Source organism: Camelus bactrianus, chromosome 18 (genome assembly GCF_048773025.1).
Source record: "Camelus bactrianus isolate YW-2024 breed Bactrian camel chromosome 18, ASM4877302v1, whole genome shotgun sequence".
Classification (NCBI taxonomy): Eukaryota; Metazoa; Chordata; class Mammalia; order Artiodactyla; family Camelidae; genus Camelus; species Camelus bactrianus.
Window position 1 is genome coordinate 33,887,309 of NC_133556.1, and position 253,985 is coordinate 34,141,293.

Consider the following 253,985-nt stretch of genomic DNA (forward strand, 5'->3'; position numbering starts at 1 on the left):
CAGAGTCTACTTTGGCCCAAGACCTGTCTTTTGGGAGAGGATTTTATTTATGGCTTCCTACAATTCATTGGAAAATTCATTATGTGGGTGGGTCAGCGAGGCTGAAGGGCCACGAGCCTTGCAGAGTGTTTTCCTCTCTTTCTGACCCTCCCCTCTATCCTGGGAACCATTTCTTAACCGAGCTGGAATCTGGCCCTGGCCATGCGAGCCCGAAAGGGACTTGGCAGCTTTGCTGTCTACACAGAGAGCTGCCAGCTCGGCTGTTGTTTTTGTATGCTCAGTCAGAAGCCCCTGTTTGGGACAACTTGGCTCTCTCCTGGTGGCCGTGGGAGCTATCTGTTTGGCTCCAGTGCTCCAGCCCTGATGCCCAGTTCCCAAACTCTCCTCCTTTTCCCAGCAAGTGGGACTTGAGGGGCGGGAGGGTCAGAGGGATTCTGACCCAGCTGCCTGGCTGGGGAACCTGGCCGGAAGGCAGCGCCTTCCCCCTTGGCCCAGCAGCTAAGGGCATCAGACCCTGTAGCTTAAGCGTCACTCCTTAGGGTGTCCCAACACTCGTGGACTCGGTGTAGTCCACAGGGTTCCCATTTGTGCAGCCTCAGGAGTGAGCACTGAGACAGTCCCCCGGTCTAGGCATCCTCCGCACCCTTCAGCCAGGTGGGGGGGCACTACGTCCCCCTCACTTTTGGTCCATTCAGAGGAGACTAATGAGGTCAGAGGCTGTAATCATTCGTAGTAGTGACTTTAAATGATAGTTACCACTTATGAAATGAGTTGAAACATGTAAATCACCTACCACAACCCAAGGAACACAGTAAGCGCTCAATAAATATTGGCAATGATTATTACTTTGGGCCAGGCACTGTGCTAAGCTCTTCCTCCTCAAGACGGACCACAGTGCAGGGTCAGCAGCTCAGACTCTAGAGCTAGACTATGTGGGCTTGATGCCCAGCTCACCACTTACCTGTGCAAATTATTTCTCTGGGCCTCAGTCTCCTCATATGCAAAATGGGCACGATCACAGTGCCTTCTTTGTGGGTTACGTGGAGATTCAACGAGCGAATATGCTGAAAACAAGAGCCTGGCACACGGCGCGATACCTGTCGGCTGTCATTATTACATACATTTGTGTGTTTCATTCTCGCCTCTGCCTGGAATGTTTTCCCAGCTCTTCACGTGGCCTGTGGGTCTCAGTTTAAAGGACAGCTCCTCAGGAGGGTCTACCAGACCACCCTACCAAACAGAGACACCCCCTCCAACTCCATCACTAGTTGATCTTTTCACACTTACACATTGTGTTGTCTGCTCTTGTCTGAGGATGTAAGCTCTCAGAGGGCAGGTAACTTATCTGTTTGTTCATTGCTGTGCCCTCTGCACATAGGGAGGTGCTGCATGTATTAAATGCTCAATGTTTGTGAAATGAACAAATCATCCTCGCCACAACTTTGCTTTCTTTATTTGCTGTATGCATTCCACAAGTATGTAGTGAGTACACAGTGGTATACTCAGTAAGATGCTCAAGGTCCCTGCTCTGTTAGGTCTTGCATTTTAGTAAATTAAAAGAATTCCCTGGGCAGGGTTGTCAGGTGTGGTTGGGTAGGCTGTGCACTGCACAAAGGCACCTGGACAAGGGGGCAAATGAAGGCTGTCATTCAGTCTGGGCTCTGCTTGCCAAGCTGTGAATCCTGGTGTGGAGCATGTCTGCCCAGAGGGGCACCTTCATCATTAACACAAAGTCATCTTATGAGGTGGGTACATGACTGTCCCCATTTCACAGAAGATATGAGTGACTTGCCTAAGGTCACACCCCAATAAACGAGGGAGTCAAAGATGCAAACTCCACTTCTGACTTCTTTGGAGGGTCTCTCTGTGGGCACAGGCACCAGGTGCTGGAATTGCTCCCTGAGCCCCATTTGCTGGGTGGGAGAAGCCATGCCTGGGGGAATCAGGGCATCTGACGTCTGGAGTCACACTGTCCACTGGCAGCATGATTCCACTTTTAGTGGCTATCAAGCCTGTGCATCTTTTAAACCCTGGCCCTTCCCCTCAGGTCTCTCTCACAGAACAGGCCTCATTTCCCCAGTTCCCCTTTTCTTGAACGTCTTCCGTCCTCACCTCTCAGCATCCCCTTTCTTAGAATCACATGAAGACAGGTGGTGCTGTAGCTGCCTTCTCTTCTTCTGCCGGACCTTTCCTCTCCCACACCTCAGTCTCCTCACCTGTGAAATGGAGCTAATCACCTGCTCCTTGTTAAACATCGTGCATAGGTGAAGGTACTCTGGAAAGCACCAGGTGTTCTGCAAACTGGAGAGAACTACTGCAAGGGGAACCAACGTCACTCATTCGTTTGCTCCTTCCCTCGCCCTCTCACCCACCTCATCTTCAGGGGAGGTCTATCATGCACCCAGCACGGGGTACCCCCACCCCCAACAGCTCTGGAATTCAGGCCTGATTTCCAGCTTGGCTAGCAGGCCTTGCCCACCACACCCCCGAAGGCGGGCCCTGGCTTGTCAGGCTTGTGGAAGCTGGGAGGGGGCCGAGCTGGGACTCCCACGCCTGCATATCTTGGATCTACTCTCCAAACCCGGGTCCTTCTCCAGCTGGGGAGACCTGGACTCTTCTGCCCTTTGTCAGTCACGAGGTTCTGCCTAAGGGCTCCTTTTCCAAAGCTCAAAGGGGGAAACAAATAAACAAAAAAAAGGCAGGGCCCCCAGGGGTTGGAGTTGCATACATTTTTTAATTGAAAGAAGTCAGCCTCCTAAGTATTGCTTTTACAGGTTTATCGAAGTCAAGTATTTATACCACTCACATTTTCGAAAAAAATATTTCTGGCCGGAAGAGCGCTGTCCCCCCGGCACAATATATCATCAGTTCTGGCAATCTGATGGAGAGCAAACAACTTGAAATGAATGAGTCAAACCCCACCCTTGGCCCCCAACATGTTCTTCTTTTCCTTCTGAGTCACCCTCCGAAACAGTCGCTGCATCTAAGACCAGCCTCGGGCCAAACCTTGCCGCTCCGCTGGCATCAAACAGAGCTGGGAGACGCTTCTGTGTGTGAAGTGTCCTCTCCAAAGGTTAAGTGGGGGAAGCAGGTGCGGTCAGGGGTCAATAGCAAGGAGGCAGACTCTGGCTGGGCTCCTGTAAACATCCATCGCAGCTGCGAAAGGTGGGAAGCCAAGGCAAGGCCGTTTGCGTGATGCTGCAGGCAGGCGAGGTCTCTGGGCGCCCTTTCCTTCCCCCTTCTGCAGGGGCCCGTGCCTTCTGGACCTCGGCACTCAGTCTCAATCTCTCTATCCCTGTCCTGGGTCAGGACCGGAACCTCTCTGTTGGCACGAAGCTTTTGAGGGGCGCAGGCCTAACGAGAGGGACAAAGAGTGTTACTGGCATGGAATCACTGCCCTGCCACCCAGTGGTGGTGGTGGGGGTGGAGATCTGGACCTGTCCACCCGCTGCCCTCAGGTCTTCCTCCCTCGTTTTTGGGGAAACACTAGAAGCCCTAGATTCAGGCTAAAGATGTTTTTCTGTAATTTTTATTAAAAACTCCTTTTTATGAATTTGCCTGACTTCTAAGGCAGTTGCACCTGGGAGATAATCCCCAGAAGACCTGAGGGAGGAGGGCAGCCCGCTCCGAGGGCACCCAGGGTCTGCTGGCTGACGAGCTCCAGGGCAGCTGAGCAAGGCCCGGGGAGTGGGTGGGGCTTGGCGCAGCTCCCACCTTGCCGGAAAAATGCTTTGCAGCCTACAGGAAGGCTTCGGCCAGAGCCAAGCTACTCAGCAGCTCTGCTTAGCTCGACTCCCCAGGACACTGCATCACCCTCATGCCTGGCTCCCCACAGGCCCTCATCTCCCATTCCTTTCTCTCTTGGGGTCCAGCTGGGTGCTTGTGTATCTGCAGCATCTCATATTCCCAGGCCCACCCTCCTTACAGCCCCCACAAGTCCTGCCCCCGTTCTGAGCCTCACCTTTGCCAGCTCAGGCTAGCCCTTCTGCAAACGTCACTGAGCATTGAACAAAACATATGTTAAACATGACATGTGCTATTGTTCATCAGAGCACTATTGACCTTTCAGGCAGGACAATTTTCTGATGTGCAGGGTGCTGTTCTGGGCATTGCGGGGTGTTTAGGGATCCCTGGTCCCTGACCACCAAGTGCCAGCAGCACTCCCAGTCACTGTGGCAACTCAAAATGCCCCCTCACCCCATTTCCAAGGCCACCTAAGGTGGCAGAACTGCTTCCACTGAGAACCATGCATCTCGCCATTTTATCGGCTAAGAAACAGAGGTTCAGGGAAGCCAAGTGGCCTGCCTAAAGCTGCACAACTGTGACAAGCAGAGCTGGCACTGGAATAGTGACAATGATGGAAATAATCAGGGCAGCTACCACTTCCTGAGTTTTACTATGTGCCACGAGCCCAAGGCAGAGCTGTGGGTGCCTCACCACATTACATCCACTCACCCTTTCCAGGCACACTGACCTGGCAGCTTCCACCTGCAGGGACCTGCCTCTCTGCCTCCAGGGCCTACTTGGGCCCCAGGCCACAAGTCCAGGCAGAGCCAATGTCTCCCCACAGCTGCCTTCCAACCAGTGATGGCCAGCAAACTGGTAGACTGATACTCCAGCTCTCACCTGGCATCTGGGACAACTCTGAGGCATATTCTCCACCTACACTGGTTCCCAGAGCTCCTGAGCAGGACTAAGCCCAGGGCCACAGTGGTGACCTACACGAGGACACATCCTTTCCCCATCTCACTGCCCCATTCCCCACCGCTAGTTCCTGGGATCATCTCCCAAATAAACAATTTGTACTTGAATCCTTGTTCCAGGGTCTGCTTCCTGGGAAAGCATGACTGAGATGGAGTGTTACACGGGTCACTTCATTCAAACCTCCCAACAACCCCAGGAGTTCCGTACTATTATGATTCCATGATACAGATGAAGACACTTAACTAAGGTTAAGAGAGGGTAAGAAACTTCTCTAAGGAGGCTCAGCTCTCCAGGGCTTTGTCCCACTGGAGATTTTAAACATATTACATAAACTCATACCTCCTGTGTGCCAGGTCCTGAGCTGGGTACTGGGGACCACGCAATGAGTACAGCCCCTGCCTTTGATACACAATCTAGTGAGCAATTTCAGCCCAAGGTAATACACTGACCCCGGGAGGAAGCACAGGGGATGGATAGAGCCTAGAGTCTGGGGAAGGCTGCGCCCAAAGGACATGCCAGGTAGGGGGTGGGCTGGTAACCAGGTCCTGGAAGCTCCTGTATTTTGTTAGGGGCGGAGAGAAGGGGGTTGAAGGCTGGCCATGGGGGAGGCATGGCTGGAGAGGTGAGCAGGGGCCAAATCAGCCAAATTTCTCATGTTGTCTGCCAGATTTATCCCCTGGAGGCCAGCTGGGAACATACCCTTCCACTGCTCAGAGACCTTCCCCAGCTCCCACTGATGACCAAGGCAAGTCCTCACGTCCCCGGACCCCATCTGGTCTCCCACGTGGACCTGGCAGGTGAGAGCAGAAGCCGGGGCTGCAGCTAGAGCATCGGAGAGCTTGGCCCTCCAGAAGGGTGTTCACAGGGTCCCCTCCCATCCCACCAGGAGCCCACCTTCTGTGGACCTCCCTCCTCCAAGGAGACTCCGGGGTTCCCTGTGGTGCTCTCGAGGGCCCTGGTGTCTGGGAACCTGGAGCAGAATAGTTTATTCTGACTCAGCTTTAGCAGGGCTCACTGAGCGCTCTCCAAGGCAGGGGATCCCATTTCAGTCTTGGGTGGGAGGGGTTAGAGAACCCCCCTCGGAGAAGGGACTCACTTCCCCTCCCTAGTCCTTGCAAACAGCATCGAGTCCCAGGCAAGTCTGGCTGGCGCGCTGCTGTCACGCACCCTATTCCCCCATCTGAACAGACTCAGGGCCTTGCAGGCGCCGGCTCCAGCTGGAACTCACTAACTCGCTCTGTTCTCCTTCTTTATCTGTAGGGTCACCTTCTATTTTTGGCAAGTGATGCCAGTTTTCCACTTCTAATAATAATACTACAAAGTTCCCCTCTTCACAACATTACTTTCACTTTAAAAAGAGAGCCGGTTTAAGGACAACTGCGTAAGTAACAGTTCAGGCGGTGGGCAGACAGAGCAAAAATTGCTGGCAGCATCATATGAGGTTTAGGAGACCCTGATCTGTGTTGGTCTTACTCACTCCACAGAGAATGAAGGGACCCAGAGAGGGCGGTGACCTGCCCTAAGTCACACAGCCAGCTGCGGACAGAGATGCGGCCCCAGGCCTCTGTATCTGTGCCTGGAGGATGTCTTGGTTCCTCTCCTCTGTGCCACACACCGTGGCTGCTAAGGCTCAATCCCCTCCTTCCTTTGACTTGCAAGCCTGGCCTCACAGCAAATCTGCAGACATTTATCAAGCACTTGGTATTCCCCTTGGACTGTCTGCTTCGACTCATGGCTTAACTCGTTTATTCCTCAAAACAATCCTAGGAGGTGGGGCCAAGTGGGACCATCGCCCCTGAATTTCACATGGGGCTCAGAAAGGTTAAGTACACTGAGCAAGGTCACACAGCTCGTAAATGGCACAGCCAAGATTTGAACCTCCATGTCTGACCCCAACGTCTGTCTCAATTCCTCCCAGCATCTAGTTCCCCATTTCCCTTGGGCATCAGAAGTCCTGGGCGGAAGAGCACCCTAGGGCTGCAGCTTAGAGTCCAGTCAGTGGGTTCTCCAACCCTCTAACATCAGTAGAACATGACTGACAGTTCAGCAGCCATTGGCTTTGGCTTTTTTCCCTTTCCTTCTAAACTGCAACCTTGCACTCCAGGCCACTCTCCAGAGTTGGCCAGAGAGAGTGGCAGGCTGACTCATTTCTGTCACTGGAATGACATTTGGACACCTGATTCATTTTAAGAAGAAATGTCTCAGTTTGATACCTCTGTGGAGAAGCTGCCTAGTTTGAGGTTTGGCTTAAGTGAGAAAATGACCCAGTATCTTAAAGGTGTTGGTGGGGTGATGCTCTGGACACACTGGAAGGGGATTCTTTTTGCATTTGGGACCTCCCACTGTCCTGCTCCTCTGGGCGGCCAGGGCACGATCTGGAATTGGCTTATCTCTAGTAATTCTGGCTCTACCCTTTCCCAGCTGTGTGACCTCAGGCAAGTCACCTAAACTCTCTGGGCCTGTGTTCTCCTCTGAAATAATGCCTACCTCATCTGGCTGTTGCGAGGATTACATGAAGTCGTGTCGGTGGAATGCCTGCAATACCCAGCACACACTGCCCCGCCCCTCCGCGTCCCCACCTGTTCCCAGCTAGAAAACACTCAGGGCCGGGGCCAGTGGGGGGCAAGGGTGTCTCCTCAGTGCTGGAGGTCTTATGAAAGGGGCAGCCCTGTCCTCCTCCAAAGACCCTGCCTGCTAGAAACCCGTTGCTCGTTCCTCTTTCTCTACCAACCAAACAATTAAAGTGGCTAAAGACAGATGCCACCCAGATATGATTTGCCCAGTGTCTCCCTTGTCATCTCAGCACCAGGCCACGCAACAGGGAGGCCTCGGCCTTGTCCGGTTGACCAGTGCGTGGCCGGAAGGGGTTGGGAAAGGAGGTGCTGCCCAGCTGCCTGGGTCTGGGTCCCTGATCGAAGCCAGTGTCCTGGCCAGTTTCTCCACTAGTTCCTGGATTCTGGTTTACATGTCGGCAGCCAACGCTCATCAGCCGTGGGTTCTGTCAAGATTCCTGGTCCAGCACGTGTCTCCAGCTGGCTTGTGCCCGAGACTGGGTGAGGCCTTCAGAAGGGCAGCGTGTGCCCAACACCTTCGTACCACACCCAAGAACCACCTGGACTACTAGTTATTTAGTATTTTAAGTTGATGCACTTTTTTCTCCAAGTCCAAACTTTTCTGTCACTATCATGAATAAAAAACAGTATCATTTGTCATCAACAGAAAGCAACACTAAAAATGAATGATGCAATTCATTCTAGCCAGATAAGCCTGGCCTGCACAAAGGGAGCCTGCGCCTGGTTTCTCTGCTCAAAAGGCCAAAGTAGCACATGCCAAGGAGGCAGGGCACCGAGAGCCTGGTTGAACTAGGCTTTGGTGTATTCACTGCCTCCTGGGGACGCCTATGACAAGGACTTCACTTGGGGAAGAACTGGGAGTGTGGTCCCTTGGCCACCTCGTAGTTGGGTGTCTGGGGAGAGTCCTTGAACCTCCCCAAGCCTCAGTTTCCCGCCCTTTATAATGGAGTTAATGAGCCCTGCCCTGCCTGCTTCCTGGGTGATGCTCAGGGGAAGCTATGGAGATGTGGGAGAGCTGGTTATTTTTAACTACCTAGCCAAGTCCCCTGCCAGGAAGGCATCTCAGGAATGGATCCCTCCCCTTTGGGGGTGACTGGAACTGAAACTAGCTCCCAGCCACCCCGAGGCTTGGGGCAGGGATTGATGGCCATGAGGACACGAGCAATCACCACCCTCAGGCTGCTTCAAAGGCTGCCCGCACACACACACCCTCCCTGGTAAGTGGCGCCTGCAGAGGAAGGGTGCTAGAGGAAAGGGGAGGTCTTCCTGGCCTGAACCCTCTGTGTCTGACGCACCATCAACCCTGATGGCGTCGTTTATTAAGAACCAACCATCTCATCTAATGTGCACAAACCCTTCAGCAGGTACTATTATCCCCCTTTGACAGGAAAGGAAACTGAGGCTTGAGGAGGTGAAGTTGCTTATCTAAGGCGTTAGTGGAGCTGGGATTTAAACCCAAAGCTGACTGCAAGCTCCTGGGCAACGACCTTCAGGGTACACAGAGAAGGCCTGATAACAGAGTCACACACAGCTAGCCAACACCTGGCTTTTCTGTTCTCGGTCAATCCTTATGACTACTTGGAGAAGAAAGGTCCGCTTGGGTGCCGGAGTTTACCTGTGACAGCTACTAACCTGAATTGCCGACAAAGAGCCAGGGGCCCCACGCCTTTAGCTGGCTTTAGTATTTGGTCAGAGGTTAATGACTTTGGCACTTGGTATTTTTATCCATGCAAGTGATGCTGGTTTTCTCCTTTCAGTGACATAAACAACCTTATAAAGACAAACTCAAAGTAGATTTTAAACAAGTGAAGCACTAACACTAGTGTACTTAATCACAAACTATAAATTATAAAGGAAGGAACAGTAACTTTGTAGTGGAGAGAGCCAGCAGACGAGACCTTAGCCAAGTGGTCAGAGTCAGTGTCACCAGTAATAGGGCAAACAGACATCACGTGCCTCCTGATACGACATACTCAGGATACACACTCACTGCTCTGTGGTAGTCCTGCCAAAAGCGCACCGTCTGAATCTAATTTCAAGACTAAACATCAGACAGGCCCGAACTAAGAGACATTCTACAAAATACCAGACTTGTATTCTTCAAAAATGTCAACGTCATGAAAGATACAGACTGAGAGACTGATAGATTGAAGGCGGCACAAGGAACACGGCAAGCGATACCAAGAGTGATCTGGGATTGGATCCTGGACCTCAGCTCCCCGTCCTCCTCTTTATTGTGAAAGGACACTATTGGGACAATTGATGAAATGTGAGTAACCAGAGATTAGATTGGTCATAGTTTTTTTTATCCATGTAATTTTGCTGATTTTGACAGCTGTATTGTGATTAGGTAAGTGAATGTCCCTGTTCTAAGGAAATACACACCAAAATATTTAGGAGTAAGGGATCATAATGTCTGCCATCTGTTTTAAAAAGTTTCAGCCGAACATTTATCCATGTATGTATATGTGTATAAATCCATGTGTACACACAGTGAGCACGCCGTACACATGAGCAAACGTGGCAAGTGTTAATTGACCAATTTGGGTGACGTATATACAGGAATTCTTTGCAACTTTTGTGTAACTGTGAAATTATTTCAAAATAAAATTTTTTTAAAAACTCATAAAAAAAGGAGCAAGAGTATGTATGACGTAGGCCTGACAGAGCCAGGTAAGTGGTATTCCAAGGATGGGAGCCGGGAGCCCCTCTCTGGAGGCCCCTGCACCCTCCCTCTGCACTAGGTCAGGAGGTTCAGCTGTCTTACTTGGCTTTCTTTGTTCCCCTGGCCCCTCACTTCCCCTTTCTGGGTCTCAGTGTCTTTACTGGAGAGATGGGGATGAGGATGCCTGTCCTTTTCATTGTGATCTTGGTTTCCCAAAAGCACACTATGCTTCCAGATGTCCCAGGGGAGGGGGCTGGAGACAGCAGATAAACCAGGAACACTATCCATCAGGCTGATAGGAGTCCTTCATATCTTACTTAGTCCAAGAAAACAGATGCAAGGGCTGTGAGGGCTTTCCTTAGATGAGACCTCCAGTTTGCATAACGCGGACACAAGGGGGTGGGACCCCTGGCTTCTCAGTTGTCTTGAGACAACATACTGGGGTCTTTTCCTGTCCAAAGGGGCAGCCAGCACACTTCTGAGGGAGCCTCATCTCAGGACAGAGATGGTCAGCCGGGCCTGGGGATGCACCTGCCTCCCCTCGTCACCACCACCCGTCTCTCACCTGGACGACAGCCACAGCCTCCCAGCTGGTTCCCCTCATCTGCCCTGAACCTGCCTGGAGCTCCACATGGGATCTCCCACAACTTGAATCTGCTGTGCCCACGTCCCTGGGGAAGGTTTGTTTCTGAGCAGGGGAACCATAGGCCCAGGCGGGGGGTCCTGCTGAAGGCACAGGCCGCAGTCTGGCACAAAGGGACCAGGGTAGGAAGATCAGGAAGGAGCAGCTGTAGCACCCAGTTGGGACACTGAAGCCTGGGGAACCCTGTAATAAGTAGACTGGGTCTGGTTACTCTGAGCCCCAAATCTGGTCTCCACCAGGCCAGGCTGACTCTGGCAGCAACATTCTCATCTCTGCATTTCCAACGCAGAGAGGTTCCTCTCCCCCAGCCCTCCCTCTGTGCCAGGAGAGGACTGGCAGGCACCAGCTGCCTTCATCAGGAACCAGGACAAATCAATCCAGCTAAGCTGCCTCCGCAGTGGAACTGCTGGGACGTGAGGACTCTCCCGGCTCCCAGACCAGCTGCAGGCCCTTTCTCCCGGGAAGGAGGGAGCTCCTGATCCCCGCTCCCTGTTCCTGGGCCTCCATTAACCCTCTAGGAAAACCACAGAGTGGCAGCTCTCCAAAGCTCCGGAGCTGGTGGGAAAGGTCACCTGAGGGTCTCGAGATGGGAAGGCAGGGTGGGAATTCTGTCCCGGTTGTCCAGACTTGCAGTCACCCAGCACTCAGGCAGCCAGTCCTCTTTTACTCATCATGGCATATAAATATTCATGTGTGAGCGTGTGTGCAGGTTTATGCATTTCCAAGGGCCTAGGTGTACACGCTTCCCATTGTATCTGACTGTTAACAATAATAGTTAATTTGAATATATCACTTATACACAAGGGAAGATCTGAGAGCTTTATATCTATCTCACTCAACCCTCAGAACGAGGTAGATTTTCATTATCCCTGCTTTACAGAAGAAGAATGTGATGCACAGGGAGGTACAGAGTATGCCCAAGGTCAACTAGGACTGGGATTTGAACCCAGGTCATCTGAATCTAGGGACTTGGCTCCTTATCATGACCCTAATACTGCCTCCTTAAATAGGTGCTCAACCAATGTTTGAGGAACTGAGTTACGTGGGTACAGACATAAGGGAAGAGAGGGAGGGGGTGAAAGAAAGCACACCTTTTATCTTGAGATCCACCCCAGTCCCCACTCTCTGGCATGCCCACGAACTTAGTGCTTCCTGGATTGGCCAGTGGGTCACATGATACTGTGTCTACGTGGCAATGAGCCAGAAAGAGCGAGATTTGACTATCATTGTTCCTCTGCTTATGGAAAGGAGCCTAGAGATGAGGTGACCATCTTTAATCCTTCCCATGGGCTTTGCTTTCTGCGAGCCACCTCGCCCCGACCAGGTCTGGGCTTCCCTAGTCCTTGGGGCTAAGGGCACTTAGGCTTAGATCTCGGAGTGGGCAAGAAGGAACATGGTGCATGGCTCCCACCATTTATTTCTCCAGGATGAGTATGTCCCACAGCCCCAGGCCTCCCTACCTCGAAAGGTCAGGTTCTGTCACTTTGGAAGTTTTGCAACGGTGTCTCCAAGACACACTTCCTAGTATTTCTGCTCAGACAGCATGTGCTGCAAAGCATGTTGAAGCATTTGGGCTTCAGCTTTTGGTTCAGAGTATGCCAATGTTTTCATTTGGAAGGGGAAGTGTTTCTGTTGATGTGGCGAAAAGATAAAATAAGACATTCTGCACCAAGTTACACTGACTGAAAGTCAAGAGCTTGGCTTGGGGGCATTTATCTTGGGATCCCCAAGGCCTGGCACAAGAGCAGGCAGGGCTAAAGTTTGTTGAATGACCCAATGAGTGAATATGCAAAGGGCCTGGAACCAGGCATGATTTATGGTCAATACTCAGTTCAAGTTCTCAATGGATCCCATAAGTTCTGCTTCTAGAAGGTGCTCTTGGTCTGTTTGTGTGTCTCCATCTTCACCAACTTGGCCTCACCCAAGCCTCCATCACCTGAGCAACAGCTCCTAACTGGCTTCCCTATTTCTGCACTTGTCCCTGAGGCCCATCCTGCCCACAACTGCCAGTCATCTTTGTAAAAATGCGGACTGGAATTGTGTCATCCCCTGCCTAAAACCTCCTGATGGCTTTCCACTGCTCATGGCTGTGGCCTCCCAGGACCTGCATGAGGCCCTGCCCACTCCACTAGCCTCTCTGGGGCTGCTCTCCTGTCATGCTGGCCTCTTTTCAGTTGCTGGAAGAACCAACTCTCTCCCAGCCCATGGCCTGGGCACTAGTGGATCCCTCTGCCTGGATTGCTTTGCTCCAGATCTGTGTGGCTCCTCCCATCAATTCAGGGCTCAGCATAAAAGGGTTATCTCTTCAGAGAGGACTTCTCTGACCCTTCTATGTGAAGCAGCCCATCTCTAGTGTTCTGTGTTACTCACTCAACAGGCATTTTTTGAGCACCTGCTAGATGCCAGGCACGTTTCTAAGTGCTGAGGACATAGCAGCAAACACAATAGGGGACTTCTTACATGCCTTTGTAGTTCTCAAAAAATCCGTCTTGTTTGGGAACCCACTTTTCGTTTTCACCAAGTGCCAGGAGGTCCGGGGCTGAGTCTGTCCTTTTCACTGTGTTCACGCACCAGGCACATTAGGTAATCTGTAAACATTTGTTCAATAAAAGAACAAACTGATGGAAGGATCGACAGATGATGTATGGAAGGCAGGTAGGCAGACTAAGTAGGTATGCAGAGTAGCTGATGCACACCCCACCTGGCCCTTGGCTCTTGCTAAGGTCTTCCTGAGCTCAAATGAAGCTTTCTTCAAAGAAATCTCACTGTCAGGGGAGCCCCTGCCCCCCAGCACTACTGCCAATAGGTCTTGCCCCATCGTGCACCACTCAACTATGGTCATCTTGGCTCAGACCGGCAACAGAGGAGGGGGCAACCTTAGCATGCCTGAGGTGAGTGGCACTAGTGTCTGTTTTCCAAAAGGCCCCCCACCTCAGTATCTCCCCTCCACTGCCACTCAGGACCTGTGCCAGGAGACATGCCAGGCCTGCCCAGCTGAGGGGCTCAGCCAAGGAGTTCCTGTATGCTCTGTGAACCCTCACAGACCCTCCCTCCTCTAGTCCAGCTGCCTCTCTTCATGCTGTGTGACTTTGGCCAAGTCTTCCTCCTTTCTGGATCTTCATTTCCCTCCCACCAACACACAAGGTGGGGCTGTACAAGCTTCCTGGTGGCGGCCCAGATGCAAGACTTTCACACCTCAGTGCAGTGACCCTGTGGTCCCTTCTGCTGACCCAGGAGCCCCTTGAGGCTTTGCAAACACTGCAGACAAAGCCACCCTGGCACCAACCCCCAGCCTGCCTGGTCTGCGAAAGCAGCCCGTGAAACTGGCAGCCTCTGCAGATTCGAGCTGCGGAACTGATGAGCTGGGGCACCCTGAAACCTGACTCCCAAACAGCAGCAAAGCCAAGGCCAAAGGAAGTGCAGGGTTCTGTGCTGAAGGAGGTTTCTCCTCTCAGCCTCAGCAAGGAGTCCTTGCTCTCAGTCTCTACCCAGCCCCCTAAGAGGCCACAGAGCAAAGATGATCAGTTCCTGGCTTCCTACCTCTTTTAACACTGCAAGTCTTTACACTTCCAGGACTAGGAAGAGTCCCCAAAAAGCCAAGGTCACCATTAAGCCACGCTGAGGATGTGGGGAGGAGTTGACAACTCTGCCTCAAATGGATTTGGGTGCAAAGGCTTTCCCCACAAGCTGTAGCAGTTGGTACCATGGCTAACCCAAAAGCCACTCAGGTCCTGCTTCCCTTCCCTTCTTCAACAGCTGTCACCTTCACTAAGGGGAAGGTTTCCTGCCCTAAGGGCCCAAGAAGAGTCCAGCCATTCCTGGCATCCAAAAAGACCTGGACGAGGTGGATGGGAGAATCAGAAGACTGGGGGAGGGTGTGTGTCCAGCTTGGGATGCCTCCCTCTTCCTTGCCAGCGCCCCAACCCGCCCTCATCCTGCACAGAGAGGGCACTTACAGGCCTCGGAGGCCGGAGAGGGCCTCGTCCTGGGGGTCCCATCCCTGGCCAGACGGTGCCCTCAACCAGCAGCGGTGGCATGATCTGGGCGTTGGTCCGGGCCGAGGGTTGCGGGTCGTTGAGGGAGCGGGAGATGGCAGCCAAGCCTACTCCAAGTAACCATCGAAGACGTCGAGCTCCGAGTCGGCATCGTAGAGGCCCGAGCCGGGGTCGGAGAGCACGCCGAGGTCCACGAGAGCCTGGTCCATGTCCTCGGGCAGGAAGACGAGGCCTACGTTGAGGACGATGTACTCCATGAGGAAGGCGTAGTATAAGATCAGCACATTGACGAAGAACAGGCCCACGTAGAACATAGAGGGCAGCAGCGGCGGCGGCACGGAGGGGACCAGGGGGCCCAGCGAGTCCAGGTGGGCCGCGACTCGGGCACCGGGCATGCAGGGGGCGGCGAGGGCGGCGGCAGCCCGGCGATCCCAGCGAGTTCAGCCGCTGCGGCGCCCGGGCGGCCGGCGAAGGGGCAGCTTAGCCATCCAGGGGCGCCCCGGGGCTGGCCGAGGCGGCGCCGGGCCCCGGCGGTGCGCCCCTGGGGATGTGAGTGGGCCCCTGCGGACGCGCCTCGGCCTCCGAAACGTACCAGGCGGGGTCACCCCACACCCAGAGGTGCCCACACAGCCCTATGGATCCTCCCAGCCGTCAGGCAGGCCCCCTTGCAGTGGCCGGCGGCTGCCCGGCTCCTCCGATACGCCGCGCTCGCGCTCACGGGCGCTCGCAGCTCCTGGAGGGACCCCACCGAAGCTAAGCGTTAAAGGCCAGTCCCCGCGACGGTCTCTTCAGCCCCGCCCGGCCGTTTCTCGAGCCCCCTACGCGCCCCCGGAGGCGCAGCGCCCATGGCTGCTGCCGCCGCCGCGTCGCCCTCCTGGTAGCGTTCCGAGCACCGCCTCCGAAACAGCCCCGCGCTCATTGGTCCACCACCTCTTGCCCGCGCTCATTGGCTCGCCCAACGCCCGGGCTCATTGGCCCGAGCCGTCCGGGGGCGGGTACCGTCTCGCTCCGCCCCTCGGGCCGCTGGCGTCTGAGTTGCTTCCTTGGTTCCGGACTCAGCGCAGATCTCGAATCCAATTCGCTCTGCAAATCCCCGACGGGGTAGGGGGAGGGGAAAGAATCAGAACACAATTCAAACCTAATATTGGCGCCATGCCTTTTTGGGACTCAGTTTACCTGTTGAAAAGGAGGCAGGGTAGGAGGGCGGTGGGCTTTACCAGTGAAAATTTTGGACTTTCCTACAGCAGCAATTTTCCACGCTGTAGAAGATCAATCAGTGCTGCCTTCATCTATCCAAATTCTGCCTGCTGGAAGGTCTGCTCCCAGCAGGTCAGACCTTCAGCAGTAGGGTTACTTCTTGGTTTTACTTTGTAAACCATGTTTTAAAACAATAATAATACACGTGGTTAAACAGTCAAACAACTAAGAAGTACACAGAAGTGAGTCTCTTCCACTCGCTGACTCACCCTCTTCAGCAGACTGATCTTGCCCAAAGCGCCTTCTAGAGCGGTTCAACAGACCTTTAAATCTCAGGCCACACTGGGCTGTATTGCTTAATTGGAGCCAGGTGGGGCAGTGTAGTATGTTACCCTTTTTTAACAGATGAGGAAACTGAGGCCCAAAGGAACAGAAGGATCGTGGAAGCTGCTGGGCCTGTGTGTGTTTGGAAGCCAGAACCTGCCTTTTTTCCTCCATGATTGTCTCTTGCCCTTTTAGATGAATTGCAGAGCAAACCATTAGCCCTCCAACTGCTGAAGGTGAAATAAACCTTCATTCATTCAGCCAGTCACTCTGCCAATATTTGTTGAATACCTATCATGTGCCAAACCTTGTGTTAGGCATTGGGGAAAACATTGGCCTTTAGCCCAATTCTGTCCTGAGCACAGTTAGTGGGACGCAGTAGACCTCTCATAACCACGAGGTGTAGAAATTAATGAATGAATGGTGAACAGGGCAGTATCACCTCCACTGAGTTTTCGACTCCTAATCCAGGAGAGAAATTCAGATACATCTTCTTGGTTGGTGTTGGAAACTGGGTGTTGCCTTATTTTTTAAAATGTGGTTGTTTTAAAAATGGAATGGATTTTGGGTGAAGACCAGAGAAATCCTCTGAAAGTACAAGACGTTCAGTTTTGGTATATCGTGGCTTGAAGGTCTTTCAATATTTATTTTTTAACTGAGGTAGAAAAAGAAAAAGGCTGTGAGGACAAACCAGCCCGTTACCGATTTGGTGCAGTTTTTTATTGGGGGAATGAAAATAAGGGTGCCTAGGTTTGAACCCTGGCTCTGCCACTTACTAACCGGATGACCTTGGGCAACTCAACCCCTCTGTGATTCACTTTTCTCCTGGGTATAATGGGAATAATAATAGTACTCACCTCATAAGGTTGTGAGAATTAAACATTATATGTAAAGCGCTTAGGGCAGTGGCACTTAGCAAGTGCCAAACAATGGCTATTCTTATTCTCATCATAAGCTAATAATTGTTAGCACTGTGGTAATTTACTCGCCCATCTTCGCCAATTCAGTCCTCAGGGTTCCGCCCATAGGTTTCTCATTCCCGCCCACCCCGACGAAACTACGGACTCTCCTCCTCTCGCTCCGCCTCATCTCCAAGGCCGCAGGCCCGCGGTTGTGTGATGCACGCCGGGCCTTGTGGTTCGTTCGCAGAGTCCTGTCAGCAGGGGCCTCGCGGGCGAACTACACTTCCCAGCGTTCCTCGTGGCGGCGGCCGTAAAGCGCGGCGGTCGAACGGCCGGTTCCGGCTGAATGTCAGTGCAGGGCTGTGGGCCGGGGAGGAAGGTGGTTGGCGGTCTCTTCACCTCCTCTGCTGCTGCCTCCTCTGCTTGTGCCGCCGCGGCGCCTGGCCGCTGGGCCGCTCGGGCATGAGACCGTGAGGCGAGCGACGGGCCGGGACCGCCGACATGTTTGGCCGCTCGCGGAGCTGGGTGGGCGGGGGCCATGGCAAGTCTTCCCGCAATATCCACTCCTTGGACCACCTCAAGTGAGTGTACTGGGGGCGGAGCTGGGAGGCCGCGGGGCTGGACATGGGGATGGGGGCGCATAGCGCCGGGCCGAAGGCGCTGGGAAGTGTGAAAGCGGAGGCGGAGGGCTGGGAGAGCGCCCGGGAAAAGCTGTATGGTGGTTAAGAGCTAGGGTTCTGGACTTAGGGCGCCCGGGTTCTAACCCTGACCCCGTTGCTCCTCGCTGTGTGACCTTGGGCAAGTCTCTCCGCTTCTTAGAGTCTCAGTATCCTCATCTGTAAAGTAAGGAGATGAGATTTCAGTTTACGGATGTAGATTTCGTTCTTGCTGATGCCACACGGTAGGCACCAAGCTTTCCCGGGGTGTTACTTCTCAGGCTGGACAACCTACGGGTCAGAAGTCTGGATCCTGGAGTCAGACAGATGTGAGTTCAAATCTAAGTATGTGAATTTAGGCCTCAGTTTCCTCAATTGTAAAATGGATATAGTGACAGTACCTGCTTCCTACGTTTGTTTTGAAGACGGGATGAGAGAATGAACATAAAGCTGGAAGCTTGTACAAGTGCTTAATAAAGGAAAATAATTTTTTAAAAACCTAGTTTCTTGCCGGAGTCTAAAGAGAGACTGCCAGAAGTAGAGCTATGGGGGGAGGATAGGTGGCAAAGGTGGTCCTGAGAAGCAGAAGTACACAGCGACCTGCATTCAAATCCTGTGTGACCTTGGACAAATTGCTTCACCTCTCTGAGCCTCTGGTTTCCTATCTGCAGATGGGCATGGTGAACATTGTGCAAGGATTCAGTAATGTTATGCCGGGAAAGAAATTGATCCCACTGTCTGTTACACAGTAGGTAGCCAATAATAGTAGCTGTGTTTATCAGCTGGCTAAGGCTTCCCAGACCACCCCACCTAAATAAAGTGCTTCGCCTACCATTAGATCTACCATTAGTTCCTTTCCATTAGATCTTTCTCTTAATTTCATTCATTAGTTTCATTTCCACTATCTGCAGTTATCCTGTTTGTTTTGGCTACTTTTCTGCCTGTTCCTAAACTAGTACTTCTAGGAGGGCAGAGATGGCTTGTTTTGCTCACTGCTATAGTCCCAGCATCTAGCAGTGTGCCTGGCAGATAGGAGGAGCTCAATGGCTACTTAAAGAATGGAAAAAAGTGAATGAATTGGGGAGAGGTGCAGAACATGCAGGCAGAGCCTAGGATTTTGGGGGGGGGGCGGGGGGAGTGATGGAAAATTGAGACCTTTCAGTAGGGAATGACTTCAGGGAGGAAAATATAGTGTTGGGGGAAGGAGGGAGTTGGGTGCTGGGGTAGGCAAACCTTTGGTGGTAAGAAATTGGCTGGTTTCCAGAAGGATCTCCCAAGATTACTAAAGGGAAAGAAGGATGATGGTGTGGGGGGTAGGCAGGGAACAGTAGGAGGAAGACAGGGTCCCCTGGGAAGGATGGGTAGGAGGGAAGTTAGATGGGGCTTCTCATTTGGCCAGGGGTAGGGGTGCTGTAATTCTCAGCTGTGTCCTTTCTAGCGTGGTGCAGGCATTTAATAAATGTTAGTGGGTCTCAAAGAGTAGGGGGCAGGAGGGATCACTGTCACGTGAGGAAGGGTTTTAGGGGTGGTGATGAGAGAGGACATGGGGAGGAGAGAGGCCTAGGACAAGGATGGGGGTGTGCAGGGAAGCAAAAATCTTAAATGGGAGGGCAGCTGGACGGGAAAGGGAGAGGCTGAAGGATTTCAGGAATTTAGAGAGTGGGTGGATGAGGCTGAGAAGGGGAGGATGGTTATCTAAAGGAAGCTGGGCCTCCTGCCAGCATCCAGCTACCTGTAGGCTCCCACCTAACTCTGCCTGACTCTAGCTCTTTTAAATTACTTTAGTAATTATCGAATGCATTTTCGGTACCCGGTGCTTGTCAAGGACTTCCTGTGTGTTACTTCCTTTAGTCCTCACAGGTCTGTGCATAATGGGAACTATTATTGTTTGCATTTTATAGAGTGGAAACTAAGGTAGAAAGAGGTTAAGTCACTTGCCCAAGGTGACAACAGCTGAAAAGTGTCAAAGCCAGAATTTGACTTCAGTGGTTGCACTTATTGCACTATCTTTTTGAATAAAATGTCCCTAAAAGTCAATTTGGGAAGACTCAGCTTGGCTGAGTCCCACTGCCCAATGGGGCATCTTCACCATCTAGCCAGCCAGGAAATGGTAAAGGTTCTCCTGTTCCTCTGAAGTATCCTGGGAACTGCCCGGGTTCATTGTTTCTCGGGAGCTTTTTGGAAACCCGAGCTGCCTGCCCTGCATCAGGCAGATCCACTTAATCCATATTATGACCTAAAGGACCTGGCAATTTGTGTATCCGTGTGGGTCTTAGCCGATCCCACAGTGACTTGGGAAGGAGTGCCGTAAACAGCTAGTGCCCACCCCAGCAGTTGGTTCTGATGGTAAACATCTTGGACCCTGGGTACAGAAGAGCCCATTCCCTGAGGGAGCTCGCAGGCTGGTGGGGGAGAGCCAGGGACTGCGTGGTGTGACCCGTGCTGGGATCGCCATAGGTTCCGGGCTCTGTGGGAACCCTTCTGGGAAGCTCTCTGGGGGAGGCAACAGCAGAGCAGAGTTGTCAAAGATGAGCTCCTAGGAGCTACCATGTGGAGCAATGGGATGTGGGAGGGAGACCCTGGGGTTTGTGGAGTGTCCAGTTGGGGCTGGTAGTTGTGCGAAACAAGGAAAGAGGTAGAACAGGGCCTGGGCTTCATCCGACACTCAGGGTGGCCAACCGTCCTGGGATGCCTGGAACTGAGGGGTTTCCCTCGATGTGAGACTTTCAGTGCTGAAACTGGGAAAGTCTGGACAACTGGTACAAACCGGTCACCCTACCAGTGACAGGTGACAGTTCCTAATACACTCTTGCCCTGGCTAGGGCAGTGTGGGTAGAGAGGAGAGATTAAGATATTTAAACAAATTTAGAATTGACAATTTTTGGGGGGTGGCACACAAAGCATCTGGGAACCCTTTTCCTTTTCTTTTGTTTTTTTTTTAAATAGACTACTTTTAAGAATAATTTGAGATTTACAGAAAAATTTAGAAGATAGTACAGAGCTCTGGAAACCCTTTTTGAACCACATTATTCTTTGTAATGTTCCCAGACTTCAAACTGGAAAGGACTCTTGCTGTGAGACGGGTTTTACTTTTGCTAAGTAATGGAAAGCTGTGTACTGTGGTCTTTGTCTGCTGAATGGAGTTAGGGATTTAGTTGAGGCAGATTGAAATAGTAAGAGGTTAGTTGCTACACATCATGGGTGGTTTATTGCCCAGAATAGTGGCGAGGCTGCGGCACTGACGGGTAGAACCTTTACTGATGGAGGTGCCTGATCGCTACTGAAGCATTACCTTCACTAGGGACTGCAAGTCTGCAAACTGCTGGAACTTTCTTGGTGCTGTGTTGTGTTGTTGCCTTAATTCTGATCACCTTTGTGTGTGGGTCAGGATTCTTTGTTGCAAGTGACAGAAACCCACCTGGAATTGCCTTCAGCCCCAAGTGGAATTGATTGGCTCTTGCCGCTACGCAGCCTGTCCTAGCTAAGCGTCGGCTGAGTCTTGGTGTTCAGACGAAGCTGTCATATCGGTATCTGCTTCCTTCCAGTTCTTGTCCTGCTTCCTTATGGGTTGGCGTCATTCTCAGCAGGCTCCAGGCTTACATCCTATCTGCTTAGCAATCCCTGGGAAAAAGAGAATTTCTTTTCTTAGTATTGCCAGCAGAGAAGTCCAGAAGTGAGTGTCATTGAACCACTGGGGTCTCATGCCCGGCCCTGAGCTAGTCACTGTGGCAAGGGGCCTGGTGTTCTCTAATAGGCCGTTCCCTGGAGCCAGGGTGGCATCAGCTCCTTCCAAGCTAGTGGACAGAGAATGAGAGAAAGGAGTGGCTCTGCACAGGAAAATCAGGGGTTATTACCCAAAGAGAAGAGGAATGCCTACCAGCAGGCAGGCGCTTACCTACTCTTGGTATATTCAACTTTTGTCGCAGATAGCACTGATTAGTTTTAGAGCTTGGGGTAAATATTGCCGGATTCCTTTTCTTAGAATATATTCACTGTATCATTCATAGTGAGTCTGAGGCACCCATTATGTTAAGTCTAAAGTTCTTCCAGGCCTTCAGAGTGCTCCAGACTCTGTTCCCACCCATCTAGTTTGGGAGCACAGATGAGGGCCCTCTAACCCAGCTAGGGGGCCAGGAGCATTCTTGGTGGGTAGACACCCATCTACGTGAAGATGTAAAGGAGGAGTGGTTGTTACAGGTGGAGGAGGGCAGGCTGGAAGGGGGTTGCTGCAGGCAGAGGACATAGCATTTGAGAAACCTGCAAGAGAGAGACACAGGTCACTCAGTGAGGGGTGCACGTGGGGCGGTGGGGAGCAGAGCCATGAGGCAGGAGAGGTCGCAGAGCCCAGGTCCCGCTGGGCCTTGTAAATCCTGTTGCGGAATTTGGACATTAGGCTGAGAACAGTGGGGAGCCATTGAATAGTTTTTTAACCAGAGGAGCGCTGTGGTCTGGCCAAAGTTTGGAGGAGGAATTGGAGGAGGGTCAGACTGGAGGTGGACATCCCCACAGGGGCTGCCGCCCTATTCTAGTAAGTGAGGGTAGCTGCCTGCCGTATCCCGAGGAGGTTTCTCATGTCATTTCCCATTGATGGCCCTTTTCTTATTCTCTCTTACGCACACCTCACCTGAGTACATCTGGGCTCTGTCCAGATGCCTAACTATATCCTTAAAATACCAATTCTTCCATAAAATGTGCCCTCGTGTCTTCAGCCAACAAGCATTACTGTGGTCTCTGCCTGCATTTGTTCTTGGTCCCGCCGTCCCCCCCAACACGTTGTCATACAGTCTTCCCGTCGCCTGTTAGACCAGCTGCTAGGCTCTCTGGGCTCTTCAAGCTTTATCCCGACTGTGAGTTAGAGCCCCAGGAAGTGGCCAGGGTTCCTCAGAAATGGTCTTACTGGGATATATGACTGTCTGTTTCTCCCACATTTGAACGTAAGCTTCATGAGGACCGAGACCTGTGTGGCTTGTTCACCTGGGAATTGTCAGATGCCTGGCATCTAAGAAAGGGTCACCAACTATTTGTCACAAGATGAACGAAAGAGGCAAGTTCTGGCCAGACTTTCCTTAACAACAGTTTGCTCCTGCCAGTTTGGTCACAGTGCCTGTGCTGGAGCTGTGACTTTTTCTAGGAAGTCCCGCCCGCATCCTCACTGTGATTGCCGGCTCCCTGGCGTCTCAGACCCCGCCTCACTCACTGGCCCAGTTTGACATCTTTCAGGGGTGATTCATCAGAAGCACTGCGTATAACCCCTAATCCTCTGGTTTCATTCCACCCTGTGTGGAGAGCTTCTCCTTGTCTGCTGGCCCCAAGGCTGGACACTGACCAAATGGAGCTTTTCACGACACAGAGTGGGACCCTCTGGGAAGTGTCTGCTCTGGTGCTGAGCAGGCCAAACAGACACAGGCTGCATGTGCCCCACCCACAGGCATTTTACCTGGGGGCGTGTGCTCTGGGGGAGTGGATTTCTAGTCCCCCTTGGCCTCTGTCACAGCTCTTAGCCTTTCTCACTCTCTAGCTTGTGGACCACTTTCAGTATTTTCCACAAGGAGCGTCCTAAGAGGCATAATCTGACACAAGTCATAAAACTTGTATGAGCTTGAACTTAGTATGTCTGTCTCTGAAGTAGACATAATTGTTATTCACTTAATGGTTTAACTTGTGAAATGAGTGACTCTCTTGAGAAAGCAGGGTCTGTGGAGGAGAGGTTGTTTACAGGACGGAGTCCTTGGCGATGAGCCTCTAATGTGTTGGTTGCATGTTGGTAATAGGAGGCAGTTTTTCCGTCTCCAGGCATTTCACACTCCTAAGCTTGTCTCTCAAAGTAGAATTTGCTCATGTGCAAGAGTCTGAAATTGGGATTTGACATTCTGCATAGCTTCCACTGGAGATATGATAATGCTGGTTCTTTACCAAAGGAACGGAACAAGGGTCCCTTATAAGGACTTACCATAAGATCTGCTATGTGTTTTCATGCCTTTTTGGTTTGTTGTTTATCTGTTTGGTTCTCTTGTATGCTAGGCATTCATAATTTCACGTAAAATGCTTGGCCAATAAAAGCGTTTAACTCATTGTTTGCATCTTCTATACTATAATGGTTATAAGTGAGGGGTTACTGCCTGGGTCCCCTGTCCCTGTATTGGAACTCTGGGCAGGTCCTAGCCTCCCAGAGCCTCAGCTCCCCGGAGCCTCAGCCCCTTAGGAGTCTTGTAAGGGTTTAAAGAGTAAATACATCTGAAGCATTCAGAACAGGGCCTGGCAGCAGGAGGCCATAACTGTTTTGGTGATGATGATGATGATGATGATAAAAATGTGCAGACATAGAGTTTGAGAGAAAATGTTACCATTGTAACAGTTATGATCATTGTAAGAGAAGAAATCTGTCATTTTGTCCTTGGAAACACATCTGAGATAGGGAACGCAGCCTTGCACACAGAGATGGCCATCGTAACATTGTTGAACATCTAAATAATTAGAAATCCTAGTGCCCAGTAGAAGAGTGGCTGCTGTGTACTATGTAACCATTACTGATGCTTGCAAAAACTTACCAATAACAAAAATGCTTTTATTTTAGCCAGAGGGGGGAAGAAAGATGGACAGACAGCATCAGCTCAACTATGTAAATATCCATAGCAAAGAAAAGGACCCAGGGAAATACATTGCAGCCCCAGCAGTGATCATCTCTGGGCAGTGGCATGACTGACAATTGCCATTTCTCTTTCTGGTGTTGTTGAAGTTTCCAACCTTTTTAAAATGAGTGTTACATTTAAAACCAGAAAGTTATTAAACTAAATTAGTATCTCTGAGGTAGTTGAATTAGTTGATCTTTGAGAGCTCTGGAATTAGATGCAGCATTAAAATATTAAACCTTAACCAATTCAACTTTCTTTTTTCCCTGCTACATTTAAGCAAATATATATATATATATATTTTTTTTTTTTAATTGAAGTACAGTCAGTTATGATGTGTCAATTTCTGGTGTACAGCACAATGTCCCAGTCATGCTAAGCAAATATACATTGAGGGTCTTTTCCTGAAACATTACCTAAAACAACATGCTAGGGCATCGTGGGGGCGAGATGAGTACATGCAGGTATGATCATCAGAGAAATTTAGCACTTGAGATCTAGTGAGTATTTCTACCTACCAACAACAAACATTTAGAAAATGAATATTTTAAAACACTGCCATTTATAACAGCATTTAAAAAACCGTCAAATACCTAGGAATAAATCTAACAAAAGATGTGCAAGACCCCTTTCCAGCAAACATTGAAAGAAATGTAAATGTCATCATGTTACACTTTCAAAAAGATGTCAGTTCTCTCCATATTTATCTATAGATTTAGGGCAATCTTAACGGAAATCTTAGCAGGAGTTTTTGTGGAAACTGAGAAGGTAATTTTTAAATTTACATGGAAATGCAAAGGGCCAAGGATAGCCAATATAATGATGACAAAACGAAAGGAAAGAATTTGGAAGACTTGCATTATCACATAGCAAGATTTATTATAAAGCTGCAGTAATAAGACAACGTGGTGTTGACACAAAGGTGGACAAATGTATCAGCGGAACCAGAACATCCATAAAGAATCCCACCTGTTGTTGTCACTTGATTAATGACAAAGGTGACATTGGAGTGCTTTGGAGAAATGAGAACCTTTTTAGTAAATGATGTTGACTGAACTGAATAGCCATATGGAAAAAGTGAATTTTGGCCAGTAGCTTACGCTGTACACAAAAATGAGTTTCAGAGTTACTCTGAGTCAAAATGTGAAAGGTAAAAGTGTAACTGTTTTAAAGAAGAAAACAGCATTTCTTCATGACCTTGTGGGAGGTAAGGATTTTTTAAGGTTGATGCAAAAAACACTGTCCAAGGGCTAGATTGATAAATTGGACTACATCGAAATTAGGAACTTTTGCTATCAAAAGTTCACTGTAAAATGTGAAAAAGCAAGCCACGTTTAGAGAAAATATTTGCCATGTGTACATCCAGTAAAGGATTTGTGTTCAGAATATAGAAACTCTTATCAAATTAATTAGAAGAATATACACTGCCTAGAAAAAATGGGCAAAAAACTTGCCCAGGCACCTCACAAAAGATATTTTAACGGCGCTGAACTAATGAGAAGACCCTCAACCTCATTCGTGGTCAGACAGCGAAACCCTAGCGCAGCATCACCACGTGCCAGCAGGTGGCGCCACTGAGAAAGGCCCAGGGCAGCAAGCCGATCAGCAGGAGCCCTCAGACCCCGCCTCCCGGTTTGACTGTGGATGAGCTGCTGAGTGTCCCTCAGTTCCCATCCTGGCCTGTGCAGTGCCATCGATGTGCCAGTCCCCAGGTTACTGTGAGCACGAGGTTCCCGGGAGGCGCCCGCCCAGAGCCAGGCATGGAGGCCATGCGCCGCACGTGGGAGTGCGTGGAATCTTCTTTTCAGGACTTAATACCCTGCCCCTTCCCCTGGGATTGTATGTAAGGGCCTCCTTATGGTTACTGCAGTTTTTTTAGGGACTGGTAAATGACGGCAGTGGATAACAGCGGTAACACCTGGCGCTGTTACCGGTAGGGACTGCCAGCTTAGTTTTCTGTCTTTACTTGTTTACTCCTGACAGCACCACAGCCGGGAGGTATTGAAGTCTGTAGGTGCTACTGCTGCTCGCATTTTACAGGTGAGATAACTGAGACGCACAGAGACTAAGTCCCTTGCTTGACATCGCCCAGCTAACACCACGCCACATTTGTTCCTCATTGGATATTATCAGAGTTCTTAATTGTTGTCAGTCCTAGTGAGTATGAGATGTGTCATTGTCATTTTATTTGAATTTCCCTGATTACCAACGTGATTAGGCTTGAGTATCTTTTCAAACTCTTATTGGCTATTTGTACTGCATGCAATAGTTAATTAATTAGATTAATGAAATGATTAAATAACTGATTTTGCTTTGTCTTTAAAATATAACAAACAGCAAAAGTACTCGTAAATAAAACCCAGCCCCCTAAAGCCACAGATGGCTCCTTATTGTTCCGTTTGCAAGTTCTACCTGTTTAAATCCTACTCATTTTTAGAGATTTTCAACGGCACAGTCCTCTCTAACCTTTCCCTGCCTTGCCCTCAACATTCTGCTGTCCCCAAACTGAAGGTGGCTGTAAAAGAAGTCAGGAGGTAACACTTCCTGAGTCACTCCCTCTTGCTGTCCCCTCATCCTTCCCAAGCCATGACAACTGAAGTTGCCTCAGTCTGTGGGTCCTGGGGACTCCGTCTCTTAAAAGCTGTGCCAGGTGGCACTCCCAGGGCATCGGCCAGGCTGCTGGTCCCCATGCTGCGCAGGGTGGCCTCTGCGATCCTTTCAGTTGCCGTCGCCAGCGTCAGAGGGCCTCGAGGCCTGAGCTGGGCCCACCTGTCTCTGCGCCAGCAGCTGGCACAGGTCTGAGGCATCGCAGGCTGCCCAGCACATTTGGGTGGGTGATGAGGCACAGTGCCAAAGCCTCTCAAACCCACTTCCCTGTAATCTGTACTCGGCAAATAAGATCGGCGCCCTTGAACTGCAAGCCACTCACTTCATTTGAGCCGTCAGTTCTGATGGGCATTCTGCACATCATGGGGGATTATGGACATTCCAAGGGTAATTGTGATTGCACATGATCTTTACCCCAGCCACTGGCTGTAGGACCCACCCTCCCTGATCTGTGACTCCGTGTCTAACCTCTGTATCAGCCGGGCTGTGGATCTTAGTCATTTGGCGCTGAGCGATGTCTCCGCTCGTTCCACCAGCATCAGAATCACCTGGAGTGAGCGTGAAAAAGGCCGATGTCTGGTCGGCCCTCAGTCCCACTGAATCTGAGTCTCCGGTGGGCTCTGTGGCTCCCCTTTGTCCAGCCGGCCAGGTGGCTCTCTTGCACGCACTGGAATTTGAGGACGCTGTCTTCAAAAGCTTGACAGTCTTGCCTCAGTTTGGGTTGGTGTGTCCCTGGTTAGTTAACACTTCAAAGCATTATCTGCCGTTTTTCTTGGGTGGTGAGTTGTGGCTCACCCGATGGGGAATTGTGCTAACAACCGAGTCTGAAGAAGGCACAGCCAAATTGTCCCCGAAGTGTTGCTAATGGTCTTTGAGCCTGGCTTACATTTTGGTTGGCCTTTAATTCTCTTTTCTTTCCTTTCTCTCAGGTATCTGTACCACGTTTTGACCAAAAACACCACCGTCACAGAACAGAACCGGAACCTGCTGGTGGAGACCATCCGATCCATCACTGAGATCCTGATCTGGGGGGATCAGAATGACAGCTCTGTGTTTGAGTAAGGGTTTCTGGTTTCCTGTTTTTTGATTCTTCTTTTTTGAATATTTTTCTAAGTATGTACCATGAGTCATTCCGATGATGTCAGGGTTTGACGCCAGTTTGGTCCTGCACAGATATCTCTATAAAATGTCCTTGAAACACAGTAGAGATGCCTGCTGAAAATGGGAAAGTTATGGAAATGAGTGTCTCTAGAAAATCTGAAAATTTCATGGATAATTTTCCAAATAGTATCTGATTATATCCCCAAAGGAAGGACAAAATGTCTTGGATAGTTAGATTCTAAGTGAACTGAAAAGACCTTGCCCCAGGGGAGACACTAAGGGCTAACATTTCTTGTGTTCACTGATGGGCAGGCACAGCGCTGAGCTCTTGAGAGAGAACCCTTCTCAGTCTCCTGACTACCGGAGGGTGGAGGCCCCTGTTGCCATCCTCATCTCCATCCCCACTCCCACCTCCATTCCTGTCCTCATCTCCATGCCCACTTCCACCCTCATCCTCATCTCCATCCCCACTCCCACCTCCATTCCCGTTCTCATCTCCATGCCCACCTCCACCCTCATTCTCATCTCCATCCCCATCTTCATCTCTATCCCCATCTTCATCTCTATCCCCATCCTCATTCCCATCTTCATCTTCATCTCCATCCCCAACCCCATCCTCATCTCCATCACTATCTTCATCTCTATCCCCACCTCCATCCCCATCCCCATTTTCATCTCTATCCCCATCTCCATCCTCATCCTCATCTCCATCCCCAGCCCAGCCCCATCCTCATACCCTTTTATGCTCCAGGTCACACAGCTGGTAAGTGAAGAATCAGCAGCTCACAGCCAGAGCCCATGGAGGGATTTCTCCTCACCCTCATACATCCTCGGTGAGCAGTCTTAGGCCTGCTTTGGTTTCCTCATCTTTAAGTGAGAGGGAGCAAGTTCCTGCCTAGTGCCTGGTACAAAGTAGGCACTCAAGGAATATCAGCAAGTGATCATTTTAAAAGATGTCCCTACTGACCAGTTGAAAAGCAAAGGCTGCAGACCATGAACTGCTTTCGCCGACAGACCTGTCCAAGTGTCTGAGTGCAGAAGGATTTAGGTAATGACAACTACCAAACACGGATTTTATTTTTATATAAAATAATCTCAATTATAAGTACTGAGGCCACTTAAAAAAAACCCATCTAAAACAAATACAGGTGTTCCATTTCCAACCTGGCTTCTTATTAGACATCCTAATTTTCTGGATGGCTCTGTATTTTCATCAGTAAGGTTAGCTAAGATAGTGCTACTTGTGGAAGATGCAGACTGTTTAAAATGCAGACCGGTGACACTGGCTATGACCCCCAAAGGAAAACATGAGTGATAAAGTAGGTATTGCTCGTAAACGGGACTGGTTGCCTTTAAGGATCCAGGGAGAATTTACTGTTTGTTGATTGGCATCTGTTTATGGAAATGAGAAGGACCATGTCCCCTTTACTAGAATAGGCGTTCTTAGTCCGTTGTCTTAGAAAAACTGCTGAGCTCTTAGAGGCCCGGTGCTTCCTAAATGGCTGCTCCACAGAGGCCCCGAGAGAATTCATTTTTAATCCGTTTTTAAATTTGAGGATAATTTTAGATTTAGCTAGTACAGAAAGTTCCCGTTTACCTGCACCCTGTTTCTCTGTTAGTATCTTATATGACCAGAGTGCATTTTTCAAAACTGAGAAGCTAACATTACAATTACGTCAACTCCAGACTTGGTTTGGATTTTGCCAGTTTTTCCATTAACATCCTCTTTCTGCTCCAGGATCCTAGCCCAGGCTCCCACAATGCATTAGTTGTCACGTCTCCCTAGTGTCCTGTGGCCTGTGACTTTTTTTTTAGTCTTCTTTTGTTTTTCATGACCTTGATAGTTTTGGGAAGTGCTGACCAGCTGTCCCACTCTGGGATTCTCTGATGTTTTACTCTGGATTACCCTGGAGTTGTAGGGGAGAGTGTCACAGAGATGAAGTGCCCTTCTCATCCCATGATGTCAGCATTTGTGATCTCCACGATCCCTGGTAGGGGTCACTTGGCTAAGGCGGTGTCTGTCAGGCTTTTCCACTCTACAGTTACTCTTTCTCTGTCTACACTATTCATTGAAAGCGAGCCATTAAGTCTAGACCACCTTGGGGTTGTAGGAATTAAACCCCACCTTCTGACAGCAAAGAATATCTACATATACTGTTTGAAATTTTTCTGCGTGGGAGACTTGTCTCTTCTCATTTATTTACTTATTCAGTCATTTATTTACATGCATCCCTCGAAGATCTTGCGGATTTGGTTCCAGGCCACCGCAGTAAAGCGAACACTGCAGTAAAGCGAGTCATGTGAATTTTTTTGATATCCCAGAGTGCATTACACTCTGCTGCGGCCTGTGAAGTATGCAATAGTGTCTTAAAAAAACGATGTACATATCTCAGTTAGAAACAGTGCTGTTGGGAGAATGGCGCCAATAGACTTGCTGATCACAGGGGTGCCACAAACCTTCAAGTTGGAAGAATCAAGTACCTGTAAGGCGCAGTAAAGCGAAGTGTAATGAAACGAGGTGCGCCTGTGAGTGAAGGTAGACTCACGGGTGTCTGTTTTATCCTTGGGGGCATGATCCAGTGTCTGATGATCCAGTCGGACGCTGCTTACTTTGTCGCTGGCACTGTTCCAGCCTGGGCGTTGCGCGCTCCTTTCGGTTGGCTCCTGCGCCCCTTTGACACGCCCCCATCCTTTTGGGTTTTTGAGCACTTCCTTCCTTTCTGCTCCTGTAAGGTGCTCCAGGCTTATCTTGTATTTTCCCTGCCCCAGCCCTAGAATTGGCCACTTTTCCAAGGAGCCCCTCACTCCCCGAGGCAATTCTAAAAATCCACGCTCCTGGATTTCACGCGAGACCAATGGAATCTATCCCTTGGCAAGATCTAGGTACAAGGGTCTTAACAAGTTCCCAAGTTGGTCATTGGGCTGCAGTGAGCTTTTTGGGTGGTACTTGGGAGTCACTGATTTATACAACCTAAAGCAAAGGAAGATAAAATGGGTCAAATGATAGAAATATTCTAGGGATCAACATGGATGACATTTGTAGGCACACAGGCTCCCAAGAATCAGAGTTGGAAAAGATTTTGGGGGTCTTTTTTAGGTCATATTTATTCATTCATTTACCCTTTCTTTCATGGATTCAGACAGAAGGTATACAGCACTGAGAGAGCACCTGGCCCACGATCCTGCCACCGTGGCAGTGACAGCAGAGGGATGAGAGACACCCCAGACTGTCAACCAGCAGACCCACAGGACTGCCGGGATTGGCTCTGAGTATCCCAGATGAGAGGTTCTCTGGTCTTAGCTTGAATACAGAGAACACATAACTAGAAACATCATTTTCCCCCTTTAAAGAAAAGCATTAGGGGGTCTCCTTTTCAAGACTAAAAGAGCCAAGGCATGCCCCCAAAAGTCAGTGCCCCCAGGCTGCCTGCAGACGGATGTCCTGGCCAGGGCAAGAAAGGCGGAGCGGACTTGGGGACTGGCTGGGCTCCCATCCCCACGTCAGCACCTTCTGTCTCCTCCCTGCTTTCTTTCCTTCCCTAGATGTGGACACTACAAGCTTGACAACTTGGAAACCCAAGCTCTTTTCATGTCCAGCATAATCTTGCCCCTTTGCAGGAAATTATTCTGGTTCCCAAGTTGTTGGTGAAAACTTAAAGATATGAAAGCAGAGGAAAGAGGTTTAGTAGGAAAACTCAGCTTATAAAATATTCAAAGGAAAATGCTGATGTTAGGTTTATACGCGTAGCTAGATTACTGGGTAATCATTTAGTCAGGAAGTTCTCTCCTTCTGTCAGAAATCCAGCAGTTCACTGCCTCCCAGGATCAGCACTGTTCTCACATTCTGGGAAGAGAGTCTGAAAGGTTGCATTTTTCTCGAGGGAAGATGGCATCGTGGGAGCCGGGTAGCGTGGAAGCCGAGGCTGCACGGGTGGTGGGACCGGTTGCCCTGCGGACACCACTGTCGGGGCGCACACATGCACCCTGGGTGCAGCCCGGGGACGACGTGTGTTTCCACGTGGGGAAGCAGACCACTGACGCTTTCCTGTTCTCTTCCCAGCTTCTTCCTGGAGAAGAACATGTTTGTTTTCTTCCTGAACATCCTGCGGCAGAAGTCAGGCCGCTATGTGTGCGTTCAGCTGCTGCAGACCTTGAACATCCTCTTTGAGAACATCAGTCACGAGACCTCACTTTGTAAGGACAGTCCCGACACTTGGCTCCACACCTCTAAGCATGATGTTTGCCGTGATTTTCGTGTTGCTTTTCGAGTGTCTGTGCTTACTGTGTGTCTCGGTGCATTTGGGCTGCTGTAACAAAATACCCCAGCCTGGGCGGCGTAGGCAGCAGAAACTTACTTCCTCACAGTTCTGGTGGCTGGTAGTGCAAGATCAAGGTGCTGTCAGGGTTGGTTGCTGGTGAGGCCTCCCTCTCTGGCCTGCAGATGGCCGTCTTCTCATTGTGCCCTCCCGTGGCCTCTCCTCTGTGCATATGGAAGGAGTGATTTCTGGTATTTCTTCCTTTTCATGTCAGGACACCAGTCCTCTCAGATCAAGGCCCCACCCTATGACCCCATTTAACATTAATTACCTCCTCCAAGGCCCCATCTCCAAAAATAGCCACATTGGGGTTTAGGGCTTCAGCATATGAATTTTGGGGGTGCACAGTTCCGTCCCTAACGCCGTTTTTATCCCTGCGTGGTAGGGTGCTGTAAAGGGCTGAGAGAGGGCACCCCTCTGCTGAGTGCTTCTGGGGGTATTTGCAGTTCTTTATAACCTGTTCCTGAAGAGCTGGGGTCGCTAAATCATCAGCCAACAGAATAAGCATTGGCATCGGAGGGTGAGTGAGAACTCGGCCACAGAGCCTGCAAGGGCCTGGCCGTGGCACCTGACGTGCCTGTTTCAGTCCCACTGCCTAACTGGAGAGGGCATGACTCGGAGCCGACTCCCTGCCCCCACTTGGCCCGGGGCTCTTGCTCTGAAACAACCACCCTGAGAGGCAGGTGGCATCAGTGTCCTCATTTAAAGCCGGATTGTGAGTCGCTGGCCCGAGGTGACAGCTCTGGCGAGGCCAGAATTGAGAAGGGGTTTCACCCCAGGTGAGTTAGCTCAGCGACCACCCGTGTGACTGTGCTCTCGGGGGACATTTGTCAGGTCTGGACACATTGCTGGCTGTGGTCATGGGGGCCAGGAGCTACTGGCATCGAGTGAGTAGAGGCCAGGGACGCTGCTTGAGATCGTACAACACGCAGGGCAGCCCCACTGTAAAGGAGTATTTCGCCCAAAATGTCACCGGTGCTGAGGGTGGGAAACCCTGGTTTAACTCCCGATCTATGCTTGACCCCTACCTGGCTTTATTATTCCAAGATGACTGCACCCAGCCCCAGGCCCTGCCCACAAGAAGCAGGGAAGTGATGACAGGTGACCAGATGTCTGTGTCACAGGCAGGCTCTAGGTCCCCAAGATGGGTCTGAGAAAAGTTTCTGGTGGGTGGAAAGAGGTGGAGATGGTGGCATTCCTCCTGAGGAGGACGGGGGAGGAGGGAGAGGTAGGGAAGAGCTGCTGACTGGTGGCTCTGGGCCACTAGATGGTGCTGCTGTCCCAGGAAGCGGCCACTAGGTGGTGCTGCTGTCCCGGAAAACGCCACTGGGTGGTGCTGCTGTCCCAGGAGACTCCTTGACGTGCTTCCCCATGAGTCTGAGTTGACAAATGAGTTGACTCACTCTCCCTAAGTGGTTTCCCTTGTTAACAGCTTTTGTTACCCTGGATATGAATTGCATGTGGTTTCTGAAAACTCCAAGAGGGGAAGACGCAGCTCAGTGGTGCAGGCCATGGACTCAGAGCCAGCCAGGTCCCAGGCCTGGTTCTACCACACGTTCCCCACGTGTTCCACGGAGTGAACTCTCCAAGCTGCAGTTTCTGCATCTGTGAAGTGGAGATCATACCAGTACCTGGTGGATAGAGTGCTCTGAAAATTAAGTGTGACAGCAGGTGTGCAGAGTGTCGTATGGGGCCTGGCAGATGGAAGTGTCCAGTAGAGTTGGTTTTATTATTAAATTCATTGTTCCCACAAATGTCTGTTCTCTGGTAGCCCAGCTAACCCCAAGGCTACTGGAATGAAGAGGAGGGTTGGGACAATGGAAAATACCGGGGTTTCTGGATCACATGGCCTTTCTTATACTAGGACCAAAAAGGGTGCTGTGCTATGAGAAACCCAGGCAGATGTTGCTGGCCTTTGGGGGAATTCACCAGAGCACTTTTATAAGCCCTGCAAAAGCAGCAGAAGTTACTCCGTCTTTACAGAACTTGGATGCATGGGGAGGGAGAAGGATAGGTGACTTTGGTTTTATTTTTATTGTCTAATTATAGAAAGGAAATGTCCTCATTATAATACAACGAAAAATTGTCAAACATGACCAAACTATAGAAAGCAAAAGTTCTGCAGAGTCTCACCCTCACAGCTCAGTGGACATGTACCGTTTTGCTCTTTGCTTTATTTTTTCCAACTGACTCGTGTATCTGAGGTTTTCATATTGTCCGCTCATGCATCCCTACCTTGTTTGGTTTAAGAGCTGCATCTTCCTGGGCCATAACTTATTTAATGTGACCATGGGCGTCTAGGTGGTTTCCGGATTTTCACTATGACAAGCAGCCATTTCACAAGCGCACCTGTTGCCTGTTGGGTTTGGTGATCTAAGTGACAGAAGGCCCAAGAGACTGAGATTACTTGTAGATTCCTGGGTTTATTATGAAGGGACACCACAGAAAGTTGGCCACACAGTGAGGGGGCAGTAGAAAAACCCCAGTGGAATAATAGAGGCACCTCCGCTGCCTCCAAGGTGGCCCCGCCGCCCACAGAGTCACGTCGCGGGGGCCCTGGAAAAGTCCCCGCTGGGAGCGCGTGGCTCTTTCGGCTCGAGTGCAGCCAAGAGGCCCGCGGTGGCTCATCTGAAGCTGCTAGCATAGGCGTCTGTGCCTCTGGTGGCCCAGAAGCCACGGATCAGTCACAGCGGGGCTGACAGTCCCTTCTCCTACCAACCCATCTGTCCCCAACCAACCCCAGCCAGAGTGCCAGAATGAAAAGAAGCGCTTGAGGCATCAGCATCAGCTGGCTGCTTGTTACAAGTTCAGGCAGACTGTGGACTGTACAAAGAATAGAATTCTGTATAGCAGAAAGGAAAAAAAAAGGAGCGCTATTCCGCACACACGCAGCAGCGTGGGTAACACGGACCTGGTCATGAGTGAGAGAAGCCAGGCACCAGGTGTGGGCTTGCAGCACGATTCCACGCTTGGGAAGTTCAGGAGCAGGCAGAACGAGTCTATGGTGCTGGAAGCCAGGCTAGGGCCTGTCTCTGGGGAGAGGATGTGGATGGGCCAGGGGTGTGAGGGACTTTTGGGGAGCTGGCAATGTACTGTGTCTGATCTGGGTGGTGTCTACATGGGGTATATGTTCACAAACATTCATCAAGCTGGACACCTGAGATTTGTGAGCTGGACACCAAATATGTAGGTACGTGTTCTTAAGATTTATATACATGTGCATTTCCTCATATATCAAGCTGTATACTTAAGACTGGTGATATGTGTGAGGCCTTGTTTTTAAACACATTAAAATTCTTACTGGAGGAGAGGGTATAGCTCAGTGGTGCTTAACGTTTGTGAGATCCTGGGTTCAATCCCCAATACCGCCATTAAAAAAATTAAAATAAATTCACTTAATCACCCCCCCCCCCAAATATAAACAAACACGTTAAAATTCTTAGGACTCCACCCCAGACCTGCTGCCTCCTGTCTTGGAGCAGGCCCCAGGATTTTCATGAGGAATTGTTACAGTCAGGAGATTTGGAAAACTCCAGACTTCACATCCTACCTGCAAAGCCCCTCTGAGTATATGTTCTGAGGAGGACCCAGCAGGGGTCCCCGTGTCCCTGGATGGCTCTTCGTGTTGTGTTTGGTGACTCCAGCCTTTTCAGTAATCCTTCGATTGGCCTAAGTTAGGTACCAAATAACTTAATGGTTTGTTTATTTCTGATTTGCCCGAGAGCAGCTGTGATCTGTCCTTGTGACTGGAGGGCTGGTGATGGAAATTAGGAATCTCCAGATTATAGTGAGAAGAAGATTGAGTGCTTCCTCCACGCCCTGCACTGCCCTCAGTGCTTTTCCTGCCTTCCCTCCTCCAGTCCTCCCAGTGCCCCGTGAGGAAGGTCTTGTCCTTCCTGTTTTCAGATTCAGAAGCTGGGGGGTGGGGAGGGTGAGTGGCCTGCCCAAGGTCACCCAGCTTGGAAGTGGCAGAGGCAGTGAGGATCCAAGTCTACCTTTGGACCCAGCACCTCTGATATAGGAGCCCAACCGGAAGTCCTGCAGGGCTTCTTAACACAAGGCGCTGGGCCCACCAAGAGATCTGAGCAGGTGGGCGGTCAGGGCTGGGGCCCAAGATTCCCCGTGTCTGGCAAGCTCTTGTCCAAGGACCAGACTCTGAGTAGTGAGGCTCTGAACCACTCTGCTCTCCTGCCTCCCCGTTTCTGCCCAGAGTGCAGGTGGGATGTCCGGCCTTAACTGTTCGTGGGGAGGCAGCTGGGATGGTGCAGAGCTTACAGGCCAGCAGCCTGAGGGACAGACAGTGCCTGCTTCACGGTGGTTGGTAAGGACTCGGGGTAACATGTCTAGCAGGGGCCCAATGCCAAGGTTGCCAACAGCAGGCCCATGGGCTGCAGCTGGTCTGTAGACCTGTTTTTACTGGTCAGCACAGCTTTCAAAACCAGTTGATCTAGTGGCCGACACTTGAAAATCTGAGACCTGTGTTTTCCAGCTTCCCTTGCCCAGTTGGATGCTCTCGCCAGGCTGGGCCTGCACTTCTGTGGAGGCCAAGCCTGGGAGCTGAGTGAGGGTGGCCGTTCCCCAGTGGCCTCAGTGCCCCCAGGCCCTCGTCACCCAGTTTTCATTAGTGGCCCCCATTAGCACATGGTATTAACATAGGACATAGAACTTGAATTTGATTCCATCTTTGACTTACTGTCTCTGTGTCCTCGGGCAAATTAATCAACCCGAGCATTTTTTTACTCACCTGCAAAATGGGAAGGAGGCCTACTCTGCAGTATCATGACAGTGAATTATAACATACAGCAGTCGGCCCGGCGCTGGGCAGGTAGTGGAGGGGCAGCCTCACGTGGCCTTTGTGAAATCATGTTACCTTGTAGGGAGAAAAAATCATGGGTAGCCCTTTATGGCAAGACGGGGCAGCTTTTTATAAGATAGAGCGCTGCCTACCCTCACCCGCGGGTAGTCTGTGAAATGCCCACGTACCAGCTCGTCTGCCCCACCCCCGGCTCTGCTGAACTTTGCGAGCAATGAAAGAAAATGCTCAAGCGTTCTTTTCTCTGGTGTGGGAGGGAGGGGTGGCCCGGGCTTTCCCTGGCATTGCTCTTAAACTTTCTAGTGACTTCTCGTGGTGGCTGATTTCTTTGCTGGTTAAAGGTTAAGCTGCTCACTGTGAGCTTGCCTGGTTCAGGAATATTCACGTGGTTATCAGCTTGTTCCCCGACTTTCTGTGCTTGTCTTTCCTCCAGCGTGAATAATTAACCCATCTGTTTTCTTTTCTTTTTTTTTTCCTCTCCCTCTAGATTATTTGCTCTCTAATAACTATGTAAATTCTATCATCGTCCATAAATTTGACTTTTCTGATGAGGAGATTATGGCTTATTATATATCGTTCCTGAAAACGCTCTCATTAAAACTCAACAACCACACTGTCCACTTCTTTTACAACGAGGTAAGTAACTGCCAGAGGCACACACTTGGGTGGAAAGCTCTCCGATCAGAGCAGTGCCTTTGGTCCTGGTGGCCTTGTGTCTGTTTACAAAGCCCTTGTGCATTCACTGTTTCCTGATTTTCATACCAACACTGTTTGACCTTCTCATGCTTTAAATTTTTTTTTTTATTTAACAAATTACCTTCTCTATTTTTAATGTAAAATTCAATTTGTGCTACTTGAGATCACTATACTCTTGTTTGGGAGAAGTGCCCAGAAATAACTTGAGTCGTGTTGCTCTATTGGGAAAACAGGAACTCAGGTCAGGCCCAGCTTTGCCAATTCTCTGCTATGTGACCTTAGAGAAGTTCCAGTCCTCTGAGCCTTGGTTTCCTCATCTAAGAAATGGGGATGATAGTTTCTAGCTTGAAGGGTTTTTCAGGGATTGGGTTAAATGAGATGATGTCTTCAAAGTAACTAGTATGTACCTGGCTCCCTAAAATTATGGCCATTGCTGTTCCTTATAAGCTAAAATCCTGATATTCCTTGGGAGAATTACTAGCAGTTTAAATAAATAAATTGCTATTGTTCTCACAATTAGGAGAAGCTTAAACAATTAAGTCAATTTATCTCACCAAACAGTACAGATGTTGGCTGTCCTGAGGCTGGCTTATCCCATGGCTCAACCACTTCATCAGCAACCCAAGCTTTTCTGTCTTCTGCTCTGCTGACCATGCAGTTGACATCTGTCCTCAGGCCCAACTCCTCATGGGCCCAGTATGGCTGTAGCAGCTCCAAATGTCACACACTCACATGCCATTGCCAAACTGTCTGATGAGATGACGTCCCTTCTTGTGTCCCTTCCTAACTTCCCCAAAATCTTCTTTCCCGGAAGCCTCCCAGCAGACTTCCTCTTCAGTCTCCCTGGTCAGAATTCTGTCACGTTTCTCTCACAGTGGGTCTGGAATTTGGGAGCAGCCTGGTAGGGCCGTTCTGGCTTGGTCTCTCATGAGGCTGCAGTCATCTGAAGGCTGAATTAAGTTTGGAGGATCTGCTTCCAAGGTGGCTCACTCATGGCTGACCATTTGGTGCTAGCCATTGGCAGGAGGCCTTGGTTCCATGGGCTTCCCCAGGGGGCTGCTTGAGGGTCCTCATGGCACAGCATCTGGCTTCCCCTGGAATGACTGATCCCGAGAAACCACAGCAGGCTGTACCGCCTTTCCTGACCCAGCCTCAGAAGCCACATAGCACCGCTTCCACCATACCCTTTAGGCCGCACAGGCCAGCCCTGACTCAGGGCAAGTAGAGGAGGCGAGGGGCGTTGGGCCATCTTGGAGGCCGCTTGCCACACAGCCAGGTGTTGTTTGCATGACAGGTGTCTTCTGATCGGTGGTCACATGCACAGCCTGTGTTTGAAGTCAGACCATAGTCGCAAACGTTTCCTCTGAGTTTCTGCAAAAATTCATCCAGCTGTCCCCATAAGATGTGGCAACAGCATCCTGCACCTTGATTTTCTTTGTCTAGATTTGAAGTGGGGAAGAGATGGTCTCAAAGGGAAGAAATACTAGCCTGGCACATAGTAGGTGCGCATTGAATGTGCCCAGAGCCCAGAGGGATGCTGTTTGCATTCTCCTCCCAGAGGCTCTCCAGGTGAGATGAAACCCAGACCAGAATAGGGGGCCAGCTTCTCCCTCCACTCAAGTGCCACTGGGCTTCTGTGTATCTAGTGGGGAGGGCAGAACCCTGGGTTCTGGGGCCAGAGTGATGCTTCTGGAAGAACATCCTGCTGGTCACCCGAGGAGTGGTGGGAGGTGGGCCAGTGCAATAGCCACCGCTTGTTACGTGTACACCTGCTTCTAGTGCTCAGAGTGGCACTGCCCTTGTTAGACAGGTGTCACCTCAGTGGAGTCACAGGTTCCCTCTTCCCCACACCCTCACTGCCTGGGGGTGCCCTCCAGTCTGATCCAAGCTGTGTGGGAAAACTGGCCAGAAGAGGGCAGCAGAGCACGCCCCTGTGTGTTCCAGCCCGGATCCTGTGTGCTTTTCCCTCCAGGCTCCGTCAGTGGGGGTTCTGAACTATTTTGATCTTTCCCGATGACCCCTTTTTAATGGCAGAAGATTCCCAAGTCTCTCTGCCTCCATGATAATGTTTACACTTTTAGTGTTTCCAAATAGAGAAATATATAGTAGCTGAAAGATTCTGAATGTAGTCACACTTTGCACTGGCCTTTTATTAGTTGAAGCAGCAGCTAATCGTAACAATAAGCATTACTGCGGAGAGCTGGGGGTCAGGTGCCAGGGTATGCACTGTACCTGAAATAATCTCGTTTAACATTAGCAACTGTGAAGTGGGAATTATTGTCCTCACCTTACAGATGAAGAAACAAAGGCTTAGAAAGATCACATCACACAGCTAAGAAGTGGAAGAACAGATCATGAAGCCAGACCTGGCGTTGCCTGGATCTGCCTCTGTTTCTTCCATGGTCTCACCTTCCTGTCCCTTCCCACATTCCCCAATGGGAATGAACCACTAGCTTAAGGTTCACATGGGTACCATTTTTGTTGTTTTTTTGTTTGTTTGGCTTTGGCTTTTACTGAGGGCTCGGACAGGGTGCAGAAAGTTGGGGTGGAGGCAGGCTTGTATTCTGGGTCTCTAACTTTTTTGATACTACTTGTGTTTTAGCACACTAATGACTTCGCCCTGTACACGGAAGCCATCAAGTTTTTCAATCACCCCGAAAGCATGGTTAGGATTGCTGTAAGAACCATAACTTTAAACGTCTACAAAGGTACGTTTCTGTATGAGCTCCTGCCTCGTCGGGCTCCTAACTTGACAGCTGATGGTTGTGCTCATGAGTCCCCACAAACAGGTCTCATTTGATGGTAACAAGGGGCTCATTTATCATAGCTTGGGTTGCATGTCTCATGAAAGCTTGTCATCATCGGACATTTAGCTCCCCTCTTACATGAATTTTTGTTCCACTGCCTTCTCCGTGCACGATTAGTTCTGCATGTTAAAGTCTTACTCAGCGCTGACACACAGAAGTCGTGATGTCCTAAGAGAGGCACACATGGGACTCAGAGTGGCCATGTGATAATTAGATAAAGCAAAGCTGTCTTTGAAATGGGAGATGTACATTTTTGCCTTTTGGCCTGTTAAATATACTTCTGTACAAGCCAGGGGGGCATGTTATCTGTAATATTTAAAACCATTACATGTCACTACCAGCAGGGGGCAATATTGTATTCTCAGCAGATTCCTCCTTTCTCTCGAGAGTGCTTATTGCCCGGATCATTGCCTCTGGGAGAAAGCCCTTCTGTGGCTCCCTGCCCGCACTGGCACAAAGGCTGGCTGGACACAAGTTTCCTGACCTGGAGTTGCCTTCCGATGGCCCCTCTGCCTGTTTCCCTTGTGGTCATCACGCTGAAGCTGGGACCTGGTTTTTTCAGGGGCCAAATGCTTTGACCTTCACAAGTTACCATGTTGTTACTTGAGATGCCCCCTAATTGGTGGGGGGGGGGGTGCTAGGCAGCTCCTCGGGGACTCACTCCAGTCTGGTTCTGGGATTGCCTTAAACTGAGGAGCCTTTCTAAGAACCTAGGGGGCCCAGTCGAGGGGTCGCAAACTGAGGGCCTGAGGGCCAAATTCAGCTCTCAGACAGGTTTTAATTGGCTTAGATTTTTTTTTTTTTTGAAAAATATATATAGTTGCCAGTATTTAAAACTTGGGAGCTCTTGGGTGACAGTCTGGATTTCTGACTTGGAAGTGTAGATGTGACTGTTGTGGGCCCACAGTCCTGCAGGGCAGTGGTGAGCTGGCGCTGAGAAGCAGCTGCCCCCTTTAGGGTTGAGGCCCATGCTCCCCAGATAACCTGCTGGGCCTGCCAGCTTCACTCCTGGAGCCACTGTCCAGCCCGCAGGCTCCTGAGTTTGCAACCCAGTCTGAGCCCAGTCCTTCCGCCTCCTGTTCCCCCGTTCTGTCCTCTTCTAACCAGTGTCTCTCCGTTTAGATGCCTCTGCCCCTCTGAGCAGCTGTCCCACCCTCCCAGTTCCTAACCCCGCTAACTGTTGTCTGTTTTTGCCTTTCCTTCAATGACGATTCCTGTGTTCCTTATTCCAGTGTCATGTAAGTTAATAACTTCTGGTTTTCTGCTTTCTTAACTTACCCGTACATGTAAATACAGGAAACTTGCTTGAGAATGGTCCAGTTTTCACTGTAGCCTAGCTAAACGTACTGCTGACAAGTGGGCTTTCTAAGGCACTGTTAATGTTTAGCCCAACTGATTGTTCTCATTAATTGTAAAAACAGCATAAGAACTGCCTCGATGAGTATAGTTTTCTGAATAAAGTATCCATTTTTAAGTATTTCCAGGAAAGACAGAAAAGATTCATTGTAGAGGGCTTTTTCATTGTGGTTTTTTGTTTTTAATCTCCCCCAAGTTATTTTTGGTAGCTTGACTTTTTTTCCCCTCTTCTTTTGTAAATTTTCTCAGTGGATAACCAGGCCATGCTGCACTATATCAGAGATAAAACTGCTGTCCCTTACTTCTCCAATTTGGTCTGGTTCATCGGGAGCCACGTGATCGAGCTCGACAACTGTGTGCAGACGGATGAGGAGTAAGTGGCCTCCCAGGGCGCTTATTAAATAGAGTGCTTCTAGGAGAATTGTGTTTCCATTGAGAAAAAGCAGGCACTAGAACAAAACTTACTCACCTGCGTGTAGGTGGCATGTGGACTGCCCTGCTCTGAAAGGTTCCACCCACCTTTCCGCTTTTCCTAACAGCGCAAAGTTGGAAACAACTCAGAAACCTCTCAGAGGGGAATCGGGAAAGTGAGTTCACTATGGCCGTAGATAGGGTGCTAGGCAGCTTACAGAAAGATGAAGATGGTCCTTCACTGGTGACTGGATAAACAAAATGTATTTACACACAGTGGAGTAGTATTCGGCAGAAAAAAAGGAACAAAATGCTGACGCATACTAAACCACGGATGAACCTTGAAAGCATTATGCTCAGTGAAAGACACCAGATGCAAGGGACCACGTATTGTATGACTCCATTTATAGGAAATGCCCAGAATAGGCAAATGCTTAGAAATAGCAGATCAGTGGTTTCCTAGGGCTGGGTGGATGGGGTGTGTGGGGGAAGTGACTGCCTAAGACTATAGGGCTCCTTTTGGGGGGGAGGGGATAAAAATGTTCTAAAATTAATTGTGATGATGGTTGGACAGCTCTGTGAATATACTAAAAACATTAAATTGTATACTTTGAGAGAAGTTTCTGGTTTATAAATTATATCTCAGTAAATTTATTTTAAAAAGATAAATAGATTGAGGTGGTGATGAATGGGATCCAGAGCAGGGTTTCTCCAAGTTGGCACTGTTGATCTTTTGAGCTGGGTAATTCTGTGTTGTAGGACTGCGCTGTGCTTTGTTGGGTGTCTGGCAGCCTCCCTGGCCTCCACCTGCTAGATGCCAGTTAGCACCTCCTTTCCAAGTATGAAAACCAAAATTGTCTCTCTCAAGGGAAAATTGTATCAGCTGAGAACCGCTGCTGCAGAGTGACAGCGTTGCACAGGTCTGGTGAGAGGAGGCACCCCTAGATGGGGCCAGGACGATTAAGGGACCCGGAAAGGAGGTCTCCTAGGAGGCGGGGGTGAGAGAGAGAGCACGTGAGCTCATGTATTGGGAAGGAAGCAGGGCAAGGGGGATGACAGATCTGCAGAGCACATGGGAAAATAGAGACCCGCGTAGATATGAATAGTCATGGATATAAAACATGCAGAGACACAACTCCAGGAAGAGCAAAAAGTTATACAAGGGAGGAAGCGAACTCCTAGTCCTCTGTGTGGCTCTGCAGTGAATGATTACAATGTCCACACCAATCGCTGATGACTGTGGGGGACAGAGGGCACACAAAGAATTCTGTCGTGACAGAAGGTCATTATGTGATACGTAAAATGGCTCGATTGCGAAACAGAGGTCCTCACAGATTTTGGAGAAATATGGGAGGAACTATCCACAGAAACAGCTAAAAGAGTTAAAAACTGCTTCCTCTGGAGAGTGGGCAGGGGTGGGGGAGGCTCGGCCAGGAGCTGCCGTATTTTATTATCAGCTTGTCAGTGCTATTTAGTTCTTAAATTTATCTGCATATATTACTTAGGTATTTTTTAAACTACAGGTTTAGAAAGTGAAGTGCATGAAATATTCTGCTAAAGGAAAATGAACACAGTATCTTATTAAGTAGGGAGAAGGAGGCAGAACGTTATACATAAGATCTCATGGGTGGTGGGTTCATAGATCCTCATTATACTATTAGGCTTCACAACGTGTATTTGCTATAAATACTTACAAGTGTAAGAAGGAATAATTATCCAAAATTAAGTACGAGAAGCAGAGTTGATCCTGTCCTTACTTTATTTTAAAGCCTGTGTGATTAGCTGGGTAGATACGTAACACCAGCCGTTTAGACGTGACTGTAGGCAGACACGGAAATGTGAAAAACGGACCATAGGGTCACAAGTCCCCAAATATTATCTATTGGTGGTGGGACTACAGGAGACTTTGATTTCTTTTTGCTTTTATTTTCTTCATTAATTTTGCTTTCTAAAATGACTGTTACTTGAGTAATAATCACGATGCTAACAAAACATCCTACCCTAGCTAGGTGGCTCTTTGTGAAGGACGCCGCTTTGAGGGGGTGGAAGTGTCCCATCTGCTGTTTTAGGGTGTCGTCCTTGGTGAGCTTGACGCTGGTCCACTCGTGGGCCGTGACCAGCGTGCTGCTGCTTCCCAGGAAGGAGGCGGGGGCCTCCTGGGGCCAGAAATGGGAGGTCACGTCCTTGTGCTGAACACCCCATGTGGTCAGGGCCAGTGGCTCGGACGGGCCGCTGAGGCCTGCTGCTGCCTTCAGAGCTCCTCAGGAGCATTTTAATCAGCGAGAATTTATTGTTCCGTTAATGCTGCTTATCTTCAGAGCCAGGGGATCTTGCCACCTTGGTTAGTGGCTGCTCTTGTGTGAAATGGCTTGCTAAGAGCTTCGCTGGGTTTTTCTTTGTTTACCCATTTTCTTTCGGGCTGTGGTGGTGGTGTGAGTTGTGCTCAGGGCTCCAGAAGGTGGGGGACTCCTGAGTCCCCTAAAATCTATTGCAGTGGACCTGGCTGTTTTCTCTTTCTGTAATCCACCGGAAGGACCAGGATAGGTATCTCTCAAGACTAGCTCAAATATTTGTTGTGTGAATGAAGCACCGCCAGCAACCTAAGTCTCGGGCCACCGATCCTAGGCTCTGAGCTTTGGCATCTGGTCTGAGGCCGGCATTTCTCTTGCAGGCACCGGAATCGGGGGAAACTGAGTGACCTGGTGGCGGAGCACCTGGACCACCTGCACTATCTCAATGACATCCTGATCATCAACTGTGAGTTCCTCAACGATGTGCTCACAGACCACCTGCTCAATAGGCTCTTCCTGCCTCTCTACGTGTACTCGCTGGAGAACCAGGACAAGGTGGGTCCGGGGGCCTGGCCCCTGTGGGCTCAGGGCCATCTTCAGAAGGGGAAGAGCAGTCACCCTGAATAGGCCCGGGCTTTGCAAGTTTCCAAGGCTTTGAGCCTGAGGGAAGTGCCTTTCAAAGCACACTGGTTTTCCTTTCCTTTTATTTCCTGAGAGGGGGTAGAGAGAGAGGGTGGGAGAAAGAGACAGAGAGAGAGGGAAGGGGGGAGGTGGGGGTTGGGGTGGGGGGAGAGTGTGTATGAGTGTGTGTGTGCGGACTTTAAATGAATGAGAAAAGATGACTGACATCAGAAGGAAACAGGAAACCTTTACAAATTTAGGTTCTTGGTTTCTGTGCGTCCTTCTCTTGGGATGTTCTCATCCCTGGTAACTTTTTCGGATAGTTGCCAGAGCTAATTGATTTGGAGAAGATCCAGCCAGCCACAAAACTGGCACAGAACGGACGGGAAGGGATGGAGTGCACTTAGGAAAAGAGCCCGGATAGCGCCTGGCCACAGTCACGGGCTCAGAAGCCCCTGGGGGGATAGCGCCTGTTGAAGTGCACATCCTCGGACCTCCTCCCTCCTCTCAGGGATTCTGGCTCAGTGTGTCTGGAGTGGGCCAGGAATCTGGCCCCCAGGTGATTCTAAGCGGGTGGTCTCAGCTCCCCCAGGAGAAGTGCCACTTCAGGGAGAGAAGACCAGTACCACCCAGAGTTAAGGGCCAGAGCCCTTGACAGGAGGCAGGACAGAGCCAGCTGGTTACACTGCAGGGGCTTCAGCCTCCGCACCCATGTCCCAAGGGAATATAGCTTTCCTTCTGGTGATGGAACACGGGGATTCTTGCTAAAAATTAGTGAATAAAAGAAAATTGCAACCCTAACGAGATCTATAGGCAGAGAGAAAGCATGAGAATCGGAGTTTTCAGACCTTGTTCAAATTCTGCCTCTTCCCTTTCCTCATTCTGCCACCTTGGACAAGGCAGTAACCTCCCTGAGCAAAATGAGGGTCCTGAAGATCCTCCCAGGGTTGGTGTGAGATGGAGCCCATTGAAGCCTGTACAGATGAGGGGCTTCTCTGAGGCCAGAGCACCCAGCCTGTCCCTGCGCCTCACTGTTTTGAAAGCTCCTTCCTGAGAGCAGGCCTCCGGGGCCTCTCCTGCTGGGCTTTGGGCTCTCGGTGCCCCAGCTGGGGGCAATTTACATTCTTGGTAATTTAAGGAGCTCGTTCTTCTCCTGGGTCCAGCCTCTAATCCATAACTAATGGTGAAAGGTTTCTCAGGTGGAAGGACAGCGGCCTTGCAAATGGTAGTGGATAGGGTTAGGTTGCGAGTTTATTTTGCAGGGTAGACTTTGCCACCAGCAAAGAAGAGCCTCAAGGTCTTGGAGGAAGTCGGGGTACTGGGCGCCTCCCCTTCAGACAGATGGCATTTGGCTTCGTGTATCTTGTGCTGCTCACATGTGTAACCCAAACTTCTCTCTTCTTCCCCCAACCTTCCCTAGGGAGGAGAACGACCGAAAATCAGCCTGCCGGTTTCTCTCTACCTTCTGTCGCAGGTGCGTTTGATCATTTGCTGGTGTCCCCACACATCGGGGGTCCCTGGAGGGCTCCTGCCTTTCAGAAGTTTCCCAGGCCACATGGCCCCATCTTCTCTCTCTGGGTCCCCCATCTTGAAATAAAATAACAAAAATGAAAGGGGATTCTATTTTCCTGACATTAAGTAGAGGTGCTGTGTATCTGCTTCATGGTAGTACTTGGAAATTTAAGGAGAAATGAAAAATAAATCAACCCTGGCACGTGTACTGTGGAGACTGAGGTTTCCAAAACAACCAAGGAGTGTTCCAAAGACCCTTGAAATGTGGGCTGTGTGGGTCCTATTCCTGGCCATTTTGAAATAAGCCCCAAACTGTGGGACCCAATATGTGTACACACACAGCAATTTTGGTTTAACAGACTTCCCCTAATGAGGCCGTTTTTTAAGGCTATTGTCAGGGTTCTAGTTCCCAGATTACCTTCTGGAAGGTATCTTGTGGCAGCCTCAGTTCCCAGATTTGTGTCTTGAGCCAATTTGTCTGCCTGCCCCTCTTAAACAAGTGTGTTTCCTTCTCGTAATTATGTAATATTTACAAGAAGGGAAAAACTCCATGGTGACCCAGTTACATAACTTTAAAAATATTTTTATTACAAGCAGTCCAGACTCTCAGGCCATCTCATTAGACTGTCAAGTAGTCCGACGTTTGACCAGAGCTCTGTTCCCACTTCTGCAGTGGCCCAGGTATTTATTTGCTTTGCTGAGAGAACGTCCTTCTCACCGGGTCCCTGGGCCGTTTCGAGTTTGAGGTGGGTCTGACTCCGGTTGGTCTGAGAAGAGAGGTGCAGACCCAGCCTCTTTTCAGCGGGCCCAGCCAGCCGGGATCTGCACGTGGCCAGCTCCCTGTTACTCCCGGAGTCTTGTTCTGGGGGCTCTGTTTGCCCGGAGCTGTGCTCCGGTGCCGACTCCTTCTGAATGCCCCTCTGTGCGACAGGGCTCTGTGCAAACCCCAGCCCCTCCCGGCAGCTGTTTCCGCCGCCTTGTTACAAATCTGCCAGCTTCTCCTGCTCGGGATTCTGGGAGGCTGGCAGGGCTGAGCGGGCCAGGTCTGCACCCACAGGAATCCCGTGGCAAGCACCCTCAGGACCCTGCCGCTGTTGGGCCACTCCGAGGAGCAGGGGGTCAGGCCACACTTTTCCCCTGAGAACCCTTATTTCTCCTGTTTTCCTAGTGAAGGGCCAGGGGCTCAGGCACCTAATTATTTGTTTCAGTCTCTCACAAAAAGCATTGTCATGGGTGTCCCTCAGCTTGAGAGTAGAGCTCTTGTCCCACCGCATTTCCACATAGCTTTGTCAGAACGTTGCCTAAATGTGTGAAAACCTCGAATCAGGTATAAATCCCAGTCCTTAAGCTCTACATCAGAACATCCTTACAAATGATTTTAGAAGCATCCATGTTAATTCACTGTGATGGGGGATGCTGTCCAGCTGAAACTAAGCCACCACTCCCAACAAGAGTGTAATAGGGGCAGGCCGGCCCAGCTTTTCAAGTCTGGCCTGCGCACGGCTCCACGTACCCTGCAGTGACTGGTCTCCCCCATTTGTCTGTCCGGACCCAGGAAGGAACGAACACCATGCATGTCCACACCGGCCTTTGTCAGGTGGGCCTTAGTAGGTGCTCACTGAGTGTGTGTGGCCTGAATCCACTCATCCTCATGGTCACTAGCATCTGAATACCGGCCACAGCCCTGAGCACGTGGACTCCTCTGATCATACTGTGCAGCCTACGATAGTCAGTGTCTCCCCAGTGTTTTAAAACAGGTGTCCTTTTTTTTTTTTTGTAGGTACTACATTTGGTTATTCTGCCTGTACCTTAAATCTGAATTGTATTTATATTTTTGAACAGTATATCACCCTATTCAAACAGTATAATACAACATTTAGGGAAAATCTTCTTCTTACCCCTGGCCCCCAGGCACCCAGTCCCACTCCTCAGGGGCAGCCAGTGTTTTAGTTTCTGCCTTTACTTTCTTTTTTTAGAATATATTTTTAATATACATATATATTTTAAGTTGTAAAGTTTGAACAGGTGAAAACCAAGCTGCCTTTCTGCTTTTACTCAGTCTCCTGATTTCTGTCCCTGGAGACAACCATGGTTAACAGGGTTTTCCCATGTCCTTCCAGAGCCGTTCCCTGCCAGGGGCTCTCACCTGGCAGCGACTTCACCCCCTCCTCCCCCCGGGGATGTTTGGCAGTGTCTGAAGACATTTCTGGTTGTCAAGACTTGGGGAGGGGGTGTGACTAGCATCTAGTGGGTGGAGGCCAGAGTCGCTGCCAAATAGCCTGCAGTGCACACGAGAGCCCCCCACAGCAAAGAATAATCACCTGACAGTCGTGCCAAGGTTCAGAAACCCTGTTCCACACATACATAAGCAAACACAAACGTGCGCACACACCCTCTTATAGGCAGACGGTTGATATATCCCAGCTTGCACTGCGGTACCGGTGTTGCCTTCACAGTTTAAAACAAACCAGCAGGTGTGTCTGAGCCAGCCCTGCAAGGCAGTTTCGGATACCCTGATTCCTCAAGCCATTCCTCTGAACGTTGGGCAACAGGGTGGGGTAGCAGGGCCATCCCAGACAGCCCCACGCCTTCTGATTTTGCATCCTGGCACAACTCTTGTGCTGGCTCATGTGGCTTTTCCTCCCCACAGTTTCCACGTCTACCAACACAGCCCTGGAATTCTGGTGTGCTCAAACCCACTGTGAGGGTCAGCACTCACTCCAGGGATGGGATCTCTGCATGGCCGAACCTCTGCCAAGTCCTTGATTGGAACAAGACTCGCTGGCCCTCTTTTCCATATAATTAAAGTATTGGGCCGGGGCCTCCTGGTCTTATCGTAATCGGATTTGACACTGACATGCCTGTAGAGAGGAAGGAGCGTGCGGGTTTGGCGCTCCTTTCCCACATTGCTCCGCTTCAGCCGGATTTGGCTTCATCCAGCCGTGAGGGACAGTCTTGCTTTAATTCACTTCCTTCCGCTGAAGAGCAGCCAGCCAAACAGGCAGCAGTCTTGAGTGAAGGAGGGCCTAGCCCTAAAAGGAGAAAAGCGTAACCAGTTTCTCCCAAACGTGACCCATTCTTTGGATTTTGCATCACAGGGATTGCCACTTAAACACGGCACTTAGGGAGCCCTGCCTAGTGGTTTCAGACTGAGGAGGAAGAGGTTGAAAGTCTGCACACTGTAACACAAATTCCATTTTTCTTTTTCTTACCAGGTCTTCCTAATTATACATCACGCACCCCTGGTGAACTCGTTAGCTGAAGTCATTCTGAACGGTGATCTGTCTGAGACATACGCTAAGCCTGAACAGGATGTGCAGAGAAGCTGCGTAAGTCATTAGTGTTAGGACCATTTCTAGACCCTGATAAGAAGCCATGGCTCATTTTGTTAATGTGTGTTTCTCTGAAACCAGAAATCAACATTTTACTTACACAGCACTGATGATGATGCATAAGCTGGTCTGGGACTCAGAGAACCTAATCAGAGTACTGACACGCATACCCAGAAAATTCTGGGGTCAAGCACTAAGAGTGGACTTGACTGATCATATGTTATTGAACACAGGTTTGGACCATTCTGGGCCTCTGGTTGTATATCTGTGAGACACTGTTATTGGGTCAGGATGAGAAAATGCTTTGCCTCTGGCACAAATGTTTATGGAGACTGGACAGGGAACACCTATGAATGACAGGGACCCTGTGAGACAGCAGTAGGGAGCAGTGGGGACTGTGACAAATTGGAGGGTGTACGTGTCCCTTGTTGAGCAGCTGCTGCTCCACCTGACCCTGCGGTTGTTCTGCAGGAGTACGGATGCAGTAGTGCCAGGTTCTCTCATGCTTCTGAACAAGCTGGAAAGCTGCATCTTTTTTTATTTTATCTTTTTAAATTTTTTTTATTTATGAGGAGAGGTAATTAGGTTTATTTATTTATTTATCTAATGGAAGTACTTACTGGGAATTGAACCCAGGACCTCATGCATGCTAGGCATGCACGCTACCACCGAGCTATACCCTCCCCTCTGGAAAGCTGCATCTTAAGGCAAATACTCCCAAGTGTTAAACGATCGCCCAGCTGTGGCCTAAACAGAGTCTGTTTGCGGTTTGTGCATATTTGTGCCTTTTGTGCTCTGCTAGAAAGAAACCCCAAGGACCAGTGTGATGACATCTCCCGAGGTTTTCCCCGCTTGGCCTTGTCTACCTTGCCTGCCTTCTCTCCTACCATCCTGTTCACACATGCTGAACTCCAGGCTACCTTGGTACTGGCCCAGCTTGCTTTTTCCCCCAAAGTAGCCTGTGTTTTCCCTCTGTACCTGTGTCCTTACCATACCGACCGCCTGGCAGGCCCTCGCTGCTGGTTCCTTCTCATCAGAGGTCTTACCTGTCATTGGCTCTGCTGCAGCCTGGGTTCCACGTACGGGTCTGAGATGAGCTAGACAGAGGCTGTTTCATGAAGGCTGTGTCTCTGCAGCCGGGTTCTCAGGCAGTCAGCACACCGGTATGCGGGCAGGGCTTGCCCTGGGGCCTTTGGCTCTGTTGTCATATCTGAGCACGTGGTGGAGTATGAGCTCAGAGTGTGAAAGGCCAGATCTGCATGGAGCACAATGACAAGAGTCTCCCGCCCTTCTGGTTTTTCCAGCGTACAGTGTCTTGGCCGGACCACTTTGCTCTTTAAAGAGAACATTAGAGCCTCTGAAAAGGTTTCCAGAAACCTGTCCTTGATGGTGGTGGTGGCGGTGTCAGTTCAGCTGAATTGAATGGGGCCTTTTCATGGCCCCTGTCTGGCCTGTCCCTTCTGGATCGAGCATCGTGCTAGGTCTGGGGATATTCAAAATCCTAAATGGTCGCTGTCACACTGGGGCTTTACAGTCCAGCAGAGACAGACGTTGCTAAAATACACAAACAGATGCACTACCTCAAGTCTTGTAAGTGCTCCAACGGGAAGGAGTAGTGTTGGTGAGAGGATTCAACCTAGAGGTGACAGGGGTAACAAGTGCTCTACAGGAAGGACTTCCCTGGTGGTCCATGTTGTGACAACACACAGTCTAGAAAATGTGGAGCTGACTTAGTGTTTATGCAGCTGGAGATTTTTCTTTGCAACTTTCTTAAACCCACTTTCGCTGAATGAATGCAAGTAATGGAATGCTGAGTCCACAGAATCAGCGGGCGGGGGGCCCAGGGGGCTGCTGAGGACCTTGCCAGCTGGTGGGTCGCCTGGGGCAAGTCGTTTCACCCCATTTAGAAGACAGTGAGTGTAAGCCCCACTCTGGAGGGCTGTGGTGAGGATGGGGAGAAAATATATTTAAAGTGCCCATTAAGTGCACGACAGACGGCAATCTGGCCCTCAGAGCTGTTTGACTTGGTCTTCACAGTGTTTAAAGGAAAATTTTACGAATTGCCAACTTTAAAATGTAGGAAGTTTCACAGAAAAGTCCCAGCATCAGGATTGTCTTGAAGATCCAGTCTGAGTTGCGCGGGAACCTTCTCAGAGGCCGCCCCCTTTGGGTGAGGCATGTGTTAGCCATCAGATTTGCCCAGTCCCTGCCCAGCCCGCTGCTAACACACCACATTTATGTTACTAACAGGTTGAAATGTAGTGGGTCCTTTTGGACTTCATTTTGTCGCGTGATTTCCAGACCCCAAGATTGCTGCTAAGGCTTCATTGCAGAATGTCTACCCATAAGACCCCTACTGCTGAAGTTAGACTTGATGTTCCAAGAGATGAACCCAGAGATTGTTGGGGTGCTTGGGTTTGCAGATTTTTTCCATTGAAATTGATTGGCGTACAGTTGCAGGAAATAATAGAGAGAGATCCGTCACCCTTTCCCTAGTTTTCCCCCAGTGGTGACATCTTGCAAGACTGTAGCACAATGTCACAAGCAGGATATTGACATTGATACGTGGGGTTTCCAATTAGAGCAAAAGCAAATTGCAGGAAGTTCCTGGTGACCTCTCAGCTTAGGATACTTGCTTTAGTTGAACACCCTCAAATCAGAGGGAGCATTTAGGAGATCTGTTCTTTTTCCCAAGGACCTCCTCTTGGGATGAGTTCCTGCCTCCATTGTGATGGACACATAACCGCTCATGTGGAAGCCTGAACGAAAAAGAGGTTCTTTTCAGTGTGGAAGGAATTGCCAGCCCCAGTGAAAGTGTCAGCTTTCTACTTTCGGTTCTTGCCTTTCCCTGGGTGCAAAATCGAAGTCTGTTGTGATGACTGCAGTTGAAATTTGGGAAGGGTTTATCTCATTTATGACTTGTTTGACAATAGTCCTGGTAAGATTTACCTTCCTTCCCTCTGAGCAAGAACAGTCTCCTATTGTTTCCTGCCTAACTCGGATGTGGTTTGATCATACTTGTTTTAAGTTTCTTGGTCTTTTTTAACCTACTTTCTCCTTCCCGTAATTTGTAGATAAGTTACTGGTATTGCTTCATTTTACCAGCAGACCTTTCACAAAACCAAACCAAAATTGAGGAGAGAGAAGCAGAGCGGAGAGCAGAGTTATTTGAAAAGTCTGTAATTTAGGGTTAAATTTAAAACACATCAGCATGGCTAGATAAATGTCTAATTGAAATTCATCTGTGCATTAAAATCATATGGTTCCTCCTAGGGGATAATTCTTGCTGTAATTCTAATGCAGAGCAGATAATGTTTCTCGTTGGGGGAAGTAGAGGAAGAGAACACTCATTGTGAAACTGCCAACATCTCATTATTTGTGCAAAATGAACGTATAGATTAGATTATGGGATATGCCTTGTTACCTGTAGGTACTTTTGTTTTTGAAGGGACTTTTTTCATCCTGGGTTTCTGTGGAATGGCTTCCTTCGTTTTTGCATTCATTCATCCATTCCCTCAGCAGAGATCCACTGGTGCCCAGGAAAGACACCACCCTTGCCTCCACTGGGCTTCCCATCCCCTGCAAAGGCATAGCACTGTGTCTTGGAGACGCCCACATCGCCTGTGCTGTCACGGGGCTGGCCGGAGATGCCTGGGGGCACTCACTGCAGGCATGAGTGACTCAGTGGGTGAACTGGTGACAAGGTCACGAGGGCTCTTGTGATGTTCTTCAAGACTCTCAGAACAGAAGTAGCCTCAGAACCTGACCCTCACATGCCGCCTTCTCTCTGCTCAGGCGTGGGGAAGGAGCGTCAGAGGGGATCGCTTTGGTGCTGTTCCACATTCCATCTTTAGATGCAGTCTGGTGGAGTGGACTCGGGAGCTAGGCTGCCAGGGCCCCTTGAATCCTGGCTCCTCGCCTTACTAGGTGTGTCCCAGGACAAGTTAGTCCAGGTCTCCGGGCCCAAGGGTCCTCACCTCTCCAACTAGACTAACAACCATGGGTTTGCAGAGACGATTACGTGTTATGTAAAGTGCTTATTCCAAAGCCTAGTGCACAGCAAGGCCTAAACTTCAGATGCTAGCATCACGATGACCTTAGTTTCTGAGGCTTCAGCATCACCCTGCATCCCCTCCTTGGGATGATTAACATAGAGGCACACTTAGTGCACCCCAAAGGGAGGTGCCTCATGACCAGGCACAGGGCGCAGTGGTGACAGTGGTGACAGCACCCATTGTAAACGTCGCCATCTGGTGTCAGCAGGCTGGGCCTCTGTGTGCAGTCTGGGCCCCAGATTCCCTCTCTGAAAAGTGCAAGTGCTTAGCCAGCTAACGTGCATTCACACTTGGCTGTCTCTGAACTCGGAGTCGGGGCTGAGAATTCTGGGGCAGAATAGGCTTATTTGCCTCAAAATGAGGACATCAGCCGTCTCTCTAGGGGCATCAGTTCAGCCAGTTGGGATGGTCTCCAGATGATTCTTGGGGGATCCAAATGATTGGGCACACATATAGAACGTTAGCTGTCCACCCTCCATGGGCCACCTGTCCTTCTTGGGAGCTGGACCCTCTGCTGGCAGAAGGCTCTGCGAGGACGTGCCACGTGGAGCCAGCAGCTGAGAAAGTAGCAGCCTGGCTTCTCTGACTTGTGTATTTGTGGAAGCAGAGCGTTAATTGTTGGCTTGGGTCGCCTGGTCGCCACTGCACGGCTGTCTTTCCAGACCAGGCTTGAGTCAGACGGCAGCGGAGCCTCCAAAGTACTGAAGGCAGAACAGCCCCCTGTGCGGTTGGGGTTAGTGTTCCCCCACGTCTTTCAGTGACCCTGACCTTACTTGTGACCCCCAGGGTAATCAATGCTGTTTCTGAAGCCGACACATTCTTCTTCCTGAAAGTCGTCATTAGCTTCTAGGAGAGGGTTGATAGTGAACGCTGAAGGAAGAGAATAGACATCAATCAAGGGCCTTAACCAGTTGCAATCATTCCCACAGAGAATGAGAAGTCATGTGTGCTGTCCCTTTTTGCGGGGCTGCTGCGGTCTAGCCTGTAACCCCTCAACAGACAGGATTACAGTTCCAAGGCGCCACCGCTGCCTACAGAGGACTGAGTGCAGCAGTGCGAGTTGCGGGTAAGGGTTTGACCGCATCAGAGAGAATCAGACGCAGCGTGTCCCACAAACCAAGCAGAGCATCGTGGTAGATGAGAGACCTCTTAGAAACCGTCATCTCTCCCTTTGTCCTGCACAGCTGTCCAGCACCATGGTGTGGAGGCTCATGGAGGAGTGGCCTGTGGCCAGGGCTGCGGGTGACTGACCCAAGGGGCCGGAGTGCTGGTCCTGGTCCAGTGAGCCGGAGAAGGGCCAGAGGTTCTCGGAATGGCCACAGGCCGGATGGGCCAACAGGGCAAAACAGTGGGCAACTCAGGAGTGGGGTTGGGGGTGGAGAAGTTTCTGTGACTCAGGCCTGAGCTGGCTTTTCTGTCTGCCTGGCAGCTTGGCACGGAACAGGTTGGGGCAGCCACCAGGCTGGAGACTGCTGTCGGGGGCGGGGAGCCACACCCCTGACTGAATGGAGACCTCTCCTAGTCTGCATTTAGTCATTGGTGACTTTTTCCAGGTTTTGGCTAAAATCAGGAAAACCAAAGGTGGGGACAGAAAAAGAGGGCACCTACCACTTCTGGTATCGGTGCCCTGGGGCTTTGTGAGTTCTCATCACAGCCAGGCCCCTTTGGGCATTGGAGTCTTCTAAGACTCTTGAGTCCCTTGAAGCTGAGTCATCGTTACTTATTCGTCTATTCAACACACAGTTACCGAGTGTGCGCAAGGCACTGTTCTAGGCACTGGAGACACACCATGAACAAAATGAAGACCTCTGACCTCCAGAAGCTTCTCTTATAGTGAGGAGAGGCAGAGGGACAATAAAACTGTTAGTGAACATCAAAGCATGTCAGAATATGAGGCGTGCACTAGAAAAGCAGCTGTAGTGAAGCTGAGAAGGGAGAGGGCTGTGCCAGGAGGCTTGGGAGGGTGCACTTCTCTATCGGGTGGCCTCATGGGGAAGGTGACATTAGAGTATAGACTTGAAGGAAGTGAAGGAGTGAATCATGATATCTGGGGGAAGAGCATTTGGGCCGGAAAGAACAGCCAGTGCAAAGGCCCCTAGGCAGTAGTGTGCCTGGTGTGTCAGAGGAACAGCAAAGAGCAGTGTGGCAAGGTGGAGTGTAGTAAGGGGTGAGGTTAGGGAAAGAGGGGATGGGAGTCTAAAGTAGGTGGTGCCCTTGGAGCCATTGGAGGACTCAAGAGTTTACACCAAGGGAAGTGGGAACATCCTAACCCTGGGATCTGGAAGGTTCTTGCAGTAAACTTGGGATGTCTTGAGATAATGAATCTTAACAGGGATGCGAGCACCATATATCTAATGAGTAAGGAAATCCTTTCCTGGTCAGCGCCAAAGTTCTCCAACTGGGAAACTGGATTTTGCCGCGGGGGTGCTTTGCCTGACGGGAGACTGCACATGGAATGAGAAAAGGGCCACTCCGGTCACTTCCCTCTGTCATTGCTCTAGCGATTTAACAACAGTGGCTAGGTGGGAAGTGGTGTGAGTCACTTACTGCCTGACTGAGGACAGTCAGCGTGGCTGGTGGGCGTAACGCATCCCAGGGGCTGAATAGTGGGGTTGCCCCTGTGAATTCTGAGTCCTGGCTGGCCTGAGACTGACTGCCTGCTGACCACTTGCTGTGCTGGTCATAACCTTCCCTACCCCAGGGGACCCCTGGTAACTTCAAGCTGGGCATGGGGCAGATTCCTGAAAGCTTCATGAGCAGAGAAAAGGGGGGAAAAAGCTGACAAGGCTTTATTCACTCAGTCAGTATTGTTCTGGGTGACACTTGGGGTATGGACAGCCCTTCCCTAGCAGGAGCAACGCCCCTCGTTCTCTCCCCCATCCCCCTCAGCCGCAGTCTTTGGGAAGCACCCACACATTCCAGACCAGTGCCGTGCTGGCCTCACAGGCTGCAGGATGAGCAAGACAGACAAGGTGCCTGTCCTGACACCCTGGTGGGAAACATGGTAAACAAGCACATCAACACAGGTTTAAGGTTTGGATCTGGAAAGAAATGGAAAACAGCTTCAGGAGATGACGGTGAGGGAAGTCCTCCCCGAGGAGGTGACACTGGATTGGAGGACCGAAGGAAGGATAGCTCTCCCTGATGTAAGTGGAAGGGTAGGGGGTTGGGGTGGTCAAGGCACAAAAAATGGCGAATCAGAGACCTCGATGGTTGTGAACTGGCTGTCTGGGATCGAGGAGAGGCCAGTAGGCAAGCAACGTACTGACTGGGTCAGTGCGAGTGGGGGAACGCCTTCACTTTACAGAAGAGGAACACACTTGTTCCCCTCCTCGCTGTCTCATCTGAGGCTCCTGACAACCCGAAGAGTGAGACAGTATTATCATCACATTCTCTGCGTGAGGAAGCCAACGCTCACCTAACAGAGGTTAAGGGATCATTCTGTTGCCACCCAGTTGTGGGGGGTTGCAGGCCATCAGCCCCAAATCCCCGTGCTGCTGCATTTCGTGCCCTTCTGCCACCATCCACAGTGATAGTCACTTGGTGCAGCATGAGATGTAGGGTTCCGGACCGAACATTGCAGGTGACAGGAGTCACCACTGTTTCACAGTTCATTACCTTTTTTTTTTTTTTTGAGAACAAAATGTAGTAAAACACTCCTTCTAAAGAAATGCCAACGAAATGCTTTGTCACTGTTTAATGGAAGAATATAAGATATTTTATTTTGCAAGAGCATGGAACATGCCTTTTTAATCATACATAGCTTGGGATTAATACCTTGGGGATTCATTCATCCTGCAGGAATTCATTAGCTGTTGATCGAATGCTCGACACAGCATCAGAGGGACAGACTAGGCGGTGCCGGGCATTGAGGGGGGCAGAGAAGGTGACGGGGTGGGGAAGGCCAGGGGATGAGGCTGGTCTCACAGACCCAGCAGCACCCAGGGGGCAGCTTTCTAAGAAGTCCCAGCACCATCTTGACATGACCTGCTGGTTCCCACAGTCGGAGCGTGAGGCCTCTGAGCTCTGAGACCGCTCCGATGCCAGATAAATGGGCGCTGCCTTGGGTTATGCCTCGGCCGCTGCCTCGCTCCCTGATAATTGGCCAATCGTGGGGAAGAGTGCCATGCTCCTCCTGTTAATGGAAGTGGCCTGTTACCTCTTCGTGCCTCCCCCACCATGGGTTAGATCTTCCCCGTTCAGTTTGGCAGCAGTGCCCCGTCGTCTCACTGACGTGGTCACAGTTGTGCTTTCTGGATGCGCGCATGTGCTCTGGCTCGGCAGCCCCACGTCGCTCAGGGTTTGGCACGTAGCACGCGCACCCATACATCACCCCGGAGCTTATGCCGCCTGATGTTTGCTTGCTGATCACCTCGTTCTGGAACGAGAATAGGCTCGCTCTGCAGCAATTATCCACCCAGCTTCCCTTCATGGCCAGTTGCAGAGCTATGTGCTACAGTGCCGTTGGTTACGGTGGGTGTAAACCCGGGTCACCGTAACCCCTGTGACATTTGGAGCTCTGCGCACATGAAACGGAAATGGGAAATAATCACAGCCTGTGCTCGTCCATCATGCTCATCAAGTCAGAGGGCCACCTAGTGAGTGATGTGTAGACTGTCACTGTGCTTTTGCTCCCCAGGCTGCCTTCTCCACCGCCCGTCTCCGCATCACCGAGTAGTACCAAGAAACCCTCTCAGCAGGTGCTATGTGCAGGGACAGGGTCATGCTGACGTCCCTTCTTAGGCCATGAGTGTCAATGAACTCCTTCACGAACAGCTGACTGGACGTGCCACTTGGCCGGCCCAGAACCACCCCCTGACTTCCTTCCTGTGTGCCTGCTGCTACCTGGGAGCTTGGGCCAGGCACCTTGTGTCCCAGGGCACCACTGCTGTCACCACACAAACCAGCTCTAGGTGGCTCTGGCCTTGACAGAATTAAGGGTGACTGTCCAGAACTCTGAGCTGGCCTTCCTCTCCTCCCAAGTGTTGTTGTGAACTGTTAATACTGAAAACTCGGATCAATCATTTCCCTCTCCACGAAGCCCTCCTAAGCTCCCCTCCCAACCCGCCCCCATCCTGGCTCACTTCCCCACTCCTTCCTCCGTGCCCTCAGTTTCCTTCATCTCCTAGTGTCCGTGTGGGACACAACAGCAGTACACCGCCGGCTCCTGGCTGCACTGTGAGCTCAGTGAAGGCCTGGCCTTGGCTTCCTCGCTCTTAGCCCAGTGTTGGTGCTTAGTCGGGGCTCAGTGAATGGTCAGCCCTCCGGCGACTGCAGTGAAGCCAGCTTCCCGAGTTGTCTGATTTGCCCCTAGCTCATATTTAGGGCACTGTGACGATCTGAATTTACTGGAAACCTTCTAGGTTAACAGTTTTTTTAAATTGAGAGGTAACATAAATGAAGCACATAAAAGTGCAGTGATCTTCACTGTACTGCTTGATGGCTTCATACACGTGGTTACATTACTGTGTACAGGTGTCCCCGCTTTTCAGAAGTTTGCTTTAAGCCACGTCTCTATTATAGAAGACATTTTTACAGAAGGCTGAAAAATCCAAAGAGGTTTTTCACTTTTACGAAAAAAACTTGGAAAGTGAGAACAGTGTACAGTGCAGGTGCTGCCGCCGCGGTGACAGGGGCAGTGCGAACCCCGAGCAGTGGGAGCGGGGCCGCCAAGCCCCTTCCCTGGAACCACGCTCAGCACCTCAGCATCACGTCCCGTAGCTCTGAACTGTGTCTGTGAGCATCTGTGCTTTATCTCCATTCATTCTGTGCATCTCCGAGCAAGCCATGTCCTAAGGTTACTGCTTCTCTGCTTCACACCCTTCAGGTTCACAGGAGGTTTCGTAGGAACGCTCTACTTTCAGATCACAGGGGAAGCTTGTAATTCAAGTCAAGACAGAAAACATCTCTGGCATCTTGTGTTCCAGGGCACCACCACTCCTGCTCAGTCTGCAACCAGTTCCTCCCCCACTCCTCCCCCCAGCTAATCACCATTCTCACTTTTAGGGGTGCTTTTTTGAAAGTTTTTTTTTATGTGAAATATTTATAACAAACAACATTTACAGTGGATTAACCATTTTTAAATGTATAGTTCAGTGATATTAGATATGTTCTTTAAAGGTATTTTTTACATTTAATGGCACTGGTAATACTTTCTTGGGGTAAAACAATTGAATGATATAGAAGCAACTAGAGTAGAAAGTGAAAGTTCCCCAACCTCAGTATCTTTCTCAAAAGGAACCACTGTTCTCAGTTTGTGTATCCTTCCAGGCCTTGCTCTGTGTACCGTCATGCAAATACCTATCAACGCAGGAAAACATGATGTATATGTACATGTTTTAAGTCAATGGTTTTGTTTTTTATCCATGAACGGAATCCTTGATTGATTGATCGGTCTTTCTTACGCAGTCTGTGTCAGGGTTTTTCTAAGGGGGCACACCCAGACCTAATAGAGGACATTATGTTTGACCTCCGTGGCATCAGCAATGCTGGGCTTGCATGTTTGCATCCTTCCTCCTGAACCCTTGCTCCTGACCCCTCTCGCGGTCCTTGCAGAACCTCTTCTCAGACCCTGCCACCCCTGAAAGGCCTTAGTTATCGCCGACCCCTGGGGGGAGTCACCTTCTTGAGTATGTAACTTTGAAGCCAGGCGCAAAGGTTGGAGGCATGAAGGCTGGTGGAAGGTGTCCTTAACCAGCAGGTGGGGGCAGACACTCTAGGGAGTACTTAGACCCCAGACCACCCCTGAAAACACACTGCTGGACTGCAGCTGGCTATGACCCCAGAAGCCAGGCTGCCTAAACGTCCAGCCACAGAGCCCAAGGCTCCCCTCCTGCATCCCCAACTCGGGTGCCTGGCAGAGTCTCTGGAGGCAGCAAGGAGGGCCCCGCACCTCCACTCTCCCCCTGCAGCTCAGGCTTCCGATCCCTGGGGGGTGAGCCCTTAGGGAAACCCAAGCCTGCGGCGTTTGGGAAACTAGACCTTATTTGCAGGATTCTTTTCTCTGAGGCATGCGTGAGGTGCTTTCTTTATAAAAAGATAAACCCAAAGGCCTTCTGATTTTTGACTCTGAAGTGGGTTTTCCCGTTTCTTCTGGTTGGTTCCATCCTGTTAGCTCTTCCACTAAGTTTGGCTCCTGAGGGTGTTAGGCCCCTTTCTCCATCCACCCTCTCTTTTCTTCTGTTTTCTTCTTCTTCTCTCTGTCACGTTGGATGTAGTATGGATGGGACAGGCCACTCGGCAGCAGTCCATCAAGGCATGCCCTGCTCCAGGCACCTGGTTTAGTGTCAGGAGGACAGCGGGGTATAAGATGGCACTGCCCACGGGGGCTTTCCGTCTGGAGCATCCGGGGTTGGCCAGTGTAACACAGATTCCCGGGGAGCTGGCAGCCGGGAGGCAGGAATGATAACGAGTCCCTGCCCACATTTCCCAGCCACGCCCTGTCAGCATCTCCATGGTAACTATGGGATTTTTGTTGTTGTTGTTGTTGTTAGTATTTTTTCTTAAATAAGACTTTTTAAATATAGAAGAAAAAAGGGGGAAAATAAACTTCATAATTCCAATATCCAAATGATCCCTGTTGAATTTTTTGAAAAGTTTATATGCATATACAATAAGAAATTTCAAACGGAGGAAAGGTATAGAAGTGAAAATCTCTTAAGTGCACTTTTAGGGGTGTGCACACATAGTACCACTTGCCTTTTTTCCTTCCCCAGACATGAAATGCTAATATATTCTTGTGCAGCTTTCCAGGAAAAGTTGTGTTTACACCATCATAAGGCTTTACCCCAAAGGGTCCCAGCTTTGTTCCCTGTCCTTCCTTTTTTATCCTGGTGCTGTTTCTGCATCAGTATATCTAGGTCTAAAAAGACCCCAGTCTTTTTAACATCTACGTGGATTCCCGCTCTATGGACAGACCATAATTACCTAACCATTCCCCTGTTGATGGACATTTAGGTTATTTCCAGCTATTTACTGGGTAGGTTGCATTTTAAAGGTTTGAAATTTCCCTGGTAAGCATGCCTTCTCTGCCTCCCTCCCTAACACCTGATCATTGACAAAAGCATAGCCCTTGGAAAGTTTTTAAATTCATTTTCACAGTTGAGTTTTTCTTTTCTTTTCTTTTCTTTTCTTTTCTTTTCTTTTCTTTTCTTTTCTTTGTTTCTCTCTCTCTTTCTCTCTTTCATGTATGCGGAGAAGGGAAGGTAGCTGTCTATATATTGGATGCTTCCTATATCACCAGGCTCTGAAGGAACTTTCTATCCATGATTTTGTTTAGCTCTAGGAGGCCAGAATTACTTCTCCCATGTTTTAGACAAGAGGCTGGAAGCTCTGAGAGGCCCCACAGCTCATGTAGGGTCTGGCTGGGCTTCACACCACTCTGACCAGCCCTGGACCTCGTGCGTTGCTTCACTTCCCTTACTACTGCCAGCTGTTCTGTGTATCTGAGTCCATGCAGAGCTCAGGGAGAGGTTTCTACATCCATCCATGTGAATTTCTACTCATAGCTTCTAACCAGTGGTGTGCTCTGTGTTTGGTCTCAGTTTTCTGTTCCTGAAAGCTTTAATTACATGTGGCATGCTCCAAAATTCCCTAGAAGTAAGTGGTGATCAGAGGAAGCAGTCACTTCATCTTGAGGCCCCAATTAACCGGGTTTGGGTCCTTCAGGAGAGGATGAGGCCGGCGTCTGGGGCTGCGTTCAATCGCACAGCATCCTAAGTGGGCCCTGATGGATGCTGTCTGTCAAGTGCTGCAAGCTCAGAATGCTCTCATCTCTGGGCTCTTGGTTGTCGGCATCTGTAATGCACTATCTGGGTTTCCTGGACAGTAGAAGCTCGTCTCAATTTAGCTGTCATTTTTGTGGATGAATAATCCAAAGGAGGTAAATAAAAATTAATGTTTGGATTTGGATGCTAATTTAGCTTTCCATTAGGTTTTGTTTTGAGTGTTATTGAAATTAATCTGTGTTCTTTGAGCACATTTCACTTATTGGCAAGGTCCGGTAGCCCCCAGAATATAATTGGCGGTTGTTTGGGGTAAATTCAGAAGATGGATAGACTGTATCAAGATAATGGAAAAGTTTCCTTTAAAACTTTCCTTTTCAAAGACAAAATGATGTCTGAACGTCATCTGGACCCTGAAAAGAGAAAAATACTTCAATCAGAATCCTACCTCAAACAAATCAGGAACAGTTTTATTTTGTTTTTGTTTTTGTTTTTGTTTTTGTTTTGTCTTTGCTTCTTTCTAAACCTGATTCATTTGCACGTAGATGCTTTTCAGAGAGTACTAAACATGAAACTGAGTTTGAGCTCCCGGTGAAACACTGATATTTTAGGAAGAGCTTGGCCTTTGGGATTGGGCAAGTTTCGATTCAAATTCTGACTGAAGCTCAGTAGCTGTGTGGCATTGGGCCTGTCACTTAACCCTTCTGAATCTCACTTTCCTATCTGTAAAATGGGACAGATAATCCCTATAGCTCATGGTTGCTCTAAGAACTGAGATACAGCCATGTTTTCCACAATGTGGGATATGAACCATGGTGACGCACGGGCCTTTCTCATTTCTCTTAGGCTTCTGACTTTTTAGGGAAAAACGTTTTCCTTAGGGGCAGGCTTCTTTTGGGGATGAGCTTTAGAACTCATTGCCAATACTTGCCAGGCTCCCCTTCTAAAGAGAGCCAGCATTTGGTTACACCCAATACACCTTGCTTTTTCTTTTCTGTTTTTTATTTTTATAATAGCAAGATACGCTGGTGTCCCATTTCCATAGTGATATTCAGTTCCTTTTAAAATAAGTATATTTAAACTAGAAGTTTAGCGCAGCACATCAGAGTGCTGTGGTTAAGATGTAAATTGTGTAGATAAGTGGTCTTGAACCCCAGCTCTGCCACCTCCTGGCTCTGTGACCTTGGGCAGGTCATTTAACATCTCTGAGTCTCAGTCTCATCACATGTACAGTGAGCGTAACAACAGTACTATCTTGTGGGGGTTTTGTAAACTTTAAGTGAGATAATATAGTCAGAGGCCTTAGAACAGCATCTGGTGCGTAGAAAGTACCATAAAAGCATTAATCAGAAGTGTGTTTTTGACCTTTGGGAAGCGCAGAGCTGGTACTGGTAAAGTGCAGATGACTTAGGACCATGGGCAATAAATAGTAGCTGGTGCTGTTGTTTAGATTATAGTAATAATGATGTTCATAACAGTTACAGTAATCAACTAGGGGTAGCATTTGTTGTTTTGGACAGGAATTTCTTGGGGCAGAAACTCTCGGGCAGCTTAATAGGATGCAGCGTTGAGTCCAGCGCTCAAATCTGCCTGTTGTCTTGGTTCGACTTTCCTAGGCCAAGCCCAGCATTCGGTGCTTCATTAAACCCACCGAGACGCTAGAGCGGTCCCTTGAGATGAACAAGCACAAGGGCAAGAGGCGGGTGCAAAAGAGACCCAACTACAAAAACGTTGGGGAGGAAGAGGATGAGGAGAAAGGGCCCGCCGAGGATGCCCAAGAAGACGCCGAGAAGGCTAAAGGTACAGAGGGTGGTTCAAAAGGCACCAAGACGAGTGGGGAGAGTGAAGGTGAGTGCGCCTGCAAACGCCGACCTGCGAGCCAGGCTGTCCTGTGTGTGGTCCCCTGTGTGTCAGTGGGTGCACCTGTCGTTCCGGACCCCAGTGTACCTCACTCTGCACAACCAGCGGTTCGGAGGCAGCTGTGGGCAGATCCCGTACAAGGCCTGCCCTTGTCGGATGGGTGTCCTGGAGCAAGGTCCTCTCCTTTTAACAGAGGTCGGTGCTTCCGTTTCCCCAACTGTAAAAAGAGGATAACACGTAGAATTCACTTTGTTTTTAAGAGACCTAGACGGGTTAACACGTGTATCCTGCTGGGGACAGGGCCTGGCCCACGTCATAAGGCTCTGCTGCTGCTGCCGCCTGTCCTGCTGTTATTATTATTATTATCATCATCTTGATCATTATTGCTGGTCTTATTACTCCCGATAACCTGGGGTTAAGATCTTCGACAGAAGTCATCATTTCCAGTGCACTGCAGGAAGAAGAATGCCCATGCTTAATGAAATGATATGCTTTTCAAAATGAGATTATGGTTTGTTGGAATCAAATGGTCAAATATAATCCCCTAGATTCTGACATTAAGATTTTTCCCAAGTCCTGACTGTGTTTAGAGTGAGGTACACTTGTGTTTGGTGCACATGTGCTCAGTAAACAGAATCATTGTGTCCTCTTTTTGCCCTTGTCGGGAATGATTCTGGTTTACTTTCCACCCTCCTCTCATTTAAATGCTAACACCTCCTCCATCTGGAGAGCGTTGTCCTCTGTGGAATGAAGCAAGCTTAAACTGTCCAGTTGCTTGTGTCATGGGCTGGGCTCACAGCCACACAGATGGGGTCACTGGCCACGGCCCCGGGCACTTGGTGGAGGAGGTGATGGGGCGCAAGTGGGGTGGGGGCTCTGCTCATGGAGGCGAACTCCCACCTCACCTCCTGGGACAGACCCAGGTGCTGCTCAGCTCCCGGCTGTGGTCTGCTGAGGCTGTGGGGAGCATTTCCTGCAAGCCGTCCTCCTGGGTCCTGGGCTAGCAGTGGCTGCTCTGAAGCCAGCTTCCCGGCCCATCAGCCTGGACTGTGAGTCCAGGGCATCTGAAGCTGGAAAATGGAGCAGCTCAATAAATCAGTGACTGGAAACTCGTATGTTTTGGGGAGTTTGCTGCAATTATGTAGCTGAAACCCACCCCTTCCCCCACCCCGCTAGCCCTGTTCTGATTTTCTTGGCACTTCTCAGTGAATGTCACCATCACATTTTGATAAGTAAAACTGAAGTGTCTCCCTGGTGCCACCGGCTCATTTTAAGGCTGAGATCTCCAGCATGCTTTTATTTCTGTTCAAAGTGCGCAGTAAGCATTTTGGTTTAGGAATTGCTGTTTGGCTTGGGAAACCTTTGCCAACAGATACCACTGGTGGGGAGGTGAGGGGCAAACACAAGGTAAGCCATACTTGTTTGCTTATTTGGATCATTTTGGGTTTTTTTTTTTTCTAACTTGGTAGAAAATTGCCTGCTTAAACCCTAGATTTAGCTGCCCTGTAGCCACATAGTGGAGAAAATGGGCAACTTCACTCCATTTTGTACACTGTGTTCTTGTCAATTTTGTTTTGGAAAGATGCTACCTCTTTTGTTCCAGCCCTTTTAAGGGCTGCTCTCTAACCAGGCCGGGGCCGTGACTAACCGTGGTGTGGACAGGGGCAGGCTTGGCCTCAAACACACAATCAAATGACTCAGCCAGGCAGCCCAGTCCTGGCGCATGGGGGCTGCAGTGGCCAGACTGCCGTCCCAGCTTCCTGTTAGGATTGGGGCGAGGACTCACGGCAGGCTGATCCCACCTGCCGCATGTTGGGGGCAAGGGGAGAGATGGGCGGATACTCACCTGACTTGTGCCAGACAGGGCCCAGCAGTTTCCGTGGAGGCTTTCTTGGACAGTCGATACTGACTTCAGGGCTCGGTTGAGCATGGCTCTCCACGACCCCCTCGGCATCTTAGCACCCTCCTGTTTTCTCAGGCACTCACTAATCTTCCCGCCCGGCTCACCATAAATCAGTACAACTTTCAGGCCCGTCCAGCAGAGAGATGCCTAACTGGGCATCAGGAGCTGTATTCTGGGGCTTTTTGAATCGTTTATTTGATCTCTTAGACATTCTCTTGTTTGAAGGTACGGCTGGTGGGTATCCTCTCCCTCGGCTGTATCTGTGTTTGGGCATTAATTCCTGTGACCTGGAAGGGTGTCAGGCACATTTCCTCATTCAGTTTCAATCCAGAGAACAGTGTAGATGGGGGAGGTGCCTAGGAGAAGGGAGAGCTGCCTTGCAATCCTGTCTTGACAGCTAGGCTTACTGTGTGCCTTGGATGGTCTCCTCAAGCTCTGGGCCTCATCTTCCTCATCTGGAAATTGTGACTATAGGAGATGTAATTCATGTAATGAACTTTTTTTTTTTTAAATAAGGATATGTTAAGTATTCTTGTAGTTGCAAAATTTAGAAATTCAACTCAGGCTGACTTAAGCAAAAAAGGCAGTTACTGTTCACGTAACTGGGAGGCTGGACCCAGGGGCACGGATGACCACTGGCAGTGCCAGACTCACACCCTGCCAATTTACTGCCAGATGGAGAGGAAGCTGCTCCTTCCCCCTGGCTGCAGTGAAGTCTGGGGGCCAATGATGCTTGTTGGTGAGAATGGGCCTGGCTTGCCCAGCCCTATAGAGGGATGTTCTGTGCTGATTGGCCAGGCCTGGGTTACGCATCTACGCTAAGGTGACTCCCTCAGTAAGAAATGAGGTACGTTCATCAGAAGAAGGGGGTGTAAATGTCGGGTCAGCAGAAACAGCAGATGCTCCATTAGGAAGCCACACTATTTCTGTTTACGCCTCAGTTTTCCTCAGGGCTGTCTTCTTTCTTTCTGTTTTGAGGTGAATATGTGGCTATTTTCTCCAAATTATTCCTTCCCTAGCCTGCTTCTTGCATTGTCCCTAAATCTCAGGGCTTGTTGATAGCCTGGTGACTCTTGTGTAAAGAGATGCTGGCACCAGCTCCTCCCTGCATCCCCTGCTACCCCCATTTTAGTGCTGAAATCTTTACTGAAAAAGGCAGCATGAAGCACAGAAGTGAAAAGGCATGTGGTCACAAGTCACAATTCTGCCATGACCTGATTTGAATGTGGTATTAACTTGTTTTTTTCTGCAAATGCAACACCCAGAATTCACACCTCCTCCACATTTAAGCCCAGACAAGGAAGTTGTGTGAAATGAATGTGCACCCCTGGACCCTCCACTTCCATCCCTGGTTTGCAAAGAAATGTTCCCTACCTCAGGTCCCAAGTAATGGGCAGCTCATTCTGAAACCAAGAAAATCACAGGGCTCCTAATTTTTCAGGAGCTGAATACTGAAAGGAAGACCAGAGGCGCCCTGGCCCCTCCGGCCAGAGGAGTGTTCACCCAGATGCACGTTCTTGTCTCATCCTGCTTTCCAGTCTGAGAGGATGGTCGCCTCTTTTTGGATTCACTTAGAACAGTTACTTGGTGATCCTGGGCAAGTCATCGCCCTTCCTGTGTTTCTCCACCGATAGAGGGGCCTGCGCGAAGCCCGGCCATCAAGGTGTCAGAAACGAGAACATCAGTGCCTCAGCATTTAGCATGTGACCCATGAGCACTGGGTAGGAGCCCTGGCAAGTCGGAGAGCAGAGCGGGGAGCCTGGAAGTGGTGCTTGAGCTTGACTAGGGGGACTTTGTCCTTGGGCACACTGGCAAGTTTCTGTGGGGCCTGTTTCTCTGTTAATTTTTATAACGAATAGTGAGGTGGGAAGTGTGTGTGTGTGTGTGAGAGAGAGAGAGAGAGGAGAGAGGGAGGGGGAGAAGGATGGGTTGGCTGGTAGAGAGATGTAGGAGTATCAGCTTTTCCAATGGGCTTAACTAATATGAAGAGAAGGATTAGAGGTCAGTTTAGACAAATCCTCTGCAAAGCAACTTCCCAGAAAAATGTTCTGAATTCAATCTCATGCTATCCAGTAAACAATAATTAGAAATCAAACGAAAGGGTACCCCAGATACTCAGCATATTCACATCCTGTCATTGCCAGGCACCGACTGAATCTTGAAATTCTGCTCCAAAGCCAGCCAGCAGCATGCGGTTTTGCCCCCATTTCCTAGGTAACCAGCAAGGGCATCTTTCTCCTCCTTCCCTTAACCTCCTTTTGAAGGCTTTCTCATGATCCCCGTCTCCTCTGTTCGTTGTCTGTCCTTGCCGTGATTACTGGACGGTAGAACACAGAGGGCAACTGAGAAAATCCTTGAATTTCTCAGTCAAAGACTGTTGGGAGGTCATGCCCGCCATTTCCCCGAAAAGCACTTCATTTACCAAATATTAATCAGATGAGAATGTACATCATCCCGGGCAAGTTGATGAATTATTGCCGTTATTTAAAAAAGCCAAGAGTGTCAGAGTGCTGGGGGAGCTCATGGACTTGGCCAGAATTGTCATATCCAGGGACAGCAGTTGATGTCCTTGGGTGGCAAGGGTCCTCAGGCCTCTCCTGTGCACTCACATCGTGTGCAGCCATCCCCACCTCCCGGCCCCAGAACTCTTCATCCTCCCAAACTGAACCTGTACCCATGAAACAACTGCACAGATGCTCGTTTACACGACAGAGCGGACAGACAGTGCCGGGAGAGGAGCCCGCGGGCAGCTGGGGCCAGAGGCCTCCCTCCTGATCTCTCTGTGCCTCAGTTTCCGTTCCATAAAATGCAGAGACTGCAGTCGATCAGCATAGCCCCAGCTGTGGGATATGGAGATGGCTTTGGGTGGGACAGAGAGGGCCTTAAAGACCATGGTGAGAGGATTCTTGCCAAGAGCTCAGCTCCAGGGAGGCTCGTGGTTGGTGTGTGCATCCGACACCCCATCACATTCCCCAGTCTCCCCCCTTTCCATTCACACGACAGGCCTCAGCACCTTTTCATTTATTTGTTGTGTGTGTTTTCACAATTACTTTCTACTTCTGTTGGCTTTATGCTTATAGTAGTAATTTCTAAAAATGTTTTATTTGAAAATGATTTCAAATTTATAGAAAGTGAAACAAAAACAAAAATAGTATAAAGAACATCTGTTTACTCTTTACCTGCTTTCTCCTTTTAACGTCTTATACCCCATTTGCTTTCTTACTTGCATATTCTCTCTCTCTCCACACGTTCGCTCTCTCTCTCTCTCTCTCTCTCTCTCTCTCTCTCTCTCTCTCTCTCACACACACAGACACACACACTCTCTCACACTTTTTTTTTCTGGGTAGGGTACACCCATCATGCCCCTTCCCTCCTAAATTCTTCAGCCTGCATTTGCTAAGCACAGGGCATCTCTGTCGTGACCACAGCACAGTTACCAGCTTCACCATAGTTTCCTTCTGTCCGTGTTCCAGTTTATCCGTTGGCCTAATGGCGCCCTTTGCAGCATACTTCCTCCTTGCAGTATAAAATCTGGGCCAGACTCAGATCGTGCCCTGAATCGCCATGTCTCTTTAGCCCCCTTCCTCTGGACGTTTCCACAGTCTGTCTTTCTCTTTTACAACTTTGACATTTTTGAAGACTACAGAACCTCTCCCTCCTTTGTTTTAGTAAAACATTCTTCATTCTGCCTTTGCTGTTTCTTTGTGATTAAATTGAGGCGATGCATTCTTGGCTGAAATACGGCCTAGGTGACATGTCCTTCCGTGGGTGTCACATCTGGAGGCACATAACATCCTTCTGTCCCTCATGGGTGATGTTAATTTTGGCCACCTGGTCAAGGTACGGCCCAGTTTCTCCACTGTATCATTACTTTCTCTTTTCTTTGAAACTGATTAGCAATCCATGGGGAAACACTTTGAGATAATGCCGATATTCTGTGCCGCATTAAAACTCCCCCCTAGATGTGGCATTCACTGACGAGTCTTGCCTGATCCCGTCTTTACCAGGATGGTGGTAGAATGTTGGTTTTCCAACGTCTCCGTGTTTAATAGTCAGTCCTCAGTATTCCACTGTAAGCAAGACTCCTCCCTTCTTCCCATTCATTTATTTATCTGTCTGTCTATTCTTGGCACAAAATCGTGGATTCCAGTTTTTTAGTGGTTTGTATTTCATCAAGACTCCTCTCTTCTTCCCATTCATTTATTTATCTGTCTGTCTATTCTTGGCACATTATCATGGATTCCGGTTTTTTAGTGGTTTATATTTTATTACTGTAATGAATTTGATGCTCAAATTGTCCCAGATTTGGTCCTTGGGAACCCTTTCAGACTGGCTACGTCCTTGTGATATCCCCCCGTCATTTTTTAAGCAGTCCTTACACTTTCTGTCATAACAAGGTTCGTTTCCCACCTACTCTGCCTCCCTTGGGGTTAGTCATTTCTCTGAAAAGCCCTGGTTCCTTTCAGTGGGCAGCAGTACTAGAGGCCAAGATCTGAGCACTAGCTATGCTCATCACCACATGAGATGTCTTACTTTTGGGCCCTTTCAGTGGACAGAGCTAGAAAATACATGCATGTAAAAGTACACATTACCAATATCTCCAATTCCAATGAATTCCCAGAGTTCTTTCTTGCCTTCCTTCTCCCACTCTAGATTTGTATGTTTCTTTGATAGCGAGAGCTGTGGCTCCCACTGACATCAAAACATTTAGTATTTGCTCAGTCCTATAATACGTCTTTAAAAGTTTCAGAATCGTTTATTGTATGATAAAGAATTCAAGGTCATTTGCAGTTCCCCGCCCCCACCCCCAAGTATTTTGCCTGTATCCAAACTGAGCATATAGAGTCGGGTATTGTGTTCATGGACTACTTGGATTCGTCTACCCTTCCTTTCTTTTCCCCCTTCAGGGTACATGTGGTATTCATTTGAAATATATTTTAGCCCTTTTTTTTTTTTAAGTTTAGGATTCTCCCTTCCCATTCATATTGATTTAATTTCTTAAAAAAAAAATAATTTGGAATGTTAACAGACTCAAACTATGCAAAAGGGTTTGTACAGAGAAGTGTCCTTCCCTCCCATATTCCTTCCATCCTATTCCCCCGCCTCTTATAGATAACTAACATTGTTTTCTGGACTAGCCCTGCTGTGTTTCTTTGTGTAAAAAGAAGCAGATATATGTATGCTTTCTAATTTCCCTTCTTTCTTACACATGGCGTATAGCCCACGGTATATGCTGTTTGGCACTTTGCTCTCTTCACTTAGCACTGTCTCCGGAAATAAGTCCGTATCAGTTCCCAGCGATCTTCCTCATTCCTTTCTACAGCTGCACTGTGTGTGTACCATAGTTTATTCAACCAATCTTTATGCTTGGACATTTAGGTAGTTTCCAATATTTTGCAATTACAAATAATACCACAGTGAATACCCTTGTGGGTGTGCATTTTCATATCATAGGAGGTGTATCTTCCAGATAAATTCCTGTAAGTGGGTTTGCTCAATTGAAGGGTATAGGAATGATTTATTTTAAGTTTTCTTTTAAAATGTATTTAAGTAAAAAAAAAAAAAAAAGTTCAAATAAAATGATTAAATAAATAACAAATAGTGGAGGCAACCCACAGACACGGCAGAAACTGTAAAGGCAGGCAAATGGGTGAATTTGGGGCTAGGGTGTTGCTACAGTCCCCTTCAGATTCCAAAACAGAAACCTCGTCTAGGTGGGGGCTCATGGTATAATAACTGAGGTTCAGATGGCGCCCCCTGGGGATTCATCATCAGAGCCTGGGTCCTCACCTCAGTGACCATCAGTGGAAATCTGTGTCCATGTGAGCCCACTGACGTGCTCTCCCTGGTGGCAGCATGGTGTGTGCACCCCGGGAGGGGATGCAGGCCACACCGAGGCAGGCATGGTGCCAGAAGGGAGATGTGGCAGTAGGGGCCCTGAAGGCTGTGCAGAACCACGCCGGACGTCCCGGAGTGGCATAAAGAGGGTGCACTTTGACCCTCAGTCACTAAGACAGGCCAGATCCTCTTTGGCACCCACTTTTAAAGATGGCTGTGGAATCCATTTTAGAGTGGCGAGAATCTGGTGGGACCCTCTCCCCAGAAACCTGTTACCCACTCCTCACATGGCCATGGAGCATTTTGCATACAGTTTCAAGGAGTTGGCCAACCTAAGAAAGAATTGCTAGTTTTAAGAGTTGTGTGGATAAACTTTTTAAAAAGAAATGGGGGAAAACCTGTTTGGCTTTGGAAGAACTGTTCAGTGGAAAATTAAGTGGAGCAGCATCCTGCAGCTGTGCTGGCTGGAGCGGGAGGGATGCGGGTGCAGCTGTGAGAAGCGGGCTGACACAGCTGAGGTTCGGAAACCTTGTTGTGCAAGGAGAGGCCCTTGTGAACCTGGCCCTGCCCGAGTTCTCCACATGCGGGATGCGAGGGGGCAGGCTTGGCTTTCGCCACTGCTTCTCTAGCTGTGTTAACAGTCATTACGCTCCTGGGTTTCTGTTTCCTCATATACAGTCTCCAGGACCCAACTAGTGGTCTTCAGCCCATTTTGTGTGAAGCTCCAGAATCCCAGAAAGGAGCTTTAGGGGCCTCTGTGGAGTGCGTGAGGGAACCCGAGGTCGGAGACGATGGGACACCCACCCGCCCTGGACCTGGAGCAGCTCCCCTCTCCCCTCTTACTGTGGTGGTGCCCTGGGAAGTAGTCATTCAGAATTAACGTGCACCCACTTAACACAGTTTGATGAGCACCAGACTGGGTTATCTTTAACCCCTCCCCTACGCCAGGATTCTGATCATGTCCAGGGAGTTTAGAAAGGCAAAAAGGGACAACCACATCACAGCAGGTGGAGGCACTCCGGCTTGGGCCCCATAATCATGGGGAGTCCTTGGAACTGACTTCCTGCCAGGTCAGCCAGGCAGGCAAGGAGGAAGTGGGGCTGCAGCAGTGTGGGAATCAGGTCAGAGGTCACGGGGCAAAAGCCAGTGGCTGGCACCTCTTCTCATTTGGTAGTGTTCAGCTGTCTCTGACGGCACACCCCATCCATAAACACAAATAAATACATAACTTTAGCATGCATCTCCCCAGTATGTATGCATTTATTATGAACTATATACATGCTTGTCTTAATGTGCTAACGTTATATGCATCATAACATGAACAAAATAGATTTTTAAAAGACAAGGATAATTAAAAATAAAAGAAGTACTCCCCAGTGAGGTGTCTGCATCCTACTTTGGAGAAGACGAGGGTAGTTGGGAGGTACCTGAAGGAGGCTGGTGGCGGGGAAGATGCAAGGACAGGAGGGGAGGGTGGTTCTCAGACGGCAGTCCGCATCGCCTCCTGCCCTCCACCACGTCTCCGTGCGTTCATTGTGAATTGACTCACTTATTTTTTTCTTAAATTTAGCTTCATCCTAAGCAGTAACATCCACAAAAGAACAGATTTTCTGTGCAGTTAGAATTTTCTTCTAATGCATTTCTAATGCCTTGGATGCAATTCTAATTTATTTTAATGAACAGATATAAAACTATGCAAACACAGAACACTTAAAAATCACATGTCAGCCCCCACCTGTGTGCTGGGGGATGGCCCTGTGGGGGCCACTCTGATCTGTGATGTCTGACTTCAGACCACTGGGAGGGAAGGGGCTAGTGAGACCGAGCCTCGCCCCTCCCCCCAGCTCCAGGCCCCTGTGGACGTGTGGGGGTGCACTCCTCCGTGTCAGAGGACAGTCTCAAGCACAGTCATGTTTAACAGTCCGCATGGGGGCGGGGATGCGACACCTCCCTGTGAGGACACTGTGCACACACTGATCACAGGCTGGGGATGCGTTACACATTACAGCTGCCATGCATCACTGCCAGCCCTGCCTGCCACCGAAACCTCCCATCCATTCATCCATTTCAGAGATGTTTAATGAGCATTTGCCTTGTGCCAGGCCCCAGGCTAGACGCTGGAATTCTGGGGGAGAACAGGACAGATAAGGCAGCTACTCTTAGAAAGCCCACATCCTAGTGGGGGAAGGCCAGCAGGAAACAAGCAAACCAATACGTAGGAAATATAAAATCCAAGTACAGGTTTCCCCCGTGATCCGAAAGTAGAATGTTCCTATGAAGCCTTTCGTTAAGCCAGAATGGCGTAAAGCGAAGAGGCAATTGTCTTAGGTTACGTCTTGCTAACAGATGCACAAAATAAATGGAGATAAAGCACAGATGCTCACAGACACAGTTCAGAGCTACGGGACGTGATGCCGAGGTGCTGAGTGTGGTTCAGGGGAAGGAGCCTGGCGGCGCCGCTCCAGCTGCTCGGGTGCGCACTGCCTGTGTCACCGCAGCTGCAGCACCTGCGCTGAACGCTGTTTCTGCTTTTCACCTTTTTTGTGTGTGTGAAAGGGAAGATCCCTTTCAGATTTCTTTCGGTTAGTGAAAACAGGTACTGATGTAGGTCTTTCATAAAAGCGAAGTGGCCTAAAGCGAACATTTGAAAAACAGTAATAGTTATAAATACTATAAAGTAAAGATAAGGGGGGAGGGGACAGATCTCTACAGACGAATTCCAAATAATTCATGTAGCCGTTCCTCCCTCAGGAAGATAGAACACAACTCCCTACTCCTTAAGCGTGGGCTGCGTTGAATGGCTTGCTTCCAAAGGGTGTGGGGTGAAAGGAAGGAAAAATCACTTTCCCGTGGAGAAACCTGACTGACATTCGCTTGGCCAAGTCCTGCAGATTAACACCCACAGTTACAAGCAATATCGATAGCCTGTACCCTTGATAGGAAGTGATGAGAAGGGCACTTCTCTCAGTGGTCTTCCTCCCACAAACCTACAACCCCAAGTCTAACTATCAGAAAAGCATCCGTCAAATCCAGATTGAGGGACAGTCTACAAAAAGTGTGACCAGTCTCCTCAAACTGTAATGTCATCAAAAGCAAGGAAAGGCTGTGAAACTGTCATGGTCAAGAGAAGCCTAAGGAGACCTGTAACATGGCACCCTTGATGGGGTCCTGGAGCTGAGAAAGAATGTTAGGGAAAAACTAAGGAAATCTGAATGAAGTATGGCATTTAGTTCATAAAAGCTGAAAGAGGTAAAGGAAAACCCAGTGGAAAGAGTGTCTGAGAAGAGGACTCTGAGGTGGTGGCATTTGAGCTGAGCCTTGAATGACATGACTGAGTCATGCCTGGATAGGGAGGACCTGTGAGAGCGTCCCAGGCAGAGGAAACAGCTGTGTAAAGATCCTGGGGCAGAAAGAAGCTTGGGTAATGGAAGACGAGTGAGAAGAAAACTCGGCACAGCTGGTGTGGTGCCGGCGGAGAGAGCCTGGCGGTGAGGCCAGAAGCCAATGGGGCCAGGCCATGCCAGGCCTTGATGCCGTGGACGGCATTTGGATTTTGTCCTGGGTGTGATGGGAAGACAGAAGGGCGACCTGAGCTAATTTCCACTTAAAATCACTTGAGTCTGTGCAAACAGCAAACTAGGGGGCAAGGAAAGAAGCAGAGGCCAAGTGGGAGGCCCCTGCAGGAGCCCAGAGAAAGACATGGCGAGGCCGTGGCAGAGCCAGGGTGTGTGCCCATCCTTCCCAAACAGAAAAATGCTCATCGTTGCTGTTCCCTCATCATGTCTCCCAAAGATGGGGGGACAATACCTGAACTCTGGGATCGAGTATTTGGAGGTCCACACTTGCACGTCAGGGAACTCTGTAACAGGGACACCTCACAACTCAGCAACTGCCCACCTCTAACTCAGGACGTTTCCTTTGTTAGTTCAAGGGTGGAGGGTATAGCTCAGTGGCAGTAGGCATGCTTGGCATGCATGAGGTCCTGGGTTCAATCCCCAGCACCTCCCCTAAAAATAAATAATAAAAACCTAATTATCTCCCCCCAGCCAGAAAGAACAAAGAAAAAAGCCCTTTGTTGGTTCAGATTTTTTCTTGCAAATGAAAATGTACACCGTGCTTAAGTCGGGGGCTACAAGTTGCCCCTATTTAATTGGGAAAAATAAAACGAGGCCCCTCCCCTCTCTGCCTGCTGGGAGTTGTAAATGGGAAGGGAAAACGAGGGCTTCGTCACTCACGTCAGAGCCTTTTCTACGGTGTAAACAGTTTCAGAATATTTTCAGTGAATTTGGTTATGTTTTATTAACCACATGCCATTTCTTCCACGCTCCTCAACTCCTCTGGGAAGGAAGTGTGGTATCAATGAAGTAGAATAAATAACTTTTTTCTTTTAAATCTTGAAATAAATCATTGCAATCTGTGCTCTCTTGTTAAAATCAGGGCCACATTTCTTGGTGTTGCCAAAATGAAAGGCAAGAGAGGTCTGGCTTCCGTCTTATTTCTCCCAGCGTGCGTGTTGCTGATGCTCCTGTCACCACTGTCGAGCATTTGCTTGACGTGTTTGGAGCGGTCTACAGGCTCCATCTTGAGCCTGAGCGTGTCTGTCAGTCTCGGTCTGGAGCTGGGTGGGCTCACCCCCATGTCTGTGTTTGCTTCCAGAGATAGAGATGGTGATCATGGAGCGCAGCAAGCTCCCGGAGCTGGCGGCCGGCTCCTCGGTGCAGGAGCAGAACACGACGGACGAGGAGAAGAGCGCGGCCACGGGCCTGGAGAGTGTCCAGTGGAGCAGGTAGTGCCCGCCTGCGCTCACGGGCCTTCGGGGTGGGGCTGCTGCTCGGTCTCTGGGATGAGGCAAGGGGCTCAGCCGTGGGGATGTGGGCCTCGGTGGGTGCCCACTAGGGATTACCCACTAGGGCCTCTTCCCGACACCCAGATGAGCTTTTCTGCCCTCAGCCAAGCCAGCCTGCTTCTCCAGCCGCTGGCCACCAGAGGCACCGTTCCTCTCCAGAGGCCACAGGGGCAGAGCTGGCCCTCAACCCTTCAGGTGTCACATTTTTTTCCCACCAAACATAGGGTGGTGCTCACCCCTTTGGAAGAATGACCAAGATGTGGCGCCACCACCCCAAGCACTTCACTGCTGCGCCCCATCCTAGCGGGTGTGGCCCTGTCCTGGCCACACTCTGCTGCCCCAAGAAAGGACCCCCTTGGGGGCAGCGTGTGGATTTCACTGTCTCATTCATTCACTGCCACGCCCACTGCGGGCACCATTTAATGCTGTATTTCACGCTGCTGTCCCCCTTTACTTTTTGCTTCATCATTCATTTCAGTGATGGCCGCCCAAACTACATCCACTGAACCTTGGAGATGCCACGTTTCCTGCACCCTTGCTGGAGCACCACGCCTTTCAGAATGGGATTGGGTGCAGGGCTGCTCGTAAAGTTGCAGCAAACTGTTAGGAGGGCTTCTTCATCTCAGTGTTATTTCCTTATCAGGTGGCCCTCCTGCACAGACGCCTGCAGTATCCTCCTAATCCCGTTAGTGTTAGTAAATGCCTACAAGGCCTTCACTCCCGGAACGCTTACAGTGGGGCAGATGAAACACACACGCACACACACACACACACACACACCCATCCTATTATTAATCCAACTTAAAATGAAGAGTTGAAGCACCATGATTTTTCCCTCCATGTCTTGTTTATCACTTTAATTGGCAAATGGCTCAATTATCTGACAGGATTCATTTTTATCAGATACACAGTGGAGCCATTTTTAGTTTTGGTTAAATAAAAAACATTGCAGCACAGTGTGGGCTGTCCGTTGTACTGACAAAGACCTTTTTGATTTTGTTTGGTGGCCAAAAAAAAGTGATATCTGAAGCTCTAAAAATTAAGGAAATCTTATTCTAAACACAGAAGAGGTGGGGAAAACAACCTTTAGTTGTTTGGCACAGCATTAATTAGAATATGAATAACTGAAAAACCAAAATTGTCATGGGGAATGTTTAAGCTAATATAGGTGCATCTGCTTAATAGAATATTAGCTGCTGCTTTTAAGTGAATACTGTCATGACGTGTTCAGTTTCTTAGAATCTAGTAAATGGAGACAGCATATGTTTTGCCGAGTGTGGTAATATTGTAGCTTTCCTAAAGGAAGAAATTATACTCATGTATTGTCAAAAACAAAAAGTCAACGAGACCGAAAGGTTCTGTTTGAATATTGGGGTTGAGACCTCGTTTTTTCTTGCATTTTAGTGACACAGAGTAGGGTTTTCTTAGAGTTGACTGAGATTGTTTCTTTTGGTGGGGCTGGCATCTTCTACCATGTGGTTTGTAATGGAAGCTGATTGATCTTGTGCCTTGAATTGGGCCACATGCAGACTTGTGGCCCCAGGAACCTCTGGGCAAGAGCTGCACTCTGCTCTGAGACCAACTGAGTGCCAGGGAGAGACTGGCCCAGGTGGGGAGATGCTTCTCCTTTGAAAAGGTGTTGAGGGGTTGGTTGTCAGAGACACCGCCACGGACTTCTGTCCTCCCTCCTCCTGGCGCTGAGGGTGAGAGAGGGGAGAATTTGTCCTGGGCATGAATTGGATCTTGACATTGGTCCACTTGTCCAAAGAAACAGCACAGTACAGAATGAAACTGTTCTCATAGTCCCCATATATGATGCGCTGCATCTGCGTTCATGGTTAAATATAGGCCTAAGAAACCAAAGACTATTCAAAACATTCTTTCTGTTCTTTAAAAAAAAAAATTAAAAAATGTAAAAAGTAATGCACCATTCAGAAAAATGTAAAGAACCTTGATAAGTATAAAAAAGGAAGAAAATGTCTCCATAGTTCAAAGGCAGCTGTTCCTAACGTTTTGGTATTTCCTGCTAGTCAGTTTTCAATGCCAATATAGAGGGGATTCTGCCCTCTTTCCCCCCAGTAGCTTATACCAATACCATGTCTACCATTTTTTATTCTTTTTTTTCTGTCTAATATCAAACCCCAAGCATCTTTTTCACTTTATTGTACCCTTAGTAAACAAAATGCTAATGTCTTCATAATACTTCATCTCAACAAAGATGGTACATCCACCCAGCCCTCCCTCTGCTGCTGGGCCTTGGATTATTTGTATTATTCCCAAATCAAAATACAATCCAAATTCCAAGCAGCTGGTTTACAAGAAAGTGTTTCATACTTTATCCTGCTCTTAAATTGGGAAGTATGATTGCTGGGGGCTTAGAAAAACTCAAATCCACACGTGGCAAAACTCTTTACGCATCTGAACGGTGATGAGCAATCTGTGTGGGGAGGATCTGGGCTCCAGAGCATCAGTGTTCCCCTTCAGGTTCTTTCTTTAATTTCTATGTGTTACATGTCTGTTTGAAATGTCATGACCAGTGCATTTCATTGCTTTCTTTTTTGCATTTTTCAATATAATATTTTGAGTCGGTGGTACAGTTATAGAGTTCAAAATTCAAAAAGTATAAAAGTTGTATGCAGTGAATAGTCTCCCTGTTTCTCTGCCACACCATCTCACTCCCCCAGTCAGTGATATTGACAGAGGCTTGTGTCCTTCCAGTGAAGTGTGCCCTTGGCCCCTCGCTGAGGCGCTCTGCTTTCTTGGCTTCAGCCTGGCATCCAGGGCAGCTGCAGACGGTCAGGGGGCCAGAGCCTCCTGCCTATAGGCCAGACCCGTGCAGATTCTATTATCTTCGTGTTGAAGAGTCTTTCCAGGCCAGGCCCTTCACCTGGAAAGGCGGCATTCGGGGTGTGTGGTTTGTGATATTTGCAGCCACTCTGTGGATCTCACCCACGAAGTGTCAGGGGTGAGAGATTTCCTGTCGATCCTCACCAGTCAGGGAAAGCTGCTCCAAGAAATTGCTGGGCCAGGACCTGCTGAAGTGAGATCGTGGAGAAGTGCCCTTGGAATATTCAGGGTAGAAATTGGACAGCAGCTCGTGTGTGTTCCATCATGTGCCGGGGCCTGTGCTGAAGGCCTTTCAGTTGTCATTCACTTGAGTCTTCTTAGTAACCCTGGAGGATCTTAATCCCCAGCTTATGGATGGGGAAAGGGGGCGGTTTTTAGGTAACTTACCCAAGGGTTTGCAGCTCAGAAGAGGCAGACTCAGAATGTGAACCCTGGCAATGTGGCTCCAGGGCCCACATTCTGAAATTGCCCAGGCTTTTTGGTGCCTTCTTCACTCTTGTCAGTCTACCACGTTATCCTGTTTTCTTCATTCTCTTGTCACTCTTTGAAGTGTGACATGGTGTGTCTGTTCTCTGTCTCTGCCCCCAGGCATGGGAGTGCCACTAAAGCAGGGACTTTGTATCGTTTATCCCCAGTGTCTGGGACAGCAGGTGAACGATTGTTGAGTTCCTTAGCTGGTTTCCCCTGGAGATAGCAGTTTCTGGTGGTAGAGCCTGCCTCTCAATCATCTTTTGTCCCAAGTGCCCAGTGCTGGACGGGGACACGGTGGACGCACCGCATGCTGGCGGTGAGGCTGGAAGAGGCAAAGGCAGCCAGCATCCCTTGTGCAGGTGAGAGGAGAGAGGCGTTCCCCGACACATGCCACGAGGTTCATGCACTCCCCTCCTCTTTTCCAGACCCTTCCTGGATATGGTGTACCATGCCCTGGACAGCCCGGACGACGATTACCACGCGCTCTTTGTGCTCTGCCTCCTGTACGCGATGTCACATAACAAAGGTAAGCTGCTCACCTCGCCTGCCTTCAGAGGAAAGGAAAGCTGCTTTCCTTGAAGAATTTCCTTTCTGGTTTTGGCAGACTCCCCCAGAACTTCTCTTCTGCCTCGTTCCAATTTCTCAGGTGCTTTTCTGCAGACGAAAGCCACAGGAATTGGTTACTCAGGCAATACAGGGGGGCGGAGAGGGGAGGTTCAAGTGTTGACTGTCCAACCCAGCATGACTGTGTTCACACCGTGGTTTTTCTTCGACCCCTTGGTTTACAACTGACTTAGGCTTCCGACCTCTTTCCTAACATCAGAACTGAAATCAGTCAAATTGTAATCTTGGTTTTGCTATTTTTAATAGTTGATGTTCTGCTCTGGGTTCAGAGCTAAAATAGGCTCTGAGTGGATTGTGTGGATGCGTAGTTTCCTTTCTGAAGAAAGGTGTGGTTCTCTGGCTTCCCCTGTTGAGGCTGAGTGGTCAGGCCCAGGCTCCCGCCCAGCTGACAGATTTGAGTGGGAGCCATTCATTCACTTCCTCTCTGAGAACAGCCGCTGCTGTGTGCTCCACCTGGCTCGACGCAGGGCAGCTGAGTCCTAAAACCGCCGCATCAGAATCCCTTTGAGGAAGAAATCAAGGATATTCCTTCTGGCCCCTGTCAAGCACCGGGCTTGGCACGGACGGGACTTTGCATCAAGTGATGTAGGTTTTTCATAAGCTTGTTGGGAGGTAGTTGGAGGTGGGTTCTACTAAGACAGCCTCTGGCTGGAGTCGTTTAGAAAGCACTCAACTTGACGAAGTATGTATGTATTCTTAGATCATTAACTGTGATAAGTAAGTTGATTAGTGGCAAAGGAAAATGTAGTGAAAAGGCCTCCCCTCCCGTATTTGTCTCCAACTCTCTTCTTCAAAGGCAGTTCATGTTAAGTTTCTTGTGTGTCTTTTTAAAGATATCCAAGCATTCCCAAGTACAAGTCTATATGATTTGATTTCTGCAGCTGCCCCCCAAACATAAATGGAGGTTCATCCCTCATTGTCTGTTCTGTGCCTTGTTTTTCTCACACCATCATGTATCAGCATGTCATTTCCCGTCCCTAAAGAACTGCCTTGTTCTTTTTAATCCTTTGTCTGTGCCATCGTTTGTTTTGCCATCCCCTTTCTGAGTGACACTGAGGTTACTTCCGAGTGTCTCCTACTAGAGACAGGGCCAACCGCGCTGGCTCTTCTCCTGTGTAAGTCACTGTGCTCTCATGCAGGTGTGTAGATCCAGCCCGAGTCTTTTCTAAAAGAAGCATAGCAGGCTCCGAATCCTGCTGCCATTTCCCTCCCAGTCTTGTTCACTCCCTTGGCCTCTGTGATCCCTGCCAGCTCCTGGCTTGGCACCTGGCACACAGGAGCCCTCAGTTACTGGGAGCAAACAGAACTCCGTGAGCCTGACTGACTCCCACCTGTGGGCCGCCTGCTGTTCCCCTGACCCCCACCTTCTGTGCCTGTCTCCTTCCAGCTCTGCGATCTCCGTGCCAGCCCATGGCATGCTGGAGACTCCTACTTAGGTATTTGAGCACCACCTTGAAACAGTCTGTCTACACCACACTGACCTCATCACACTTCTGCCATTTCTGATTCAGTTGAAATTGCCAGCCAGGGTTGAAACTGCCATGACCTTTATTAGCTCTTTCCCTCCTTTGATCCCAGCATTTAGTCATCAAGTGTTGTCATTTCTCCCTCTGCAGCCTATCTGATCAGCAGAATTTAACCGAGTGCCACTCCGTCCCTGGTTCTAGGCTCCGTGCTGGAGGCGAGAACCAAAGGCATGAGAGCCAGAGAGATCTGAGTACGTCGTTCCCGTGGCCATTATCACAGCCTCCCCGAGGGGTCAGACATATAGCTGTTGTGCAGTCCATCCTCTGTAGCACTGCCAGGTGGTTCTCTGTGAGACTGTTGACTGTGTCCTTCCCCTATTCAGAAATCTCATGCCTCCTTCTCTCTCTCAAACTCCACCCTCCTGTACCTGTCACTTTGAACATCCAGGTTGCACCCACCATTCTAACTTGATCTGATTCCGCTGACTTCCCTTCACAGACCCTTGGCTTTGGCCCAGGGGGTCCAAATTCTTATGTAGTAATTGAACTATTTCATAGAGATAAACTTATAGTTGCTTTCGTGGTGCTCACTGAGCTCTTTAATACTCTCTTGGTTGCAGAAACCACCTCATGTTAACTTAACTAAAAGAGTCTTACAGAAAGGCCCCTGGGGCAGCTCATGGGATCCCAAGAGGTTGCTGAAAAACCAAGGGAAGGGCAGGAACCAACCAGGTCCGGGGACTTCCTTTAAGGTAGATCGTGATTCAGGCCCAGCAAATCCCAGGCTGGGAGTCTGTCTCCAGTCAAGTTTCAGACTCTTGGGCAAGAGATCTGATGGTTCCAGTTTGGTGATGTGTCTTACCTCTAGAACAGTCAGTGAGGCTGGGGCATCAGGATCACACAGCACAGAGTTGGCCCCAGGGGTTTCAGCTCTTGCCTGGGTCTGTTTCCAGGGAAGGGAGCTCCTGCCTGTTCCTGACTAGTCTGCTGCTTCTTGTATTCATCTGCGTTTTTTCCTGCCATTTTCTCTGCCCTAACATCACCACCTATTTAAATGCTACTTGCCTCTCAGGGGTCTGCTTCAGAAGTCACTTTCCCTGGGAAGTTTTCTCTGATCCCTTCAGGTGATTGATACTCACTCTGGGTTAGTACCGCCTAATGTGGCAGGCACATTTTATACCTTGCTGGATTTGATTTGCTAAAATTTTGTTAAGGATTTTTGAATCTGTGTTCCTGGGTGATACTGGTCTGTGGTCTTCCTGTAATTCTCTTGTTTGCTTTTGAGTTATGCTCACCTTATGGAATGAATTGGGAAATATTCCCTCCTCCTGAATTTCCTGGAAGAGTTTTTATAAAACTAGTATTATTTCCTCCTTATTTGGTAGAATTCACCAGTGAAGCCATCTAGGCCTGAAGTTTTCTTTGAGAAAAGATTTCAAACTACTCAATTTCTTTAGTATATAGGGCTATTAAAGTTGATCTGTTTCTCCTGCTCGAGCTTGTGTCTTTCAAGGAATTTGTCACTTACCTAAACTATTGAATTTATTGGCACAAACTTGTTTATTATGTTCCCTTATTATCCTCGTGATGTATGTAGGACCTATAGTGATGTCCCCTTTCTAATTCATGCTATTGACAGTTTAGGTCTTCTTTTTTTTTTTTCTGACCAGTTTGGCTAGAGATTTATCAACATTATATTAACTTTGTTGGTACTCTCAAAGAAATTTCTTTTGATTTCGTTAACTTTTCTCTATTGTTTTTCTGTTTTATATTTAATTAATTTCTGTTCTTTATTTCTTAAAAATAAAGAACAGCTGCTTACTTCAGATTTAATTTATTCTACTTTTTGTAGTTTCTTAAGATGGGAGCTTAGATCATTGTTTTTTTTTAAGCTATTCAATTTATTTCATTTTACTTTTTAAATCAACATACAATAAAATTAGCTCTTTTGTGTGTAGTTCTATTAATTTTAGTATATTTATGGATTTGTGTGAACACCACCATAATCAGGATACATTGTAGTTCTACCAACCAAAAAAATTCCTTCCTGCTATTCCTTTTCAGTCATACCCTCCTCATACCACTCATTGGTTTTTATACTTTTCTTCACTTATAAAATCAAAGTTTAATGCTGTACATTCCCCTCTAAGCACTGCTTTAGCTGCATGCAATAAATTTTGATATATATAGTTTAATTTTTTTTTCAGTTTAAAATATTATATAATTCCCCTTCTGATTTATTTTTGTCTGTTCTATCATCTGTGTAATTTCTAGCCATATTTCTATTACTGATTTTTCTCCCGGTTTGGTTTTGGGTCATTTTTTCCTTTCTTTTTTCTTTTTGCATGCCTGGTATCTTTTGATTGGTTGATAGTTACTGTGAGTTGTTGGATGTGAATTCACTATTGGATGCTGAATTCTTTCTGCCTTTCAGTATTTTTGGATTTTCTCGTGGGACATGGTGAAGTTACTTGGAATGAGTTTGATTCTCTTAGAAGCTTGCTTTTAAGCTTTGTTGGTGTTAGTCTAGAACAGCCTGTAGTCTTAGGCTGACTTGGCCCTGGTACTGAGGCCATCCCCTTCAGAGGACTCTGCCCTGTAAGCCACAGTTGGGTGGTCCTTCTGTGCTGGCCTGGGGAGCATGAACTCTCCTCAGCCCTGTGTGAGCTCCAGGGGCTGTTCCGCCTGCCTCCTCCCAGTGGGCCTTTCCCTTTCCTCACCTGCGTGCAGGGCACGGCTTAGTGGAAGCGTAAGAAGGAACCCCCTGTAGATCTGTGCAACTCCCTCTTCCCTGGCCCTCTATCCTGTCAATTCTAGTCCCTTGGGTTCTCTGAACTGCAGGCTCTTCTTTCTCATCTCAGAGACCATGGGCTTTGTCTGGATATTCTCCGTCTGTGCCCGGGCCTGGAAGCTTTCTAGACGGTGACCTGGAGTAATCACTGGGCCCAGTGCCTTTATTTCCTCTCTCTCAGGGTCACTCTTCTGTGCTGCCTGTTGTCTTGTCCAGTGTCTCATAATCATTTTTTTTCTATATTTTGCTTATTTTTTTAGTTGCTTGAATCAGGAGGGTAAAGCCAATCCATCTTGGCTAGAGGCTGTAGCACCTTAAAAAAAATGTTTATTGAGGTGTAATTGATAAACAGTAAACTGCACATATTTGAAGTGTACAATTTGCTAAATTTTGGCATATTTATACGCCCATGAAACCATCGTCACAGTCAGGACAGTGTACACGTCTGTCACTCCAAATGTTGTCTCCTGCCCCTTTCTCACCCCTCCATCCCTCTCTTCTTCTACCGATGTCCTTGGGCAACTCCAGACTGCTCCACGGCACTATAGATTAGTTTGCATTTTCTAGAATTTTATATAAACTCATGCAACATGTATTGTTTTTTTGTATGGGTTCTTTCAACCTGCATAATTATTTAGAGATTCGTCCATGTTGTTGTGTGTATCGGTGGTTCCTTTCTTCTTACTTTTGAGTAGTATCACCCTGTATGAACGTACCACAGTTTCTTTACCCTTTCATCTGTTAAGGGATGTTTGGGTTGCTTCAGTTTTTGACCGTTACAAATAAAGCTGCCATGAACATTTGCGTCTAAGTCTTTGTGTGGACATGTATTTCCATTTCTCTTGAATAAATACGGAGGAATAAAATGACTGCATCGTACGTGGGTGCATATTTGTTCTTAAGAAACTGCCCAAGTGGCTGTATAATTTTACATCCCACCACCAGTGTACGAGAGTTCCAGTGTCCACCAGGAGTTGGTATAGCCACATTTCTTATTTTAGCGATTTTAATAGGTGTGTAGTGGAGTCTTACTGTGATTTTAATTTGCATTTCCCTAAGGACTAATGATGTTGAGCAACTTTTCAAGTGCTTATTCTGCCACCTGCAAATCTTCTTTGGTGAAGTATCTTTTCACATCGTTTGCCCATTTCTTAATGGATTGTCCATTTTCTTATTGTTGGGTTTTGAGAGTTCTCTATATTCTGGATACAAGTCCTCTATCAGATGTGTTTTGCAAAGATTTCCTCCCAGTCTGTGGCTTATCTTTTCATTTTCTTAACAATGCCTTTTGAGGAGCAGATGCTTTTAATATCCATGAAGCGCCCATGGCACTTTTTTATGCTGCTTTTGCTCCGCATGTTTTCTCTCCCACGCCAGGGTGCCGGACCTCTGAAGGCAGAGGCCGTGTCTCTCCCGATGGCCTCCTGCGGTACTCAGCTTTGCGCCTGGCACCCAGTCAGTGTGGTCCAAGTTTGCTGACTGATTGCCTGTCAGCCGTGTGGCCACTCCCCTGCCCTGCTCTCTCCTGGCAGCCCGGGCTCATGGCCTCTGCAGGGAAAGTGCTGTCGGCAGGGGTGGAGATGCCGGGGTCCAGAGGGCCGGGGGCACGTGAGTGAACTCTTCGTCTTACGGGTGACTGGCTTTCCCTATGGGCTTCCTTCCAGGAGCCCTGGCGTATGCTGAGGAGTGGAGAAATCATGGCTTGCCCGCCATGCTCCTTCGGCCATGATGTGGAGACAGCCTTGCCAAATTCCTGCCGGGGAGCCTACCTCTCTTTCTTCCTGAACAGTGGGACTGTATATTCAAGGGAATTTAATTCCTTCTTTCATTTCCTGCTAATGCTGTTCATTTACTCATTCATTCACCCTTCTAACAATTTCTGAAGCCCTTCTTAGATGCCAGGCGGTGTGGTTAATATTGAGAATATAGTAGTGAACCAAATGGAAATTTTCCTGGAGGTGAGTGTGGATGCTGTGGAGGAAGCAAGGCGAAAGTGGAGAGAAGAGAAGGCAGCCTGACAGGCATGATTTGTGATTGTGGAATAAACCAGTGGGGGGGGGGCGAGGCAGGGGTTACTAACTAGGGTGGTCAGAGAAGGCTTCTCTAAGAAATGAACATCAGAACTGAGGCCTGAAGGGTGAGAAAGAGACAGCTATGCAAAGATTTGGGGCAAGAGTGTTCCAGGCAAAGGGGACAGTATGTGCAAAGGCCCTGAGGTGGGAAAGAGCTTACAGGTTTGTGGAGCAGAAAGCAAGTCAAGGTGAGGGTGACCACGTAAGCAGGGACCAGATTGTGAAGAGCCTTGAAGATCACAAAAAGGAATTTAGATTTTATTCTAAGCATAGTAGGAAACACTGAAATGATCTTCAAGTAGAAAAGTGACATGATCAGATGGAAATTTTTGGAAGAATACTCTGGCTACTGGATGGAAAGTAGGTTAACGAGGGTGAGGGAGAGAGTTGCAAGGGGGAAAGCTGGGAGGCTTGTTAGGAAGCTGTTGCTAAGTCCAGGCAGGGATAATGTGGATTGAATTACGGCATGTTGGCTGTAGAGATGGAGAAAATTGGAAGGTTTTACAATATATTTCAGAGCTAGAGCCAGGATGAGCTGATGGACTAGATGTGGGGGCTGAGTGAAAGGAGCACTTGGGCAGCTGTGTGTGGCCATTTACTAAGGTGAGGAGACAAGGGGAGGAGTGAGGCTGGAGAGAGGGACTTCTGCTTGATTTGGTGGGAGGGGGCACCACGGGAAGAATCTGGGTGATGCCAAGGGCCCTGCCTTCTGCCGCTGTGTGTCTGGTAGTGCCATTTCCAGAACCAGGGAGCATGGGCTATGGAACAGTTTTGGAGAGGAAGCTGGAGAGTTTAAGTTCAGCACCCTGAGGCCCAGGTGCCTGGAGGACCCCCAGGGGAACCTGCCTAGTGAGGGAGCTGCCACTTGTTTTATGCTCTGGTCCTGGCCTGCAGGGGGCCCAGGGTCTGCATTTGGTGGGAGTTGTTTGGTGGTGGTGATGGTGGTGGCTGGTTGGTTGGGGTCTGGGTTAGGCAGCAGGAGGTTAGCTACACTTAAACCTTCAGCCTCTCTTTTCTAGATTTGTGCCCTCCAAGTAGGGCCCCTAATGAAATGGTCTCTTTCCGATAGATTTTTCATCGTAAGACAATTTTAACATAAAAGCGATGTTAATAAAAGCCAAATGTTAGCTCGGGCCTTCCAGTAAATCATAATAGATTAGATGCTGCACCAAAATGAATATCCCACAGTGGAGAGGGTTGACTGGTTAGAGGAAGGCGCTTGTTGTGATTCACTTGGGCCCCGTAATGAATTCTCGTTAGTATCTGTAATAGCAAATGCAGCCTTCTCTCCTTTGTCAGGTCTGCAGGGCCCTGGCCCAGGGGCGCGGGCTGCATTACGCAGCTTTATCTTCTTAAAGGTTCCCCCACTCCACCCACTACTACTCTTCTACTCCTGCTCCTCCATTTATCATTGTTTACCCAAGACGAATCTTAGACTTTTTGCTTTTTTGTTTTGCTGAGAAATTACTGGAACATGGATGAGAGGTATAAGAAAGGTTGAAAGGGAATAGGATAAAGGGGGGCTTTCGCCATGCAGAGAGCTGACAAAATATCATCTTGGGTCTCGACTGACACATAATCAGAACTGAAAGTACACTGGAAATTGGCCCAACATCTGGTTAGCTTTCGAAATAGTTGATCTATAGTTTTCCAAAGCTGGTGATGCTTGCGGGACTCCAGCCAAGGAGACCAAAAGAAAAAAAGTTTTGACCATAATTTACCTGGCACGACCGTAGTCTCTTTGTGCAGGTTTGTCCGTCTGCTTCTTTTCATGTAGCTTTGGTCTGAGTCTCTTCCACCCCTGTCCTGAATCCAGAAGCCAGAACACAGAGGGGAAGCTCAGGAGCTGGTTACTCACACTGAGGAGCTACACCCGTCCCTTCTGCTTGGGAGTCTTTGAATTAGTTAGGGAGAAGTTCTGCTCCCGCCCGCCTCCAACCCTGTGCCTGCTGGGTGGGAGTGCTGTTAGGAGAGACCTGTTCTGACTCACTCGGGCAGAGAGGATCGGACGCAGACGGGAAGGGAGCGAGGAAGCATGTGGTCTGCTGAAGTCTGGATGTGTGTCTTCCCAGGCCATGTGAAGTGCCTCTGGGTTTCTCTGGAAATTGTCTGTCACCCGGCACTTAAGGGTTGAAGCAAATAGGACAATATATTATCTACAGTGTTTACCTCAGTCAAAGAGAAATGGCTAGTGAAGGATCTCTGTTGGGTTTGCAACAAAAGCTGCTTCTCAGTGTCTGGAAACACGTGTTGTGTGTGTGTGCCGGGGGGTGTCTTTGTCTGGCTGTCCGTCCGTCCGTCCATCTGCACACATGCCATTTCCTTTTCACGTGCTTTTCACATCCCTTGTTATATTAGCATGTTGACCTTGTTCATTCATAGCTGTCAGCCACTGTTTTGTTTGGACCCAGAAGAATGTCTGGAGCTTTTGAATTGCTGCACAGGCCTTGAAAGCCAAAGGCCAGGATAACATTCAGAGTAATAGAGGGGTTGTTAGAGACCGTGGTGGGAGAAGGAGAGAAACAGGGGAGGATACGAGGCACCAAGCCCAGCAGGAACTTTGGGGAAAGAGCAGACATGTTTAGAGGGGTTGTTTTTACAAAGTTTTGCCTTGTGTTGTGGGGAGTGGACCCTGTTCTCTGTCTCCCCTTGGCCGGTGGTAAAATCCACCTCACGTAGAATGCGTTGCCGTATGGAGTCTGTTCGGGGAAAAGTGCTAGAAACTTGGAGATTACCTCGAGTGGCCAGGGGAATGGAGACCACCCCAGAATTGACCAGAGCACAACCAGACCATGTCACCTGCTAGCTGGCCTCCAGGGACCCTGGTACCCAAGCTGTGCCTGTCCCTTCCCCCCAGTGTCTGTCTCATCACTTCCTCCCAAAGCCCCCCGCCCCGCTCTCCCCAAGCTCCTCTGCACTTCCTGCCCTGCCCCTGAGCCTGGCAAGCCCTGGTCATCCCTGTACAGCTCATCCTTCAGATCCAGCCTGAGCTGCTTGTCCCTTGAGCTGTCCCCAGACAGCTCAGCAGGCCTTCTTCGGGCTTTCTAGAATAGCTTGATGTCAGCTTTAGTTAGGTTGGTTCACTGCACGGGTGGTGCCACCCCCTCCCCATCTGGATCCTGCCCACCTTTGGAATCAGTACTGATCCTAACTGTGCCTCTAACTTGTTCTGTGACCTTGGGGATGTGATTTAACATCTCTGAGCCTTCATTTCCTCACTAAAGAAGAGGTTTTGTTGGAATCTGGTCCTGTGAAGTTGTGGAATTGTTCCAGTCCCTGGGGTTCCCCCACTTCACAGAGAGAGGAGCTGCCAGCTGAGAAAGGTCAGGATAACCTGGGCATGTTTTCCTTCCCATTGAGAGAAGATTTTGCAACCGATTTCCTCATTTTTGACAAATTCTAAGGGAATCGGGGCAATAATAGGAAAGAGACAAAAAAAGGAAACTCGCCGTGGAAATCCAAGAGCTGATCCTTGTCTGTGTCTCCCTGGTTCTGCCGGTCATGGCCACCTTCCCGAGGAAGCCAGCAGCTGGGTTCCTTCCTCTGTCTTCTTTGAAGGGGGATGATGGATGGCAGGTCATCAAGTGGGCAAGGAGACATTTTTTCCCCAGAACCACTGCCTGACAGTCCCCAGAGGGCCAGGAGTTAAAGGGTAGAGTGATTCGGCCGGTATTGACGTCTCTGGGGGAAAAACCCAAATGCCAGAAAGATTTCATTGATGTTCTTCTTGCCACTTAATAAACCAAAGTGCTTCAGAGTTAGACATTCAGCATCCAAGTGGGACATAGAATCTACAGATTAAATTTCCATCACAATCAAATTTTTTGAGGAAGCCGCGTTGGCAAGGTGTGAGAGAGGGAGCTGCCCAGCTCCAGACCTCGGACCGTCCCTCAGCAGTGTCGTCTCCTTGGCATGACTTCGCCTCTGGTTTGGAGCTGGAAGGAATTCAATAAAGCAAGATATATTGTTATGGTTTATTACGTCAACGTGTGAGTGTAGGAGTTACTTAGAATCCAGACAATCAGCTCTTCAGTGCTATCCTCCACTATTTTGTCAAGGTTCTAAATGAAGCGTCATCTCGTACTCAAGGGGCCGTATTTCAAGAGTTCCGAGAAGTGCCACCTTCCCCCCTTTCGTAGAATAACAGGAAAAGACGTGCTTCAGGCATAAACAGTCCTTCCAGTCTCCCAGCTTGAATCAAGCAGAATGTTTGTTTCTGCAAATGTAGTTTTCCAGAGCCAGGCAAGATGAGGGGATAAAGGTTTGGAGCACCTCTTTTCCACCCCCAGCCTGGTGAAGTGGTCCCAGCAGGTCTTCCTGTCACCCCGGCCCCCAGGTTCTGCTTTAAGAAAAATGACACTCTAGCATGACTGGGACATTGTGCTGTACACCAGAGATAGACACATTGTAATTGACTGTACTTCAATTAAAAAGAAAAAAGAAAAGAGAAAAAAGACACTGTTCGCAGTTAGACTCCAAGCGCTCTCTCTTTCCTTTCCCACCCACCTCTCCCCTGCCATGTCTTTCATCTTTTCAATGCTGTTAGATTTCACTGGAGGAAAAATGATTCCTCTGCCTCTTAAAGACAGATCCACTCTATTGGTTTCGTTCTATTTGCACCCTTCTGTGCGGCCCAGCGCGGCGCCTGCTGCCACCTGTGTGCTTGCCAAGTGGCGGGCCCAGCTCCTCCAGTCTGGTATGGAGAGCTGGAGGTGCGATTGGTGGGTCTGGCTAGAGTCCCCTTTCTGTCTGCTCTGTTTCCCCCATTGTGCGGGTGGCCTCAGGTGGCAGGCAGACCTGGTACGAAACAGCAGGAGCGCGCTGTGCAAAAGGTACTCCCTTTTCCTGTTCCCTGTCCTCTCTTTCTGATAATGCCCCGAAGCATGTCACCATTCAAGCTTGCATGACTCAGCACCTCATGTTGTCCTTTTTAACACGGCCAGAGCGGGCCTCGGGCCACGGTGGCCACAGTGAGCAGCCAGTCAACAGTCTTCGACTAAAATGTAAAAACACTGTTGCTGTCAATATTGTAGCAGTGCTGATTTCCCATTTACAAGTAGTGATAGCAAATGTATGTTTTAGTATATTTACTTAAGTTCCATTTACAGAAAACGCTGAGATGAGGTCTAGTACAGGTAGTGCCCAGTCGTGGCAGGAATCACGAGGGTGGCGCCTCCACTTACAGCTCACCTCTCCTGTCTGTTCCAGGCATGGACCCTGAAAAGCTAGAGCGAATCCAGCTCCCAGTGCCCAGCGCGGCCGAGAAGACCACCTACAACCATCTCCTGGCGGAAAGGCTCATCAGGATCATGAACAACGCCGCGCAGCCAGGTGCCTGGCCATGCTGGCTGTTCACGGGGACGGCGGAGCTGCAGGGGCCAGGCCCCCACGCTGGGCACCAGGAGCCTTGGCTTTCTAGACTCAGCCATTGTGGGGATCCAGGCAGATCTCAGCCATGCCCTCTGCCTCACACATCTGTGTCCTGGGCCTCCTGTCCAGCCATGTCTTCATCTCTTTCTCCCCCCTCCCACCCCGATGGTATTTGTGCCAGACCCTCTCTTTCTTCCTTTTTATGCTCAACCCTTCTTTCGTCAGTTTTGCCAGTGTCTGCAGCTGTCCTCTCCGGGTGGCCCAAGGTCACATGTGAGCGTGAACCGGGCTGAGGGTGTGAGCGGGCGTTGAAGTTTGGGTCGGGTGCTCTTGCTCGTGTAAGACGCGCTTAGTGCCTGCCGCCTGCCAGCCTAGTTCTGAGGCTTTGGCCAACGCTGACCTGCAGCCCAGGCAAGAGCTGGAAGGACCTAGCGCCGCAGTTCTCCACCGGGGGCAGCCTTGTTCCCCAGGGGGCATCTAGCAATGTCCAGAGGTGTTTTTGGTTGTCACAACCTGGGGAGATGGTGCTCTTGGCATCTAGATCTAGTGGATAGAGGCCGGGATACTGTTGAGCATCCTGCAGTGCACAGGACAGCCCCACACAACAGAGGATTGTCTGACCCCAGATGTCAACAGTGAGAATCCCTGGTTGCAAGGCAGGGAGAGAAGCCATTGGGGTGTGAGTGAATACACGGAAAAGGGCCTGACGAAGATGCAGCCTGGTGGAGAGAGAACCGCTGAGCTGAGCAATCAGGAGAAATCCAGGGGTGGGCCTCAGTCAGGCTCAGGAGAAGGGCAGGGCTGGGGGTTGTGATTGCAGATGAGGACTTCAGAAGTCAGGGGAGTGGTGGCCAGAAGCACAGTGTGACTGCTGGGGAGTGAGTACAGTGGTACAGAGGCTTGGAGAAACAGGTCCACGGCTTCAAGGCTGTCACCAGAGTATCAGTAAATTCAACAAATATTCACTGAGCACCTCCTGCATGCCAGCCTGTGTGTGTGAGTGAAGGGCATCTAGGAAGTAGGAGACAGATGTGGCTCCTGCCCTCCAGAAGGACAGCCTGAGACTCCATGTGGAGGTGGAATCGAGAGCTCAGAGTGCGGTCAGGGCCCGAACTAACACTGCGGGGCTCACAGATGGTTTCTAAAGTCACAGGAGGGGAGATGTCTGGAGGGGAGGTAGCACCGGAGCCTGGCCAGGCTCCACGTAGGAAGAAGAGGGCCAGGAGGTGGGTGTCTTGGGTGGCAAGAAAGATGTGGGTGGCTGAGGACCATGGGGTGCTTAGTGGGGTCAGTTTCTGCGAGAGGTCCAGTCGGGGGAGGCAGGAGCTGTGAGAGCCGGACGTGGCTCAGTGATGGAGAAAGGTTGAGCGTGGCCAGGGTGTCTGGGGGAGGAACCTCCAGGCTGGGGAGGACCAGCCAGCCCCCTGAGGACAATGTATAAAGCAGCCTGGATTTTTGAAGAAAAGAGGTTGGGGCAGCTCAGAGAGACAATCTAGAAACTTCAGTAGGGCCTAAGGAGCTTGCTGCTCCCTCTCTTTCCCTTGAGAGACGAGCCAGTGGGAGGAATAGTGAGCAGCTTGGCAGGAGCTTGCCAAGGAAGAAGGGGCTTGGTGGAAAATCAGTCCCCTTCCCTGGAGGCAGCAGCAGGATGTTTGTGACCTGGCCCACAGTGGGGCTCGGTGGAAGGGCAGGCACGAGTGAGACTGTGCTCTGGAGAACTCCTGAACTCAGAGGAGGGTGGGCAGGCAGGTGCCACCGGCCCAGGGCAGCTGCTGGGCCAGGTGGGGCTGGGGTAGTGGCAGCAGACTCGCTGAGACTGACCAGCCTTGTCCCTGGCAGCCCCTGGCATTGTATCGTGCTTAGGGAGGCCTAGCTTTACTTCTGTACAGCCGGTTCATTTTGGGGCCAGCGGATTCATGACACACAAGGCATTAAAGGACAGGCAGAGAGGTGTGCAGTGGTGTGTCTGCCTTGAGTTTTTCCCTAGTGGCTCATCCTGGTCCCTGGAGTTTCCCAGGCCTTGGAGGTGTTGCCTAGAGACTCTCCCTTCTCCTGACCCCTCCTTCCACATGGAGACCTCTCCCCAGAAATGAACTTAAGGGGTGTCCTGCAGTCAGGCAGCCACAGGTGTTTCTAGGGATGATGCCAGATGTGGGTTTTGGCAGTCAGGGCACCTGGAGTCCATCAGGGCCCAGGGTGAGACTTGGGGCAAGTTGGTTCACTGCTCTGAAGCTTCATTCTTTAGAATATCATTGCAGAGGGTTTTAGAGGGACTCCTCGAGGGAGCGTCTGTAAAGCCCAAGAGACTGTTTAAGGGTGTGAGGCCCAAGCTGTGTGAGGTTGACCCGGGTGTGTTCTACAGACGGGAAGATCCGGTTGGCGACACTGGAGCTGAGCTGCCTGCTCCTAAAGCAGCAAGTCGTGACCAGCACGGGATGCATCATAAAGGACGTGCACCTGGCCTGCCTGGAGGTGAGGGCCCTTCCTCCCACCGCCTGTGCCCCAGGGAGAGTAGGGGGAGGTTGAGGGGAGCTCCTGGATCCAGATCTCCGCAGCACCAGCGCGAAGAAGCTGGGCCCGATACCCCAACACCCCACCCCACACACTTGTTCCCATGGGTCTTCCCTTCCACCGAGGTGGGCTTGAGGGTCCTGCGTAACTAGGGACTTTTAGTAGTTTTTCTTATCATTATTTTTGGTTCTGTATTTGTCTCCAGGATTTTTTTCTTTTTCTTTTTGTTTTATGAAAGTTTTATACATGTACAAACACACATTTATTTACTTATGGTTTCTCATGCTGCTGTATACATTTATTGTTTTAAGTAGCTTTTATTGTTTCCCCTCGTTTTCCATGTTTATTTTAGAAAACTTAGTACAGAGAGATAAAAAGTGACCTCTTTTACTTTTAACACTTTGGTGTGTGTCTTTCTGGATAGAAACATACACTCACACACACACTTACAAATGAATTTTTCTTTTTATAAAAAGGGAGTCATCGTGGCCATATTTTAGAACCCACTTCCCTCATATTACTGTATATTAACAGCTTTCCATGTCATCACATTGAACCGTCCTTCCTTTGCCCATTTTTATTTTGAGCTCCTCCTCCCCCTACAAGGAGGGAACTGCTTTATAGGTTATGGATATCAGCCCAGCATCTGTCTTTCATACACTCAGATTTTAGAATTTGTGATTTACCCAACTCCCTCACCTCCGGGGGCCCTGCCTCCCTCACGCCCTCCCTCTCTCTCCACAGGGCGCCAGAGAAGAAAGCGTCCACCTCGTGCGGCACTTTTATAAGGTAAGTCGCTGACACACAGTGGGCGGAAGTGTGTGTGTGTCACATAAACAGGACTGCAGTGTCCCCAGTTATTTCTTACACCCATGGTTCCTGAGTAAAAACGTTCTATGTCATCATCTCCAGAGCAGTGGTCTCTGCACTTTTCTGCCCATGTGCTCTTATCAGTGCAGCCTCTGAGGTCTCACCCCTAGTATGTGAGTTTGTTCATCAATTATATATGAATTTGTTTATTGATGTATTTACATGTAAATTACGAGTTATATACAGATACACATATGACTAACTTATACATATGAACTTACGTGTTCATGAATTATATTTGTTTTACATATAAAATTACTGAATTACGTGTGAATTTATGAACTATATGCATGTGTGTTATTTATACGTGTACAAGCAAACCTCAGGGATATTGTGGGTTTGGTTCCAAGCCACCGCAATAAAGTGAATATTGAAATAAAGAGAGTCACACAAATTTGTGGTCTCCCAGTGCACATCAAAGTTATGCTTACACTATAGTCTGTTAAGTGTATAATAGTTTTATGTCTTAAAATGTACATACCTTAATTAAAAATACTTCATTGCTAAAATATGCTCACCATCATCTGACAACACAGGGTTGTCACAAACCTTCAATTTGTTTAAAAAAAAAATGCAGTATCTGTAAAGCACAGTACCATAGATGAAGTGTGCCTGTATGCTGAGAAATCTCACACAGGCTTCTAAACAGTTATCATGAATTTAGTGACAGTCTGTAAAGGACCACCATGACTTCCAGTATCTGGAAAATTTGTAGATTCCAGGTTCCGGGTGATTAGTTTTAAGATCACTCCTTGTGGTGGTTTTGTTTAGCTCTTTTCTTAAGGCATAATATATTCTTAGGCAGGGCTCATCGTTGTCAGCAGTGGTGGATTAATCCATATGTCAAACAGTGCTAGTACTTACCTGATTATTTGGCCTCCACATCAACTCTCACCAGATCCAGTTGGTGACGGTTCCCCCTGGTAATTTGGCTGATGAAGAGATCCTCCTGGGAGGAACCTAGTTGTCCGCGCTGCTGTTTTCTCATTCACCTGCGCTTTCATTGTTTGTACTCTCTCTGAGCTGCTGTGAATTACATATATGCACAGGAATCTTCTTTGCAAGAAAGTTTTTAAGCCACTGTCCATTATTGTCAGTGTTTGTTGAGATAAAACCAGGTCAGGTAATCGGGAAATGCACCTCGCTGGGCTCAGATGACCCCATTCAGCTGCACCACGGCGGATGTGCCCAGACAAAGGTGCACCACTGCGGGCCCCCACGCACCGGGGCGGAAATCCCAGTCTCCCTTGACCCGCCCAAACCACGCTTGGCCTTCAAGTGAGGATACGAGTCCTGAGCAAAGTCATCTTTGAAGCTCTTTCCATTATAACTGCACTTAGTTTGTTTCCCCCTGGAAAGCTTCTGGATTGCAAAAAACAGGAAGGCACACAGGTAGACATCTTCCCAGAGCATTTTTCTTTCTCATAAACAGGAGGAGAACTGGATTTGAATTGCAGCTCCCTTCTCCCAACCCAGGTTTTTCTCTCTTTTATCCTATAAGATTTGCACCCCAAGTGTAATATCTCAGCAGCTTTTGGATATTTTCAGGGGTTGTTATTGCACAGTTCTTACACCACAGAAGAACCTTCAGATTTATCTGTAGTTCTAATAACTGAAAAAATAAATAAAGGTCCTATCGCTTTCCCCACCCTGACTCTTGTGTGTGAGTGAGATTCAGGACTTAGAGGACAGGACAGAGGCCAGTTCTAACAGTCCGGATGCATTCAGGCAAGCCTGCCCTGCCCTCCCGAGCTGCAGGCCCATCCAGCGGTAATCACAATGACCGTACACTCAAACTCATTTCGTCTTCACAACGACCTGCACAGACACGGACTGTCATCCCAGTCTTGTGGTGAAATAAAGAGAGACTCCGAAAGGTACAGCTGAGATTGGCCCCTAGTTTACGTGTCTCACAAAGAGCCAGTTCCTCCTTACCACCCTGTTCTAAGGGGGACCTCCTAGCCGGAGTCCTCAGGACTGCAGGGACTCCAGAACCCCAAAGGCATGCGTCAGAAACAAGGGGAACAAGACATGTAATTGTAGCATTAAGCATATTTAATTATACTCTTCCTTCCAGAAGTGCGCAGCCTCGTAGTTTTAACACGACAACGTAACCAAGAATCTTATTTTCTCCAACCATTCTCAACAAATAGACAGTGTTAAATACTTGAAATATTAACCATTTTTTTATTTTAATTATATATGAAGTTATTTTTGTTGTTTTAAATTAACCGCCTTGACACTAGAAATCGAACTACATACGCTTAAAAAAAAAGGAGAAAAACATTGAGAGGTGCAATTTGATATTTGGGCTTTTGTTTGAATGTGTGTTCGTGTTCACGTGTGTATTTTACTTCCTGGTGATTTACGAGAACTCACTAATAAGAAACAGATGGCCCCAAAAGCCGCGAACTGAAGTTTACGATACTGTGTTGTTTATGGAAAAAAATATACATAATCTTCTCTTTCCTTCCTTTCTTTTTAGGGAGAAGAAATCTTTTTGGACATGTTTGAGGATGAGTACAGGAGCATGACAGTAAGTGAGGGGCCAGAACGCACCAGTGGGTCTATGAAGCTCGCCCTGCCAAACCCCGAGAGAGCTCGTCTAACCAAAGGACAGAGATTAGTGGAAAAGTGAATTGAAAACAGGGCCTCTGGATCCCCATCACTGAAATTTCAGATGACATTTACCACCACCCCCCCCCAAATTGGGCTGAGTCATTAGATGGGTCAGAAGGATTCACTTGGACGTGAATAGTACTTGATTGAGGTCTTAGTCTGTGTCAGGAGTGTAAAACCCATCGTACAGGTGAAATCTCTTAATCCCCACGTCAACCCGATGGGAGTAGCTGTTATCATGGTTCTGCTTTTTGCCGTATAAGAAACCGAGAGAGAGGGAGGAGCCCACGCGTGCCTGGCCGTTGAGGAGCAGAGCCAGGATTCCAGGGCAGAACAGTTCACCTCCCAGTGCCCCCGCCTCCTTTGCCACCAGAATGTTCGTGCATGTGGCTCTTCCTTGAATCTGCAGCATCAGCCCGGGACCTTCCCTGTCCATCCAGCAGGCAGAATCGTGCAGAAAAGATAGTTGCAGAGATTGCAGCTTGTTCCTCTGTTTTGTTCATTTGTCTCTGGGTCCCCAGCACCTGCTCCTTAGTTCACACTCAATAAATAGATGATAAATTATGCTTTTCACAGGCATTCCTCACCAAAGAGTGAAGTGATTCGGGAAGTTTATAATAAACCCAAGTGTTTAAAGTGTCAAAAAGAAAGAGGCAGGCAGTGTGCGCGGCGTGGCCCCCTGGCTCCCTGGCCCATCGCTGGGTGTCTGGAAGGCTGGGCCCTCACCACGTCCTCACTCACAGCATGTCTGAGGCCTCGCAGAGCCTTTTCAAGGGAAAGATGTAAGTTGGCATAGTTCACCTCCAGAAATGCCCCAGCAGCACCCAGGCCTCCTTGTGGTGCTGCACAGGCTGCCCCTGTGCTCCCCACACCTTTGATTGCCACACGCCCTTATCCCCCTTACGCCCCCAAAGAGTGTCTCGGCCTTTAGTCTTTGGAGCGTGAATTGGAGCAGAGTGGAGTCGGGTCAGCTGCCATGGTACTTTACCCCCGTGACATCCCCTTCTGCAACGTAATTCTCCAGAGTTTGCTTCTTGTTTGGAAACATAAGGCTCGTGTGTCACTTAACGATGTGGAAAAGCTCGGGCTCCTAAACCCCGGTTCAGTTTCCTCTTTTGCTGCTTACTAACTGCAGCCTCGGGTGGGTTGCTTATATCCTGAGCATTGATTTTTCCATCTGTAAAAGGGGGCCCAAACCACATAGCTTTCCAGCCCGGATGTGAACTACGTAAGGGCTGCCTCCGGTAGACGTTAGGCACCACGCACATTCGGTTCCTCGCCCTCCCTCCACAGGGAGCTTCCTGGGTCTTGCTTGCTTGTCTCAGTCGCACGTTTATTGTGTATCTTGCACAATGCCTGGCACTCTGGAGAAATAAAAGCTGACCCACGCCCAGCCCCCATCCCTGAAAGTCAGTTGTTAGCTCAGACTTTGTGAAAACCAGCTGCTAAGCTCAGTAAACTGCGGACGGGCCCTAAGGTGCTGCCAGAGCCAGGCCTTCACTAAAGCCAGGCCTTCACTTCTGAGCCTTCCCTGTTTCTCTTGTCACCTCTTGTTTAATGCGGAGGCGTAATGAGTGTGGCTGACCTTGAGAGGGTCTTCCTGGGAAGGTGGTTGAGAGCAGAGGGAGCTGCCAGGGAGTGAAAGGCAAGCTGCGAAGGCCCTGCCGGGAGGCTGGTGCCACGGGCGCCCCGGGTGGGAGACTGGGCTCTGCCTCCCCGGGATAAAGGGGTTGGGATGGTGGACCTCAGGCCTTTGGAGGAAGGCTTAATGGGTCCAAAAGGAGGAGGCAGGCAGCATGTGGTAAGTGGCTCCCTATACACCAGATCTCCAGATGGCTGGGCCCTCACCCAGCCTTGCCCTGTTTAGTCAGCTTTATGTCACAGGAGGGAAAAATGTGTGATATGATTGAGACCCACTTTCTGTAAAGAGGAGACACACAACAAAGCTCATGGTGCTTAAGGGAATAAAATTAATTCTGTAGAATATTTCCCTTTGTGAAATGTCATTCCTTTATGATGCTAGGTAAAAGAAGTGTCAGTGATCAACAACACATATACATTAAGTGGTCAGTACTGATGCGACACAGTTCCATGAGGGGAGGTAATGTTATCATGTGTCTTCATAATCAGAGAAGGCTTCCTGGAGGTGGTGTGGAAGGAGGCATACAGCTCTGCCCCTGACTGGTCCGGTGGCTGTGGGCATACACCCTTCCTTTGAGCTCAGCGCTCCCCTCTGTAGTATAGGACAGCACCAGCACCTGCGCAGTAAGTAGGAGGCGAGCCTTGCGGGGGCCTGGCAGGTACTAGGTGCTTAATAAGTGGCTTGGTTCTGTTATCCCAAGTAAGAAGATAAGGAGACAAAGAAGGGGAAATGCTGGTTGTGTGGTATAAATCAGGGGGTCTAGAGCCAGGCAGGCCTGGGTCCATATTTTGGTTCTGCCACCACCTGGCTGAGTGGGCCCAGATCCGTTCCTCAGTTTCTCTGAGCCTCATTTTCTTATTAAGTGAGGAAGCCTCCTTTCTAGCGTTGTTGGGGGAATTAGACAGTTCACCACCTGCACTGCAGTCCAGTCTCCTTCAGTGGAAGCTGCATCACTACGCCTGCCGTCATCGTCACTGGAAGTACAGGGGAAGGAGGCTCACACGCAGAGGGCCCCCTATAGGGACCACCCATAAAGAGGCTGGCTCCTCTCCATGCTGGGTTGTGGGTGGGATGAGAGGGTAAGAAAGCAGAGCTTTCATAGCAGGGAGGCAGCTTCTCCAGTGTCTGAACTGTCACTGCAAATGAAGGGAAAATCTGCAACTCAGAAAACAAAAAAGGCACATCTCTCACTAGCCTGGCGGCCTCGAGGCTTCTCACCTCAGTCTCCATCGGGGTTGATGTGGCCACTTACTCTGTGCGGGTGGAGGTGAGAGGCCGGTGTGACCTGCCCCAGTCCCTTTCTCCCTTCAGTGAGGCTCCTTCCAATGTGTCTTTTCTAGATGAAGCCCATGAATGTGGAGTATCTCATGATGGACGCCTCCATCCTGCTGCCCCCAACAGGCACGCCGCTGACGGGCATTGACTTTGTGAAGCGGCTGCCGTGTGGTGACGTGGAGAAGACCCGGCGGGTGAGTGAGCCCTGGAGCTGGCCTCTCCTGGGCAGCTGTCAGCCAGGAGCCCTCCCGGGGCAGGGAGGGAAGGGGCTCTGATCACATCCAGATGGCAAATGGCAACACACATTTGGATAGCCAGGGACAGCATCTCCCTCATACCCTGCCACCCAGCCTCACTTTCCAGAGCACTCGGCCCTTTCTTAAAGCAGAGATTGACATTCCATTGCATCTGGCACCGGATGTCAGTTGCAGGCAGGTTGCCTTTGCTGGTGCAGAGCTCGGGCCCAACCCCAGGGCTCTGTGAGAGGAAGGAGGGTGGGCAGAAGGAGCGTGGGGGAGTGAGCTGTCGGTGCAGCGCAGGTGAGGCTGCTGTGAAATCTTGGCCCAGAGAGGCTTGGGACCCGGGACCCCCAGAGGTGGCATGGCGTTAAGGTATCTGAGTGATCTTGGGGCGAGGCACACGCAAATGAAGTTGTGATTCTGGCCGGCCTGCGGGAGGGAGGTGTGTAGAAGCAGATTAGTTCTCAGAACTCAGCTGCAGCTTCCGTTATCAGCACTTTTTTTCTGAAGCTGTCTCACAGGGCTGTTCACGGTATTTTATCTCACTCGTACGATCACAGTTTCTTTCTTAGAAAGCACCATAACCTTTTCCTAGAAAATCATTCCCTGGAGATGTGCAGGTTGGTGAAAAAAATTAGAGGAATTCATTTCACTCGGGTGCATCATCAGCCTGTCTTCCTCTGAATTAATCCAGGTGTAGCCAGAGTGGCAGAGGTGTTTAACGTGGATTTTGAGAAGCAGGATTGACTTGCTGGATCTGCCTCAGAGGATTTTGTGGCCTTCCTGCTGGCGATTTTGCCTTGGAAGCCTGGGGGGTGGGGTGGGACAGGGTGGAGGCAAAGGAAGTTGGGCCCATGTGTCTGAAGTCAATCCACATTCCCTGCTGTCTGACCAAACCCACAGACCTCACCACAGGACCCACCCTGCCTGAGCCAGTGACGCCTTCCTTCCTTCTGCTCCTGGCCAGGGTTGCAGGCCCCGTGGCCCGGTGCACGGTTGTATTTGTGGGTGGCAGTGTTTACACTGGGCATTCTTGGTGTCGGCTTTTACTGGGGGACTGGTTCTGACATGAGTGTTGTGTCTGCGACTCCTTCACGGAGCGGGACACTCACCCTTAGCCTCTGGTTAGCCTGGGAGATGCTCCCCAGCAAGGTAACAGCGAAGCCGCACTGTTACCTTGGTCTGTCATGTCCCCAGGCCAGAGAGGACCCTGTCCCCCAGGTTCTCTTGCCTTCATTTTGGCCCATAGTCTGTCAGGTCTTCTTAATAGTTACATGAGCTCATAACCTTTGTGATAAAGTGGATCATTCATACCAGTTCTTTACAAGAATTTCCTCATGTGATTCTACAACCGCCCTCGGAGACTGGCACTAGTATTACCCTCACCTAACAGAGGAAGAAACTGAGGCACGAAGAGGTCAAGTGATTTGCTCAAGATCCCCCAGCTAATAAGTATCAGAGCCAGGATTCAGCCCCAACAGTGTGACGACTATGACCCCTGCCTCCCACCGCTGCCTTCATTGTGTTTATTAGCCCTATTCAGTGCTGGACACCAGGGACACAGAAACCCAGCCCCAGTTCTCAAGGAATCAGAGTCTAGAGGGCAAGGTGGGAAAGAGGCAGCATCAAACCATGGTCCAGGACCGTTCCTAAAGGAGCATGGGGTCAGGTCCCTAATCCTACCTGGAGGAGGAGGTGGAGCAGCACAGAGGGATGGTCCTTAAGCCCAGACTGTGGAGAAGTCTGGGCAGCTGGAGGTGTGGCACATTCCAGCACCTCCCAGGAGGGGACCGTGGCTGGAGCCTAGCGTGAGGGAGGCTACGTGGGAAGTGATGGGGTTGGAGGGGCCGGAGGAGGCAGATCTCCAGGGTCTAAGAGCCCGACAAGGACCTTGGCATTGTTAGCTGGTTCCCGAAATCATGCCCTGCTGGCTTGAGGTGGACGGTCCTGGTCCACAGGAGAAATTCAGGGGCGAGGTGTATGGCAGAGGGAGGGTTGCTGGGGCTTTGGGGTTCCTGCTGCCTTCTGAGCCATTGTCTCCTCACCTAGAAAGCAGTAGGGCCTGTCCTGCCAGAGCTGTCGCGAGGACATAGCAAAAGGCAGAAACACCCTGGGGCAGGGGTTCTTCTTCCCTTGCCCTCACATCTCAGTTCAAGTGCCTTGCCCTCGTTGGGCTGCACGGCCCAAACTGCTAACTGAAGCCCAGGCAGAGCACCTGGACACCCAGGCTCCCCGGGGTCTCTCACTCAGCCTTATAAACTTATAAACAATGAGTTTATAAAAGCAACTCTCAAGTCCCAAGGCCCGGGGGTTTAGAGCCAGGGAGATGGTGGCAGGATGAGATAAAACAGGGCTGGCCACCTCAGAGCAGAGCCATCCACCTTGGAGAGGCTTCCCTTTGTGACTTCCAGACTCCCACTTATAAAGGGGAATTTTAGCCCCTCATGTCAGTCCAGTTCCTGATGCAAGGCAGCTGTCTGGAATCCTCCAGAAGCTTAGCTCCTTAGCCATTTCAGACATCAGAACACAGCAGTGTGCTTTGAATTTGAGCTAAAGGAAGTGTATGGTTTAGCAAGCAATTGAGGGCTTATGTGGTTTGTTTCAAGTTCTCTGCTTGTATCCCAGAGAACATTCCATTTCGTCCTTTTGGATTCAAAGATTTTCTTTTCCTTTTTCTTTTTCTTTTTCTTTTTCTTTTTCTTTTTTTTTTTTTTTTTTTTTTTTTTTTGCCAAGCGTAGACTTTTCTAACTTTTAGGAGGCTGACCCTTTTCAGAAATCCTACCCTTTATTTTCCTTAAAGACTTGTCAGAGAAGATCAGAGCACCCTTACTGGTAAGTCATTCCTTCATACATTCATCAAAGAGCCACTGGACCCCTACTGTGTGCCAGGTGCTGGGCCTGAGGGTGCAGAAGTGAACGGGGCAGATGGCCTAGCCTCTGGACCTCACGTTCCACGGAGGGAGGAAAGTTTGTCAACAAGTAAGCAAATGACAAGGCTGATACCAGACTGCAGGGAGGGCCCTGGAGGAAACAGGGTGGCACCGCTTTGGAGGTGATCTGAAGCTGCTCTGCCAAGGTGATGTCTGAGCAGAAAGGTAAAGAGTGAGAAGGAGCCAGCTGTGCAGAGACTTAAAGGGGGCACTTTCCAGACCAATGGAGCAGTGATTGCAAAGGTGTGAGATGCCAACGAGTAAGTCGTGTCCGAGGAGCATGGACCTGGAGCCGAGTGAGGGACAGGGGCAGGAGGGAGGGCCTTCCAGGCCACGCGGAGGCATCTGGCAAGAGAGTCATGCTTTCCCCGTTGCATTTTGCAAGTTACACTGTTTATTCTTTCCTTCAACATATCTGTCGAGCATTTTCTAGGTGCCACGCACCGTGCAAGATGCCTGAATAGACAGAACAAATAATGAAAAATAAAACCCAGGGAGCAAGAGTCCCACTGAGCCATCCCGGCTGAGAAGGGAAATCCATGTTGAAATGAGGTCTTGGAAACTACTGGGGTCTGAAGAGAACATGCAAGCAGAACCTTGGACTTGAGCTGGACCTACCCCACATGTAAGGACAGCTGAGAGAAGCAGTTAAGAAAGAACACAGAGGAGGAGGGTGTAGCTCAGTGGTAGAGTTCATGCTTATCATGCATGAGGTTCTGGTTTAATCCCCAGTACCTCCATTTAAAAAAAAAAAAAGTAATTAAAAAAAAAAACCTTAATTGCCTACCCTCCCCCCCAAAAAAGACAGAACACAGGCTCATGATTCAGACCAACCAAGGTTCAATCCCAGCTTTAGCTGTGTGACCTTGAGCAAGTTACTTAACCTCCCTGAGCCTCAGGTTCCTCATGTGTCCTGCCTCTCAGCTCTTGCCCAGAGTATATGGGAGCAGCTGTGAGGTGGCAGAACCATGGCAGAGCATTCTGGCATCTTAGGTGGGAAACAAATCAAGTTTTTAATTATCTAAATCTACTTAAGCCAATGCTAGAGAAAAGAGAGGGAGAGGACTTTCTGGTGAATACCAAAATCTAAATAAATTTAGGCCACTAATCATCTTTATGGAGTAGCCGTGGAAGCCATTATGAAATAAAGATATTTGCATGAATATCTTGTCCCTGCATTCTGTGTGCCTGTTGCCTTGTAAAACCACAAACAATTTTTATGTTTATCACTATTGACCTTGAGGAAGTAGAATATTTTGCTTTTACTTTTTGGATGTGTATTACACATTAAAGAAAATACAGTAACATCTCATAAAGTTTCGAAAGTTGAGGGAAAGAATTTCCTGCGATTTCATCAGCCTAAACAAACAGCACAGACGTTTTATGTGTCTCCTCCCACCTTTGTTTGCAAACACGTCTTTTCTTGCATGCAGGGGGCGTGAACCATGGACTTGCTTTCATCCTCGCCACTTTTCTCTCTCCATGTAGAACAGGAGGTTTTTGACATTGTGATACAGTCTGAATAGGTCAAACGTCTTAACACTGCAGAAAAGTTTATCTCGTGGCTTCTGCCGTAATTTACTTAGGCATTTTCTGGCTGGTAGACATTTTGGTTGCTTCCAATATTACATTATTTTCAACTAAACTGTAATGAGCAGCTTCACGAATACAGTGTTTCCTTTCTTTTGGCTTATTTCTTTAGGATAAGTTCCCAGAAGTGGAATTTCTGGTTCAAAGGGTATGCACATTTTTTTTGTGACTCTCTACATATTGCCAAATTGCTTTCCCAAAGGGCTATGCCCACTTTAAACTGCTTCAGCACTCTTTTAAGAATGACTGACTTTCACAGCCCCATCTGTGGCCTCAGTGCGCTTCTAACCTGAGTGACTGTCGCCTTCACTCCTCAGCTTGCAAGTGGGGCAAGGGAAGTGGGACAGAAGGCATGGACTGAGTGTTTGCTCCAGGGCCGGCCCCAGGGCTCAGGGTGTCCCCTAAGCTATCTCATTGCACCTTTGCAGTGGCCTCGTGATCGGGGTGTTGAGTACCCCATTTCCAGAGCTTCAGCCCGGGTTCAGGAAGTTCATGTGACTCACTTGACCCCAGGTTGAGCCAAGGTCTGTCTGACTAGGAAGCCGTCCTCCTGCCCCACTCCCGGGACTCATTCCACAACTCTCCTTGCCGGTGTTTCCTCCCAGCTGTGTGGAAGCAAACTGGACGGGCCTCTTCTCTATATTTGGGCTTGCTCAGCTGTCACCCCTTTCCAAATCTAATCTGTTCGTCCAGAGTCCGTGTTTCTGGCATTCTATAGGAGCACTTGAAAGAATAAGAATTCCTTTTTCCTTTTCAGGAATACTTTTTTTTAATTTGTACATTTATTTAGCAAAGTCAAGAAAAGCACTCATTAAAAGCCTGAGTCCCAAGCCTTCAGTCTTTTGAAGGCAAAGACACGTGGTTGGAAGAACACAGACTTTGGAGTCTGGTTATTGGTTGAATCACCTTCGGGCAGGCTGCCTAACATCGCTGGGCTTTGGTTTCCTGTCTATAAGTTGGGAACCATGCAGGGTTGTTAAAAGGCTTGATTGGAAAAAAAAAAAAAAAAAGGCTTGATTGAGGTCACATGGTGCAGCCCCCAACCCTGGTAGGCCATGGGTAAGCAGAGGGGGTGGTGATTGTCACAGGGGGCAGTGGGATGATTTGATGACCCTTGTCCTGGTATCTGTTCTTTCCTTTGTGGATTCTCGGAATTGTGGGGCTGGTCAGCCAAACACTATAGACACCCACAGGAGCCTGGCTTGTGCCCAAGTGGAATACCTGGCCTGTGGGAATCCGCCCTCCCGTTCGTGGGCGCGGGCTGCTCACGCATCCCTCCTTCTCTGAGGGTTGGGGCAGGAACCAAGAAAAGTATGGAAAACCAGAAAAACCGGGGGGGGCGGGGGCGTTATTTTGGTTTATATTTTTAATTATTTTATTATTATTATTTGTATTTCTGGAAATATCTTCCATTTGTTGCTTGAAGAGCAAAAGCAGATGTTTAACCAAAAAGGTCTATGACATTAGAAGCCAAATTCCAAACTCCTTTTATACTGGGAGGTTTCTGGTTTTCAGAGTGATGGGCTGTAGAAAGCCACATACGTTTCTCTTTTCTCATCCCCCAGCTTGGGTTCTGCTTGATTGCTTTGCCTTCAGAACCCCAAGAGGAATGGGCTTTTGAGGCAGAAATGAAGCATCCTCTCAACGTGGACCTGACTGTGATGGGCCTTTTTCTCCTGTTTTTTCCCCTCATCTCTGAGGTCATGACTCCTTATTTGGGAGCTCAAACTGCCAAAGACTTCAAGTGACCACTCACATCTTGGGCATTCTGCACTTGGACTAGCATGGGTGTTTGAATTTCCTCGTGTATTTGTTTAAGTGACCAAGTGTCAGACATACCTGGGTTCAGACTCCAGCTCAGCCTCTCATCAGCTGTGTGAACTTGGTCACTGTGCCCCTCTCAGCTCCATTTCTTCCTATTGCAGCAAGCTGCCCACAGCGCCTGGCACCTAACTGGGCTTAATAAATAAATCATGTTTTGCTGTAATCTGTCCCCCATCCCCTGTCTCAGGAGGCACCTTGTCATATAAAGGGCAGCCTCCCCTCTCCGTGGGCCAGGCCTACAGCCTCAGAACTGGAAAAAGGAGGCCAAGAATTGGGCTGTGTGGCTCCCCAGTTGCGACAGTGGTTTGTGCCCATGCCCTCCCCGTGCTCGGCTCTGGAGTGGCTGGAGTAAGGGGCAGTCACCCCTTTACGGAATATGTGCAGACTGCTTCCCCGCCAGCACCATCTCAGAACCTCTTAGCAGCCCTGAGCAGTAGAGGACCCAACCCCCATTTCACAGATGAGGAAATTGAAGCTCACGGCCTCGCCCAACGTGGTAGAGCTGGGAGTCCAGCATGGACTTTGTATGTCTGACTCTCAAGCTGTTTCCCTCAGGCAGGCCCTCCAACTACGGGTTAGGGAAAGTGACCCGGAGGCCACCTCCCCTGTGGATGCCCCTCTGCTTCCTGGCCTCTGGTTGGTGGACAAGTCAGCCCCAACCTAGGACTCAAGGGGAGGGGACCTCCAGGCCAGGCCAGCCCCAGGATGAAGGCTGCTTTTTGTACAAGCTTCTCTGGCTTCCGGGGCCTGGGATTCTGCTTTGTCTGCTCTCTGGAACTGCCTGGCTACACTCAATTCCACTGAGACTCCTCTTTGGTGGGCCAGAGATCCCTGTGCTGATGGGGCCACCTCTGTCCCCAGAAAGCTATCTGGGGAAGTCTGAGGGGCTCTCAGGGCACTGACTTGCTGCACACCTTTCAGGTGCCAGGTCCTCTGGCCCGTCAGCAGCACACCCCCTGTGGTACAACCCCTATTGTAAGGCCAAGGGGCCTAGGCTTCCAGGGGAAGGGCTCGGCCAGGAAAGGGTAGGGTTTTGATCTAGTCTGGCTAGCTCTGAACCCCACCAGCATCTCACCTTCTGTCTTCCCCCAACCCCCACATTCAGTAGGTGGGACCTTGAAACACTTGTGATTTGGATTTCCAAATTCCATGCTGGTTTAGTTGGAAGAGGCCTGGTTCTTGCCCTGCCTAGATGTGAGCCTGGAGCACATCACTTCTCCTCCTTGGGTCTAAGGGCATCGTCTGTGAAGCAGGGCTGCCTGCTGAGCAGGGGTGCTATGAAGGTAACACAACACTAGAGGAAAGGTCCTGGCAAATGACAGGTGCTCAGTGAGGTGAAGTGGCCCAAACTGGAACCTGTGGGTAGTTGAAACAGGCTGTGTCCTTTGTTTTCTTATCTTGCTCTGAAAGCACCAGAACCACAATACTGGGAGACGTGGGCTTTGTTTTGTTTTGGTTGGTTTGTTTTAAAGCAAGAGTCACTATGTGATTTTCCCATATGGAACATCTCACCGAAATGACTTCGATTTCACTCTTCTCTGCCCTCTGAACTGTGCGTCCAGGCCATCCGGGTGTTCTTCATGCTCCGTTCCCTATCACTGCAACTGCGAGGAGAGCCCGAGACCCAGCTGCCTCTGACACGGGAGGAGGACCTGATCAAAACAGACGATGTCCTAGATCTGAGTGAGTCGATCGTCCTGAGTCCCGGCATTGGGGGGTGGGGAGGGCGGGCATGGTGCAGGGAGGACGCCGCCAGGCTGAATCACATGTCACTGGGAGGGTCGTGTGCGACCTGCATGTTGTACTGGTGTTGATCTGTGATGGTGAGCTAATAGAGCGTGCATGTCACACAAAACTTTCGGAGAGAGGGCCCTAGATTCTAGGCACCTTGAAGTCAGTCTGTGGTCCTGCTTTCTGGAGACCAAGTGGAGCTGTGCAGGTGTTTTGCTGAAAACTCTGTGCACGGTGGTTGGGGTCTCAAGCAAGGCTGGGCACAGCTCCAGGATCCCTGCCCTCCATATAGTCATAACAGCACCAGTTTGATTGGTTTTGTGTATAAAGGTTTTCCGTATGATTTTAATGACGAAAGGATTCTGCTGCTAAAAAAAAGGAAAGCTTTCAAAAATGCAAATCACCAGCATTTAGGTAAAGATGAAGACTTTGGAGGCCAGAGAACCACGTGCTCAGCCAGCAACCTTGGGCTACTTACTTAACGGTGCAATGCCTTAGTGCTCTCCTCGGCAACATGAGGCTGAGATTTAAAGGAGACAGTGGGTATGAATCCTGGTGATGTTCCCGTAACCCTTCTTATATGTGTATAGCTCGCTCTTTCCTGCATTTGCTGTGGGGTCGTGCACACTGATGGGCAAAATCGTTTTCAGTTTCTTAAGGGCATTGTGATATATTAGGACTCTTTGGTTGTAAGAGACAGAAAACCCAACTTAGACTAGCTTAAGGAAAAAGAAAGAGGAATTGGCTGATATCACTGTAAAGTCCAAGAGTAGTTTTGCCTTCAGGCATGGCTGGATCTAGGTACTCAAGCAGCAGCATCAGGAAGCTGCCACCCTCCATCTCTCAGTTCTGCTTTCCTCTGTTCTGGCTTCATCCTCTGGAGGATCTCATCAGATAGTGACAAGACGGCCATCAGCACCTCCAAGATCTGCTGAACTAGCTGAACAGCCCTGGCAGAAATAGAGCTTCTCTTTCCCTGTAACTTTTATAGAAGTCCAGGGCAGTACTCTCATTGGCCTGGCTTGGGTCACATGACCATCCCTGAACCAGGCAGTGGTCAGAGGGATGTGATTCACTGATTGGCTAGGCTGGGGTCACATGCCCACTCTGGAGCTGGGAGGGGGAGAGCTATTCCTTTTGAACCCCATCACCAGGGAATGCAGAAGCAGGGGGCCCTCAAAGGGAGCTCACAAGAGAAGGGAGCTGGAGAGGCCGGAACAGCAGATGGCCACTCTTTGTAGTGTACAGTGAGGAGAGGGCCCCCTGCTTTATCGAAATATAGTTTACATCTAATAAAATCCACCAAGTTTTAGTGTTCAATTGAGTTTTGACATAACTATTCATTTGTAACCAGCGATTGTGATATAGGCCATTGAGGGTTGGATTTTGAGCCAGATACCCATGCCCTCCTCTAGACTCCCTTGAGCAAATGGTCGAAACCACCACAACTTCCGTCTCCTCCCATGTAAAATGAAGATGATCTTCCTTATATTATGGGGATGTTTTGAGACTTGAGTGAAATATAATATGAAATAAATGTGACTAGGCATAGTGCCTTGCGTGTAACTGCACTCAGGAAACTGGAGTCAATGTTGCCCCACGGTCAAATGCGGTCCTGCATATAAATAGCAGAGCTCACCACCTGATACTTGGAAGATTCTCAGTAAGTGATTATTACGGGTTTTACCTGATTGTCTAACACCTTTTTCTAGCCTCCTTGTTGTTTGTGCTCTATTTTCCTTCCCTCTCTCTCTCTCTCTCTCTCTCTCTTTCTCTCTCTCTCTCTCTCTCTCTCTCTCTCTCGGAAGAACACAGACGCTCCATCTCCTCTGTGCCCTATGCCCATCTTCTTTGGCCCTTTCCTCCTTGAGAAGTGGCCACAGGGATTTCTGTAAAGGTTTAAATTGATGAAATTGTCTGGGAAGACCCATAAACCAGTCTTTCTCTGATTTGATTCAAGGAAAGAGAGAGAAACAGTTTGCTTTAAAGGGGGCCATTCCGTCAAGGCAGCAAGAATGTTTGCATCCGTGAAATGGAATTAAATTTTATGCTGGGAATTCGCATTTCTTCCCCCCTCCCCCTCAGAATGGCCTGCTGAAACAAAGATTAAAAGTATTTCACTTATCAATTTTAATTGATTAGAATGCTAGTTGAGATCACTTAACTGAGCCTTTTTGGGTAGTTGGCCATTAAGAAAGTAATGGCTGTCTGTCTTTACCCAGCCTGATTGCAAATTATGTCTTTGCTAAAGAGGGGGCCAACCAGAAAGTCCTAAGAATTATGGATTTTAGGAGCACATGGTACTAGAATAAGATATGCATGTGTTGTTGGTTGATTTTTTTTTTTTTTTTGGTGATTATTCTTAAATATTGGAGCTTCTCACCTTCCATTTGGGGAAAAATTAACATGCCTTGCACTTCATAAAATGCCTTCTGTGTACACAAAAGGTAGGAAGCGTCATAATGGAGGTAAAGACATCCATGTTTGCTGAATGTTGGGGGCTTGGCATGCTCCTGATGGGGTAGTGTGTGGTCTCCCTGGAGCTTGAGGAGGCCGTCTCAAGAAGAGGTATTTGGGGTTGGTCAGCTTTTATATAAGGTGGTATGGTCTGACAGGCTTCAGGAAATGCCAGCTCCCCATAGCAGGAAGAGGTGACTTTTTTGACTTTAAGTGTATTTACTAAACTTGTCACACTTTGGTAAGAAACCACAGCATAAAAACACTCACGTCTGCTGACCAGCAGCCGGCCCCTGGGCCAGGTTTGGCAGGTGAGCTCTGGCCAGGTGGCTTCTGACAAGGAGCATCAAAGAGACTGACACCCCTTCGGAAAAGCAGCAAACTGTGCTGACAGCCTGCTTTGTTTTCACTGGAGAGGAGAGGTCACGGACTGGCAGCCATGACGGAAGGAGAGGAGGGTGGGAGGGAAGGGGAAGGGAGGGGGGATGGGAAGGGGAGCCTAGACTAGACTAGATAAAATAGATTAGATTTCCAGAGAGAATAACACCATGAATCTATATACCCAGCCTTCAGCTTCAATAGTTATTACCCTTTTGTTCAGCCTCATTTCATGTGCACCCCCACCATTTCTCTTTTTAACCATCATCTCCCCACCGCCCCTAGTGGATTAAAGCAAATGGAAGACATATTATTGCATCCATAAATACTTCTCTCTAACAGATAAGGACTTTGAGTTACTCTTCTTGATTGAATTGGTTGCCACCATCACAAACTGGGAGCTTCCCCAGCCCAGCCGCTGCTCTGGTGGAGCGCAGAGATGGGGCCTGTGCTCCCCTGTGTCCCACCAACCTGGCCCCATTGACGTGTGATTTTGCAGCCCCTGCTGTAGTTATTGGAAGTCAGTGGCATTGTGACCTTGCTCGGGGTCTTAATGCTTGTGAGGCTCAGCAGCCTTGCCTTTAAAATGGTTCTAAAAGACTTTAAAAAGAGGGCCGTTGAAGATCAAATGAGATCAAGTTCATGAAGCAGGCAGCGCCCTGCTTGGCGCATTGCAGGTGCTTTCCCGCCGCAGCTGCTGAATAAGCGAGATAAAACTCATACTGTGGGGCTCCGGGGTGAGCACTCTCTGCTTTGATAATGTTTTGAGGGGCGAGTATCCTGAAGTATTTAAACAGTTGGTCACTTGTATAATGACACCGTTCTGGGGAATAAGAAAGACAGTTCTGGCCATGTGGGCCCGGATGAAGGGAGCTGTACCGTGTCCAGGTGGGGCGCACCAGCATGTCTACCGACGGACAGCACCAGCACTGCTCTGAGGACGAGCAGAGGAGAAGCCAGGCTCCTGTCTGTCTCGCCTGTGTCCAGATGACATGGGCAGTCGCAGCGGGGGAAATTCTCCCATTACCAAACACCCTAAGGGGATACCAGGCAACCAGGCATCCTCAAGAAACTTTCCTTCCCAGCCTTATCCACATGGGCACTTGACATTAACATAGCTGTGGCCATACCGCATGCTGCACACACCTCATCTTGTATTCTGATTTTTTTTTCAATCCATTCATCAAAAACCCATCCATTAATTCAGCTACTCATTGGGCACCTGCTGTCTGCCAGGCACAGTGCTGGGAGCTGGGATGCGAAAGTGAACTAAAGCCAGACTTGGTCTCCGCTCTGTGGGGCTTCCACCACTTGGGGCAGGGGCGGGGGGAGACGACAAACAGGAAAGGAAGTAAATGGTAAATGAGCAATCACAGGTTGATCGAGGTGGCTCGGTGGAGAGGATGAGCAGGGTCCAGTGGTGGAGAATAACTAGGAGAAGAGACCTCGTGTGCTGATTAGGGAAGCCTCTCTAGAGAGGCACCGTGCAAGGGGGCCCAGAAGATTCCACGAGAAAATGCGAGGATGAGGCCTGCCAGTTCGAGATGTCAGAGGTGAGGGTAGAAGGTGGGAGTGAGCTCAGTATGTCCCAGAATCCTAAAGGAGGCCGGTGTGGCTGGCAGGTAAGGAGCAGAGGGGAGAGGGGCTGAGGTGAACTAGATCTCAACTCCAGTGCCGTGGGAAGCCATTGAAGGGTGCCCGCAGGGACAGCAGTTCTAGAACCAGAGCTGCCGGGTCAGACGGTGCCCACGGAGGCCTGTGAGCTGGGTCCAGGGACCGGAGAGGCCTCGTAGCCTAGTGGTTCTGAGCGTGGGCTCGGGAGCCAGACCGTGCCGGAGAGAAATCCCAGCTTGGCCCCTTGCCACCTGCCAGCGTATGACCTTCAGCGAGTAACTTGAGCTCTTGGTGCTTCTGTTTCCTCGTGTGTAAGTGGGAGTTGTTGGGAGGAGTCAGTGAGTTAATATATGTGACGTGTCTGGAATGGTGCCTGGCACAGTTGCAGGGAGGCCAGTTAGGAGGTTGTGGCAAGGGCACAGGGGCCAGTGACAGTGGGGCAAAGGGCATGGGGACGCAGTCTGAGGGCAGCATTTTGTGACTAACTCACCAGGGCGGTGCTGGAGATCCAGCTTGCCGCTGGTTGCTGAGCTTGGGGGCAGTCCTGGCAGCAAGGGCTGGGGGCCAGTGATCCCATAATCTGAAGGGCCAGCCCTGGAGATGAAGCGAATCCAGACCAAAGATGAGTGGACAGATAAGAGGTACCAGGAGGCAGCTCAGCCGAGATGTCCAGGGAGCGGATCAGAAACCTCCTCACATGCTCCCCTGAAGCGGTTTTCCACATTGTCTCATAGAGTTCAGAACTGCCGTGTTTAGTAGCTAGCATAATATTCCACTGACTAAGGCATCTCATGCCGCCCTCCCACAGTTATTGGCATTTCCAGTTCTGCTCTGTTACAACCTAGATGACTGTTCCTCAAAAGAGCCTTGAAGCAGTTAGAATCCTAGATCAAGTGGTCTGAGAGAGAGGACCCGAACCCCCCAAAGAAATATCCACAGATAAGCAGATTTCTGTGCTCTCTTTGTTTGAGTCCTCACCTGGACTTGGACTCACCCCCAGGGTCCAGGGGCCTGGAAAGTATGCATCGTTGTATAGAGCAGTGGTTCCCAGACCTTGGGACTTCACAGCCCAGTAAAAATGCCAAAACAAAAATAAAACCCAACAAAGCCTCTTGGGATAGGATTTCCAACTGCTTATTTTACCAAGTTGTCTTTTTTTTTTAAAAGCATTTATGAAGTATCATTTCATAAAAGAGAGGATACTGTTAATACTAGTTAACTAGGAAGGGGATCATTTCAGAACGAGGGACAGACTTTCTAAGAAGCAGCAGTGGCAACTGTAGGCCCACGTACCATGCTTTATTGCAGTGTGTTTTAAAAAAAAAAAAAATTCAAGTGCAGACCAGTCACAGGAGCGAAAGCTAGTGTCTTTTCTAGCTTAGTCTTTTGAGAGAGGCGAACCCTGATCACAGCATCCCACAGATCAAAGTCAACTGGCCTCTGTGCTAAGTGCTAAGAGAGCACGTAACAGGGGTTGACCTGTCTGGAGGACAGAGAGGCTTCTAAGGGAAATCTGAGGGTTGCATGTGGACGTGGGCACCAGGAAGGGGCCTGGCAGGAGCAAAGGCCCTGGGGCTGGTGGGGAGTGGAGGAAGATGAGAAATGGCAGTGTGGCCAGAGGGCAGAGCAGGGGGAGAGGTAAGGCGGTGGTGAGATTAGAAGGAGATTGCCTTGGGCCCATTGTGCTGGCCTTCTGGTTGTATCAAGAGTTTAGAATTTTATCCTGAGAACAGTGAGAAGAGTTTTAACCAGGTGGTGTGACCAGATTTGTACCTCAAAAGGTCCTCTCGGACCTCAGTGTGATTTATGGAGCGAGATCTGTGGCCTCAGTAGATTTGTGGAGTCGAGGAGGGGGACTCAGCATTACAGCAGGGAGCTCTGTTGGGAGGCCAAGCATGGGAGACCCATCCTGCGGAAGTGGTCCAGAAGGACTGTGTGTTTCTCACAGACTCTGGTTTGCCTCTCCACTTCTTCCCTAGCACTGCTGGGTCCTGCTCTATGGCCTGAATAGAGGGACTCTTTACTGCCTAGAGGCCCATCCTGTTTGATCCAGTTTGTTCTCTGGAACCCAAGCCTTGGAATCATGCCTTCGAAGCTAATTATTAACAGCAGTAATACGATTTTGGTTGTCCTGGTCTCCTGGCAAGGCAGGCTGCTGTGGACCTCCCCTCTGCTCTCCTTCTAGCCCAGTACCTGCCTCTTTAAGAAGATGGCTGAGGGGATGGAGGAAGCCTTGGGTCTCAGAAAAATACAGACTTAGGAGAAAACAGATCTGGCATCTGGATCCCAGCTCTGCCTCTTCCTTACTGTGTGGCCTTGGACAAGTCAGTTTACCTTTCTGGGCCTCAATTTCCTCATTGATAAACTGAGAGCAGTGATGCTCACCTTTGCAGGATTATTGTAAGGCAGTGCAATAAGGTATGTATAGAGGTTACAAACCGCTGGCCTTTAGACAGGCGCACAGATGTAGTTCAGTATCTAGTAGAATGTTTGCAAGCAAATTTTATGTTAATTGTCAACATTTTAAAATCAAGATATTTTGTTGTGCAAACCTAGATATCTATCACTCTGAATTTGTGACGGTCTGGCCCTTTGGGGCCTGCATCCCCACAGGCAGCAGTGGCTGCCTCTCTTCATGGGCGTGCCCCCTTCTCACCAGCTCACTCTGCCTCCAGCCACAGGCCTCCAGTTACCTCCAGACCCGAGTACCCCAGTGGTCTGCTCAGCATCTCATGCGTACTATAAACACAGTGGAGTCCAATCTTACTTGCAAACCTGCCTCCCTTCAGCCTTTCCATCTCCCAGTTGGTAGCTGGCAGCTCTATCCTGGTGGCAAAAATCGGGGGCTCATCCTTGATTCTCCTTTTTCTCTCAAACTCAACTTCCGGTTGGTCAGCACACTTAGTCACCTCGTCCCTCCAAATGTATCCAGGATCTGACCATCTCTCCCAGCTCCACCCCTAGCACCTGGCTTGCCTGCCGTCATCTCTCACCTGCATCATTGCAGCAGCCTCTTAACCAGTCACTGGCTTCTGCCTTGTTCCCTGCAGTTTATTCTTAACACTGTGTCCAGTGTTACCCTCTTAAAACGTAAGTCAGATTGTGTCCTTCCTTTGCTCAAAGTGGCCTCCAATCCCTCTCTGACTAAAAGGGGAGACGTTTACAGTGGCCTACGAGGCTGAGCATCACCCAACACCACTGAGCTCTCTCTGCATCCTTGCTGTTCTTTCAGACACACAAGGCATGTTCTCACCTCAGGCCTTAGCACTGGCTGTGCCTCCCACCTGCAAACCACTCACGCCCCCAGAACAAGCACCGCTGTGGGTGCTTACAAGGCTCAAGGCAGCCCAGGTGTGGCAGCCATACTCCAGATTCTCCATCCACCTTTCAGATCTGGACCACCTCCCTTTCTTATCCTCTGTTAATGAATGTGAATGTTATGAGTGAGCCTGCAGTATTCGCTGTTTGCCGTTTCTAGCACTCACCCCAGAGCTGCAGGTGAGAGCTTTCAGACAGAGTGGACATCTCTGGCTGTGCTCATCTGGATGCCTAAAGAGTCGTTTCCAGCAAGAGTATTATGAAGCTCCCTAAGCAGGTTATGTGGTTTGATTTTAAGTCCATGAAAATGTGAGCTCATTGATTTGCTTCTCCTGCAAGGCCAGTGATAGTTTTGTGGTCCTGTCAGTGCTGGAAAGTCCTCTGTGTTGCCTCATTTTGCTGATGGCCCAGTCATTGTCATGTGCCTCATCTTGGCAAAAATGAGAAAAGAGCATAAATAATAAAGACTTTGAAAGACAAACCTAGAATGTGAGACATTCTAGGAGACTACCAATTTGAACTTGTCTTGAATGTTGAGTGTCAGGGAAAACCAAACAGTGGAGAGGCCCAGGGCGCTGTTGTAGATTATTGCAACAGGACATGATGACTGTTGCCACAGATTGGCTCTTGGATTGAGGAATAAAAACAGAGTAGCTTTAGAGGACTTCTTTGTGAAATTGGAAAAACTTTGCATGTAGATTGTGATTGGATAATGTAATTGAGGTCAGTATCACATTTCTTGTGTGTGATAATGGCATTGTGATTCTGTGGGAGAATGTCCTCGATCTTAGGAAGTAGGGCTGAAGAGTTTAGGGGTAAAGTGCCATGCTGCTTGCAACTTTGGAATGATTCACAAAATAAAAATGTGGGAGTGTTTAGTGAGAGAGGAAGCAAATGCCACTAAATGTTAACCATTGATGAATCTAGGTCAAGGGCACATGTGTATTTATTGTACTATTCTTTAAACTTTTCTGAAAGTTTAAAAGCATTCTTTTAGAAATTTAGTTTTGTTTTTGTTTTGGTTTTTTGGGGGTGGGGTGGGGGAGGGTAATTAGGATTATTTATTTATTTAATGGAGATACTGGGGATTGAACCCAGGGCCTCATGCATGCTAATCACACAGGCTACCACTGAGCTACACCCTCCCCTCCCTGAGAGTTTTTGAAATAAAAGCTTAAAGAAGTGGGGAGTGATCAAATTCTTGAGAAGCCAACATTTAATTAATGAGGAGTGTAATGTTTAGGATTCAGGGCTCTGGATTCAGAAAAACCTGGGTTTGAGTCCCAGCTGTGTGACCTTGAGCAAACTGGTTAACCTCTCTGAGCCTTTTTTCCTCACCAGTAAAGTGGGACAATGATACTGTCTCCTTCAGGACTGTTCTGTAGATAAAAGAGAGAATCCATCAAAAATGCTCGGCATCACTGTCAGGGTGTGAAGGCTTTCCTAGTAAAAACAGTCATTAGCATCCATGGGCTATACATGGTCATTGAACGACTTTTCTGAAGTAGTAGGAGTTCTGACAAAACAAAGCCTCATGACTGTTTCTGTCCAGGCGCTACACTGAGAAGTGGAGGTCACACGGGCTTCTTAATTAGATAAGTTTCTTGGAAAGATGACTTTCAGGAAGGTGGGTACCAGCTGATTGGAGAACTGAAACCTTCAGTAGAGGCTTGATTCAGACCCAGATGTCTTCTCAGGGGCCATTTAATTCAAGCGTTCAGGCCTGGGGCTCCAGAGAAGTGACTTGTGTAGTGCTGACACTGAAGTGGACTGATGTTAATGTGAAACCGAAGAGGCAAGTATGGAAATGGCATCTGAAGCCCCATCTCAGGCGAGTGTGGCTTTATGTCTCTTCGGCCTGCACTCCCCAGCCATGTTTTATCTTTAAAGGGAATATGGTCCACACTGGGTCTCTTTACATCCCCACCTGCTGACTTGGAACCACTCCTGATCCTGCTCTAACCCCAGAGTCAGAGGGTCACTGGCCATCCCACATCTGCAGTTCTGTCCCCTCTCCAGCCTAGACTCTCTGTGCCCAGTGTCTCCCACGTGGGATCCCAGCCCATGGCTCTGCCCCACCCTGGTCCAACTACCCTGCAGCCAGTGTCTAAAAAGCAAGTCTTGCCCACACTTGTAGATTTCACACATCACTTCCCCACTTGTAGATTTCAGAGCTCCTCTGCGCTCGCCTTCTGCCTTACGTCTTGCTGCATCTGAGCCCACTCGGCTGTGGTGCTGCTGGCAGGTCCCTAGACACAGCCTTCTGGGGTGCCGTTTCCCACCACTGGGCCTTTGCCCGAGTGTGCCCTCTGCCAGGCTTGCCCTCCCAGCCCCACTCCCAACCCCCTCCTCCTCAGTGCGGGATTAGGTAGCCCTCCTCTCCAGTCTTCCCAGGCACACCTCAGACATGCCCTTAGCACTTTGCTTTTCTCTCCCTAGTGCCTGGCACGGGGCCTAGCACATAGAAGGCACTCGAATAAGGCTTGGATTGAACTGGTTAAAGCTTTACTGGTCACTTTAATTGTCCATAAAACTTAAGGCACTTTCATTAACATGAAAAGTGACATTTCTAAAGGTTGTCACGAGTAATTTGAGGCAGTTGGATTATGAGGAAGAGTGATGTTTGTTCATCATTACCATAATATTTGAATAGCCAGATTATACTGGTGCAGACTTCCCCCCCCTATTGAAATACCCCAAGAATCTTAAACCCACCTTGGTATTTCCTAAAAATGTAGATTGTCTTAACTTCAGCAGTTGTGCTATCTCAAATCATTTTACCTAAAGGCTAAAATGCTGGGGTAGGGATGTTTTCTGCCCCTCTCTGAAACTAGGACCCTGGACTACACCGATCAGAAAAGAATCGTGTTTGAATTAAACCACCAGTTCTCTAAGGAAATGGAAAACGTGGAATTAACAGCATTTCCCCCTCTCTATGAATTAGGCTGCTTCTCTGTGCTTGATGAGCAGTGTTGCTGGCCCCTCTTCAGAAATGAAGTAGAAATATGGAGAAACGAAATTTGTACCTTATAAAGTGACTGGAAACGTGATTATAATACAGCTGTCAGTTTTGTTCAAGTGGAAAATTTTAAAGTAAATCCAATTGCAGCATTATTTGGTTCTTTTAAAGCAGGGAGATGTAGCTGTTTCCTACGTATTGATTATTTGATTGGTACCTGTCTGCTGGACCTTTTTTTTTTTTCTCAGTAGCGCTCATTGATGTGGTTTAATGTATATTCCTGTAATCTTTCCCTGTTTTATAAACTTACAATCATAATTGAGCTACATTAGAGAGCCATGTTCTGCTGAAATCACAAGGTCACCTAATGGCTGTGCCCTCTGCTGTTTGTTATGTATTAGAGTAGTCCTAGATGGTTCTGGAAAAGACAAAAATTATTATTTTTTGACTCTACAGAGCAGAATTTCTAGATCGCATTCTATGCATTGGGGAAGTGAGGTGTTTGAGTGGTAGAGACTGGGTGTTGAGCCTTTCCCTTCTTTGACTATTAAAATGATCGTTTCTGCTGAAGGCACTCTACAGTTTAATTTTTTTTTTCTCCAAACCCCAGTCCTTCCATGTGTTTGAAAATGGGGCCACGTTTTTTATTTCTCTGATCACAGAGGATCTGGTGGCTTAGATTTCTCGAGGAACATCTTCTGAGGCACATCACACCCTTGAGAAGTAGACGGACTCTGGATATGGCTGCATCTCAGAGCAGCCAGGAGAGTGGACGGGGGTCCAGGTAGCGGTGGGGTCTCAGCCCCAGCACCCTCACACTGTGACATCAGTGTGTCCCCCTGACCTCAGATCTCTCTACCTCATGTTGCTGTTGGGAGGGAAAGGCACTGCGCACCGTGCTGAGCACAGCACCTGGCACGACTTTGTGGGGCCCAGCCAGCAGATGCCAACGGAGAGGCACCTCCAACTAGGCTGTCTTTCCCTGTCAGCAAACAGAAATTCAATCCTTGTATTCACTCATGCCAAAAGCCCTGGTGTGTCCTGTCTCCTCTCGTCCCACAACCAAGCTGTCTGTGCGTTCTGCCAGTTCAGGCATCAGCTAGATCCAGAATCTCACTCCAGCTCAGCGCTTTCAGCACCTCCACCCTGATCTGGATTCTGGAAGCTGCCCTCTGACGGGTGTACAGCTTCCTCCACTGCCCTCTCTCCGCATCCTTCAAGTGGCCCTCAGGGCCTGCAGGACGAGTGTCCCCGCCCTCTTCCCCATCTGTCCCTCCAGGCCCACGGGAGAGTCCCGCCCCAGAGGACCTCCCCAGCCTCCACCCAGCCCCGGTGCTGCTGAAGCCAGCCTCCTTGATCACTTCTTCACTTCTGGCTGATGGCATAGAGCAGCAGTGAGCTGCCACAGGAAACAGGAATTCGTGGGGTAACGGGGTTGAGGGTTAACGTTGAGTTTCAAGACATGCCTCGCTCCATCCCACTCGGTGCGGCTGTCTGGGGCTCTGCCTACACAGGGCTCCTCACTCTGAAGCCGCCGGTTTCTCGCCTACCTCCGCCACCCAACCTGGCCACCGGGGACGACACAGGATCCAGTGACTGCTCATGCCTCAGGAGGGGAGGGTTGGCTTCTGGCCCTGCTCTCTGACTAACCACAGAACACCCAAAACAAACCTCTGGGGGTGCTGATGCAGCGACAGACAGCATGACCTTTACCAAAGGTCTGTGACAGGAGCAGGCGCCTGCCCTGAGCCTGCTGTCTCTCCTGGCCCAGGTCACTGGTGCCACTGTCCCCAGTGCCCATCCTGCTGCTGACCCTGCTCTCCTTTCGGCTGGCCCACCCCAGTCCCCACTGAGAGACCAGGAGTAGGGGGCCAGCACCTTCCTCTGCCTCTTACGTAGGAGGGGGATGTGTGCCATTCACATTAGGCAGAAGCGCTAGGAAGCGTTGTCACCCAGAGTCCTAAGTAAGGGTCGGAGTCGAGGCATAAGAAGCACCTGGAATAGCGTAGAATGACCGCTGAGTCTCTGACTTAAGAGGATTCCTGATTGAAGACAGAGGGAGTTCCGTGAGGAGGATCGCGGTCTTCCCGGCACAGCAGGCCGTCCGCACTGATTTTTTAATGAACGTCATGTGAAGTTTGCTGTGCTTCACTTCCAAGAAATGTACTGATCTTGGGACATTTAAACGCTTAAATTGTCATTTCCACTTCGACCTGTCTGAAAGTAGAAGTGAAAATTGGTTTGCCACATTGCCCTCCGTGAGGCTACACGTCAGAGGAGCTGAACTGCTCCGGGGGCAGTTCTAACTTGCCCCTAACTCCACAGGCCGGGGTTGGGGAGGTCTCGGGGTGGTCTCTGGCCTGGGCCTCCCTGTGTTAGAAGAGGATGGTCCTCAACCCGCCAAGTGCCTTAGAATCACTTCAGGAGTTTCAAAAACTATCTGTGCCCAGGCACCACTCCCAAAGGTTCTGATTCACTTGTTCTGGGGATGGGCCCCGGCCTCTCTATTTGTAAGTGCTCCCTAGAGAATTCCATCGTGCAGCAGTGTTGCAAGCCATTGGGTTAGGCAGAATGAGGAAGTTTCTGAAACTTAGCATTTGGTCTCCACTTTGCTGCGGTCCATGAATTCCAGTTCCCTCTTGGAACGCTCCTTGCTCACCTCCTAATTAACTGAATGTCACCAGGGAGGCTGGCATTGTGGCGTGATGCAGCAGCCACATCTCTCTCTAGGCTCTGAAGTGGAAACCTTGTGCCGTCCAAATCACCCTTACATGTCCTTTGGGAAGGTGACGTGTAGGAGAATGACATCTTCTAATGAGCCAAACACAGCCCAAGGCTGAAACTGACCTGTCCTTGAGCAGCGGAGGAAGAGGAGGTTGGCCTCCGTATATGAGAGCGCATGTGTTTACCTGGGCGCATCTCACTGGGCACTGTGAGGGGCCCTGTGGGCAGAGGCAGGAGGGCCTGACGGTGGAGGACAGCACAGAGTTCCACCTGTCCCTCAGGCTGTGCTCCTTCCGTGGGTGAAACCAGAGCAGCCCTACCATCTAAACTTACATTTCTCTCCCTACTCCCTGAATGCAGTTGAGCTTGTGTAAGTTAACTTTGCATTTCAGTATGGTTCTGCCTTAGTTGAAGACAGATCACTTCTCCTCTCAATCCTAGGGTATCTTACTGGAGACAGGAAAGGGCTGAGTGACAGGCTGGGCTTCCTAGACCACCATCCCAGCCTGGTCTTGGAGCTCCCCCTCCCCCTCCCCCTCCAGAAATGCATGTGGGCTGGACCAGAGCTGGCCATCTCTGCAGCAGTGAAACTCCAGACCGTTCCTAACTCTCCGATTCTCTGATTCTCCCAAACCAGCTTCAGGCAACATCGTAAAAATGTCTCAGGAACAGACAGCCAGACCAGAAGGCTCAGAAGTCAGTGGGCTGAGCTTGCCTTTCCAGGTCTCCCCACTGATTAAACTGTTTTGCTTTTAATTGAGAGCTAAGGGTTCCCATTCCCATCTTCCCTTCCTTCCTCCCTTAGTCTGCTCAGGGCCACCATTTTTTATACCAGGTTCAAGGTCGAGTAGACCTTTCCTCTTCCTGCCATAGCCTCATACAGAAAAGCCCCGTGCAGCTTCCTGGTTTTCAACTTGGCACATCCAAATTATCTTTTGCATTCATCTGTTTCATCACCCAAACCCAGACCTTTGAATTTTATAATATGCTTTACATTTTTCTAAGTGCATTCGGGGTTTTCCAGAGCTGTGCAAAGCCAGGAAATATGCATGTCATTTAAATAACTCCATTTAACCTTTAGCCTGTAACTGGTGCCTCATAAAACACGCCTTCCTCCCAGTGACGGGTTGCATTCTCCAAAGCAGAAAAATTGATGAAAATCTACAACTTTCTTCATTCCATGCTGGGCCCCCTGCCCTGCCCTTTGCTGCCTTCACCACAATGAGCTCCGGTACCAGGCTCATACAGAGGAAGCCTGAGGTGGAAACCTGAGTCCCAGGCAGTGTCTAGTGAAGGTTCTAGACTAGATTTATGCAGCCTTGTTGCCATTCCCTGAGGTCTCACTGGCCCTTGGCTTCAGCTCTTCCCTTCCTGCTCAGCATCCTCTACGGGATCCCACAGTGATGATTGTAGATACCACCTATTGACCCATTTCTCAGGCCAGGCACTGTTGTAAGTATTTTATGTGAGTTAACCCATTTAACCCTCACAACCTGGCCAGGTAGACCTTGTTATTATCCCCGTCTTACTGACGAGGAAGCCAAAGCACAGAGAGGTAAAATAACCTGCCCGAGGTCACACTCTGCCAGGAAGCGGGGGAGCCAGCACACAAATGCCAGATTCAAACTGCAGAACTTGTACGCTTGGCTCTGGGCTATGATCCCTCCATCCATTTACTTACCGAGTAACGCGCCCATCATTCTTGGAGTGGCGGGCACTGCCTGGGTGCTAGAAATGTGAAGAATAAGACACAGCCCTCCCTCCAGGCAGCTGGTGGTGCCCTGACAGGAGTTACAGCACCACATGGATATGGGTGCTTTGATGGAACCTGCAGGGTGCAGTGGGGAGAATAGAGAGTGGTTGGGCCTTGGCTGGGGCTGGGGGTAAACAGGGACAGGAATTGCTTCTGAGAGCCCTAGCTGTTGAGCTGAGTATTATTCTGAGTGGGTGTTCAACAAGCAGACAAGCGAGGTAAAGAATGTTCCAGACAGGGGTATCCTAAGTGAAGACGTATCGGTGGTGTGGTGACCTGGTCAGACGCTGCGTCTAAAACGTCGGGTGGTGTGTTCGTTTCTGATGGCTGCTATGACAAATTTCTACAAATTTGGTGACAAAACAACACACATTTACCGTCTTACAGTTCTGTAAGTCAGAAGTCTCCCTGGGCTAACATCACTGGCCTGCTTTCCTTTCTGGAAGCTCCAGGGAAGAGTCATTTCCTTGTCTTTTCCAGCTTCTAGCTGCCTGCATTCTTTGGCCCCCTCCTCCATCTTCAGACCAGTAATGGTGGTCAGAACCGTTCTGATTTCGCATCACTCCCACCTCCTCTTCTGCCTCCCTCTTCCACTTCTGAGGACCCCTTGTGATTAGACAGAGCCCACCCAGATAGTTCAGGATCATCTCACCATCCTTAATTTAGTCACCTCTTTGACATCCCTTTTGTAAGTAACCTTCACAGCTTCCAGGGACTCAACCATGGACATCTTTGGAGGCTGCTTTTCTGCCTACCACGGGGGGGATGTGGAAACCGGCAGCGACAGGGTGGAGGCCCTGAATGACAACTGCAGTTAAGAAGTCCCCGAGAACCACTGGCAGACGCACCAGCTAGGGACAGTTACCCCTCAGGCGCGCCTGGGCTATGTGACCGTGGTGGTCTCCCACCATGTCCTTGGCAGAACCTACTGACCCTTCAGCCCCAGACAAGGCTGAGGCCTATCCCTCTGGGCCCCACTTTGATGGTATAGGTTAAGACCCTTCTCTCTGTGCCCCCCTGCTTCCTGCCACCATCCTCAGGGAGTCCCTGGTCTCTGCCCGCTGACGGTCCCCCGACTGCCTCCCCCAGTTCCAGCACCCGGCCACTTCCTGCCTTTCTTGCCTGCCTTTTCCATCCTTCCCCTGGGTTCCTGCTGCTGAGGCTCTTCCTATGGCTGGCAGCTTGGGCTCCCTTCTCCCCGCAGCTCTCCTTTTTGACCTAAAAGGCTCAAATGTCACCCTCCATGGCTACCTGACCCCATAGTCCTGGACAACCTCACACACACTCAAACACACACACACACACACACACACACACACATGGCCCCATTCCCTTCCCTTGGGTCATCAAACCACAGGGGCCCTCATGGTTTCTTCTCACACCCTGTTAGTCTAGGACTGTGGTGTTCTCTCCAGCCGATTGAATGGGGTTTCTCTCCAGCCGATTTTGGCCAGGAGGAATTTTAATCCAAAGCCCCCATTTGGTTTTGAGAGGGACCTTTCTCCAGGAAAGGATTAGAGGGTTTCAATCATTACATGGTCTGTGGCAGAACGTTAGTCCTTGACTAAAGTGGCTAGATGTAAAAAAATGAAATAAAATAAATGTGTTCTTGGGTTTTGGTTGTTGCTTTTTTTTTTTTTTCCTCTCAAGAAATGAGAACATTGTTGACCATGATGGAAAAACATCCTGATTCAGGCCTTTAGTATATATATGTGTGAGAATTGAGATTCTGCAAAATTCTGCAAATACTTCCCTCAATTTTGATGGCCGTTATTTAAAAAGAAAAAAATCTACCACAACCTTAGAAACTATGTGTGTGCACACACATGTGTTTATGTGTATGTACTTGTGTGCACATATGTGTACGTAACAGGAAAGCACAGTGACTTGCTTTATAGAATCCAGACGCACTGATTTACAGCTGCCCTCCCCTCGGTGCCAGGGACTGTGGGTGGTGCCACTTCCCCACCCAGGCCGCGCCTCCCCTAGATCCAGGTCCAGGCTTTTACTTCTTCCTGCTAGGAAGAAAGTATTTCTCTGGAAAACAAGCAACAGCCCCCAGCCAACTCCCTAAATGATACTGGGTGACACCAAAGATAGGAACTCGTTTGGGTGAAAACTTCGGGATTTTAAAGTAAGTCTTGACAAGGCTTAAATCCTGATGGGTTTATGGGCGAGTTGGGAATGAGTCGTGTGTCCAGGCGGCCAAAGGAACTCTGCGCTGGTTGGGCAGCTGTTGGCTGAGGCGCCACTGTGTGCCGGCCGGGCGTGGGCTTGGCACTGGGAACAGAGATAGTTAGGCACTGCCTCTCTAGTCTCTCTACAACCTTCTCTCTTCTCTTGAAAAGAAAAACACGCTTTCTTTCTGAGGCCAAACTCACAGACAGGTTCAGGGTAGCAGGTCCCTCCCACCCGGTATATGAAGTTTTAAAACTTCCATATGTGGTGAATCTGTATTCTGGGTTTGTTGTTTGGTTGTGTGAGGATGTGAAATTATATTTACCTCTGATAATTGTGGGAGGTGGGGCACCAGCTGCAGTTTGACGTCTTCTCTGCCCCATCAGGGAGAAGGTGGGAGCTCCCGGTCGGGGTCTAGGGTTGCTGCTCCTCTCCAGCAATTCCCCAGACTTACCCTCCTGGTCCCAGCCTCCTACAATAGCCGTGACCCCTGGAGGGCTTGGCCAAAGGCTCTGAGAAGTCCTGCAGACCCAAAGCTGCTGAGCAGATGGGTGTAGTGGGAGCTGCCCCTCAGCAGCAGCTCAGTGTACTCCAGGCACTGTCTGAGGATCTGTCATGGGGGCCCCCCAGCCTGGAGGGGCTCAGCCAGCACCCAACCCCCAGGCCCGTTCTCCTCCAGTGCCCATTCTCTCAAGCACCAAACCCCACCACCTCCTGTTCCATCCTAGCATCACCCAACTGTTTTCGGCCTCCTCAGCACATGTAATCACATCTCGTTTCCCCAGTGTTGGTTTTGGTTGAAGGTGGAAACTTGGAGGCCAGAATAAACACAAGGCACTAGCCCTGAGCCCCAGCCCTCTCTCCTGACCTGGGGAACCCTCTCCTACCAGCCGCCCCTGCCTGTCGAGCTGCTCTGCCAGCTGGGAGGGCCTGGAAGACTGTCTGAGGGGGACCTGGAGTGGAGTTTGTACAGGGAAGGGGACGGGATGGCCCTGAGCTGCCTTTGCCTGTGTTAACCTACCAGGATGGAAACCAGCGGTGGGCTTTTGGCCTGGCTGGGGAGGGGGCTGCAGGGAACATGGGCCCCTGGCCTCTGTCAGCAGCCACATCTAAGCTCAGCTCTCCCTTGTTCCTCTCTGTTCACCAGCAAGGTCAAGGCCTGAGCCCTCCAGGGCCGCCAGGCCTGCGCAGTCAGACCCTCAGCCTGCTCTCCAGCCGCACCGCCCACCCTGGGTCCCGGCCACACCGCCCTCTTTTGGTTCCCTGACCCTGCTTCTGACCCTTACACGGGCCAGGTCCTCTGCCTGGGGTGCTCTCTGCCACCATGGTCCCCTTTGCTTGGCTAACTCCCTGATGTCCTTCAGATCTCTGTAGACAGCTCACTCCCCAGCAAAACCTTTTCTGGCCACCAGATCTCTCTCTTCATGACATTGGCTGTGTGTAACTTTTCTATTTTCATGTGGCTATTTGATTTTTTTTAACTTTTTTTTTATTGAATTATAGTCATTTTACAATGTTGTGTCAAAATTCATTGTAGAGCACAATTTTTCAGTTACATTTTGTTTTCGCTGTGAGCTACCACAAGATCTTGTATATATTTCCCTGTGCTATACAGTATAATCTTGTTTATCTATTCTGCATATGCCTGTCGGTATCTACAAATTTTGAAATCCCATCTGTCCCTTCCCACCTGGCTATTTGATTCACATGAGCACCCAGCTGCTTGGAGCAGCAACTCCGACTCTTTTGTTAACACTTGAATCCAGGGGCTGACAGCGTAATGAGTCCTGGTGAAGGTGCATGTGAATGAATGGAAACAAAAGAGTGGCTTAGAATCCATCACAGAAATGAGGACATTTATTTTGTTTTCAAAAAACAGACAGTGATTCCAGGGCCCCCAGGGCATACTCGTGGGCTTCACGATTCTGACAGCATCTGACATTCATCTTCACTTTGGGTTGGTCCCTTCTCTCACTGGGAAGCTGGAATGAGATGGATTCGACGGCCCTGCATTAGTCTGCTGAGCTCACCCAGCTGTATGCGTCATCTCCATCGTGGAGGGAGGCAATCTGAAACTCTAAAGGTCAATCTGCCCATCCAAACATGTAGTAAATCACACTGTGCTCTACCTGGTGCTCCTTCCTGTCCCTTGAAATGTGCGCCCTTGTGCAGCGTCTCTGGAAGACGCTGCTTAGGGAGAAGCAGCCCCGGCACAGATGGTGACTACCTTGAGGAAAATTAATACTGTGCCATCCATTCCAGAGGCAGAAAGGGCTGGTGGCCAGATGGCTGCACATGGGCTGGAGTAGCTCACGCCGTCATGGGCCCTGGTTTGGGGAAGCCTCTCCTGGCCCTGCGTGTAAATCAGCAGTTCTTCTGCTGAGAGCGAGTGAACGGGTACCTTTGTCAGGGGTCGGGGAAGGGAGCCAGCTCCAGAGCCCCTCTTCCTGGGAGTCTGTCATCTGTCGTCATCATTGTCATCGTCTGGGGGTTCTAAAGGCTCCGACACCTGTTCTCGACTGGGGCCAGGCGCTGGACTCATTCGCGGATGGGGCTGAGAAGCCCATGTCCTTGTCCCTGGTAGGATCACAGGAACAGGCTTTCAGTGTGGCTGTCAGAGCGTGACATGACAGACCCATTTTCATGCCGCGAGCCTTAATTGGATGGTCAGAGGGCACATCTGTGGCTTATAAAAAACAAGTGGCGATTTTAGCCAAGGAGAGAGAACGCTGGCCTCAGATTGAGTCCCCAGGGAGGGGGCTGCTGGGAGGCAGCAGGCTGGAGATCGCAGTGGGACTCGGGCCAAGTCCCAGCTCGGTCACTGGCCGTGAGGCCTCAGTTACTCTCTTTATCTTTACAAGGGTCTGTTTTCCCATCTGTAAAATGAGGATTATGAGGCCCAACAATGTAACATAAGGCTGCAAAGATTTGGCGAAAAAACGCATTTAAAACTATTAAGTGCCTGTGTGTTCCAAGCCCTCAGCTGTCACCACCCTCCTGTGGCCTTGGGTTGCCAGACCCAAGATCAGCCTCACGGTTTACTCTTCAGTGGCTTCATCTCAGGGTCCGTGGGACACTGGTCCTGGGTGTTGGGTGCTACATTCTTCAGTTCTTGCTCACTCTCCTTGTCCCATGTGGGTCAGCGGGGTGCCCTGCCCCTCAGGTCACTCCAAAGCTCAGCTGATGGAGGCTCCGCCATCCTGCAGCTCACCGCCTGGCACACACCCACCTCCTCACGGTGAAGGGCAGGGAAAAGAGAGAGAGCTGGAGGGCCAGGCCTCAGCTCTTAAATGCTTCAGCCAAAAGGGAGAGCTTTTTGCTCACTGCCCCTGTGGCCTCACCCAACTGTCAGAGGGTGGGAGAATGGGGGAGGGATTGACCGCTTAGTGCAGGGAGTGTCTGGGCACTGCTGGTGAATACACATCCTCCACCTCGTCCCTGGGAACCTCTTAGTTCAGCAACAGGCATTTGGGTGTTTGGGGGATCAGGAGCACCCAGGCCCGTGCCCGACTAAGCCAGGAAGAAATCTGAGGGACAGACAGTAAGGGAGGAGCAAAGACTGAAACTGAAAGGGAAGGGAGAATCTTAAAGAATCAAGCCCAGGACTGATTTTAAGATGTTAGGCAGATTCTGGGCTGGGCTGAGATGGGGCAGGCCCCTTGGGGGAGTGGAGTTAATTTGCAAATGGTCATGTCCCTAAACCATCACTGTTGCTGGCCGACCACTGGGCACAAGAGGAGGGTCCAGAACTGCCCTTGGCTTCCCCCAGAACCACCACCAGAGAAGAAGGAGGCCAGCAGAACATGGGCACAACTTGACCTCTTGGTTGGCTGCCCTTGCAGGGGTTCACAGGTGTGTGGACTGAGGGAGATAACAACACGGGTGGCAAGGCTGAAGCCTGGGAAGCAGAAGAGGCTGGAAGTGGGTATGAACATGAGCTTTGGGGCCTGGCTGGCCTGGGTCCCATTCCCAGCTCTGCCACGTGGTAGCTGTGTACCGTGGAAAGTGACCTCACCTCTTAGGCCCTTAGGTGCCTCCTCTGTGATGTAGGGAGAATAATAAATACTGGCTGCTGAATGGGGATATCATGAGGGTGAAACAGCGTGTGTAAAGCACAGAGCCACCATTTATTGAAAGTGCACTGTTACTATTATTGCCGTTGTTGTTGTTGTGCTTGGGTTTTTTTTAATCGAAGTGTAGTTGATGTACAATGTTGTGTTAATCTCTGGTGTACAGCATAGTGATCCACTTATACATATATTTGTGTGTTCCTTTTCATGTTCTTTTTCATTATAGGCCATTATGAGGATTGGGTATAGTTCCCCGTGCTAAACAGTAGGACCTTGTATATGTCATGCTTGTTTTTGTTGGAGATTTAGTCTGGAGAACTTGGGCTGCTTTGGTTTCTGGGGTGTACACACAAGAACCAAAGCCAAGGATAAGGCTTAGGTGGGGGTCCCTGAGCTCATGCCCTGGGCCATAGATGTAGTGGTTAGGAGCATGGGCTGGGCCAGCCCCGCCTCCCCACCCAGCTCAGGTCCCCGCTTGCTATCTCTGTGCCCTGGACAGGTTACTTAATCTCACCTATAATATGGGGAGAGTAACCATTCCCTGCTTCCGGCGGAGTAGGGGGAGCACATTACAAGGATTCAGCAAGAGAATCCGTGTTGTTTCCACAGTGCTTTGCAGTAATAAATATCTGGGATTGTAATGCAAAGATAACTCATTTCCCGGTTAAAGACTTAGCAAGACATGTGGCGCTGGCGCTGGCGCTCAGGTGGTGGCAGGGGCCGAGTCACTTATACCACTGCTACAAAGAGACAGCGTGATGGCCTGAGTGCCTGGGCACTGCCCTAGTCCTTGCCTCTCTAGAGCCTGGAGTTATCTTTTAAATCAGTGCTACCCCATCTCTTCCATTCAATTCCTGTCCACCTCCTCTCAGCAGAGACAGCCCCTCCCCATGCCTGAGTACCAGTGCTCCCCACGCAGGAGATACTCAAGTACCGCCTTGGAGATGTTTGCCATGACAAAGAACCAGCTGTATTATCGTTTAATCTTTTTCTTTGAGTCTGTGTATAATTACTCCCTCTCAGGGCCAGGTGGGGTAGGTTAAACTAATCCTAACTTTTACGGGAAATCTTGGGATCCATAGCTAAGTATATAGTTTTCTCACTACACATGAAGATAAACAAAGCATGGAATAGAATAAAAGTAACTATTCACACATGTACCTTCTAAAACCATCTCACATCCCCCCAGGGTCTGCACATACAGTGTGCTTTTAGTCACCTCCAGGAGCCCCCCTGCCTGCAGAGTCCGGACTGGCTCCCAGGGTATCCAAGAAAAAGCCCTCCCTCCCTCGGGCTTGGCCGTGATTTTCATCCTGCAGTGGTGGGATGGCGAGGCAGTTTGTAAAACCATACTTAATATTCCCCATTGTTATTTTTAATTTATGAAATGCACCTAAACTACTTCTTGTTGTTTTTTTTTTTACAGTCACCTGTAGATACTAAATGTGGACAGTTTTGCTGGGTGGAGCATTGGTTTAGAAGACTGGGTTTGAGTAATAGTAGGATTCAGTCCCTGGTTTCTTTTGGCCCCAAGGAAGAAAGTTCTTTTCCTGTCTCAGCACTTCTTCCAGGGGAGCGGGGAATGTATGCAAATCATGTGTCACAATCACCAGGGATAGATACTTAAAATCCTGATAAACTAGTGCGGAAGCTGCATTTGTTACCAAGTTCCCCAGTCGGTGGAGGCCACACCTGGATTCAGTGGTCCCCTTTCACGTGGGTGCACTGAGGTGAGGTCTGGGGGAGGATTTTTGTGGAATCTTCCTGCACCTCTGAAGAGGTAACATCTTCATTTTACCTCTTTGAGGACTGAGGCTTCCAGAGGTCACCTGATCGGCCCAGGGTTGCACAGCTAGGACCTGGCAGAACGAGCCTGGGAGCCCCGGCTGCCTGGCCCCCGAGGCCCCGGGGTGTCTTCTCCACGGCCTTGGCAGAGTCAAGCTGTCCTTGGCCAGAAGGGCAGGAATGTATCCAGTTCAAGTACTTTTTGCTGATGCTCACGGGCTGTTCTCCATGTACCACTTCCAGCTGGGCTTGGGTAGGGCCTTGATGGGGAGGAGGGTGGGCCCAGGAGAACACCTGGGTCACGTCCAGAGAGAGCTGCTGAGAGAGCCCTGGCTGGGCAGGCTGAGGACGCTCAGTGCTCTCTGGGGGTTTGCCCTCTGATGCACAGCCTTGGGCTCGAGCGTGCGCTCGTGACCCAGCCATGGCCGAGACCTTCTCCAGAGGAGATGGATGGGCTGCTGGCGTCAGTGCTCTGCAAACCTGATCTTTCCAGAGGGCCTGGAAATGATGTAGAACCACAGGCTTGTCCCTGGTTGGAAAATGGGCTCCTACTTAACTCCGTCTCTGTCCCTCACCCACCCGCAGAGTGAGCACCCATCCTGAGAACAGTCAGATTGGGGTCCTACCACTGAGTCAGTAATTTCATGTTTTTTCTTTGCTGTTTAAAGGTCACCCAGTAATACAGAAACGCATTCTACAGTGTAAAAAGCTCAGACAATACAGTGTGTAGAGGGAAAAGTGAAAGTACACTTTCAACCCTCTCCCGCCGTCCTGCACCCCTCCCTGAGCCCGCCAACCGCCCCAGCACTGCCTCCCAGCTCAGTCTGGGTGTGTCTCCTCCCAAACCCTATTCTCTGCACTGGCACACATATACGGAGGCACAGATTTCATCTTGTTTATCACCATCACCCAGGCACAGGGCCTGGCACTTAGTAGGCATGTGACAAATAATATTTGTCAAATGCACGACTATCCTTGTAGTTTTTACACAAATAGGGCCATGCACATCTCAGTCCACACCTTGGTTTTTGCAGTTAAAAGTGGGGCTTTCCTGTGTCAGAACCCATGGATGGAGCTTGTCTGCACTTTATTGCATTGAATGGACAGGCCCAAAGTGCCACCCTCTTGCAGCCACTCCCAGTGATGGGCGTTTGGTTCACTATCCCAACAACCCAGGAGAGCCATGCCCATGAGCAGCTCTGTTCACAAGTGCCGTGCTCCGCTAGTGGGAGTCCTCGCTGTGAAATCACTGGGGTAGAGTTAGGTATCTCGACATGTATAACCACGTCTATCAAATTGCCCTCCACGGAAGCAGCCTTACCCCTCGGGCCTCTTGCTGAGTGTAGGGGAGGGTCCATTTCCACACCCCTTACCCTTGATGATCACTGTCAGCCCTTTTTGTTTGTGTCAGCATGATGGGCAAGTGCGCATCTATCTGCCGAGCACTGTCAGCCTGGTTAAGTAGTCAGAGGGAGCTGGAGGAATTCCTCCTTCCAGACCCCAGGCGGCCAGGCTGGTGAGCACAGCAGGACAGCTCTGCTGAGAAGCCGTGGGCTCAGCTCCCTGCTCGGATTCAGCCCGCCCGGCCCCTCGAGGCGCCACCCAAACCAACTGACCCGGCTCTGCTCCTTTTTTTCCCATCCCTATCTTTGCTCATCAAGGAAGTGCCAAAGAGGACTTCCGGCACTTGGAATTCCTGCCTCCTTCAAGTGTGCTCAGAGGACACACAGCTGTGTCCTCTCAAACTGCCACCATCCTTCACACTCGGAATATCTGTTTAGACATTCCCAACCCTCTGCTTGGCAGTTGTTTATTTTAAAATAGTGCCAGAAATATGCTGGCTAAGTTATATGATTCTCTGCCAAATAAATCTCCATCTCATGAAACAGCACATCCCCTGTGTGTATTCTGGTTCGTCAGAAGAACCACAGAAGGGGACCTGCACCATAGTCCCACCAGTAACTCGACATTCTCTTACCTTGAAGAAGAGCCTTAAAAATGTTTCCTCTTTTTCCCATGTTTGTGGAGTCACTGAGTGATTCTTAGGGGTTGGTCAGAAAGGAGACCATGGGGGACTCAAACTGGAATTCTCACACGGCAGATGTCCTCGGGAAGCAGTGTGATGTAGGTGGGCATCTCAGATAGTGCCATGAGCCTCTGCCTCTCTGCCACAGACCGTTTTATTACTCCATCTCTTCCAGTAACTCTTCCAGTAACTCCCCACCACCTGCCCACCCTGCCCCACTACCACGGAATCCGTGTCTGTGCTGTGTCTTAGGAGGCTCCCATGGATTTTGTTTCTAAAAGCTCGCAACCTGCTTTCTCAGTGAAGCCCTGAGTCACACGGTTTTCCCTCCTGTGTTTATATCTGCCCCAACTCAACACTGTGAACTGCTTCTATTAAAAGACACAAAAGATTGTTAAGTGGTATAGAGACAGATACCACTTATTCCAGAGGGTGAAAGGGAAGTTGTGTGTGGCTTTCAGTCAAAGCTCACTGGCCTCTTCAGCGTCAGCACCTCGATGAAGAAGACCCGCTTTTAGGGATGCTCCCGGGTCTGAGAGAGCTGGACCGAGAGGCAAGAGCACGCCTCTGGAGGCTGGAATTCCGGCCCAGCCACTTGGGGCGGGCTGAGCTGTGCTTCCTGGCGGCTTCTGCCTCCCCACAACCCTAGGTCTCAGAGCTTCCCACCCACCTCTGCAGGGCTGTCAGGAGGCACGGGCACCACATGGGGAGGGGCCCTGGCACCGCGGCAGGAAGAGGCACGGGGTGGGCCGTGTGCCCCGAAGGCCAGCCCCCCAGCCCTCAAGCCTGCTCTGCCGCTGGTCAGCTGGGTGACTTTGCAACAACACTGAACAGGAGTCTGAGCTTCCCTTCATCTGGAAAATGAGACTTGTCAGGAAGGCCCTGAGCACAGAGCCTGAAACACAGCAGGCTTCTATGAAATGTGACCAGAGTTCTACGACTGAGGCTGCAAAATGACCTGCTAGGCTTGTGGTAACGCAGCTACAGCGAAGGCGGGGCCAGAGTTGTCACTTCTAAAGCAGCACCCCACTTCTCTCTGCGGGGGGGAAGGCGTGTCTCAGCAGGGGTGCTCTGAACCCCTGGGGGCAGGTCTAAGCAGTGGCACCCCCAACTGCCATGCGCTTGCTTGGTCAGGATGCTTCCTCACCAGCCTGCATGGACTCCCTGAGGGTCTGCTTGGGCCTGACTTTCAAGAGCCCTCTGTCTTGATTGGGAGTGAGTGCTCTAAAAACATGCTTAAACCATCCCTGGCTCACAGGCATTTCCAGCATTTCTTTGAAAATCCTTGAAAGTTGATGTGCAAATACAAATTTGATTTCTGTTCTCACCCCAAAAACTTTTGGTTTCCTTTTTTTCTTTTTCCTTCCTGTCTTTTGTTCCGAGCCCAGTGGTAAGAGTGGGGGCTCCCGTGTCAGGATACATCAGGGTTCGAGCACCAAGTCTGTTGTCTGTTAGCTCCATGACCTTGGACAAGTTCCTGAAACTCTGTGGACAGGAATGTCCTCATCTGTACAACAGGGTTGTTGTGAGAATTAAATTATTTAATATACCATAGAAGGTCTGGTCCAGTGCCTGGCTCATAATATAAGGCCCAGTACCTGTCATCTGTCATTATTGTCCTCATTGTCATGACTGTCCCCAGTCCAGAGGGAGACAGGCCAGGAGGCAGGGTGCTGAGGTGCCCAAGGAGCAGGAGGAGCCAGGACAAGGACCGTCTTCGCCTGGACCATCCCTCCAGATCCATCCTGGGATTCTCAGTCTCCTGAGTTCCCCCTACCCCCAACCCTGTGCAGTTTTGGGGGCATTGCCCAGAATGCACCTTTATCTCACATGAGTTCAGCTAGACCTGCTCAGCAAAGCAGAGAGAGGGAGAGAGGCGGCGGCCCAACTTGGATTGAGCAGCCCTTTCCTGCCATCCCTCGTTGAGCACCTGGGCCCCAGAGTCAGAGCCTCTCGAGAAGGAAGCCAGTGTTCCTCAGCCAGTAGGCATCCAGGTCTCAAAAATGTGTATTTTGAGTGCGTTGCGGCCTCCTGATGACCAGCCAACACAGTGTGTGGTGCTCAACCAAATAAACCGCAGGCATCTGGGGCCGCAGGCCATGGAGCATGCCCCCCCACCCCGGACACTTGGGTGATTTTGCCCAGACTTGGTTGTCTCTTTCTGTTCTGCTCCCCTGGGTGGAAGGCGGGCTTTTTTCTCTGTGGCCGTGCTTCCTGGCAGTGAGAAGCCACCAAATACATACCTCTTGGAGCAAAGTAAACTCATTTTTCAAGAAGTAAATATCAGCCAGGCCTCAGGGGTGAGTGGAAGTCCACCAGGCAGAGGGCACAGATGGATGGAGGGGCGGGTGTGCACAGGACTGAGTGGAGGGTGGGAGGGCAGAGTGTGTGGAGGGTGTTGCAGGGTCAAGGAGGTCCCTCAAGAGGAAGGAAAAGCTGTGCCTTGAGCACAGGTGTGACACACTGGGATGTGTGCTACAGAAAGGTCCTGCCACAGCCACGGCCACTCATGGGTGACAGTGAGGTAGCAAGACTGGAGGCGGGCAACTGGTGGATGGCACCTTCCCTTGGACCTGGAGTGAGAGGATGATACCATGAACCAAAGCAGGCTGCAGGGATGGGGCCGAGGGCCCAGCAGGTAGAGAGGGTCCTTGGCCTTATGACCCATTGGAGAGGCAGGGGGTGGGGGTGAGTGTCTTTGGATAGTCAGGCAGGTCTCCTCGGCCACGCCGGGCACGGCAGTCTAGTTCGGTCCTCCTTTGTCACGGCGGCATTAGGAAGCAGGACTGACCCCGGTCTTCTAAGTGATGCCCGGCGTCAGCCTTTTCTCCGGGGTGCTTGCTGGCTCTGAGGGGCCCCTCCCAGCCTGTGTCCTAATGAACCACCTCGTAACAGGCCCTGCTGCTGTGTCACCTTTTGGTGACAGCAGGTGCACCCTCCGGGGGCTCAAAGGGAAACTGAAAGGTGATGTGAGTCAGGGATTCCACGGGCTTGACCCAGAAGCTCCGCTCCTGTCCCAGTCAGGCCTTGCCTGAGAAGTTTCCAGCCCTCCCGTGTGATTACAGTAAACAGTCTGGAGGCCCCTGCCCTCCACGAAGGCCAGGCTTCACGTACAAGTGCAGGGTTTGGGGGAGGAGGCAGACGTGCTCTTGTGGCTTAACGGGCCCTCTAGGCACCAGCTGCTCTGGCGGGGGCAGCTGAGTCCTGCAGGAGATCTCACCCTCTGAAGTTTGAGGCATTTGCAGGCACTGCCTCGCCCACCCAACCCCCAGTCCAACTCTTGGTTACCACAGCTGGCTGCATACACCCGGTGTTTCCCTTCCTGAGAACTGACCTCGTGTGTTCTGTTAGCATCTGAGTTCTTTAGAATCTTTCCCTTTTTCCCTTTGGGCCCCTGCATGCCTGTCGGGGCCTCCACTGCCCAGACCTGCCTGCTCTCATTTCCCTATCGCCTCTGCCATGCAATTCACAGTATAACTCAAATGTGGTAAATGAACTTGCTTGAATTTTACATAAATCATATTTCAATCAATAAAGTCTGTAGAATGAATCCAGTCATCACTATTGTGAAGAAGTAGGGGCCAATTTAAAGGGGCCGTGAGCCTTTAAACACACCGCCCCTGGTCAGGGGTGGAAAAAGTTTTCCCCCAGTGGCTCAGCCACGAGAAAGCAAGTAACCTTTCACAGTTCTGGGCTCCCTCAGTACCCGGGATGCCTTTGAAGTTTCTACTTTCTTCTTGGGAGGTGTGATCAGGCAGCACAAGAATGAAAGTCAGATTTTCCATGACTTGTTTCTTCTTTGAACAGTTGCTGATCGTTTTTTTTTTTTTTTTTTTTAAGTTGGTAATCTTTGAAATGACATTCGGTTTCAAATGTGTAAGCTTGGGATCTTTGATGTAAATAGCAGGAAAAAGTGGGCGGTAATGTTATGGAACATGGAAAGCCTGCCTTTTCTAGGCTGTGCTTTAAGAGCAAAAACCAGAGAGCAGAGAGACAGGAAGGGCAACAAGTAGCAGAAAGGAGAGTGGAGAATGAACAAGAAAGGACAAGAAAAAACCCCCGTGAGGGATCTAGGCTGCGTGGGCTCCAAATCCCAGCCCGGCCACATGGTGTTCTCATTGTGGGTCTGGGGCTCTCCCCACTGCCCATCTTTTTTTTTTTTTTTTTTTTTTTTTTTTAATTGAAGTATAGTCAGTTTACAATGTTGTGTCAATTTCTGGTGTACAGCATAATGTTTGAGTCATACATGTATCTACATATATTCCTTTTCATATTCTTTTTTATTATAGGTTACTACAAGGTATTGAATATAGTTCCCTGTGCTGAACAGTAGGACCTTGTTGTTTATCTATTTTATGTATAGTAGTTAGTATCTGTAAATCTCAAACCCCCGATTTATCCCTTCCCACCCCCTTCCCCTCTGGTAACCGTAAGCTTGTTTTCTGTGTCTGTGAGTCTGCTTCTGTTTTTAAATAAGTTCATTTGTGTCATCCTTTTAGATTCCACATATAAGTGATCTCACGTGGTATTTTTCTTTCTCTGTCTGGCTTACTTCACTTCATATGACAATTTCCAGGTCCACCCATGTTGCTGCAGATGGCATTATTTTATTCTTTTTTGTCCCTCCGCCCATCTTCACCTCAACGACCCCTGGCTTCTCTGCACAGCCAGCTCTATCTTGGTGGGAATGAGTGAGCCATGTGGCAGGCAGGAGCATTCCCCAAGCAGAGGCCTGGCCGTTGGCCACACACCTCTCAATGATCAAGCAAGACAGGGGCCAAGAGCATGGCAGTGGCATAAGATTGGCACCAAATGGGGCCTTCTCTATAGAAGTTAATGTTGTTCATTAACTTCTGATTACACAAATACTGTACAAATATGCTGTCCTTGTATGGAAACAAAACTTAAATAATTCATGCCCTTCTCCCTTGGCCCTTCCTTCCCACTTCCCCAGAAGTAACCCAGTTCCATTTGGGCCTGTATCCTTCCAGACCTAATCTCCAGGAAGCACGTGGGGACCCATGGGAGAAACAGAGGACCACTGAAGTGTTTATAAATTTTTTTTTTGATTATTAAAGTGTTACTAGTTCACTGTGGAAAATTTAGAAAATAGAGATAAGCATTTTAAAAGTCACTTAGAAGTGTACTGTAACCCAGAGACAGCCACGTGTTTGTTTTATAGAAACGAGGTCTTTCTGTGCATGCTGTTTGGTAACCTTCATTTTTCGTGTCAGGCCTCATCAGCCGTTCATCTCAGCAGGCTTTTCAAGAGGGGGTGCCTGAGATGGTTTTTGGTGGTGGGTGTGTGAATATTTTGTGCATATAAATGGTTATGTCCTCTATTGACAGATGATGCTCTTATATAAATGATACAAAGTTTCCCTTTAAAATAAAGGTAGAAGGGAGGGACAAACTTAAGGAAACTAACAAATAAATGGTACAGATGGTGGTACAACCATGGAAAAATTCTGAGGGTGGTTAATGAAATGACTGAAGTGTAGGAAACGCTATTTTAACAGCATTTTTTAAAACTGCTTGTATAACACCCCATCACGAGAGTCTCCCAATTAGCTTCCCCTTATCCATGAGTTTTTCCCTACTTAAGCCCTCTCCTCCTACAAACACACACACACACACACGCACACGCTTACACACGCACACACACGCACTGCACTCTCCTCCCCAGTGTGAGCTTCCCTGTAGCTGATCTCCGTGAGGCCGTAGCGTACAATTTTAGAAGAGGACTTGCAGGTTCAAGCTCAGCGGAAAGATTTCCTTTACTTATTGCCAAGTTTCCCTCCAGAAAGACTGTACCAGTGTAGGCAGCTGGGTGAGTAACCAAGGGCTGTTTTCCTGATTTATTTAAATCACAGCTATAAGTAAATGCCTCTCATCACTTACCAATTCCCTTATCTGAAGGATTTAATCAGTGCCTTCACCCTTGACAGATTTCACTGTCCCTCCCTGTGTTCTGGGGGCCTCTGTAAGTGCCTTTTAATATTTCCATTGTGTGTGTGTTAATCTTTAATTAGAATCTGATGTATCAGAAATATTTTTAAAAGGCTTAGCTCAATTAATTTCATTCCCTGCCCTATTATTTTACGTCTTTCTTTACCTGAATCATTAATGGCAAAGAGTGCTGACATATAGGACTGAGTTCAGGGCCCTTCTAATTAACTCTGAGGACGCCGGAAGCAATCCATCAGACCTGGGATGGCATTACAGCCCCATGTATTTACTGATGTTTTTTCAGCATACGCTGAGAACCTCATTAGCTTTCCGGCCCTGTTGGACATCTGTTTTGTGAGGGGCCTGAAACATCTTACCCCAGTGTCTCAGAGCAAGATGAAGAAAAGGATTTCATGACTTGTTTTGCTTTGAATTAATGATGGGCTGCAAGTTCCTTGCATTTTAATAGCAAGATCATAAGCCTCTTCATCAAGGCTGGGTTCACTATTGGTCAGTGTGTGGTCTTGGCCAAGTCTGTCTCCTCAGCTGCATCAGGGGGATGGGGGGGTGTCTCCCTCGTCAGTTGATGCTGGAAGGCAGTGGTCTGCAAACTTTGCTGCAGAGTTGAGTCACCTGGAGAGCTTTTAAGAATCCCAGTGCCCAGTCACACCCCATACCAGTGAGATCAGATGTGCAGGGCAGGGGTGGGAGCCGCATCAGTGAGTTTAAAGATCCCGAAGTGACTCCACGTGCAACAAAGTTTGGGTGCCACTGCCATAAGGTTTAATTAGGCCTCCGTGGCAGGCTTGAGACTTAACAGAAATGTGCTCAGTGCCCACCCCTCAAAAAAAAGCTGGTTTGGGGAGAAGGTGGAGCACCAGAAATCAGGTCCTGCCCAGCCCTTCTCCACAGAAGGGCCAGGTGAGCCTGCATGCTGGCGAGCATGTAGGTGTGTGCCCGGGCCCAGCGGGGCGGGAGGACCAAGGGGCGCTCAGCCTCATGTTCTAAATTGCCACCAGGCAGCTCTATGTCCCCTCCTCCTGGGAGAACTGTCAGGCTCCTCAGTAAGGAGAGTGGGCCTGGCTGCAGCTTCTTCACAAAGACTCCTGAGCACTGAGCCTCCGTGTGACCACCTGTAAAGCTGCCTGGGCTCTGACAGGTCTCCAAAGCACGAGTCCCTAGGCCCTCCCAGCCCCACCCCGAGTCTGGAGTCCTGAGGCCTGCACTGACCACCGATGCCCAGATGCCCAGACCATCAGTGGCCCTCCCTGTGAGCCACCCTGGCTCCCACCCAAGTCAATGTGGCTGAGCTGCAGCTTTTTCATTTGTATGACTCTTCCCTTCCAAGTGGCAGATGAGTGGGAGTAACTTTCCAGCCTGTTCGTTCCATGAGCCTTTCCTGCCCCTATGCTGTGCCCGGCCCCACAGAATGTGGAGAAAGCCAGGCAATGAATGCCAGACCCTGCTTACCCTGGGAGGCCTGGCTTCAAAGAAGCAGGTGGCCCATGAGGAACCCCTGCCCAGACGCGAGATGAAAATGCAGTGCCCGTTGGCCCTGGTGTCCCTGGTGCTGCAGAGCACTGTGCGGGACGTGTCCTCTGCAGGATCTGCAGGGGCAGTGGCAGCTAAGGTGACTCGTGGGCACTGGGCTCCCACTTTGAGTGAGCCGGGAGCCCAGAACGCAGGTGGCCGGAGCACCCCAGTCCTTCCAGGTCAGGGAGTGCCCATCTCCAGCATGGGTCACACTGCCTCTTGTCCCCAAGCTTTCCTGAGAAAACTCATTCTCAGTCGGAGTTCCTGGCCAGAAATGAACCGGGGCAGTTTCCCACAGTCTCATATGTGATCAGCTCTGTGCTTTCTCTTGGGGTCCCTCTAGCCATGGGCACACCTGACTATCTAGATTTTAAATAATGAAAATAACATTAAGCAAAGCTAAAGATTCTGTCTATCAGTCACACTAGCCACGTTTCAGGTGCTCAGCAGCTACATGTGGCTAGCATGAGAGAGAATGAAAAACTTCATTTTATTTTCATTTAAATAGCCTCACGTGGCTGGTAGCGCCCATGATAGACAGCACATATGAAGGGCACGTCCAGCAACGCAGAAAGTCCTGTAAGGCAGCACTGTCTGACTGGCGGGGCTAACGCCAGGAAACGGGGACAGCACAGGCTTTGGAGTCTTTCAGAATCCTGGCTCGGTGATTTCACCCTCTGAGCCTCAGGTGCTCTCACCTGTGGCCTCAGAGCAGGTGAAGCAGTGAAGCTATAACAGGATTAGTGGTGTTGACTGGGCACTGACCCTCTGCCCATTTATTCTCCAGTGCTTGGGAGCTAAGGGCTGTTACCACCCGATTTACAAATGGGAAAGTGGAGGCCAGAGCCCGCCTTGGGTGTCAGCACCTGGCATGTGGCAGGGAGTAGAAACAGTGGGACCTGTGATTCTCATTCAGCCAGAGCTGCACCTGGAGCTTAGAGCCCTGGCCCCTGCCCAGCGTCCAGGCAGACCTCCGCAGCCTAGCCGTCTCCTCCTTTCCTCAGCCTGTGGTCTATTCTTATTTCCTAGTGGTCAGCCTGACTAGCTCCCACGTGAAGAAAGCAGTGTCCGCCTTTTCTTTGCCTTGCTTTTGCCTAATTTGATTCCTGGCATCCTAGCCCTGCAAACGTGCTCTGTGCGTCACACTCAGGAAGGCGCAGGGTTTTCAGCGCCAACCACACTAGCAAAGAGGTAGGTGTGCGGGGCGCTCAGCTTCTCGGAGTCCGGGCTTCCTTGCCACCTATTACTCCCTCCTACCATCCTGCCAAATTTCTGTCTCTCTTAACCTTTCCCTTTCTCTCCCTGTTGGTGGATTTCCTCTGCCAAGAAATCACCAAAACAGCCAAAGGCAATGACGTTCACACAGCTCAGCCAAAGTGAAGTCACTTGGCTCTTGGTCTAAAAGCCGCTGTGTGAGCACAGACAGTCAAATGCTGTTTCCCCGGCTGGTCCGGATTCATGTAGCTTAGTGTAGGGTGTGACCCACACAGTCTTTTCATGAAATTGAAGTTTGGTTTTAAGTGGCTTCATGTGTATGGAGGATCTTGGACCTCACTGTGGCTGTTTCCTGCCTGGGGTCCTGGGAATTGACCTTACTGATAACATAGCCTCACACCCTCGAGCCCTGAATAACTCTGGCGGGGCCTCACTTTTCTCGTCTGTAACCTGTAGATATTTGTACCTTCTTCATTGGATTGTTTCAAGTGCTTAGCACAGGGCCAGGCACTTTGGGGTTCTTTTTTTTACTGAGTTTTATTGAGCTATTGATTATTTTAATAATACTCAATGAATTTCAACTGTTGTTACTTGAAGTTTGCGCAGATGGGCATTTGCGAGTGGAACTTTGGAATAATCTGTTTGCAAGATTTGCAAATGAACTTTTGTTTTGTTTGGGGGGAGGTAATTAGGTTTTTTAATATTTTATTTTTTTAGAGGAGGTACTGAGGATTGAACCCAGGACCTCGTGCATGCTGAGCATGTACTCTACCACTTGGGCTATACCCGCAAGTGAGCTTTTGAAGAGTTTCTTTGTAGGCAGGTGAAACACCGCCTTCCCATTGTGCGAGCACAAGGTATACTAATAGGTTTATTTCACTTATTTGTTTATGGTCTGTCTGCACCCACCAGACTGTGAGCTGCATGAAGGCGGGGACCTTCTTTTTCACCCCCTGCATCCTTAGTACCTGGGATGGTGCTGGGCATGTAGCAGATGCACAGTAAATATTTGTTGAATTATAAATATACGATTGGGGAATCTTGTCAGTTTTTTTCTCATATCCTTAATAAGCGCTTGTTTTATGTGTAAGTTCCAGACGGGGTCTTAATTATAGACTTTCAATTAAATTCCTGAATTAAGTTTCAGTAAGTAACTACAGGCAAAACCTTCAGTTGCCATGACGGTCTTCCCTTAGTCCTCGGTTCTGGGCATCTGTTTACTCTCCTTGGTATGGCTTTAATAAACAGCCCTTTCTGACGGGCCCCCAGCTTCTGCAGCCCCACCCTCCAGCAGGCCTCGCTGCCTGGTTCCACGTAGTCCAGCCCCACTGAAGGACAGACTCCCCATGTTCTCACGTGCCTCTGACCCCACAGCTCACGCACTTCCCTGCTGACTACGACATACACTTCAAAAGCCTGTGAGGACCCACCACCTTGAGAGACTAAAGTAAAAGGAAAGGTGAATGAATGAGTTCCCTTCCTTGTTTTGTTCTTCGTGAATTTAATAGAGTAGTTCATGTTCAAGTTTACTTTTAAAAGGAGGAAAAACGCAGAGAGGGAAATAGTTGAGATTCTTGATTTTTATCTCATTTGAAACATAGCTTAGTTATTTAAAAGATAGGCATCTGATTGGGTGCATAGGATTATACAGAGTTAGCAGATAAGATTTAGTTTCACATTAACGGTATCAGTTTAAATCATATGCTTTGGAAGTGTTGTTCTAGCGCCAAATGTTTATTGATACTCAATTTGAGCGCCAGAGGTTAAAAACAGAGAGCAGGCAGTTTGGTGTGTGAAGGATACAGCTTTTGTTTAAGCCCAAAGGTATGGCTTGTCTCCACCAGAGGTCTCCCATATTTTACTGTTAATGTTTGAAGTATACTGAATTCCCACCAGCTAATTAAAAATCAGCCTGCGATGCCGGTAAGCATTCACTCTGTGAACTAATTTCTGCCAAACGGCCATAAATGTGTCCCCCAGTGTGAAATTTAGACGTTCTTTCCCATCAGAAAAGAGGCATGTGGTTTAGTCCCAACCTCTTCATTTGAGGGAGAAGGAAACCGTGGCCCACCCGAAAGGTCAATTGCCCCAACCGAGGCCACGCAGCCTCTTAAGTGCCCAGCTGGGATTCCGACCCAGGCCTCTTCTCGCTCTCAGCTCACTGTTCTCACCAAACCCTGCGTGCTTTTGCCGAGTTGAATTCAGCAAGCTGATTCTATTATTCCTAAGTGCCAGGCGCTCTTCTAGCACTGGATGACTATCGCTTATTCTCCACAGCAGCCATGTAGTACCCTAATCCTATTATCACCCCATTGGCTGGATGGGGCACCTAAGGACTAGCAGGTGGGCAGCAGTGTGCCAAGGTCCCACACCGGCTAGTCTGGCCCATTACCCGTGCTCTTCAGCATGAAACTATACTATCCCAGGAGGCTAAGACTCAGAAGGGACAGACGTAGAGGGAGGACCCAAGCTATGAACCAGGGAGGGCATGTGGAGCCCCTCCAGCCGTTCCAACCAAGATCAGGCAAGGAGCTTGAAACCCCAGAGGACGAGCAAAAAATAGGAGGCTAGCGCTGGGCCACGAGGGTCAGATGCAAGAACGAATCAGAGCCCTCCAGAGAGGAGTAGTGGCTTGACTCGGCCCGAAGCCTGGCTCTCCTCCTCTGCTTGGTCCATTTCTGGGCTTCTTTCAGGGTTCAGCTGAAACTTCACCTCCTGCAGGAAGCCTTCCCTGACCCCTGGGCCGTGTCGGGGGGCCTCCATCTGGCCTTCTACAGCCTCCTAGTCTTTCTCTGCCGTAGCCTTTGTCACATGGTAATGTAATTGTCACTTGTTTGATCTCCCCCACGGATCACAGGAGCTCCTGAGGGGTGAGTCTCTCCCGTCTCTGTGGCCCCCTTTGCCAAGCACACGGTCCAGCATGGAGGAAAGTACCTCCGAAATATCAGAATGAAAAGTCTGAAGTAGTGAAGGGGAGAGGGTGTAAACGGTTCTGTCTACAAAGCCGTTTCCTTCTACCACTATCCTGTCTCTAGAGCAGAGTCCTGGTTGGATATTAGCAAGATAGAACATTCCCTACCCAAGAAGGGCCTTGAAGGTCAAGCTCAGAGCCATTGACCAGAAGAGCTCCCTGAAGTCTAGCCAGCGTCTGTTGGGTGCACAGATTGCCCACACAGTGGTGTTAAAGTCTAAATCCCAGTGGTTTAAACACTTGGGGGAAACACTCTAGCTGATGTTCTCTGCCAGGAGGACTCCCCTCCCCACCACCTCACTCTCCACCCCCACCCAAGGAGGGACAATTCCCTGGGCCAGGATCTGCTCTCTAGAATACCCACTGTGTACTTTTCTGAGGAAGGATCATAAAGAGGAAATCTGAGGGAAAGCGAAGATTTGGCCCTATCTTCAAGAACCTTCTATCCAGAGGAAGAAAGGAGATGTGCTCACATGACCCGTGTAGAGAAAAATCACAAGCCTTTTCTGTACCTCATCTCGTCTGCTCGTCACAGAATCCCTAGGAAGTAAGCAGTGTATCTATTTTTCAGATAAGGAAACCGAGGTTCAGAAAAGCTACCCAGAGCCGGGACCTCCTTCATCCTTGTAGCCAGGTGCCTGGCGCCCAGTAGGCAAATGCTGAGTAGGGAGACTGGTGGAGGAATAAAAGAAGAAAGGGAAAGACAGAGCCTTGATGTGAGCCCAGGGCAGCCTGACTGTGTCCTGGGGAGGGACCCTGAGCAGAGATCTTGTGGTGGGGGGCCTTAAAGGCTTGGGGACCCTCCCCCATCGGCTGCGGGGCTTCTGATTCTGAGTAGGAGGAAGGAGGGAGCCCGGCTGAAAGTCCATTCTGTGTCAGTCTGTCTTGTCGTGCATGGTAAAGAACTTTGGTATTCAAATCTTTTCTTGGAAATCTCAAGTATTCCATTGGGCTGCCTCCGAGTTAGGTAACTTTATTTACTCATGCTAAACAGGGCCATTTGCTGAGAGGAAATTACACAACATACTATGCAAATGTGGCATTCTGGAGCGTGAGTGTCGAGATAAGTGTGGTCGCCAATGTGTTATACAGATCAGATCACCACCATGCCGCTGGTGGCAGGCTGCGGGTCGCTTGATAAGGGAACGTGCCATGCTCTACTTGGAATTGCTGCTCATTTGGATTCTGTTTCTGGTAATTACGTTTTCGCTGAGTTGTCTGTCTGTGAACTTTGTTTAGTGCAAAGAAGGAACAAGGAATAAAGCACTTGCAAGTACACTCGAGCAGTCAGAGGGAGCTGCCCCACACATGTCCCGACATGTGGGAACAAGAAAAGTCAAATCCTCACTCTTTGTTCTCCCAAGAAGAGAGTTTCTTGAAATCTCCCAGGGGGGAAAGATGAAGTCATGTGACAGATGTTCTTGGCCGCTTTGTGAAAATCAGTCACGTTAGTTTACTAAACATGGCATGTGCATTTCAAGCAAGAGAAAAACCATCCTCTGGAAGCAGGTAGAACTGAGCCCCAGCAGAGCACTGTCCCCAGTCTGTGGGCACTGGGGACTGGGTGTCTGGCCTTGAAAATGGCACCAGGGCCCTCCCATCAGTTAGTTATTGCTCCTGGGTCTTTTAACAGTTACCAAGACACCAACCATCACACAGTAACTACTTGAATAATTGCCAAATGAGCAAATGACAGACTTATCCAGCCATGTCAATAAAGTGAGCATTGATGTAGTATCCTTGGTGGCCCTGGAATCCACTGGGTGACCTTAAGATTCTAAAATGTTAGAGGGTGGATATAGCTCAGTGGTAGAGCACGTGCTTAGCATACTCAAGGTCCTGGGTTCAATCCCCCGTACCTCCACTGAAAAAATAAAAAAAGATTTTACAAGTTTAAGAGATGCTACAAAGAACACTCAGGACAGCACACCACTCACATCCAAACTCTTCCTATTAAATTCTTACTCTTCAAACTCGGGAACCAAATAGATTTTCGTAATGAGAATTAATAAAAACCTTTGATTGCACAGCCCCAAGTTGTCACACACACTTCCGCATACTTGTGTGACTTTCACAACAACCCTTGGAGGTCAGTTTTTCCCCCAACGTTTCCTTTTGAAAAATTTCAAGCATACAACCAAGTTGACTGGTGCAAGAACACCCCTTGTACCCACCATCCACATTCTACCACTAACAGTCACGTTCCACCACTAACAATGTACTAGATCTCTGACCCTTGAACTGCGTGGGTCCACTTATACATGGGTTTTTTTCAGTATAGGACCTGTATTTTCATTTTACAGGTCTTTAAATTAACTAAGTGTGGGGGAAAGTTTGTGTTAGATTAGAGATCACAGTATGTGGAATCAAAAGAAATAGGATTTAAGTCCTGATTCTGTCCAGAGTGTTTCAGCGTCCTGCCCTTGGGTGAGTCATTTATCAGTGCCTTTGTTTTTGAGGCGGAGAGAGCGGTCTGTGAATTTTCAACGGCACAAGAGGTCAGCGCCCCTAACTCCCTTGTTGTTCAAAGATCAACTGTACTTCTTGTATCACATATCTACTCTTATTCAGCCATCAGTCCATCTTTTCTTTCCTTTCTTTCTTTTTTTTTTTTTTTTCAAAGTTAACTGCGGACATCGGTACCCACCTCCCTAAAACCATCAGCATGCATATCATTGAAGGTGAGCAATAAAGTCATTTTATTACCCTGGCCTACAGATGAGGCACCCAAAGCGAAGCCACGAGCTCAGGGTCAACACAGCTAGAAAGTGGCAGAGGCAGGACTCCTCTGCAGACCGCCAGCCCCGATGCCTGGCTCCTGACTGTTCCCTGCAGCTGCCCCTCCCTGTAGAGCTGTGGTTATGAGGGGGAGCAGAGCTGGAGAGCCTCGGCAGTTCTCTCCATAGTGTTTCTTGGGGGAGGAGCGGGTGGAGCGGAGGCTGAAGGCCAGGTCATCAGTGTGGGTTGGGGTAGCCCTGGATCATGGATGAAATATCAGAACCCAGCACTGGGTCACCCTTTCCCTGGGTGATTGCATCTCAGCACATATCCTAATACCTGCATCCCTAATTGCTGCACCCCCTTGCAAACCTGAGGAACACCAGTACCTTCTTCCCTGCATTCTTGGAGGGACCAGACTCATATGCCTGGCAATCGAAATTGCCAAGACCTGCTCTCCATCCAGGAAATATCGCACTTTACAACTGCCCCGTGCCGTGCTGTGCTGGGAAGGAAGGCTTTAGGGAGCTTCAAAGAAGACAGAGTAATTGATTGCTACTTGCAGCAAATAACCCATAAGCTGTTGCTGGGTTGATGGAGAAATGGTTACTTAATTTTCTTCAAAGGATTGATTCGACTGTCAGGAGAAGCAGCCAACCTAATTGAGTGTGTTAGTTCACACCCTTAGTGGGAACAGTCAGATCTCTTTCTCGTTTTGGCTTCAGAACGTCATGGGCCGTGCATGGAGTCTCCCCTTGGTGTTAATCAGGCTTGAGGTTTGGGTGTCACCCATACGGGATCATTCACCTTGGGTGGGTCTGAAGAATTAACCAGGGCCTGATTCCCTGTCGCCCCAGCTCTGCTGGACTACGTTTGAATCAGCGCAAGACTTCCTTTCCTTGGCACTCAGAGTAGCTCCCCAGGAAACGTGTGTAACTTTCTTGTGCCCCAGAATGGCTATAGTTTTCAGTTTTGTACTGGATGTTGATAGATTGGTGACGTTTGGGAGATGGATTCCACTTTCCCACTGGGCATCTGAATGACTGCCTTGTACCCCCAGTGCCTGCCTCCTCCCTCCAGACCCCCCCAGAGAGCCAACTGAGGCCCGATGATTCATCAGTCGCTTCCTAGCCATGCATTACTGGTCAGCTAAGGCCGCTCCCCTCGGCTACATTCCATCATCAGAGAGCCACGTGAGGCTGGCTTTCCCTGGAGTCACTGTCAAAGCTGAATTCAGTGCCACAGTACCTTCTGTGTCTCAAAGGGTGGCCATCTGGCCACTAGTCTCAAGGCTCCAAGGGTCTGGGGCTCAGCCCATTTTGCTCCCACTGTACCTGAACCCCGGGAGCGGCAGGTACCCAGCATGGCAGAAAGGGGAGGACCAGGAACTACCCCTGGAAGGAGCCACTGAATGCCTGGTGAAGGAGGACCTCACCAAGGGCAGCCCAGGGGCACACGGCAGCTTCATACTGTCAGCCCCTGGGGCCTGCCTGCTGTCATTTGACTGTCCCCCTCCCGGACCCAGTCAGCATCCTCCACCCTTGAGAGCTATCCTGAATCGCAAATGCCCCTTTTTCTAAGGGAAACAGGGTGTTATGTTTGCTCTGGCTTCATAGCTCACCACTTCATTTGCATCAGTTGTGTGTCCTTGGGGGTGTTACCCGACATCCTGTACCTGTGTCCTCGGGAATCAGTGAACCCACCTCCTAGTGATGCAGGAAAATGGATGGGGAGCGTGAAGAGGGCCGTGTCCCAGGTCTTGGTTGAGCCCCCGGGATGTGCCCTGCCAAGTGTGGGTCCTTGGCTTTGCACAGGAAAGAGTTCAAGTGCGAGCCACCGTTGAGTAAAGGTAGGTTTATTTAGAGAGATTTATACTGCATAGAGTGTAAGGCAAAAGAAAGGCAAGGAAAGAGGTGTGGGAATTGGGTGCTCAGGTTAAAGTAAAAGTAGGTACACACTCCACAGACAGAGTGCAGGCCGTCTCAGAAGAGGAGGGAGTGGAAAAGGCCACTAGGCGTGGTGTTGTCAGTTTTTGTGAGCTCAGTAGCTTCACAGGCCTACAGGTGGGACCATTCCAACTGCCCTGGGGAAGGGGCTGGGATTTCCAGGGATCGGGCCCCCGCCCATTCTTTGGCCTTTTGCGGTTAGCCTTGGGGCTGTCATGGCGCCTGCGGGCATGTTATTTATCAGGCTGTTACAATGAGCACATAATGAAGCTCAAGGTCTCCTAGAAGTCAAACCTCTTAATCCTCAAGGCCAACTAGGAGTTGAATCTCCCACCATTTTAGTGTTAAATTGCTGTCATTCCTTGAGTGGCTGTGCCCTACGCCTTCCCTCCTGTCTCACTAGGATCCCGGAAACTTGTCAAATTGGAGCTCAGCACCTGGTCCACAGGAGCACTCGATAAAGGCTGGTCGTGGTGTCAGCAGCGTCATAGAACTGCTGGAGGCAGGGGATGGGGGTGCCCCTCTCCAAAGACTCAGCCCTGACAGTCTTTCAGCACATGGCTTTAGAGGACCAAAACTCATGAATGGCATGGAATTCCCAGCAGACGCAGCCACCAACTCCAGGGCAAGTCAGCGATCCCCTCAGCTCGCCCTGCAAGAGCCCACAGGCCACTGCGGTTTCTTCCTCACTGATCCCCGGCATACCTGCAGATCTGGAAGAGAACCCCAGTCTGCTCTAGAACCCGTACAGGGGCCAGGACCACGCATTCCTTGCAAAAGGAGTCACGTGCCTTTCTGCTCACAAAGGAAATCCCGCTGTCCTGTTGGCTATGAACTTTCCCTGTGGGCTGATTATCTTTGGAATCCCAGGGTGAGTCTGCCTTTCTCAAGGAATTTGTACCTCCTTCCCCGCCCTTCCAGACCTCTGATTAACAACACGTGCCTGAAAGACTTGGTAGTGTTTACAGAGTCAGTAATCTAAACTCAAGCTGTGATGGTGTTCCAAGAATTGGCCCTAAAGCCCAGGGCATTGGATTTCAAAGCGCTGGAATTCAGCTAGCCTGGAAATCCCACCGTAAGGATAAAGGCTTCAATTCTAAATGTATTTGGAGGCACCAACGCCAAGAATTAAATTATGGTATTGGCATCCATATTTTACCAGGGAGGGATTATTTAAATACAGCAAAAGTCAATCAGCCCCATTTATTGCTCAGTAATGAGCTACGGCCTGTCAGAGGGAGCTGTGGAGGAAGGCTTCAGCCCAGGGGCTAAAAAGACAGCTGTTGAGAAGGGAAGGCCTTTGCCTTCAAAACTGGAGGACCAGAAGATGTTAGCATTCCTCCATCCAGTGGATAAATACTTCTCCAGCACCTGCCACTGCCCAGTCCCCTCCTGGGGGTGCAGCAGTGAATGGGACAGGTCAAGTCCTGCCTTCGTGGGGCCTGCAGCCCACAAAGGGGACCAGGCAGGAAGGAGTAAAAGGGATCATTGGAGACTGACAGGCAGTGGGGTGCGGTAGCGGGCTCAGGTGGGTAGATGTGGTGGAGAGTGACTGGGTGGGTGGGGCAACCACGGGCGAGGGCCCATCACCCCACAGGAGTTCTGAGAACCGAAAACCATGATTCATTTTCTCCCTCTGAAGAGCCTCGCTTAGTCTAGAGCCAGCATCCAGCAAGTGTGACTTTACCGCAGGCAGGCCAGAGAGTCAGGGCGCTTCCAGGCAACAACCACTGCTGCTGAGGACCAGGCCCACGCTCATAATGGGGATGGGTGCTGGGCGTGGCCCCAGGCGCTCGGTCCTGAGGTGGGTTATAAGTAACCTGAGCCACAAAGAGGGAGGAGGCTTGCCTGGGGCCACACAGCTTTTAGTGGCAGAGCTGAGATTTAAACCCAGGTCTGTGTGGCTCCAAAACCTATGCTGTTTTCACCCGGCCACATTGCCCTGATTCTGAACTTCATGGCAAGGGGGCTCTTTCGTGTTTTTTCCTTTCCTTTCCTCTCCTCTCTCCCAACAACTTAAACTTCTGTTGGAAATGACTACACTCCTTTCCCTTCATTCTGCTGAACACTGCAGGACCTTTTTACGCATCCCAAGTCAGCAGCCCTGGGCTGTTTCTCCAGGCTGGTCTTCCACAATGTGGTGTGCAGCCCCTTGGTAGTGCTGGAAGAGTTTTAGAATTTTAAGCGTGCCTGGGTACAGCACTAAATTACAGTAAGTCACAGCTGCCATCATCTGTTGCTGAGTAACAATCTGCCTTAAAATTCAATGGCTTAAAGCAACTGCAGTCATTCATTTTGCTCACGGTTCTGTAATTTGCCCAGGGCTCAGTGGGACTCGCTCATCTCTGCTCCACATGGCATCAGCTGGGAGCTGGGGGCTGTGGGCCTGGGGCCTTGGTTTCTCCAGTCGGTGTCTCATGGCTGCTTGGGCTTCCTCACAGCGTGGTGGGGAGGTTCCAAGAGCCTCTTTATGACCTTGCCTCAGAAATCATACGGGATCACCTCCAGTGTACTCTGTTGGTCTAGGCAGTCACAGAAGGCCCCCCCCCCAAGTTCAAGGAGAAAGGACATAGATGCCACCACTTGATGGGAGGCAGGTCAAGGTCACACTGTAAGAGCATGTAGGGTGGGAGATACTGCCCTGGCCGTCTTTGGAAAGTATAGTCCACAAGAAAATCCATTTCAGTGCCCCTCAGGTCCTTTCTGTTACAATCAGGGAGAAGGTCTCAGATCGCTATTAGTTTGTCTTAGAACTTCTCTAACTCTTGGAACTCCCTTTTTATCAAAAGAATAGTCTTTAGGCTATAATTTTAAAAAGGGTCTTCTTAATCTATTTTCATGGTCGCCTTATTTATTGTAATTAACTCTAGTTTTCCACTCATGGTAATGATATGAAGTTTCCCTTTAAAATAAATGTATTTTAGGAACACCACAGGTGCTTTCAAGAGAAAAATCAAACACAAGTTCTACTTTCTGCTATAGATTTACCCTCCCATGCTCATATGAATAAGGATGCTCCTTTGCTGTAGCAAAAGCTTATAAGCTACCCACATGGCCATCAGCTGGGGAGCTGTCAGAGCATCCAGAGTCATGCCTACAGCGGGAGAGAACGCAGCTGTGAAAAAAGGTGAGGTGTTAGTCTATGGGTGCTGCTGTGTCACCAAGATGCGTGCTTCAATGGCAAAAGCACAACGCGGAGGGAGTGTGTGGCATGGCATGCTACCATTTGCGAAAGGCCAGGCGGCGAGGATGTAGCTACATGTACACTTGGAAACGCACAGGGGTCGGATAACAAGAAATCAGTAGTGGTTGCCTCTGGGGCGGGGGACGGGAGATTTACCACCCGCTGTAGAAAATTTAACACCTTTGTAAACGGGAACATAAGAATGTGTTTTCTATTCAAAGAGATTGATGAGCTTAGTATTTGTAAATAACATAAAATGGCAAATCTCCCCCCCTGTCAAGTAAATGAAAGGCAGTGCCTGGCAGTAGGAGGAACATGTCCCCTCTCCCTGGAGTGAGGTTCTGCTAGGGGGCACAGAGCACCTTCATGGTCTTGGGGTGAGATGAAGCATCTGGCATCCCACCTGCTCTGCCCGTAGGGTTCGTCCCTCCCCAAGTGGAGGCTTGGTCTACATGATGTTGTATGGTCCCCAGTCCGAGCATCCCTGCCGGCCCTTGAGCCCCTTAGGCAAGGCCAGGCCTCATTCTTCACGGTCTGGTTCCCTAGTACAGGGTCTAACACCCACATGTTTGTTGAACTGGACGCCAGAGCTCTTCAGCTCACACATCTGGCCGCTTTGGAAACGTGCACACCTGTGTACCAAGAGGTGCTGTCAGAGAGCCCTTGGTGTCTTGCCATCGCCCTGTCCTCGATGATCGTCACCGCCTTCAGGCTCAGGGAATGTTGGACGGCCGACATCTGGGCCTGGAGCTGCTTCCCAACCCTGCCTGGGCCCCAGACAGACCTGAGGCCCTGTGTATACGAGTGTGGGAAGAGAGTCAGTTTTCTCTTTATTTAATTTTAAGTACACAAATAACATAACTCTTTGAAAAATCGGAACATTGCATATAAACTAAAATGACCTGACCCTGCACCCCTAGTCCCACCCACTCCCCTCCAAAGAGGTAATCACTCTGCACCCTGCCAGACGTTTTCTTAAATTTTTCTTTTACATACACATGCTCCAGTCCACAGAAAATATACAGTATCATTTTGTGTGGTTTAATTCTACACAAATTGTGTCTTACTGCATGTGTCATGCCACAGCTTTTCCCATTGAACAGTACGTTCTTGAGATTAACCATGTTGAAATAGCTAGAGATCTCATTCATTCCTTATCATTGCCTTATGATTTTGCACTGAATAAATGCACACTTAAGAGCTTCCTTTTCTTACTGTACACTTGGGTCATTTCAGAGCCAAATCCTGCCGTCAGCATCCTTGTTCCCGTCTTTGGCCCACACCAGTGTTTTCCTGGGAACATACCAATAACTGGGTCATACGGTGTGAAACTTTCAGTTTTAATAAATAATGCTAATTTGCCCTTCAAAATGGCTGTGTTAATTTATTCTACTAGCAGCATTTGAGAATGTCCGGTTTCCTATGGCCTCACCAATACCTGACATTATCAGGCATCTTTATTTTTGCCACCCTGGTGCTATCTTGTTTTAGTTTGCTTCCTGATTTAGCATGAGGGTGAGCCCCTATGTGTGCGTCTGTCAGCTGGCCCTGTTCTCTTGTCTGTGAATGGGCTGTGGGAGTCCTTCATATCTGCTGCTTTATTCATCTTTTGCCTTTTAGAGATACTTTGCAAATATTCCTCCAGTCTGTTTATAAAGTTGTTTGTTATCATGAGCTGAATTTTAATTTTGATCTAGTCAGTTTGTCAATCTTACATTTATTTATTTCTATATATTGATTCTTATTTTTGTTAAAAGAAATCCTTCCCTGCCCCTGAAGTTATGTGAATATTCTCCTACGTTTCCTGATAAATTTTTGCAAAATTTTTTTAAAAAGAGTCCGAGGTTTTACCTCTTTTGAAATAAAGCTAGTGGGGGAAGGGCGCAGGAGACTCAGGTGGGCTGTGAGATTTGGACAGCGCCAGTACACAGGTGACCTGTCACTTCCACTGGCCTCCGCTGGCCACAGGCCAGTCCTGAGAGGCAGGCAAGGAGGCTCATGAGGCTGCCACACACCCCAGCTGCCTGCCGCGGAGTCCTCCCCACGTGCCTGCATCCCTCCCGGACCTCGGTACCCAGCACGGCTCCCCCCGGCTCAGAGTGAAGTCCACAGGTGCCTGCTTGCAGGCAGCAGCAGCAGGACTTAGATTGTGGGCAGAGTCAGTTCCATCAGCCAGGAATGCCCACAGCCAGCGTGCGGAGCAGCCGAGGCGAGGGACGAGGTGGCGAAGGCATTTCCTAAGATGACGCCCCAGAGACCCACAAACACTCGAGTCACCCCAACCAGCCCTACCTTGATCTCTCTAAAGGATGCCCAGAAGCCCTTCTGTTTAGTCCGCAGAAGCCGCTTCATTTCTCCTTAACTGCCCCCACAGCTTCTGAAAAGCCAGGGGCTCCCTCCCTCTCAGAGCTGTCCTGTCTCATTGGTGACGGTTGCCTTTTAGTTTTCTTATGAAATCTCTCACGGGGCTTTGATGTCTCAATTGCGTTTCTGAAAGTTGTTCCGCTTTGGGGTTTTGTCCTTCCTTTTTTGTTCTTTGCGGCGGAGGTGGTAGGTCTTTTTTACCTCCTGAAGCCCCTAAGGCCTCTGGGCTTTATGAGGGGGTTGCCTGCCGACAAACCTCACTGCCACCAACACCTTGGCTGTGCCCGCTTTTTCCCGGGCCTCACGCGCAGAGGAATGTGGGAAAAGAAGAGCCAGGTTGTCCTGTTTGCAGGGAGAGGGGAAGAGAAAGAGGGGAAAAGGAAAGAAAAGGCATCTTGTATTAGTTTTCTATCTTTAAAAAGTAAAAGATTCTCATTGGGAAACAAGTTTCTAAGTATTGAATAAAGGAAATAAACCCTGCCTACCACAAAGAAAATGTTGGTAAGAATGAGTATGATGACTTGCATTTCTGATAGTGCAGAGGACCAGATGTCTTCTGTATGGAACTAAAGATTGTGGATAAAGTAATTTTTAGAAATCTTTTTAAATACTTGGCTGGACTTTTGGGAAAGGGAGAAAGTTTCTTGCTCTAGATAATGAGAACGTGCAATCCCAAGAGTCAGGCCTGTCTGGTGCTGGTGTTTGCCGTGGGGTGTCTGGCTGTGCTGGGGAGAAAAGACAGAAACACAAGGCCTGTCCGAGCTGAGAGGATGGACCGGAAGACATCCCGTGAAGCCAGGATCCCAGATGGGTTATGCTCTCAGGGGGTTAAACTGAGCTGGAGCAGGAGGGGGGCAGGGGGAGAGAGGAGGCAGAAGAGAGGGAAGAGGAGAAATGCACCTTAGATCTAAATGAAAAGGAAACATAGAAGGAGGGGGACTTTGGCAAACATCTGAGTCCACGTTTATCACATGTGTTTGGAGCCAGAATTTTTACTGTCTGTGTTACCATCCTCCCACCACCACTGCTAATAGATTGAAGCCAGGTTTTAGGTTACAGAACGTATTGGGGTGATGAAGGTGTTCTACAACGGGAATATCACAATGCACAGCTGTAAATTTACTAAAACTCAAACCGTACGCTTAAAATGGGTGAATTTTATGGTATATAAATTATACCTCAATAAAGCTGTTTAAGAGGAAAAAATGTGCCCACCATTCTTCTAATCAGAGACATCTTTTAATGTTTTAGTGTATTTCTCTGCACTTTTATTTCTTTGTGGGGATACTTTCTTTAAAACATATCAAAATCATAGTAGTAAAGCTTTTAATCTCTTGTTTCTTTTAAAATTATAATGTCTTGTCCAATCTCATAGCAGTTATTTCTAAATAGGATTTTTTACTTGGGTTTTTAATATGCATTTCAGAAGTACATCTCGAATACCTTCTCATTCTAAAATAATTTGAAACAATACAGTGGTATATAGGGCAAAAATTAAAGTTCTGTTGTTACTCCCTCACACACATACACACACACTTTCCCACCCCCAGTTCTCACTTCCCTCCTCAAAGGTAACCACAGTTCACAGTTTGGTTAAATATGATTTTTAAATGGGTATATAATTTTCCATATGCTGGGGAAAAAAATCATACTCAAATGGTTCCCCTATTTGGGGGCATTTAGGTTGTTTCCTGGTTAGTTCAGCTTTTCTTTTAAAACAGACTGCCAACGATCTCGTGGGAGGGAACTCAAAGCAGACCGTAGATTTAATGGTCCTGTATTACTCTGGTGATTTCAGAGCTATCAAAGACAGGCACTGAATTAGACATCAAATCTGGGAATAGCTTCCAGGTAAGAGAAGGGACCACGCGGAGGCTGAGGATGCCATGCTAAATGCTGTACCTGTCTGTTCTCATTGGATGCATCAAACATCTCAAGCTAGGGGACATTATTCCCATTTTACAGATGGGAAGCCGTGGTTTAGAGGGGCCAAGTGCTTTGCCCAGGATCACACACCATCTAGTGTAGAGCTCAGCTCTAAGTGGCCAGACACCAAGCTGAGGATTTGGTGATTCTATAACCGATCAAGGGACTCTTCCTTTCCCATCTTCACTAAATTCAGGCCCCATCCACCAACGGCCTGCAGGGAAGCCCTAAGTGTTACTGGGATTCTCAGTTTGTTGGTTGTTTTTTTTAGCTGCAGTTCACCAGTGCCTAATATGCAAGTTAACATTGTACTGATGCTTTATGTGCTTTCTGTCAGTCAGTCCTCACAAGCAGTGCTTTGACATGGGATGGGCGTTAGCCCCATTTTTCAGATGAGAAATCTGAAGCCCAGAGAGGTAGAGTAAATTGCCCAACATAACTCAGAGGAGGGTATCAGACCGGGTGTGTGTGGCTCCCAGCCCGGGCACCGACACTAAGCTGTGCTACCTGGCAGAACATGAGTCAGCTTGAGCGTCTCCATCAGGCTGGACAGCGGACTGCACCTCACTCTGCTCTCTGTCCCCCTCCTCCCAGACAACAGCGACCTGATCGCATGCACGGTGATCACCAAGGATGGCGGCATGCTCCAGCGGTTCCTGGCCGTCGATATTTACCAGATGAGTTTGGTGGAGCCCGATGTGTCCAGGCTTGGCTGGGGAGTGGTCAAGTTTGCAGGCCTTCTGCAGGTACGATGGCCGAGAACTCCGGGAACTCTTCTCGGTTGACTGTGTAAACACCCACAAAAGTTATCATCTTTACAGTTAATTTCTAATGAAACTGGGGCTACATGAACAGGTTTTCATGGAAAAGGGTTCAAATACTTCCCAGGAAAGGGCCAGATCCTTTTCGCTTAAAACCCATTCTTACTCCCCTCCTGCATTATCAGTATGATCCTCCCAGATACGGTGCTCTGCCAAGTGCAGAGATAAATATAACTCAAAGTACTGTTTTTAAACATTATACACATCTCCTTGAGAGGTGGGGGGTGTGAGTGTGTGTGTTTTTTATACTGTCACATTGAATGTATTCTAAATTTCGGTTTTTTCACTCAATGACTATTTTGGAAAGCTGACTCTGTTAGTATGTGCAGACTGGTGTCCTTTTAACTGCTCCCTGACCACACCAAGGCAGGGTTTACCAGTGCCCTTTACCCATTTCTAGCTTTTTACCTTTACAAACGGTGCTGCTATGAACAGAATTGTCCTTACTTCCTTGTGCACTTGGGCCAGGGTTTCCCTAGGCAGATACCAAGAAGCTGGGATACACCTATTTCCTCTCTAAAATTCCTCTCTGAAATGATTATTGCCACCAGTGATTTATGGAAGTTCCCTTACCCTCCACCACTCCTACAGACCTAGGCTTTAAATTGCCAAATGCCAGGCTGGGGTTTGGGTTTTCTTACTGTTTGTCTAAGCAATGGGTGTAATGCCAGCTCGTTGATCGAACAGAGCATAAAACCAGATGAACTGAAAACAATCTTGCAGCTCACACCCCGTGCCAGGCCCTGAGGCCCTGGACGTTCAGCAGACTCTTCCAGGCCTGATTTGTCCTGTGCTGAGTCCGTTTCCTTGCTGGGCAGTCCTGGTTGCTGGCAAGGCTTGGCCCGGGGCTGACCCACGTCCGCCGCTCCAGTGTGACCCACTCTCCGAGAAGACCACCCACGTGTTTGAAGATGCTGTTGCAACCATTTTCCAGCCTCCTCTTTTTCAAGATCTTTCCATTCAAAAAAAAAAAAAAAGAAAAGTCTTTTTACAGAAGGTGATGTGAGAAGCTACTATCTGAAGAATCTCTCATTTTAAAAAAGACTTCCACGTAAGAGATTGTCCATTAGGTGACCTAGTATTTCTTATCTATCTCGGCTTATGATCCATTTCCTTTAGAATTTAGTGTCAGGAAAGTGTTTTTCTCCCTCAGAGGATTAACACATGTCGTCCATCAGATAACGAAAGCCACATAAACCTCTCCTTTTGGTCATCTTCCAGGAGCTGCTGTTTGTCAGGCCGTTAATACATGCCAGGCGCTCCGTTTTAAAAGCGTAGTATCTCATCTAATCCCCACTGCAACATTTCGGTGGCGGTATTATGTCCAGAGAGCCTTTGCCAGGTCTGATGCCTGTGAACAGTAACCATCTTGCTTCATGGGTTTTTTTCAACGTTTTCCCGTGTCCCTCTCTTGTCTCCTGCTTTTGTCTCAAACCTTAGTGGGAAGCTGATTTTTTTTTTCTTTTGGGAGGGAGGGGAATTAGGTTTGTATATTTATTTGTTTGTTTATGTATTTATTTAATGGAGGTACTGGGGATTGAACCCAGGACCTCATGCATGCTAAGCATTCCCTCTGCCACTGAGTTATATGCCCTCGCCTCCCTGGGAAGCAGATTTCCTTACACAGAATCCATTTGAGGCTTTAGATTGGAGTTGTCTTTACGATACTTGCTATCCGTGAGTTCCTCTCCACTTTTCACGTATAACTTTCTTCAAATATTTGCTAAGTGGCTTCCCCCAACCCTGTCTCGGAGTTAGCGTTTACCTTTAGGGACCAGGAATTCTTGAGAGATGTGCAGATGGAAGCCAGCGGTGCCCCCTACCTAGGAGAAGCACGGGAGGAGTTGTTCTATAAAGATGAACGGAACCTGTTCTGCCCACTTTATAGAACGCCAAGATGAGTGACTACATGGAAGCTCATGCCAGAGGGGACTAGGAACTTCGATTTGCCATCTCGGGTTTTTTCTCAGAAGCAAGAATTTTTGGAGTTTGACTGCTGGCTTCCCCAAAGCCCCCTGAAGAGGCCAATGTCCCGTGTGTTCACTTGAGACTCAAGTCCTCACTGGGACAGGACCAGCTACCAAAGTCAACATCAGCAACTTGAGCTCTCCGTACTTCCCACCCCGTCCTCTCCCGCCAGGCCTGACCTGGTTTGTGTCCATCTTTGACTTAGACTTGGGGGGGGGGGGGGCAATGGTTTCTTTCAAAGCAAAAGCAAAGTACAGTCTGGGAGGCCTCTCTCTAGATGAGACACGGATCCATAGCTTCTGAGCAGCTACCCACCCCTAACCTAACGGACACCCTCTCTTTGGCCTCCTCCCCCGGCAGGACATGCAGGTTACCGGCGTGGAGGATGACAGCCGCGCCCTGAACATCACCATCCACAAGCCTGCGTCTAGCCCCCATTCCAAGCCCTTCCCCATCCTCCAGGCCACCTTCATCTTCTCGGACCACATTCGCTGCATCATCGCCAAGCAGCGCCTGGCCAAGGGCCGCATCCAGGCGAGGCGCATGAAGATGCAGAGGATAGCTGGTGAGTGGTGGCCCCAGCAAAGTGTCCCCCGAGTCACCAGGGCAGAAGCTGTTCGAGTGGTTCTCACGTTGACCTTTGGAACCCTTAAGACTCCTCTAGAGGAGGACACATGCAGTTCAGGAATCAGTGGTGTTTTAGGGAGAAAATGAGAATTTTCTCAGAATTTCCCATTTCCTAAATGTTTAATTTCTAGAGGGTCTCCAGGGCTGCTTGGAAGCGAAGGTGAGCCCTCCCTACCAGGCCCGAGGCCGTGACAAGGTAGCCATCAGTGTGTGACAGCGGTTCTCACTCCTGCGCACAGAAGTTCTCTAGCCTATGTTTTACAAAGTGCTTTTCATTCCTCTACCACCTCTGATCCTTAAACCCTTGAGATGAACGGAACCTGTTCTGCCCACTTTATAGAAGGGTAAACTGAAGCTCAGTGACTTGCCCAAAGCCACATAGACAACATAGTCGGCAGAACCCAAAGCAGAACTTCCTCCACTAAAGACCATCCCTTCCCTCCTCTTCATTCCCCGCTCTCATAAGAAGCAGCCCTGCTTGGGAAGGGGGCCAAGAAGCAGCACTGAATTTGGAAGTGTCATTTTACATTGTACAGAGATTGTAGTAAACTTGTGAGGAGGCCCTACGCTGCCCAGTGTCAGGAAGGCTCCAGCTTTCTTAGAAGGGAAGGCACTGAAATGAGGGCATTCCCTTTGTCAGGGAGGAAGACACAGTGTTCTTGGGGGAAAACGTATTCTATCAACTCCTAAAATCACAAACAGCCTTTCTTAAAGAAACCAGTGCCTTTCAGTGCAAGCACCAGTGGTCGTTCTGGTGTGGTCACTGGGAGGCTTTCCACCCCATGGTGGTAGATGGGGAACTTTCTTGAGGAGTTACCTAAAAATAAACACCTGGAGGTCAGGGTTTCTGGGTATCGCAGATTCAGTTATTTCCTGCACATGCCCCGTGGATTTGCCCAGGCCTGCATCCCACAGTCCTCATCTTATTTCTCACTTAGCTGAAACTTGGCCTCCAGAATCATTACAGAAGCATTTTGTAATGTGCAAAGTGACTTAAATCATTCAGTCCTTTCCTTTAAGATTTATTTCCAGAGGGTTTTTTTGTTGTTGTTGCTGTTTAATGTAAAGCAATTTCTCACAGCTGGCATGAAGGCTAAATATTTCATCTGAAAATTGAGAATTATGCTGTAAAGTGGCTGTTAGAACTAACGCCTTAGGTATTTCTTAAATTGATTTTAAAAAGCCCCTTCAAATTGCTGTATCGTGAGATTTGTGTGTGGAAGGGAGGGCAGCAACAGTGACAGATACACACACGCTCATGAATATACAGGCACAGTGCGTGTGCGTTCTCTCTCACACACTCCTTCCCACACGCATTGATGTGAACTTTCACAGCAGAAGTGGCCCCATTTGCTCTGGGGTCTGAAACTATACCCAAGGCTAAGCCTTCATAAGGATCTTCTGTGTGAAGCCGAGAATCCGAAGTGAAGAAAGTCCTGGCATTCATCTTGAACCCCTCACTAGGCACTGCTTGGGTTTTGAGCCTCAGGCAGGACCCTTGGTGTCCAGCTCAAGGCTGCCAGCCGCCTGCTTAGCATCACCCAAGGGATGTGCCTGGCAGGGCCACAGCCCTCTCGCCACCCAAAGTCTCATCGCATACACTCCCATCCCATATGCTGAGCACAAACCACGGGTTTGTTTGAATGCAGCCCTCCTGGACCTCCCGATCCAGCCGACGACTGAAGTCCTGGGGTTTGGTCTCGGGTCCTCTTCCGCCCAGCACCTGCCTTTCCGTTTCTACGACCAGTGCCGCCGGGGCAGCAGCGACCCCACAGTGCAGCGCTCTGTGTTTGCGTCTGTGGACAAGGTACCAGGTAAGCCGGCCCTACCCTGTGCCACCTCCTGTCCCCTCCAGCGAGTGGGAGAGGGGTGGCTCCAGGACTTTCTCAGTCTTAAGCCTGTGTAGGCTTCCCTTCTCCTCTCAGAAATCCAGTCAGTGGGAAGCACCAGTTTCTTAGAATTTATCCACACCTAACACAAGATTAAACACAAGCCCCAGAAAGAAATCTTGGCTTTCTCTTTGGTGTTCTGCCTCCTGGGTTTGGTTTTCCAGAGATTTGTTAAAGATGTGGAAGCACTTCTCAGAATTAAGATGAAAAGATTTCTTAGAAATTTCTTGGAAATGCTTAGATTATTAGTAATGAGTTTGTGGGAGAGTAGTTTCCTTCTCCACATAGGATGACTAGAAAGAGCTAGTGTGTGCGGTCCCTGTTACAAACCCTTGAAGAAGTGAGACTTCAGAAGAAGGTCCTGCTGCCCACGGGGCGGCTGCCACTGTCTTCTTCCAGGGAACCTCTCTTCCTACTTTCACCAAAGCGCGTCTCTAACTTTCCTCCCCACCTCTCCAAAAGAGAAACATGAATAGAAAGTTCAAGGCTGGCTTGGTGGAGCTGACAGTACTGCTTCTCCAGAAGGGCAGGCGGGCTGCCCCTCCCTGTTCTGGCATGTCTGCTTCAAGTAAATCCATGTACACCCCAATTCCTTGAAAGAGAACCTTGCTCTTGGTTACGAAACTCCAGAAACTGGCCAAGCAGTCCCCTGCACCTTCACCCCTCCACCGTTAGGGCTTCGAACTTCCGCTGTAAGGGTTGCAGAATGTTTTCAAAAGCAGTCATTCGTTTGAGAACAAAATGGGGTCAAGAGAACCTGACCCAAATCAGGGTCGCCTTTTCCCTTCCACCCCATGATTCATTCTGTTTTTGTTCTTTGATTGGATTAATTCATTTCAGAAATACAGTATATACTATATAAACATACGATTTTTAAAAATCCAAACGGGATGTGATAAAATGAAAAATAAGTCCACTTGGCCCCAGAAGTGACCATTGTTAACAGTTTCTCGCATATCCTTCCAAAACCATTTTGCTTGTCTGTTTTTACGCCCGGGGTTATGCCGTGTATGTGATTCTACCTCTTGCCGTTTTTACTTACTGACAAGTCAGTGTTACATGTAAGCAGGTGCGAGTGGACTTAATAGCTCATTAACTGTTTATGGCATTTTCTCCTATGGTTGGACCAAAAACAAATCTTTCATAACATTTCGTGTTGATGGACATGGGGGTCATTTCCAGTGTTTTGCACCCCTGGTGTCACAGTGAACATCCCCAGGGTATCTTTGTGTAAGTGTGCAAATCTCATGTGTCTGTGGGATAAATTCCCAGCAGTGGATCTGGGAAAAGTATTGAGGAACCCAGCAAGTCAGAGGGGAGGTTTTTCATCCTGATGTGTGTAGTCCCAGCATGTGCTCTGGAGAAAGCGTGCCAGTTTACGCTACCGCCCGCAGCCTGGGACTGTTTTCATTCTTAAATCCAGTCTTGGGCTGCAAGACTGTTTGTAGCCCTGCTTCTGTTTTTAACTGTGGAATGTGAGTTGATTCTGCCTGCTTGTGGGTCCGGAGGGCTCTTTTGTTAAAAATTCTCCGGATTGCTTCACCTTCCGTAGAGGTGGTTTTTAAGTAAATGTAAGTGATGACCATGAATCTAGGTTAACTAAATACGGATTGGCCTGGTAAGAAATCGTTTCTTTTTTCCTTTCTTTTCTCTCTCTCCCTCTCTTTTTTTTTAACACACGGTTCTAATTTTATTATATGTCTATAAGCACTGCTTTGTAATTTTTTAAAAGTGAAATATAATTGATATATAAGATTGTATTAGTTAAGAAATCATTTCTTCCGGGTCATCAGGGACTCTGAGCTCGGGAACTAATGGGTTAAGGAGAAAAGCCCAGTCCTTATTTCCGCTCCATCATCTTTGGAACAAGGCAAGTGTAAATTCCAAATGTCACATTCTCTGGCATTGGCATAATCATCTCTCTGTTTGCAGGATGCTTTGCAATGATTTATTACTTACTTCTCCCACCTTGCTTGGGCTCCAGGGGTGCTGACGGTGTAACGCTGCCAACAATAGCCCAGGCCTGCCTTGCAGGAGGGTTGGTGCAGCTGGAATGCCCAGTGTCCTCTTGCTAGTCCCAGGGTCGGAGTATATGAGGTTGGGCTAATGGGGACTGTGGCAAGTCAAAGGTAGCCCCTGAAAGTGGCTGTCTGCCCCTCGGCTGTGTCTCTGCCCTGACATCCCCCTGGAAGTGCCACTCAGGTGGGGAGCAAGGCCGGGGACATTTGTACAGATGTGCTCCCCAGGGTGACTGCTCTGGGCCCTTGGGTGCAGAGGCCTCACTGGCTGCCCTCCAGGCCTCGTCTGAGCCAGAGATGTGACCTAAGAGCGAGTTGAAACCACTGAGCCTTAGCGTGACTCCGAGAGATGGGAGGGAACTCTCCTGCCCCCGGTCCCAGCTCCTCACCACCTGTAGACTCAGTAGAGGGGCCCCCACAGCCACCCGGCATCTTGGAATCATCCTTAATTCTTCTCTTCCCTCTCCCACACCCACTGGCCTGCTCTGCCTCTGGAACACACCCCAGCTTTTCTCCCCTCCTGGCCGCCAGCCTCTCCCCTAGATCGTGGCAGCCGCATCCTCAGTATTCCCAGCTTCCAAACTCATCCCCTGCCTTCCATGCAGACAGAGAGATCTTTCTAGAGCCTAAATCGGAACATATCATGCCCCTGCCTGCAACCCTCCAGTAGCTTCCCATTGCACTCAGTACCAAATCCAGATGTCTCACTCTGCCCTTCGCTGTAGAAGGGCCCCAGCAGGCCTCTGAGACGCAGCTCCCCCAGCCTTCACGCCATCCCCCACCCCCGCCGTACCACCCCTGCTGCTCCTCCAAGTCAGCGCTTCTCGAGAGTTTTGGCCTCAGGACCCCTTTATTCTCTGAAAAAGTATTGAGGAACCCAACAAGCTTAGTTTGTATGGACTCTATCGATATTTCGGGCATTAGAAATTAAAACTGAGAAATACTTTGAATATTTACTTATTTTAAAAATAATAATAATCCATTCCACATAAACATAAGAACAATAACTCTGTTTTCGAAAACAAAAAAAGTTAATAGTTATTATTTTTGCAAGTCTCTGTAATATCTGGCTTAATAGAAGACAGCTGGATTCTCCTGTCTGTTTCTGCTTTCAATCTGCTGTGACAGAGTATGTTGTGTGGCCTCTGGAAGACTCCTCTGTATACTCCTGGGAGAATGAACGTAAAAGGAAAATGCTGTCTTCTTATTTTCATGAAAGTTCTGACCCTGGGAGGCCCTCCGGGTTCCCCCGGCCAAGCTTTGGAACCACTACTCTAACTCACTGAGCTCTCTCTTTCCCCAGGGCCTTTGCACGGAATACTCTTCCCCAGACCTGTGTGTGGCTACTTCCTACTGATTCCTCATGCTTCACTCTGCATGCTGCCTCCTCAAAGAGGCCTTTCCAGATCACCCCCCTAACAAAAGTGACCCCCGTCACATCAGCCTGGTTTACGTTCTCCGTGGTCCTGGGGCTCCATATGTGTCTGACATGTTTGTGGACCTTTCTCCTCCATGGAGAATGTCACTTCCACGGGGACCTGGAGTGTCCCATTCACTGCTGTACCTCAGCACCTAGCGTGGTGCCTTCGTTCAATATTCGTTGAATGAGGAATGGGCCTTCATTCTTACCCTCTGCACAGCCTTAGCGCAGATCCCACCTGCTGCCTTCTGCCTGCGCGCACGCTAGGAAGATGAGGAATTCCCGCTGGGGCCCTGGACTTTGGGTGGTTTAGGCAGCAGCACTTTGACAAGGGAGCATGAGGGAACTGAGACCCTGGGAAGGCCCGAAGCAGCTTTCCTCTGTTCAGTCTCTGTCATCAGAGTGAGCAAGATGTGCGTCCCAGGCACCCAGGTGACAGATTTGGGTTGGTTGCAGGTCAGTTTCACTGCCCTCACCTTACTCAGAAGTTTGCAAAATCCAAAGAGCAGTGCTATCAGAAGCACTGCCAAGGTTGCCCCCCGATGCTCTGGCATCCACAGCCACCACCCCAGCCCCTCCACACAGCGGGTTCTGCTCCGTGTCCCTTGCCGCAGGCTGCCCTGTGGCAGCGTCCCAGGCTGTGTGGCGTCCCTGCTCCTGCTGGGGAATTGTTCACCAGGGAAAAAACAACGCTGGCCACCTGCCTCGGGATGACTGCTGCAGAGGCTGGCTCTGTCGTGTCACATCTTCCAATTTTATTAACAGGCACAGGTAATTGTCACAGAGCAGTCTGCCTCCCCCTTTAGAAGCTCTAAATGATGATATTTGATGAAAATATACCTTTCATTTCCTTGGAAGAGATTAAAAGTTGAATATAAATCTGGGCTAATAGACAACTGGCCACTTTGGTATATTTTTCTTCTTCCATTTGGCTTGGAAAGAAATTACAAATTCTGTTTATTGGCCTGTTTTATGTTTATGGCTCTCGCCCCCACAGAATATTCAGCTCCACAAGGGCAGAGGCCACTGTGTGTGCCCAGCCAGGGAGGGAGGGGCCAGCAGGGACCGGTGTGTCTGGTGGGCAAGTGCGACTGGGTTTAGAGTCTAGCTTTGAGGGGTGGTGCTCCATGGTTGGTGCCCTCGAGGACCTGTTCCACTGACCCATGGTGACAGCTGATTGCCAGAATCTGCCAAGGGAGGGGGGATGTCCAAAACTAGCCTACAAGGGCAGTCTTTCCATCAACACCCAGTGGACCAGCAGACCCCAGAGCAGAGGCTGTTCCTGGAAGTGAACCTGGGCATCAGGGGAGCAGTGGCCTCCAAAGGACCAGGGCTCTGGCCTCCCTGAACAGATCTGACCCCCTTTCCTAGGCTCCTCGTGGCCCAGAGGCTGCTCCCACGTGCTCCCCTGGGGGTGGGAGGGTCGGTGACAGAACACCATAGTCCCTCTTGCTCAGGTTCTCCCCAGGCTCTTCCTATTTCTTACCCCTGTTACAGGCTCACAGTGGCACAGGCAAGTGGACACCCAGCGGCCCTCACTGTTGGGGTCTCAGTGACATGACCCAAAAAACTGACCCTCCCCCAGCCGAGGATAATTATCAGCTGCCCCCCCACAACAGCTTTTTAGTGCCAGGCCAGGGACCGAGTCTCCCTCTTTCACTGCTCTCTACCCTGCTTAAAACCCCCAGCACCTCCTGTCGCAGCCCCTTTCCATGGCCCCAGTCTGGCCCCTGCCCCCTTCCCACAATCAGCTCCTCTCTCTTCTCCCTCCTCAGCTCTCTTCACAGGTAATCCAACCCAGCATTTCAGCTGTGTCTGCACCTCTCAAGGGCTAGGCACATCCCATTCAAAACCTGGAACCCTCTACGAGGCTGGTGCCTTCTCAGCATCCAGAGCTCTGCTGGGATTCCTCTTCCGAGGCCTTCCCCAGGGGTCTTGACCCACCCCCTAGACTCTCCGTGCAGCAGCTGGGTTTTATTTTTCTCAGTTGAGGTGGAATTCATACCGCATAAAACTAACCATTTGGAAGTATACAATTCAGTGGCATTTAGTGCTTTCACAGTCTTGTGCCACCATCACCTCGACTGCTTCCAAAATATCTTCATTACCCCAAATAAACCTGGTACCCATTAAGCAGTCACTGCCCATCCCCTCTTCCCCCTAGCCTCTGGCAACCACTCATCTGCTCTGTCTCTGAATTTATTGATTCTGGGTATTTTGTATAAATCCTACAACATGTGATCTTTTGTTTCTGGCTTCTTTAATTTAGCATCATGTTCTGGAGGTTCATCCATGTTGTGGCCTATGTCAGAGCTTCATTCCTTTTCATGGCTGAATAATATCCCATTGGTGGCCATGTGGCTTGTTTCCACCTTTTAGCCAGTGTGAATAGTACTGTGTGTACGTGTTCTTGTTTGAACACCTGTTTTCAATCTTTTAGGGTGTCTACCTAGGAGTGAAATTGCTGGGTCGAACGGGAATTGAACTTTTGGTGGGGGGGTTAAACTTTTTGAAGAACTGTTTTCCCACAGTCTCCAGGGCCCTTAACATTAACTGAAGTTGCCTGTTTTCTCGTCTGCGTCACTGCCGTGCACTAGCATGGAAGGTTCTGGGGCCCCATTCATCCTGCACTCGACTGCTGACACTTTGTGAGTGAGCAGGGCTCAGTGACCGTCAAAGGCAGGTGGGGGCGTGGACTGGTGGCTGGAGGCTGAGCTGGATGAATTGTTCCCAGCAGACTGTGAGTTCCTGCAGCAGGGGCGTCGTGGCATTGCTCACGCCTGGGTCTGGCTCCTGCGCCAGTCGGTGGGGGCTCGGGGTGCCAGCGGGAGGGGTCAGCATTCCTCCCTTCTCGTCCTGCTGGATGCGGGACACCGTCTGTCTCTGGGCAGACACTGAGATCCCTGAGCACGGGTTGGGAGTGGGGGCGGGGGGATGGTGGTGCCGTGCTTTCCGCAGGTGTTATCTTTATCAAAGGCAAACAAATCGGCCCTATCAGTCACTGACCCAGAACACCGAGTAGTTCTGTGGAAAGGCAGCACGTGCGGTTCCAAAGCCAGCCTTTGGCAGCTGAGTAACTGAGGAAGAATGCAGGGTTACCGTGTGCCCGGAGCCAGCCGAGCTGACCACAAAGCCTCAGACTGACATCCAGAAAGAAAAAAAAAAGAGGAAAAAAATCGATGTTTAATTCATAGACCTCAGCCCTGACTTCTCCCCTGGGGAGAACGGACTAGGTGCTAATGTCATCTCATGGCAGTTTTTCCCAGAAACTAATTTTTTAGGCCTGTTATTTTTCTTCATTCTGATTATAAAACTGGAACCAGTTCTCTCCTTCCAGCTCCTCAAGGCAAAAAAATACCCTTTCTGAAGTCACAGGGGAAAGAAAGCCGCCCTGCCACCATCCTCCAGTTCCCCACACCCTGGGTTAACCCATCAGCTCCCCAGTCAGAGACTCTGGCCACTGGGTCATGAGTTACAGAAACTTGATTCTGACCCTGAGGCCTTTTTTTTTTTTTTTAAAGCAAAACATATTGAGCTGCTAAGCACTGTATACAGTATTCTCATTTGATCTTCCTCAGGAAGGAAGGTTTTTACCATTTGCCTTTTCTACATGTAAGGAAGCCACCTGCCCAAGGTCACACCAGAGACCCCTCCCCCAGCAAAGCTTTGAACTCAGGTCTGCCCAGGTCAGACCCCTGAGCACCCCCAACCATGCCCTTTAATTCCTGACTCAGTTTTGATGCTTCCAAAGTGAATTCTCGCCACCTGAAGCCTCCGTGGTATCGGGCGCCGGCATGTTTCTGACAGAAAACTCATCAGTTTCTAGAAGTGTGGGGTAGAGTGTGACCAGAAGAATTAACTGTGCCAGGTACTTTATAAGCATTAATTCTATCCTCTGCCCAGATCTTGAAGCTGGCATCACTTGCCCTGATGTACAGATAGGAAACAGAGGCTCAGACCAAGGCCACAGAGCTCCTGAGGGTGGCCGAGATCCACACCTCCGCTTCCTGCCTCTAAATCCCATTTGCTTCCAGGTGATGGCCGAGCAGCTTCACGCGACGGCTCTGCCAGCTGTCTCTGAGTGAGAGGTTGGCAGGACAGAGCCTCTGTAGCTAGAAGACTCTTAGGTGGCCCTGGCCCAGACAGCGCTCCCCACCCCTGTTTTCTGTATGACGCTCACACGCTCCCAAGTCCTCTCGCTCCAAGCCAGCCTCTGTTGGATCAGGGACAAACCTGCAAAGCTGTGATACAGAAAGACACTCTTCTCCCAGAGCCACCACTTCCAAACCAAGCTAGGGGTCAGGGTCACACAAAGGCCATCCTTGTACAGATTGTTCCTGGTCTCTCATGAACAAAAAGCAGAAATGAGACTTCGGAATCCTGCCTGAGCAAAAGCAGCAGGATTCATGCTCCTTTTAGAGCTCTCTGGCAATTGTCTCTAAAAGCTCAACCTTCAAGTGGTGGGGTTGACAGTGTGGGGACCCTGAGCCGAGTCCATGGGGTCCCTGTCTGCCAGGCTGCTGCTTCTTGGGAGTCCCCAGGGCAGCTGTGAAGAGAGAGCCTGTGGACATTGTCAGGCTGGGAGCACACAGCCCCAGAGGGAACCCTATTCCCAAACCAGGGCCAACGAGGTTCCCTCCCCTGGAACCTGCCCCCGAAGGACACTTCCCCAGAAGAGCCACCAGCATTTGTCGGAGGAGCCCTCTTGTGAAATGCACATGGCAGGCAGAGCCAGCTGTCAGGCCCCAAGACCAGCTTGTCCTGGGGGCGGAGGCTGGGAGGAGAAAAGAATTCCTAAGAATTGTGTTGCTTCACTTTTCGGGGTCATTACTCACCTCAGACTGCTGAAGCGACAGTGCGCCCTGGAGCCTTCTGGCAATGGCAGTGTGTCAGAGAGCAGGGAACACTCCCCAGATTGCCAGCAGAGGAGAATGTGGAGAGCCCGTGCAGCAGGTTATGGGAAGAGACCCAAACCCGAGCTTCATCCTGCCATTCGACCTTGGCTACACTTCAGAATGTTCTGTAGGTCAAGCGGGCCCGCCCCGGGCAGCCTCGCTGGCCACACAGGATAGGACGGCATGTGCCAGAACAAGTGGCCCTCGTGGGCGCACGGCACACGCCAGTCTCTGCCCCCAGGACTCAGCTCCTGCCACTTATCACCTCCCGGCCTCTTAGTACAAGTCAAGCACTTTTAATGCAGCACAATTGGAAAGATGGAAAAGCATCCAGAAAAGATGGAACGTCCAGGGTCCTGCCCCCTCGTCCTTTCTGTTCACCCTCCTGTTCTTTCTGTTCTTTTCTCAGCAGCAGTGTTTGCCCAGGTGAGACTCAGCGGTGGAGGTGGCTTAGCACAGCCCCAGAGCAGTCAGTCAGGTTCAAGGCCTGGCTCCACCTCATACTCATTACATGGCCTTGAGCCAGTTAGTCACCCCTCTGGGCCTGTTTATTCACGTGAAAAATGAGGGTAATGCACGGCAGCGTGTATGTACTCCACACAGCTGAACTGTATGCGAAGTAACAGCTCACTTTCTGTTATGTGTATTTTACCATAATTAAAAAGGAAGAAGAAACTCGAGATGGAAATGTCACCTACCTCATTAGGCTCTAGTGAGCTGAAAGTGAGTTAATCGACGGAAGTGCCTGGAATGGTTCCTCCGCGTGTACAGCGCACAGTAGAGGTTATCCCTGTGTTCTTTACGGGCGCTGTTATTAGTCAGGGCTGACCCTTGGGACCCCAAAGGATAAGTTCCCTTTCTACACATTAAATCAGTTTGCACACAGTTAATAATCCAGGAGCCCCTTCTGCTGTAAATAACAAAGAAACCCTGCAGTTGTACAGATTTGCTTATTTCAGAAAGGCTTTCTCCAGTGCTGATCAAACACCCGGGCAGAATCTGCTTCCTCCTGCAGAAGGGCCATGAGGATTCTGGTTACGTGATTTGCCCGAGGTCCCACAGCAGAGCCGGGGCCAGAGTCGAACCGAGATCTGTCCCCTTCGGCCCCCTGCCCAGCACATACCCACTCACCCGTGACACTTGACTGCCACTGGGGAGTCCATGCCTGCCTGGGTTGGGCAGTTTCCACTGAGCCTTGCGACACTCTGGGAGGCTGACCCCATTCCTCAGTATGCAGACCAGGAAACCTGAGCTCGGAGAAGTGGGGGCACCTGGCCCCATGTCACACAGCTCACAGGTGGCCAGCCTGGTTCCTGCTCCATGAACCACCGTGTCTTCAGTTCTGAAGACTGTTCAGCGGCAGAACACCTGAAGATCAGGTGTGCTTTGGGAACACTGTGAACTGTGAACGATTGCTGTGTCCCGCTCCACTGTGTGAGCCAGGAGCACAGAGACCGGCAGAGAACGTGACTGTATTCTGTGGGTGCAAGTATCTGTGTCTAAAAGGAAAGTCTATAAAATGATTGAAGAAAGTTTCAACCCCTCCTTAGGAGACAAGTGATAGCAAATGCCAAGGATTGAAGGCTTGTCTGTGGGATAAAACCCAGAAACTGAGAAAATTCTAGCCCTTAATTGTTTATCTATGAATTGGAAAAAGACCATTTTGATCTGATTTTTTTTCCTTAAAGTACCTCTGACTAGCGCAAGGAACCCCAGGGTGCCCCTGGAGCAGGGTTCGAGAACCACTTTACTGCTTCCCAAGAACCAGTCATAGTGCCCACCTTGTGATCCAAGAGAATGCGATGCCCAGCAAGCGTCATTGCTGAGCGTGCAGGCGGCTGGAAGGAGAGGTGTTAATTCACAAGGACCTGCTAAGCATGAGACGAACCAAAGCAGAAGGTGGGGATGGGACACAATAACAGTGCTGGAGGTTCACAGAGGCCAAAGTCATTGGATCTTCCACATGTCCTCTCCTTTATGACCCAGATCCCTCCTCAAAGCTTGGCAGCTCCTAGGAGCAGGGGTAGGGGACCACCAGGAGAGGAATGGAGGGTGGGCAGGTGAGGGAAGAACTGGTAAAAATTTCAAGGAAGTTACATGACAGATACACTCTCTATGGTCAGGAAAGGAAGGATGCTTTCTGAGGCCTCTCATGAAGCAAATAAATGCTGTGCCCAGCGTACAGAGAGGACTGGATGGGGGAGACAGACTTATAAACAGGCCGTGCAGAGCAGAGAAGCAGGTGTGGTGGGGACAGCATATGCAAAGGCACAAGGGAGCAGGTGACATTTGGTGGCATGGCTGTGGGGTAGGGAAGTGACTCAAGACATCCTGGAAAGCTAGGCAGGGTCAGATGGCAAAGGGCTTCCAGGCCTGCTGAAGGGTTGAAATTTTACCCTGAAAGTAACAGGGAGCCCATGAAGGTTCTCAGGATGAGGCGTGATGAGTCAGGAGGCTTGGGTTTTGATTGACAGAAGTCAGAAGCGCAGGGGAGAAGGAGGTGCCCAGAGAACCCAAGGCACCCTCAGCCTTTCGCTTGGCACTCTCCACCTGGGGAGTTTGGTGCTGTGCCCATCTTACGGCTGAGAGCAAGTCTCTGTAGAAATACCCTCTTCCTCAACTTGGCGTGTATCCTTCGATATGTTTTTCTGGGCATTTATACACGACACTTTACTATAGTATTATATTGCTTTTTTTTTGTTTTTTTAACCTAAATGAGTGCTACGTTTCACTCAACAATATGTCTTGGATTTGTTTTACGTTAGTTCCCAAGAGTGCCCTCATTCATGTTTGACTGCTGCGGAGCAGTCCATCATGGGGGCAAACCACTGTTTATTTAGCCAATCTCCCATTGATAAATGTTTAGACTGTGGCCAGTTTTTTCGTCCTTAACAAATAAGAGCTCCTCCACGCCCTCTTGCACAAGGATTTCCCTGGGGTAAGAAACACGAAGTGAGTCCAGGAATCTCTAGGCTGTGGACCTAACAGGATTTGGTGACCAGTGAAGCATGTGGGCGGAGGGAGTGGGAAGCCACCAGGCTAGTTTAAGGCGAAATATTGAGGAGCCCCAGTTTCTCTCTGAATGTTCTCTGTGTCTTCAACAAGGGCATTTTGATGATCCCAACTTCTGACCCAGCAAAACCCTCATTACTTGTGGATGTTGTTCTGTCCAGGAGGCCTTCAGGAGCTGTGATGATTGGAAAGGTTCCCAGGGACTGGCCCACCCATGGCTAGGCTTGTCATTGCAGAGTCTGATGGCATGAGGGAGCCACCAAGGGGTTCTGCTTCTACCTCCTGGCACCTCTGCTGAGGGTACCCCTCTCTATAACTCTTTTCTTTCTGTAGCCAGCATCCCATGACTAAAATACAGCTTCCTTTACTTGTGGCTCTCCAGCCATGGCATTTTGTATAAATATGCTTTTCTCCAAAAACATACACAGAGTATTATTTTTCTAACATATCAAACTCCCAAAGGGCCAGAAATCAGTATTATCTCAGCGTAACAGGAATGGCTGTTTTGTGACAGCTTTCGCACTTAAGCAGCCTGCTTCCTTAAGCCCCAGAGTAATCACAAAAAGAAACATTCCAAAGCCCATCAAACTGCGGCTGGTGAATTGTTTTACTCTGTCTCCATCGCTGCCTGCTCTGAACTCAAGTCCTTGAAAGCCAAATCCTCACAATCCGATTTCAAGAGTAGATGCTTCAACTGTGTGAAATACTAAGTTTGGACTGTGATTTTGCAGTGACCCCCCCCCCCAAACGCCGCCAAAATGCTTGCAAGTTTATAAAAATTCAGGTGCATGGCGTATGTGGTGTCTTTCTAGCATCTCGGATTTTTTAAAAGCCCCAGGATAAAAGTCCCTTTTATTGAGTGCCAACTATGTGCTAGGCGCCAGGCCAGTTGCTTTACAGAAAGTAAGGAGGTAAATACGTGAACACTGGCACATTACTAATCCCGCTTTTGCAGCTGGGCAAGCAAAACTCAAAAGCAGAGTCACTTGCCCCACGTCCCAGAGGGGCCGGGCCTGGTTTCAGACTCCTGCTCTTCCTAAGGCTTCTACCAGCTTCCTGAGAAAAAGGTTACCTCCTGCTCAGCGAGCTTTCCTTTCCTGCTAAGTTGATTTGAAGGCTCCGTGGCACTTCTGGGGTAAAGTTGCCCTTTGTTGTGGTTTTCTGAGCGTGTTGACTTCATAGGCAACAGTTGGGCCTCCGATGCTAGGTCCCACGCACCTTCCAGCTCATAAGTCTGATGCTACAAGCTTTACTCTTAATAACCTGGGGAATGTTCTGAAATGGTTGACATTTATAAAATCTTGGGGATTTTGGAAAAATGCTTTGTGTGTGTGTGTGGCGGATTTTCTGCCCCATGCCCCAGGGAGGCGTCCACTTGCTCAGAACAGTGTTCACGCATCCTGTAACAGTGTCTGGGCCTGCGAGAGGCCAGCATCCCCTCTCTGACCTCTTCACTCCACCCCCAGCAGAAAGCAGATGCAGAAACCACCCTGTACCAACTCCTGGCCCCACTGCATCAAAAGAGGGGCCCTCCGTGCCAGCCAGAACACCAACAGGAAGCTACTGGCCTCCAACAGCTAAAGGCTACTGGCATTTGGGCACCGGTGTGTGCCGCCATGCTGTTGCAACCATGCCATATCCCTGCCAGGGAGCTCTTGCCACGGGGAGGCCAGGGGCACACGCATTCCTGGAGTCAGCCTGTCCGGGTGTAAGTCAGCACCCGCCCATTGACAACTGTGTGATGCCAGGAAGCTCTGTAAGGCCCCCGAGCCTCCGTCTCCTCTTCTGTAAAATGGGGGTGATAGACAGAGGGGAGGGATAAATTAGGAGTTTAGGATTAGCAGATACAAACTACTATATATAAAATGGATAAACAAGGTCCTAATATGTAGCAGAGGAAACTATGTTCAATATCTTGTAATAACCTATAATGAAAAATAATACATACATGTATAACTGAATCACTGTGCTGTGCACCAGAAACTAACACAACACTGCAAACTAACTACACTTCAGTTTATATGTATACATATGGGGCTGATGCTAGGCCCTGCCTCACTAGGGCAGGAGCCGGCCCTGGCCAGCACTCGGTAGGTGCCTCCCATCGTCCCAGTGTCTTACCAGCCACTCACTGAGGTGGAAGGAGCAAGGGCCCAGGGGGCTATAGCAGCCTGCCCAGGTCGCAGCTCAGGGGTGGGAGGCCAGCGCCCCCTGCCTCCTGACCAGGCTTGAGCCCCAAGCACCTCTCTAGGCAGCTGGCCCAGCCCCTCCAGGCCACTTCACAGGGCATTTGCAGGGGTCCTAGCTGGTTCTCTCCGGCCCCGCCAGGCAAGGGGACCTCTGGGCAGCTGCCTTGATGGAGCCACAAAAGAAGGCACCCCTCAGGCGTCGTGCATTCTTCCAGCATGTGCACACCCAGCATCTCCCACAGCCCCATTCCAGACCCTTAATGCAGCTGACGGTCCGCGTCTGTGAGGCAGACAGAACTGGGGTGACCACCACACCAGAGACCGTGGGAGCAGTCACTGAGTGTTGCCTACAGTACCTGTGTGTTGTAATGCAGGAAGTGAGGGGCGAGGGTTGGGGAGAAGGTCGCAGAGGCAGGAGAGGTAGGCCTCGGAGCATGTGTGGGTTTCATCTTGAGTGCTCCGGACTTTACGCAGGGGAGGGCTGCACATGATTCGTATTTGTCTGAGCTCATGTGGCTGCTGGATGGGGAGTGGTTTGGAGCCACTGGAGTCCGCCCAGAGGCCAAGATCTGGGCAGATGGGAGTACACCCTTGGCTAATGTGGTCAGTGCTGGGTTTTGGGTACAGCTTGCCTGGTTGTGACAGATCTGCTCCTGAGGATGGCACTGTCCCCTCATGTCGTGTAGCACCTCAGGGTTGGCAAAGCATTTCCCATTCATGATGTCAGTCACCCCATGAGGGGAGGGAGATGGGGAAACTGAGGCTAGAGAGGCAAGGTGACCAGCCAGTTCACATCTCCAGGAAGCAGCAATGTGCTTTGACCTCTGACCCTCTGAGCCATTCTGAGGTTGAAGTGTCTGAATGGCTCTGGCACCACTGAAGAGGGTTTTTCTTTTTTTTAACATTTGCGTAATTTTTTAAAATTGAAGTATAGTCGATTTACAATGTTGTGTTAATTTCTGGTGTACCAAAGAGGGTTTCTTGAGGCCCACCACGTTGCCAACCTTAGGCTGAGTGTCTCCACGATCTGGAGTCACAGCAACCTGCAGAGGAAGGCCCTGTTACTACCCTCATTTAACAAGTCAGGAGGTTGAGGCCCAGAGAAGTTAAGTAACTTGCCCCAGGTCACGCAGTAGTACGTGATGTCGCAGAAACCCACTCCTAGGCCATATCACTCCACAGTCTGCTCAGTCCAGTGTCCAGGGATCCTGCTCAGGGCCTGGGGACTTTAAGAAATTCTTGGCCTCACCCTGGAGGAGTCACAGTTGGAAGCTGAGACACCATGATCTCAACTGTAGCCCCTCACATGTGGTTCCTGAGCTCCGGTCTTCAGTGCTGGGCCCAGAAGGATTTTCTGAGCATGCCTGTCAGAGCTCGCTGATAAATCAGGCCCGAGATGCCTGTGCGTGGCTGGCAGCACTGAGTGGTTGTCTAGGTTTCCCCAAACCAATTGACATTTGCCCAAGAGGTGTGATGTATCAACAGCTCTGTCTCCTGCTTCTTGCAGCCTGGACTGGCTCTCTGCCAGAACTCTTTTAAAAATATATAATAAGGTGCTGACCTGCAGTGGAAAACGCCGGTGCACCAGCCAAGCGCGGGAGCCTCTGCAGTAGAGATTTAAGGTCTGCTGGTCAAGGATGAATTTAGAAACTTTCCGGAAAGTTCTAGGGCTGGCAGACTATAGTCAAGCCCTGCAGTGATGTGAGTCTGCGGACTTCTTTGCCTTCATGGATCTGCAAAGATGGGCTTTGGGGAAAGCAATGGAGTTTACCTTTTCATCCATTCCTTTATCCTACAAGCATTTATTGAGCATCAACTGCATACCAGGCACTGTGCTCGGGTTTGAGGTGACAGCAGTGAGCACATCCAATATTCATGGCCCTGCCACATGCAGCTTGCAATCTTGTAAGAATAGTAGGCGTTATTCAGATAATCATACCAGTAAATACTTAGTTGATAACGGGGAACCTGGTCTTCTCTAGTGGAGATCAGAGAAGCCTTCCCTGCATCGATGATGTGGGCTCATAGTAGAAGGATTCATTGGACAAACTGGGTGGGGAGGGGAAGTGTTCCAGGCAGGGACAGCATGTGCAGGGCCCCAAGTCAGGAAGGAACTGGGCACAGAGTGAGGAGGGCAGGCTTCCCTGGCTCCCCATCAGTGGGCCACCTTCTGTGCTTCAAATTCTGTTCCAAGCATATTCCATGGATTCATTATCTCACCTTCAGAACCTCCTGGGGAGAGGCAGGCACATGCTTATTTTGCAGTGGAGGTTTTCTGAGGCTCAGTGTGGTTAAGGAACTTGCCCAGACTTGCACAGCAAGTCAGCAACAGCGGTGTCCATCCTCTGCCTGACTCTGACCCCAGCCCATAGCCTCCCTCTCTGTGTTCTCATTTTTATTCTTATTCCCAAGCCTGTGTTATTACTGCCCTGTCTCAGACGCCTGCCAGATGTGGCACTTTCTCGACAAACCATTTGGTTGACTTGACTTAGCCAGTTCACGTCATCCACCTTAGTGTAAGCGTGGCCCTGAATCTTGGTCAGGAACTGCATCCAAATGAGGCACAGCGGTGCCACCCGCGAGGAGCAGAGGGGCTGAGAGCGCTGTCCGGCTCCCGAGGGCATCCCTCCAGCCTCAGGCTGGAGAGTGGTCTCACTGTCCCGCTGCAGAGGGTGACAGGGCCTCCTCAGCTCACATAGCCCTCGGGTCAGCTTGTGGCTCCTCCAAGCAGGCAGGCTTGTCCTTCCAATGGTCCCGAAGCTCCAAGGCTTCTGTGGGGCAGTGGCCACCTAGGTGATCAGGAAGTCAGTCAACTAGAATGCCTTCACTCAGCCAGAGAGGCACATAGGACCTGCGCCCACGGTGCCCAGGGGCAGAGGAACAGCCCTTTTGGAAGTGTGGAATCCTGGTCCATGGGAGATCTTCTCCAGTTTGAGGCCCTGGGCTGAGCCAGCCTAACCCTGTGGCCCTCAGCCCTGGCTTTGCATTTCTAGAATTGCCTTGAGAGCGTTTGAAAAGCCTGATGTCCATGCCCACTTCAGCCCAGTTAAAACAGAGTGAGGAGAGGGTGACTGGTGTTTGTTGAAGCTCCCTGGCTCATTCTAATGTCCATCCAGTCTTGGGAACACTATTAGGGATTGAAAGATCTCACTGAATTTCTCTTCAATGGCTTTACAAGGGGTTGTGGGTGACCATTGGGATCAAATGCAGTGGCCCAATTGTCATTCCTTTAATCCACAAACATCCACCAAGCACCTACCATGGGCTTGTGTGGCACAGGGCCCAGCATGACTGAGGTCCCTTCTCTGTGGACCAGCTGCCTTGATTGTAGCCCAGAGATGGAGTGACAGCTTGGCAAGCTGGGGCGTGCTCAGTCAGTAGCTCTCCTGCTTCAAGGCAACTGCTCCTTAGAGGGTTTGGGGAACCAGGAGATTCTGATACAGGAGCAAAATGCATTTGGTGCCCTGGGCCCAGTTTCAGGAGAGGCCAGTTCTTCAAGCTTGTCCCACTTTCAGGAAACCTTATGCACACATCCCTGCGCCATGCTCTGCCAAGACTGGGGAGTGGAAGGTTCTGGACAGGCCCTGCCTTCAAGGAATTCACAGTGTCTTGGGGAAGATGCCACCTAGCCCACTATTGCTACATAGTCTCGTTGTGCATGATGATGTTGGAGCCCAGGACAGGGGCGCCGGCCCCCCATCCCCAGGATTGGAGGGCAGGGAGGGCTCCTGGAGCAGGTCTTGGTGGATGGGCCAGGCTAAACAATGGGGCATCCCGGGCTGGTGGCGGACCCAGGCTGTGAAGACCATGGTGAGCAGGTGCGTCCTGCAAGCAGCCTGAGCCATGTGGGCGGGAGGCAGCAGAAGATGAGGCCATGTGGGGATGACCCACTGTGCCTGTTGACCTTCCTCGACTTCATTGGAGGGCCCGGGGGGAGCGTGGATGGGCTTCAGGCAGGGAGGCAAAAGGCCGCCCTCCAGATGACCACACTCAGCCCTCAGAGCAGGACAGCAGCCGTTCACGGGCTGGCCCCAGGCTGGGCTGCCCATGGGGTCCAGTGACCCAGACTTAGTCACTTGGGAAGAAGACGCAGCTTGACTAAAAACATGTCCTCACGTAGAGCAGCTGGAGACCAACTCACTTGTCCACTCCGGGCCAGGCCTTACCCAGCCTGCCAGCGCTCCCTGGAAGTGCGGCCTGAGTCCAGTCCCCTCTCCCCGCTGCTCTGGTCTCCTAGGCCAGGGGTTGGCTGACTTTAATTAAAGGGCCATGTGGTCTCTGTCACAACCTGACTCTGCTGTGTGGCCAAGCTGCAAACGAGCAGGCGGGGCCGCATTCCAAACTTCCCTCACAAATCCAGTGTAGGATTTGGGAAGTTGGCCTACAGGATGTTGTTTGCTGCCTCCTGACCTTGGCCTTCAAAATCGTTTCCCCTGTTTCTCTGCTTGGCCAATTTGGTGTTCTCAGCACCAGAGCTAGAGAGATCCTTTTCAGGCATAAGTTAGAACATGTGTGTCCTCTGCTTAAATCCATCACCAGATCCCATTTCACTCGGAGTGAAAGCCAGATTCCTTACAGTGGCCCCCAATGTCCCACACAGTCTGATCCCTCTGCTCCTCCTAAGACTGACCTCACCTCTTCCCACTGTCCCCCGGCCCACTCCAAGGCAGCCACAGGGGCCTCGGCTGAGCCTCGACTGTGCCAGGCACCCCCTGCCTTGCAGCCCCTGCATTGGGTTGCCCTCTGCTTAGAACAGTGTGGTCCCAGATACCTGCCTGGCTCTGTCCTGTGTCTCATTCCTCAGGCCTCTCAATCTCAGAGGGTTTTCCCTGAGCATCCTGTGTACATCACAACCCTGCCCCACTCCCAGCACTCCAGATGCCCCTGCCCTGCTTAGCTCTCTTCATCGCCCTCATCCCTTCCCCGTATTTTCTGTTTCTTCATTGTCTGCACCCCTGCACCCCACCCCAGTCCTGCCCCATCCTGTTACTGAGCTATAAACTGCAAGAGGTCAGATGCTGTGTTTCATTTATTGCTAAATGCCCAGCAACTGGAGTTGTACAGGGAGGCATATAAGTAGTGCTTGGAAAGCACTGGATGGATGGGTAGATGAATGGATGGATGGAGAAGGGAGGGAGGGAGAGAGGGATAGACGGATGGATGGATGGATGGATGGATGGATGGATGGAACCAACAAATCTCCAGTACCCCTATATATGCTAGACATTGCTTACTGTAGACTCGGGTGAGCTGAACAGATCTGTCCCTTTGGAGCTCCCAGGCACTGTGGACATCATAGATAGTCCAGGACTGCTGACCATGATTGGGGCCCCAAATGAACTGGCGGAGAGCTGGGACAATGTGCGCCAAAGGGCTCTGACCTGGACAGGGAGTCCAGGAAGACTTCTCTGAGGGCAGGAATCCATCCTTGATGGGAGCCCACACAGACAGGAGAGCCACTGGTGCCTGGGCCCACAGGCTGCCCAGACCCTCAGGGAATAACAGCATTACTGTCCACGTGACACCTGCTGCCAGACTGGCTGGGCACACAGTTCCCCTGTCATCAGTTTCCGCCTTGGCCAGGTAAGTGGGGCCTGAGATCTCGGTCCTCCTTCCTGGGAAGGTGCTTAGCCCAGGGCTCCCAGCAACAGCCTAGGTCTCCTCCCCTCATCAGTGAAGAACACGGAAGAAGGAATTGGACCCAGGACATTTTTCTGAGGAATTCTATTGAAAGGGAAAGTTCTTGGGCTCAGGCCTGATGTGAAGAATGAAATCTTTTAAAATGCCACTCACAGAACAAATGGCAGAATCTGGAGTGGGCCATTCTAGAAAAGGCCAGGTGATGGACTCATTCAGCATAGCTGGGGGTACATGTGTTTGTAACCCCCCAAGTTGTATTCAAAATAGATAGCAAGGAGATGAAAATGTTCTAAAATTGATTGTAGTGATGGTTGTGCAATTCTGTGAAATCAACTAAAAATCACTGCGTTATCCCTTTCAATGGGTAGATGATACAGTATGTGTATTATATCTCAAGAAAGCTGTTATAATTTAAAAAACAGTTCTAAACTAGTCAGACTGTCACAAAGCTGTCATCTTTTTCTAAAGACCAGATTATCATATTTGTGTCCCTTTTCATCGTAAAACAGTCCAATTTATGCAACATTTTCCTTAAAACAGTCCAAGTGTGAAAAAAGAAATTGGAACCTGCAATGTAGTCTGGAACAATTTGGAAACCTTGATGCAGTCCAGACTCACCTGGCACCCTTCCTCTTCTTTAGAATTTTTCTTTTTCCATTTCTTTTTGACTTTGAAGAAAAGACTCTGTTCTTGCTGGTAAAATAGCCTCCTGTTCCTTTTTCTTTCCTGTAAATTACGAGATAAGTTTGCATTTCATACCTTTCCAGAAATCTCTGTTGACTGTGGTCTGACCTCAGTATCATAACTTCTGGGAAAGAAAGTAGGTATTAGAATCAGTGCCATGAGCATTTGTTGGAAACCTCTGTAGTGGTGAGCGTCCACTCGTGTTGTGGATCTGAGACAGAAAGCAGGTCGACGCTACCTGCTGGTCACTCTGCAAGTTGACTCCTGGTGCCGGTAGACGATTTGTCTGCCAGTCTGTCCAACTCACCCAGTGACTTTTAAAATATGATCCCAAATGCTCCGTGTTATTTCTTGGAGATGATTGGGGCTAGTTGTGCTTCTCTTTCTTTGTGGTAGAAACTGGTGAAGGGGGTCTGGAGATAGATGCTCAGAGTGTGGCTGGTGCTACGACTTAATGACGCCAGCTCCTGTTAATTGAGCAGTTACTATATATCAACCCCTGTGCTAAGCATGACTGCATATGTTCTTCTCATTTAACTTTCACAACAATGCCTGAGGTCGGGATTATTTCCTCCATATCGTACCCGGGAATCCCAGGCTGAAGTCAGCATCCCAGGGCTGGGATTTGAACCTGTCTGTTTCCAAAGCCCACACTCGAACTCTGATGCCATATCTCTGTTTCCCTGTCCATACTGTGGCCCTTGGACCCCCAAGCCACTGCTCCACCCTCTCCGCCCCTTCTCTGGAGGACGGCTGTGAAGCACAGCCGTCTTGTAGAACGGAGGGTAGCTCAGATACCGAGAACACCGTTGGCACCCTTCCCCCAAGCGCAGTGATGGATCAAAATGCTGTCCCTCTAGTGACAGGTGATGTGCCCTTCTCAGGCCCTGAGGGGCCCCAAAAGGGATGCTCCAGCAGTTCTGTTTAGGAGGCAGGATGTGCTTCTGTCCAAAGAAGTGCTCTCACGATTATTTATTAATTGTGAAAGGGAAGAAAAAAAAGAATAGGGTTTCCTGGAAAGGGATAAAAGTTCAACATGATAAACTCCCGAAAAGCAATCAAAGGCCAAAGAGGGCAGAAGAATAAAGGACAGAGAGAGTAAGAGAGATGATGAATCAAAGTGGCAAGTGTGTGAGCAGCGCCCCGGGAAGGGGCCATATTTCATGGCATCAGAGGTGCAGCAGCCGCGCGGATCAGGAGCCAGCGGGGGTTGGGGGGGGACTCAGCCCTGCCATCTCCCCCAGGGCCCTGGGGATGAGCTGGCAATGACGAGAATGGATGGAACCAGTCATGTGTCCCACTGCTGCTGCAGGCCCTTGTATTCACTGGTGGTTAATACATGGATGTAGAAAATTATCAGTGGAAACTGTCAAGCTGCAGGAAGAGGAAATCACCACAGTCCCACCACCAGAAAAAGCATTCTGCACATTTCAGTTTACTTCTCATCCATGTCTTCTCTGTTTTTCTCTTTCTGTTTTTTTCCCTACTTTTTAGGTTACCCTCAAAATATATGAGTTGATTCTTCATTTAAAAAACGAAAAATGTTACAGACGGGTCTTAAGTCCCTTTCTACTACCCCTCCCCAGTCCCCCCCCCCTTCCCCAGATGTCCGTCCACTGTTTGGCTCATCTCCTTCCAGACCCTCCTCTGTGCAGTTGCATCTGTGTGGGCCCCCGTGGCCAGTGGGCAGCCCAGGGCCTCAGTCCTTCTCTGCACTTCTGAAGTCCAAATTTGCATAACTCACTTGGTGGCAAAACCTGCCCTAAACTATTTATAGACTTTTTACAAGAGTTTTCAGATGCCATTTATTGTGAATAGACTTGGTTTTTTTCCCTGCAGAAATTTAATAGGTTTGGTTTCAGCTGCCTGAGGCCCAGCTGAGGATGTGGCCTAATATACATGTATGCACCTCATGGCCTTTTTAAAAAGCCTTAAAGAGTCTAAATTCCAGAACACATTCAACCTCAAAGATTTAAGATAAGGGGTGATGGATCTTATGATTTGGGCTGCCCTTTTTTTTTTTTTAAACCTAAACAGAATCATCTTCCTGCATACCCTTCTGCAGCTTGACTTTCAAACACCACTGTGAATCAAAGGTCTTTCTGTGTTGATGTGTACACATTTTGTTCATTCCCTTTTGTGGCTGTGTAGTATTCCACAGTGCGGATCCGCGTGTTTCTTTGGCTGGGCATTTTGGTTGTTTCCTGGTTCTTGCCATCACAGTGCTCTAGGGAGCATCCTTGGATGCACATGCAGCCCCAGATCAGAACTGCTGGATCTTGGGATTTTGTTTTTCATAACATTGCCCTCATGTCAGAAGCATTTCTCTATGCTGCGGAATACCTCTTCCTGATACTTCATTTTTAATGACTGCATAATACTCCATTGTCTGAGTATTTGCTTAATGGCTGCTGTAACAAAGTACCATGAACTGGGTGGCTTAAAACGAACAGAAATTTATTGTCTCACAGTTCTGAAGGCTGAAAGTCTGAGATCAAGGTGTCTGCATGGTTGGTTCCTTCTGAAGGTGATGAGGAAGAATCAGTCCTCCCTCCTGACTTCTGGTGGTTTGCTGGCAATCTTGTTGTTCCTCAGCTTGTACATGCATCACTGTGACCTCTGTCTTCATCTTCACATGGTGCTCCCCCACGTGTGCCTCTATGTCTGAGTGTCCCTCTTTTATAAGGACACCACTCACACTGGATTAGGGCCCACCCTAATCTCAACTAATTACATCTGCAGAATAACCTTCTTTCCAAATTAAGTCACGTTCTGAGACGGTAGGGGTTAGGACATCAGCGTGAGAATTTGGGGAAGACATAATTCAACCTGTAACAGTCTGGAGTTTAGCCAGTATTTACTTAGCCACACCCTTTATATTGGCTACTTAGGTTATTCGTACTGTGTTATGAATCACGCTTACACAGAAACCTTCGCCCAGGTTTCCGGTTATTCCTTGAGAAACCGTTCCTTAGGGTCAACGAGAATGCCCCTAATTAAGGCTCTTGACAGCACCTTGCCAGGTTGCTTTCCAGAAAGCAAGGTGAGGGGGTTGCCAATCTGGCCACACCCAGACCCCGTATCTTCATTCACGGGGCTCTCCCGAGACACCGGCCTGCTCGCTGCTTCGAGGCCAGACCCTGTCCACAGCGTGTGTGCACGTGCCTGCCAGCAGGGGCGCGTGCGTCCTCTCTCTCAAGGCTCATTTTTATTTTCTTTCTGATTCCTGCCCAAAAGAGAGAGAGTCCACAGGTTAACAGCAAAATAGGAATGGTAGCTCAGGATGCTAGTTTAGGGCATGTTCTCTTGCAACTGCGAATATGAATAAAGATTTCAGAACTAACGGGCTCTCTGGGCATCAGGCATTGAATCAGTCAGTGAAATTTCACTTACAGGGCGGCTTGCCAAGCGAGACCAGCAGAGAGAAGTCAGTTCTCTGGTCAGTTCAGTCTGTAAAGCCCACAGCGGCCTACGTCATCCCACTCCGTCAAATTCCTGAGCACTCAGCCACTTTGGGGGCAGGGGCTGGCTGGGGACGGGTTGCTCAACAGCCGTTCAAAGCCAGCCAACCTGATGGCTTTTCAGGGTAGATTTTGAGAGCTGGGGCCAGGTGAGGACCTCGAGAAGTCAGAGCTTAAATTCACAGGGACTTCAGAGAATGAGGCAGCAGAGGAATCTTTGAGGGAACCAGGGAGGGGGGAGGGGGTTCTGTGCGTGATGAACAGCAGGATGGGGCTGGATGCTGAGCTCCCCCAGCGAGGAAGGGGCGTCGGAAGACAGACGCTTCACTCAGCAAGATGAGGGCCAGCTGAGTGCAGAGACCAGCGTGCAGGATGCAGGGAAGGATAAATTTAGCTGGCGTTTCAGGGGAAAACATCGATCTCAAATGTAGTACTGTCTTTTAAAGGAAAGTAGAAGCTGCAGGCTGGTCATTTGGGACAATTTCACTTGAACAGATAAAAGCCCAGGAAAAACGAACGCTTGTAGCCAGCTTATCCTCCTGGCAGCCCCAAAGGATCTTCTTTTGATGGGAGGGCAGCTGCTTTCTGCGTGGGCATGACGGACGGTCCACCCACCCCTCCCCTTCCTCGTTCCCCAGAAGAGGTGCTGCCTTGCTTTCTGGAAAGATTGGACGTTTATATTTCCAATCCCAAACGTTCATCTTCACAAGGAGCAATGCCAGGCCCAGGCTCCGAGCTCGCTTGGCTGCCAGCCCAGGCTGCTGACATCTGAGGTGCCTCCTGTGTCAGAGCAGGGCCACTGCCGGCCCCCGTCCCGGCTGTCCTGGACATCTGGTGGCTGTCGACAGATTTTTTTTTTTTTAACCAGGCTCTTGTGACATTCACATAGCATCCTAGGCATTGTTTCTACCTGGGCGAAGCTGAGGGAACTGCAGTTCCTTCCAAACAGCGGAGCTCCTGTCTGAATGCTGTTTCCGCAGACTCCCTTGTCCGGTGGCAACAGCATCTTTCACGCAGCCTCACGCCGACACTGCTCCCTTGTTTGGAAGGGGAAGAGAGTCTAGCCTGTCAATATTTGGGGCACTAATCATCTGCTTTCGGGCACCAGAGGTCATTGAAAGGCTGAGACGTTTCCAGGAATTCATGGCTGTGAAAATGTGGGGCTGACCGGAAAGGATTTCCAGCGAGGGTATGAAAGAAAGAAACCCAAATCTCAGCCCCACCCCCCTCACTGGCCCCGAGCATTGTCCATTGTGTCTTGGATCCTTGGGAAGAAATGAAGTCAATGTACACAGTGATGTGGGTCCAAGTTAATAATAAATGTGGAGGAAGGAGAAAGGATGTTCAATATTTAAACATTTCAGAGCGCCTCATTTGGTTTGCCAGTTACTGTCCTCCACCCGCTTCCTGAAGGGGTTCTGTAAAACCGAGCGTTCTTTCCCTAACTCTGCAACTGGCATCTGACACTGGTAATTTAGAGATTGGGAGAAATGGAGCGTTTTCCTAGGCAGCCCCAAATCGGCAGTATTTCTTCTTGGTTCTTGTTGGCTTTCTGGAGGGCAGGAAGAGAGGGGGCAAGGTGGAGACTGAGGTTTCTGTGAATCCTCTGGCACGTGTAAGGAGTTTTTAAGTTTTGGGGTCATGTCTCAAGTTGTCTTAATTTTCCCATATTAGCATCTCTTGGAGCTACCTCATATTTGAATGTAAATTTTGTGCTTTGGTTCTTGCTTCTGGCTTAACAGTGAGGCACTGTGGTCATGTTTAGGAATTGTCTGTCCAAGTACCCCCGACTAGATATGTTCCTTCAAAGTTGCCTGTGATGCAGAATTCTGTGAATCAATTCCTTTTTTCTTCTTGACACACATTATATAAAAGGAGAAGCATTCCTTTGTGGGGAGGAATAAAAAACATTTGGCCCCAAGACATAATAAAATCATGCTTAAGGATGCAGCAAACTTTAAAGTCTCTTAGTTAAAGGAAATCAATACTTTTATGATGAAATATTAATAATACTAAAAAAAAAGTCAAAACTACAAATGCAGACTAGCTGGGGTGATTTTAACATTGAACGCACTAGCTTAGCATTTACAAGGAAGCACAAAGGGAAAATAGATCCCACCAGATCCCATCTCAGAAGCCCCCTTTTCCAGTGTTTTCCCCCTAGAAGACACACACCTCTCCTTAAGTGCCAAGATCATTTGCAAGCATTTTGTTGAAGCTGCTTGCTGACTTTTGGAAATGAAAGGATAAATCTGAGCTGGAGAGGAGGACACATACATCCACCCACCCACCCACACACACAGACACACACACACATACGGGTGTAATGGAAACTGAAAAGGGAGAGCTGGGAATACACAGCTGGCTGTCCCTTCCTCCAGGAATGACTTCAGTGGAGGGCTTTAAGGGAGACAAATTCATACTAGGTTGAACTGTATGAAATGGCCGATTTCATTGGTCATGTTGGTTGAATACAGGCAGTTCACATGGTTCCACTTAATGCAGTCAACTCTCCAGCAGAGAAGCCCTGACAAACAGAACACAGTCATCTGTGTCTTGAACCCAAACATAACAGATGAGATTTTAAGATTCTAAATGAAAATAACAAGAACCTCATTTTCTCATATTCTGTTTTCATATAAATCCCTTAAACGTAGATATTTAAGGTTTCTTTAGAAAAGCTCTGTCTCTGTTAACTCCTAAAACCTTCAGTCCTAACAGCCGACATGAAGAAAGATTCTGCTTTGTGCTGTGTTGCTTTCTCCAAAGAGCTGAACCGTTTCTTCTGTTACGCACCCCAGGAGTCAAGACCCTCAGAAAAATGAAAATCCCCAGTTCTTGCCTCAGTGGACCTAAATTCCAAGCACCATAAATGTCGGCTAAGTAGTGAAGACAGCTCATGCTAACAGAACACTCAGACCATAGCAATTTGGTCAGCCCCCGGGGGCCCTGCGCAGTCAGCTGTTGTCACCCCTCTTTATACCTGAGAACCACAGGCTTGTGATGCCCTCGTGGTCACATGCGCATGCAGGGTGGCTGGACCCCCCGGCACTCTCTTCCCTCCTGTACTTTGTGCCTGGGCTGGGAACTTCAGTCCCAGGGTCAAGTATTTGCTCTCAACACTTCTCCCGGGTAGATGCTGGAGCCACGCGTACCATCGCCTGATGGCCTGTGTCCCACAGCTCTGCCAGGACAGAAGGTGACAGTCCCATCTACCCGGCGACCTCAGTCATGGCTTTTGAAGCTTGTTCTGGGCTGATACCCATCGCAGTCTTCATGTGGCTCCTCACACACTCCCTGATTCTATCTGCCCCACGTCGTTCCAGATAGCATCTCCAGTTCTTATTGTAGAGGATGTGTAATCAAACGTCATCGTCTGTTGGTCTGGCCTAACCCCTATCTGTTAAAACACACGGTCAGAGACGCTCTGGTGACGTGGCCCCACTGCCAGAGTTAGCCACCCACTCTGCAGAACCCCAGTCCTGCCAGACACGCAGGCAGAACCTGGGCCTCAGGGGTGTGGGGCCGCTTTGGGAGTGAGTTAAATATGTGTCGACTGCATGTGCAGGAGATCAAAACTGGTCCCCTGGCCCTTTTATGAAACACACGGGGCAGGGCATACATTTTGGCGTAAGATGAGCACCGTGTGGCCTCACCCTCTTCTGTCCTGAGAGACAGAGCAGGGCTGATGGGCTGAGAGCCTTATTGGAAAGAATTGGTGGTCCTTGGGCCAGAGAGAACCTCAGGAGGTTGTCCTTGGCAAGCAGAGCTGTAGCTGACCCACCCCAGCCCCAGCTGGTGGCTCCAGGTCTGGCCCTCTTAGGCCCGGGGGCCAGAGGAGCCCAAGGCCCGCGCCCCGCTCCCTGTGTCTGGAGGTGCCTGCTGACAGCTGTGTAACCCGCCCCCCTCTCGCTGCTTTTTCAGCCCTGTTTCCTGCCTCGGTAAAGAGGCAGCCGGGATGGCCAGTGGTCGGCTTTCTAATGCCGTGGCTGAGAGACTGTTGCGGAGCTCTTTGCTTACTGTTGTACAGACGGTAATGCCATGGGAGGAGGGCAGGGGCTGGGCAAGGCAGGGACCTGGTCCTTGGGAACAGAGCCTCGAAGAGAGTCTCAGAGACCCGGTCCAGCCGTGACCCCCACGTGCCAGCCTTCTGTGGCCAAGGCAGCACAGGGCCACCGGCGCAGCAAGGTGCTGACATTCAGACAGCCCTGGTGCCCCCTCGGCAGCCACAGGGCCACTTAGACCTTCGACCTCTCCCGTGGGTGGCAGTGCACTCACACAGGCTTCACCTAGAACAAAAACACTTTGAGGGCAGAGCTGGGACAGAGATGGCACAAAGGAAACAAGATACTGAAAGACCGTTTTTTCTTTTCTGCAGGTTTTCAAGTATAGTCCTTAAAATCCACGAGGATTTATCCATGGATAAACAGCTGTAGGCTAAAAGATTCCGCAAGTTCCCAGCTATTTTTGTATGTTGGACCTGTTATCCCTTAAAAAGCAACCAGAAATAAAAGTCTTTAAGCACTTTGAGGTGCAGCCAGTCAGTGATCTAGGGAGTCGCCCATGATGACGTTGCTCAGGCTTGGCCGAGGAAGGTGATAGAAACACCCTCTTCCCAGATGGCCGATTTGCAGATGTGCCCCTAGGGCTGGACAGGAAGTGCAAGTGAAGAAAATCAGAACTCCCTTAGGGTCAGTCGGGGGAGGCCGTATCTTGCCCTGGAAGCCCAGAGTTCTGTGCACCCAACCCTGGAACAGTAGATCATGTGACTCACTTGGGGACGCTGGAGGAGGATCCCCGTGCAGACATCTGGGTCTCCTACCTGCACCAAAGCCTCAGAGTCCTAGCAGGAAGTGAGGGGACTGCAGGGAGCCCCCAGGGTCCTGCCGGCCTGTAGGGTTGCTGCTGTTCTGAACCCTGCACCTGTATTGGTGGATTCTTTCATTTTTGTGCGAATTCTTTAGAGGAGACCCGTGTGAGCACCTGGCCTCACCTGGCCCAGTGGGTGCGCCGCTGCTGGACTTGACTTCCTCAGCTTCACACACACACACGTTCTTGGAATAGTTGTGGGTAATTTGGCTTTTCAGGTGCGCTCCCAACTCAGTGGCTCCCATCTTGGGGGGGTGGGGGCGGCAGGTGGCTTCAGAGCCAGCTCCTCGAGTCAGAAGTGTGGACGAGAAAGCTCTGTGTCACTTGTAGACCCTGTGGGCTGCCATCTGCCCAGAGACACCAGCAGGCTGAAGTCCCAGTCTCAGTCTCAGCCCAGCCCCTCCTCTCTGGCCCCAGGGCCCTGGCAGACCGCACTGGGAGGTGAAAGGGCAGAGCCGAGGAAGGAGCCAGCGAGGGGAGAAACGAGGCCACAGCCGCACTTGCTGTCTTCGGCTTCGTGCACGAGGTCACAGGGCCAATTGATTTTTTCCTGTTTCCCAGCATCGAGGAGCGGTGAGAAAAATACGAACACTGCATCCTCACAACCTGAGCCGCAGCCATGGAGCAAATGCGCTAATGAAAGGCAAATTCAGGGCGCCCCTGCCCCACTCTCCTCACCGCTCCTCCTGAGTCAGCCCTCAGGCATGAATCAATGTTGGTTTGTGTTAGGGCGGGCAACTCTCCACCCCAAATCTTAGAGTTTTTTCCTCAAGGAGGTCTCTTGAAAACTGGACTTCTTTGAAGCACATCTGTGTGAGCCTTAAGCAGCCTGGGGTTGTGTACTTCAGACTCGGAACCTGCACACATCAGGAGCTGGGCAGGGTGGCCTCGACACCCGACGCTCCCAGTCTCAGCCTGGAGCAGAGGCCCACGCAGACAGAAGACACTCTTGGTTTGCCTTGCCTGGGGTTACCAGCTTCTTGTTTAAAAAAGGAATTTGAGAAGGCTGAGGATATAGCTCAAGTGGTAGAGTGTGTGCTTAGCATGCACGAGGTCCTGGGTTCAATCCCAGCACCTCCATTAAAAGGAAAATAAATAAATAAACCTAACTACCTTCCCCTCAAAATAAAAAGCCAAAACAAACAAAAAAAAATAATATTTTTTTAAAAGGAATATGAAGTAAGTTGTCAACAATTTAAAAAATCAGGAGGCTTTAACCCCAAAATCCAGATAATCCAGCTTCTCTTGAAGAACATAAAGCTGTGGTCACACTACGGCGGCAGCCGTCAGGAGAGGCTGTGGAGCTGCTGTTTCCAGTTTTCCCCGGTCTCCACCAGTCCCTATTGTCTCCCTGACACAGGCAGAATATCCTGCATACCATGGTTATTTTCCTGATAGAAGAGAATGGTTTCTCAGTGCCCGTGTCTCAGTCAAACAAGGGAAAACAGATGGCCAGTTTGGGGGCGGGGGGGGGGCACTGTCAGCCTTTCACCCCTGGTCTCTCCTTTTTCACGGATGTTACCCATCCAGCCCTTGGTTCTCTAGTTTGCAGCCTGAAGGTTTGAGGCTTTGAGGTGCCAACCTGCCATATCTGATTCTCAAAGGTGGGATCTGCAGAGATTCTGGAAAGGACAGAACAAGCCTACCCTCGATCAGGCACCATGCAGACGGAGCGTTCCGTTCTCATCTTGTGTATAAACCAGAGTTTCACTGTTGAGAAAAAACGTTTGGAAAGCACTTGAATGTGGCATGAACTCTCCAGTCAGGAGAGAACAAGATCCCTCTAGTCAGGTAGCTGGATCTTCTGGGCAGCCCGCTTCAGGGACACTAGCCAGGAAGGTGTAATGGACAGGACTCATGCACGTGGACAGGGGTATCACAAGAGCCAGCTCACCTGGACCATGTTCCTGGAGATCTTGGCTCCCAGGAAGTGCAGAGCCCAGCAGTGACATCAGCTTCCCCTCACTGGACGTCATTCTGGTGTGACTTTTCACTTTCCACCCACCTTTCATTGTTGGACTCTCATCATTTAGTTTGTGTCTTAGTGGCTTTCAGTACTTAGCATCTGTGGCATTTGGGCTTTAAAAATAAGCCACCTTGAATCCTTCCTAGGAAGCAGCAGGTGATATGTAGGAGCGTCTGTAGGGCGTGAGGCTGTGGGGTGGTGCTAGTGCCATTCAGCAGTCAGAATCCCTGAGATGAATTCTAAGCCAAAGGCTTCCTTCCTCTTCAGCTCTCTGAAAGGCCCCTGTGGAATCCCCCACATGCTCAGGTAGTTTTCACATCTTCCAGTTTTCAAACTGAAGCAGTTGCTCTTCAGTCACATAACCAATATCTGTGGAGAAATTACAGTGTGCAAGACAGCACAAGCCCCAGGCCGACCGCAGAGGTCAGCTAGGGACTCCCTGCTCCTTGGAGGTTTGGGAAACCTTTGGCTCAACCCCCCCAGTTCTCTAGCCCGCACATGTGCATCCTTTACTCTCTCGTGGTCCATGCTGTTCCTAGGTCTTGGCCCTCGTGGGTAATCCGTGGCCTTGTGTGAACCCAGATGGAAGCTCAGTCTCCATCACTGGTGTCCACCAAAAAATGTCCACTCACACCACACAAGGGAAGAGTTGAAGTTTTCCTAGAGATTTGGGGGTTTGTGGGGAAAGTCACCTCCCCTATCTCAACTGCCCCCTCCCCTCTTTCTCCTCACTCCACCATTCCCAGATTCTCCCCAGGAAGTACAGGGCAGCTTTCCCTATGCTGGAAACTCTGAGGGCCAGCCAATCTCTTGTCCCCACGGAATTCAGCTCACATCCTTGCATTAACAAAGCTTTTTTACAGCTGTCAGTTAAGATTCGGTTCAACTACATAGTAAAGAAAAACCCCAAAGTATGTACTTCCCTTTCAGGTAGAGGAAACATAAATGAAGGTAGTCAGGGGCTTCACAAAGGCATCAAGGACCCAAGCTCCTTCCTTCTCAGTGCTCTGCTGTCCCTAATATGGGACTCATCCTCATGGTCCACGATAGCTGCTGGAGTTCCAGCCATCACATCTATGGTTCATGAAACAGAATAGAGGAAAGCATACCTCTTTTCTTTTAAGAAGCCTTCCTAGAAATCCAACATGTCACTTTCATTTCTATCTCATTAGCCACAGCTTAGTCACATGGCCATGCCTAGCTGTCAGGTTATGTAACTGCAGAAGAAGGGGCGCATGGGTATTGGAAGATAGCTTACAATATCAGAAATAATTTCCAAAAGCCCCTGAACCCCAGAGGATTCCAGGTGCTAGGTGTTAAAATAATGATAGTCATTGTACAAAGTAGCAAAGCATCTTTGCAGTCAAATTTCTTATGCCCTACTTTGCAGTCATATTGGGAAAGCCAACTCCTATACAGCTCACAAAGCCCCAGGGCTGGATAGATCAGGCTGCAGGAGCACAGGGGAAAGAACAGTTAACCCCAGGAACTGTAGACACTCTTGCCCAAGCTGGCCCTAAGCTGCATGAACCTTAAAAGATGGGGAAAGGATTTGTGAAGACAGAAAAGAGGCAAAAGGGAATTACAGACCAAGGGAACAGCCCAGTTAAGGCCAAAAGCAAGTGATTTTTGTCACTGGGTCTGAGACCTGCATGGGCTGCTAGAGGCAGGCAGCCCCATCTCCACAGGCCCTCTCTCTCACCCCCACTGGTAGGGTTTGAAGAGGGAGTTGACAAAAGGTCTCTAGGGGTTGGAACTTCCCCAAGTCCTATGGATTTATCAAGAATCCAAGGATAAATCGCAGAGATTAATAACCGAAATGCCTACGAGCACCAGTCATGTCAAGGTGGAGAGGGGAGGAACCAGCTCACTGCCTCCCTTCAGTTGCTGCCTCGTGGCAGTGGGGCCCAGTGATGCCAGATCTTTCTGTTTTCTAAGAAGCCAGAAACCCAGACTTGGATACAGACTCTCCCAGTGTGTGAATGGTGGTGCCTAAAACAAGCAAACACAAACATGATGTAAGCAGAGCAGAACACATCTGGAAACCTCTGGGCTGGGATTGGCCAGGGCTGCTGCCTGCCTCCCACAGCAACGTGGTTCTCATGGGGAAAGCTTGGTGAGTGTTCCCTCCAAAGACAAACAGCATATATTCAGGGCGCACTTTTCAATGTCTTTTCCCTTGCCTGCCTCCCCAAAAGGCCGTGGGGTTCAAATCAAGTTCAGATTTATAGGTAAAAGGAAAACTACTGACCATTTAAGTCAAGAACTCCTCACGAACTGTATTGTGTTTCACACAAAGACGTGGAGGCCCCGAAAGGAGGGGGCTTTGTCCAAGGTCACCAAGCCCTTTGGGCAGAGCTTGGGCTTGAACTTGGGGTTCTGATTCCCAGCCCAGTGCTCCCTCTGTCAGTGGATCTAAAATAGAAAGATGACCTTTTTGTGGTATTTTTGCTCTTGGCAAATGCCAGAGAGTTCCTCTTGAGTTCATCCTCCCGGCATAACTGTCAGAACAGGGCCAGAGGGCAGCAGGAAGACCCCCGCCTGACCCCGTGAAGCCTGGGGCCCCTGAAAAGTCAGGGGTGCGTTTCACCGTTGGCCCAGATCTGCCTGCTACAGAGCATGGAGCCTGCTCCCAGCTTTAAGGGGGTTCTTCGTGAGTCCAGGGGAGAGAGCCCCGGAGGCCAGAACAGATCGCAGGGATGTGTTAGGGGCCTGGCGGCCTCAGCCTGTCCAGCTCCCAGGCAGCTCGTGTGTCTTCCTTCATCCTCCATTCTTTTTCTGTTTTAAGAGAATATTCGTAGCAGGAGTCTTGGAAAATTCAGACAAGCACAGAAACTAAAACTCAAGCTCACCATTGTGAACCGCTGGGTTCTCCCACGACCTCAGCTTCAATCCCTCCAGTGTTTGCTCCCTGAACAAGGAGGGAGGCGGAGCTTGGATTTTTTTTTTTTTTAATCTTTTTATAACAATGGGAGCATACAGGACGTGCTTCTCCTAACCTGTTTTCATTTATTATGTCTTGAGCGTTCCCCTTCACTCTTAATCTTCTTTTACACCAGCATCTTTAACAGCAACCAACAGTTTCATCGTCTGGGCGTATTAGGATTCATTTGGCCTTTCCCTGATTGTTGGCTGTTTTGGGTGCCTCTAGTTCCCTGTCACACACACCAGTGCTTTGAACATCTGTGTCGTTTGCTGTGTGGACCCACCCACCCACTGCACCGTCCACAGCATACATTTCTAGATGTGGAATCAGCTGAGCGATGTGAAAATCCATATGGCCTTTGATATACATTTCACAGGCTGTTCTTGAGACACACTCAGGGAGGGCCAAGAATTTTATCTACTGGAGAAGTGCTCAGGGAGGCCGGCTTGCCTTTGCCCTTGTCCCATCATCTCTGGCACATCTGTGCATTTGCAAGTACTTGGCAGCCCGTATGTGTTTGACTCACGCCCAGAAAGCCCCTTGGCACCTCCACCAAAGCTAGTTCATCAAGAACTGCCTTCCTAGGATGAAGCAAGAGCAGGGGGGCCGGCGCTCCGGCCACTAGTCTTGTCCTGCGTTCTCTGCAGAGCCCTCCTGACCCTCTGACACATCAGACTGGCTCTCAAAGTGTTGCCACGTTGATTTTGGAAAGAACCCCATGAAATTGCAAGGGGAGTCTGGGCACCTAGCTTAAAAATGAGCAAACAAGCAAACAAATAACATCACTGGGGCTTTCTGGGTCCCCGTGCCGTGGAAAGAAGGGAAGTGGGCTTTTAGTAGCAGCATACAAGGGAAAGAGGCATTCACTTGCCTCTGCTCAGCTGGACCCCCAGACAGGTGGTGTCAGAGGTTGGTGATTCTTTTTTCTGTTTTAACTCTTAGCACCTACAGAAGGTGCACAATATTTTTTGGCAGTCTCTGGCTTGACCCCTAATCCGTTCCCAAAATGGAGGAACTTTAGTATCCCGACTGCAGTCTCAGCATCTCGTCTGCTACCCCACACACCCCTCCCCAGATGTCTTACGGCAAGAAACCAGGGCTTAAAAGCGCGTGAGAGAGAAGACGTGTGTCTTAAGAGAAGGAGTGGGTGACCACCTTGGTGACAGCCACATCATTCATCCGTTCGAGCTGGGGCATTGTCAGAGCGTGGAAGGCTTAGTCCCAACTCTGCTACCACGCTCTCCAGCCCCTCTGTTCACACTTCTGATAAATAAGCAGCTCAGGAAAGGCCATCCTGACATTTTGATTTGTTGAGGAGTGATTCATTTTCGAGGCAGGTAAACAGCTTGTAAACTTGGGGGTTTACCACTTGAAGTGATTAAGCAGTAAGCAGCTATTAAGCTGGTTCTGTGAGGCTGTGGCTGCTTGCCCCCTGGGAATCTTCCTGACTGGTGTTTGGATTTGCTTTGATGTTTGCTGTAGTTAATATGAGTGCCCCAACCCCCTCCCCTGCAACCACACACAGTCAATCACATGATGCCTCTTCCTGAGAAGTCCAGCACGTTAACCCTGCCCTCTTGGCAGGAAGACCTCCGGGGTAGGTGGGGGTGGGGAATTCACCCACCAGGCTCCCCCCAGGTCTTGCATCCGCGTGCTAGCCCATCACCCAAAACCAGGGGGGTCTGGCCGGGGGTATGAATAGAGACCCAGTTTGGAAGGAGCTGGTCCTTAGACAAAAATAACTTCACACAAACTTAGTACAAAGTAACTCCTCCACGGTGGCCAGGTGTAGGTTCCCCTAAGACTTGAGATGGGGACAGAGCAGTGAGTCCTCCTGCATGCCCCCCGCCAAGGTCTGCCCACCAGGGGTTAAAGGGAAGGAGGCTCAGGGAAGTGGGGAGACTTGCCCAGGGCCCCACGGCTGGTAAGTGAGCAGGTCAGGACGGAACCCAGGCTTTCCTGGTGCCAGAGCTGGTGCCCCCTTCTCTTCTGGGCTCTGCGCACTGTTTCTGTCTTGGGCCAGGGAGTGAAATATCTCAGGCTTGCAACAAGTCAGCATTGCTAGTGTAGCTTGTAACGGCCACAGGCAGAATGTAAGCAAAGGGCCTGGCTCTGTTCCAGTAAAACTTTATTTACCAAACAGTCAGCGGGCTGTAGTTCTCCAACCCTTGGCGCCTTCCCGAATTCTGAGAAAGGCATGGTCAGGCCTGGAGAACCTGCTGGAAGAAGTGACAGCAGGAGCTGGACCGTGTGAGGCTCAGGCAACGCAGGGGGTGAGCGTAAGGCTCGGGGCTGTCTGGGGTAAGTGCGCTCAGGGTGGGGAGGTTTGCTGTGACTGGCCAGAGGGGTCAAGGTCCCCGCTCAGGGAGGAGGACTTGCTCCCCCGTCCCCACCCCGACTTGGTGCAGAGGCAGCAGGGGGGGCACAGGGCTCCTGAGGGCCGAAGCCGGAACCACTGAGGTCTGCATGGGCTCCTGGGATCGTCGACGAGGGGTTTGTTCCCCGAGGAGTTCTGCTGTGTTTAGTGGCTCAAATCAGAAGCCGGGGCCCTTTAGAAAAGCAGAGGCGGACGTCACTGTCTGCGGGAGGCACGTGCACCCTGAAAGAGGGGCCCCTGGGTGGCTCGTTCAGAAGGGCCTCCTTCCTCCACAGAGAGCACCTCGCTGTCACCATGCGCCAAGCCCTGCGCAGGCTGGTGGCCGTTCTCCCCCTGCTGCACCCCTCCTAGCAGTTGGGGAAGGACCCTGGGCTCGTGTTCCAGAGCTTCTGCTGGTGAACAGGGTTTGCCTAGGTCTGAGTGTCTCCAAAATGTGGGGTTCCTCCACTCCCCAGTGCTGGGAGGTCGCAGGCCCCAAAAACGTGTGGGCCCCGTCTCCAAACCTGGAATTGCTCTGAAGGCCAAGTGAAACTCTGTGATTGCTAGCTTTTCACCAGAGCTTTCGTTCCTCCCACCCCAAGCTCGCCAGACCCGCCAGGGCAGAGCAGAATCTCTGGCAGGGGGTGACCTCAGGGTCTCCCCTCCCTTTCAGTGTGGCTTCAGAGCTGGGGTCCAGCACCCTGCCTCTGGCAGAACTCAGGCACACGAGCAAAGGCCCTAAGGTTTGGCCGTGAGGATGTCCCGTGTCCCTGTGGAAACTTCTCCAGGACGCCTCTGAGCCCCGAGGTTGCGTGCTCCCTTCAAGGGCACAGCCGGCGTGGTGCTGAGCCAGCATCAGGCATTCAGATTTACGGCTCTGTGGTTGGCTGCACTCTTTTCCTTGAAAGAGCTCTGCGGTGTGTCCAGGTCAGCCTGGTGCCCGGCGAGCTTGGCTAATTCCAGGGAGCAGACCCAGACTTTCAAGGAGCAGGGTTTGGATCGGTTGGTGTAGCTCTTACACTGAGGCCCCCAGCTTGCCACAGGGTCTCACACACAGTCGGGGAGGGCAGTGCCCCTCCCACCAGGCCGGCTTATTCCTACCACTGGGTCACGTCACCACCTTGTCTTGTAGGCTTCGCCGTGGCCCAGTGCATAAACCAGCACAGCTCGCCATCCCTGGCCTCACCGTCACCGTCTGCCAGTGGGAGCCCCAGTGGCAGTGGGAGCACAAGCCACTGTGACTCAGGAGGCGCCAGCTCGTCGTCCACCCCCTCTGCTGCCCAGAGCCCGGCAGGTATTGGCCGCGGGACACAGTGCGGCGGGGGGGGGGGGGCGGGGGGGGGGGACTTGGGACCTTGCGACCCCTCAACCCAAGGCCCCTGACACCCAGCTGCTCCTCACCACCACGTGTGGGGACACTGCCACTCAGGGTTCTGCGTCCGCTCCAATGTGACATTGCTGGTTAAGCTCTCAGCGGGGAGGAATCTCTCCCTTTGCAGGCGGGTCCACTGCAGGGGGTGGGTAGCAGGCGGGTGGAGCCTGAATTCATCCCGTTATCACTCCAGAGCCTCAGGTGTCACGAAGAGGGGTCTCCTACACGTGACTGTTTGAACTCTGGCAAAAGAATTGTGTCTGCTAATTTTTTTTCCTCCATAACATACCAGTTTCCTCTCTAAATGTTTGGTGCAGTCCAGTCATCCATAACCAGCGGGTGCATCTTGCCGCCCTTTTGAGGGTCTGTCAGGATGTACTGGAGGCATGCCTTGCCCTCCTGTAACTTACACAAGTGCAAATGTGGCATGGAGAGCCCCCGTGAGCAGGGAGCCTGGAGTGAGACACGTGAGTGGTCCCCCTTGCTCTGAGCTGCCGTGAGCCCCTCACTGCAGTGCGTAAGATCCCTGCGAGAGAGATGCCAGGCTTGTTTCCTGAGCAACGTGGCCCCAAAGTGCAGCCAGAGGAGCAGGGCCTCGCGTGGACGATGCTTCACACCACACGGCATGACCTGTGGGTCTTCAGGGCCCCGGGCATCTCTGATCTGCGAGGCCCTCGTGACTCTGGTCTGCACTCCAACTTGGGGGCCATCGGTGTCCTTTGCTGTTCCTATAGGGTCCCATCCAGAGTCCTCACCCATCATATTTCAGGGACACCTGTCCAAACTCTTGTTAAGTGATGGTTTGATGGGTCGTGACAAAATCAGTGTGCCAGGGCGTGAGCTGCCTGGTGCCAGGAAACTGAGGGCCCCTGGCCACCATCCACTCAGAGGCAGAGATCCCTTTGGGTGCCTGCACCTCTCTCTGTGGTTTTCAGCTTCCACCTTTCCCAGCAGAGGGTTAACCCCGCCTGGCCTCCATGCCTGCGGCTCAGGGCACCGTGGCTGCCAGCACCCCCACCTCCTCCCACCAGCATCCATTACCTCCATCTCTGATTGACATTCACAAGGCCCAGGAAGCAAGGTCACCCTCAAGCCACTTCATTTAGACCCCTTTCCACTCAGCACCTGCTCCTCTCCCTGCCCCAGCCCAAGGGAAATGACCGCCCTTTCTGAGCTATTTCTGAGCCCGGCTTAAGGACGGCTATGCATCCAAGAAGTTGCTGCTGCCGTTCCCAGGCTTGTAGCTGGGAAATTCAGACAGAGCTTTCTCAGAAGCCAAGAACAGCCCTGAGCCTCCCCCTGAAGACTGGTCTCATGTTGGCTCTGGGGGCCAAAGTGCAGGGCTGTGTGTTTATGTGCTTGCGCGTGTGCCCGCGTGCTGTCTGCTTGTGCACGGTTCTGTGTCTGCGTTGTGTGCACCCAAACACACATATACTCACAGTTGCATTTTGGGTGAAAGGTGTCTCCCTGGTGTCACGATGTGTGCCTGTCTTTCATTTTTAAGGAGGCACAGCCAACAGCCAGGCAAACCAATGAGCCCTGCACTTCTTTCCCTAAAACTGAAACCAGCAAAGACCCACGTTATCAAAACCAGGCCTGTATGTACAGCTGTTCACCAGAGCACAGCACCTGGGACACTGCACCTCGTCTACCTTGCACCGTGTGCTGGTTTCTTTGTTCTTGGCCTCCCTCTGTCCCCACCCCCACTATCCCCTGCACGGTGCCAATGACATGTCTTCTCATCTCAGAAGTGCAGGGGCTGTTAGCCTGGCTGTCAGGTAGATAAGTGATGGTCAGGCCCCCCAGCGTCTGCTCCCGATCAGTGTGTCCCCGGCAGGCCTGCGGAGGCAAGTGTGCAGGGCCCCATTTTTTATGCTGCCTGACAGTAAAAGCCTGCAGCCCAGCCTGCCTGTGCAAACCTCCACAGACACTGAAATAACTTACCTCCTGATGAAGGGCCGGCCTGTCGGTCTGCTGGTGCTTCACTCTCAACTGAGTAGCCAGCTGTAATCCCTGTCACAGGTGCCCAGCCACAGGAGCCAGCTCCATCTCCAGGCCCACGAGCTGGGGTGGCAGATCTCAGAAGGACAGCCTGTCACTTCCTCTTGATGCCAAACTTCCTGGCCAGCCTTTGGCCTCCTGGGTCCATCCAGAGAACAGCACTTGGGGTTTCCATGTTCCCCAAGTCTACCCAGATGGTTCCAACATCTGCGTGGTGTCCTACCAGCCACGCTAGACAGAAGGGAGGCAGATTTTGTCAGGACAGGTGCCCTCTGCCAGTTTCCTGGTTTGACGTCAGCCCAGCATGGTGGCCCAGTATTCAGACTTCTGATTTGGAAAGTCACCAGACCCTCCGCCACAGGTCCTGGCCACCATCTACCAGAGGCAGCATCTTTGGAGGGCCAGCCGGGCAGCAAGATGAGCCAAGGCCTCTCCCTGCAGCGCCACCCAGCCTGGACCCAGCCCAACCAAGGGACCGCTTGTCCTCAAAGTGGTATTTGAGGGCACAGTGCCGAATCAGAAGCATTCCTGCCCCTGTGTTTCCAGAGCCTCCCAGAGTCCGGGAAGTTCTTAGTGTGGAGAGCAGCCTCCAGGCCCTTTGCAGCCGGTATCAGCAAATTCCAAGGCCTTCTTTGCTCTTGAAGTGCAGGCCCTCAAAGAGATTCCCCAGACTGAAGGAGAGGCCCTGGAAGGTCCAGTCAGGTGTTTGGTTGGGAAGCACACAAGAGATGCCATCCGCCAGGGCACGAGACAGACCCAGTTTTCCATGTCTCTGCTCCAAGGGGTTGAAACCTGGAATTGCACAAGGATATCTGTAGAAGCCAGGGGTGACCCTGGCACTATCAGCTGTCAATATGGCCTGGGCCCCCATTGTCCAGCCTTCTGGGTGTGCACCCACTGTGGGACATCCCCGTAGACCCTGCTCCCAAACCCTTGTGTCGGGCATAGTGCTCCCAAGAACACTGCAGACACCCCCTTGTTGAATCCTGCCGCACTCCACCTCCCACTGTGTGCAGTTGAAAACACGGGGGCTCGGAGAGGTCACACAGCTTGGCCAAGATGCTGCAGCTGGTAAGTGGAGGAGTCCAGTCAGGCAGCTCCAGGGCCCGTGCTCCACCTCCCGCAACAATCCAGCGGAATATCTATGCGGTTCCTAAGTCTGGCTTAGGTGCCTCCAGGAGGCAGCCTGGAGACCTGGGCCCCTGGTTCAGTATCCGGTTGGGAGCCGTCTATGAAGTACACGCGTCTTTCCTTCCAACGCGCATGGTTGCTCTAAAGCCAAACGGAAAGCCTCAGCCCGTTCGTAGAGGCCCAGGTGCAGCCCCACCCGGTGGAAGCTGGGCTGTGCAGCTCCTGTCGCGGGAAGAATAGACCCCAGATGGCCACACGTCCTCTGCCAGCCCAAATGGGTTCACCCCCGATGAGGCGTCAAACTGTTTTGACACTCAGTTGTGTCTTCCGCCTCCACCCTCTGCCCATCCCAGGAGACCTTACGTTTCCTGTCTGTGTTCGAAAGAGGCCCACGTTTATCTCAAGTACAGATTTCCTCAGCTTCCCATGGGGCCTTCAGTCTGAGCGAGCCAGGTTTTGTGGATGTCAGACCTGATCTCAGCAGGGTCCCTCCGAGCGTGGCCCTCCACCAGCCCAGCCCTGACACCCAGCCCAAGAGGCTCATCTCTTACTCCCGCGGCCTTGGTCCGCCATCCCCACCACATTAACTTCTTCTAAACAAACAGATTTTTGTTGAGTCCCTACTGTGTACAGGCCCTGGAGACGGGGGGGGAGCGAAGCAGGGGATGCACAGACTGGCAGGGGTGGCCTTGTCCATCAGGGGGTCACACAGATAAGAGCCCAGTTACAGACTGTGCAAGGCTCCAGGAAGAGCTATCACTGGAGGTGAGAGCCTGAAAATGAGGGGCTGACTTGGGCCAGGGCTCCCTGAAGAAGGCGGCCGTCGGGTCTCACTGTCCGCCAGGGCCCAGCCCAGAATCTGACTAGCGACACATTGACTCCTTTTCCCCATATCCCTGGGATCTACCTATAATTTCCGCTCTTCCAAATACAGACCTGGGGGATGGTGTGTCTTTGGGAAACAGCCCCCGTGCCCATCAGGGCTGAGGCCCACGTGGTGGCTACAGGCCCAGCGCAGGCAGAGGGGCCGTCACCTGAAGGGGGAAGGGAGCTGCCTGGAGGTGTCATGCATTTGCTGGTTGCCCAGAGACACCCTCCGTGCTGCTTCTGAGTCTCCTTCATGCAGCAAAGACAGATCGTGGACATTTGAGAGTGGCTTCTTAGCAAGTGCAGGCCCTCAGATGGGGGCTGAGAGATACCCCAGACTGAAGGAAAGGTCAGCTGAATTCCCTGGTAACCAAAGGAACACACCAGAAAGCGCTGGGGGCAAGAGGATTTTATTTTCATTGTCAATTATTTATCTGTTAAAGCTGTGCTGGAGGGGGCTTTACTGTCTGATTTTAATACCGGATGCATGATTTCACCTGTTCCCACTGTCCAAGCCTTCACCTTGTCGTGTTCCGTGGCATGAATTTTAAGCTCTGCTCTAATCCCGAGTTTGTCTCAGAGGTGGCGGTTCCTTCCCAGAGACATGTTCCTAACATTTTTGTTGCAGCCGATTAGAACCCGCCCCTTGGCCGCTTGGCACCTGCTCTCGGATCTGGCTGCTGTGGTTCAGCCTTGGTTTCAAGGGTTTGCATCACCAAGAACGTGGCCAGAGGGCATGGCCTCGTGGCTGGGGAGGGGGTGACTGGGGAGGGGTCACGGGAGGCTCTCCCGGAGCCACACTGGTGGCTCTAGCTGCTGACACGGAGAACCCTCGGCCTTGTTGGTTGGGGTGAGAAATCTACTTGTTTCCCTAAATGGTTTGGCTCCAAATCCCCCAACCACACATCCTTCCCTCCTCAAACTGGCCCAGGGACTCAGGGTTTTCATCTTAACTGCTGCTTCGCGTCCTTCGTGACAGTTCTGTTCCTCCACCCCGGGACCAGATGTGGCTGATGACCCCAAGTCCTTCCTTCGCAACAGGACCGTCGCCATCTCTACCCTGTTGAGTCCCACGAGCGGACAACTTGGCTCTTAGCTGTCTCAATCCCGCCTCGTCCTGGGTGGGGGGGTGTCCTGCCTGCCCGGGGGCTGTGCCCCACGCCCCGCTGTCCGCAGCACCCGCCGGGGCACCGCCCACTGCCCGCGTTCTCATCGATGCTTCACGTCCGTCGCTGCTGTGTCCCCTCTCCGTGTCACCCTTCTCTGTCCCATTGTTAAAGGCTTTCTATGATCTGTCGCTGTGTTTCCCTCTAGTCAGGAGTGGCAGGAAAGGACGCCGGCGAGTGTTCAGCCTGTCGGAGGCCGACAGTCACGGCGGCCACTGGGTTTAGTGCTTCGATCGGCAGCTGGCACGGCACCTCTGGCACGGTCACCGCAGGCAGGTCTCCTCCGTTAGCCTCCTCGGCCCACGACGACCCCTGCACGCTGCATTGCCACACCAGGGGCCCCGAAAGGCTCGCCAGGCACCCCAGGACACCGGGCAAGGGCACAGGGAGACCGGGCTGCTCACCTGAGACATCTTCTCAGCTCCCTTCCCTTTCTGGCCCCATCCCATCTGAGGACCTAACCCCTCTGGCCCTTTAACCCTGTGTCAGCTCCTCCAAGCCAGACCCAGGCAGGCTGGAAATGCCGACCTTCTCTGTGAAACACCACACCAGGCTCGGCATGGGCCCTGAGCTAGAAGGGGTTCTCCAGTCCTATCCCCACAGGGCCCCCCAGTTTAGGCCACAAGGGTTGGGCAGTGGAATTTGCAAAAAACCACAAGGAAGTCAACTCATTGCTTTTTTTTTCTTTTCCTTTCCCCCTTTCTTCCCCCGACCTTGCTCAAAGCTAAGTGGTAGATTCCACCATGTTCCAGCCAGGAGCCAAGTCACCACACTTGTAAGCGTGCTGGTGGACGTGACTCTCCCCTTCTTATGCTGAGAGCTCCAAGTTGCAGCCCCAGGTGGTCTGTGGTCATGCTTCTCATAGGGTTTCCCACCTGAGCCCTCCCGCTGGGTGGCTGCACTTGCCAGGAGGGAGTGGCCTCTGCCTTCTCTTGTGTTTAAAAGCTGCTTCCTCTGAGCTTTGCCCTCAGACTCGCTGCGCTGCCCTTTTCTTCCCCAAGTCACTCGGTCCCACCTCCCCAGCCTGAGCACATCAAATCCTCATTTTTACTGGAAATTGTCACTCACTCGACAAGGGTCAACTCAGCCCCTGCCCCTGCGCCACAGATCAGCTTCCAAGAGTGCTGGCCAGGGACGACGGGGCCCCGCTGCCTTGAGGCAGCCCTACAGCATCCCTCACGGAAACCTGGACGTCAGGCTTTCCCACTTCCGGCTCCCAGTCGTTTCCTGGGCCAGGCCCCAACCTGTGCCCTCAGAGCTTGGAAACACCAGCAGGCAAGCGAGGCCAGAGGGTCAGCGGTAACCACTGACCAGAAACTGTGTTCTCGCCAGGTACCTTTCCCCAGTGAAAACCTGGCAGAGTTCTCCTCCCCCGACTCCCCTTCGAATGCATAAATTTGTAGCTCCCAGTCAGGAAGCAGTTTTCCGTTTATAAATAAGTAAATAAATAGGAGGTTACTTTTTCCTATCAAAAAAAAAAAAAAAAAAACAGGAAGAAGCTATTTTTAAGGGGAAAAGGCTGACCCTTTTATTAAAGCTATTGGTTCTTCTCATAAAGAAGAAACCAGTTCTGTGTGTGTGGCACTGTTTGTTCGTTTGTTTGCTTTCTGATATATTTGATGGCACTTTTCCCACACCCTTGATCATTCTCATCATCAAAAACCCCGTCAGGGATCAGGGAAAGAGGTTTGCTGGCCCTCGTGAACATCTGTGTGCAAAAGGCAGAGCAAAGAGGGAGTCCTCCCAGAGAAAGCTGGGGAAAGCGTGAAGGAGATGCTCCGAAACGCTGTCCCCAGACGGCACAAAGGTGCAGAGGTGCCATTTGGAGAATTCATCATTTCTGAATGGCCTCGTCACCTGCTAAGCTGACACATGGGCCCTTATGTACATAAAAGTTCCTGGACACGCTCATCTGAAGCGAGGTGAGGCCGCCAGAGCCGGTGAGCCCAGTGCTCAGAGCCGCACGTCCAGATGGCATTGGGTCAGAACGTGAGCCCGGGCGTTGACACCAGCCCGTCACCACAAGGCATCCTCACTGAGTGGAGCAAATGTGTCGAAATTCAGAGAAACCAGAATGTGTGTGAAGTGCTTACTCAGCATCTCTGGCCTCACATCACACCTCATTTTTTCCACTAGCACTCACCGGTGTCCCACTGCCACCCTCCCACAGCCAGGACAGACCCAAAGCCCCATGCAGTGGTTTTCTCTGGGCTTTAGTTCTCTTTAAAAAAGAAAGAAAGAAAGAAAAGAAAAGAAAGGCCTCGTGAAGAAGTGAAGTGGGACCTTTCAGAGCTCACCACGTGCGGGAGTCTGGCAGGAAGAAGCGCCGCGGGTCCTTTGGGAGACTGGACCTGTCGCTTGGCTCCCTCTCCATGCTGGAGATCCTCTTCCTCTCCTTCACCCCATTCTGTATGCCCTTTGGTTTTATTTTGCTCTTGGTTTTGCCATTCTTTTGCTCTGTGTTCAGTTGGAGGTTCTGTTTTGTTTTGGCTTAAAAAAAAACAAAACCCAATTGGAATCCCATTAAACCAAAAAACCTGTCTGTCAGCATCCCAGGGCCCAGAGTGCTTTCAGACTTAACGGTCCACACAGTGTCGTCAGTGCCTTGTTGACCCCAAGATCTGTACAGAGGAGATTTGCTTTCCAAGTGAGATGCCCACAGACTTATCAGTGTTTCCAAATCACTGGCATGTGAAGTCTGGGAAGATATTTCCCACGGTGCCCCCCATTCACAGCTGGTGTCTCTGCCCAGGCCAGCTCATCTTTGGAAAGCAAACAGGCCATTTGCCTGTAATCTAATGAAGGATTTTGGAAAGCACCAAAACAAGAAATTGCTGCTCTGAAAATAACTGCAAGAGGTCGAGCCTTCCTCCTGACGTGGTTTCTCTGCGTGGCCCCTGTGGGGACCCCCAGGATAGGACCCGCCTGGGCAATCGCAGCCCCTTTCTGAGTACTAACTCAGCACTTCGAGGAGGAGCAGGGAACAAAACCACAGTCGGAGGTTTTGTTTTGGTTTTGCAAAGCCAAAAAGTTCTACGGAATTCCTTTTTCTTTTTTTATTATTGCAGTGAGTTCCCTCTTGGGTAAATGTTACCAAATATAGACTCTGGGAATGGCCTGAGGTGATCAACACACCCAAGCCGTGCTCTCCCCAAACACGTACTCATCAGATATGTGGTTCATACACAGAGCCTGCCTGGGCCATTTCCCAGTACCCAGGAACCGGGCTTCCAGAATCCACTCACTGATTTTGCACAAGCCCCTGATGTTGCCTTTGCATCACAGGTCAGGGTGACCCTGGGCCCTGACAGATTTACCCCAGGCCTAGGTAGGACTGAATTTACCAGCTTCTGTGTCCCCAGAGGGAGGAAGTGGAAACAAGCTGCTTCCCCAGTGCCATCACCTCCCACCCAGACCTCCCTGGGCCTTTGTTCAGGACCCGAGCAGAGGGTGCTGGTGAGGGCAGAGTATCTCGGGGCTGAGCATACTTTTGTTTTTTCTCCCCCTGCCCAGATGACCCCACAACTACGGAGCAGCCTCAGCCTAACTTCCCTGACCAGCTGGTGATTGTCAATGAAACCGAATCAGATGCCAGGCCCAGCAAGAGCCTGGTAAGGAGCGCGGACACAGAGACAGTCAACCTGTCCCCCAGCCTCATCCCCGCCCAGCAGCCCACCATCTCCCTGCTCTGTGAGGACACTGCCGACACACTGAGCGTGGAGTCGCTGACCCTCGTCCCACCTGTGGACCCCCACAGCCTCCGCACCCTCGCCAGCATCCCCCCGCCGCCCACGCCAGCCGCAGTGGGCACGGGGACCCCGGGCGAGGGGGCTGAGCACCCGGAGCCAGCGGGCCCCACTGAGCAGTGAGTCGGCCTCCCTTGGTGTGTGTGGCCCCGCTGGTAGGGACCCAGTGCCGCTGACTCAAAAGACACCTTGGGGGCATCCACGGTTCTCTGCAGCCCCCAGGAACCATTTCAAACCATCCTTGTGCTCCTGTGCTCTGTTTGAATTGCTCTTTTCCTTCAGACCTCTTTGAGAGCAGGCTGGACCAGCGGAGACACCCCAGTAAACCCAGACGACTGAGGTGGCCGCCTCAGGGAGAGGTTGGGCTCCTGATCTCAGAGCCCACGGCCCCGGGGTGGCAGGACCCACTGGCAACACTTCATCAGCCAGCCCCTCCTCAGTCTCGAAGGTTCTCTGCCACCGTCTCCAGTGTGCACAGAAGAAGCGGACATGGTCACTTTGTGTAGAAATTTGTAGAAAAGCAAATTTCGATAAACATTTCCTTTGGATATTTATTCCTGCTTTTGGCAGCAGATGAGTAGCGTCTATTTAAAAACAAACGTTAAAAACAACAACAAAAAATCCTCCACCCTAAGGCTGGATGTCATGTTAAAAGTGTAATATTACGTGAAGATTTCATTTTCACTTTCCCTTGAACTTCCCATGGTCTGGATTTCAAGTTCTCAGTCTGGCTTTCTCCATTGTCTTAAGGGATTCTTATTTCTTTATTACTCACTAATTCTGCAAGCCTGTGGAATGATAAAAGTCCCTTCCTGGAAAGTTTAGAGTATTTTTTAAACAAAAATAAGGGAGAGACACATATTCTCAGGTACACACAGAGCTGAGAGGGCCGAAAGTTTCTCTGCCGTGGCAGCCCTGGGGGCTTGCGATACCCGGAAGGTCTTTCCATGAAAGGGAACAGTTGCGGTCAGCTCCCTGCTCAGGACCATTCCTCATCTCTCTGGACTAAAACCAAACAGGATGGTTTTCCAGCATCACCCTCAGTTGTTACCATCTCTCTATCTGTCAGAGAAAGGACCATTTGGGACTTCAAAGACTCTGGCCCCAGTGGCCACAATGGAAAGAAAAGGCCATGGAAACCGTCCTCTGTGTCCATCACCTGCCACCCAACTGAGGGGGTGCCCACGTGCAGGGAGACCCTGGGAGCCAGCCCCTAACCAGTGGCAAGGGCGTGATATCTGAGCTCACAGAGTTCACAGGGATTGTCCTGGGAGCTCGGGGTTTGTCCCTCTTCCTCTCAGCTGCTACTGTAAAGATGCAAGCTCATTTTTGAAATGAAAACCCGCACTTCCTTTTCCATTGGGTCTGGATGTGTGCCGGCCAGGCCTCCACCGTATCCGACAAAGCACCCAAGATGTTCTTTCTACTCGGCCAGGCACAGCCAAGCGACCGTCACTTCTCTCTGGTCAGTAGTCAGACCTTCCAAAACTCACCTCCACGTGTCCCTCAGGAGTGTCAGCACCCACAGTGTCAGTGTCAACCCGGCCCAGTTATCAGGTGGCCTCAGGAGGTACTCCGCATGCTCACCTGTTAGAGGATCTCGGTCCCCATCACCTCCTCCCATCCAGCTGCCAGGCAGGGCCTGCCCAGGCCAAGTTTCAACCTCCTGAAGGAGACACACTGGTCCCCCGAGGAGGGGGAGTGGCGCCTGCCTGGATGGGTCTCTCCAGTTTTCAGAAGCCCTCCCAGTAGGTGGGCCCAGCCAGCTTCAACAGGAAAAAGACCCAGCTCAGAAAGGAGGCCTTTTAGGCAGAAATTCCAGGGGCCTCATCAAGGAGGGACTATCAGCAGAGCCCCCACCCCACCCCAGGAAGGAAAGGCAGCGGGGACGGAAGAAGGGGAAAGCCGGTCCGTGGGGAGAAAGGGCATGTTGCCGGGGGCCAGGCTCCACTCCCCCAGCAGCCACTGATCTCCTGCTAGGATACTGGAGCAGGCAAGCCCCAGAGCCACTCCTGGTTTTGAAATGACTCTGGAGCAACAGAAATGAGAGAAGGCCAGTGACTTCCCAACCAGTGGCGCTGTAAGGAACAAATCCATGCAGGTGGACTTTCCCCCGAGACCACTAGCCTATCATCCAAAATCCAGTGACTCCAGGTGGATTTGTGACCGCTGAGCTCTACAGTAGAAAGGTCTTGGGCCAGGGGGACAGCATGCCTGAAGGACCTGTGGCAGCATCGCCCAGGCCTGAAGAGCTGAACGCGCCCCAGCCTCCATGGCTGTTGAATGAAAGGTGTCAGTTGGGCCAAGCTTCTGCCCCATGCCTGGCCCAAGGGTAGGCTTCTCCCCAGGTGGGCCTGCAGGATTGGTCCTGGGGCAGCCCACAGCCAGCTGGCTGCCAGGTCTTGGTGGCAGTGAGCAAAGCTGTGTCTTCAAGAGCACCCTGAAAACCTGACAGTAGGGGCACCCCAAGACAAGCCAGTCCACGCAGCGTGCACTGGGTCTCTGGGGCTGGGCAGAGAGGTGGAGTCAGGAATCCTCGGCGACCTCAGGGCAGGGGCCACGGCATGTGACATGCAGGTACCAGACCTGGCCTGCCACCTCCACATCTCTACAGAGAGAGGGGGTGGACCAGTTGGGTTTGCCAAGTCAGCAGTAGAACTGGCCCCATGAACTCCCAATCTTCGGCTTTGAAGTTGCTGGGGAGAGGCATCTGTCCTTCTGGCCGAGGCCAGGAGCACCCAGGAAGGAGCAGGAGGACCAGCCCCAAAGCCAGGGTAAGAAAGCCAGGCGGATGCCCCCACCCCCGGGGGGGTCCTTCTGCCACCAGCAGGCCCTCTGTGCTGCCCTTCCCCCACACCAAGCCTGCCCGCTTGCTGCTCTCTGCGGAAGGCAGCTCCCACCTAAACACCCGCATCCAGGTGACCCGAGGGTGAGCGAAGAAACGCACCTCTTTACAGACATGCACTAGATTTCTCTAAGGTTTCAAGATGCACTGTTAAAAAAGACATGGGGTGAACTGATGCTCATCTTTTCTAGACGCAATAAATAAGAAGTATTTAATGTAGTCATGATGGCATTGGGCATAAACTGTAAGAGTTCCTTTATGTTCCACTGAGCTGAAAATATGTAAATAATTTTTGTCCCAAGGAGGAGCAGGGGTTGGGAAAGCTCATGCTACTGGGCTGTGGGGACCGTTCCTGGGAAGTACCTGCCCTCGCCAGCATGACTCATGCTTCGTGGGTACTGAACACGACGGTGGAAATGAAAACTGGAACTTCCTTGTAAATTGAACTTGGCAATAAAGTAGAGAACGTTACCAGAATATGGCTGCTGCTCCCTGGTTCTGTGGCGGGAAGGCCACAGCCCAGCAAAGGGGAAGGTTCTCTGCTGCCTGACCCCTCGACCTGCCACAGCTGCTCGGGGGTGTGGCAGCCACTCCCCTCCCTACCCCCACCCTGGCCAAGTATTCCCCAGTTCCTGAAAGGCATGTTGGGTAGCTGGGAAAACCTCAGGTGCTCCCTTCAGAAAGGGCCCCAACCCCAGGCAGGTGCAGTGAGCCTGGTGTGTGTTCTGCATTTCTCAGCTCTCCAGCTCCACCCAAGCCTCCAGTTCCACATCTAGGAAACAGGCTGGTCACAGCCCTACCTCAGAGGACAAGCGCAGGGCCCGGCTCACCAGGGCGCAGGGAGCCTGTGTGATGCTGCTGCACCTGGGGCAGCGAGACGGGCTCCCCACCAAGGGTAGAGGTGGGAGAAGCCGCACTGGGCCAGGTGCCATTCCAGAGCACACCAACGTGCACTGGCGTGAGCTCCAGAAATCCCTGAAAATGGGCGTACGGGGTCTTCCAAGAAACTTCTGATGCACCAGCTCAAACAGCCCAGAATCAGCTGGACCTTCTGGGCCTCCAGGTAAAACCCATGTTGACTACAAAACATAAACAGGGTACCCCACTTATGGGCGGAGGCGGTGCCGACAGAGAGTGGGGGCCGCTGCTGAGGGCGGGGCCTCCCTGGGTGGCCGGCCTCGCACTGGCCGCCGGTAGGGCTCCCTTTCCCATCAGGCCCGGGTTCCTCGCTGGCCAGTTCCTCCCAAGTCTGCCCACAGGGCCCGAGGCGGCGAAGGCGCTGGGGCCCTCGGGCTGAGGTTGGACCCTGCTCTGCACCGGAGCCTGCTGGGTGCATGTGGACACACGTGTCATGATGATTTCAGTCTAGACAAAGAAACTTGCTGGAAGGATATCCCACGAGAAAGTGGAAGACAGGCCTCAGGGCGGGCAGAACCAGGGGCAGCAGCTGCTGCGGCCCCGCTTCCTCCCCACCCCAGGGCTCCTTCCACAGGGTCTCAAAGCCTCGCTGGGCCAGGCTGCGGGTGGGAGACAGGCACCAGGAGTGAGGAACTGGGGGGCAGGCGCCTGCCTGCAAGGCTCCTCAAGACTTACGCACAAATGAGCCAATTGAGGCCCAGTGGGGCTCTGCGACCTTCCCAAGGGTCCTGGAGGGCAGCCCAGGCCTGCAGTCATCAGACACGAATGGGTGGTGTTGGAATCATCTGGAACACTTGTCCACAGTCCAGAACCATGCGCCGCCCCGACCTGGTCAGTGAGAGCCCGAGATGGTGTCCGGTGGAAAGCCCTTGCGCAGAGCACCACGGAGAGTGCTCCATGGATGCTGGCTTTTTCCCTCCTCTGCCTCCCAGCTCTTAGGGAGATGCCCACTTCTCTGCAAGGGGTGGAGTCTGGAGCCAGGGGCCAGGTCACCGCCCTCTTCTCGGGTTTCCTGTCTGCAAAGCAAGGACAGGAGCAGGCTGCCTCTCGGTTTGTTAGGATGGAGGGAGTTGCAGGGTCGGCAGCCTCACCCAAAGCTGGCAGTGTCCCAGTGCTTCCCCAGGGGTCTGCCCTGGGGGGTCTGCCCTGCAGGCCTGGCCAAGCCTCCTCTGACCGTACCTGGAAGGTGGAAGGGCAGGTGAGGGCGGCAGGCCGCGTCCTGCCAGGAGTGACACTGTATCCCACCCGGAGAGGACCACTTCCCAGCCAGCCGCCTGCTGGAAACCCCCTTCTGGCTTCCTCATGGCCCTTCGGGGTGGTGGGAAAAAACCCTCAACATCTAAAGTGCTTTTCTCCAAAGGAAGAGAGGCTTGAATCACCAAGCCAGGAACACACGGGGCTTCCTGGAAACTCACTAGTGTGCAGATGGGCTGGTATGAGGCCTCCCCGACCCTCGACAGGTGGCAGGGGTTCACCACACTCCCACCCCCAGAACCTCCACTCCACGCCCCTTTGCCCAGCCTGCCCTGGCCCTGCCTGGCCTCCTCCGGGGCCACACGCCACCCAGCTCAGCCTGGATTCCCTCCAGAACAGCAGCACGTGCCCAGCTGAACACGCTGTGCTTCACACAGACCTGAACTGTCAGTGCCTTGACTCGACTAACCTTACAAATTTATTTATAAGGGAGACTTGACCGCTGGAAACAGCAAACCACTACCACTTTGCTGCATTTATTTTGCAGGGCTGCCGTGTCAAATTACCACCGACTGGGTGACTTAAAACAACAGGAGTTTATCCTCTCACAGTTCCGGAGGCCAGAGGTCCAAGATCAAGGGGTCAGGTGGGTTGGTTCGCGCTGGAGGCTCTGCGGGGACGTCCCTGCCCTGCCTCTCTCCTGGCCCCCGGTGCAGCCGGCCATCCTCGGCCTCCCTCTGCTCATAGGAGCATCACTCCAGTCTCTGCATCTGTCTTCACACGGCCTTCTTCCCTCTGTGCCTCTGTGTCAAGTCTCCTTTCTCTTTTAAGGACACCAGTCCCTGGATTTGGGACCCACTCTGATCCAAGATGATCTCATCCTGAAACCCTCAACTTCATTACATCTGCAAAGACCCTATTTCCCAATCAGGTCACATTCCCAGGTACTAAGAGTTAGGGTGTGGACATATCTTTTGAGAGAGGGGTCACCATTCAACCCAGTCTACTTGCCAGAAGTGAAAAATACCAGAAAAGTAAATACAACAAAAGCAAATCCTTGTAATTAAATTTTAACCACGTCCCATTACCTGCCATGGGCTCTGGGGCCAAGGCCCACCTTCCCTCTGTTCAAAAGGGAGACAAGCTGGTGTTAGAGACCTGTTAGCAAGCAAACAAGACTTTCTCTTTGATGGAATCAGAAGGGCTGACCAAAGAGAAGCAGACAGTTCATTCTGGGACTCAGTTATTTACATCTGTATCTCTGCATCCCTTAAAAGCATCTCAGGACCGCCAGATTGGAGGTGCTGCTCTGGTGCACACAGATCACCACTCACGGGGTGGTGCCAGCTGTGGGGTGGTTTTTTGTTTGTTTGTTTGTTTTCAGTCTTCCTTCTCCAGTAGACTCACCAGCAGGCAAGGATTGTGTCTTATTTGACTCAGTCTCCCCAAGGCTGAGTCTAGGGCCTGGCATGCTTTGGGTTGGGCGCTCCGTGAATGTGTTGGGTGGATAGAAGAATGGGTGGGTGGAGGGTGGATGGTCATTCTTGACCACAGTCCCAAGTCCCCGAAGCCAGAATTCCATCCGCGTGTCTGTGCCCATGACCCTGACCTTCAGCTCCACCCTGTATGTCTTCACTCTGGTGTCTTTCAGGACTTCCCAAGGTCAGCCAGAGACCTTTGAAAGCATCTGCCAGGGTCGAGGTGACAAAGACAGGAGAATTTGAGGGCCACCATCAAAAATTCTGTGTCCCCCAACCCTCCCCAGGTATCTGAGCTGAGACAGCTACTACCCATATCTCCACATCCACTGAAACCCCATACAGGACCAAGTAGGCTTCTGAGCCGGCAGACCAGGTTCAAGTCCCTGCATTGTTACTCCCCAGCCAGGTGGCCTTGAGCACGTGGTTAAACCGGGGCCCTCCCTGGTGGGACCTTGGTCATGTAGATGAAGTGGGGACAGGTCAGCTGAGCACTCGGCGCCCAGCCTGGGGCAGCAGCCCTCCCTGGCAGCCCAGCTGGAATCAGGAAGGGGCATCAGAAAGTAAATAACACTCAGGCCCCTCTCAGATACCTAGAGCCAGCGTCGCTGGGCTGGGGCTGAGCCATGGAAATTCTGTGAGGCCCCTGGGTGGTGGTGATTCTGGAGGGCAGCCCAGGTGAGAATCAGCCCTGGCCATTCCCCCGCCCCTTGCCGCAGCCATGCCCTGGAAGACCCGGGCTCTGGGCCAGGACAGGCCCTCTGCACCTGCCCCTCTTCCCCTGGCACCACCCCGACCTCTGGGCCCCCAGCTGCAGCTTGCTTGTCGCCTTCCAGAGGCTGTGCTAAAGTCGGTCCCCTGCCTTCTTCTGTCAGCACCCACTTGTGTCCTTCCTGTTTCTGTTTGTTCGATGCAGCCAAAGTCTCATTTTGGGAGCCCAGAGAGCAGAGATGAGGACGTGCTGCGGCTGGTGTATTGGGGGAGGATCCCAGGAAGCAGGGTAGGACCAGGGAGACTTAGATGGAAAGGGAGAGGAAGCCTGGGGCGGGGCCTCACCTGTCTGCCCGCCACCCTGTCCCCTGATTGCTGAATGAGCTAATCCCTGTGTAGCTGGTCTAGCCCTGCAAGTAAACTGAGGTCCCCCTCTGGGAGTCTCCCCACTGCTGCCCCTCTGTCCCCTCCCCAAGAAGGCAGCTAAAATATCCAAGCTGCTGCCCTTGGGGGACCCAGGGCCTCCCCTTTCTGTCATCCTGCCTCTCTCCAGGCTGGCATTAACCAAAGTCACTGACAGCGAAAAAAAATAAAGAACACAGGCCACAGGAATGTTCTCTGACCAGGGTGCTGTGCAGAGGGGCCTTTTTCAGCCTGAGGCGGACGCCCAGCTTCCCGGCCAGGGAACCGGCAGAGGGCCTCATGTGCCTCTACCTTCCTGCTTCTAGAACGTTCGAGAGGAGCCATGAACCCGCTGCAGCCTGTTCTGGAACAGAGTGGGTGTCAGAGGAGGTGGCTCTTCCTGCAGCTTTTATTTTATTATTGTTATTATTATATTATTATTATTAATTGAGGCAAATTCCCATCACATAAAATTAACCATCCTAATGTGAACTGAGTAGATTTGTTCACAGTGTCGTGCAACGACCACCTCTGTTTAGTTCCAGAATGTTTTGACCCCCCACAAAAGGAAAGGAAATCCCAGACCCCCCGAAGCATCGCTCCCTGTTTCCCCTCCGCCACCTATCTCTCTGTGTCTGTGGCTCCGTCCGTTGATCCTGGAGGTGGAGTCCTGCCATATGTGACCTCCTGTAACTGGCTCATCTTGCTCAGCACGACGTTGGCCAGGTTTGTCCCGTGGCAGGCACATCCGCATCTCACTTGTGAGGCTGGCTAATTCTCCGCCACGTGGACGGACCGCGCTTCATCTGCCAGCTCAGCCGCTGGCAGATACCAGGTCGTGTGCTGCCGTGACTGTGAGCGGGGGTGGGTTCTCCTCCAGCTTTTGATGTCCAGTTTGATTGAGCAAGCACTCGACCGAGAGCCACCCAAGTGCACTCCTGGGCTTCGTGCTGGGGACACGGAGGTGACCTGGCACAGTTGCTGCACTCGGGGAGACTGGGTCCACCGCAAGCAGATGGGCAGGCAGATGTTACGTCCCAGCTCTCCCACTTCTCCGGCCTCAGTTTCCTCACCTGGAAAATGGGTCTTTTGAGAGTAGGTCAGCCCCCTTGTGTCCCCAGTTCCCTCTCCCCACGCACTCCACAGGTGAGGGTAGGAACCACCTCCTTGGTTTGTTCAATCTGCATATCTGTGCCAAGACCCCCATTCTACTGTGGCTTCTGTGCCGAGCTGGGCTCAGCATAGATAGATGATGATGGTAAGATGGATAGAAAAGCAGGAGGGCGTCCTGACGTGAGCCTGTGCCTAGGGGACCTGCCTTAGCGGCTACTCTAGGCCACCGAGGCTGCTCTAGGAACTTCAGCCTTGGTGCTGAGACCAGTAGATGCAGTGGAGGATTTAAAGCCCAGACGTGATGTGATCGGACATGTGTTGCAAGAGATCGCTGGGCCTGCAGAGAAGGATGGTCAGGAGTGGCCCATTGCAGTGGGGAGGGGTCACTGGGGAAGTGGGTGGCCTGTGACATATTTAGGGTGTAAGACCTACAGGTCTGTTGGACTGGCCACAAGGGAGAGAGCTCAGTGTCCCCCTGAACAGCCATCCCCTCCTCTCTCCACTCCTTTCTTCTTTGATGTATTTGAGGTTTCTCTTCTACTCTGTTGCTTCCACTGATAGCCAAATGGTTGCATAGGTCCCAGTGACAGTTTGGCAAAGTATAGAAAAATAGTATTTTCCACATTCCCGCCATGAAGGGACAACCCCTGTCAGCACACTGGCAGATTTCCTTCCAGTCTTTTTTCTCCACATCTTAGCAACTGAAATAATACAGTGGGTGTGATTTCATGTCCTGCTTTTGACACTCAGCCCCTGGTCTCGGCTTTGTCTGTGTTCCTGGAATCTCCGTTTCCAAAGAGTGAAAAGTGCCACGGTGAGGGTGAGTCCCTCAGGTTCCCCGTTGCCTGGGAGGTGGACCTTAAAGTTACTTCCACTTTCATTATTTTAAATGACCCTGCAGTGAACACCTCGATACACAAATCTTTGTCCAAAAGAGGTTTGGAGCCTAGGTCGTAGAATCATAAATCACTTTAAGGCTTCAGGCTGGTTTTCTGAAAAGGTGGGACCATCGAGCCTCCCACCAGCAATATGCCGTTTCACTACCACATCCTCAGCCTGAGTGTTGCCAGTTTTTAAACCCTCCCCACTTTTACAACCCAGGTCAGAGCTCACCTCCTCTGCAAAGCCTCTTGGGATGTCCCCTCTGCATCCTCTACTTTCCTGTGCCAGTCGCTCCCCTCCCTCTACTTGCTCCAAGTCCATCCCATGGACTTTGACTCTGGTCTGGTGCTCCCAGGCATCAGGCGCACGAGCGCTCCATCCCTACCCAGCTTCCCGGCCGCAATCAGCCAGCACATTTTGAGCCTCTATAAGATGCCAGGAAACTTCCCCAACAACCTATGAGATTGGCATTATGCACTTTTGCAGAGAAGCCCCTGAGACCCAGCCCAGAGAGGCCAAGTGACTTACCAAAGTCACACAGCTGTGAAGTGATATGGCTGGGGCTAAAATAGCAACATCTCCCACTTAACAGACACTTCCTACAGGCCAAGCCCAGCTAAGCGATTTACATGCCTGGTGTCAGTTCATCCTCCCAACAACCCTCCTGTGCTGGTACAACGATTATCGCCATTTTACAGATAAGGAACCCAAGACCCAAGGTCGCCCAGCTCAGAAGTGGCAGAGCCTCGAGCCAGAGTCTATGAGGCTCCCAGTCATGCCCTTCGCCTCCCAGAGAGCAAGGCCAGGGGCCCCCACCCAGCGCATGCCCAGCGGAGCAGGCCCCTCACCGGCTCCAGCGAATTCGCAGGAACTGCTGGGAACATGCCCTATCTCGAGGTATTCTGTCGAACCTGCTTATCTCCTGCACTTTATTGACTCAGCTTTCCTGCCAACCTGCCTGGGCAGGAACAACCCTTCTTGGACCACTGCTGCCAAATACCTGGGAAACTGCACCCTCTGCCTGGCCTTGGTGGTATCTGACCAAGAGAAGAGGTGATTCAAAGCCCCACCGCCCTCCAGCCCCTCCTTGGGCAGGGAGGAAAGATTCTGCCTCCCTCATCATTTGAACATTTATTCAACTAACACTGATTGAGCACCTTCCAGGTACCGGGCCCTGGGAGGCAGCAGTGAACAAGTCACACAAGATTCCATGACCCCTGGAGCAGACCTCAGGGAGGGGGAGGCAGGCAATAAAGCAAATAAAGACATAAATTCCCTGGTGACTAGAAAGTGCTGAGTGCAGGAGAAAATACAGTCAGAGCTGAGGAAGGGGGCTCCGGCCAGCCAGTGAGGAAAAGAAGGGGCTGCAACTTAAATAGGAGGGTCAGGAAAGGTTGTGCTGAGGAAAAACAGGTGAGCAAAGATTAAAGGAGGCGGGGGGGGGGGAACATCTGGGATAGGAGTATCCCAGGCAAGGGAATGGCCAGTGCAAAGGCCCTGGGGCACATTGGAGGAACTGTAAGTGCTGGTGTGGCTGGGAGGGGCTGGGGAGAGTGAGAGCTGAGATGAGTAGAGAGATGATAAGATAGACTGGGGATCCTGGGAAGCCACTGGGGGAACTTCGACTTTTCTCTGAGGGGGATGGTGAGCCCTGGGAGGACTGTGAGGAGAGGAGGACCATGCCATGACCTGAGTTTTAACAAGGTCACCCAGACTGCTGCGTGGAGAATATTCGGGATCAGGGTAAGAGTGGAGGCGGTTCGGAAGCAGTTGCCAAAAATCCAGTTCACCCATCTGACAGGGCCCTGTAGCTTTGCCCCAAGGGCGCCAACATGCATGTATACACATGCATGCATATAAACATGCACACGTACACACATGCACTTGCATACACACATGCAGAGACCCTGGGGCCAGACAGACCCAGGCTCTACCCCTGGCTCCACAACCAAGTTTCCTTGTGACCAAAAGCAAGTGATTTCCCATCTATGAGCCTCAGTTTCCTCTCCTGGTAAATGGAAGTTCAGATACCTTCTTCCCAAAGCGCCCAGTGGGCAAACTTTGCAATTTGCCAAGAGGAAGGGTGGCGAGCGGCTGGCCCCCAGTGGCACCCGCACAATGACCTTTCTCCTTTAGGTGCCATGGGATGGTGGACCAGGTACCCTGGTCTCTGTCTCTAGGGAGTGGGAGCTTCTGGGCAGGATGGTCCTAGGCTGGGTAGGGGGCTGCAGGGACTACCTCTGCCCTCAGGGAGCACCCAGCCCCATAATCAGCCTACCATGAGGTCCAGCCAAGGGTCTAGGACCCTCCAGATTCACACATCCTCCTTGGATGCTTCTAAGCTGTAAGAAGGTAATGATGAGAAACGCGTGTGGGACGCACGTTCTAAAGGTTGAGCCTACACTTCCCTGCCCTGAGTTATTCCACAAATGTGTATCGTCATTGTCATCATCTTTGTTTTCAGCGGCATCATCTTCATCCTCATCTTCCTCTTCATCACCATCATCACCTTCACCCTCAGCATCATCTTCATTATCATCTTTATCCTTGTCATCATCTTCTTCGTCCTAACCCTCATCCTCATCACCAGTATCTTCATCCTCTGCACCACCTCTGCATCAGGCCCTGTGCTAAGCATATTGTGCTGATCCATCTCATTTAATCCTCTCAGTAACTTTGTGGGGCGGGTGCTAGCATCTCCCCATTTTCCAGATGAGGAAAAGGGCACAGACAGTTTATAAGACTTGCCCAAGGTCACAGATCTGGGAGACAGGGACTGATTCCCACCCTGACAGGCCTGCTCCGGGGCCCTGACCTTGACCCCAGCCCAGCGGGGAGGCCCATCATGGGCCCCAGTGGCGGGCTTCGCACTCAGGTCCTGCCCCTGCTGGGACCACTGTGCCTCGTCTGCATCTGCACAGAGGTGCACTCACATCCGCTCTGCCTCTCCCACAGTGGCTTCCTTTCCCCTGGGTCAGCGAGGGTCAGAGAGGACAACTGGGGGGGGGGGCAGACTCGCTGCAGCAGTAAGTGCAGGATTCGAACCCGGGCCCTCTTCCCACACTGCATCTCCGTGGCGGAGCTGGTGAGAGGGAACAGCCTGTGAGTCTGGGGACAGTGCTACCATCCCCAGAACACGGCCCCCTCCACTCCAGCCTCTAGAGACCCTCTAAAATCACCCCACCTGCCTCAAAGTCCCCCAGTGGCTCTCGACATCCTCACTGGGTCCCCCAAGTGAGAGAGATGCCTTGAGGGGATCTCAAGTAACCTCAGATCACAGGAGAGAGAGATTCCCATTTGTCTATTCCCTTCCGGTCCATCAGGTGGAGGCAAAGAGAGAACCCCCATTGGGTGCTTGTCTGTCTTTAACAGCCATTTGAACACTTGCCAATTTCCTCTTTTTGCAAAAGAAAAAAGCCTCCTCCCCCACTCCTCCCTCCTCCAGTCTTCAGCAGGCAACCTCTGGAGCCAAAACGGTTTTATTTTCATCGCACTCACAGTTACCTGCTACTCATGAGAAACCGGACTGGTGTTCCGCTGGTAGCAATAGTGTGAAATGTCCTTTTCAATTAAAATTAGCTTTTCAGAGGGTTGGGTTTAAAATAAATTTGTTAACCGTAATGACCTATCACCTCAAGCCTGTTCAAATGGCCATCATCAAAAAGACAAGAGAGAGCAAGTCTTGGCGAGGACATGGAGAAAAGGGAACCCTCGTGCACTGATGGTCGGAATGTGAACTGGTGCAGCCACTGTGGACAGCAGTACAGAGGTTCCTCAAAAAACAGAAAATAGAACTACCATATGATCCAGCAATCCCAGTCCTGGTTATGTATCCAAAGGAAATGAAATCACTATGGCAAAGAGAGATCCGCACCTCCATTGTCCCTGCAGCATCATTCACAACAGTCAAGACACGGAAGCAACCTCAGTGTCTGTCAATGGACGAATGAATAAACAAGGTGTGTATATATACACAACAGAATGCTATTCAGCCATTAAAAAAAAGAAGGAAAGAAATCCTGCCACAACATGAGACAGCGTGGATGGACCTCGAGGGCATTCTGCTAAATAAAGTACGTCAGAGAAAGACAAACACTGGACTATTTCATTTATATGTGGAGTCTAAACAAATAAACTCATAGAAACAGAGATCAGATTTGTGGTTACCAGGTAAAGAAAGGGAGACGAGCTCTGGCTCAGCCCTGGAGGGTGGGGGTGGGGCTGTGAAAACCCAGAGACGATGGGGGATGAGGCTGGGGTCTCAGAGGAACAGCGTGGAAGTGGGCATGGCTTCAAGACACACATGAGTTGAGGGCCTGAGACGGGCCCTCCCTGGTGCCCTCAGCCTGTGAAGGGCCTGCAGAAAAGCCAGAAGTTCCTGTGTGCCTGGGTCCTGAGGATTCTGCAATCCAGCTGGAGGCTCGAGGGTCTGTGTGTCCACCTAAGACCAGGTGTCAGGGTGGCCTGGATACGCAGATAGCAAGCGGCCCAACGCAGTCAGGGTGAGGTCTCACTCGGCCACAATCCAGCTTCAGAGCCCAGGCTCCCACCTCCTGACTCAGCAACTTGTCACCTTGGCAAAACCAGGACCATCAGTGCTCCGCCCGTGTGGCCCCAGCCCAGAGCGGCTCCGTAACAGAGCCCTTGGCGCAGCCTGGGGGTGGCCGCGATGGGCAGGGCCCGGCCCACTTCTTTGAAGGAAACCTCCAGGCAGCCTGTTCCTAGAAGGGGGGCCCTCACCCAGTCTTTACCTGCCAGCACCGATGCCCATGGCCAGGCGGGTCCTGCCCCGTCTGTGCCTCTGGAGGAGGGAGGGATGGAGTGGTCAGGGAGCCTCAGGCAGGGCTCCCGGGAGTGCACCCTCCTGTTGGTGCCCAGGAGATGGGAGTAGCAGGAGGCATCAACTCCAAGCCCCCTGCCCCCCACCCCGAATCTGGCCAGTTTCTTTCTGCCCCTCAGTTTCCTCATCTGATTCATGGACACAGTAATAACTTCCTTCCTGGGCTTGTGCCAATCAAATGAAGTCATGTGCAGGGCTGGCAGGGCTGTGTCAGGAAGCCCGGACTTCATAATGTGTCCGTGGGAAGCCCCAGTGGAGTTTTCAGGGGATAAAATAAAATAAATGGAATGAATTTTAAGATATATATTGATCAGCTCAGAGGAAAGAAAACCAGATCCCAGGGGCTGGCAATAAAGAGGGAATTCAAGGTTGAGTGAATGTGACCTAAGGTGGGCGATGGACTTCCTGCCCACCTGGGGCCAGAGGATGTGACCATGGAAAGGAGCATGGAGGTGGGCAGGGACAGAGAATCAGCAAGCAGCCCCCCCCCCATGAAAGGGGGCTGTACTCTGCCCACCCCCCACCCTGGGATGCAGCTGCCCATGAGCTCACGGTGAACCTGAGAAACCACCAGAGAAATCCCGCCTCACAGACAGAGCCTCACCTGGGTGGTCCCTCCCCGCAGAGCGGTCTGCAGCTCTGCCACCCCCTGTTTGATGTCAGCACCACCACCAAACCCCCTCCTTGTCTACCGCGCTTCTCACCAACGCCTCGTGGGAGTGTGGGGTTCGCGTTGAGGAATTCAGGGAGGGCTGAGTTTCTTGCCTGTGTCCACAAGGTGAGGACAGAGGGAGCCTTGTGCAGCAGGGGGATGAGGAGACACTGAAGTCTCTGGAAGTCCTCCGAGAACTGGCGGCAGGCACAGGCCTCCCTCAGGGGGGCAGAGTGCAGGTTTGGGGATCTTGGGTAGCCTCAAGGGATAGTGGCCTTCAGGAGACAAACTTCTAAGAGCTGAGCGTGAAGATGCCTGCGATGGGTGCAGGGACCTAGGGGTCCCTCCCCTCACGCATCACAGTCTGGGGGCGAGACTGGGAGCTTCATCCAAGGGCCCTGGGGCTGGTACAGGAGCGCAGAGGAGGGGTCCCCTACCCAGCGAGGGAAACGTGGCTTAAGAAGGAATGGGACATTTTTTTTTCTAGAAAATAAAACACAGTAATTTTACAATTTAGCTAGTGGCACCTGGTAATCATCAAGTTAACAATGGTTATCTTAAAAATTTATTACACTAGCTGTGCTATCATTTCTTGAGTTGGTCAGATACCTAGAGTCACAGACATTCCCCACGTAAGATGCATCGTATAAATCAGACTTGGTTTATCGCCAGCATTTATAAAACCAGACCTAGGTGAAGAACTAGATCTGGGGACACATGCATGGTCTTAATATAGCAAATGTTTAGTCTGCCCTGATTATTACAAAATCAGAACAGCGAGAATATTCGCAGGGGACATTTTTTTCTAGAGATGGTGGCAGGCCTGGATTCAAATCTTGACTCTGCAGAGTAATGCTGAGTTTTCTTGTGCCTTAGTTTTCCCCTCTGTACAATGGGGGTACTAATAGCCATCCTCCTGGGCCTGGGGGGGTGGGAGGAGATACTGCCCTTGGTGGGGCAGCTGCTGGGAGGCAGGCCCAGAGAAGGATGCCTGGGCTTATTACTAATGAATGACGATGAGTCACCCAAATGAGCCACCGTGATCGATCTGATGCAATGAATGGGCAAATGAGAGAAATGAATCAATGAATGAAACATTTGGTACCTGCCTGCAGAGAGGGGATCTGATCCCAGGGAGGGGGAGAGGCCAGCCTTGAGTCAGAACGAGGCCAGAGGTCAGGTGACGGCTCCCCACCTCGCAGGGCACGCACCCATGACACCCGTTAATCACTCCCCGGGGATAACGTGCCAAGGGGCTCAGCGGGATTCCCCCACATCACCTTTCCTGCAGGCCAGGCCTCCAGGCCTTGCGACTCACAGCTCTGCTCTCCCCCCGCCCTCCCCCCAGGGCCTGGCTGACACTGAATCAGGGCTTTTGGGGGGTGGGGAGGAGTGAAAATCCAAACTCAGCAAGAAGTAAGGGGCTGTGGGCGAGGCCGGGAAAGGGTCTCCTGGCCCCTCTCTGGATAAGGGGACCCCGCCCATGGCTGCAGAGCTTGGAGATCTCTAGGGTGGGACTGGGTGGTCCTGTCCCCACCTGCTCTGGGCTGAGCTTCTGAGTGCCGAGCTCACACCTCCCAGTCAGCCCCACTCACCACAAGAAGTAGTAGCAATGGCAATGAGAGATTTATGGAGTCGGGCACCGCGCCAGGGGCTGCCGTTCATCTCCCCATCTTACCAACCAGGAGCTAGAAATAGGGAGCCCTGCGGCACAGCCGACGGGGCACTGATTTTCACCTGTAGAAACGACAGTCCCGTGTGCCCTTCATCTCTTGGTCTCGATATCCCCATCTTACAGAAAACTGAGGCTCAGGGTGGCTGAGCAGCCCAGAGAGGGGGATGGGAGACCCTCGGGAGCGCTGGGGGAGGAGGAACAGAAATAAGGAGGCCTGAGTGAGGACTCTGGGGACAGCCAAGGGCTGCCTCCGGCGATCCCCACAGGGGAATTTGGTGCTGGGGATTTGAGCAGTTGGACTCTCAGGCTGGGGCTTTCTGGCCTCTCACTGGGGCCCCTTTGGGAGTGGGGTGGTTGTGACTCCATCCAGCTGTCCACCAACCCAAGCAGTGGCCCTCACCAAAGCAGTCTGCCGAGCCTTCCTGGGGCGTTAATTTGCACAAGAAAAGGGGACCAAGGGAGAGGGCAATGCCAGCCCACAGGCAGGACTTGGTGACTATGGTGAGCTTCAGGCAGACTTGAGCCCAGTTTCCTCTGAGGGTGGGGGTGGGGGGCCTTTCTAGAACGCTATGAACCTCTGGACAGAGGGGCACCCATGTCATCGGCCTATGGGCCAACCAGCCCCAGACGGGTCTGGGAATTTGGAGCCTAGCCAACCTCGAAGAAATGCAGATGTTTTCTGTGGAAGAGGGTGGGGAGGGGAGGAAGCAGCCCTAAAGCAGTTTCTCCCTCTGCTTCTAAATGTGGTTCATCACAAGTGAACCCTTCCCTCCCCAGACAGTGAACTCAGGGCTGGCTTAAATACTCCCAGCGACATCTCTGACCCCATGGATAGGGGGCATCTCGTGTCTGTGTACAGGACACTGTGCTTAAGTAAGTACTTCACACACAGGGTCTCCAGGAAATCCCACCACAAGGCATGAACAGAAGCTGCTCATTCCTCATATTCCAAGAAGCCAAGAACAGAGAGGTTGAGTAACTTATCCTGAGTTACACAGCTCAAGGAGATGGAGCCAGGATCAGAATGCAGAACCGAAAGATTCTGGGCCGTTGTTCTTTTGACCGCACACACCTCAGCTGCCTCGAGAAATATTTGCTGAACTTACTGACCTGGTTAAGTTTATTACAGTCTGTCCATACCATGGATTCTCCCCATTAAATGGTGATTTGGAAATTTTGCTTCCACTGAGAAAATGCTCAGGGTGTTTAGTTAAAGGAAAAAGCAAGTTGCAAGAGTTTGAAAAGTACAATCCCATTTTCGTTCATTTGAACATGTTTGCAAAGTGGGGTGGGGGGAGGTAATAGCTCAGTGATAGAGCGCATGCTTAGCATGCACAAGGTCTTGGGTTCAAGCCCCAGTACCGCCATTTTAAAAAAAAAGCGTTTACATAGAGAAATGACCAGAAAACAGTTGTATATTACAATGCTGGCAGCAGTGACCCTGAAGGAGGGACAGCCAGGTCCCACAGGGAAGGATGGGGCCCAGCCTGCCAGGCATGGTGCCACCAGTCTGTCCTGCCTCATTTGTGATGGAAGCTCCTATGTCCTGGGATAGGGGACATCCTCATTAATGGGGGTCTGAAGGCCAGTGACAGTATCCAGGTAGGGAGGCCCAGGGACTCTATGGCTGAGGTGGGAGGGACTGGGGGGAGGTACATGGGTGCCCGGGCTGACTCTTGGACTGACTCTTCTGCCTAGGTTGCCTCCCCTTCCACCCTCATTGTCAAACCTGTCAGTCCTTGAGACCAGCTCAGACATCTCCTCCTCCAGGAAGCCTCCCTGGATGTCCCCGGCAGGCATGTTCCTTCCTTAGCTCTTCTCTGGATTCCTCATATGGAACTTAATGCTTCTGGCCTCCTGCCCTCAACCTTGATCTCTGTGAGAGCTAAGGACACAGCCATGTGGGATTCATTTCTGTAAACTCAGCCTTCCCACGGGGGCTGCCACAGAGTGGAGCTTAACACCCGCTTGGTGGGCCCATGGCCACCTGGAACTGTACCCTTCCTCCCACGGGGCCCTTTTCATGCCTTATCTCATGGAGTCCTTACCACTGTCCAAAGGTGGTGTTTATTCCCATTTCACAGATGTAGAAACTGAGCCTCCAGGAAGCTAAGGAGCTCCCCTGGGGTCACATAGCCAGCAAGTGGCAGAGCCAGGATTCAGACCCAGGCTGGGCTGTGTCTGCAGGGTGTCTCAGAGGGGGCTAACTTCCTCTGCCATGCTACATCTTCAGAAAATGTCAGAATCTGGTTTCTCTTTCAATAGCTGCCATGAAGAGGTCTGAAGCATGGCAACCTGAGGCAGATGTGAGTACTAGACTTGCAGTAACTCCCACGTCTATAGTGCCTGCCCTCACTTTCTCCTCTGCCAACCTTGGGAGGTAGGCACACGCATCCTCATAGTACAGATGGGGAGACTGAGGCCCAGGAGGTCCCAGGCTCCAAGGCTGGCTCGGAGGAGAATAAGCCCCAGCATGGTCCCTGAACTCTTGGTTTCTGAGTCCAGCTAAGCATGTGGAGTCACCACGCCCCTCCCAGCACCTGCTAAGGGACATCTGAGAGACCGGCTTCCAGCTCAAAGCCTAGTTTGACTTTCAGGAAAGAAGCTGGGGGAATTGGGAAGGGATGGGAAAGGGGTTAAGTAGGAGATGGGCATACTTCCTGCAGGAAGAAAATCTACCCTTCACTTCTGGGAAACACAGTGGCTCAGCGATAGTATGGTGCACTTTGACCCCCAGCGGAGCACCCAGCTGTCACTGTCGACGGCACAGCTGGCCTGCGTGGAGTCTGCATGCCTGACGTCCAGGTGTGCCTATCCGGCCACCTGTCTGGCCGCTGGACAGGGCACCCAGCTGGGGCTTCTGCCAGGTGTCTGGGGAGGGGGGAGCTGGGGTGGGCAGCTCGGGCTGGGTCATCCCAGCTGAGCCCTGAGCTGGCCTTGCTGGGGCCCAGCCCATGCTGATGAGGCAATGTGAGTCCTGTTTCCTGTTACTGTGGCTATGCAAATGGGGGGAAATCAGGGCCTCTCCTGGAGCAGTCTTCCCGGAATGACGGCATCGATTGTCCTGAGAAATCTGGGCCCAGTGGGGCCCCCACGGGAGGGGGAGGGTGTAAATGGCTGAGATCCCTTTCTCTCCTAGTGCAGCTCTTGAGGAGGGAGTCTGCGGACTGGGCTGCTGCCCTGCTGGGAAAGCGTCTTCAGCTCAGACCTGGGCGGATTAGTCACATGTCCTGCCCACCTGGCCCAGGCTCCCCGGAAAGCTGGGTGGCAGCTTCCACATCACATCACTGCACCCTCAGCTCCCTGGTTGGGGAGCAGGAAGCAGAGGTGGCCTCGCTGGCTCTCGCTCCCTGTCCCAGAGACCGCCACACCCAATCCCCTCTATATACAAATGAAGAAACTGAGGACACCAGGCTTGGCCAGGGACTCGCCCAGATCTGCCCCCTCTCCAACTCACCTAGACATACCCAGCAGCAGTGGCAAACCCCTGCTTGCCACCAGAAGCCTGCTGGGCCTCCAAATCCCTTTTCTTCTGGTCCTTGCTACCTCACCAGGCTCAGGTCCCAGGGTGGACCTGGAAAGCAGGGATTCTCACCACACCCCTGGTGAATCTCCCCCACCCTGGTCAGGCTGTCCAGAAGGTCACTCTCAACAGCCCTGCAAGGAAACTGACTATTTCACTCCACTGTCCTGCCATCAAGTTTTGCTCAAAGTCAGGCCCCACTGATGGCCTGTCATCAGGCCCCTTCCACCCGGTATGGCCTCATCTCTTGGCATCCCTGCCTCATGCATATCCCGGGTGCTGCCAGAACTCCTTCAAGCTCCCTCTTGGGCCTCCATAGCTTTGTCTGAGCTGTCATCTCTTCCTAGGATGGCATTTCCTCCACCATTGCTTCTCTAACTTCTATTCATCCTTTAAGACAGCATTGCCACCTCCAGGTAGCCTTCCCAGATACCACCAGCAGGACCAGGTGCCTCCTCTGGGCTCCCCTGCACCCTGCACATCTCTCCATCACTATATGTGTGACACTGAGCTGTCCTGGTTTCATTAGCTCCTATCTCTTCCCCTGACCTGGGGGCTTCTTGAGGAGTTGGCAGAGAAGGTGAGAGGCAGACTTAGGATTTTCAGCTGACAGGGTTGTTGAAGGATTGGACATGGGGTGAGTCAGAGGGAGGTGTCAAGGAGGGAGTGACCCGATATGGCACTGTGCCTTTCCCAGAATACTGGGGACCGAACCTTTGGTCACTTTTGAGCCCCCACCCTCTGAAGCCCCTTCCCACTTGAGGAATCTCATGCCCTGCCACCATGTGCCAGGTCAAGGCAGAGCCACCTCCCACTGGAGGAGCCCAAATGAGCCACATCCACTTTCCCATCCTCCCTTGCCACTAGGGTGCTGCCATGTGACCTGGGTTCATCCAGTCAGCGGCACCTGCTCTGGAATTTGAATTAGGAGCTGGTCGTGAAAAGAAAGGAGCTGGAAAGTCTTTCTGGAGGATAGCCTTGGCCACATGGAATTCCCGGAGCAGCTGTGAAGGAGCGTCCGCATTGCCAGGCTGGCTCTGTGGCAGAACTGTGGTTGAGGTCTTGCCTCTTAGTGCTGGAATCAACTCGAGGGAAGAGTCAGTGTTTCTGGAAAGACAGGAAGTGCATTTGTGTGCAGGAACAGCTGAGCAGGGTAAAGGTCAGGTGGCAGGGACATACAGGTAATGTTGGAGTTGACCACTCATCTAGGTTTAGAGTGTAGGGTTCAAGGTGGAGGATGAGGATCCAGGACAGCCCCGAATGCCAGGAAGAGAGCAAGTGTGGATGCTATCTTGCAGGCAGTGGGGACCAAATGACTGCCTTAACTGGAAGTGTGCCGATCAGATTTATGGGGGGGGGGGTTAATTCTTTTTTAATGAAGGTACTGGGGGTTGAACCCAGTATGCTGAGCACTCTACCACTGAGCTATACCCCCGCCCCAGATTTGTGTTTTAGAAAGCTCGCTCTGTGGCTGGGGTGATGCTAGACCCATGGGGAGAGACTGGAACAGCAGGAGACCAGGTGAGAGACTACTGCAATAGTCCTAGCCAGAAAGCCAGAAAGAAGACTGAGGCAGTGGCGATGGGCAAGGGCAGAGGTGGGATTCAGTGTGACTGGCCGTGGGGAGCCACCCAAAATTTGGGTGACCTGCCATGATCAAGGTGAAGTAGAATTTGAACTCCATGGCTGACTGGACTTAGGTTCTAAATATTGTCTTGCCTTCCAATAGCCTTTATTACGTCTCGGGGTTTCCTCATCAGGGATGTGGTGCTGGGTGCTGCTACAGGCTTTCAGACATGCCTCAGGAATGGAAAACAGGTCTATGAACTCCATACCACTGACAAGGCATGCCGCTCAGCCACGGGTTCCAGAGGAGGGGCAGAACCAAAAGGAACCTCTGTCCACAAAGAAGGACTCAAATGGGACAGCTGGTGGTCTGGGAACATGTGAGGTAAAGTCAAAAGGGTTGAGGAAATGGGGAGAGGGGGTACAGAGCACCCAGCTGCCCGCTGCCAGGCCAGGGTGGGAGTGCAGGGGAGGAAGCTGGGGGAGAGTGGCAAAATCTCTAGGTCAGAGAGCAGTGAGAGATGGATGCCAAGTCCAAGGTTTACCTGCTCTTAACCCTGAATAGCACTGGCCTCGTCCCTGGGGGTCCCCCATGCCTGGTCCCTTGGAGTGGGGAAGAATATCTAGGCTTCTTTTTCCATTTTACTGATGAAAACTTGGAATGCAGAGTTATATAAGGTACTTGGACTTTTTTCCCTTCCCCAAATTACACAGTTTGAAAGCCAAATGGGGGCTCTGGGACCCTAACGGGCTCTCTCTCTGAGCCAGTTTCTTAAATTCACTGTGCCTTGGTTTCCTCTTCTGGAAAATGAGGACACATACAGCTTTGGCTGAACGCCTGGAGAACGGCAGGTACATCCTTGGGAGGCCTCCTCTGTGTTCCTTCCGCTCCCACTGTCCAGAACAGCCCTGCAAGGAACCCGAACTCCGCGGGAAAGACAGACGCGCAGTCTCACTTGGGCAATCAGGGCCAAATCCTGCAAGACAAGGGTAAGGAAGGACCCTGCAGAGGGGCGGTGGGGCAAGTTTGCTGAAGGCGGGGGCAGAGGGGCTGGGCCCACTGGGCCAAGTGAGAAAATGCGGTGCTAGTGGTGGGTGTCACACCTGCCCTGGAGGCCACACCCTCTGCCCCCTGCTGGGTGGTCTTGGGCACGGCCCTCCCCCTCTCTGAGCCTCACCCTGCTCCCCACTTCGTACCACCTTGCAGATGAGTGAGCAAACCCAGGGTAGGGCCCAGATGTGGACACTGGGAGCTGTTAGGGACTCCATCCCTTCCTGGATACTGATGGGCTTTTGGACCTTTAACCTCTTCCTCCTCGTCCCCAATGCTGCACCCCAGAACATGTGTGGGACATGCCCGAACTTAGATTGAACTGAGCCTGACTCCCTCCCACCCTCCCCTAGGGAGCTCTGGGACCACCAGGAGTCTTCCTCGCATGAGCACCCCAAGGGCTCCTGGAAGCAACGGAAAGGAACATTCCGGGATGGACAGTCCCAACTCTCAGCCTCCAGCCTGCGTGTCCGCACAAGATTTAGCAGTGGCTGCTCTCCATCCCAGACCCAGACCTTCACTAAGGCTGGGTCCTGGCCATGTGTGTCCAGCCCTCTCGTCCCTGGGGCCACCGCCCTGGTCCAGCTGGCCCTTCTCTTGCCTGGACTGTCCATGGCAACAGCCTCTGAGCTGGTCTCCTGGACCCCACCCTTCCCACCAACAATCCTGACTCTCCCCTCAGCAGCCAGCATGACCTTTTCCAAACCCGCCCCAGATCATACTGTTCCACTCACCAAGCTGTCTTGCCTGCTGTCAGCATGAGGCCCAGGCCCGGCCTGCAAGGCCAGGAGGAGGAGCCCTGCCCATGGCTTCCCTCTCCATGATCCTGCCCCACCTGCCTCCCCTTTCTGCCTCTGCCAGTTGTGTGACCCTCCTGCTCCTTCACACATGCTGGTCTCTTAGAGCCAAGCAGGGGCTTTCGGCCTTGAACCCGCCTGCGCCCTCTGCCCTGCACTGCTCCATCCCCCGACCCCCACCCTGATCTATCACGGAGTCAGTGGTCTTGTTGTCTTCAATTGGGGTATCTGGGGAGGGCAGTGGGCTTGTTCAGGCCGCTTTTGGTTCATTCATTCATGTCTCCTCCCCAGGAGGCTGCAGCTGAGTTTGCAACATCTGAGGGCTAGGAGCCACCCGAGAGGAGGGGGCTATCCACCCAGCTCTGCGCTGACAAATTCACCTCTGCTGCTGTGTGGACAGCGGGGCTGGAGGGAGAAAGGGACCCCAGTCACGAGGCCCCTGGGCGTCCCAGTGAGAGATGAGGGCAGCTGCAGAGATGGAGAGAAGCAAACATTTTCCAGAAACAGAGGTCAAATCAAGAGCATTCAGCAGCTGTGGCAGCGGGCGCTGTGGGTGCCCCACCCACATCCCCCATCCCTTCCTCGCCCTCTCAGGCCTCTCGAGTCCTCTCGGGGAACTTTCTCTGCAGCAGCTCCACCTGCCCTGCTATCAGAGCACCGTTCACTGCTGGTCCCCGCTTCGCCTGCGCTTGGGAGAGCAAAAGAGCCTGGGAATCCACTTCTGCAAGGGAGGTGCCCATACCAGTCATGGGGACATGAGGGTATAAAATTTCTACCTCACTGGTCCTGATCAGAGCCCACAGGGGATGGCCTCACTACTCCAGCGTGACCTTCCTCCCCCACGTCTTTCCTCCTGGCACACAGCAGGGAACCCACACTGAGGACAGTGCTGATCAGAGCTGGGGGCTGAGCGGAGAGGCTGAGTCCAGGCTATAAGGGCGGCCATCCTGAGACGGGGTGCACTGGACTAGGAGCCCCAGATGGAGGTAGGGGAAGGGTGCAGGATTTCTTTGTGGATAAGTTGCTATAGTGGTCATGTGTCAAAAGTGCACCGGGCAGTTCACCACCCAGAAGAAAGGTACCCCAACCCTGTGAGGCTCCCTTCCCAGTCCAGGGCTGAGCAGCCTTTTTCCTTGGCCTCAACCGGGCAGGCACAGCTAAGCCCTGGACATCTGCACAGAGCAGAGGGGGCCAGAGGGAGTCTTCCCAGAAAGTGCCTCTCAGGGGACGAGGCTGGTCCCAGAAAGCGTGAGTCATGAACAAAGCAACCAATTGAGCCCCTACCCTCCCAACCCTGGGCCAGAGGAGGGGGCGCTTCCCAGCCTCTTGCCCCAAAGGCAAGAAGCCTCCTGTCATCCTCCTCATCCCCAGAGTCAGGATAGGTGTGGCTGCCCCTTCTCTCATCCCTGCATTGGTCCCAGGCAGCCCACAGACTCCACAGAGCCCAGAGGATGCACCCATCAGATGGGAGGCTGTGTCTCAGGATTGGCGGTGACACGGAACCTCAGCCGGCTTCCTGACACCTTTCTGCTCCAGCAGGTTAATGCTGAGGTTTCCCACGTGGGAATTCCCCAGGGCCCCTCCCCGCCCCTGCCCCAGCACCCTGTAGGGTCACATGGCACGTGGGTACCAGTCATTGAAACGCCTTTCCTAGCACAGGACATGGAGAGAATCCAGCTCTGGGTGGACTGAAGCCCAGGGCACCCCCACCTCAGGGCCCCTCAGCCCCTCTCTGCACCCCTAGACCCTCCCACTCCTTCAAGTGATGCCTCGTGGTTGTCAGGCCTCTGCCCTGCCCCTCGCAGCTGTGAGTCCTGGGGAAAGGCCAGAACACCCACAGGGGAGGGTGAGGGCTGGGTGGGTAGGTGACCCTAAAGTGGGATCTCTCTCCCGCTGGCCTTCAGAGCCCTCTCACCCAGCTTTTGCCCTAGACGGCTGGCTCAGCTGTCCCTTGTAGGCCACCTACCATAGCCTGCCTCCAGAACTGGGAGTAAGGGACTCAGTGCGTTCCTCCAGTCTCCTGGCCCAGGGTAGGATCCTTGAACCTTATTAATAACAGCCAAACCTATTAAGACTTACCCCATGCCTGGCCCTTGGCTGAACACCAGGCCTCCATCATTGTACTGATGACCCTCGTTTTTCAGATAAGGAAACTGAAGCTCAGAGAGGTTAAGAAACCTGCCCCCAAGGCTGGGTCATAAAAGGCCATGTGCTTCCCACCTTGTTTGCTGGAGCACCTGCTCTTGGAGCCCTGCACTGCCATGTAAGGCCAGCATGCCGTGAGGGAGCCCAAGATACATGAAGAGGCCATATGTTACATCCATCAGCAGCCTCAGTGACACGCAGCCTTTGAGTCACGCCAGCAAAGATGCCAGTCATGTGAGTGAAGAAGCTTCCAGACATTCTGAGTCACCCCTAGCTGAGGCCTTAGACTTCACAGAGCAGAAATAAACCATAGAAAACTGGAATAAAAGATATGGACCTTTTTTTTATTGGTGCCAGGCCCTTACACCCCTGAGTTCATTTCATCCTCCTAATAATCTTTCAGGGCAGGTGTTATTATCCCCGTTTTACAGACTGGGAGCCTGAAGTTCAGGTTCAGCCACTTGCCTAAGACCCTCACAGCAGGTGAGTCCAGGAGCTGTGATGTTAACTTGGGTCTTTCTGAATCCAGACCCACCCTCTTATCTGGGCACAGGGCTGTCTGCTGAAGGAGAGAAGCAATTCACTGTACCAGACTTGCAGGCTCAACCGTGTGGAATTCCTAGGCCTGAAGAACACACTGGGTTGGATCAGAGGTTCCATGTCAGGGGCCTCTGGAGCTCTTTTCAGCAATAACCCCTTGGAAATTGTGTGTTGACTCTCCCAGTGTAGTTTAGTCAGGGAAGACCAGGTAAGCTGTCTGTTGTTGCCAGGAACTCGGCACGCTGAGAATCTTGACGGGCCAGGGGTTCTTACCAGCAATTAGTGACCCCTCTGATTAACAATGAAGATAAACGTGAGATTCTGTCAAAGCACCTTGCTAGGAAGTAGGTGGGAATTCCTTTGCCTCAGTCATTTCTCCCCTACTGGCGCTGGGTGGTATTGCAACTCAGCTCTATCAGCCCACAGGGAGGTGAGAGCAGCTTACACCTGAGACCCACTTCCACGGAAGGCTCCTCTAAGAGGCAGCGATGCCTCATGGTTAAACCTGCTGTCTCAGGAGTCAGGTGATCTGGCTTTCAATCCCCGCCCTGCCTCGGGTCCTGCCTCGGGTGCGTCAGTCAGGTGTTTCAAACAAAGGAACATGGGCACATGAAGACGCAGTTAATCAGGGGATGATGCACACCGGCAGGATGGCACTACAACCTGCAGCACTGACAGGAGAGCGGCGAGGAGACGGCATCCCAGAGCCCAGGAGCTGGGCCACCCATGGGCGTCGGAATGGCCGCGGAACTGTTCGGAGGAGGGACTCGCACAGGCGCTGGTGCCATAGAGAAGCTCCTGCTGCTTCCAAAGATGCCACCTGACGCAGAGGGAGAATGCCCCTGCGTCCCCCACCCCTGCCACGCGCCCTCCAGTCTCCCCTTGGCCGAACCCAGCGGGAAGCCGGGGGTAAGGCTGCCTGGGGGAGGGCACTCCTGGCCTCGTAGAGGTGAGCGTGGGATGCTTCTGAGAGCGAACAGGCTCATGCCTGACACAGCCTCTCCCTCAACACCACCTCGGGCAAGAGACAACAGCCCAGGTGACTTCCTGCTCTGGGCTTTGGTTTCCTCTTCTATGAAAGGGGGCTAATATCTGACCTCCTGGACTCATGGGAGGGTCAAGAGGAACAATCCAGGGAAAGCGCCTGGCCCGGAGCCTGGCCTGGGGTCAGGGAGATTCAGGCTGAGCTGAACACCCCCCCCACCCCGCCCCACCGGAAGTTGCTGGTGCCGCCCCTGGGGATTGTTCCTGGAGGCTCAGGTCAGATTGGAGGACAGGAGGGCTGGGAACGGGGGCTGGCTCTGCAGCAATGTTCCACCTTCCACCTGCCACCTGCCTTTTATGTGCAAGTGTCCCAGACAAGGCTTTACTCTCTAGAGCCTGTGTGTGTATGTAAGAGGGTGTGAGTGTGTATGGTGTGTGGTGTTTGTGTAAGAGTGTATGGTGTGTGAGTACGTGTTTTGTGAGTGTGTGGAGTATGTATGAGTGGGTGGTATGTGGGTAGGTGTGAATGTACTTGTGTGTATGTGTGGGGGGAGGGTCGGGCACCCCATGCTTCTGAAATTAAGCTCCAGAGGAACAAATCGAGACACCCCAAACCACGCTGACTGGGCCCTAGTCTCTGGACAGAGTTGGGGGAGCCCAGGTTCTTCTACTTGAGATGAAGCTGCCTCTTGCTGGCCATGTAACGTCTCCTGTGCCTCAGTTTGCACATCAGTGAAATGGGAATAACCATACTTCATAGGATGGCTGCGAGGATTCTGTGGGTCAGTCCTTAGAAAGTGGTTGGCCTGGGGTGTGGGAACTTGTGGGAGATGTTAACTGCTGTTACTGCCAACACCTCAGTTTTTTTTTTTTTAATTGAAGTATAGTCGATTTACGATGTGTCAATTTCTGTTGTGCAGCATAGTGATTCAGTTATACATATATTCTTTTTTATATTCTTTTTCATTATAGGCCATTACAAGTTATTGAATATAGTTCCCTGTGCTCTACAGCAGGACTTTGTTGTTTATCTATTTTATATACATTAGTTAGTATCTACCAATGCCTCAATTTTAAAGCTTACTCTGGAAATAGTTGTCCATTTGCTCAGGGAACATCCCTGGAGACAACCCACATGTGAACCAGCAGAATAGAATAAACAGTGTGATGGAGCCATCAGACAGAATACTATTCAGCAAGGAAAAAGAACAAACCCCTCCCCTTATGTAACAGCATGGATGAAGGTCAGAGACATTGTGTGGAGTGAAAGAAATAGGATATAAAACCTCACACACTGTATAATTCCATTTATCTGAAGGTAAAATTCATCAGTGGTGGCAGAGCCAGTGATGACCTCTGAGGAGGGGAGGGGCAGGGTAGTCTGAGGGAACCTTCTTGGGTACCAGAAATGTCTTGTATCTTAACCTGGGCAGTGGTTCCACAGGTGTACAGCTATGTCAAAATATATCAAGTTGGACACTTTGTGTGAGCACATGCTATGATTGAATATTTTACTCCAATAAACACTTTTAAAAATCATGTTTAAAGTAATTGATGAATTAGAGGAATCGTAGGGGATGTAAAGGCACACGCTACAATATGGATGAACCTGGAAATTGTCCAGCTAAGTGAAAGAAACCAGACACAAAAGGCCATGTACTGTATGATTCTATTTGTATGAAACTTCCAGAATAGGCAAATTCACAGAGAAGAAAAGGAGACTAGTGGTAGCTCAGGGCTAGGGGCAGGGAGGAGTGGGGAATGACTGCTAACAGGTATGGGGTTTTACTTGGAGGTGATGAAAATGTTCTGGAATTAGGAGATGATGGCTGTACAGCTTTGTGAAAGTACTAAATGCCACTAAACTGCACACTTTAAAATAGTGACTTTTATGTTATGAGTATTTAATTTTTGATAAAGTAATTGATGATAAAGCAAAACATCTGAACTTCACTCTTAGTCCTCACATATGCCCCTGAATGCAGTGCCCTATTTTCTCTGTTTAGCAGGTGAGGAAGTGAAGGCTCAGAGAGGTGAGCGACTCATCCGGGGTCACACAGCCTCCCAGAACTTGGCTGTGAGCCATCACCCACCATTGCAGGAAGCGTTCCTGGAAAGTAAGCTGCCCCGAGTTCCTCGTAGAGATCAGAGGAGCCACAAGATCCCCAGGCCAGGGCAGAGGTCCCCACCCTGGACGCTGGTGACACTTCCCCTGGGTGGGCGGGGTTAAGGGGGTGCGGAGGACACGAAGGTCTCAGCCCTGAACAGCATGTCCTCTCGCCTGTGGTTCTTGGTAGGCTGGGAACAGCCTGTCCTGACGAGTTTCCTGTCGCCTCTCTCACTGCCTTCTGGCCCCATGGCTGCCACCCTCTGCCTGGCCCCGGAGAGGCTGGTCTCTGGGACTCCCAGCTTGGAGGAAGATGCTCTCGGGGCCTTCCTGAGCTGAAAGCCATCACAGCTTACAAACCACCTCCCCTCTCAGATCACCTTGAAAACATTTTTTTTTCAATCCAAGTGGTGCATGGCAATGTGATAAAAGCATGCAATACAGAGAAACAGAACAGATGCCCCAAACCTGGAAATAACTCCCTCCTTCCTTCTTTCCACACACATTTATTGAGCATCTGCTGTGTGCCAGGCACCATTCCAGGCACTAGAGACACAGTAGTAAATAAAACCAAGTCTCTGCTCTTGCACCATTTACACTCTGGAGGGACTTTCCGTGTGTGTGTGTGTGTGTGTGTGTGTGTGTGTGTGTGTGTGTGTGTGTGTGTGTGGTGGTAACTATAGTCGGAGATAGTGGAGAATACAAGCTGAGATGTTTGTTGAGCACTTTCTCTGCTGTTCCATGTGCTTTACATATACCCACTCAGCTAATCCTCAGGACATCCCCATGAAGTCGGTGATGTCAGCAGAGGCCCAGAGAGGTCAAGTGACTTACCTAAGGTCACACAGCCAGCCAATGGCAGAGCCAAGATTGAACCCAGATGCTTAACCACTGCACTGAACTGCTGCTGGAGACAGTGGCAGCTGATGGTGGAGATATTAATCAACAGGTTTCTCTTGGCAGCGCAGGCTGGCAGTTCAAAGGCTGTTTTGTCTTGATGGGTTTCGCTGGCCCCCAAATCCTCTAAGCTCATAGTAATGGGTACAAGTGATGTCTGTGTGAAGTCAGCTGTGTGAATTCAGCTGTGAAATCCTCTCCTCCCTCAGATAACCTCTTCTCCCCCAGTTCCATTTCCATAGTTTGGAGCATCCACCCAGGCCCGCCAGCCAGGTGGGGGCTGGGAGTGGACGCCACCCTCTCTCTGGGGCCCAACCTGGTTTCTGTTTCTGGCATCATCTGTATCCCCCGCTTCTGTCACCCGCAGCTATTCTCGGCCTCTGGCCCCTTTCACTTTCTGCTCTGCCTCTTCCTGCCTTGGTGGTTCCCCGACATCCCCTGCTCCCCTCTGCCTGCCCTAGCCTTCCCTCCATGCCCCCCTCTCATCGTGGCTGGCCCCAGCTCAGCCTAAAAATCATAGAGGAGGCCAGACGCAGAATGCAGTGAGGTCTGGGTTTGAGTTCCCACTCTGTCCCTTCCTGGCCGTGTGGCCTTGGCAGACCTCTTCTCTGTGAGCCTCATGTCCCCATCTGGAAAGTGGGGTGCTGCTTCTGCCTGCCTCACAGCACCGTGGGGAGGATGGCAGCTCCCAGGAAAACTTCCCAGGAATCTCATCCTAGCACAGGACCTGGTGCATAGTAGGAGCGCAGGTAGCCCTGCCAGCCCTGGATTGCCATGTCCCACCCTCTATGGGCTGTGGCCCTGAGGAAAGGAAAGCAGCAAAAACTTCAGGAAGGGCAGCCGAGACAGCCCTGGGTGGGGCTCCAGCTTGGCTCTGCCCTGGGCAAGTCAATTCTCCTTTCTGGACCTCAGTTTCCATATCTGTGAAGTGAGGCAGCTGGACTGGAGGATAAAGATTCATAACGCAGAGTGATGGAGGCAGGACTAGAGGAAGCCTAGGGGATTGTGGGAGCCCCAAGGGGACTCTTGACTTGAGTGGGGAGTGATTCTGGGAAGGCTCCTGGGAGATGGGACACCTGAGCTGAGTCTCAAAGGAGAAGAGTGTTTGAAAATCATTGAAGGTGGGCCAAAGCAATCCAGAGGGAGAAATCAGCAGCTGCAAAGGTCCAGGGGCAGAGGGTTGGGGGAAAGGGGAAGGAATGAGGCTGGTCTGCAGGAACCTATCACACAGCCTGCTAAAGCTGGGTCAGATCCTGCTCCCAGGCAGTGGGGAAGCATGGGAAGGCTATAAGCTTCAGCTGACAAGGCCATCTCCCACCCAGTCTAGGGACTTCCTGAGGCAGGGGCCAGGCCTCATTGGTCTTTGAGTTGCCTGCATTTAGCACAGAACCTGCACAGCATAGCCAGGAAGATGCAATCAATCAATCAATGACATTTCCTGCTCCTCTGAAAGGACTAGCCTCCAGGGAGTAGTTAACTGTGTAAGGTGGTCCATTCCCTGTATTGGTTAGCTACTGCTGCATAACCAACATCCCCAGAACGAGTGGCTTAAAACAATCAGCATTTACTATTGCTCATAGTCTGTGGGTTGGCTGGATGGTTTTTCTGGTCTGGGCAGGGCTAGGCTGATCTTGGTTGGCGTACTGTTGCATCCACGGTCAGCTGGTGGGTCAGCCAGGTCTGGCTGGTCTTGGGTAGCCTCAGCTAGAATGGTTCTTCTCTGCTTTGCGTGGCTTCTCATCAGCCAGGAGGCCAGCCTGGGCTCCTTCTCATGACAAATGCAGAATCCTAAGAGAGCAAGTAAAGCCAGAGGCATCTTGAGCCCTAGGGTAGAAAGCAGCATGTCCCTTCTTCACTTTCATCCCCTCCTGTTGGCTAAAGCAGCCCAGGTTCTAGGATGGAGACACGGGTTTCTTAATGAGAGGAACAGCAAAGCTGTATCGTCAAGGGCATGGATACAGGGAGGGAAGGAAAATTGGGGCTTTTTTTTTGCCAATCAATCTGACACCCTCTCCAACACTCATTCCACATCAGTTAAGGAAGTTACAGTCCCTGGTCAGTGATTGTTTCAACAAGGGAGAGATGACCCAATTCTGGCTGATGAGACAGGAGGAAAGCCCACTGGGGGTTTCTAGGAAAGGTTTCCATGCTCCTAAGGGGGAGCCCTGGGGAGAGATGGTTTCTATTTTTCTTCTGGATGGACACCTGGAACTGCACCTGCCATCAAAGGACCAGCCTCTGGTGAAACCAATGCCAAGATGGCAGAGCAGAATGATGAAGGAACCTGGGTCTGAGGTGTCCTTGTGGGGCTGCCGAATCAACCAGCCCAGAAACCTACCTCCTTCTGGACTTCCTATTGAACAAGATATTACATTTCCAGCTTATTTAAGCCAGTTTACATCAGGCTTCCTGTTACTTGGACCACAGGCATCCTCAGTGATGCCCTGGGGCGTATTTTGGTCTCTGCAAATCTGTTCTGCCTGAATGAGCCAGGTCAGAGCTGGGGGCTCCAGGCTTTTCTCTTCAGTGATGTTCTAGGCTCCCAAGTGCAGCCCCCAGGCTTCTGCCTTTCATTTTGCACAGGGACCACCACCTGCCCACTGCAGCAAGGACTCTCAGCCCCAGTGGCCAAACCAACAGTCATCAGCCTGGATGCAGAAGACCTGGTATCTGGTGAGTAGGGCTCTGCCCCTTTTCACTGTGCAGTACCAGGCAAGTCTCATTACCTCTCTGAGCCTTAGGTCACTCTTCCATAAAATGAAGAAATGAAACCTGCCTTTTGCATGGTTAATGCTTAATGAGAGCATTTGAAAACATTTTAGAAGCTCTGTCAGGCAATGAAAATTTGCATCCCTCTAGCTTTTTATAGTTTCCAATTTGCTTCCTAGTACCTAAATAATAATAACAACAGTAATAATGACAGCCAGCAATTATGGAGTCCCTACTGTGTGCCAGGCACACTACTGAGTGCTTTATATGAATGTCTCATTTAATCCTCCTGGCAGCTCCTCTGCTCAGAACCCTTCCATGCTCCCTTCTCACTCTGAGTAAAAGCCAAAATCCTTTCAAGGATCCACAGGTTCCTACCTGATCTGATCCTACCCCCATGTCTCTGACCTCATCTACTCTTCACTTCCTCACTTACACTGTACCAGCCACACTTGCCCCGTTCCTTGAACATGCTGCCTCAGGGCCTTTGCACTTGCTCTCACTACTGCCCGGAATGCTCTTTTCACATCCAAATGGGTAACTCATTCACCTCCTTTAGCTTTCTGCTTCTCAGAGAGGCTTCCCTGACCATCCAAATAAAATAGCAACCCATGCTGGTACCACCTAGCCTCCCACCTGCTTTTTTTCACTCCATCTGACATATACCTTAGCATGGTTTGTAGTTCTGGTCTGTCCCTCCACCTGCTAGATTGTAAAGTCCGAGGACAGGGGACTTGGTCTGTTTTTGTCACTGCTGAGAACCCAGAGGCAGGAAGAGTGTCTGGCACATAGTAGGTGCTCAATAAATACTTGTTGAGTGAGTGAACAAAAACATGCCCCTATAGGAGGTAGATGCCAGTGTTACTCCCCATTTTCTAGCTGGAGTATATGATCTCAGGGAAAGACACGTGCTCTGGTCATGCAACAGAAGGAGCCATGCCAGGACTCTAACTCGGAGCTGGCAGAACCCAGGCCTTGAACCTCAGGGCTGGGACTCACCCTAGCACCTGCCTTAGGTCACTCCCCTCCTCTCCTGACTCTGCTCTTGAATCTATCAAATGGGCCCTGACACAGGGCCAGACTCCACCCTACCCTTCCCGTTGGCACCTCTGCAGTCTTGTGTCCTCTAATAGTGGCATGTGACAGGGAGAGCCAAGGAGGCTTGGAGCAGAACCAGGGATCACCAGGGGCCACCCAAGTGGACAAAAACTTTTCTGAGCATCAGGCAGATCACAGGAGGGAGGGGCTGGACCAGCTTCAGAGAGGACAGCATCCCTCACACCTCAGGGATCAGAGTGGAGACTGTTCCATGCTCAATTTAGGCCCCAGACCTTCCCTGATTCCCAGCTCTGGGCTTCTCTTATTTGGGTCTAAGATCTCAGGGATGATTTAGACTTGTGTATTAGAGTGGGAGATGGAGACAAAAATAGGATTCCTCAAAGCCAAGAGATGTGTGCTGGGTCCTGCAAAGGCTGTTATTTTTATTTCATCTGAGCTTTATCTCATTCTTATCCTTCTGGTGGAGAGTATCTCCCCATTTCACAGATAAGGAAACTGAGGCTCAAAGTGGTTAAGGAACCTTCCCTGGGTCACTTTGGCCAGGAAGAAACAGATTTAGGTTGATGACAATGATAATAACAATGTGACTCCCAAGGCCAGGTCATAAAAGGCATGTGGCTGCTATGTTGCCCCCTCTTGGCCCACTTGCTCTGGGGGAAGCCAGCTGTCATGTTGGGAGGGCACCCCAACAGCCCCATGGCGAGGTCCTTGTGGTGAGGAACTGCGGCCTCCTGACTGCAGCCGTGTGTGTGAACCCCCGCTGGAGTGGGTCCTCCAGCCCAGGCTGACATCTTGACTGCAGCCTCCTGAGAGACCCTGATCCAGAGCCCCCCAGCTGAATCGCTCCCGGACTCTACACCCACACAAACAGGTGTGAGATAAATGTCCGTGGCTTTATGCAGCTCTATGGGTTTTTCATTGCTGTGCAACAAACTACCACAAAACTAGTGGCTTCAAGCAACACAGATTTATTATCTAACAGTTTTCACAGGTCAGAAGTTTGGGACAGCACAGTGCAATTCTCTGCTCAGGGTCTCATTGCGCCAAAATCAAGGGGTCAGCTGGGGTTTCAGTTCCCACCTGGAGGCTCTGGGGAAAAATCTGCTTCCAAGCTCATTCTTGATTTTGGCAAAATTCAGTTCCTGTGGTTGTAGGTCTGAGGTCCCCGTTTCCTTGCCAAATATCAGCCAAGGGCTGCTCTCAGCTCTAGATGTGACCCACATTTCATCCACATGGGGCCCCTCCTCCTCCACTCCAGCAACAGAGCAGCAAATCTCTCCTGTGCTTCAAATCTCTGACTTCCTCTTCTGGCACCAGCCAGAGAAAACGCTCTTTTTCAGGGCTCATGTGATTAAGTTTGAGCCACTGGGTAATCTCCCTTTTGCAAAATCAACCATATAAAATAACCTAATCACAGGAGCGAAATCTATTATATACACAGTATATTATAAATCTTGGGGATTAGTCAGGGTGGTGGGAAATGATGGGGCTATCTTAGAATTCTTCCTACTGTAGCATGAAGAGCTGGGGTAATCTGCACACAGAAAACTAATGCAGTAGTTGATAAGCTTTTGCAATATGGATGCTTATGTCCTTCAGTTTTAGGAAAAATTTTCCCTCCATCTTCTCTGTTCTCTCTTTAGCGCCGATGAGCCAGATGTTGTATCTTGGGGAATGATCCTGTAACCTCCTTATCTTTTATGTCTTATTTTCAGTCTCTGTCTTTCTGGGATATTTCCTAATCTTTTCTTCCGAAGCTAATCCTGCAGTTTTTCTTTCTGGTCTCACCTCTCTAGTTCTTCTTGTTCACTGAATGTCCTTTTATGCAACCTCTTGCTTTTGTTTTACAGATGCAACATCTCTCATTTCTCTGAGGGTTTTTGTTGTCTTGAGGTTTCCTGCACTGGCCCTGTTTTCTAGGAGTTCTTCTCCTCTGCTGATTTTGATCTCTGATCTCTGACTGTCACTGTACAGACTTGCCTCAGGTGTCCAGTGATCCTCGGCTCTGAGTCCGTGAGGAAGACTGGCAAACTGAAAACAGATCATCAGAAGCTCCATGCTTGGCGCAGGGCGTGTGGGCAGGTGAGTCTCATCCGGGTGACTGGGCAGGATCTGACGGTCATGGTTGAATCCTAGAGTCAGCATCTGAAAGGTCCTCTCCTAGGCAGGTCAGTTTCTCCAAAGAGGATCCCCCAACCCCCTGCCTAGGGGAGGGAAGCGGGGTGGCCAGCTTCCAGGGACCACGTGGAGGGATGTGGAAAGGAGTGTCTCACCGACAAGCACATGGCCTTTTCCTTTACTGCTTGTGGCAGCCTGACCCACCCCCAGTTCAGGCTACTGTCCTCAAGTTCCAGGCCTCCAGCACAGTTTTTATATAGATGGTGTGTTTATCAGTGGTGTGGAGCTACGGCCTCCCAAATTATCCAGATTACCCTTTGGCACCTCCGCCATGCCAGGTGGTGGGCTATAAAAATGAACCAATCAGGGTTGAAGACCTACTAATTTCTAAGCACCTACTATGTACCAGGCACTGCATCTAGATCAGGGTTTTGTCCCTCAGGGAATATTTGGCCATGTCTGGAGACATTTTTGGTGTCACAGTGGGGGAGGGGTATGGGTACTCCTGGTGTCCGGCGGGTAGAGGCCAGGGATGCTCCTTAATGGCCTACCGTACATAGGACCGTCCCCACAACAGAAAAGTCAGTAGTGCCGAGGTGGAGAAGCCCTGCTCTAGAACGATGAAAAACACGTTCCCTGGCTTCATGGGAAAGGAGCAAAGAATTTCTATCTCCTCAGCACCTACTGTGTGCTTTCACAGCAACCCTCGGGCCCAGGGGTCCTCCGCTCTCAGCGCCAGCAGGTGTGCTGGGTGGAAGCGCATGCCTGCCTTCCTGCCCAACCCCCGCCTCCCCACCGGGGAAGAGCAAAGGGTGGCAGCAGCTGCCAGGGTGCGAGCTGGCCCAGACCTGTGGCCTTGCTTGACGTTGGTCCCCACCAAGCCATGTGACGAGACCAGGCCACAAGAAAGAGGTTTCAACAAGCGTTATCGCTTCCTGGAACTCCGACTCGGCGACTTCCCCGAAGACCGGCTGTGCCTGGCGGGCGGGCTGTGCATGGTGGGGACCAGGCTGCTCCCTCCTCCTCCGCTGTCCCCGCAGCTGCCACCCTCTATCTCTGTCTGACTACCTGGAAATACTCCACCCCTCCGGGCCCAGCGCCCCCTCAGCTTGGCTGTTAGTTTGGCAACATCTCCAGGAGTGGCAGGGCAGGGCTGATCCAAAGCATCCTTCCAATAGCCCCTTGGATGCCTGGGCTGAGCTGGGCCAAGCTGGGACCCCAGATGTTAGGAAACCCACCCCCTCTTCTCTACTCCTGTTTAGGGCAGTTGGCAACCAGGCTGAGCACAGATTTGCCTCAGTGTTACTGGCAGCAAAATGGACATAAATCTCCCACTCCATTTCATCTGCCCACCAGACAGGGGATACTTGGTCAGCAGATGCACAATTTCTGTTTCTGTCTTACTGGTTTGAGCCTTGGAAATCCAGAGGGGGGAAGAAAAAGTCCCATATTGGCGGGGGCGAGGGGGGCAGTCAGAAACTGAAGGTTTTTGAGTGCCATTATCTCTGGGTGTCTGTGATGACTCTGGAATAAGTCACTTCCTTGAGTCTCCACTTCACAGAAACCCAGGCTGTAAATATAGACCTGGCCGCAATGGGGCGGGGTGGTGGGGGCACGGGTAGCCAGAAAGAGAGGGTGGGTGAAGAGAAGGGAGGAACCAAGGACAAAAATCTGCATCCTCTGAGCAGGCAGACACCTCCACGCCCTGCCAGCCAGAGGGGTTTACTTAATCTGTAGAAATGAAGATACTGTTAGGTTGAACGATATTGCTGATACTCTTGTGTTTTTGACCCACAATAGCAGCAATTTCATGCGATTCAGCCTAACACGATCCACTCGCAAGACTGTTTCAAGAATTCAACGAGTTAGTGTCAGAAGCTGAGCCCAGTGCGTATGTAAGCAGTGCTCAGTAAGGAATAGCCCTCATGTCATATGATAGTACATGCTTTATATCTCCTATTTAATAATATTTTGCTGATGAGAATAGTGACCCTAAATGTTACCCATTCTCTTCCCAATCCTCCCCTCATCAAATCCACAGCAACTGCCATTTATTGAGCATGCAGCGTGTGCCCAGGATGGGTGGAAGTGTTCTTCGTTGTCACCAACCCTGAATGTGGCCTGTGATTTCTGAGCATGCGCCATGTGCAGGCATGAGGCGAGGGCTCAACATGCGTGTACACAGGTGTGTAAGCCAACACTGTCACTACGTGTCACTTCTCATCCTGAACACCCTTGCTGGGAAGGTCCTATTGCCAACTTGCGCAAGCTGCAGCCAGCTCAGGGGCCGTCTTGAGTTTCCACTCAACCATGGCATTAAGGCCAGAAGTCATCCTGCATTGAGGTGATTGCTTTTCGTAACCCCAGTGTAGGACTTTACATTAATGTCTTAAATTTCACCTTGGCGTTCACTCAATGTCTTTATCCAGGGCTCATTTGAGATCCTAACTCTTTTGCCCAGTGAGTTCACCATCCTTGCGATAAGCAGGTCATCTGGATTCTCCTGAAGGAATCTGGGAGTGTGGAATAGGATGTAGCTGAGGCCAGAGCTCTGTAGCACACCATTCAAGACCCCTCAGCCAGTTGGCGTGCATGCGTGCATGCGTGCATGCATTGTTAACAATTTACAAGGTCAGAGACCCGACCGAGATGTTGATGCTTCTGTCTGGATTCAGAACTCACCAAGATCCCATTTTGGTTTTGCCACATGTCAGCTGTGTGGCCCTTGGCAAGTCATTTCACTTCTCTGGGCCTCAGTTTCTTCATCTGAGAAATGGGGATACTAACAGTCCTACCCTGCCGGGTGGTAAGAAAGGTACATGTGATGCCCCCAGCAGTGTCCAGCACACAGCAGGTACTCGGTATGAGCACAAGCATGAGAATTAGCCAGAGGCACAAATGGTTTCTGCACTGGATGGACCCTGGAAATTTCAGGAGTTCCAGCTGAGGCAGGGGTGAGGGAAGGCTGGAGGGACACCTCAAGGGCTCCTGGGAGGGTGAGCTTCCCTCCCCTCACAACAAAGCTCCCAGAGCCCCTGCTAATGTCCTCGCTGCTGGCTAGTGGCCCCTCCCCACCTGCCCAGGGATTTGGGGCCCTTGACCAGAGCAGCTTCTCCTCTCTGAACAGTAGTTTTCCCATCCATGAAGAAGGAACAAAACTTCAGTGGACAGTAGAGAGCATCCAATGGAATGTGGATCACAAAGTCAACATGGGCCCCTTCCCTGCTCCCACTGGGCTTCGGCTTCCTCACTGATGAAACGGGTACCATCATCCCTACCTTGTCAGCTGATGACCTGGAAAACTGCTCACAAAACTCTCAGCGGAAAAGGTGGGTTCCGATATGGGTCATAAAGACCCATACATGTATCTTTTTTAAAGACCAGATACATATATCTGTAGAAATCAGGAAAATATATATAATGTATTTCATACTAAGACTATTGGTAGATTCTTTTACAAATTTAACAACAAACATGGAGAGTTAAACACGTGGACTGATGTGGGCTGTTGAGAGTGGAGCGGGGAGGCTGTATGTGTGTGGGGGCAGCGGGGATATGGAAACTGTGCTTTCCACTCAATTTTGATGTGAATCTAAAACTGCTCTAAAAATAGTCTCTTTTTAAAAAGAATGGGAAGGAAAATTTTTTTTAATGTGGAATTTTTTTTTTCCAGCACAAAACAAGTCAGTTATTAACAACCATGAATCAGGAGGTGTGAAAATGCCCACATTCCAGCTTTCCTTGAGGGCAGACGTCAGCGAGAGAGGGGATCACCGTGGGCCCCAGCTCCTGGCAAAACTAGTCTCGCCTCTTTCAGTGGGAGAGTTATTCTGCCTCTTCGTAGGATGAGTAGTTCCATTTCACTCGCTTGCCCTACGTTCCAGTCAAACCTGACCCCTGCCCCTTGCTGCTCTTCAAATTCTGATTCTCAGGACTCTTTGGGTTCCAAGTGATAGAAACATAACTCAGACAAGCATAAGCAAAAGAGGAAACTTGTGGTATGTGTAACAGGTAAGTCCAGAGGTGGATTTCAGGCATGGCTGGATGCAGGGGCTCACACAATGCATCAGGGCCCTGTCTGGTGCTCCTTCTCTGCCACTCTTTTGATCCAGTGGGCACAATGGCTAACTGGGGGCCTCTGTTTAGAGGAAAGAATTCCTGTTTGTTTCAGCAGAAAAGTCCCAGGAGGGTCTCAGACTGGTCTAGCTTAGGTCATGTGCCTCCCCTGAACTGAGGCATGGGGAAGTCCGATTGGCCAGGTCTGGCCCACATCCACCTGTGGCCAAGGCTCTGTGACTGGCAGCCCCTTCAGAACCATACAGAATGGGGCAGAGAAACTCCTGAGAGCAAAGCTCTAGCTCACAATACACCCCATGTGGACCCTGCTTTCCAGCCACTGAGGCTTTGTACTTGCTGTCCCCTTCATCTCTTTAGAACATGGGGACAGAGACTGTCAGGTCAGGTCTGTGTTCTGCGAGGGCCTGGATGATTCATATAGAGGAAGGAGGGGGCAATTTGGGGTCCCACAAACCTGAGTGTAAATCCCTACTCTGACCTAGCAGGCTGTGTGATCTAGGCAGGTCACTTTACCTCTCTGAGCCTTATTTTTTTTTTTTCTCCCATCCACATCACCCTACAGAGCTGTGCTGAGAATTTAAATGAGGCAGAGGGAGCACTCCAGTGAGGATCCATGGTTCTAACTAAGGCTCACTTAGAAGAGGCTAGGCACGGGGGCTGCATTCAGATCTCCACTCTAGCTGTAAGGTCTTGGGCAAATAAATCACCACACTTCTCTGACCCTTAGTTTCTTCAACTGCAAAAACCAGAGAAACATGCGTACTTCAGGAGCAGTTACACAGATTATGGGAGATACCAATAGGTCACTTTGCACATGCTGTTCCCTCTGCCTGAGATTCCCTTCCCCACCTCGGCTGCCGAGGTGAATTCTTTCCTACTCACTCTAAGATTCAGACAGTGACACCTCCAGGGAGCCTCCCCTGACTCACATTGCCCACCCTCCTCCCCATGATTCCTAGGCTAATTAGTTATTCTTTTCTTGGTGCCACACCCCCCTCAACAGACCCTCCAGCCAGCTTCCTGCTGGGGCCTGGATCAGGCGATACTGAAACCTACCTGAGTCCTTTTTCTCCTAACTCTCTGATGGACTCGGATTTCTCTCTTCCCCTGGCACCTGGCACACGGCACACAGGAAGGGATGAAGGCATGACCCCTGAGCTTTCCAGGGGCTCCCCTCAACTCCAGCACGGGCCTCTGCTCCCGTCTCTGTCGACAGCATGGCACCCACCCGGGGAGGAGGCCGTCAGGTGAGGGAGGAAGTCCAGGCTGCAGCTGACAGCCCTGGCAGCTGATTTCTAAGAAACCAGCTGAGGGACAGGAAGGCTGGGGCAAAGCTCAGGATCACTTTTACTTTCAGTTTTCTGGGGCTGCAGCGGAGTAGGTGCCCAAGGTTCTCGGTTGGGCAGGGAGGGTGTTGCCGGCATGGCATTGCCACCACTTCAGGACGTGGACCAGGCCCGGAGCCCGGAGAGGTACCGCACGGCCCCAGCCTCAGCCATTAGGGTAGGAACGGGGGCTGCCTGGGATAAGAGCCTGCCACGCAGCCTGGCCACTGATACTTCCTCTTCATTCATTTGCCCTTTATTTTGTATGTACTTTGGGTTATTTATTTCTTCACCCACTCATTCATTTATTCATTCACTCATTCATTCATTCACCCATCCACCCATGTGTCCTTTTTCTCATTCCCACGCCCTTGCTGTTTTCTTTCCTTCCTATTTTCCCTTCTGTCTTGCCTCTCCCCTCCCCCCTTCCTCTCCCCTCTCTCCGTCTCTCCATCGCTGTCCCTTGCTCCCTCTCTCTGCCTCTGTCTCCATCCCTTTCCTCCTCTCTCTGACTCTCTCGCCCTGTTTGTGTCTCTCTCTCCCCTTCTCTGCATCCCTCTGGCTTGGCTCCCATTCCTGCTCTGTCGCTCTCATTTTCTTTTCTTTCATTAGTCGAGCATTCTTCAAACATCATCATTCACCTAAGACAATTTTTACCACCTTTGCTAACCAAATGGCCCTCTCCTAACTTTTGAAAAATCTAAATACCTACTTTAATGTCATCTCAAGCAATCATCGGCATGTCTCAGGTTTTGATGTGATAAGTTTTCCCTAACGCGTGTTGAAATAAACATGTATGAGAATTTTTGCCAGTCTTATTCCTCCTATAGCCGTTGGGAAGGAGTGGCACACCTACACCTCGGGGAGGAGCTGCACTAGAACCTCCATCACCCGTGAGCCCTGGTACATCCTGCTGTCTCCCCTGCTCCTCTGTTTAGCTCATCATCTGCACTCACCATGGGACTGCTATTCCATTTCTGGAGAACTTTGTACCAGGCATGCTTCTAAGCACTTTATAGATATTAACGCCTTTACTCCCCCTAACAGTCCTGGGAGATACTGATGATAATAATGGGGAAACTGAGCCACAGAGAGACTAAGTATCTTGCTTGTATCGCACAGCTAACAGGATAGTCCCTTGCCCTCCTGGCACTCAGAGTCTGGGAGTCAGAGCCTGCCTCTGACTCTGATGCGGGCTTGAACAGAGGCAATGGGGGCCCAGCGGAGTCAAAGAGGGGTTCCCAGGGCAGGTGACAGCTGAGCTGGGAGTTGAGTAGGAGTTTGCCAAGTAAAGAGGAAGCAAGAGAAACATCAAAGACTTTCCCAGCATTGCTCAAAACGCCTAGGGAATGATGAGAAATTGGGGATGATGGAAGCAGATGAGGAATGTGAAGGGAATGGTGAGAGGCTAGAAATGTATATTGGGGCCAGGCAGTGAAGGACCTCAAATTCCATTGGGATAGTGGTCATATTTTAGTATCTAGCAGCTGAGGGCTGCTAGAATGCTCTGGGATCATCTTGCTTGGTTCATATATACTTTTATCAGCTATGAGATCATAGACAAGGAACGTAACCTCTCCTGGCCTCAGTTGCCTTGTCTGTAAAATGAGACAATAATGGGCTAAATAAAGGGGATCCAGTGACAATACTCATCTGCAGTGGGAGCTAAGGGGTGTGTGTGGTAATCAAACTGGCAATTCAGATAATCACACCCAGTTCCCTCTAGTGCCTGCAAAGGGGCCCAGAGCCCACATCCTCAGTTTCCCTGTCTCGAATCCAGTGAAGGGGAGGCCTCCTTTAAGGCTCAAGCATGCTTTCCCCACCCAGCCACCACAATCCTGGAGGGAGCCTGACAGGTTGGACATGAGGTAGTTTCGCTTTGACCCATCTTCCAGAAACCGTGGCCCTTCCTGTCACCAGGTTAGCACAGAGGAAACTTGTCAAAAAATAAAATAAAGGGCACATCTGGCTTTCATTTTCAGTGTCCCCAGCCAGGGATGGGAGCAGGACCCCTAACACGGCCCAGACTGCCCTGC

The 253,985-nt window shown here is 50.7% G+C and overlaps 2 protein-coding genes, 1 long non-coding RNA gene and 1 other non-coding gene across 14 annotated transcripts; 1 reads left to right on the forward strand and 3 right to left on the reverse strand.

Moving 5' to 3' along the window:
* Positions 1-2,714: 2,714 nt before the first annotated feature.
* DEXI (Dexi homolog) lies at positions 2,715-15,336 on the reverse strand. Of its 5 annotated transcripts, XM_074346787.1 has the most exons (4): positions 14,542-15,336; positions 13,046-13,173; positions 5,404-5,494; positions 2,715-3,354 (listed from the first exon to the last, which is right to left on the reverse strand). In XM_074346787.1, exon 1 carries the CDS (start codon positions 14,973-14,975, stop codon positions 14,688-14,690), a length of 288 nt encoding a protein of 95 aa, XP_074202888.1. In that variant the 5' UTR covers positions 14,976-15,336; the 3' UTR covers positions 2,715-3,354; positions 5,404-5,494; positions 13,046-13,173; positions 14,542-14,687. The 5 variants fall into 5 exon arrangements, with proteins under 5 accessions (XP_074202888.1, XP_074202890.1, XP_074202889.1 ...); XM_074346789.1 differs by lacking the exon at positions 13,046-13,173; XM_074346788.1 differs by lacking the exon at positions 5,404-5,494 and having other exon boundaries at positions 13,050-13,173.
* Positions 15,337-17,326: 1,990 nt separating this feature from the next.
* CLEC16A (C-type lectin domain containing 16A) lies at positions 17,327-213,663 on the forward strand. Of its 7 annotated transcripts, XM_074346795.1 has the most exons (25): positions 17,327-17,584; positions 27,825-27,953; positions 32,057-32,190; positions 37,613-37,761; positions 40,424-40,529; positions 42,234-42,357; positions 45,067-45,241; positions 46,728-46,781; positions 50,035-50,148; positions 64,546-64,777; positions 77,187-77,316; positions 81,120-81,220; positions 92,856-92,978; positions 95,380-95,489; positions 96,273-96,317; positions 98,884-98,934; positions 102,000-102,128; positions 106,807-106,842; positions 110,081-110,201; positions 159,912-160,063; positions 162,467-162,671; positions 164,383-164,547; positions 201,191-201,352; positions 206,744-206,867; positions 210,109-210,246. In XM_074346795.1, exons 1-24 carry the CDS (start codon positions 17,505-17,507, stop codon positions 206,818-206,820), a joined length of 2,904 nt encoding a protein of 967 aa, XP_074202896.1. In that variant the 5' UTR covers positions 17,327-17,504; the 3' UTR covers positions 206,821-206,867; positions 210,109-210,246. The 7 variants fall into 7 exon arrangements, with proteins under 7 accessions (XP_074202896.1, XP_074202895.1, XP_074202897.1 ...); XM_074346790.1 differs by lacking the exon at positions 206,744-206,867 and having other exon boundaries at positions 17,328-17,584; positions 210,109-213,663; XM_074346792.1 differs by lacking the exon at positions 206,744-206,867 and having other exon boundaries at positions 17,328-17,584; positions 64,546-64,729; positions 210,109-213,663.
* A 12,373-nt stretch (positions 213,664-226,036) lies between these two features.
* LOC123618808 (small nucleolar RNA SNORA72) lies at positions 226,037-226,168 on the reverse strand. Its single transcript, XR_006727283.2, has one exon. It is a non-coding gene; the product is annotated as a small nucleolar RNA SNORA72 (small nucleolar RNA).
* A 16,041-nt stretch (positions 226,169-242,209) lies between these two features.
* LOC141573938 (uncharacterized) lies at positions 242,210-252,192 on the reverse strand. The gene is made up of 2 exons (XR_012500422.1): positions 251,681-252,192; positions 242,210-242,449 (listed from the first exon to the last, which is right to left on the reverse strand). It is a non-coding gene; the product is annotated as an uncharacterized LOC141573938 (long non-coding RNA).
* Between the last annotated feature and the right edge of the window lie 1,793 nt (positions 252,193-253,985).

Excerpts from the sequence above, each read along its gene's own strand:
- DEXI (XM_074346785.1), bottom strand. The coding sequence starts at position 14,975 with ATGCCCGGTGCCCGAGTCGCGGCCCACCTGGACTCGCTGGGCCCCCTG.
- CLEC16A (XM_074346790.1), top strand. The coding sequence starts at position 17,505 with ATGTTTGGCCGCTCGCGGAGCTGGGTGGGCGGGGGCCATGGCAAGTCT. Across the intron at positions 27,954-32,056 it reads AATGACAGCTCTGTGTTTGA|CTTCTTCCTGGAGAAGAACA; the intron begins GTAAGGGTTTCT and ends TTCTCTTCCCAG. Across the intron at positions 77,317-81,119 it reads GAGAGTGTCCAGTGGAGCAG|ACCCTTCCTGGATATGGTGT; the intron begins GTAGTGCCCGCC and ends CCTCTTTTCCAG.